This window comes from Pleuronectes platessa, chromosome 8 (genome assembly GCF_947347685.1).
Source record: "Pleuronectes platessa chromosome 8, fPlePla1.1, whole genome shotgun sequence".
NCBI lineage: Eukaryota > Metazoa > Chordata > Actinopteri > Pleuronectiformes > Pleuronectidae > Pleuronectes > Pleuronectes platessa.
Genome location: NC_070633.1, coordinates 13,898,331 through 14,185,601, shown reverse-complemented (window position 1 = coordinate 14,185,601; position 287,271 = coordinate 13,898,331). Strand labels below are relative to the sequence as shown.

The 287,271-nt window shown below is 43.8% G+C and overlaps 14 protein-coding genes and 2 long non-coding RNA genes across 31 annotated transcripts; 9 read left to right on the top strand and 7 right to left on the bottom strand.

Moving 5' to 3' along the window:
- The first annotated feature begins 8,234 nt into the window (after nucleotides 1-8,234).
- On the top strand, nucleotides 8,235-14,944 carry LOC128446503 (uncharacterized). Its single transcript, XR_008339583.1, has 2 exons — nucleotides 8,235-9,014; nucleotides 13,523-14,944. It is a non-coding gene; the product is annotated as an uncharacterized LOC128446503 (long non-coding RNA).
- Nucleotides 14,945-29,749: 14,805 nt separating this feature from the next.
- rhogd (ras homolog gene family, member Gd) lies at nucleotides 29,750-33,485 on the bottom strand. The gene is made up of 2 exons (XM_053428611.1): nucleotides 33,352-33,485; nucleotides 29,750-32,720 (listed from the first exon to the last, which is right to left on the bottom strand). The coding sequence occupies exon 2, from the start codon at nucleotides 32,689-32,691 to the stop codon at nucleotides 32,116-32,118; it is 576 nt and encodes a 191-aa protein (XP_053284586.1). The 5' UTR covers nucleotides 32,692-32,720; nucleotides 33,352-33,485; the 3' UTR covers nucleotides 29,750-32,115.
- Nucleotides 33,486-35,469: 1,984 nt separating this feature from the next.
- fhdc2 (FH2 domain containing 2) lies at nucleotides 35,470-45,725 on the bottom strand. Its single transcript, XM_053428610.1, has 12 exons — nucleotides 45,479-45,725; nucleotides 43,654-44,237; nucleotides 43,513-43,574; nucleotides 41,512-41,614; nucleotides 41,144-41,229; nucleotides 40,794-40,894; nucleotides 40,391-40,461; nucleotides 39,933-40,040; nucleotides 39,223-39,293; nucleotides 38,582-38,699; nucleotides 38,317-38,481; nucleotides 35,470-38,218 (listed from the first exon to the last, which is right to left on the bottom strand). Exons 2-12 carry the CDS (start codon nucleotides 44,122-44,124, stop codon nucleotides 36,290-36,292), a joined length of 3,285 nt encoding a protein of 1,094 aa, XP_053284585.1. The 5' UTR covers nucleotides 44,125-44,237; nucleotides 45,479-45,725; the 3' UTR covers nucleotides 35,470-36,289.
- A 13,594-nt stretch (nucleotides 45,726-59,319) lies between these two features.
- On the top strand, nucleotides 59,320-63,900 carry LOC128446109 (uncharacterized). 2 transcript variants are annotated; one of them, XR_008339551.1, is made up of 3 exons: nucleotides 59,323-59,445; nucleotides 60,599-60,682; nucleotides 63,179-63,900. It is a non-coding gene; the product is annotated as an uncharacterized LOC128446109 (long non-coding RNA). The 2 variants fall into 2 exon arrangements; XR_008339552.1 differs by lacking the exon at nucleotides 60,599-60,682 and having other exon boundaries at nucleotides 59,320-59,445.
- A 5,641-nt stretch (nucleotides 63,901-69,541) lies between these two features.
- ogt.1 (O-linked N-acetylglucosamine (GlcNAc) transferase, tandem duplicate 1) lies at nucleotides 69,542-82,722 on the top strand. 8 transcript variants are annotated; one of them, XM_053428479.1, is made up of 23 exons: nucleotides 69,542-69,937; nucleotides 71,498-71,648; nucleotides 72,264-72,507; nucleotides 72,623-72,691; nucleotides 75,990-76,106; nucleotides 76,200-76,279; nucleotides 76,708-76,903; nucleotides 77,023-77,163; nucleotides 77,280-77,380; nucleotides 77,541-77,694; nucleotides 78,148-78,249; nucleotides 78,340-78,519; nucleotides 78,809-78,967; nucleotides 79,091-79,180; nucleotides 79,263-79,388; nucleotides 79,544-79,714; nucleotides 79,814-79,930; nucleotides 80,086-80,256; nucleotides 80,387-80,422; nucleotides 80,637-80,789; nucleotides 80,881-81,133; nucleotides 81,385-81,508; nucleotides 81,592-82,722. In XM_053428479.1, exons 1-23 carry the CDS (start codon nucleotides 69,901-69,903, stop codon nucleotides 81,767-81,769), a joined length of 3,150 nt encoding a protein of 1,049 aa, XP_053284454.1. In that variant the 5' UTR covers nucleotides 69,542-69,900; the 3' UTR covers nucleotides 81,770-82,722. The 8 variants fall into 8 exon arrangements, with proteins under 8 accessions (XP_053284454.1, XP_053284452.1, XP_053284451.1 ...); XM_053428477.1 differs by having other exon boundaries at nucleotides 78,340-78,537; XM_053428476.1 differs by having other exon boundaries at nucleotides 71,468-71,648.
- Nucleotides 82,723-84,209: 1,487 nt separating this feature from the next.
- On the top strand, nucleotides 84,210-88,630 carry gcna (germ cell nuclear acidic peptidase). Its single transcript, XM_053429040.1, has 13 exons — nucleotides 84,210-84,330; nucleotides 84,658-84,756; nucleotides 85,334-85,526; nucleotides 85,618-85,690; nucleotides 85,785-85,834; nucleotides 85,969-86,035; nucleotides 86,132-86,202; nucleotides 86,284-86,703; nucleotides 87,001-87,166; nucleotides 87,266-87,410; nucleotides 87,549-87,684; nucleotides 87,811-88,015; nucleotides 88,104-88,630. Exons 2-13 carry the CDS (start codon nucleotides 84,667-84,669, stop codon nucleotides 88,333-88,335), a joined length of 1,848 nt encoding a protein of 615 aa, XP_053285015.1. The 5' UTR covers nucleotides 84,210-84,330; nucleotides 84,658-84,666; the 3' UTR covers nucleotides 88,336-88,630.
- A 1,004-nt stretch (nucleotides 88,631-89,634) lies between these two features.
- Nucleotides 89,635-91,806, top strand: LOC128446491 (olfactory receptor 11A1). Its single transcript, XM_053429564.1, has 3 exons — nucleotides 89,635-90,013; nucleotides 90,118-90,219; nucleotides 90,783-91,806. Exons 1-3 carry the CDS (start codon nucleotides 89,798-89,800, stop codon nucleotides 91,380-91,382), a joined length of 918 nt encoding a protein of 305 aa, XP_053285539.1. The 5' UTR covers nucleotides 89,635-89,797; the 3' UTR covers nucleotides 91,383-91,806.
- Nucleotides 91,807-92,180: 374 nt separating this feature from the next.
- On the bottom strand, nucleotides 92,181-95,044 carry cetn2 (centrin, EF-hand protein, 2). The gene is made up of 5 exons (XM_053428903.1): nucleotides 94,745-95,044; nucleotides 94,367-94,531; nucleotides 94,144-94,272; nucleotides 93,455-93,592; nucleotides 92,181-92,983 (listed from the first exon to the last, which is right to left on the bottom strand). The coding sequence occupies exons 1-5, from the start codon at nucleotides 94,745-94,747 to the stop codon at nucleotides 92,894-92,896; spliced, it is 525 nt and encodes a 174-aa protein (XP_053284878.1). The 5' UTR covers nucleotides 94,748-95,044; the 3' UTR covers nucleotides 92,181-92,893.
- A 2,077-nt stretch (nucleotides 95,045-97,121) lies between these two features.
- On the top strand, nucleotides 97,122-101,066 carry nsdhl (NAD(P) dependent steroid dehydrogenase-like). Of its 2 annotated transcripts, XM_053428901.1 has the most exons (8): nucleotides 97,122-97,171; nucleotides 97,272-97,395; nucleotides 97,499-97,660; nucleotides 98,496-98,642; nucleotides 98,723-98,851; nucleotides 99,122-99,264; nucleotides 100,128-100,230; nucleotides 100,370-101,066. In XM_053428901.1, exons 2-8 carry the CDS (start codon nucleotides 97,375-97,377, stop codon nucleotides 100,700-100,702), a joined length of 1,038 nt encoding a protein of 345 aa, XP_053284876.1. In that variant the 5' UTR covers nucleotides 97,122-97,171; nucleotides 97,272-97,374; the 3' UTR covers nucleotides 100,703-101,066. The 2 variants fall into 2 exon arrangements, with proteins under 2 accessions (XP_053284876.1, XP_053284877.1); XM_053428902.1 differs by lacking the exon at nucleotides 97,122-97,171 and having other exon boundaries at nucleotides 97,193-97,395.
- A 2,602-nt stretch (nucleotides 101,067-103,668) lies between these two features.
- znf185 (zinc finger protein 185 with LIM domain) lies at nucleotides 103,669-120,111 on the top strand. 3 transcript variants are annotated; one of them, XM_053428129.1, is made up of 34 exons: nucleotides 103,670-103,876; nucleotides 104,760-104,822; nucleotides 105,082-105,202; nucleotides 105,300-105,407; nucleotides 105,515-105,541; nucleotides 107,072-107,131; nucleotides 107,235-107,282; nucleotides 107,380-107,451; nucleotides 107,551-107,631; nucleotides 107,826-107,888; nucleotides 108,010-108,117; nucleotides 108,194-108,519; nucleotides 108,745-109,684; nucleotides 110,658-110,717; nucleotides 110,852-110,923; nucleotides 111,203-111,277; nucleotides 111,507-111,581; nucleotides 112,009-112,089; nucleotides 112,373-112,432; nucleotides 112,555-112,608; nucleotides 112,835-112,894; nucleotides 113,456-113,506; nucleotides 113,614-113,658; nucleotides 113,868-113,915; nucleotides 114,967-115,038; nucleotides 115,176-115,238; nucleotides 115,528-115,647; nucleotides 115,923-115,970; nucleotides 116,303-116,338; nucleotides 116,919-116,990; nucleotides 117,093-117,167; nucleotides 117,280-117,345; nucleotides 118,506-118,611; nucleotides 119,532-120,111. In XM_053428129.1, exons 2-34 carry the CDS (start codon nucleotides 104,813-104,815, stop codon nucleotides 119,631-119,633), a joined length of 3,405 nt encoding a protein of 1,134 aa, XP_053284104.1. In that variant the 5' UTR covers nucleotides 103,670-103,876; nucleotides 104,760-104,812; the 3' UTR covers nucleotides 119,634-120,111. The 3 variants fall into 3 exon arrangements, with proteins under 3 accessions (XP_053284103.1, XP_053284102.1, XP_053284104.1); XM_053428128.1 differs by having other exon boundaries at nucleotides 103,669-103,876; nucleotides 108,194-109,684; nucleotides 115,528-115,642; nucleotides 115,921-115,970; XM_053428127.1 differs by having other exon boundaries at nucleotides 103,669-103,876; nucleotides 108,194-109,684.
- Nucleotides 119,784-124,393, bottom strand: fut11 (fucosyltransferase 11 (alpha (1,3) fucosyltransferase)). 2 transcript variants are annotated; one of them, XM_053428131.1, is made up of 5 exons: nucleotides 123,925-124,393; nucleotides 123,295-123,636; nucleotides 122,831-123,205; nucleotides 121,265-121,887; nucleotides 119,784-121,100 (listed from the first exon to the last, which is right to left on the bottom strand). In XM_053428131.1, exons 2-5 carry the CDS (start codon nucleotides 123,634-123,636, stop codon nucleotides 120,950-120,952), a joined length of 1,491 nt encoding a protein of 496 aa, XP_053284106.1. In that variant the 5' UTR covers nucleotides 123,925-124,393; the 3' UTR covers nucleotides 119,784-120,949. The 2 variants fall into 2 exon arrangements, with proteins under 2 accessions (XP_053284106.1, XP_053284105.1); XM_053428130.1 differs by having other exon boundaries at nucleotides 122,831-123,211; nucleotides 123,925-124,392.
- Nucleotides 124,394-124,535: 142 nt separating this feature from the next.
- On the top strand, nucleotides 124,536-129,628 carry rab9b (RAB9B, member RAS oncogene family). 3 transcript variants are annotated; one of them, XM_053428133.1, is made up of 2 exons: nucleotides 124,536-124,612; nucleotides 125,519-129,628. In XM_053428133.1, exon 2 carries the CDS (start codon nucleotides 125,581-125,583, stop codon nucleotides 126,187-126,189), a length of 609 nt encoding a protein of 202 aa, XP_053284108.1. In that variant the 5' UTR covers nucleotides 124,536-124,612; nucleotides 125,519-125,580; the 3' UTR covers nucleotides 126,190-129,628. The 3 variants fall into 3 exon arrangements, with proteins under 3 accessions (XP_053284108.1, XP_053284109.1, XP_053284110.1); XM_053428134.1 differs by having other exon boundaries at nucleotides 124,612-124,750; XM_053428135.1 differs by lacking the exon at nucleotides 124,536-124,612 and adding an exon at nucleotides 124,790-125,407.
- Nucleotides 129,629-129,978: 350 nt separating this feature from the next.
- On the bottom strand, nucleotides 129,979-138,290 carry plp1a (proteolipid protein 1a). The gene is made up of 7 exons (XM_053429289.1): nucleotides 138,031-138,290; nucleotides 134,945-135,131; nucleotides 134,650-134,806; nucleotides 134,124-134,292; nucleotides 132,936-133,009; nucleotides 132,785-132,850; nucleotides 129,979-130,452 (listed from the first exon to the last, which is right to left on the bottom strand). Exons 1-7 carry the CDS (start codon nucleotides 138,032-138,034, stop codon nucleotides 130,288-130,290), a joined length of 822 nt encoding a protein of 273 aa, XP_053285264.1. The 5' UTR covers nucleotides 138,035-138,290; the 3' UTR covers nucleotides 129,979-130,287.
- A 2,971-nt stretch (nucleotides 138,291-141,261) lies between these two features.
- Nucleotides 141,262-144,706, bottom strand: pcdh20 (protocadherin 20). Its single transcript, XM_053429288.1, has 2 exons — nucleotides 144,374-144,706; nucleotides 141,262-143,896 (listed from the first exon to the last, which is right to left on the bottom strand). Exons 1-2 carry the CDS (start codon nucleotides 144,419-144,421, stop codon nucleotides 141,365-141,367), a joined length of 2,580 nt encoding a protein of 859 aa, XP_053285263.1. The 5' UTR covers nucleotides 144,422-144,706; the 3' UTR covers nucleotides 141,262-141,364.
- A 926-nt stretch (nucleotides 144,707-145,632) lies between these two features.
- On the top strand, nucleotides 145,633-149,393 carry si:dkey-27i16.2 (regulator of cell cycle RGCC-like). Its single transcript, XM_053429287.1, has 5 exons — nucleotides 145,633-145,778; nucleotides 146,543-146,707; nucleotides 147,368-147,448; nucleotides 148,102-148,164; nucleotides 148,785-149,393. The coding sequence occupies exons 1-5, from the start codon at nucleotides 145,757-145,759 to the stop codon at nucleotides 148,790-148,792; spliced, it is 339 nt and encodes a 112-aa protein (XP_053285262.1). The 5' UTR covers nucleotides 145,633-145,756; the 3' UTR covers nucleotides 148,793-149,393.
- Nucleotides 149,394-164,929: 15,536 nt separating this feature from the next.
- Nucleotides 164,930-286,122, bottom strand: nlgn3a (neuroligin 3a). Of its 2 annotated transcripts, XM_053428925.1 has the most exons (8): nucleotides 285,833-286,122; nucleotides 261,726-262,436; nucleotides 260,602-260,661; nucleotides 250,221-250,280; nucleotides 242,114-242,263; nucleotides 207,493-207,678; nucleotides 178,660-179,449; nucleotides 164,930-165,788 (listed from the first exon to the last, which is right to left on the bottom strand). In XM_053428925.1, exons 2-8 carry the CDS (start codon nucleotides 262,195-262,197, stop codon nucleotides 164,930-164,932), a joined length of 2,577 nt encoding a protein of 858 aa, XP_053284900.1. In that variant the 5' UTR covers nucleotides 262,198-262,436; nucleotides 285,833-286,122. The 2 variants fall into 2 exon arrangements, with proteins under 2 accessions (XP_053284900.1, XP_053284901.1); XM_053428926.1 differs by lacking the exons at nucleotides 250,221-250,280; nucleotides 260,602-260,661.
- Between the last annotated feature and the right edge of the window lie 1,149 nt (nucleotides 286,123-287,271).

Below are 287,271 nucleotides of genomic sequence, written 5' to 3'. Positions count from 1 at the left end.
GTGAAAATGCTCAAAGCGTTAAATTGACGATAGAACCGAGGCTTAAAAGCCACATGCTGCTGAAACAGTGGTGTGCAGGGGAGCTGCGTGATGCAGTCAGGAGAAAGAGGAGAGAGGAGCAGATGAGGGGAGACACACAACCAGCTACAGACAATCACTGGAAACACAAATAGAGAAGGAGACACCATGACAGATAATTAAGACAAACATGCATCGGCTGAGCAGTGCGTGAAAGGAAAGAGCGGAGACAGGAAGAATCAAAACAGGAAAAGATCTGTAAAGCTCCATAACTGACAGGCTGGATACACACCAGGGAAAACAAGAGGGGGGGGGGGGGGGGGGGGGGGGGGGGGGGGGGGGGGGATGGAGAGAGAGTGGTCTTTGGAAACAGGACAGGAGGGCGGGACCAGGTCATTTCCTCTTGTGTGTTACATTATTATCTGAAGTGGCTTGTTTATAAAACACCAACAGCATTGTATTGTACTGTGAGTCAGGGGTGCATTTAAGATTGAAACAAACATATTTATATACTTCATATCAGAATGATTTATCGCATTGTATGCTATTTAACCATTATTTGAATTGTATTGCAGAATAGTTGGGAAACATTCTCTTGGACAGTGTGAAGGATTTGGGTTTATTGCTTCATGTTGGCCATCAAGCCAGTAAGAGCAAATATATAAACAATGTTTGAGTTTTATGATTCTGTGAACAGGCTGAATACAATCGTGAGGTTTAAGCCCCTTTACAGAAGAAGGCCAGTCAGTAAACAATGTACATCTGGCACCAATCATTATAACATGTATTAAGTATTGATATCGGTGAGCAGTAAAGATTATTACATTGCAATAAACCTGCTGCGTCTCCTCCTTAGACTGCCCCTCAGAGTAAAGCAGTTCTCTTCACTGTATTTAGCTTAAAATACAATAAATAATTGTCTTTTGTATAAATCAATTGTATAAATATCCTGTGTCAATTTTGTTGTTTAGCTAAAAGTGCCAAGCCACAATATGGTTCAAATTAAAAAAATATTTCACCCCAAAAAACGATTTAAACGACAATGATCATATAAACTTAACTTGAATTCAACCATGTGCCATTTTTTCTCCTTCATATTTACAAACTTGAAAAAGCCTCAGACAGCGGTGACCCCACGATGTGTCCTGACTGTGTTGGTGGATTACATGTGGACTCCTGCCTCCCTCTGTGTGCTGAGTACACACACAGAGATCTATGAGCTCTGTTCCCCTCAACAGGGAATAGTATCGGAAAAATATCATCTATTCAATATTCCAAGCATATTGGTAGACAAACACTCCCCTAGACTAAATCCACAGCTCACAATTGCAACACATTCTGTGGTTCAGGTCCCAGGGGCATGGGTTCAGCTGCGTGTGCACCAGCAGCCAAACCTGAGGATTCTTACAGGTTGTATTTCTTAGTATCACTTCCAAGAACCAGAGAATGAGAAGAGGAGCTGGTTCGTTAGTGTCATTGCGTTGAGACATAAATTAGTCTCGTGGTTGCAGTTAAATTGAAAATGATGTTGTTATTATCAAGTACAGCTACATTAGCAGAATATACCTTCACTTCCTGGAACACAGATTCAGCATTAGATTAATCAGAGTAATGGTGCAGCAACAGCCACCCACACACATAGATTTAATGAACAGACCGTAATGGAAGATGTTTTTGGTAAATCCGACACTATGTAGCACCAGGTACTGCCTCATCCACTGTTTACAAGGCCAAAAACGAACCTCATCATGTAGAATACCAATTAGTACCTCCGCCAAGGAGTTTATGTTTTCATCTGGGTTTGTGTGTTTGTTTATGAGATAGTAGGATTATGCAAAAACTGCTTTAAAAGATTAGCATGAAACTTAGTGGAATGATGCGGTTTGGGTCCGAGAAGGAGCCATTAAATGTCGGTGCAGAAGCAGATCAGGGGACGGATCCAGTCATTTGTTAATCACTTCCTTTAACATTGTGTGATCGCAGAACTGTTCATGGATCTCTCTGAATAAAGTCAGGTGGGGTTAAGGGACTGATATTTATGAGTGTGTGATATTTGGTGCAGATCCAAATAAAAATCCAGCTCTAGTGAATCTGAATGGGTTTTCATCAGGGGACTGTTGTACCTTGATGGAGGAATACGCTGTGTGCCATTCTAGTTACATTAATATAATATTCCAGATAAATTCACATGAAAGCAGTGTCTTATTGTTGCACCTGGTCGACCTGATTTCACCCAGGTGCACCACATGTTGGAAAGCCTGAACTATAACAATGCATTATCTTATTTATATTTCATAAATCTCACATTCAGAATAGGAAAGCCAAAGATGTAAATGGTTGGTGGCACTGTGGTTCAGTGGTTAGCGCTGTCACCTCACAGCAAGACGTTTCTGGGTTCAGACCTGCAGTTCAGCTTAGGTCTTCCTGGACTCTGATTGATTCTCCTCATGTCTCACAGGCTCATAAGTGTGAATGTGAGTGTGACAGGTTGTGATAGAGGTTTCCTGTCCAGGCTGTGTCCCTGGGTCAATCATATCACAAGAACAACACAGGTGCCCCTTGTTTCTACTCATACCTCTTGTATCTGTGTCTGCTGAGGTGAAACTATAATGGTGCATTGCTCACAAGTCGCAGCCTCAAGCAGATGATACTATCTCCTTTGCCAGATATTGGATACTGATAATGATATTCAAAGATGATTTTAGTTTGTGCAAACTAATCATCACTGTTTCTTGTGGTGTCACATCAGTAAATTTGTTCTTCAACACAAACTGGAACTTTCAACAATTTTCCTTTGTCTGGTTCAACAAGGATCTTTCACAAATTCTCCTGCTGAATTAAATTTCAACTTCTAAGACATTAGCTCACTCACCAGAAAACTTACAGCCACTTACATTGTCTTTTTTAGACACAAACTCCACAAAAGAGCTTTTATTCTAATTAAGAACCTTATTCAATTATATTTGTCCTGACAACACATCCAATCAAACAGATTTCAGTTATAATAATGCTTGAGATTTACCTTTTTCATCACCGTACAAACTAGAAACACTGAATTGATTTTTACTTTGACAAAAGCTCAGAATTTGACCATTTATTTTTGGAAGGAACAGCAGTCACCATCTACTTCTCCTGACAAGACATATCAAAGAGATCAGATTGTTCAGATTCATTTTCTGGGATGAATGAACAGTGTCAATTCATGGTGGCTTAACTTTACCCTCCACCAGAGTGTGTTTTGTAAAAAGATCATCTTCAGAGGACACTCACAGAAATGCTAAGGTATCTGCATATCTATGAATAGATTATTAAATGGGGATGCACAGTAGAGTGTCTGTGAGTAAATCCCTCAGCGCCCAAACTCTATTTATCTCCATATCCTTGACTCTGAGAGAGAGTGTCACTAAGTTACAGTGTGTCTCTGTGACCAGGACGTGCTGTAAAAACAGGTTGAATATACGATGTTTGACTCACAGGCTGGAGGAGTTTATACTGTCTGTCGACGTGGACAAAAACAGCTCCCAAATCTGGGCAGAGGGTGAAGCACCTATCCACTGTTTACAGAGACTCCACAGAGGCCTTCTCGCTGTTTAACTGTGGATTTCCGTTTGGGAGCTCTCTGCCATATGCACACGCATGCCAGCCCATTTTCTGCAATGATAACATTTACTTAGCTGCAGGTGGGATGTTAACAAAACCTCGTGAGATGGGAACACGCCGCAATCGTTTTTCCCATACAGCTCGACAGAATGCGTTTCCTTACTTGCAGCTTTGCCTTCAGTCTCTCAAATCTCATCGCTTCCGCCTCAGAGAAAAAGACGAGAATTAATGAAACAGTTTGTAATCACATCACATCCAGCTGATGACAGGTGGCTTGTGGGATTTTTGGTTTCAAGCGCTTATGAATACGGGCTCTCGAACAAGCAGTGCGGGGCGTGCTGTTGCGTGCCAGTGGCAATGTGTTGAGTGCTCGGGTTGGAAATGAGAATATGTGAGATCCTCTGTCGGATCAAAGCAGCCATCACTCTCGCTCTTGTCGGGGACGACAAAACGCACACTGTTACATCTGGCTCGCTGGCTGCTGGCTGCTGCTGCTGCCAAAGCTCAAACCCTCTCTGACATCTTTGTTATCTCTGTCATTACATTATTTCCTTTGTGCGTTTTCCACGACAGCCCTGCTCACTTCTCTCTTTCTTTCTTTCGTTCATTACGAGCTGCAGCTTGAACCTCGAATCAGAGATCAGAGAATATTAGGGCTTGTGAGCCCCAGAGGAAGAGAGAAGGTGATTCAAAAACAGGATGTCAGGGCCTCGTCTGTTTGAGTGTTTACATACTCAGGGACGTTAATAAATACTGAGACTGCCTTTGCTTTTGCCAGAAATAATAAAGCCAGAGGATGTCTGACATAGAAAAGAATTGCTTCGGATGGAGTAAAAGCCTCTGGATGTAAACACAAGTGTTGTGTTTATTGAATTAAAATGAAAGACAGGTTGCTGGTGGCACTTTGATTTGTGTGTGTGTGCAGGGAGTTAGTGGCGTGTGATACTAATGGGATCGGATTGCTCCTGATCTCACAGAGGTAACAGAGTTTTCTCTTTTTGGTGCCACATCAGTGTTTCTTTATTCAGTGCATCGTGCATGTGGATGAACAGCTGACAACTATCCTTCCCCTTTTTTCTTCTCTTTTCTGACTCGATTAGTCAAAGTGTGCCGCTTTTCAGGGCTGCAGAAAACACACAACAGCACTTTGGCGAGCAACACGTATTCCTCCACTCCTCTGCTGCGGCATGAAATGTTTATACAGACTGTACCAAAGCCAGGAGAATATATGAGCGTGGCTTGCTCCCTAACTAAAACATATCCCAAAATACCTTTCTTAATCATGGTGGATAATAGGAAGGTGATGCGAGGACCGACTGCATCTGTTTCCTGTATACACAAGTGATTAAAAATACATTAGCGAGAGCAGCCGTCTCCTGACTTCATACTCTGGCGGTCCCAGGAGCCTCGCAGCTAATGCATGAAATAATCCAGTATTTGTTTTGTTCTGTGCAGGTAGCTTCAGTTCCCACGGGAGGTCTGCTGTTAATGACTTAGCAGAGAAGGAGCGTAGGTGTAGTGGCTGGGTTGGGATTAAAAGAGAAGGGAATAAAAGAGAGAGCAGGAGCTAATCACCAAACTGTAATTAGTCTTTCAAATTTATGCAAAAGTGTTCAGGTTTCAAGTCAGGAGAGATTTCATGCAATCTGTCCAATTTCAAGGTAACTCAGGCGCGGAGAGTGTTGTTTATTACTGTCAAATTATCACCGCATTTGACTTCCCAAGAGTAGATGATGGATTTTAAAAATAGCATTTGTAAGGTGTAATTAATTAAAAGAATTTGGGGAAAGGAACACATGTTCTCTTTTGCAGATTTTAAGATGAGATGATCTCAGCTCCAAAATCTAAATTATTTCTTGTTTGTTTAACAGTGCAGAATAATTGTTAAAAGTAAAAGGTAGACGATTTCCTGCAGGGACCAATAACTTTCTGTTAATACTATGGCCACACACTGTCCATGACAATAGATGTAAACTCCAAGTCTGGAAAGTGAGCCAATGCGACACCTGAAATCTCTGCATGACCTCCAAAAAGTAGTCCCTACCCTACTTGTCACTTGATTTATAATATCAATAAACATTTTTATGGAGAGTTTGATGACAAAACAAACTAGATGGCAGAAGAGAAAAATGCAAATCTCAAGTCTTTAAAACACCAGTTAAAACACAAATCGGTGGGTGATCTCCCAGTGGCCACTGGAGTCTGTCCCTGAGATGGACTCCAGCTGGTCAGAGAAAGAAGAGCAGGCTGAAGACATTCTAGCGGGGAACAGTGATGGCTGGGATAGGGGGGATGGGTCTGTCCTGGGCGAAGCATCAGCCAAGACCATGACGATCCACAGGGGGATCTGTAAGTAAGTAGAATGGGTGGTAAGTTGATTTAGAATTTGGTGTAGCTTACCATAAAGATTGGAAACAAAGGGTAACACCTAGCTGGCATCACTAGACCTGGTCCTGTTTCCAGTCTTTATGCTGTACTAAACTAACCTAACGGGTACATATTTGATGATGTACATATTTATCATCATCTAATTAGTTCTAGACAAGAAACCCCAAAAGCATATTTCCCCAAATGTTGAAATAGCTCATTACATCCTAACATTCATCTTTTGCTGTATATTGATTGATCAGTGTGTTTGCAACGTGAAACCTGCTCTGAGCCACGTCTCCGGCCTCTGTTGTCTGCGAATTCACAGTTATTATTTAAGACCTAGACCTTGTGTTACTTCTGGAATCCATCTGTGAATCATTCTGAGACTTTAACCCCTTGAACAGGACCTGTTTCCCTCCGACTGAATCCCTGCCCCACTGGTCAACCTGCCCCTCCAGCCTCAGCAGGCTTCACGTGTGTCAGGGCCGGGATGGAGTGTTCCTGCTGCAGACAGTCCAGTGGGATCACAACGTCAATCCGAATCCCCTGCTTTATTATCTCCATCTGTTTCCTGCGAGCGAGCCCCAGCTGTGGAGAAATATCCGCGGTGCATTTGGGAAAAGCATCAGCCTGATTTAGGAGTCCCCCCCCCCCCACAGTTTTCCACTCTGTTGTGATGCGAGCGCTGTGCTGCACTTCCGCACGCACATTCCTAAATGAGTTATTCTCCTCACCAGTCTCTCAGTTTGTCTCTTCCTCTCATCCTCTGCTTCCGTCTGAGAATCACTCATCGTGCTCCTGTTGCTCTCGTCCACGTCCAACCCCCCCCCCCCCCCCTCGTCACCTTTAACCCCATGTCTCTCAAGAATACATGGTATTTAGGAAGCTTCTCTCCTTGCCTGAGAGACGCCCGTCCCGGGGGTTCGTCTCATCTAACGCTCCCTTTATAGATTGTTCAACTTCCTCTGAGCTCATTTGCTTGCACACATGCAAACCCGCACACATACGGATGCAAGGGAGAAATCCTGATCCGCCCCCCCAGTTTTCTCCTGCCTCTCCTCTCAGTCTTATCAATAATTCAAGGCCCGCTGATGGCAGCCGAGGCAGGATGAGGTGGCTGAGGCAGCTCGGGGCTTTGAGTAGAAGGTCAGGCCTCACCAGGGTCTCTGAGTTGGCATTAATTAGTCGCCTCCTGGTGGCCCCTAAACAAACACCTCTGCACTGGGTCTGCTCTCATTACCCTTCGCCTCGCAGCAGGTCCCCAAGACTTGACATATGCACACAATAACCCCAGCCACTTACGCCTTTAACTGCTCGCTTGGGAGGGGTCCTCGTCTTAACGCCTCCACCCCCCCCCGTATTAAACAAACACAGATGCACATTCATAACCTGACCTCGATCTGCAACCAAGCCCTCCTGCAGCAGCTATTTCTGTCTCCCACTAATACCTCCGTGTTTATGCTTTTCCTTGGACCGTTCACACCTCTGTGTTCTGACCTCAGGGCTGACCTCAGATGGGCTGATCTCTGCTCCTCACGCCCACTCACCCTAGTTTCTGTCCCACCGCCTCACTAAAAGAGTGATGGCTCACTCCCGCGCCGCACCAGGCTGCTCTGAGGCAGCCGCCTCCACCCTGATCTGTGGCCATCCATCTCTCTGGCAAAGGGGAGAGGAAGGCGGACAGTGAAGTAAAAAGTGAAGGACATTAAAGGATAAGCTTGAGTGTTGCAATTTAAAACGATAACAAAGTCTTGTTAGTACTGTTGAATGGAAGACGGAAAAGAGTGTATACTTAACCTTAATTTAAAGTAAGTTGTGTTGTGTATATACTGTGATATTGCATATACTGAATCTTTACACATTCTTCCTTTATATATTGTATTATAATTTTAAAAAATGCTATACCCTTACCTGTATTTTGTATTTTTCTCATTGTTATTGTCCTGGTCTTTCTTTTTTTCTATTCTTGGCTGGAGAGACTGAAATGCAACCCAATCTCCCACTGGGGATCAATAAAGTATTTCTGACTATAATTTCAGATCTCACTGTATGTCAATATATTTCTGAATATTTCTGTAACAAACGTTTTATATGTTCCCCAAAACACTTTCTTCATGTGCAACAGATATGGCGACGCCTGCGAGCTAGTTCTGGCAGGCAACTCGAGCTGCGCTGCGCCAATCACGGGACATACATCATGTGACATACATCATGTGATATACCTCAATCTCCCCAACCATCTATAATACACACCCACCTTATCAGGTGGTCTATTTAACCAGAGAGACATTTCCCATCAACCCCTCTTGCTCGCACTGCTGCTGCAGTATGGCTACCTGTTGCTACAGTGTCTCAGCCGTTGACCAAGTGACCGTTGTTCCTCCGTGGGTCGTTGTCTCTCTCAATCCGAGTAATTCCTCCTCTGAAGAAGTTCGCTTTATTTCCGAAATTTCGGCTCGGTCCTTCAAGATTCACTACGTGTGAATCGGACGTCAAGCGTCTGCGCCACGACTCCCGCGGGCCTCTCAGCGCGCACCACATCCTGGAGGAGCTGCGCACCCGAAGCGTTTAATTCATCGGGTCTGAGCCACGAGTTAGTTTCAACTACTTCTTGACTGAAGGCGGCTCCGCGAGGCCGAACAAACGCTGGTGGCAGCGTCACTGACGGCAGCTTCGCTGACGGATTCTTCCCGGGACATCTCTGCTCTACCAACTTCTCCCTCACCGCGGGATGTTGTCCCTCGGGCAGAGGAAGCGCGCCTGGATCCGCTGGGGCTTTCATCCTGTCTCCTCTGCTGAATGAAGTCTGCACTGAACGTTATGAATGAAACAATTCAGGCTGGAATCACACGCCATCTTCCCTGCACGTGATGTAAACAAAATTACGGGACCGGCTCGTGTTATAGTACTTCCTGGTACGTCACTCCAGCAGGATTATGGGAGTTGTAGTCCAATCTCCAGCCATGGGTCTGAAGCTTCTGTCTCCTGACAACAGTACCTTTCCCAAAGGAATCAAATGCTAGCAGGTAATATGTTTTGTTATTCCGGAAACTTTCAATTATATAATATAATATATATGTGGGTGGAGTGGTCTTCCTCCAACCAAGGGTTGGGGTTCAATCTTGTGCAGGGTGCTGGGGCCTCAGGTGGGCCCTCATAGATGTTGAATGCAATAATTGTAAATAACTTGTATATATGACTTTCTTATGACTTCTGGCATGCGATGATTTCGCAACGGACGTGCCATGTGCTATATTTATCGCATTGCACATGCCCGAGTTTCAGGGATAGGAAGGGAGCGAGATGGCTCACTCCTCAGCTACTTCCATCAGCACCTCCGGTAAAACAAAGTTTATTACAGCTGCGCGAATAACACGCGCATGAGGTAACTAACGAATGATCAAATATTAAATTCGCGGGCAACTATTTTGTCTTCGGATTGTCAACTACAATCTGGTGCACTTTGAGGAAGTGCACCAGAAAATTCTGGACATCCTTCATTGGATGTGAGAGAGTGGTGGTTTACTGTTGTGTCAAGACACCACAACACTTCTGTGCGCAGCGTTGTCGTAAGGCCTGCATGATTATGACCAAAATCATAATTACGATTATTTAGATCAATATTAATATCATGATTATTCATACATTTTAGGAACAATATATTTTTATAGCATTTTCATGTTTAAAGGCACAAGAACACTGCTTCACTTCCATGTTGTGCTACATTCCAGCTAATGTACACATCTTTCAGGTCCTGGGCAATCGACTCTCCTGTCGGTTCTTATGAGAAAAAATGACGTCTGTAAGCATCGACTCTTCATTGCAAATTACAATCAATGCAGTGAATTGTCAGGGACATGTACGGCTCCATTGTTGTGCTTGATCATTGCTCACAGTATTTATTGGACACATGTCTTTGGCCAAATGAAATGCGATCGCATCAGTTATTCCAGTGTGTCTTCGGGAAGGGGATGGATACGCTGTCGCACCATGAATGGTCGTTTATGGTTTTCTCTGTTGACGTTGGACATGGACGGAGATTCAGGGAGGTAATGTTAGTTTTGACCTTGATGCACTTGTTGTACTATGGTTTGTGGGTCGTTTTTTCAGGTGGTTAAACAAGGTAGTTGTATTGCTATGCGGCGCAAACACAACTCTAAACGCACTCTGGCATGATTTGTTCTTGGTTATCATCACTTGCCCTAAATTCCAAACTACCATACAACGGTTGATGATCCTTTTCGAAAGACTAGCTCCTCGCCTTCTGCTCCTGATAATTGATTTACCTTTCACACGACACCGTGATTGGCTACTCTCTGTCTCTACTCTCTAAGAAATACCGGAACTGGCTGCAGACAAAACGTTGTTCTGGCTACCGCTGCAGGGTGCGTGCATGACAACTCCCATTTTGTTCTCCCTCTGGTGGTTAGCGAATGTTAGTCGAGAAAGCGCTTGATTTGATATGTAGCAAAGCACGCATTTTAAATGTCAATATCGCTGACGATCATGCAATTCGATTAATTGTGCAGCCCTAGTTGTTGTGGCTCCCTTTGTCACTCTGAGGTCTGTAAATAGATAGATAGATAGATAGATAGATTACTTTATTCATCCCCGAAGGGAAATTAAGTCGTCATAGCAGCCGGTACATTTGATTACAATAAAATACAATACAATAGAATAAAATATTGAGGTAGAAAGAATAAAAACAGAAACACAAGATAAATAGGTAGATAAGGTGCAGTGGCAGATGATGGTAATAGTACTGATGATATGATGGTAATGTTATTGTTAGATAGTATATAAAAAATTGTACAGTATATATAATATATATTTATATATGATAGTAATTATACCAATATAATAGCAGTATATAGTAATAATAGCAGTAACAGTATATATAATAATAGTCAAATATAATAATAATAATAATAATAACATGTACACATGTATAAATATGTGTATATAGACTTATATATACAAAGAATATACAAAGAGTATGATATAATATATAGTACGGATATAAGTATTTGGCGATGCAATAGATAATATAATGTACTATGAGTGTAAGAATATGTAGACAGAGTGTGCAAAAGACAATATTATTGTATAAAATGATGAATTGAGACAGGTATATTTAGTTTAGTTCAGTGATGGTGGCTCTGACAGAGGTAGATGCGTTGTACAGTCTTATTGCGGTTGGGAGGAACGACCTGTATCGTTCCTTAGAGCAGCGGGGTTGAATGAGTCTATGGCTGAAGCTTCTCCTTAGCCTTTTCCAGTGTTTTGTGGAGGGGTGAGACGGATTGTCCATGATTGCCAGCATTTCAGGTGGTTTGCTGGACTTAGAGTGTTAAATTCTGGGGTATAGGTTGCCATGTGCCAAGTTCACAATATATTCTCCTACAGCCAGGGCAGTTGGGGGGAACCTCACCAGGCAGTATATAGTCTCCCGCGACAATGTGCCTACAGCGAATGACCACACCAAGGGGGTGCATGGTGCGCATCACAGTTTCACAGGTAGCATATTCTCCTGCAGGCATGCGCCATGGAGAATGGCCCCACCGCGGCGGTGAATGGCGCACATAATCAGTTTCACAAGGTAGCATATTCTCCTGCAGGCATGCGCCTATGGCGATTAGCTACACCGCAGTGGCATGGCACACATAACAGGCTCACTAGGTAGCATATTCTCCAGCAGGCATGCGCCTATGGAGAATAGCCACACCGCAGTGGCGTGGAACACATAACAGGCTCACTAGGTAGCATATTCTCCAGCAGGCATGCGCCTATGGAGAATAGCCACACCGCAGTGGCGTGGAACACATAACAGGCTCACTAGGTAGCATATTCTCCAGCAGGCATGCGCCTATGGAGAATAGCCACACCGCAGTGGCGTGGAACACATAACAGGCTCACTAGGTAGCATATTCTCCAGCAGGCATGCGCCTATGGAGAATAGCCACACCGCAGTGGCGTGGAACACATAACAGGCTCACTAGGTAGCATATTCTCCAGCAGGCATGCGCTTATGGAGAATAGCCACACCGCAGTGGCGTGGAACACATAACAGGCTCACTAGGTAGCATATTCTCCAGCAGGCATGCGCCTATGGAGAATAGCCACACCGCAGTGGCGTGGAACACATAACAGGCTCACTAGGTAGCATATTCTCCAGCAGGCATGCGCCTATGGAGAATAGCCACACTGCAGTGGCGTGGAACACATAACAGGCTCACTAGGTAGCATATTCTCCAGCAGGCATGCGCCTATGGAGAATAGCCACACCGCAGTGGCGTGGAACACATAACAGGCTCACTAGGTAGCATATTCTCCAGCAGGCATGCGCCTATGGAGAATAGCCACACCGCAGTGGCGTGGAACACATAACAGGCTCACTAGGTAGCATATTCTCCAGCAGGTATGCGCCTATGGAGAATAGCCACAACGCAGTGGCGTGGAACACATAACAGGCTCACTAGGTAGCATATTTTCCAGCAGGCATGCGCCTATGGAGAATAGCCACACCGCAGTGGCGTGGAACACATAACAGGCTCACTGGGTAGCATATTCTCCAGCAGGCATGCGCCTATGGAGAATAGCCACACCGCAGTGGCGTGGAACACATAACAGGCTCACTGGGTAGCATATTTTCCAGCAGGCATGCGCCTATGGAGAATGGCCACACCGCGGCGTTGAATGGCGCACACATAACAGATACCGATTCATCCGTCAGGCTCCAAATCTGTGCAGTGTTGGGGGGTTACAGTATTAGCGCATCACTCCCATCATTCCTGTGTTAGCATATGGGGAGTGATTAAGTTGGAGCCTAGAAGCCAAACACAAACATGTTCTACTGTGAATAATAAATATCGTAATAAATAATCAAACATGAGTTGTCGGACTGAAATGGAGCGAAGCCAGCGAGCTAGTTCTGGCAGGCAACTCGAGCTGCGCTGCTTCAGTCATGTGCCATACATCAGGTGACATAAATCATGTGACACATATCAGGTGACATACTTCACTTGCCACAATAAGCCACAGCACTCATCCACCGCATTAGGCGGTCTGTTTAAACAGAGGGAAATCCCATCTGTCCAACCATACCCGAGCGTCTTGACCCCATGGTATTCATCCAATTCCTACAGAGCAGTGAATAGATCAAGAACCAATAACCTTGTCACGTGTCAATGCTGCTACAATAGAAAAGCTATGAATCCTCAATGATGACAGTCTTACCTAACATTTACCTTGGCTTTATATTTCCTTATTACTGAATTGTTGTCAAGGTGAGTCAGAGTATACGATAACGGAAGCAGTCTAATAGGAAATCTGACAAGGACGCTTATTTAATCCTCTACATGACCTTATCCTCTCTAGTCTTAGAAGAACACATGTTCACAACAAGTCTGATAGATCTTGTCGAGACTTCTGAATTATCATTGTTAAGAATAATACTGCTTTCTGTTCTTTCTCCTCTATGATCAAACGCTTGCATCCCTCTTCTACCAATCAATGGTCGAAAATGCATGACGAGATCTCCTCAAAGCTTCGCCATCCCTGCCAGAGCTGAGGCCTAACACCTGGATGCTGTCCCCGCACTTACTAAGATGTGGCACCGCTAGGACTGCAACACTCCATCATCAATGCTACTAATGCCATGTTGGACACCACAAGAAGGAATATTGACTCTCAAACATCATCTGCAGCCTTGATGTTTTAATATGTAATCTCCGCTGCACAAATCCTTTGTTGCATGTCAGATCTCGGGATCCATCAGGTCTCTGCGTCCGGGGTAGTCACAGGCGTGTTTCGGCGCGCCTTCATCCCCTCAAATGGTGACGATACAATGCGAACGATGCCAAGGGATTCATTGCACCCTTGCCGTGGCATACATCTGTTCCTGTCCATCCTGGGAGAGGGATCCCTCACATGTGGCTCTCTCTGAGGTTTCTACATTTTCCCCTGTTTATGGGGGTTTTTTGGTAGTTTTTCCTTACTCTTGTCGAGGGTTAAGGACAGGATGTCGCATTTGTTAAGCCCGATGAAACGAATCATGTTTTGAATATTGGCGATACAAACAAAACATGTGAGTGAATAATTTGTATGTGCTTTGCAGACTGATTATTTTATTACATTTCAGGTGGTTTGCTGGGCTTAAAGGGGAAATTCCGGTGCATATGTTGCCATGTGCCAAGTTCACTATATTCCCGTATAGTGAACCTCACCAGGTAGTATATTCCCCCGCAGACAATTTGGCTACAGCGAATGACTACACCGCGGCGGTGAATGGCTCACATAACAGGTTCACTAGTTAGCATATTCTCCTGCAGGCTAATGCCCCTACGGAGAATGGCCACACCGCGGCGGTGAATGGCGCACACATAGCAGATACCGATCCGTACGTCAGGCTCCGACTATGTGGAGTTTTGGGGGGTTACAAGTATTTGCTCATCACTCCCATCATTCCTGTGTAATCATATGGGGGAGTGATTAAGTTGGAGCCTAGACGCCAAACACTAAATCTGTTGTAATAAATATATTACATGATCAAACGTGAGTTGTCTGACAGAAATATGGCGACGCCTGCGAGCTAGTTCTGGCAGGCAACTCGAGCTGCGCTGCGCCAATCACGGGACATACATCATGTGACATACATCATGTGATATACCTCAATCTCCACAACCATCTATAATACACACCCACCTTATCAGGTGGTCTATTTAACCAGAGAGACATTTCCCATCAACCCCTCTTGCTCGCACTGCTGCTGCAGTATGGCTACCTGTTGCTACAGTCCCTCCACCACCCCAGCATCCACCTGTAGGCTCCAACGGGGGGTTACAAGTATTTGCTCATCACTCCCATCATTCCTGTGTAATCATATGGGGGAGTGATTAAGTTGGAGCCTAGACGCCAAACACTAAATCTGTTGTAATAAATATATTACATGATCAAACGTGAGTTGTCTGACAGAAATCAGTTTTAGGGTGAGATTTGTGTCAGTATCTAATATTGCTGATAAAATATTTTTTTCCTGTTTTAGTCCTTTATTTCCTAATGATTTTTTATTAGCAGTAGTATTTTTATCACTATAACTAAAAGTAATAATAATAATAATAAAACTATGACTCCATTAAAATTGGTTTGCAGCTGGTTCATGTTCTGCAGAACGGAATCACATTGCAGTACAAACCTATGGCCGCTTTGGCCCAACAGTCCCATTAAACTCAGTCAAGCCGCACCAAATTTCACACACTCATACTCATTCATTACAGCCCCCGAAATGAGCCACATATTTCCATCAGGATCCATGAATCATTCCCCAGGAAATTGGTGAAAATGTCAAAAAAACACATTTCCAAACATTGGTGAAAGTGATAAAAGTAATCCTGGATCTGCCATCTGATCCAAATCAAACATTTAATGGGTTCTTCCCTGACCCATACTGCATCCTTACTTTTGCGGAAATCTGTTTTTGTGTAATCCTGCTCTCAACCTGAGGCGATTAACAGAAGCAAGACAACAACTAAATGCATCACAAACACTACAGTATACAGTCCAATAAAACCGTTACTAAGTTTATCAATGTAAAGAAACAATGTGGAACATTGGTTTCCCTCCTTCACACATTTTCTTTTGAACAGCTGGCTTTGGAGATATTTCAATCCGGACTACAGTGAACTGACCAACACTGCCATCCCTAGAACCTAAAATTCCCAGGTTTTCAACTTTAATAGAAATGTTCCTCCAGGACAGTGTCCTCTAGGCCACACCCTCTGATGTGTCAGCACGAGTACAACAGCCATTAGGGAGTTTTCGACCTCTCCAATCTCATCATCCTTCACCCACAAACCAGTCCATCTGGAAGTCCAACCACAGCGGCCACATATGACAACAAACACATAGCTCCACCACGGGCTACAGACACACAGTTTATCGCTGAGGCAGCCAGGCAGGGAACTGCAGAGCCCCCAGTTTGCCCAGAGGCGTTTCTCGGCCTTGTCTTTCCTGCAAGGTAACGGATGAAGGTGCTGTCTTCCCTGCATAGCAAGTCAGATTTAAAGGGGAAACAGAGAGAAGCCGAGACACCACTCCCTCCCCCGCTGCTCCTGCTATTGATTGAGGACTATGAGGGGGATTCAATCGTCTGGCTATCCACGGTGTGTCATCAAGAGCCAGATGGGAAGCTTAAGATTGGAATCTTCGTGGGTTTTCAAACACCTGAGGCCTCCGGCATACTAAAGACCTCTCACATCCTAATAACAACCGCCGAGGGGACATTTTGTGCAGGTGGTTTACCCGTCCTGCAGTTAGCGTTGTTCTCTCAAAGACAATTCAGGCCTGAGCTCGCTATCGGGCTTTACCCCTGACCCCCAAGCCGACAATGTCACCACAGTAAATATCGGTTGTTATGAGTCAATTCCCCACAGAGTCCCTCATTTCTTTTCTAAATCCCCTGCTGGAAACAAAGGCTGCTGGAATTGGATATTAATTGTGTTCCATCAGAGTTGATTACTAGAGAGGTGTTTGTTTGTGTGGCAGCAGAATGCAAGTGTGTGCGTGTTTGTGTGCATGTGAGCGTGTGTCTGTGCACGTGTTGCCACTGCGTGGGCTGGTGAATCACAAATCTATTTCGGAAGCAACGCCGAGCATATAATTAAAGTCATCCCTGTCAGTGACGGGAAGTCTGATGGAGACCAGGACACGGTGGCCCCTGCAGGTTGATTGAAAGACAGAGATACTGGTGGAAGGAAAAAAATGAAGAAATGCTGAGAGGTAGCTGTCATTTACACACTTAAACAGGTCTACAGCTGCAGAATCACACACAGAACACAGGATTAGACTCAGGGGAGCAATCTGATTTCAGGAGTCTGTTTCCTGGGAACCCAGTGGGATATCGGGGCTGATAATTAAACAGGATGCATGGCTTTCCTCCCCCCCTCAAGATTTGTCCTCTAGGGAAGTACGTCAGCCCCTCTCTTCATAGTTGCCTTGTCTTTGCTCAAAGTGCATCCTACAACTGGGTCAAAAATGCTCCGCCTAATTTTACTGTATGGCGGCAAAAGATAATCAATACACGTCCTCGTCCAAGAAAACAGACTTTTGAAATGAAGGTTTTGTCCCCTCTTATTCACCCAATTACTCATCCTGGAGACCTGACTACGTCTGTGTCAGTATCCAGCACATAGACCCAACACCAGGCACTTTATGATACATAATGTATGTCTTCAGCTGTAAGTCTGACTGCTGATGATGTACACTGCACACAGGACATGCAGAGGACTGCACACATTTATTCATGTATCATTTATCTTTAGCAATGATAGTAGTTTTACTCAGTGCCTGTCAGCCAGTTGGTCCTAATCATTTTATTCCAAACACCGTATGTGTTTAATTGGTGCCAGCTTGAGCTTATGGTGACTACATTGTATTGGCAGTTGAGCCTCCTCAGCCTTTTGCCATTCAAGTCTCTATCCAGGTCAGGTCCTCAGGCAGTCAGGTCCTTAAACAAGTTGAACCTAGCAACCAATGAGTTCTGGTCAAGTCCAAGTCTGAGGCTCTGTCACCTCATGTTTATTTAATTAATGAGAACTAAGACAACCAATTTTACACTATGACAAACAAGACATAAAAGAAAAACCCTAACCCTAAGAGAAATTTTGTGAAATTTTGTACATTTTCCCCTCAATGATTTAAAACTAAAACTAAACTAAACAAAATCCACTTCAACAACCTGCTGGTATTTGTGTGAACACACTGAATACTTATGTCCTCTATGTTTGCGGAACAAAAACCACAGTATTGATGTTATCTGAAGATGTAACATCTTCTCAACTGAATCCAGCCTCTGAATAACTCCCTGTGCTGCAGTTAACAGGTGCAGTACTGCCAGGTACCAAGAAGGACTGAACCTGATGAACCCTGCACATTCAACATGACAAACTCAAGGCCTGTGGGCTACATCAGGTCTGTGGTGCAGTTGTATTCAGCCTGTGAGACGATTTAAGAATTTTCCTTTTTATTCTGGCCCAAATCCATGTTGCTCACAATACAGTGTTGCAGTGACAAGAGGGGTCAGGTTGTTTTTTGTAGTCAAAGGTCAACCGGTCTATATTATAACATCTGACATTTAAAATCCTTGAGCATGTTCTGACCTGGTAACCTGCTTAACACGATATTGGAGTTATTTGTATGTGCACGTATTATTAAAGACGTGTGACCATAGATTTGGTAAAGTATCATGTAGTGGATCATTTTTGATTACATGTATTACATGATTTTTTTGTTTGAAAAGAGTGAACAACAGCTTGTGTCCGAAAATAGTTATGATGACTCAGTTTTTGTTTCATTTGACAATTGGGGGTGGGATTTACCACGTAAATGTTATTTTTGTGTATGACACAGGATATAGTTTGAGGAAAAGAACAACCACTACAGGTGAAAAGGGCTCATAAAGATATACAGGCCCTGTTTGGCCCTGGAGTTGGTCTAGATTTATTTTTTGTGATGAGTGAGTGTGATTCCTGACGTGGTTTGCTAGTGTGAACTGGATTCACTGAGGCGTGTCAGTTTGTGTTACTTCAGAACTCAGTGACATGACACCTCGCAGGACCTGTAACCATGGTACCACTACACAAAGAGGCTGTCTTAAGGCTGTAATCTAAAATAAACACATAGAAATAATAAATGATGGGATATGAAAAAGTATGTTGAAAATGAGACGTCACTGAAATAATTCAACTAAAATGTCTCAGGTGTTTGTTGACTCCAAAAATGATAAAAATGACCAAAATTGATAGTTAAAACCCGCCTCCTCCATGTTAGTGGATGGGACATGGACCGAACAGTGCACTTAGGTGACCTTTACAAAATGACAAATTACACATCAAGTTAATTTTCCCCATAGATTGTGTCTCTCATTTTCGGTAGTTGTAATCTCCCTGATGTCTGTTCAGGTGCTCGTGCATCTGCATAGTTTGGGTTTGATGCTTTAAAAACAGGTCATGATTGACAGCTGACTCATGATTGGTCGAGCACATCGGCTGGATGCTGCTACTACACCTGAACATCAATCACTACTGCAAAGACTCTGGTGCCAAATAACATCTTTGGTGCAAGATGGCAGCGCATTTAGCCGAGATATTTTAGCTTCATTGGGCATCCATCTATATATACAGTCAAAGGTAGGCTGAAGCCTTAATGTTGCTATTCCTCCTGTATCCTCTTATTTCCTTGACAGCGTACTACAACCACAAGACTCCAACAAAACTCTGCAGAGTATCTATGAAATGTCCTGTGAAAAGTTGAAAGGACTGCACTCATACATATATTGATGGCAGCTTTTAAAGTACATGAAGGTGAGGTCAAAGTGCTCGTGTCTTTACGGGTATGAAACCCACTTGAACACTCTTCATAGATTCCTTTCTTGATCCCCTTTTTACTTCTGAAGCTTCCATTCAGCTCAGCACTGTGGGCATTAGGTATTCTCACTGAATGTTTTATTCAGGATGAATCTTGTTCATTTACCGATGTGCTTTGTGCCGAGTAGACGGAGTCGTCTTCTCTCTTCAGCTGTGAAATTAAAACTAGTGGGTTGGTGGGGGTTTAACCCCGGAGAGCGTCACAGAAACGCTGGGGGAGACTGGGAGAAGTGGGTCTGACCTTATGTGTGGATATGCAGCTGTGTGCAGTGATGCATTCAAAGACAGCATGTCTGAGCAGAACAAATCTTTCATATCGAAGTGGCCGTGTCCAGTAAGCTAAGCGCTGTGGCACTGTTTATTTGCATTTGTTGTGTCTACTCTGTATAATGTATGTTTGAGTTTGAGCTCAATGGATGCAGTGTGAGTGTATATTGTCATCCTAACCTCATAGGGCAACACAGAGGAGGCAGGCAGAGGTCAAACACACTCTGCCGTGTGGTGGTGGCAGCGGTTTGGAGGAGGCAAGACTTTATTAGCAAGAGCCCAAGGGGGAGCAGACCTCAATTGCTGCACACAGCTTGCTTCCCAAGCCATCGAGGGAGCCTAACTGCACAAGGCTGAACGCGGATACCACATCTGGATGCAGACAGGGGACAAATAAAAGGAAATTACGGAATAGTTAAGTGGGAGAAACATGACAAATGCAGACGTTTTCACTCAAGTGCGCAAGTCCTGCTCTGTGGCAGCATGTATGAGAACTATGAGTGTTTCTTCAGTCACAAAGACCCTCAATGGCAAAGTGAATAAAGTGACATCTGTATTTAGATCAACAGGAAGGACTTCAGTGAGTAGGGTTGGAAAAATGTGGTCCACACATTTGATGACGGTGATGCTCGTGCATTAGTTTGTAAATAGATAACATACTAATCTTCCTCATGTGACCACGAATGTCACTGCAGGACGTGATCAGACTGTGTCAGCTGGAACAGTCCATCCATAAATCACAAAGGAAGACTACAGTAGATCTGCACAAACCTCTCATTACAGAGATCAATGCTCATATCAGAGTTCGGTGGTGCAAAAACCTGTGGTGCAAAAACCTGTGGTGCTGTGATCTGCAGAGTGGCGTTCACCAAGAGAACAAAACAGGCCTGAATGTTTGACCCCTACACTGAGGGGCTCGGTTACAATGTGGGCTGCCCTGAGTTCCCCCTCCTGTCACATCCGAGGGCTTCTTGGGGAAAGCCCAACATTTGTCACATGTTGACAAAATGTCAACATGTGAAGTTTCATCTCTCATCTTTGTTTTCCTCCATCTGTCTGCCACCTCTCCTCTCCTCCGTTACGCTGTTCAGGACGCGAGCGTCTATTAAGTGTCAGCCGGCAAATCACTGCAGCCTCTGAGCCGGCTAATATCCAGTTTCCATGGTCACAGAGAAAGCTGTCAGTCTCAGTATGTCAGATGTTATAAAAGCAAACCATCTATTAGAGCACTCTAACATGCACTGCCGACACGCACACAAACATCAACACACAAACATACACAGTTAATTCTGTGCAGGACAGCGACCTTGAGAAGCTGAGGCCAGTGCTTTTCCTCACAGTGGATATTTCATTTTATAAAATGATGTGCGTAGAACATTTTTTCACCTTCAGCTCTTGATTTGTGTACAATGCTCATGTAGTCCATCTAAAGGAATGCATAGAAAGTATGATGGTACACATTTTATTTCAGTATCAATGCACTGATGAAACATAAAGCGACGTTATAGGGAAAATGTGAGTCATATTGTTACCCAGAATATATGATAAGAATACAGATACATTATTCTATTCCAAACAATGAGTCCTCATGTTTTTTTCTTTTTTTTCCTTGTGTGTGTACTCTTAGTCGTGGGCTGTCTTTGCTACGCTGCTATGTGACATTGACATATTGATATTTCAGTGTACTTCTGTCTTCCAAGGCGATATCATCTTTTCACAAGACTTCACAAAGATAGTTCCATAAAGCAATAAGAAAGTCAGTCAGTAGAGTGCATATACCTCAGCCTAGGCCCAACAGTCCACCTTAAAGTCAATCAAGCTACATTAAATAGTACACAAAAATAAATATTAGACCCCTAAATATAACAATATTTTGTATTATTGCAAAGAGATCCATGTGTTATTCTCTGTGAAATGGTAAAAATGTTTAAGAAAACGCCCCCTCTTGTAATGAGAAAAGAAATGCTTGGATCTGCCCCCTTCCACCAGGCTTCATGTTAATCTGTTCAGTAGTTTGTGTGTAATGCTGCTAACCCACAGACAAAGAAACAAACGCAGATGACAACATAAGCTCCTTGGCAGAGGTCATCATTTTCTGAGATTGTAAAGGAGAGATTTGCTCAAAGCCGTGACCTCGACCTGCCCTCACCTGATCCATCACCTTTGGGATGAACTAGAGTCCTGACCTGACCTCACTAATGTGGCTAAACTGCAGCCTTGTTTCTCAATCTGAGTGGGAATGATGGAGTGGAGTCTGTTACAGGAGCAGATAAACATCAATGTATTGTTCAAGAATCCATATATTCCTGGCTTGAGTTGGCTGCTGTACTTTGACCTTTTACTTAAAACGTCTTTCAAAACATGACTACAAATTAAAAAAAAAAAAAATCTATCCACCCCTGTTTGGATCCTTTGGGTTTCCGACTTAAAACCAGGACAAGACGAAAACAACGAGCAGAGCCAGCAGTAAATGAAAACATTTCTCTGTGGATCTATTGGAGGGAGGAACAAAGAGGAGAGGACAGAGGGAGATGGAATAAAGGAGAAAGAAGCAGAGAGAAAACTGTCTCTGTTATAACTTTGAGAAGCAGTTCCCCACTGAGAAAACAGTGTTTCCTCACTGGCTAGCAAATTGCAGTTCAAGCCGACAATAATATAGTCACAGTCGAGTCACTAACGGCTGCAACACAAGGAGACCAACATCAGATATTAGTCCTTGAGGGGAAACAGCTTCTTTCTTTTTTTTTAATCAGTAGATCACATTTAATTTAGTCTTTTTTGTTGAGATGCAGCTTCCCCACTGCACCTAGAGCAGATTTATGTGTCGATGGCCAAGAGCAACAGTGTCCCTACCAACAACGTATTCTCTGTTCAGAAGAGGCTCAACAGCAGAGGCCCACCCCCCCCCCCCCCCCCCCCCTCGGTAATCCACAAACATCTCAGACACACATATGCACACACAGAGCCCAATCACCTTTTCCTCACATGGGACTAAAGACAATTGGATTAACACTCTGACTGTAAGATCTCCCTGCTTCGTAGCCGGCAGCACCTGGAAGTGCCGTAACAGTGTCATCCTCCATGACAACAAAACCCTGACGAATGCAATCGAGCCAATGGGAGACGGAGATGTGCATTTCAAAGAGCAGAGATCCTTAGCGAAACGAGATTGCCTCTGACCACAGAGAAGAAGAGAGAAAAACCCTGAGCGCAGATGGGAAGAATAATAGCCTTCGCTTCTAGAAAGCTTTTTCCACCTGGTTAAACCAGACAATCTACTCCGGTGAGCAGAGCGTTAGAATCTGCTCCCTGAAGACGAGATGAGTAAGATCAAAGCAGGCATGGCGCTGCAGGAGAGCAATAAGCAAGTCGGCACAGGATGTACTGTCTCATCACACACACACAGTCCCAGAAACACCAGCTCTCTCTCCTAATGGCTGAACTAAATGCTGCTGCAGCGAAACGTCAGGACCCAACAGAGGAGCGGTGTCGGACTGCTCCGTCCCAATCAGCCCCAAAGGTTTGCAGATGTATTCAGGGTCAGGTCGGTCTGGATAACCGGGTGACCTTTCTCTCGCCGCCCGAACTGACAAGTTTGTGAAAAGGTTCCGCTCTGTTGCGGACACTGATGCGAACCAGCCAAAACAAAAGCAGTGAGAGGATGTGGAGTGAGGAGGGAAGTGAGGAGGAATGTGGCTTGTTTAGACTCCGCAGCGTTTGGTTTGTTGCTGTCATCGTTCCGGAGTTGTGACAGCTCAGACGGAGCATGAAACCAAAGTCAGAGCTGGTAATTGGGCCGGGCCAAAAGGCTCTCTCTGTGTGGTCTGTCATACGCCACATCCAATATTAATGAAGAACTGCAGCGCTCAAACTCCACTCATCGATTGCTTTCATTTACTTCCAGCCACAGCTTGTCCCACAAAGAGCTTCTCCTCTCTTTTTTCCTCCCCTCTCCTCTCTTGTTCTCACTTCATCACTCCCGCCCTGCGGTGGTGCGAGCGTGCTTCAGGGAAAGTGTCGGAGTTGACTTGCTCCGGCACCCTGCGCCATCTGGCCTCTCCCCGCTGCTGCGATATACAGACATCGGTGAATGACAGAGCGTGAACAATGGCGGCATGGCACACGGAGAATGGTCGGACACATAACACGAGCTGCTAATCAGCCGGGTTGCATTTGGTATGTTGTCTTCCTCGGAAGCGAGGAGGAGGAGGAGAGGGGCCTGAGCGATGAGAATGTGCGGAGGGTACTCGAGGACTCTCCGTTACCTCAGTGATTCACAAGCAGCAGTTTCAATCTCATAGCTGCAAACCATCGTAATTAATAGTTAAGCAGACCTGGTGTCTGTTCTGTTCTCCTCTGTTTGCTTTGCACCCTCGGCCTCTGTTTGCTTTACACCCTCGGCCTCCTTCTGCTCCATCCCATGTGAGTAATATCGATTTAAACATTGAGACAAATTGTTTTTTAAAACTGGCATTTAGGGGACAATGCTAAACAATCGCATTACTCAGGAGTAACAAGAGAATGTTAATTCCACTCTTCTGTTGGTGAACTTAACATGAAGCTACCTAGCAACCGCCTGATAGCTCACCTACAAAAACATCTAAAGCTCAATAATATACATGGTACATCCAATTTCTTTCATATGTGCAAAATCGTGTTGTATAACAAAGGCTTCTGTGCTGGACTATTTCTGGGATTGGCCTTAATAAAGCGGTCCAGGCTCACTGTGAATTCACATGCTCCTCAGACGGCCCCGTTTCCCGAATAATTAAGTTGTTGTTCCGACTTCTGTGTGTTCAAGTGCTTTGAAGTCAGAACGTGAGGAAAACTTGCGGGGCTGTAAACAAAGTGTGTTGAGTTTAATTGTTTTGAGTATTTAAACATCTCTTTCAGTTATTAACATAATAAGGAGGAATGAAAAAGAATCAGGTGTGACAGGCAGGTAGATAACTTAAAATAGGCTGAGAATACGTATGCATTTCAATCGTAAAATCATCTGTATCGTGGTGTTTGTGAGAGACAGACATTCAGCATGAAGTGATGAGTCACAATAAAGCTGATTTTAAAATGTTGGTTAATAAGTGATGACGTCAGCAACTCGCCAAAAGGTGTACCCACATTTTTGCCAACTTTCCGACTTGTTCAGACTTGAGATGGCCTTCACATGAAGGTTTCTAGTTGAGAACAAATTCTTCTGATATTGCAACACCACTTGAAAGCACTGTTAGTAAACTCCTGCCTGACTCACTGCTGATCCGTTGCCAGGACGTCAAGAGTTTGTCCAAAATATTGCATTTCCTCATTATGCTCAGCTCAGCTAACCAGCTGCTGCTGTTGTCTTACAATTAACAAACATAAGAGAGGAGTCCAACCACTAACGTGATCGGAGGAGGAAGAACATCTCTCCACCACTCTTTCATCCTATATTCCAATATTCCATCCTGATCCCTTCATTTCACATTTGAAACAACTTGACTGATTTCTCCTCCACTCCATCATTATTTCTACCCCCACCAAGTCAATCTCATTTTCCCTCTCCCTCTGCTGGAACAGTTTCATTTGAATGCAGAACCGCAGCTTTCTCAGTCGCGCTCTCGCTGCAGGCCGTCTATTAGATCAAGGCCTTTTGCTTTTTCATCTTTGGACAAGGAGAAGAGGAGGAATTTCCCCAGTTCCTTTCCTGAATCGTGCCAGTGGCTGCCCGGCCTGTACCCGACACATCATCAAATGGACAGTGAGACGGCGGAAAGGAGCCATGGAGATTGAGGAGTGATAGACGGAGCTGAGATCAAGGTCCCGGCGGAGGCCAGCACTCCCACTCACTCCACGCTGGTGACTCACAGAAAGGACATCAGCCGGTCGGCTTTCCCTCTGCCGCACAAACAGGCGGAGATGAGACACAGAGAACTGCACCTCCTGCTACGTTCAAAGGAAACGTTGGCTGAGTTAAAAAACGTCTAGGTTGACATCACTTACAGCACTTGGTACACATGACACCCATTCATCTGATCAGGTGTCTGTCACACACAGATACACGCAAACATTGAGGAGAGAGCCCTCATTGATTTGTTCTTCCTGGATGACTTTATCCTGAACCAGGAAATAAAGGTAACAGGAACAACCATGATCAGTACATCCCTCCCACAATGCACACGGGCAACAGATTGATTGACAGGTCTAATTTTAAGTGTGCGCCTTCAATGTCAGTGTTGTTTATTTCTCTTTTCTATAATTTTGCTATGTTATTCAACAATTTGAACTTGTTTTTAACTTCTGGTGTGTCATACAAACCGGCTTTGGCCCGAGTCTTGCTGTCATATTTGGGGGTTACAGATAATTTTTTCTGGCCTGCCAGATTCAAGCCAATGTTGGGCCAAATCGTTTGTTTCTCTATAGAAGCATGTTTGTGAAACAGGAAAAAGTTTAGACAGAATCTATTTAACATTTATAATTTTTATGAAACTTTATTATTCGGTGGTGGTGTGATGTCAAAAACTTACCTCAAGTATCATCAACAACCACAGCAACAGGGTGAGTTGCTGGGGCTCCTCCCGGTCTGATCGGAGACAGGATACGAGCAGGTCTTCCATGATTTGACAGTTTAACCTCGATTGGATGGTCATGGGACAATGTGCTGGTTAGCTGCACAGCTCAGGAAGAGCATCAAACTCATGCCTGTAACCAGTGTTGTGCATGAACGAACGCAAAAGAACGCGCTCATTGAACACGTTCACTTTTATGAGAACGATGAACTGAACGCAACTCAATGACAAATAATGAATTTGAACGGTGAACACGTTCATATTGTAGCGTCCTCGCGTATAGACGACAGGAAACTTCTCTCTTTATGTGTAACTTTATTAAAGTCCAGCGAACACGACACACTTCTTGTTCGTAACCCCCGACACTCCTATCATCATCCACCACTGTATTCTTCACTCCCCTTCCTCATTCACCCTTGATACGCCAACTCATCAGCCAATGAGAGCCTGGCATCCCACAAAACCCTACAGCCACCCCTACCTGTTCGCTGACCCTCGGGACATTTCAATACTTTCTTGTCAGGAGAGACGCTGTCTAAATCGAATGCTTTCATCATGTCGTTGCTCAGTGCCCGTAAAATGTCCGCGATTTAGCCTAACCGAAACCAACTAACTAGACTTCGCATGTTACCCATCACCCATGGCACACATATGCAGAACAAACAAGCAACGTATTCCAAGTGTTTTCTTCTCTGGCCAGTGTCTCGGCTCAGTACCACACAACTTGGTAGAAGGAAGCTTCATGGATCAGAGACTATACGGCTCTATTGAGCCGTATAGTGAACCCTAACCCTAACAATAGGTTTCATCCAGTATCTAAAAGCCAAAAATATAAAACTAACTTTTAAGTAAGGCTGTCAGATATGTAGTAAAGTAGAAAATATTTTCTCTGAAGTGTTTATCCAAAGCAGCATAAAATGACAGCGACACACACACGATAATTTGTTCATCGTCTTACTGTGCTTAGTTCCGGGTGAAACCACCAGCTGAGGTGGCCTAGTTGGTAAAGCGTTCGGTTTCTAACAACAGAGACCCGGGTTGAGTCCCACTCATTCCCATTTTCAAGATGGCAATATGTTACACTTAAAATTGGCAGGACCTCTTCTATTACTTGCAAAATATCTTACACTATGTTAATTTAAATTAATTCAATAGAAAAACAGGAAGAAATTTTATTGAAAAACAACAAAAAAAAAAAAGCTGCGAGCAATTCCTGCGCATTGGGCGCAGAATGTGCAGTAGGCTTCTGTGCAGAACGTGCACAGTGGCCTTCTGCGCAGATGTGCGCAGTGGGCTTCTGCACAGGATGTGCGCGCACATTTATTTTTTTTTCCCATTTAATTTAATTTAATTTTTTTTAATTAATTAAATAAAAAAAAAAAAAAAATTCATTTTATATTTAAAAATTTTATATTACATTTCATCATCTTTTCTCCGCGCTGGTTCAGGGTAAATGATGCTGGTCTTCACAGGTGACTGACCTACGCAAGCCTGTAGCCCCCCCCCCCCCCCCCCACAGGAGATTATGTGCTTGTGTGTGTGGCTGCGGCGCTTCCTGGTTCTTCCCGGCACTACGCTGCCGGTGCGAACCGCCAAAGTATTTACCATGGGAGAGGAAAGGAGGCGGAGCGCTTTTCACAGCGCTTCTACCTCCGGTGCGTCCCGGGGTTAGAGGATGATGGTGTGACGTTAATGTATTGTTTTACATGGCATGTGTCACGTCATGATAAATCAGTCTCCTATGTCTCCTGTACCAGGAACCGCCCCTGTCACTGGTTATCTTGGCTCGCTGTCTGGCCGGTAACCAGCCGTCCGGACCGCTCCGTGAAGAAGGAGGAGGAGATGTTTCTTTACTTGGAATGCGGCCACTTTATTTCTCGGATATACAGCAGGAGCAACACTCGCATCACCTCTAGGTGCTCCGTCACTTCTCATTAAAAACACACTTTTAGCGTATTTTCCCACAATACCCTGGTGCACTACGTCACACACTACAAACTTTCCTTAAAGGGGCAGGCCATACCTGCAACACAACAGCTCTCGGTCTCATATACAGATGGCAAGGGAAAGCAGAGACGCAGACTCAGCAACTACATCCGAGATCCGATGCACCTTATTATTATCTGAGGGATTTTTACACACTGTCTGATAAACATTCCGACAGTAAAGGCAAGGGGTAGTGATGGATAAGCTTTTCTTTAACAAGTTAAGTCTTTCATTCTCATTGTCCATCTTAAAACTATGAAATGAACTGAAATATGAACTAGTTCAGAATTTAAATGGTGAACTATGAACGTGAGCTATTCATGTTTACTTGTATGAACTGAACTTTGAACTTGTTAATGAGAGTAGTGAACTTGCACAACACTGCCTGTAACTCATAGCTGGAAGCATGTAACTGCACTGTCACATACACAGGTAAGAAAATGTTGTCTCCATCTCTGTCTTAGTGAAACTTCAATGTGTAAATTGTTCCTGCACTAATTGAGGGTGATCGACTTGCAGAAATAGAAGATAATGCTATGACAATGGCCTCAGCAGATTTTAAAGCAGTTTGAAGAACTAAGAAATCCTGACTAATGAGAAATCAACGATCATATCAAACTCCTAAATCCCTTTTCCATTTTAAAGAGCCGTTTCGAACTAATGATCTGAATAATGCAGTCACAATTACAATCCTTTCGCTGTCCACTCAACTAAAAGTGGATCACCTTAACCGACCCAAGTCTCATTAATCCGCCTGCTTTAGTTAAGCGTATTGCAGACAGTACACATGCACTCATCCTTTCTCATCTTACTTAACCACCAGAGCTCAGGCGTTGCCTCGAAGCTTTGTTTTCCTGAACGCCTCGACAGTTCAGATTCCTGCTGAAACAATAAATCAAACACCAGCAGCGACGAAAGCTTTACAGGCTGCAAACATGCATTCAGCCTTGTTTGGGTTGTAAAACATTTAGAGACAAACCGCAGAGGAAATGAGCTCTAAATGTTGCTGCAGTGAGGTTGTAATGAGACTTGGAGTTCAACACATCTGTCATTTGTCACCGGCTACACCCATAAAGGTCAAGGGAATTTTTCAGAGTAAGCAGCCATGCAGATTTTTTTTTTGAAAGCCCCTGCAACTGATTGAACTTGTGTGCGTCTGCTCAAGTGAATGATGACCCTGAAGACCGGGTCGGTATAGACCATTAACTCTGAATGTACAGAAGAAAAAAAACAAAAACACATAGGCTTTAAAAGAATGGCACACACTCTGGGTAACATGGAGCAGAGCTGGAGGGCTGTGTCCATCTAGTGTTCAGACATGGTAACTGAAAGACTTGTAATAGCTATGTTACAGTAGAGCAGGCTACAGGAACAAAAGTGTGGTTTCCGTAGCTCAAAATATCAGCGGGTGTCTGTAACGTGACTCATTTCACACTCACACACACTTCAGTTTAATCTTCCATTTTTACTATGCCTGTGAAACAATGAGATTATCATGTCTGATACAAGAACTCTTCTGTCAAGCGACAAACCGGCAGAGGAAAATGGTTTTAACCACCATTTTATTTGGCATAATTTAAAATCATCTCACTGTTAGTTCATTTATACAAATATGCTTTTGTTATATATAAAACAATTACAAACAGATTTCTACAAATCAAGTTCCCAGTGTAAAAGCGCAGTACCACGCACACGATAGCATACAGCTCCGGGACACAGACATACAGAGCCCACAGGTGTATGTTCCACTTCAACAGCATTATCTGAGTGAAATCCGGACATGGCAAAAAAACATGCTCACCACAGTTGACAGTTTGACATATTGTGCACTTACATTCAACCCTCCACACACCGATCTGGGACATTTTCACACATCTCTAGGCAGATCTCAAACCACATCGCTGCTATTACACAAACCCTCCCGCTCGTGTTACGCTTCGGTTATTCTGGACTTTACACAGGCCACGACTGAAGGTTGACTTTAATACGACCCGCTCGAGTGAGTAAATGAAAATAACTATTTTTAAAAGGGCTGATTTTATTACTGGCAGCTGTAAGCACAAATGAGCAGCCAATTCTTACTTAAAAAATAGTTTTTTATAAAATGTATAAAAATCATCAGATGTGACAAGGCACGTTCCACCGACACAGCTCCTGCTAACCATATGTGCAAGTTGTGCTTCTGCCTTGCCCTCACTGCACCATGCAGTGCAGGGATGTAAACCACAATCTTTTAAAGGGATGTGGGTCATGAGCGCTCTGTTAAAAAATAAACATGCACAAAGACTTGCCGCACAAGATGTCAGTTTAACACCTGTGTCTTACAAAGAGTGCCGTAAATGGAAACTAAGTCAGAGAGCTTGTGAATGTTTTCATAAAAGAAACCCAGGGTTGGTTGGACCTGTATTTAAAAATGGCCTTGTGGCACTTATCGCTGTAATGAACACCTTTGTGTTGGACTAGGGAGCACTGCTAAGGTCTTTGGTTGAGATAAGGCACCTGACCCAATAAAATGCTCCTTCCATACTGTAACTCAACCGCTGTTACATGGTTAACAAGGCAGCTATGACACTGATTATTCAAAGATGAAATGATATTCACCTAATCGAGACAATAAAGGTAAAGAAGTATAAAGCCTAGGATAAGCCAGTTAAGAGATGTTCTGGAATGATATGCTACACTTAATCAATTATGCACTGGTAATAGTCTGCTGACCTTTAATGTCAGGCAATCACTGAAAAGGATGAAGTTGCGGTTTATCAAATCGGAGTATTAAGTACAAAATCTTAATGATGAAATAAACATTACAAAAAAATATATTCCACTTTGGCCATTACCACACTCAAAAGTTAAAAAACATTTGAGGGAGAAAAAAATCATTTACAGAGTAAATTAAACATAATTAGACAAAATAAAGTCTATTTGACACCACCCTGTCATAAAGTCACTCTTAGGCATGTTTTAATGGCACTGTGTGTGAGCATTAAGAGTTAAGAGGAAGACAGAGGAGAGCTGTATTACAACCTGACTTCCGGATGATGGAAGCCCAATAAATCCAGTACCGGTGTGGCTTAATTTGGCAGAGGCCTTATGGCACCTGCTTCTCGATTACTGTTGGGGGGAAAATGGTTGGCCGATTCTAATGGTCCGGTTTACCATCAGAGGCCTACTGGCTCTTCCATGCGTGACAGAGCAGTGCGAGAGGCTGGAGGGGCAGCCTGCCAGACAGCTCTAACATGCCAGACTGAACACAAGGGGAACTGCAGCTCAGCAGTTTAACCTCTCTTATGTGGGTATTGGGTAAGGGGTACTGGCATTTGTCCAGGAATCATTGCACCTTTCTCTGGACTCAAGCGGCTTGAAATGAAAAACGTGTTCACCTGCTGCCTGTCTGTTTATTGCATCTAAATAGGCAGGTCAAAGCATTTGGATGGTGACGTTGCTTGAGACTCATGAGATGCAACCTAGGTGAGACTATGAGGTAGTCATTATTTCTCCACCTGAACAAAGGCAGATCTCTTCTCTCCAGTCAAACAGGGTAGCTTGGTTGGTTTGGATGTTATTATGGCTTGTAACAACCACTATCAGCATTTTATAAAGCAAAGCAGAGTATCTATAAATCTAGAACAGGTGTAAAATTGGGGGGGAAAGTGTAAATATAAAAAGTTAAAATGTAAGAAAAATAGAGGATATTCAGTCTGTTGCCCCCATTTTGGCATAGTCACTTTGGTGATGATGGCAACGGAGAGAAGTCCTCCAGGAGATGAGTAAGGAAGCGAGCAGTAACAGAGTAGCTGAACTGCTGGAAGTGGCATGGAGGCAGCCGGATGATGCCCTTCGTTCCTCAGCCTTCCTTTGCATCTGTGGATCTCCATCATTTATCGACACAGTCCAAAAGTGGGAACCATTTATTACAACAGCACGCACTTCTTGGGGTTCTTTTTCGTTACTGGGTACAACACCGCCCTCACAGCGTCGGCGAACACCTCCCTGACTCCATCCTGCTGCAGAGCTGAACACTCCATGTATTTAACCGCCCCAATCTGCTTGGCGAGGGCGTTGCCCTGCTGGTGGGTGGTCGGGGCCAGGCTCTGCTCCTTCAGCTTCTTCACCGTTTCTGCGTCGGCCCTCAGGTCCTTCTTGGTGCCCACGAGCAGGATGGGCACATTAGGGCAGTGGTGAGACACCTCGGGGTGCCACTTGTGCCTGACGTTGGCGTGGGAGGATGGGCTGCCGATGGAGAAGCAGATGATGAAGACGTTGGTCTGGGGGTAGGAGAGGGTGCGCAGGCGGTCGTACTCCTCTTGGCCGGCCGTGTCCCACAGATTGAGGCTGACGGTGCGGCCATCCACGCTCATCTGGGCGCTGTAGTTGTCGAACACTGTGGGGATGTACTCCTCGGGGAAGGCATTGGTGGTGTAAGAGATGAGTAGACAGGTTTTACCCACTGCCCCGTCACCCACAACCACACACTTAATGGTCTGCATCCTGCCTACGACCACTGGGGCTGCAGCACCTGACAACAGAACACAGGGCACCTGGGTCACATCTAGTTTCACTACTCAAAGCTCCGAGAGGCTGATGAACACTTCACATTAACACTGATGAGCGACGTGATGATTATACTTTGAAGTACAGATGTAAAATAACCGACAAGTGACTCAGTGAAGTCACTCTGTGCACTAATGCAGCTTATCACCCAGTTAGCAGACGAGCTAACCGCCACCGACATTAGCTCATCGTCGGTAAGTAACGGTACATGGTCTAACTTCGGCGACTATTTCCGCCGTTCATTTATAAACAAAGTCCAGAAAGTTGACATAACTTTAACCATGACGAGAGCTAACGAGTGAAGCCGTGGGACCCAGTTCTGGTCTGGTTTGTATTACTTCGCACTGGTCACCTATGATACTAGGCGTTCCCCTACTAACTAGCGTCAAGCTAAGGAACTAGCGCGTTTGGTGGCTAGCAACCTAGCTAGTTAGCAAACAAGCTGGAAGTTTTCCTTGCGAGCCGCTTCTCCAGACGGTCTGTTCCTGAGCCCGCAACTCGCACAAGTTACTTTAAAAATCACGCCATGTTCCAACATATGTCTCCGCGGCAGTTCTTTGCTGTAAGAGTGAAATCTGGAGGATTGGGGGACTTACCGCCACTTGGCTTTCGATCTCTTTTTGCCTGGTATAGTCAATCACAGCCGCATCCGGGGAGCTGTCCATTACGTAAAAAACGACGTGCGGCAGCAATGCACGCCGGGAGTTGTGGTTTCCTTTTGCCACCGACGGTTAACGAACACTGGGTGGCGTCGTTACGCTGCTCCTGTGATTCCTCAGAGCTCCTTGAGGCATAAATAGAGTTAAAGCACATATACTTCAGCACGTGAGTCAAAACAACAGCCAGCCCACAGCAGAAATACAAAGTACACAGTAAAACATAGCACAGTCAGGTGCACCATAAACACAAAGTCTTACAAAAAGGTAAGAGTATTTGAATAAAATAAAATAAAAAGGCAAGTAGTGTGATCGTCTTATAGTACAGGGGGTACACTGCAAAGCATATACGTTTACAGTGCTGAGAAATTACTTGTTTAGTCCAGTATGGTCTGGAGATGGAAAAGTCTAATGGCTGTCAGCAGGAATTACCTCCTGTACTATGAAGTGCAAACATAAAAATACTCCATTGAAAGTAAAAGTCCTGCAATCATGACTGCAAATAAGTATAAGTATATAAGTATCAGTGGAGGTATCATAAGCAGAATCCAATTAAACGCTAAAGTAAAAGTATAGTATAATACAGTGTTATGATTTAGGATAAACTGAGCAGTTTTAGCTGGTCCAAGTGCGAGTGATTTTTACTGTTCAATCCACTGGTGGAAGCAGACACGTCATATCTGTTGATCAAATATTTTCGAAGTAAAATCTTAATCTGCAAACGCACAGCTGTTAAATGAATGAGAGAGAAAAATATGTTTGATACTGATGAAACATATTATACTGAAATCCCTACTTTTAATAATAAGTAGCAGGAAATGAAAATACAAAAGTACATGAACATCAAAACTGAACTTGAGTAAATGTACTTTACAGATACAGATACCTCTGCTTTATTCTCCTACATATGCAGAACATGTCCTCACACAGTTGCACTTCTAAATAAGGGCATATTAAACTGTCAAATTTCTGAATGGAGTGTGATGTGATAATTTCCCTGCCACTGACCGCATTTATTTCCTCCAGTAATTACAATAGATTATACCAGACAACTTTTCCATGAGAGTAATCCCTTCAGCCACCATAATGAGCATTTAAGATTACATTACATCTTGTGTCAAATATTGAGATGGGAGTCCCCTAAACTTTTCTCACTTCCAGTCTCACACTTTAAATCCAGTCAATGTCACAGCAGAGTAGGGAGGCTTGCCCCGGGTTTTATCCGCCTGTCAAGATTTCAAGAGTGGTCTGAATGCCTGCTGGACACGTATAGACTTGTTACTTTGTCCTAAGCCTTTCTCTAGAACTTGGGACTTTCTTGCAATTAAATTCCACCGACAACACTTTACGTATACAAACAGGCCGTAAAGCAACCCTGTCTCCCTTCTTCTGGGCCTCGTCCTCTCCGTGGTCAGCTCTGGTCTTAAAGCCCATACATCATTTATTGACCTTCAGACGCCACATTATTCTCACTGAGCTTGCTGCTTTCAGATCAATGCCGAATACACGAAAGGCAGCTAAAGAAGGGGGATCACTTTTGACGACTCCATCCTGCACCCTTGGAGACCTGTTGATGATGTTTCCTCTATACACTGGGACAGGTTAGAGGCCAACTCTGACCGACAACTGGACACTCAAGAGCACAAAGAGGCACCGGTTTATTGCCTTTCCCAAGAGGTACTGGCGTCACTGCGGGCCTATAAAGAGAGAATTCCCACTGGGACCCTACAACCGCAGTCACCCTCCACCCCCAACCCCTTGCACCCCTACTACTCTGCCAGAAGATTCCCCGGGACATCCGTGGCATTGCCATAACAACAGCCACCGACAGGATTGGGGGTGACTGTGTCAAGAGATGCAGCGAGCGGCACTCGGGATAAAGAAGGAGACAGAAAAATGAGGGGGTGACTAGAAGACAGAGGACGGGGAGATGCAAGTGCAGCAGTTGATGAAGTAGAGTGGGAACCTTGAAAGTGAAAGCTCTCATAGTAAGTGCTTTACTGAATAAAACCCCCCAAAAAACAGTTTCGAAAACATCACTTACACGCACTGGAGGTGTAATCGGAAAAAAACAACTTTATTCAGATCAACATCTTTTTTCATCTTCTTTTATTTACAAATCCACATAATGCAGTGAATAACAACCAATGCTATTCAATAAAGTTATAGATTTTTTTTTAATATAAAACAGAAATGACACAATTCATCTCCTCGCAGCCTCTTCTTCAGGTTGTAAAGTGCATCAGACTGATGAGGCCTCTCTACAAGAGGATGAACAGTTCGATAGTACCAAATTAAGTTTGGACTGTCAGACAGTCACGTGTGAGAACGCAGTGATCACTTTGCAGAAGGGTCACAGTATTCAAAACATTTGGATAACTCCTAAAACAAAATATATATATTTTTTTAGTCTGTGTCAGAGTGATTGAAACAGTTCCCCATGTCATAGCTCTTACAAAGCAAGCTCCAACCACCCAGTGTTTTCACTTGGTCGAATCCTTTTTACTACATAGAATGTACTGTGTTAAACTGTTCGATAGGTCTCTTTGTAGTGTCCTATTGCCTGCATAGGACACAATCCGATGTAAAAAGAGGTAGGATTTTAAGAATCTATTTCTGCTTTCCTAACAGTGGGTGAAATACATGAGAAAGGATCCCAGCTGCTCCCAGTGCAGCTCTGTGTCACATTTGTGAACCTAAGCACTTACAGCTAGACACATATATCAGAAAGTCGACTTTAGATGAACTTAAGTTAATGAGAGAGCTGATTGATACCAGTTGACTCACATCATTCATGTATGCACACGCTGAATATATTAAGCCTGAAATACATAAAAAATCCTGAAAACAGCACAGTGTAGGCACTTTTTCATTTCCGTCACTTCCAGAGTGCCGGAGCTGCGGCAGCTCGAGCCATTTTGGGACCAGGGAGCCGAGAAGCTGTAGGGATTTTGGAGCTAGTGGGGGACGAGCTTGTGCTTGTGGTCTTGGCAGTTTTATTGCGGGCTGCAGATATGACTGCCGTGCGTATGGTCTTGGCCTTGGTGGAAGATGGACTGTGAGCAGTGCGAGGCTGGGAGGAAACCTGAGTCTCAGAGTGTGGGGCAAGTCGTTTTGACACACGCAGAGGAGACCCTCGGACAAAAGCCTGCTGGGTGCTGCCTGACACCTTCTCTAGAACGGATCTGTCCGAGGCCCTACGGGTCAGGGCGGGCTTTACTGGAGTCTGTGATTCACTTACTGTCCTCTCTCGAGTGCTATTGCTTCGTTTCGCCTCTCCCTGAGCAGTGGCAGGCCGAGTGATGGGAGATGAGCGCATTGATCCACTGCGAGGATTAGACAGCCGGCTGGGAGTGGAGGGGTTTGTAGGGGCCGCAGCGACAATTGGAGACTCAGTCTTAGAGCGTACCCTGGGAATGCCTGTGTTGCTGGAAGGTCCTGGTCTTGACACAAGTCCCCTTTTGGATCCTATTCCGCTGCGCACGGGGACCTTCATTGTGTGACTCCCATGTGACGAAGGAGACCCTGGAGTTGTCCCCTCTTGAAGGACAACCTTCCTCTCTTTCCGCCACTTGGAGCAGAGGCTTGGCGCAGGTCGCGGGAGTGGAGAGGTCGGGGGTGAGAAGGCGTCATAGGATCGAAGGCCTTTCACCAAAGTGTGGCACTCCAGCGTTTCACCAACACGGGAGTACGACCTCTCGGGACTGGGCAGGTCAGAGCACTCCACTGGCTGCGACGGGCTGAACTCCGGTAAACTGGGGGGCATCCAGTTCTCTCCCACAGGTGTTGGCGCCACCTCTGTATCCGTCTGCTCAGCTAGTCCAGTGTCGGGCAAAGACAACACAGCATGCGTCTCTCTCATCTGCGATTGTGACTGGGCTTTATCTGGACTATTTACAGATGATTGTGATTGGCTCTCTGATCTCTGGTACCTCAACAGGCGAGGCCGGGCGTCACTTTGAGAAAGTATTCCACTCGTATGAAGGGACTGGGGAAGAGGCTCAGTGACTGAAGAGACATTAGGTTTACTCTGGAGAGAGTGATTATTATCCGTTAGAGGCGGGCCAAACCTTTGAATATGAGGAGAGGTTTTAACACACAGGTCAGGTGTATCAGTGTTTATAGCAGCAGGAATAGAACAAGCACTGTATGAAGATTCAATGTTAATGGAAGGCATCTGTTCATGTGAAAACTCCGCTTCTTTTTCAAGTCCTGCTTCCTTCGGTTGTCCTGGTCGCACATAGGAAATTCTGTCTGACCCTTGTTTGACTCTGAAGCTACGTCCATACTGAGAATGACTAAATGTAGCAACAGGCGAATCCTTAACTACTTCCATGCTCCGACTAGTGGTTTGACTGGGCTGAACCCTGCTCCCTCTGGTCGGTACCGATCCATGGTCAGTGGGGGAACATGTCCTGTCAGTCTCTGGTGAGCTACAAAGTAGTATGGTGTTCTCGTGGTCAGAGGAGCAGTTTGAGTGACAACTGGTGGATGTCGGGCTGCTGCCCAACTCAGGGAAGCACTTTAGTATGGATGTGCTACAGAGGTGGGTGTCACTGTGCGGGTGGTGTGAATGTCTTCGGGAGTCTGAGCTTCTCAGGCTACGACGACTCCAAGTGTGGCTCAGGTTCTTCTCTAAGAGTTTCTCCAGCTCGTCTTGGTTCTCCTGACCATGTTGCTCCCTGACAAGACTCGGGCCGAGGTCCAGCCCCGTACAAATAGCCACAGACCGACGCTTCTCCTTTTCCCCGATCTCGCGCTGACGCTCTAGACGTTTCTGTTCCTTCAGCTCCCGCTCTGCATTCTCCTGTAGAAAAGGGATCTTTTGTTAGAATGTGTTCAATCTTCATGCTAGGCTCTTAACGATAACAAATGAGATCAAAAGACTTTTCTTCTAGATCTAACCTGGACAGCTCTTTGGAAGCGGTGACAAAACAAGTGGAAGACCCGGCAGGCCTCCTCAAGTTTGAAAGTGCTGTCATCCTCACAGAAGAACTCCACCAAAGCCTGACTCGACATCCTCATACCCTCCACTTCATCCTCTGCCTCCTTCAGACGTTCCTCAGCTACCTGCACAAGGACGAAAATATATTTTATATTTGTCTTCCTCCTTGTTTTTTTACCCTTCATGAAAATGTTGGCGTGTTGAAAATCTATTCATGTTGTATACCTCCAGGTAAGGTTGTGTGAGCTGCTGAATCTCCGTTTCGGTCTGGATGTTTGCCTTGAGGGCAACCACTCTGCTTTTTAACTTTGATAAATCCTCCAGCACAGACTCCTCAGAAAGCCTGCAAGGGATGAGTACACATGTGATACACAATTATGTTAACAATTGTATAGACATAGCTGTGTAAAATGTCTTGAGAAAGGTTTTCAACTGAAAATTTTAAATCAAATGCAAAGTGTGCAGGAGTTTTTCAATCAACTCGGACTTGAGTTGTAAATCCAGCAAGAACGGAAGCAGTCGCAAAAAAATACCCTTCATCTTAAAAAGCAGAAAAAGGATGGTAATTCCCTCAAGCCTTGCAGACAACTTGAGAACAGACAGAAGTTTCAGAAACTGTGCAAAATTCTCTAGCAGAGCTTGAATATTGTCTTGGAGTATCCATGTTGTCATGACCCACTTTTAATCAGGCAGAAAGCTGATGCTAACAGCTGGGTTCCTCGCCTTGACAGAGAAGGAAAATAGATATGGATTGTGTTTGTTTAAATAGGAGTCAGATTTTGTCGATATAAGGCAGGGCAGGTAGTGTGTTCCAGACTCTGTGACTGTTGGATATGATGGCGACTGAGGTTTGGGAAAAGACTGACCTGGAGGCGGAGCCAACATGGCCTAGTTGGCTGGGAAACGACAGTAAACTCTGGTCCTTTTTCACAGCTTCCTGTGGAGACAAACACAAATGATTATCCAGCTATTGTTTCAAAAAGAGCAACACGTCATTTGCGATTGTAGACTAAATCATATGCTCTGTGGAGCGGGCTACTGTTCCCTGAACACTGTCATCACAACTTGTTTGTTTCTCACAACTATTAAATACTCATACAAATGCTGTCAATATTAAAACCCTTTTTACTTTTAGACCCTGTACCGTCCTGGTATTAACATCGACCCTGAGTGATCCCGTCACAAGTTGTCAGCCCTAAGTTTACATCTTAACACAACCAAATGCATCCTGAATGAGTCTTAAGATCTGATTGCTCAGACCACATTAGGAGAAGGTGTGGGACGCATGTGGCGTCTTTTGCTCTGTGAACACAAATACATCCTGGGCCACATATGAAGGACCACCTACTTACCCTATGTCCTCTAACGTGCTGCAGTTTATAGTTTAAAGTTTGTTTGTTTATGTTTCTCAGCTCCCATACGTTGTTTTTTTTAATCACCACCACAAAATCCATACTTATCACCACAGACTGACTGATACCGTTATGTAGCTGTGCGCATTCATTCAGTCCAAATGTTTTGTTTAAACTATTAAATTCATTCAGTGCCTGTGTTGCCTTTACACTTCAGTTCTTACCATGGCTACAAAATGCAGCAAATTCATGCCAGGCTTGTTGGCTTTGGTGTCGGCCAGTTTGAGCAGCGATGAGATTCGGAACCCAGCGGCATTCCCCGAGTATCCACCCTGAGAAGCCACGGACAAGGTTAGAATAACACACACACACACACACACACACACACACACACACACACACACACACACACACACACACACACACACACACACACACACACACACACACACACACACACACACACACACACACACACACACACACACACACACACACACACACACACACACACACACACGTCATGTGACAACTTTAAACAAACAAGAAAAAGCCCAGGTGCAACACACTCAGACCCCTAGTGACTGGTGTACACAGATTTAAAAAAAGAAAAGAGGGACTGGCTCTGCTTTGTCAGGCTGAAGCAAGGAAAACAAAACAGATAAAATAAAGACGCACTCACAGCGTTCATATAGTTCCCAGCTTTCAGCACCAAACGAAGGATGGAGTGTAATTCTGGACAGCTCAGCAGTTCTAGGAGGGTAAACACAGATATTCGATATTGTACCGGAAGGTTGATGCATACTATCAAATGTACAAGCAAGTAACTTTTTAGGGTTTTAAAATTCATCAACAACTTTGTTTTGAAGAACTACCGCTCAAATTGGCTGATGCAATATACAAAACGTTTTAACTGATAGCAGGTTTCTCTCGAAATCAGTTATTTAATCTGAACTCTAACAATGTTATATAGTGTTTGCATATTGGATCCACATGTCACCACAATACATGGGAGGACTTAAAAGAGAAAAAAAGGGGGAGATCTTTATAGTGGTGGACTACACAACTCCCTGCTGTTACTCTACCTCTGGCCGCCTCCCTCAGACATCTGGCTGCCACACACAGAGAGGTCACGGCAGGGTCAAACTCTTGTTGCAGGATCATGGCATCCAGGCGAAGCCGAAAGCTAATGGAACAGGGAAGAGAAAGAAGAACGGATGAATGGACACGGTTGACGACAGAGACAAAAAGGGCACTCCTGATCACTCTTCACTTAAACAAGCACATGTCATCGCAAAGTGAAGCCTGTCAGATGGACAAGTGTCCCATAAAATAAACAGGAAACAAAGAGGAGTTTTAAAAGCTAAAAGCAACTTAATCAGTTGGAAAAGCAGTTTTGGAAAGCAGTTTTCTCGGGATCTGAGGTGGGGTGTACCTGGGGACTTCCACTAGCAGCAACATGAAAAGATCCGGCTCTCCAAGCCAGCTCCGCTCCCCACTGAACTTCCTCAGGCGGGACTCCTGAGAGAGAACAGATGCAGAGTAAAAATCTGGAAAACAGCTTCAATAAAAACAAAAAAAGTCTGGAATACTAAAAACCCAACATGTAGTTAACAGTCAATTCCAATATCTTTCCGCGTGTTGCTTTGCTGGAAACAGACCACATCATACGGCATGGAGTAATGGCAAACTTTTGATCATCTTAACCAGAGCCAGATGATGAGTAAGAGGAGAGGGAGTGGGGGTGGGGTGGGGTGGGGGTCGTCACTGTCGTATTTGTTTGCCAAAAAAAAGGCACTTTACCTCCTCGCTGTCGGGGAGCAATTTGCAAAGCTCTGCGAGCTTCTCCGCTCCGTAACGGTCCCCAGCACCAAGCTTGATATCCTCAACTATCTCTTTAGCAGGCCTGCGGGGAAAAAAAGACAACAGCAAACAGATTTTTAGTATGACATCATAGCTGACGTGCACGTGGGGGTTTGCAGCCTGGGAAAAGGCATGACACCCTCTAAGAAAACTAATTTAATGAGCAGTATCAGCCCTTTTGTTTCACACAATATTGAGGCTTATCCTGCTCTTATCAGTCACAGCGTCGGGGCAGAGCCGGTTGTCCGACGCCACACCGGCGACACTGAGCGGCATATTCACTGGGCAAATAAAGGGCAGACAGGGAGAGAGGACGTCAGAAAAGGCCTCGGGGATATCAAGGTGAAAGACCAGAAACTGAGCCGGCTGACTGTTAAGCCTCTGACTTACTTCTTCCGACGTGACACATCTGTCCTTTATTGCAGCACTTTTTCCTTCATCCTCTCCCCACCCCCCCTCGTCTCACCGCCCATCGCACACGTTCATAATCCATCCCGTGTGCACGCTACTGTGTGTAACCTTTATTCTCATTCACAGCTCAGCATTCACATTCAAGTCTTTGACAACAACACATCCACGGTACACTGTGAATATAAATACAAACAATGTCTTTAAAGGCTCTTTATTATTTGCCTCAACTAGTTCTATAAAAACACAATGCTGAGTGAAATGGCCTATAAATAGAGCTGGGATGAAAAGATGTTGAAAGGGCTGCTGGGACGCTGATGACATTATAAAACCGCATTGCTTTAAACTACACCCACATTTGAACAGAACCTGTATCTCTGCTCACAGCAGAAGGAACATAAGCTCCCAACAAGATGAATGTTTGTGTACAAAAGAGGCTCTTTGCATAATGGCTTCCCGTACAAGTCCTGACAAATCTAGTGCTCCTCAGTTGAAAGGTGGGATGAGAAAATAGCAGCTCAGATCTTTCTTTCTATTAATTTATGTATTTTTACCAGCACATTATTCTCTGTATCAGTGATAATGTCTCAGATGCCAATACCTGGCAAACACACTTAAGAGGATCTGAGGAGATGAATATGACAATCCACCGGTGGGGTCTCTCTCTCTCTGCTCTCTCTCTCTCTCTCTCTGCAGGGGGTTGTATCTTTAGCTTTTTACAAGCTGGTGTAAACTCTTGACTCCTAAACCTATCCACGGCTACTTACCCTTCAAGACAACCCCCCTTAACCTCAACCAATGTCCAGCTGCTCAGTTGCCCTGAACCTTTCCCCTGCAATATACTCCAGACTCTTCTCTCTGTCTCAATGAGACTTCACACTTTTGACACACACTGAACACACACACACACGCTCAGACGCCCATCCGTGCTTGATATATGGCCCCACACTCCAGTTCAATCTCAAGGGAAGTTACTGTTCCCCTGGGCCCAGTGGGACACACTTCTGTTTCCTGCACTTAAAACTTCCTCCAGCTTTGACTGATGGTGACCTCCAGCAAATGCCAACGAAAAGTTGTAAATGGTCAAGTCTAACAAGGCTGCAACTTACAGTGATTGGTCTGGTAATTCATTGTTGAATTTTTCTCCACTCATCGTTCTACCAGTGGTTTCTACCCATCTTTTTTTTCCAAAGTCTAAAGTGCCCTGAGATAATGTATGTTATGATTTGGCGCTATACAAATAAAATTTAATTCATGAATTGTCAAACTAATTTGTGGAAATAAATGTCCATAAAAATTCCTCACAGCTCAATATGACATCTTCAAAATGTCCTATGTCTAACCATTGCACCAAAACACAAAGATTTTTCATTATAAAATAGGAACTAAAGGAATCTTCCCATTGGAGAAGTTGTAACTTGGCTTTTTGGGCACTTTTACTCTAACATTATTGATCATTTAAGAGATGCCAAGCAATCCTTTGTTGATTAAATGACTAACATTTCAGCTCGAGTTAGAAATGAGGAGGCTTACATCTTGAACTGGCGGAGAAATATTCCGATGTTCATACTGCGCTTGGAGTCCAACAGGGAGATCTGTGAAGAGGCAAAGGAAACTGATAAGGGGTCTGTCTTAATTTACAGAGAAACATCACTGCAGTCCTTATGATCTGACCTCTTCCGAGCTGTCCTGAGGTGATCTGCAGCGAAGCAGAGAGGAGCGGCGCCTCAGGGTGCTGGTCCTGTCCCGAGGCTTACTGTCCTTCTGACCAAACAGCTCATCCAGAGAGTGGAGGTCGATGGGGAACTCGTCCTCGCCCGGGGCCGCCCCATTCCACACACTCTTCCTCCCCTCCACCTTCTCTTTGGGGATACGCTCCCAGTTCAGCTTCCGCAACCGACTCCGACGGACACTGTCCGCCCTGCTGAAAGGTGAAGAAGAGAAGGAAGCAGGCGGAGGTGGGGGAGGAGGAGGTGGTGGCGGTGGTGGTGGAGGTGCTAGGGAAGGCGGTGGAGGGGTGACCAGCACCGGACATGACTCCATGGCCGTCACTTCCACAGCGTCAGGGGCAGCAGCGGGGTGGGCAGGCACTGTTCCATGAAAGGCAAGAGTTTCCTTGAAGGCCACTGTCAGGTTGATGAGCATAGAGACGGCCTGGGAGCTGGAGGGGCAGGTGATAGCCGACGAAACACTCTTCTTAGTCAGAAAATAATATTCCCCTTTCAAGTTCGGTTCAAAGGTCCATCCATAATTCCAGCCTAGGGAATAAGACAAGAAAAATGTTAAATCTTGCACAGAAAGACAGTAAATCACTGCTGTCCTGCAGGTTTGGCCATATTTAGTAACTCTGGCAGTTTGAAGTGCGGCCAAGGACCTCACCTGAGCTGACACCTGGCCTGACTTCTCCTTTCATTAGCATTGTTCCACTGAACTCACTGATCTAACCAGTGGTTTCCCCCGAAAATATGTAACCCCTGCTTCAACTTTCAGTGGAAGTTCAAGGGAGTTTTTTTGAGAAAGTACGATACACCCCCCCCCCCCCCCACATGTAGGCCTTTTGAACAGCTTGTCCCATCCTGTTCAGTTTCTCCTCTCCTCGCAAGCACACACACACACACACACACACACACACACACACACACACACACACACACACACACACACACACACACACACACACACACACACACACACACACACACACACACACACACACACACATACACACATACACACACACACACACACACACATATTAGAATACATGGAGACACCACAGGCAACAGTAGATGATGGGTCAACCCGAAGGCTGCGAAGTTGAGGGTCTGCTTCAGAATCCATGACTTTATGATATTCTTAGGGTTAGCATTAGAGTTATATGCGAGACTCCACATCTGAAAGCCGGTTGCGCACACTTGCACCAGCAAGTTTTAAAGTAGGATTAGTAATGCAGTTTGGGAATGACTCAGAGGATTCAGGCATCTGGTTCAGGAGTGGGAGGAAGTCTTTAATCATGACATGGCTCTGCATGTAACAAGAAAACACATCGTCCCCTCTCCTGCTCTCGACGTGGATCTGGGGGGGGACTTTACAGGGGATGCGCTCCGGTGCCAAACTGTTCCACCGTGCGCCGCAGGAGCGCGCTGCAAAACCCCGCCACCGGGTCATCTAATGCCGCCTCCATCATTTAATGAGATGTGTGTCTTTACAAGCGCCAAGTCCGATAATATTGCCCAAGTAAAGATACACGTAAACAATAATAACATTTAAAAAACACACACAAAAAGCAAACATAATATCGCTATTCGATTTTCATTGAGATTATTGCAACAAATTCCGTGTTGACATTTCTGAAATATGATAGAACTATCTCTCCTTACCTCAGACTTGATCCCGCTTTAACCATCATTACATTTTACGCGTCAGTGACAGATCACCACAAGACCGATCACCTCACTCCTGAGTCAGTGATTCAACACAAACTAATCACTTCACTTACCGGCTGTTACTGACTCCTCTTCTCTTCGAGGTAACTCCACAAACACGAACAACAGCCTCCGTTTTACTTAAAGCTGAAACTAGAATAAACCCTCTCTCAGTAGTTTTTGTTTCGTTTGTTGGATCTAATTGTTACTGGCGTCTAGTGCCTCTCCACTCCCAGCAGTCCACTCGTCCTCTCGTCCTCCTCAACTTGCAGGGAAACTTCCAACACGAATTACCAGGCGCGCGCAGACGTGCACCCGCACGCTGATATGCCTTCATTGTATCCTCCCAGTTTCCCGTGGGCGGATTTAGGGTTTTCAGGTGCCAGAGAGCTCGGTCCTCATGCTATGGAAGACCATTTCCACCACTCTGTCACCCAACAAATCCTATAAGCTTTTATAAAGACAAGCTCTCAAAAAAGTGTCTAAAAGAAGGACTTAGCCTCACTTAAAAAGGGAATTAGTAACTCTAAACAAGGTTTTACTAATTCAAAAAATGACATACCAACTTTAAAAAATGACAAACCAACTCTAAATAGGTCCAAACTAATCAAGAAATGACTTATTAACTTGTTTAATTACTTGATAACTGATAATCAGGACTTTCTAAGTAAAAATAAGGACTTAATAACTTAAAACTAGTAAGATTGAAAAAATTACTTACTTATTAAAATATTACTTACTGACTCAAAATAATGACTTACCATCACACAATTTCTATTTTAATCTCATATTTTTTGATTTAGCAATCATCCTTGATTTTTTTCCCTGGCAGAAATGGGTCTCAATATTATTCCACTCATTCATGTTTACAGGCTTGACATATGTTTTGGCGGAGATACATGTCTGGCGTGTTTACCAAGTGGGGAACAATAGATAAAGTTAGAAGATTCCTCAACAATATAGATAACTCAAAGGTTTAAAGTAGGGCTGTGAAATGATTAAAATTTTTAATCAAATTAATCACAGGTTTCTATGGATTAATCATGATAAATCACATTACCGATTTTTTCGGAATATTTTTGTGAAAACAAGATTTATGACATTTAACTTTTCTTTTGTGCTGCAACTCAGCAGTTCTTCAGCAGTTATCATTGCTTTTCCATATGGAACATTAATATAATCTTCATCCTAAACAGAATTCGGGTTCCTTAGCCATTGTGTGGTTGAATAAAACTTTTTTTTTTTTTAAATTAAACAGAAATTATTTGAGCTTCTTAGCCATAGGATGGTTGACATTTTTTATATTTTTTGTCACACAACCATTAACCACACCATGATACAATCTAATGCCTCTAAAGGCCCTCTTAGCTACTCGGTCTTTAGCCAGTTGGTGAGGCAAACTAACTTGTTCAAATTCTCTGACAGTAAAGCTGACCGCTTCTTTTGCACAATGTGTCCGGCGAGTGAGTCTGGTTTGGCGCATTCCACTTGAACGCCCCTCGCCGACCAACACATGCTTCGCGTTGCGGTGGTTAGGCGGGTATTGCTACGGTGAAACGATAACGTCTTCTCGCAGAGTGTGCATATCACCTTGGTTTTACTGAATGTTCGATCTTTGTTTTTTTGGAACACGATCTTCCCGTCCAGAAGGTCTTCAGGTTCATCAGAATTATCCATGTTGTTTGTTTGTTTGAATGGCAGCTGCCGTCTGACTGCATGACGCCGGGTTCACACCGGACGCGGAAGCGACGCCGAAGCGTGGCGTAAGCGCTAATCCCTGGCGCGCCGGCGCTTGGCTGGTCACACCGGACGCGGTAGCGACGCCGAAGCGCCGCGCATTACTAATAATATCACATACTTCTGCTGTTATCAGCCTGCAGTAAAATCTGCATTTAATAATTTTTTTCAAGCATATACTTACTTGTTGCTCCAACATTAACTGCAACAGCGTCCCAACATGTGTCTTTTTTGGTGTTGTCTTTATACAACATATGCTGAGAATCAACAACTCAAGTTACTTCTCCACTTCAATGATTAATTTAATGTCATCCATGTTGAAGAACTTCTCCGCTGTTAGCTCCGGTAAATGTCGGGTGTCGAGGGTAAAATACGTATTCTCCACTCAAGCCTATGTGGAGAATACGTAGCCCCCCCTCTCTTTTTTATCTTTATGACTGCTTGTGTGGCTGTAGTGGATTGGCAGAGGGGGACATTTAATAATGTGGTTGGTAAAAGTGGTAAAATTAAAACTCCAAGACAACAGAACGTGAATACAAAGTATGGGATGCATATTTGGTCATTTATATCATATAAAATATGTCATCTATATCGTTTAAAATCATTTTTCAGTGTGTTTCCTGTCGCGATACGCTCGCGTCAAGCGGAAAAAATAGACTCGACGCCGAAACGATCGCTTCACGGCGCTAGGCAGCCGCGGCACAACGCTACGCTTCAGCCTCCGGTGTGTTCAGCGCTGCGGTTTAACATGGGAGTGGATGGGAGCCAGAGGATTGGCGCTGCGCTTACGCCTCGCTTCGGCGTCGCTTCCGCGTCCGGTGTGAACCCGGCGTTTAGAGCGGCGACTAGTGCAGAGGCGGCGGAATTGGAAGGTCCTTCTGCGCATGCGTTAAATGCGTTAAAAAAAAAACCCGAATTAATCCTGTAATTTAATCATAACGCGTTAACGCGTTATTTTTCACAGCTCTAGTTTAAAGTATTATTTCCGTAATCCTTTGAAGTTAATAACCTTGATATTTCATGTAATGTTATTACACCAATGTTTGACAAGAATGGGATAAGGTTGTAAATGAAAGCTTATACTGTCAGGAGTTGTATGGACAACTCAATAAGTCTCTATTTCAGGCTAATCATCCTAGTGGGCAGGACTCTGATCTCTAATTGGTGCAGAAGGCCTTGATCAGGCAAAGAAGAGGCTGCTATTGTGAACCTGAGCACGGGAGCGGATTGCTATCAGATATGGGAAAGGATGTCCACATCTCCTCCCTGCACCAAGAACCGGGCCCCGGTGAAAGCCAAGAGGCCAGAAGTCCCAGTAGGGTGCTGAAATGGCCCCAGGTGCTCGGATGTAGACCCATAACACCGACCTTTCATCCAGGGTGCTGGAGCGTTCTTGGCCCATGTCACCTGGGGCTCCCGAGTCTGGCTCAGGTAGCCCCTGTCACAGGCCACGCTGACAGGCCTTCGTCATCACTTCTTGGGCTGCGGTAATTAGGGGGTTACGACCCAAGAGATCTGGCCATTGTGGAGCCTGTACAGCAGGGCAGGCTATAGTGCAACCGTGCCAGAATAAACTCCTCTGAGGAAACTGCACTTTCTAGTCAGTCACTTCACTTCTCAGAATACAAGGAAATGCCAGTGTTGAGAGATGGCAGCTTTATAGTCCATGAAGGGCCTGAGCAGCCCTGCACAATTCCACATATTATCCTAGACTTAATGCTACAGGGACATTGTGACAGTGATTAATGGACAGCGAGGAGTTAACATGGCATTCCTCACTTGTTTTACCAAGACGGTCAAATTGCATGGAGACAAAACAGTGTGTGATGTGTTTACTGGGCCCACTCACAGCCGGTCCCCCCTTTGCATAACAGTGAGCTACAGAGGCCATGCTGCATTCGGCCAATTCTTTAGAGGATGAATGTGCATGAGGCTGCTCATGTGTAAGGTTCGTGTGTGATTCTGTGTCACTGTGAGAGGGGGATCCATGCATTCGAGTTCGTGCTACTCAAACAAACTCATTCAGAAAAACATCTCAAAACGGGTGGATCATGAGCTCGACTTTTCTCAGATGTCCTCGAGAACCTCGCTACCTTTTCCTCGAAATTGACAAATCAGGATTAACACATGAGACCCCAAACGCCAACGAGCCTTCAGAAGCTCAGGTTGCTTAGTTTGATTGGGCGGTTGCAGCCATGCAGCAAGTGTTAGCCCTTCGCCATCTCTCCTTCTTAATCTTACTTTGAAGTTCCACAAGGGTTACATAAAGGTGAAGGCTATTAGCTCCCTCCTCCCGAACTTACACACACATACTCACTAGTACTCTCTCTCTCTTTCTCTCTCTTTCTCACACACACACATTTACAGGGACAAAAACACAGAATTGTAATTGTTTTACTGAGTCCTTTTGCGATGTGGATCAAACTCTCTGCGGTGACCTTTGCTACAGTTGCGTTTTCACACTGCAGAAATGAATCCGGATGTAAAGAAATCAATACAATCGATTTTTTTATGCCCATATAACCCATTTATATAGCGTGTAAACGTGGCTGTAAAAAGTCTGGTTGGCCTCCTGGGTCTTGGCTATTTCCATGGTGGAGTAAATAGGTCAGTGTGACTGCGACTCTGTGGGGGTATTAAACACATGCATAGACATGCACCCGCACATGGGTCTGATCCCAGACTGGGACAGTAGGACTGGGGGAGGTATTCCTAATCCAAACCAGCTTCCTCAGATAGCTCTCAGTTTCTCAGCTGCACTCGGATCACGTGCAGTTATCCAGAACGGCCTGACAAGGATCTCTGGCTTTGGTCAGACCGCCGGCCTGATAAGGACAGACAGCAAAAGGAAGACAGCACAGACGCACTTTAAGTGTCTTGCTCTGTTTTTCCCAAAAAGTTATCTTGTGCACAAACACACACATGCACTTACTCTGACTTATATATGACTGCTGCATACATGAGAATGCAAAGTATGTCCACTCCCACACAAACTTATGTTATACATGATAGTAAAGGGTTCACAGACAGGTCTCTGGATATTGACACAAACATCATGGAGACAGAAAGAGGAGAGCGTTGTGAGTCATCCTTCTGTAGAAAAGAAAGGATCTATCTGTCACAGTGTCTCATCTCTTGGTCAGAACAGGTTTGTGTGTTTAGAAGTGACTTTAAGCTTCCTGGGCATTGATTACTGATGAGATTCCAGTGTGTTCCTTTCCGACAACATAAGCCACGGCTCCTCTGGCCTTCATCGATTGAGAGAGCCGACGAACCTGAGCACAGCTGAACCTAAGAACTCGATTTGTTTTCATGGACTGTCCTAAGTACACAGCTGATGCGTTGCTTTGTTGACCAAGCTGTCTACTGTTACAACATTTTTAGCACCAAATGTGTCTGTCAGGCAGGTGGTGATAAAGTAACATTCCCCAGGCTGGACGTAGGAGATGCTAATGGAGGGGCTTGTGGTCAGTTAGGTGTGTGTGTGTGTGTGTGTGTGTGTGTGTGTGTGTGTGTGTGTGTGTGTGTGTGTGTGTGTGTGTGTGTGTTGTGTGTGTGTTTGTGTGTGTGTGTGTGTGAGTGTGTGTGTTTACAAATTCAGCTCAGCAGGGTGGCAGGGAAGGTGAGGAGCTTGAGTTCAGTTGTCCTTGGGGGGCTGGATCGACCGTGTTTGTCTTTGCACATCTGGCCACTAGAGCCACTTCCGACTCCAATTAGGATTTCCTGAGGCTCAATAAAGGGGATTATTGGCCTGCAAAAAACACTAGGCCAGACTCTCCCACCCTCGGTCGCCTTCCTGCCCCAGCTGCTACGCTCATTACACCAGTCAGAACTACAGTCGCACTCCACTAGAGGCTCACAATGACACGGTGACATAAAGCGACATAGACGTATCATCCCCTTTCGTCCCCCTGCTTTTCTTGCATCTCCTCTCTTTGTTTGCGAGATTTAAGACCCCTCTTATATTTGATCCCTGGTTTAGACTCTCCTCATATGTGAAACGAATCAAGCGCTGCAGAAATGATGTCAGGGAACCAACGGAAAGTAGAATTTTTCCCTAACCGGCCGATGTGAGACCACAAGAGTCTGTGTGGACCAAGCTGTGGTCGGGCACAAAGCCCTGGTGCAGAGAGCAGGGGAGCTGGGCTGCGTCGATAGGGGGTCCTGAGCGGCTGCTTGTGTGGCAAGAGTGATCACACAGTTAATATTCAAAGGGCTGGGCCTGTTGTAAAGACGCCACTAAATGGGGGTTGACAAAGCGCATCGTACTGACAAAGGCTCCTTCCTAAGTAGGCTGTGTATATAGCAGGGAGCGCAGTGAACGGACGGGCTTTTCTGGGGTGGTCATGTATGGAGTCTATAGTGAGTTATTAAAGCAGTTCCTCCTGCTCGTCCTCCCCCAACATCACCAGCCCAGTTACTCATTCTTCGTTTCATGTCTCTTTGGCTTTAAATTCGTTTTTCTTTATAATTGTGGCACAAAAGTCTGGATTCTGGTGCATCTTATTGCACATGCAAGTGAATTTTTTCAAATCAGTAGGGCTAGTTAAATACAGACTGTATTATCTATTTTTCTTTTATTGCAATGAAAACATTCCGATCAACGGCATTATTCCCCCTGGTTTCCATTCGAGTAATGATTATAACTTCTACGTGCTTCATGTTGAGTATAGCCTTGCAAATTCCCTTCTGCATCAGCACGCACACACACAGTTACTTCAGCCATCTAAACCTAATTATTCTCCCCCTGCTTCTCTGTGCCAACAAGTGATGTCACCCACAGAAGAGGGGAGAGGAGAGGAGAGGAGAGGGGAAGAAGAAAGGAGAGGAGTGGTTAGCAAAGAAGGAAAATGAGGGGGGACCCCAAGAGCTTGGCTGGACCCTGTGTTGGGGCTGCAGGGATTAACCAGCCTGCTTTGCCGCTGAACCCACAGAATCCAGCCCCCTTCTTTTCTGCTCCTTTTCCGACTCCGATAAACATTCAGCCAACACATTTAAGGCTGAATGGAAAAACATGGAGGAGCTATAAGGGCCTGGCCCTGAGGCGACTCCCTCTGGGATTAACCTGCGTGCACCTCTCTTCCCATCATCTCCCCCTGGCATTCACTTGACCTGCGCTGAAAACCTATTCATCCACACTAAACTGTTGCATAACAATGCGGTCTGCCTTTTGCTGCAGCACTGAAGTTTTCTAGGCCTCCAAACCCTGTGCCCAAGGTCCAATTTCTCGTGTTGTGGGGGAACCTTTGGCAGCTGGAGCTGTTGTGTGAGTGACCGGACATGAGGGACACACGTCAGAGTGGAGCCTGGAATTAATGAGTGGCGCGTAAGATGTGAAATTAGTCAGAGGAAAAAGTTAAACAATCAATTAGAGAATTTCAGATATATACTTGTTTGGTTTCTTTCCCAGAATAAGCTAAAATGATCCAGCTTCAACTGACCGGACATGAGGGACACACGTCAGAGTGGAGCCTGGAATTAATGAGTGGCGCGTAAGATGTGAAATTAGTCAGAGGAAAAAGTTAAACAATCAATTAGAGAATTTCAGATATATACTTGTTTGGTTTCTTTCCCAGAATAAGCTAAAATGATCCAGCTTCAACTGAAGCTGTCAATATTTTGACTTGATGCCGTTTTCAGACATGAACTATGAAAGCTGTCTGGAAAATTGGTACCGGACATTTTCCGGACTTTGCCCATCACGTATGAAGAACGCAGTAGGAGATTATCCAAGTCAGGAAAATGTCTGGAACATTCAGGCATGGGTTGGCATCTGGGTATATAATTCAGGAGGCAGGACATAATGCAAAAATTCCACTGCGGAAATCATGTATTTTTCCTCGCAGCACATTTACAATTGCGTCAGCCCTAATCGCCAAAGGCTCTTGAATCTCGCTGTCTTTCCAAGTTGACATCTTTGTCTTCCATATGTATGGCGCCTCTTTTAAATCCCGAGATATTTGTATTCTTTTTGGTGATTCTTTTATTTAGTTTAGCGTCTGTTACGTGTTAGAGACGTCATCAACACACCCACTCGCTGGAAGGGAATGTTCCAGACATTTTCCTGCTGTATTCTCACGTTGGCTCACTTTGACATTTTCCAGACATTTTTGTCGGGGGTTAAATGCTCCGAATAATGTCCAGAGCAACTGACTCTGACATTTGTGCTCTCACGTGCACCTCCGGACAATTTCAGAAAAATGTCAGTGCATATATGAAAGTGTTTTAGTTGCTGTGGTTGTTTATTGGCAAAGAAATGGAGTACAAACACCAGTATTATCAGACATTGTCATTTTACACTTTGTTTTTTGTATATGATAAACAAACAGATCTGCGTTAATTAGGAAGGTTTAAAGGTGTTGCAGATTTGGTTGCGTTCGGACAGTGGTAGGCTGGCACTAACCCTTTGTTTTCTGTATTTATGCTAAACTAACCACACAGAAAGACTTAGAAGAGCTTCAGTCTTCTCATTTAAAGCAAATACAGGTCTTTACGAAAAAGTTGAAGTATTCCTTCAAGTGTTGCTGAGAGTATGAAGTTGTCTCTGACATGGGGGCCCGCTGGTCTCTCTTAAACGTGACAAAGACAGCCTCTGTCAAAGGCAACAGCAGTCAACATCACCTCTTAAAGGACAAGACGATCTCAAAGCCCCAGAAGGAGAGGGACCGAATCAGGCAGAAATGACTTAATGTGGGTCAGATAAATGGGAAGACAGCATGGGGTTCGTTCTGCGCTCTGGAAATCACGTGCAAAGCCTCTCTCCCTTCCTTCCTCTCGCTCTCTGACACATGGAGATCTGGCATGTTTGGCACAGACAGAAAAGAGCGGTAACAAAAGGATGGGCGACCAATGCAGAGTTGTGATGGCCAGCTGAGTTATTTGGTCAAAACCCAGTAAAATGGAAGGACAGGCTGTTGCTAGGCTGTGCTGGGAGAAAGGGAGAGCACACTGGGGGTGAGCTCACTGAAAAGAACCAGGCCTGTGTTTACTCACACAGATATTCCACTTTAGGAGCTCTGCAATCAGCACCAATTAGTATTATTACCCACTATTACCTCCTATCACTCTCTTTGAGCCTTCATTAACCACTCAACCTGTTGAAGGGGATCTTAAGAACTTACCAAGAGGTTGGGAGGAGGCCCAAGTAGGACTGAGTGATGGGTGTAAAAGAGGTTTCAGACTTGAACTCCAGAAAATTGGTTTCCCACATTTTCCTGACACAGCAGGAGATTGTTAGACGCATTCCTGACAACAGGGAAATGTGGGTATGGCATGCAGGAGGCAGAACATGACGTATCAATTCTGCTGCGGAAAGTACAGTGTTGTTGTTTGCAGCTCATCAACGGCAACGTCAGCCCTTATTACCAACGGTTCTGGATTTTCATCTATTCCAAGTTGCCATTTTTGTGTGGCACCTCTTTTTCATTCCTATTCTTCCAGTTTTGCATTTGCCTCATGTTAGAAACTCACATAGGCTCACTCTAATTTTTCCCTGGACATTTTACCGGGAGCCGTCTTGGACATTTGCGTTGTCACATACGGCTCCTCTGGAAATTTTCAAGAGGAATTCAGCAGCTGAAGAGAGTGGACCTGGAAATTTACTATGCCCTGAATATGTTTTGTAACTCACATTATTACATATAACTGCACTTAAAAATGACACATATCCACACCCTGTTCAAACCACTCCCTATTGTCTGCTTACACTCAACAACTACACAACTCTGAATCTACAGTCAGCTGTTTGCACACTGTACTTTCATCGCTTTGGACAAAATGTGAAAGTGTCGAATCAAAGGTCCACACTGAGTGTCAGAGTTATGACCTCTCTGTACTTGACAAAACACAAAACACCAAAACACACACAACTCACACTGAGGACAAATCGCCCTCTGTTTAACCCCTCTGTAATACTTACAGGCCACAATGGGCCAGACCCCTGGAAATGTATGGTTCTATGTAAATTATATATGTAAATATGTAAAAATATTTAGAGTTTTAAAAATAAGTTGATATTTTATACTTCCAAGTTTTATTATTGCTAGCAAATCAAAATGGGTTGATCCTGCCAGCAAGGATGATTTAGCTTAATATCTGTTTTTGTTTTTTATTAATGTCGATTCTAGTCATTCTCAAATTCATTGCATAATACTCAAAAATACACTGTTTTGTCCTGCTTGGCAAATCTTTGTTTCCAGCTGTTTCGAGTTTTAAGAAAGTGAAACAATATATTTGTGATCCGATTTCAAAGATTTGCACCTTCTGAGAGGATTAGAAAAACACACAAACTATGCAGCGCTGTTTACTCCTCACGTGTACAGCACAGCAGCCTCTGGCTCCGTGTTGTGAAAACTTAGGATGGGCTCCGCAGGAGACAGACTCAAAGGATTAGCTTGGGCCGGCCCTACGCAGAAACCACAAAGAGAGAGAGAAAGAGAGAGGGGGGAGAGAGAGAGAGAGAGAGAGAGAAAGAGAGAGAGAGAGAGACGGAGAGAGAGGGGAAGCAAAACAGAGAAAGAAAATGGAAACCCCGTTAAGATGTATGTGTTGACTCCCTAGAGGCCAATGTCTTGTTTGAAGAGCCCTGAGGTTAAGGTCAGAGGTCACAGGTTAGGCTCCGAGGTTATCAGAGCCTGTTTGGGGTTAACTGCGATTGTCCGAGTTGATGAGCACTCCTCCAGTTAAACGGATTAACCCAGTGAAGGTATTCAGGGGTTACAACCAGAGTGCCTGCACAGCCGCACAGACACAAAAGACAGAGCGTCTACACGTTTTGCGCAGATATATCGTACACTGGCAGACACACACGGGGGATCGTTGTGTCTGTTGTTGCTCGGGGTGTGGTCCAATGTGGAGCTGGGGTGTGAGAGGAAGTCCATGGGGAGCAGAAGTGTTGAACCCTGTCATCCTGTTGTTACTGGTCACACCTGCCTGTTGTTCCCACACAGTGTGAAGAGTTAACAGGAGGTGCTCTGGTTGTGTATTTGAAAGCCATGAGGTCCAACATAGAGGAACCAGGTAATTAGGACGATTTAATGATAACTCATTTCTGAGAGGCCCAGGGGATTTACAGAACACATGCAGCTACAACAACCCCCACTCCCCCAATACACACACACACTCACACACATGCATATACACAGACGCACACGTAAATGATAATGGTTGTTTTACACCTCTTTCATTCAGCAAGCGGGGGGGGGGGGGGGGGATGTAATACAGTGAAGTTCTTAGTGGTCCCCCAACTCTGACCTGAGCAAGTGGTGAGGAGGAGGGGAAGGAGGAGGAGGTGGTGTTAAGAATAGAAGGAGGGATGAGAGGAGAGAGGCAATAACTTAAAGGGTTAGAATAAGAAAAAAGCTTGTCTACCTTCTCCTAACTGGCCTAAATCCAAGGCAGCACATATTTGACCTACTCCTTTGTGTATTCACTTGTTTTCATCTTCTGTGCATTCCTGGAGTTAGTGCATTTGACTGAAGCTATTTGCAGAAGTGAGAAGTAATCAGGTACAAATACTTTGTTATTGTAGTCATATTGCAGGTATCTGTACTTTACTTTAGTAGACTTTTTAATTGTACTTTCTACGTTTTAGCACTATCTACGTCCTACATACATTTTCAAAACAGGCTCGTTTCTGTGTAGGTCGCGGACTTCCCCATAATCAGGACAGATTCCAACCTTAATGGACAACAACAAAGAAACGACTTTTCCTTATCTATCAGTGCATATTACACACAACGTTTTAAGCGAGCCGTAAAAGACTTATCTAGACGAATCAGACAAGCGAGGGAGACTCGACCACGGGGAAGGGAGTGACTCAGCACACATGTCGTATGTGACAAGGAGTAACAACATAGAAGAATGTGAAGAATCAGCCAACATTACATATAATGTCTAAATTAACCTCAATGAAGCGGAAAACATACCCCATCCCCGGCCTTATTCAAATTAAGAATACCTCACTCAACACAACTCGTCATTTCCAGTGCAGCTCAATATTCTTCTCAAACTATATTGGTTTCACATGAGTCTCAGTTTGCTTTGCACAGATACAGACAGTAGAGGGGGACTTTTTACTTAAACTTATACTTGAGTAAAGTGATAGAACCAGTATTTATACTTTTACCTGAGCTTTTAACACAAGTACTTCTACTTGAGTAAAGAATGTGTGTACTTTTGCCACCTCTGGCTATTTGTCGGAAGTGCAGCCACCACACATTACAGCCCAGTCACAGCAGTCCTGTCCATGAAAGACACCCATCTCTGCTTCGACTTGGCAAACGTCATTATTTTGGTCCTCGTCGCACTGGAGACCCCCACGGTGAATTCTGTGTATTTTCGGCCGACATCAGTCGTCTCCAGTGACCCGCAGAGGCGTCGCACATGGGACACGGCAGTCATAAGGTCCAGCTCCGGCTGACTGGTGCTGTGATCAAACATAAACAGAGCACGCCTGATTACTTCCATAGGACTCTGTGACAATGTGGACATCAAAGTAGAGATGGGTGCCACTATGCTGAATGTCAGAGCTGTAGGGTCCAGGGGCACAGATCTGGGCACAGAGCGGCTCTTTCATAGCGGGCACCCTGATTCCTGACTGACATGGAAGTTCTTTTGAAGTGCTGCTTGGTGAGGCCTAAACTCCAAAGCTGGTTAAACGTGCTGAAATGGATCCTTTGTGTTCCTGCTCTCGGATCCCATTTCCCCCATATATGTTACACAATGTTTGATCTTTACTGATGACTGAGATGTGTGGAGGAGAGGCTTATATATAGAATTGTAATGACCGGTTTGAGTCTTAATGTTAATTCTGTGCTTGACATGGGTGTAAAAACACGGGACGGCCACAGATTATGCGGGCACAGTGCTCCTTAGGCAATAATAACACAGTGCACATAAAAACAGCAGATAAGGTAGAGGTACCTATTACAACTGACAGAGATAATAAAGTCTGCTCGGCAGAGTGATGCTCTGGTCTTTCTCTCAGAGCATATTATTATATAAATAAACAAACTGGTGACAAATCTTTTAACAAATTTAACAATGTGTCTTGAGAGTGTAACAGACATGGTATAATGTGCTGCACATTTGCATGACTTCCATATAACCATTCATGCAATAGTCCCTCTTTCAATCCCAGTATCCCCACGTGCACTGGGCAAGTCTTGGCTGGGTAATAGTAATTATGAGATTGTTGGTTTCAGCATTGTGTTTCACACAAAGGGAATTTGCTCCAAACCAAACCCAATGCGTAAAACAGGCCAGCACACACCGCATTAAGCCGGAGTTTCTGACATGCATTTTTCATCCTTCCATTTGACAATAATATCTGTAACATAAACACAACTAACTAAAGGTCCAACAATGATATTGCAAATAATAAAACAAGAAATAACGGATACTAATTCAAGAGAGTCAGAACAACTAAAACAATAGACTGTAATTAAAGACGGACCACGCGTCCCCACCTCCTCCCACTACCTAGAAATTAGGATAATATATCCTGGACAAGAATGTCCAGTAGTGATTGCATTAGGAGTCAGTCTGAGCTGTCGATCAAGACATCTAATCCTGTTTTTGTGGCATCAATAATTAGTAGAAGAAATTGCACTTGGGCACCGTCATGTCATCCATCTTTATATTCAATCTATGGTAAAACACCATGTGTGAAACATAAAGCAGTGAGGTACTGTATTAACATGGCATTTTTCATTACCAGTCAAATGTTGAAAAAACCTGTATACAATCATAATAAATGCTTGGACATCATATTTTATCTTTTCTATCCATGGCTTTTGTTCCCCTCTCACTCTGTATGAATTATTCTGTAGTTCTTGTTTCTTAGGCCGGCCGCACAGTTCACAGCAAACATGACAACAGGGCGGCCACAGTCTCCATTTTCCTTCTGCTAAGTGTTTCTCTATCTTGACTTCAAAGTGACTAAACGTTAGGGTCAACATGTGTTATCTGTCATTTCCTGCTGTTGATATATTATGTTCTCGTTTGGAGAAGCTGGAACGGCCGCCATCCTTCACTTCACTTGGTTGTGTTTTTCTCCTGTTTTAGGTGAAAAAAGATTGGCCCTTATCTGGAAGAAACATGCCCTCATATGGCCGAGTCAGTGCTGCAGTCTGAGCCAATATTCACTTCTAAATGTACTTTCACTTCCCTTCGTATTGCTGTTCATCTCTCTTTCACAGCTGGGCCTTCGACACCTTCCAACAACAACATGAGGGCAGGCCCGTGAATACTAGTCTCTGGACTGCTGCCTGCAACTGACATCTTGGATTCAACTAGCCAATACGTAAATACACAAACACACCTAGAGGCTACTGCTGGACTATTCTGAATGTTGTTAGCCAAATTATTCAACATTTTTGCTAGCTAACATTACGTTTGGCCATTTCTTCTTCATATTCTCATGACTCATGAGTTTAGCATGTTCAATTTTGATCATTGTGATAAAATACTGAGTTGAGAAATTAGCTTCCTTAACATAACAGTTATAATATTTAATATCTTAAGTTGTGAAATACAGGTCATGAATCCAGCCTCCTCTGTGTTAGAGGTTGGGACATGGACCAAAATACATTGAGTCCTCCATCTTCATTTATAGTTTGTGCATGTGACACGAAATACAATAATACTTTTTTGATTGTTGCTAGCTACATATTGGCTAGTTTATTCGATTATTACACTATTTACAATACATGTGTTATCAATATACATTGTGCTCTCTGTAAAGAGTGCAGGTCAGCTTTGGTGACTGAGATAAGGCAGGGAAATCTCAAGTGCAATAAATAGCATATAGGAAAATGAAGAAATAGTATAGTATAATAACAGCTGCATTTCATTTAAATGTGTCAATATCTCCAAGTGTTGTGCAATAGTTCACTGGCCTGGCTTATTGAGAGAGTTGGATGGAATAGAGCCATTACATGTACTATTACTTCCACCTGTGCTTTTGATGAGTCAAACTGAGCACTGTGAAAAAGGCCAGTTGTTCTGTGGGGAATATGACATGAAACCTAAGGAATGCAATAGCCTATCAGATTATATGATCAGGGAAACACCACTCAGCCTTTAGCAAGACTATTAAAATGTGTTAACTTGCAATAGCAGCAAAATCACATTTGTAATTAATATTTTCAAAATAATAATTGTGCTATATATTCTATTACAACTGTCTGCAGCACACTTTATAAGGTCTGCAGTGGGTTCATTGAACGCCTATAAACTGAATCTATATTAATATGTAATAGACCTGAGATGCAAACACATAGTGAGTAATTGTAACTTGATAGGTGATTAAAGGCTCGGAGTCTGCAACTCTGTGACTGGGATGTCAAAGGTCACTTACCCCACCACTCCCCATGACCCCCTGTTTCTGCACCAGCAACCTCTGACCTCCCCCCTCCCGCCCCCCATGTTTCCCCCTGGTTGGTCCCATCTCTCAGCGGGGCTGTCTCCGAGGTGAGACCCTGAGCTGTGGAGAAGAAGCGTAAAGATCACTCAAGAATACAGAGCTGCTAATGAGGGAGGTAAGACTTTAGTGCAACACCTGCAGCTTTGTGTAGAGGAATGATTCTCAACACCTTGTGACAGATTTCAGATGAGTATTGTGTGTTCACCAACATACGGATCACCAGTTCTACTTCTTCATATAAACCATGCAAAAAAAAGAAAGAGTGCCCGACCTTGGGCCCAGTTTTATAACCTCGTTGTTTCACTTTTAAGTCCATAGAGTCAGCAAGACAAAAGTCCCCTGTAATTCCTGCCATTGTTTTGGGGGAGATAACACAGGAAAAAGAGAGGATGTAATCCTCTGAATCTGAACAGTTTTCAGATAAATCAAAAATAAATAACTCTCCCAGGTTGTGACTTTCCATTCTGTGGATGTTGTAGAGATGAGAGTTTGGAAATGAATTCTCTTGGAATTGCCAGTATTATTAGAAAGTACAGTAGATTTCACAAGTCTCTCCTCCCTTGGTGCCCTTTGCCCCGGGGGGTTTCTCCACCGCAGCTGTTTCTGAATACTGTCCCATGCCGCCTACTCCCTGTCCACACTTTTAACCTGGACGACTCGAACAAGAATAGTTAAGACCGTTTTCCTGAAGATTTATACTCATATGCTCAATCAAAAATTGTTTAACAAAAAATATAATGGTTGTTGTATATGCCTAGTAAAGGGTCTCAAAGGAGTTTAGTTTTGGCATGATTTGATTAAGTCAATATGTTGTGCCAAAGGGGGTGTGACTTTGAGTAGATAATGACATAATCCCTGTCTACGTGAATTGAACAGCCCAGTTTAAACAAAGAACGGGAGATGATCAAAATGAATGCTCATTGCTCCACGGTAGCCCAGTCCCACACAGATTAGTCACTCAATTATCCTCTCTACTAAGAGGTCAGCACGTCTACAATAATGGTCAGCTCCGTACTTTGTCATCAGGGTCTCATATCTGAGCATACACGTGTGTAAATGTGTGTGAAGTTGTCTCCAGCGTGTGTTTTATTGCACCCTGTGGCAAAGGCAGTGGATGTGGCGGCCAACAGCCAGCAGCTACGCCTTTTCCTCCAGACTCCTTCCCGGTTCCTTCCACAGCCGCTGTGGTCCAGCCCGTTTCCGACCTATGCTGTGTACACACAGATACAGACGCACAAAGACACACACACACTTGAATCTGCAAGATGTGATTGCACACGTTACGCTAACATGAAGTAACTCTGTTATCTTTGGCCGAGAGATATAAAGACACCTTAGCTGTCATATGGAAAGACCCAGCCTGGAGAAAAGTTAGGTTAGAATGACAATATTTACTAAATGTTGTCAGAACCTTTCCTTCATACATGCACCAAAATCTAGTCTGTATTGTATTTTGAAATGTGTCCCAGTTTCCGCAATATTTCTACAACTGTGCATGTCGTATAAACAGGATATCTAGAGAGGAAAAGAACAGGGTGGGAAAAAGACAGAAGCAGGCTGAGATTAGAGGTGAAGTGTTTCAACAACTTGCAGGAACAAATAGTCGTACAACTATTGTATGAGAGGAATCACCACGTGATAGTTAGGGCCAAATAAACCGATCCATTTATGAACTATAGGTGGGAGCTGCAGCTGATGATGTTGAATGGGATCACATGTGAAATGTAAACAACTCGCAGGTTGGAAATCCAGCCCTGAGCTGCTGCTTATTATTATTATTATGAAGCTTATCTCCTCAAAGTTGGTCTAATCCTTTATTGTGGCATAGTATGCAGTTACATAACTTGGAACAGCATCAATAAGAAAGAGAGGGAAATGTTCTCACACACAGGGGAAGACCATAATAATTTTGTCGTGACTCAAGCAGCATCAGCCTGTAATATGAACAGGTGCAGTAAGTACAGTTCACATGGGCATAAGCTGCTTATAGGAAGGTGGCAAGTGGAGACCTTTGCTTTTAGGACGAACAGTGGCGTATTGTGCCTCGAGCCTGGTGAAAGGCTGATTTCTACTCTCTGGACGTGACCCTCTTTTCCGAACAAAGTGTTCCCCCCACCAGAAATGACTCACAAGGTACGGCCTATTACGCAACCAGTGGGAGGAGAGGGGCTACGAGAGGGGAGAGGAGAGAGGGGAGAGGGGAGAGGGGTTAGTGATGGATGATCCATTTTTCTGGATAAAAGGTTTCACAAAGTGGATGACTTCTGCGTGAGAATGGAACACAACACAAGTCCTATTTGCTGAGGGCTGGCCACAGGTCAATTACGCTGTAACTGTCACTGGTGAGGAAAGCCGTTTGAATGATGCAGAGAAACCGAGAGAGACACCAGAGGAGGTAGAAACTACCTGGTGAATGACTAGCCTCATTAGGCCAGAGAAAGAGGACCACCGCACACGCAGATTGTTGTTTTATGCGGTGGAAACGGGGAGCGTGAGCACATGAGTCCCACCGAGCATCATCCCCCCCATGTATCCCTGTGTTTACAGTGCATGTACAGCTAGTAATTATAAGGTTTACCCCTGACAGCTTGTTTGTGTTTTTCATTTTAAGGTTCCACCTCCAGCTGATCCTGACCAAACACAGGGATGGGCCATAACAAGTGCTCTGTTCACAGTGGAAAGAGCCGAGAGGTCGCAGAGGAGCAGTGAGCATGTGTCAAGGGTTATGGAGGGACAGACACTTTGTTACCGACTTCATTTTAAATTAGAAGACACAGCAAGACATTAAAAAAGAGGGTATCAAATAAATGATTAACATTTAAAAGAACGAGTTTATAAAGTAATTAAACAAACTGAGGACAAGACTCTAGGATAACTGTTTGATGCTCACAAAATGTTTGAACAAGCAAGTGAAAGCCCACATCACACTCAATGAAAACAAGCTTGAAGATGAAGGACTGTTTTACAAAGCATCTGTTAAACTGTGAGAGTAAACATAAAAAGACACAAGGGAGTTCCAATCTGAGGCTGCGCACTGATTCACAGAGGATGAAATGCAACGGCAACATGAAATGGTCACATAGATTCTCAGGCGAGCCTCTCAGATAGTCTCGGACCCCAGCCAGCCATGGGGAGAGTCTCCTCTAATCCCCCCCCCCATCCCAGACATGCCGTCTCTGGGATTGCACGCCACTCAATGCCCCCTCAGGTGGATCTAAATGAGATCAGGCAAAGCTGGGATAAGTGGAGTTTTTCTTCTGGGACTTTTTACATTTGAGATTGAGTCTCTATTAAACCCTGGGAGAAGTCACATTTTCCCCATGAAAATACAAATGCAGTGTGCAGTGACCTCTTTTAAAGATTCCTATAGAGCATACATTGTGTTCGAGAAACGGAGGAGGTGCTAGGTGGGAGTGGGCTGGAGGAGGGTGCTGTTGTGACTGGTCGATTCCTACAGGGGTGAATATAAGCTAAGAGGGTCAGAGAGGGTGTCAGTCAGCCGGTGCAACTGTGAGGAGAGACGGACAGCTGGTGTCAGGAGAGGTGTCACCGGGCCTTTGGTCCACGCTGCCACTCCGCTCCTCCTCACAAAGAGAGGAGCTGGAAAAGAGAGGAGCGGTCAGGGTGAGATGCGAAGGGTCAGGGAGTCGGAGGAGGGATGACAGGTGATAAATGCAGAGATTTAAAGGAGGCACCAGACGAGTCATGATACCATCGCAGCAAAACACCAGCCCTGACCGGCCCCGTTTCGGCCCCCTGACGACGTGATGGACACAGAAACAGACAGGGTTAAAGAGTAAAGCAACCTCGAGCAATATAAAAGCACTTCAAAGAGTTGTTATGTGACTTGAATGATGATGAGCGATAATGATCTGCTGTTGGTGTTTTTATCCCCGTCTGCACTCAGCGACTTAGCTCAATGTGAGAGTAACTCAAAACAGACGTATGTTTCACCTGTACTGAATAACTTGGAGGAGATGAGTACTAAATGTAACTTCAAACAGGAACAAACAGTTTACAGCTGTGCATTTCTTTTTGCATAGTTGAGATGTTCAGACACAACTTCTAACCGCAAAATGTGTGAGCCTATAAAAGATCCGTCTGCACCTGACAAATGTCTTAAATAAAGGCCAGGAGCAAGAATCAAACGGCTGGTACCTGGTGATTAACCTAGCTGGCAGCGAGAAGCCAGAAGTGTTCTCTGCAGAGAGCAGTTATTCTTAGCACCCTCCAATTATATGAAAAGTCATCACCAATGGAATAGGGCTGTAATATCCTAAATTACACTGATATTACGCTTTTGAAAAATGCCTGAGTTTCATCTTGTGCTAGTTTGTCAACAATCACAGCAGGTATGCTGGCTCGTGCTCCTGAGGAAATGCCTTTGTTCTGCGTCTTTTTTCTCATCTGACTTACAGAGAGGAAGCCTAACGTGACAAATATGTCTGTTGCTGGAGGCCATCTGGAAAAGCAATAAAGCGCCGCGCTTGTGCAGGAGTTAGGGTCGTCTACTGCTCTGCCATTTACTTAATCGGAACCTTCATCTCATTTACCGTTTACTAGGGATCCTGTAAGTGCAGCAATTTGTTGTTGTTCCCATCACCAGGCTCTATGTGAAGACAGCTCACACATTCAGGAGGCATACTTGCACTAATGGCTCTCCCTTCTCATGCAAGTTATAATCCAGAGGGCAAGTCTGGCAGCTGCAGGATCGCTTGTTAACATCCTATCTTGCAGGGTATTTATTTACAAAAATGTAATTCTAAGTGGAACATATTGGTTTTGCTATCATCATCACTTTTGTCATGCTATTTCAGCATCATAAAGTGGAATTAGAATGTTCATTTACAGATGGTTTGGTCCAATTTCACCCGGAAAATGAAATAAATAGTATTTTTAGCATAACTTGAGGACATCAGCTCTGAATTATACGGACTGTAAAACACAAATAACACAGCCATAAAATCAGGAGCGTGCATTGATCAGCGAGCCTGACGCTGTAGAAGGGTGATGAGATCGCGACTTGCCCATGATAGCTGTTCCAGATGTAAGTGAGCAAGAGTCACTCAGGAAAATATGCTTCTCTGTCTTCATGCACCATAAGACATGAGTAGTTTTGAGTTACGGACTGGAGCAAAAAGATATGTAACTGATGAACAAATAACACCCTCTGTAACCCAAAGCAACCCCATTCAAGTTTCCAGGAAACCATTCCACACACTTCAAAGGATGTGGGTCATCTGCTTGCGCTGGATCGTCTCCTGAAATAAATGGGCTGAAATAATTCCGGCCACTCATTTGCTTGCAGAATATGCTGCCCTGGCAATTACAGCAAACTCCCGATATCTCCAGGCCGAGCTGAGATGTTAATAGCGGCCAGCCGAACTTGACCTGTGAGTGAATGAATCTCTTGCTCTCACGTGCTTCCTAAAATAGCCTTCTGTGAAAGCAGGGCCTGTTGTGGGGAGCTGTGACCCTCCCTGTAGGCAAGAGAATATGTGTTCACCCTGACCGGCTTCTAGTGACTGTAGCTTGCACAAAGATAAAGCATGTCAGATGCAATTGCCATGAACACACAGTGGCCATGACATCATTCTGTGCACAAGTGACCGCGGAGCTGCTTTGAAGGGTGAGAGCAAACGTGTGGAAGAGTACACAACTCCTGCTCCCTATGCATGCGTTAAGCACACAGAGCAAAGCCAACATGGGCAATGATGTCAACTGTTTTCCCATAGAGGGGCTCTGGGAAAAAAGCGGGGTGCAGAAAGCAGTAGCCCCCTTTTCAGCATCTTAGGGGCAGAGTGGCACATTAATTACTTCACGGGGCACATCCCTGAAACTGTTGTGTTAACCTGTGAAGCGAAAAGATACCGTGCAGAGTGAGGGGATGAAAGGAGAGCCTTGTTTTCCTTTAACTAGGAATCAAATGAATATTGGCTGAGGTTTTTATTCAAACTGTGATGTTGGTCACAATGCAATTAAACTGAACAGTAGCCTTTTTTGGAGGATGGGAACATGCTACAGTATTTAATAGTAATAGTAATATTGCAAGCAAGAGGATCCTACTGGCAAACAAAGACAGGTGAGTATCATATGTGGGAGACCTGCAGAAATAACAATATATAAAGTGAATCTTGTGCAAAGTTTCACAGATCCTCCAGGAATCTTTCTTTGAAATAGGATGCCCCCTGTTGGTGATTATAAGTGTTGCATACTGTGTGTGCAGCAGCAGTGCATTTACTGATGGCTCTTATCTTAACCTTATACATTTTGGATCCCAATAGAAACAATTCGGTCACATTTTTATGCAAAGGTAGTGCTCCTCTAAATACGACTCAAACTGGATGTGGGTCTCATTGTGAAAATCCTGATATTATTAAATTTAACAATTTAATACATTTCATAATATTCAAAAAACTAAATTTCCCAGGACACTGGAAGTATGTCAATGAAAGACAATTAAATGACATGACTTAATAATGGGTACAGGTGCATCTGTGGAAACATGCTCTACTGAATGAATCTGTCCCTATTCTGATGGTTAAAGAAAACTGAGTACATCAGAGTTTTTGTTGTTCTTTTTTTTTATCTGCAGTATTCTATTGCATGTGCTGTTTTTAATTTGCTAAATTAAGGCTGCAGTAATAATTAATCAGGGTGATTCTTACCTTTATATTGTTTTTTCTTCTCCTCTACTTTGTGGTGCTTTCTGAATTGTGCACCTGATAATTTAATCTTTTTTTTATTCATCTTTGACTCTAGTTGCAGTCTATCACCGCAGCGTGTACGTCAGGGACCCCCCTGAGACGGAAGCGCAAAGTCTGTGCGAGCCGCCGCCTGGCTGTACACACAGGGAGCCATCCAGGAGGATGTTTTAGATGCTGGCTTGCCTGTCCACAGAGCCACGGGTGGTGACATCAGCAAATGTAGGGACATTTGCTGCACTATGCTGCCTAAATGAATAGGTTTTTATACATCTCTTTGTATGCATCATGCTGCTATGAGGAACTGTTGTGAGGTGCAATGAAACTCCCTTCTTTTTTTTCTGTTCATGCTGAAATAAAATGGATTAACTTGATCTGACCTTTTCGATCACATCTTTATAAAACACCTCATTAGCTCCACACTACAAACCCTATGGGGGGGGGGGGGGGGGGGGGGGGGGGGGGGGGGATATGTTTTTTGAGAGAAGATTCCAGATTCATTCACTAGACTGGCACTCAGTAGAGCTCAACAGAGCCGTATAGGTTCATCTCTGATCCATGCAGCTTCCTTCTACCAAGTCGTTTGGTTATTGGTCCAGTAGCTTATTACATTAACCTGTTGCTGACGAATCAGAGGTGAAAACATAACCTCCTTAGCAGAGGTAATAAAACCTCCCCCCATTTATCAAGGAAAGTCACCAACGTTAATAATTATTAGAAACACAACAGGAAATTAAGTGTAGAATATCTAAATAGTTAAAGGGTAATTTTCTGTTGGTCGATTTATCAATTCATTTATTAAAAGCTAATTTTCCCCTGCTACTTAGTCTATAGTGTTTTCATATTGTGTTTTATTTACATTTAATATATTGATTTATTTTTGTTGTGCACTGGTTGCTGGTTGTACATCAAATTGCCCTTGAAGGATATTAAAGATTTTCTTTTATGGACAACTTTAGTTAATCACAAGCTGCACAAACCAACCTAGAGCTGCAGAGGAACCCAGCAGCCAGCAGGGGGCAGCCTCAGGACATCACATGGAAACAAGCAGAAGCAGACTGTGATTGATGTAATGTGTCCGAAGACACTGTATGATCTATCCTATTAATTGCAAAATATCTTACACTATGTAAATTTACATTAATTAAATACAACAACAAAAAATCTGCGCAGGAAGTGCGCATTAGGCTTCTGCGCAGGATGTGCGCGCGCAGTTCCCCCCCCCCCTATTTAATTTAATTGTTTTTATATTTAATTTAAATTAATTTAATTAAATTAAATTTAATATTATTTTATTTTATTTTATTTAAAAATATATATATTTAATTTTATATTTAATTATTTTATATTTAATTTTTCATCATCATTTCTCCGCCTTGGTTCAGGGGTAGATAAATGATGCTGGTCTTCACAGGTGACTGACCTACGCAAGCTGTAGCCGCCACCCCCCCCCCCCCCACATGAGATCATGTTTTTGTGTGTGTGTGTGTGTGTGTGTGTGTATGTGTGTGTGGCGGCGGCGGCGACGACGCTTTCCGGTTCTTCCCGGCACTACGCTGCCGGTGCGAGCAACCTAAGTATTTAACATGGGCGAGGAAAGGAGGCACTTCTACCTCCGGTGCGTCCCCGGGGTTAGAGGAAGATGGTGTGACGTTAATGTGTTGTTTTACATTGCATGTGTCACGTCATGATAAATCAGTCTCTTGTGCCGCCATCTCGGCATTTTGCGCCCTTGGCAACCGCCCATGTTGCCTGTACCAGGAGCCGCCCCTGGTCGTCTCTACTTTTGTGCTTCTGCGTGCAGTTCATTCTGTGCTGTTTTGTATTTAAACAGATTCCTCTGGACCCTGAGTTAAAATAATGTCATCATTGTCCTGTTTGATTATTTTTGATCGGTTGCCTTGTATATTAAAGACTTTAACATGTCAAACATATTTAATGTTATATGAGGTTCAATATTAAATGGATCCTATTTATACTTGAAGCATGTGTATGGTCTATGGCGCGGCTTTATCTCTGAAACACGGTGATATCGTTTGAGCGCCGTCTCAATGCACCAACGTGTCCTTCCGACCAGTGTTACATGTCATTTATTTTTCTCATGTTTCGCGTGTAGCAGGTGAACGTTTGAAACGCATGTTCCGCACAACACATTTCAAGATCACATCTGGTTGATTATCGTTTCCCTTTACACGACATTTTACGCGGGTTTCGTCGTAATGGGGATGGGAGGATCTAGTTTCCACCTCAGAAAAAGAGGTCCACCCATTTCGCCATTTCACGAACTGTGGTTGCTTCGTAGCGAGGAGCAGAGGAGCCGTGGCACTAGCGCCAGTTTGAGCTTCCACCACTTCACTTCTAGGTATTTCCGACGAGGTCAAATGATTAACTAACACCCGACCGTCCACTGACCACTGTGGGACCAGCTGTGATCGCTGTGCGAGGCGCGGACGAGACAAACAAGCCATTTAAGGTCGGGTTAGCTAGTGAGCTAGCACTTAGCCTGCCTCGCAACGTGCGTGCTGATCGCAGCCGACAAAGACTCCACGTCTGTCGCTTTTCTTTCTGAGCCCGTCGCCTGCAAGAAGACACGTTGACGACCACCGTGCAGGACACGAAGGCCAAGGAGATGGCGAGCTCCGTGGGAAACGTCGCGGACAGCACAGGTTGGTTGACCTCACTGCCTGACTCACGTTTAGCTCTTCGGCGGAGCAACGAAGCGAGCTGCAGAGACGACGCCACCATCTTCCGTGCCTGGCATGTGGCTCGCCAAGCATATGCATATACATAAAAGGAAATCGAACACAACAGCATTAGCTTCGTTTGTCCAACCACTATCGTGTCTGCTCACATTACATCTGAGTGATGGCCGTAGACTCTGGCTAATGCTATTGTTAGCATACCTAGCAGCAGTCAGTGCCAAACGAATGCATTTACATTGTAATCAGATGTTCGATCATTTTAACGACTAACTTAGCAATACGTGAATCCCGGAAGTATTACTCGTGCGTTTTGTTTTCTGAATGGAATTTTCTTATGGGCCTTTTGCTGGTAGCCATCATGTAGCCTCATCGGTATCCAAACGCTGTTGTTTTGTTACACGCCAGAAAATGGCTCCCTCCATTATAACAGCACAGCCAACCCACGTCAGGGGCCAGATGACTGACACTAGTTACTACAAGTCATGGATTCTCCTTCTATTAAAACGAGCCCCTCCCCCCAAAAGTATGCTTTATCTGATTGTGATCATTCACTAAGTCTATCGTTATGTAATACAATCCCCATCCAATGTACATGCATGTATGAGGACGTAGTTATTATGGGTGGATGAACCTGATCTACTAAGATCATGACTTATGATTCAGAGTGGCAGCTGTTTGCAGGTGTGTTTCGAAAATGTCAAGTTCCTCCCCAACCTGCTGTACACTGTACAATGTGTCTGTGGCTTCATGTTGTTGCTGCCACACCCAGAGTGAACTGAGTTCAGGTTACACTGCAGGTTCATGTTTAAATTAGGATGTGGGTTAATATAACACATTGAGTAGAAACATAAATCAGAGAGAAGAAATATGTCTAATGTTAAACAATATACATTCAAAACACATTTAAATTTACATGACAGGTGTACTTTTGTCTTTTTCTAATGGAGATGCCAGAACGTCTGAATTGCTTGTCATTGTATCCCTCCCTCTGTTAATCTTTTCATCCTGTGCATTCATATTGTTTTCCCACCATTTTTGTTTAGCTCTACTGACCATATAGGTTTAACTGATGGACACACGACTTCATAATTCATTCCGCCTGATCTTACACGTAGTTAGAATCAGCACATCGAAACGTATAGAAATATTAAAGTCTAAATAGTTTGACAATATTAAGTTACTGGCAGTGTATGAGCAGTGCAACCTTACATTTTCTCAAGAGTAATATTGACCACAAACTAGATTTTTAAATCAACTGTAAATCTAAAAATGTATATGTAAAATGATATACATATGTTAAGATTGCAACACATGATCTCAGTGAATTATAGATTTTGGCCCATGATCTGGTTTTCCCTTTAGTCCAAATCCGTAAGTTGTCATTGGCAGCATTAGTCACATCTTTTTTTGTGTGTTTTTCATTTGTCTGCTTTAATTTCTTCCATCACCTCTAACGTGTTGTTTCCCCCTGTTTGGGATGTGTTGGTGCTCCAGAACCAACAAAACGTATGCTTTCCTTCCAAGGGTTGGCAGAGCTGGCGCACCGGGAGTATCAGTCAGGAGACTTCGAGGCGGCCGAGCGCCACTGCATGCAGCTGTGGAGACAGGAGCCCGATAACACGGGCGTGCTGCTGCTCCTGTCCTCCATCCACTTCCAGTGCCGAAGACTTGACAGGTGAGGTGTGAGGTGAGGCCGACCACTGAACATGTGGAAGCGGCAGCGAACAATAGGTCTTCTCTGACTTTCAAAGCACACAGCTGCTCTCGGGAAGTGATATGCAACAACTCTACTGGAAATCGTTTTTGCTTGGTTTTGTCTCGTTTATACTTTCCTCTCAATCATAACGCTGTTGGTGGGAATCACTTTGCTAAGCCAATGCCACGGTGAAGGTTTTGGGTGTTGTGAATCACAGGTTTAAATGTTTGATGTTTATGCTTCCTTTAATGCAAACCGTACACTCCAAGGTGATTTGATTTTCATTTGCTGTCATTCTCCTGTCAAATGCAGCACTAACAGAAATCAGTCTGTCGTCTTACATTGTTCATTAAGTTGAACATTTAACTTTAAAGAATGCATATGTTCTACTGTGTGTCATGTATTAATCTTTTCAGAGTTTTAAGGATATTCATCCCAATGTGCTGTTTAAGTACTCATCCTAACGTCTTAAAACAACTTTTTCCTTTCATTCACTCGCACCTTGACGCTGCCTCTACGCAACCCATTGAGCCAACACTGCCAGCCCCTCCCTTCAGCACTGTAACCATTATGTTAACTGTTCTGGTCCTACAGGTCCGCTCACTTCAGCACCTTGGCCATCAAACAGAACCCAATGTTGGCTGAGGCCTACTCCAACCTAGGGAATGTGTACAAGGAGCGTGGCCAACTGCAGGAGGCCATAGAGCATTATCGCCATGCTCTGAGACTAAAGCCAGATTTTATTGACGGATACATCAACCTGGCAGCAGCTCTGGTGGCCGCGGGGGACATGGAGGGAGCAGTGCAGGCTTATGTGTCAGCATTACAGTATAACCCTGTGAGTGAAATGTTATATCTTGAAACCTTAATCTATTGAATTGTTAAACAAGTTTGGAGAAAAATACATTTATGTGTTTTTATAGCAATTAAATATATATATTTTTCCTCCTCAGGATCTTTACTGTGTGCGCAGTGACTTGGGCAACTTGCTCAAAGCCCTTGGGCGTTTGGAAGAGGCCAAGGTACGTTACAGCGCGTTGGCATTTGTTTAGATGTTTGTGTTTATTTTTATTTTTTTTGTTTCCTTTTATTTTCCTTTTCCATACACTTTAGTTTTAACTTTCCCCCACTAGGGCCATAGATGTCCCTTTTTCCTTCTGACATTTTTTAAGCCACGTGGAGTTCTTTCCCTTCCACCCCTTTGGCAAATATTAAGGAGTTAAAATTGTAGCTTTTTCGGATTATTCAGTTCAGTGAGCTTCTCACCCTTAATTTACCAGAAACCATTGGAAATTTGGACTGGAATGAGTCACCAGCCATATAAGGCAACTGACCTTTCAGTAATTTTAAAATCATACTACACATACTTTCAATTGCTAACTTTTTACACAGCCACATGTAAATCTTTTTCAGTATAGTCTTTTAATTACACATGTCCCCATTCTGTATCACTTTTACTCCCAATGTTCTTTGCTTTACCCCTGGCCTTTAACCAGAGGTCAGCCCCTCCCCTTTCAGGAAGAAAGGCTGGAGTTTAAATTTACGTGAATCTATTTGGTTATTTGTGAACCTCGGCCTATGCATTTTCATATTGCCTTTGGAGGGAAAATGCTGGCTCGGTCTTTGAAGAATACATGAACTGATGAGAAGCTAGTTAAACTTTGCCTTGCATAAGATAAGATGGTTTCTAGCCTGACCACTATACTCCAATGTAATTCATCAAGTTCCCAAAGACAAGTGTTTGGTCTCAGTTTGCTGTCAGCACATTAGCTGCCAGTGTGAATTTTAGTTTTTTTTATTTTAAATGTTTCAATTGCATGGTTTTCACTTGCATTGTCACTCTATTACGGGGGGCGGGGGGTGTCCCTGGGTTGGGTCAAATCTAGAGATGTGGAGTTGTCCTACTGGTTACAGGCCATCTTATCTTGTGCTAGAGGGGGGTAAAGGAGTGGGGAGGAGCATCAGGGAGCCGCAAGCTCCCCTGCTCTGTCGCTCCACCCCCCGCGCGCTCGCTAAGGATTGGTGGAGTGCGCGCATAGAGCTGTCTTCCTGACCCTTCTGCTATGACCAATTGGTGTTAGTTATTTTTTATTAGAAATTTGATTGCTAATGTAATCTGTACTCAGCTGGTTATCAACTCTGATAACCGCTGCCATTGAATCGATATCTGTAACAGAACTAGTTTTCCAGTCACTTAAAATGGTCCATGCGGCATCAGGCAGATAGCTCCCAATCTGCATTCCACCACCTGCGTCAGATGCTGGTATAGAAAGGCAAAAGTACGCGCAGCAACAGCGATGATCTCTTTATTTCAGATTTGTGGAGGCTTCTAGGTACAAATAATTAAACCACAGACTTTTCTCCCTACCCCATTGGCCAGGATTCAAGAAAGCAGGCCAGGATAAAGAAATCCAAGTTTGAAAAACATTTCATGAAAATGCTAAAAGAATAACTGAAAGGCAATGATTAATACTTTTTCCCTTTTCCTTCAACGTGTAATTTTCCCAGAGACATGGGATCAGTTCATTTGGGTAAGATCAAGCCAGTAACTGCCCTCCTGTAGTTGGACAAGCAAACCAAATTGATGGACAGCTGGATGCCTGACAATATTTATTTAATTGATAAACTGATCACATCAGAGCCTTTCTTCCCTCCCTGTTACTCTTCAAGCATTCCTTTTGTTTTCTTTGAAATGAAACATTCATTGCATGAATGAAAACTACGAATAGTCAGTTTTTTCTTTGTTTGTTGTGATTTGGAAGAACCTGTTATGTTTCCATATTTAAAAAAAGAATTTATTGTTTGAAAACTTTACTAACGATCTTGTTGTCTGATTTTGTCTCTTTTGGTTTTTCCACAACTGATATTGTTATTTAGAAGGTTTCAGGTGGGTGAAACTATTCCTGCGTAGGTGCCTGGCGGAAAGGAACACTAGGGCAGCCTCAGTCCTCTCCTCTTCTTCCAGCCAGCTCCGGCCACCACTCTGACAAAGTCCAAAAATATGGTAACGGGTTTGTAACTGCCAACAAAAGAAAAACCACCTCACTTTATGCTTGAGCTCCTCTGTCTTGTGGCTTCCATTGAAGTAACAAAACAAATTACAATAAGCATTTCTTAAAATATTCTATACTAATTACCCAATTCTGTATTAGTAAAAAGAAACTTGGCTTTGGAAGCAATAATCGTGAAAGAAAAGTAAGAACCCTCTAACTCTTACATGTTGGTTATTTTTCCTATTTTGTTTTGTTCTTCCTTCTTTATTTGGAGTTGCAGCGTTCTGATGATGCAGGTAGTGCGCTGTGAGTCTGCAGTAGCGCAGGGGCTGCGCAGCGAAACCCTCCAAGCGACCAAAAAGACGGAAAGCGCAAGCATGCGACCCCCACCCCCTCTCTACCTTGGGCCTGTTTGTTGTGGACCTCTCCCCACTCTCAACCAGCCTCGCTCCCAAATGCCCCAAATCTCAGATTTAATATTGGCTTCTTAGAAACATTCCTGCCTTGTAGAGGAAATGTTTTTTACTCATTCAACGACAAACAATTGTTAAGTTCCAAATACCCAATGTTTTAACATCAGTCTTGTCACTGGTTGAAATCTCATTCCCCATAACTTCCCTGTATTCTGAGATACTAGATGGGTTCTGAGTGTGTGCCAGTCTGGTGTCGCAGGTGTTCTGCTAGGGGTTGGTGGTCTGCAGCTCTCTCATCTGGCCTTTTAGCGAGCGAAGCAGCGAACGCAATGACCTTTGCCAGGCGCAAGGTCACGCAAGCGGCATACTGTGGTGATAGTGGCAATACACACACCGCGCGCTTGCGTTTGTTGCGCATGCATTACAGGGACCATCACCTGCACAAACGGTCATTCATCCCAGGTTGTGAGATGTTATAATCACATCACTTAGACCTAATTTGTGAAGACAAACTATTTTATTTTCAAATTTTAATTTGGGATACTACAAATCTATATTGGTGTTATTCAAGAGCCATGTTTATACCAGAATGTGGAAACCACTACATTTGGCGAGTGTTATCATAACTGCAGGATGAGGGCCTACGTGTGGGTGTTGGTTGGATTTGCGCAGCGCAGGAAAAAGCAATGCAGCTTAGCGCTGCAGACGTGCGCAAGCAAGCCCATGCTGTAGACTCACTTTTTGCCATCATGGAGAATTGTCACTAATTTTGCTTTCTCTGCCCTTTTTGTTTTTTCTTACTTTTATTCTCAATTTTTTTATTTTACAATCCCTTGTCCTCCCCTCTACCAACTATACCTCTCCCACTCTACCTCTACTTCTTTCCTGTGGTTTTTCATGTGAACCCACTGAAGGCTTGTTACCTGAAAGCCATTGAGACTCAGCCCAACTTTGCAGTGGCTTGGAGCAACCTGGGCTGTGTCTTCAATGCCCAGGGAGAGATATGGCTGGCTATACACCATTTTGAAAAGGTTAGTGGTATTTGTTGTCACACCTTCTACTACTTTCTGTCTTCATATATTCTTGTTGTGATCCATGATGCTAAGCTTGCTTTCATTTTTTAGGCAGTCACTCTGGACCCAAATTTCCTGGATGCTTATATCAACTTAGGAAATGTTTTGAAGGAAGCCAGAATCTTTGACAGGTGAGTCCAAATCATGACATATACCCTAATACTCCATTTATGTATTCATGTCTAATCCTTTGTACTTTGGAAAAGTACAACCCTGCCACTCCTCTTGTGGAATTTTAAAACGAGTCAAAAACATTGTCAGTTTTATTTCCTCCCTGTCTTTGTTGATCTTGCAGCTGTGTTTTCACATGCCATTGTTAAAGCAGGGCAAGTTAGCTGTATCTGCTTAAACAGCTATTATGGTCTGGACTGTTAGTTGTAGATTTGAAAAGTTGAACGATGCGCCCCAATAGCTTTTAAGTCTAAAATATGTTCAATTTGGCCACTCTTAATACCCCTAATGGCTTGGTAAAGATATTTGAAGAAAATAAAACTACAGTTTAAATTTCAGTATATAACAAGTCTGTTATTGAAGCCTTGTCTGCACCTTGTGTTTCCAGGGCTGTCGCTGGTTACCTGAGAGCCCTGAGTCTTAGCCCCAACCATGCGGTTGTCCATGGAAACCTGGCCTGTGTCTACTACGAGCAAGGTCTCATTGACCTGGCTATTGACACTTACCGTCGTGCTATTGAACTGCAGCCCCACTTCCCAGATGCTTACTGCAACTTGGCAAACGCCCTGAAGGAGAAAGGCAATGTAAGGCACTACTTGTTATGTCTGACCGTATTAAACAACACAATCTTGATTATTTATCAGGTCTTTTTGAGTCATAAGCATTTACTGAAATTAGCTTAAAGTCCCACCGTCTCTCCCAGGTGTCGGAAGCAGAAGAGTGCTACAACACGGCCTTGCGCTTGTGTCCAACTCACGCAGACTCGCTTAACAACTTAGCCAATATCAAGCGTGAGCAGGGCAACATTGAGGATGCAGTGCAGCTGTACAGAAAAGCCCTAGAGGTGAATAAAGAATTGTATCCTTGTCTGGTGTGATGGGGAAACATTGCTGTGTTCTATATATGAGCATGGTATTCTCGCACTGTTCTGTTGTAACCTTTCTTTTTTCTTTCCATCAGGTGTTCCCAGAGTTTGCAGCAGCTCACTCTAACTTGGCCAGTGTCCTGCAGCAGCAGGGGAAACTCCAGGAGGCACTCATGCACTACAAGGAGGCCATTAGGTTTGAAAAGGCTTTAGGGGCTACTGACTTACTTTGTGTTAATGAGGTGTTATGCCATCATAGCAGATGCAGAAATATCAGTATTCTGTTCAGATAATTCAGTAAACCTGAGCAATTTTGAGTTTCTTATGTAGGTTGGTGTTTTTCTATTTGATTTTAGAATCAGCCCCACATTTGCTGATGCCTACTCAAACATGGGTAATACACTGAAGGAGATGCAGGATGTACAAGGGGCTCTACAATGCTACACCCGTGCCATCCAGATAAACCCTGCCTTTGCTGATGCTCACAGCAATTTGGCCTCAATCCACAAGGTATGGATAGTTCTTACTTTTGATATCATTCTCTTGGGACTTTCAGTTTAGATAAAGATTGTAATGGAATCTTCGGAGACACTGCCTCCTCTCCCTGAGACGTAGTGCAGCTCTCTGTCCTGTTTTGGGAAGTGCGAGAGCATGGCCAAGGTCATAGGCTTCACTCCTTAGACACCACAGATATGAGACTGCGTAAGCAGGCAATACTGTCTCCACGACTAGAAAATACATTTACTAGTTTAGGAACTAGCAAAGCACAGACTAAATTATCTTTGAGGGGTTTAAAGTGTGATCTCAGGAAATCAGACTTAAGAATATGAGAGGACATCATGCACAGTTGTATTGATGGATTCAGATTTTCTCCATGGCCTATATAATATATATATATAATTTTACATTTTTGCAACTTCGGGCATTGTAGTGTCGTATTTTAATCTTCCTATTTAATTTCAGGATTCTGGAAACATCCCAGAGGCCATTGCATCTTACCGCACAGCCTTGAAGCTCAAGCCAGACTTCCCAGATGCTTACTGCAACTTGGCACATTGCCTCCAGGTTCGTAGATATGTGTTATTTTATACGAGCAGACATTATTCCTAGTGAGAAGTACATCACTAACTTCTGTAATTGTTATCACTCCTCCAGATTGTGTGTGACTGGACAGATTATGATGAGCGAATGAAGAAGCTTGTGAGCATCGTCGCTGATCAGCTGGATAAGAACCGCTTGCCTTCAGTGCACCCACACCACAGCATGCTCTACCCACTCTCTCACAACTTCCGCAAGGCAATTGCTGAGCGCCATGGGAACCTTTGCCTGGACAAGGTACACAAAATGATGAAAGCAAGTAACCTTTAATTCACTTTTTTGGGAGGTGGATGGTGATGGCAGTGGCTGTCTGCTGGGATAAGTGGGAAGGTAAGGGTTGGGTGAGATACAAGATGTTTATGAAAAGAGCAATATGGTGGTGAATGGGTTGCTTGCAGGGATTATGTTAAGGGTTGATGCTGTACATGATATGAGAACAAGATATGTCAAGTTTTTTTTATCCTAAGTCAATGTGGAAACCGTTGTCTTGCTGTAGTTATATTTTTACTCCATTGTCATCCTACAGGTCAACGCGCTGAACAAACCTGCTTTTGAGTATCCCAAGGACCTGAAGGCCAGCAGTGGACGTCTGCGTGTCGGATATGTCAGCTCTGACTTTGGCAACCACCCGACATCTCATCTGATGCAGTCCATTCCTGGAATGCACAATCCTGAGAAATTTGAGGTGGGTGATCTTAATAGTAATTTTATTCCTAGAGATGATCAACTCAACTTGCAATATAGAGACTTCTGGATGTAGGAGCATTTATTTGTTTAACCCATCAGTGAATAACTTCTTTTCCTCCAGGTGTTCTGCTATGCGCTAAGCCCGGACGATAGCACCAACTTTCGTGTCAAAGTGGTAGCGGAGGCTCATCATTTCACAGACCTCTCACAGGTAACTGTCACAGCCAGGAGTTGCTTCTTTATGTGGTTTTAATTCCATAAAAAATATAACAAAAGCGATACCCTTTCTTCAGATCCCTTGCAATGGCAAGGCAGCTGATCGTATTCACCAGGACGGACTCCACATTCTTGTCAACATGAACGGATACACCAAAGGAGCCCGAAATGAGCTTTTCGCCCTCCGCCCAGCCCCACTACAGGTAAACTCATAAGATTTCTTCAAGTTGACACAATTGAGGAAAAACACGTAAACGCTTCCTTGCTTACATTCAGTCTGATCTCTGTTGATGAGAGAATACAGCAAATGGTGTGCCTCAAATAATTCACTAAATGTTGGTATCTCTTTTTGTATCAGTGTATGTGGCTGGGTTACCCTGGAACCAGCGGGGCTCCGTTCATGGACTACATCATCACTGACAAGGAGACGTCACCTTTGGAGGTGGCCGAGCAGTATTCTGAAAAACTTGCCTACATGCCCCACACGTTCTTCATTGGAGATCACGCCAACATGTTCCCTCACCTCAAGGTCTGTCCATCCTCACAATGCTGCTCTCTTTCAAATAAAAGTAACTAGATTCACTATAATCAGGACGTTGGCAACATTTTCTTTTTTTTTCATTCACAGAAAAAGGCAGTGATTGATTTCAAGTCTAATGGACACATCTTCGACAACCGCATTGTCCTTAATGGCATTGATCTGAAGGCCTTCCTGGACAGTCTGCCAGATGTCAAAGTAATAAAGGTGAGTTTTGGGCATCTACAGCATTTTGTCACTGTTCATGTTACATTGTTGAGATTTGGTCACACTGACAAACCAGAATGCAACACTATGTTTATTGATGATACAGCACTGACACTATACCCAAGCACTTAAGTTGAAACTGTTCTTTTTGACAGATGAAGTGTGACAACAACCAGGAACCTGCTGGGGAAACTAATGGAGCTCTGTCCATGCCAGTTATTCCCATGAACACGGCAGCTGAAGCCATCATCAACATGATCAATCAGGGTCAAATCCAGGTCACAATTAATGGCTTCACTGTCAGCAATGGCCTGGCCACCACACAGGTACGTCTGGCTCTGACACATTTGACAGTATAAATGCAAACAATGAGCTGTATAGCATGGGCCTAAAGAGCCTGCAAATGCTGATACCAAGTCCAGAGCAGCAAATTAATATAGCCCGCTGCTTTTCCAGATCTTTTCAGCAGCCTCTCAGACTATGTTCCTAAAGGTAATGTTCGATCATGAAAGTAAGGTGGTAGCGCAGGAGTGTTGGTGAAGGGAACTGGTGGCACAAGGGATTGGGCTCAAAATAATCCTACAATCATGGCTTGGCAGGATACTAATATCAATTGGTTCAACAATTAAGATCAGTCACACAGAAGCACTTTGGCAACTTCACCGTAAAACACTTTTGCCCCCCCCCCCCCCCCCGCCCCCTGAAGATCAACAACAAAGCTGCTACTGGCGAGGAGGTTCCCCGCACAATCGTTGTGACAACCCGCTCCCAGTATGGTCTTCCAGAGGACTCCATCGTCTACTGCAACTTCAACCAGCTCTACAAGATTGACCCCCCTACTCTTCAGATGTGGGCCAATGTAAGTTAGACATACATTGATATAACTACTTTGAATGTTCCCTCAACTCTGCAAAAAATGAATATTTTACTCTACTGCCTTCTCATTGCAGATCCTGAAGCGTGTATCCAACAGCGTGTTGTGGCTTCTTCGCTTCCCTGCCGTGGGCGAGCCAAACATCCAGCAGTACGCTCAGAACATGGGTCTGCCTGGCTCTCGCATCATCTTCTCCCCTGTGGCACCCAAGGAGGAGCATGTGAGGAGGGGCCAACTGGCTGATGTGTGCTTGGACACCCCTCTTTGCAATGGTCATACCACAGGCATGGACGTTCTCTGGGCTGGAACACCCATGGTCACCATGCCAGGTGAGGGCACTAGGATTTCCATCTCATGTTTTGTTCATTCTAATTCAAAAATTCTGAAACTACAATGGTACCTTCACCCAGGCCCCCCTATGAACCCACATTTAAATTCAATGCATCTGGATTTTTATTTGGATCTGCACCAAATTACACACACTCCTAAATATCATTCCCCTAAACATTTCCCTTAAATATAAAGATCAATGAATTATACTCTCTAGGCTGCTTTTTAAATGTGAAACCTCTTTGTAAAGGTGAGACCCTCGCCTCCCGTGTGGCTGCCTCACAGCTCAGATGTCTGGGCTGCCCTGAGCTAATAGCCCAGAGTCGTCAGGACTATGAGGACATAGCGGTCAAACTGGGCTCTGACATGGAATAGTAAGTACACCTGATCAATTTGATCCATTACAAAACATCCTTAAACAACATCAAGTCTGAAAATGTTTCTTGCTTCCCTCCAGTCTGAAGATGGTTAGAGCACGTGTGTGGAAGCAGCGAATCTGCAGCCCTCTTTTCAACACCAAGCAGTATTCCATGGACCTGGAGAGGCTCTACCTGCAGATGTGGGACCACCATAGCAAGGGCCACAAGCCAGAACCTCTGGTCAACTTCCAAACAGAGACGAGTGAGAACGCCTGAAGTGGAAGATATCTTTTCCCCATTTACCCGAGCCATGTTTATCCCCTGCCATCTGGTTATTTGTTTTTTTCAGCCCCCTAGCTTGAGTCGTCAGCCTCCACTCCATTCCCCCTCTCTGATAAACTCCAACTTTCTGTCATTTACTATTGATGGGACTCTTATTTTTGAAGGAGCCTACGGGTGCACACATGTGACATCACATCATCTCATCTGCATTTCCTGAGCCAGATAGAGCCTGAGACTTTCCAGCAGCTCATCTGTGACTCTTGTCCTTAAAGTATATTTGGTGACCATGAAGGGGTCGTGAATGCCCTGCTTGCCCCTCCCGTACTTGGATCAGTGGATTTTTGTTTCTTCTGTCAGTGTGAACACAGGACTGACTGCAGCTTGTGGAGAGAATGCCCAGCCATCAGTACTCTTTGGATCCATTTATAAATGGATAAAGAGTTTTGCGTGTTTTAAAAAGACAAATGTTGCACCATAAAAATTGTTACTCTGACTTGCTTTTCATCAGCTTTAACGTGCAAATGTAAAAAATAGATTGCAATTGTTCTTTAGTTTGTCTTAAGCTGTTATTCAATGAATGCAATTGGTAGATGTGCAAGTTTTGAGGAATATGTCAAGATAAAGAGTTCTTCCCCTCACCTAATGCCAACTTATATTTTTGTTGTTAATCAAAGGATATGTTTAGTAGCTGTTGTCCTGTTTGATGTCACACTCTGATTTTAAAAATGATCGGGCAAGGCCGGACAGAGAAATTTCCGGTCGTTGGAAAAGGCCCAAATTTCTGGTTAGATGTCAGAGCTGAACACAAAATGATCTCTTTTTTTTTTTTAATTACTCAAGAAACAGCCTAGGTAAGTATTTTCTAAGCAGTTTTTGTTTTTGTAATGTCTGTTAACCCTTTGCTGTCAATGATGCCTTAAGGCTATAAATATAATAAAAAAATTAAAGAGATGGCAAAACTTTTCCTGTATTCTACACTGCACAAAATGGTTAATGTATGTCCGCGATACAGAACGTGTAATCAAACTGACGCCACCGTCACACGGTGTGATGAAAAATCGATCTTTGAGTTAGTTTGTATTTCCATCTTGTTGTGATGACACTCATCCCAATTTGAAGCTGATCTAATGTAAGCCCTGGGACAAGTACCCCAAAGTAAAAATGTGCAACATGGCCTCTAAATGCAAAATAGCAGGCTATTGCGTTTTTCAAATTGCACCCATCGACTTTTTTGTTTGCCTGGTCAATCGATTCATGTGTATGGATTCTTGTGAAGATCGGTCAATGTGAACACGTTCCGGTGGTCTCTGGGGCACCGTTGAGCAATTTTGCCACGCCCATTGAAAATTCCTCCAGAATATGTAAATTATCACCACTTTCTAATTTTCTGCAAAGTTATGTAAGAATTTGAGCATGTTAAACCCCTCAAAAGCCAATTTGTCTGAAAAATATTAATAACTAGTTGATGGGAACAATGTCATTTGTTTGATCACTGAATATAAACTAAAAGGTTTTGCATGAATTTTCAGAATTATATTCAATTTAATGTGTTCTACACTGATTCTTTTAAACGTCAGAAGCCAAGGTTGGAAACTACTGGGTTATTCTCTAACAATAGGTTTTTAAAGCATGTTAAATCATCCAGTATCTAAAATCCAAAAATATATGGTTAAGTAAGGCTGTTAAATATATGTAGTTAAGTAGAAAATACAATGTGTTCTCTGAAATGTGAATCAAGAAAAGCATAAAATTACACAGACACACACACTTTGGCAGAGCTTCAACCACCTATTCAATGCAAAATATCTTAAACTATGTAAATTGAAAAACAAATAAATTATAAAATTTCTAATTAAATTGAAAACTAATTAAATTAATTAAATGAACCCTGTGCAGGAAGTGCGCAGTCCGCTACTACGCAGGAAGTGAGCAGATCGCTTCTGCGCAGGAGTGAAATAATAAAAAAATATATAATATTAATAATAAATTTAAAGTACATTTTCACCACTTTGTACTTTACTGCCTGTCAGTGCTCGGGCCCTAATAACGGAGTCAAATCTTAACCAGACCCACTCTGTAAAAGCTGCTTATTTAATGAGATGGTCATTTTACTGCTGGGGAAGATTTTGGGGGAACTTATTATACAGTAGCCTAATGTTAAGGTTAGGTATTTACAATGGTGTTCTAAGGTTGATGAATAAAAGAAACCGTTAAGATATATAATTTTAGAAAAAAGGAAATATGGTTAATGAACATTTCTTTAATTTTGAAGGAACGTATAATGAAAATGAGGAATTATATACACTGCTATTTCTGTAGTGTTTATGGTAATAAACATTCTCTCAGATTTAAAACGTGTAATGAATAATTTCTTAAACATTTTTCTAGTTTTATGAAACCGAACATACGTCGCACATGACGTCACAGGGGAACACACCGCTCCGATTGGTCAAATTTTCTCGTGACAACTTCCGGTAAAATGGAGCACAATATTTGAAATTTGCCCTGGCTACGTAACGTCTGTCTACCTCATTTTAACAACAGAAGCGCGTGAGGTAATTATATCCCAAACCAAATAAATTTAATGATGGTGACTTGAAATGCTTCGCAAGGGAAACATGATTTAATAAGTCTGTTAATGTAGCGACATGCTGCTAACGGTAACGTAGCTAACAGTAGCTACCATCAGCTGCCTCTGTCGTGCAGCTTTGTTTCCAGATGGTTTCCTCTCTTTGTAGCTACAGCTGAATAACTGAGCTGGTAAATTGGCAAATGGACACGTTAACCAGCAGCTAACCTCACTGGGTGGCGTGTACATCACATGTTTGACTCCCGTCCTGGACTTTAAATGTTAAATGACCTGAACGCCGCTGTTTTCCCAGAGGAAAACCATGAATGATGACAACCGCCAGTTGTTTGAGAGAGTCGCCAGGAAGATGGGCTGGATGGACCAGGGAGGACTGGACACCGCGGAGAAGAAGGTGTGTGTTGTGCACCTCGGCCGCCTCCGGACGAACACGTGACACTTATTTCTTCTATTTGTGTAACTTGTTGAAAACTATTTATACTTAGGTTACTGGAAGAAGGAACACTTCACATGCAAACGATGTCTTGCAGTTTTCACATTGTTCGTTTTCTGTCATTAAAAATCATAAAAATCTCTGGTTCCTGTTTATTTAATGTGAGGATTTCGTGTTTTTCCTTGTCATGTCATGTATCAATATAAGCTGAGTAAATGTTTGATTTTTGACTCTCTCCTTTAGCCATGGGAAATCAGCTTTAGTTTAGTTTTGGCAGCATAGTTTATAATGTCTTTGTGTGTTGTAGTTCTCTCTCAACTACAAATAAGTCTAACGTGGTACTGGTAAATAGACTGGTAAACACCTTGGATACCTGCCGTCTCGATAACACAGCATTTCAAGGGTTATTATGTACTGAGCTACTTTGCTTATATTTAATTATTGGGGTGTGTGAGTGGTTGTGAGACTCGTACTTGAAATAGATCTAAAATTTCAATGATTATGACCTTACTCTGTACTCTGCCTCCATTGTTTCTAGCTGATCAGCTCGATTGGCAAGACTCGTTTTGGCGCCACAAGTGGTCATCGACCTGCAGATCCATCAACTTCGCCCATCCTGCTTGGCCTCTCTGGAAGTGAAGATGAGTCGGAGAAGGAGAATCAGTGCTTCAAAGGCAACGATTACAGAGACAAGTCTTTGATTGAGTCCAGTGACGACGACTTTGACCAGTGTGAGTGAGTTGAAATGCATAAATATCTTTAAATTGTACGGCGCACTTTACACAAACAGTAATTTGTTCATTTTGCCTTTTTGTTCCTCAGTTCTTGTGGGAAGGGCTACACCGAAAGCGAAGCCGACAACAAAGGGAACTTGTAGCGCTGCAAAGAAAGACAAGTGAGAAAATAACTGTCTAAATCTCTGTCCTGTATTGCTTTTAGTTTAATCTCTAATCTGTGATTTTAATATCCAAACCATTGCTCCCTTTCAGTTCAAATGTTCTCGTGGTGAGCTCAGGCGATGAGGGCAGCTTTGAGACGTGTAAGAGTTCTTTTTCTTTTTCATTATTTGTAGCCATCAACAATAATTGACTCAAATGCACAACAGAAAGAAGTGGAAAACATATTCATACTTTGGATCCTGCTTCACTCAGTTCATCCTTTTGCATATTTCAGTTCTGCAACGAGTGAAGACGCCAAACACCAAGACTGAGAAAGTGTCAGAGAGTGGAAGTGAAGACAGGTGAGTTGTGTCAAAATTGTTTCTGCCCCTAAAAGCAGCGTCTCTGTCCGGGAGAAAAACCTTAACCATCTGATTCACCTGTCTTTATCTTTAAAGCCTCAAAAACTTCATCGTGGACGACTGCTCATCAGACGATGACTTCATTGACACAAAAATATCTTTGAAAGGTAAGACATATGAGATGCTTTCAGTGTGAGGATGTATTTCAAAGAACTGAACTAAATGTGTATAATGGTGATGTTTTTCAGTGCCGAAGAAGAGCACCACTCCAGCAGCCCAGCCTCCACGGAGGAGACCACTGTCTCAATGGGACTCCCCTGTCTTTGTCAGTGACAGTGACGATGATGATGATAATATCGTGGTCAAAAGCACGTGGAGAACTCGTCACTCAAAACCCAAACCGCCGGCGAAAGCCATCAGGAATAATGCTCTGCTGCGCGATGAAGACGACAGCGCTCCATCACTGCCTTCGCTCCCCATCTCATCTCCCTTTTGTTTCCGTCCACCCAAAACTCCAACATCTCTGGGCACTCCTAAGTTTACGTTTACAACACCTTCGATGCTGGTTGAGTCGGAGAGTTCTGAGGAGGAGTTCACATCGTTGCTGGAGAGACTGAAAAAGAAAAACAAACTCCCTGGCACTTCATGTTCCCCAAAGACCGCCAAAGGTAACTGTATGATTTTCCTTCATCTATACCACACATTTTTTATTGAGGCCGTCATAAGTTCTTTGATTAGTTTGATAATATGTTCACATATATCTAGAAATGTCATGTTTATTCTTGACATTTTGTCTTTATTCTCGCAAATTAAAACAAATCTCTGTTTGGTTAAGTTTGACTTTATTAATATTTTGACTTTATACTTGAAATTTAAAATGGGAAGAAAAATACTCTTATAATTTTTTTATGCTTGACTCTACACTCCTCCCAAGCTCACATCTTGTGTTTTTATTTTAAATCTAGAGAACATTAAGGAGCCTCCTTTCTTAGCTCCTCCGCTGAAGGCACGAACAAAACCAGCTTCTAAATCATTGGGGGAAAAACCTCTGCGAGTGAAAGCACCTGGGAAATCCACCATCTTGAAGCCGATGGTCAGTCAGACCGAGCCCAGGCACGGCCCCATTAGCAGGTACTTATGTTGACATATTTATCTACAGTGTTTAAATGTGAAGCAACGTTTGTGTGTGTCAGTCACTCAGTTTCACTCTGATCTCTCTGTCCTTTCCAGGGTAACTTTGTGTAAAACCCCCGGCTGCTTCCTGGAGTCACTGTCAAACCCTGGCTCCAGCTATAGCCACGGCTTCAAGCAGAGCAAGGAGGACCTCACCAGGAAACTCTACCAGCTGTACAACACCACTGTATTCGACAGCAAGGTGAAGACGGCGATTCCCCTTGTTTTGTTTTTTATCAATTTTATAAATATCATCTGCTCTAAAGTGCGTGTTTTTCATTGTTTAACTTCTTTGTTCACTTCTGTTGTATTTTCTTTTTTCCTGACATGACTTTTCCAGCTCCCTGTTGATATGTCAGTGACCTGGAATAAAAAATTGCGGAAAACGGCTGGTTACTGTGTCACGGGGCAGGAGCGAGGTGGTGGGAGCCGCTACGCTCGCATTGATCTGTCAGAGAAAGTCTGTGATTCTGCAGGTAATGTTTTAATAACCACGGTAGACTGAAGTAATAAACCTTGTCTGTTTTACTATTCCCTAACTGTAAATATGTGAACCTCTACATCCAAATTTTCAGTCTTAATTTATTTCCCGTGCCTCTCAGATCGTCTTAGAGACACGTTGATTCATGAGATGTGTCACGCGGCGACATGGCTGATTAATGGCGTGAGGGACGGGCACGGAAGCTACTGGAAGCTCTACGCACGCAAGTCCACATTGGCCCATCCCGAGCTGCCCATGGTCACTCGCTGCCACAGTTACGACATCAAGTACAAATTCAAATACCAGTGCACCCGTTGCCAGAATACGTAAGTATTGATATCGATCTTGCATATCTTAGACTTGTGTTTAAATTTCCATTTTCTTTTGATATTCCTAACTTGTGATTCTTTACAGTATCGGGCGTCACTCCAAGTCCCTGGACACCCAGAGGTTTGCGTGTGCCCTCTGCAAAGGTAATCTTGTCTTGCTGACTCCCCTCAAGACGCGCGCTCCTGCTCCTTTTGCCAACTTTGTCAAAGAGAATTATGGGACTGTGCGACAGGGACTAGCAGGACAAAGCCATGCGGAGGTGATGCGTAAGCTAAGCGCCGACTTCGCCTCAAAGACTAAACTCAGTCAAAGCTGAGATCCTGAATTTGTCTTTAAGTGAAGCTGTTGCTTGAGCTGCACAATCATAGGAAACCTGTTCAGATTCTCAAATACCTCAGTCAACCAGTTTTACAATAGTGAGCAGCTGTGATTATTGATACTGAATCTATTTTTGTACTTTTCTATGTCGTTTTTGTTTGTATGTGATTATTAACTGGAGTAAGTGGAACTGAGGAAACTGAGCCAGCTAATGTTTGTAAGGTTGTGTCACATCATGACGACTAATATATTCTGGAGATCAGTCTGATCCCTTAGTGTTTTTTATATTTGATCAGTTTGTTGTTTTCGTTATGGAATCTAAATAAATTTCAACTCTGTTTTTACATTAAATGGTCTCTTGACATTTTTATGTAGGTAAATCTGTGGTTGTTTACTTTAAACGAAACTGTTAAGTATTAATCCGTTAAAAGTTAAACAATGTTAGATGAATACAGTGTCAGCAGAGTCTACAGGGCTCATACTCGCATGAAGTGGATGACTTAACTACCTAAATTGTAAACTAAGGTTCAGGGCCACACCTCACTCACCTTTAATCACCTGTCAAGCCTGCATATAACCAGTCAAACCATCACGCTCTGTTTGTCTAACATTTCTCAAGCTGCCCTTCCCTTCATCCATTCAACCCTTCTACCTCATCCCTTCATCCTCTCTTCCCTTATCCCTTCTTATTCACTTTGGTAAATACTTCTTGCATGTCTAGTTCTAAGTACTGACTGGGGTACTCAGTAAGCTCGGGTTGGGGTGCCGCCTGACGTTAACCCCACCTTGAGTTTCCCCTCTGCCCAATCACCAGAACATCCTGTCACACCAGCCTATCAGACGCCTCGAGCCTCGAGCCCTTCTCTCAACGTCCATTCCTTTTTCCTCAACATCAAATATCTCAAACCTCAACAACCTTTTTTTTGGTGTGGTCTGTGCAAGGGAAATGAAGCACTTCGAATAAATGATTGGGTTACAGAGAATGTTTGAATTTTTAAATACAATACAAATCTATTTTTGTTTTCCGGGGTGACCTCTTTTAATATTTAAGTTCAGTGTGTGTGAGGGTGAAACAGGGACAGAGTTGTTTCTGATGACTCCTCTTCTGTTATTAGTCAAATATTGACAGATAGGAAGCAGGTCTTTTGTATGAATAAGCAAACACCAGCTGTTGACACACGACTGTCTGTACTGATGAGGTTTTAGATCTCAGGTTCCGACATGATGAAACTGTAAATGTACAATCTGCACCCCTGACGTAGAACAGGAAGATGCAGATGGAACCAGTGCTGAGAAAGAAACGGGTGTGATGCTGCACCATGTTGTGTCTGAAGCAGATATGAGGGGGAGTGTGCTACATCTTTCTTCCCGTTTGCAGTGAGGTCAAATTGAATTGAGTTCGTTTAAAATTGCATAGATTGAGGACGATCAGAAGAGCGGAGCACGGTGAGCTTTCCGTCATGGACATCAACTGCAATATGTCGACCCTGGAGAGTCAGACGCAGATCGAGTCCGGCCTCTACCACCTGATCGAGATGGTCATCATGTGTGTGAGCTGCAGCTTGAACACCATGCTCAGTCTTCCCTTGGTCTGGGTCATCACCCGCTCGCCATCCCTCCTCAGACACACTCGCTTCCTGCTCCTCGCACATCTCCTGCTGTGCGACAGCCTCCAAGTACGTCTGAACAGTTATGTTTGTCTTTTTAATGTAAGTGCATCTATAGAGCTCCTGTTAATCCTGAGATGAGAGTGTTATCTTGTCCATCTCTTATATTCCAGCAGCTCCTCTGGACGATCAAAGCGGTTCTTATGAGATCCAGAGAAGGGATGTCAATCACCCAGTGTCTGATCTTCTCTGCGGCTTACCAGGCCTGCTCATTGGTTTGTAATGTGTTGATTTACACTTTATTAAGGATAGTCTGCTTTCTTTTAAAGTTGCAAATTTTACTTTGGTTGTTTTTTTTACAGTTGGTTAGATAATAAAAAAAAAAACTGATGGCCATTTGTCACTTTAGAATAATCAGATCGGTTGTGGAAATAAAAATGATTTGTAATCGTGTACAGATGAGTGACAGCAGACACGTCTCTGCTTTGGTCACCGATTGGTTCTGTCAGCTTTCAGTTATTGCACAGGCTCACGTTTGCTTGTTCTCGTGGGGTCAGCTTCACCAAAGTGAATTTCTTAATAGAATAATATAAAATGATGAATAATCAATACTGTGGCGAGAAGACCAAAGGGCGTCCCAGTGAATAAGAGTAAGACATTTTAAACATCTAAAATAGGTCACGTTTAGGTTAAAACAGTGACCCACAGTTAGGCCACATTGTATTAGTAGTGTTCGTAATAGTCTTATTAATGCTGTGGTCCCTGTAAACAGCCTGTCTGCTCGGACAGGACAAAGTGAGGGCTACATCTCACTTTAATGTCTCTTCTTGTTGCCCAGGTGGACTTCTTGCTGAGCACTGCCATGGCTGTGGACCGATTTGTCGCTGTCAAGTGGCCTCTGCGCTATGAACTGCTGACCCGTACACGGAGGAAGCGAGCAGCTGTTACAGCCATATGGACCGTATCGTTTGTGGTCTTCGCTGTGGCTTTGGGTATCAGCCTCAGCAACATCAAGGTGAATTATTCCTTTCAGCGCTGTCGCCCTCTCGTCCTCATGCCCTGCCTGTCAGAGACGTCGGCCGCGCTGCTCTGCTGCACCTTGGGCAGCGCTGTGGTGCTGCCTCTCTGCTCCCTGACCATCCTGGGATGCTTCTGCCTGCTCTGCAGGGACATGCACGCCGGGCTGCTCTGCTCCAAGAGAGCGTGGGTGACACTGAGCCTCCAGGCTGTTCAGACTCTTCTCTTTTCAGTTCCTGTGATCATGGAAGGCTACCTGATCCCTGCACACCTGCACAGTGATGCTGTGGATATAGCATCAACCATCACCTACAACCTGGGGGTGTCCCTCATCCCTCTGGTCTACGGGTATCGCTCACGGGAGCTGCAGCAGCGGATACGACAGGCTGCACACATGTGCAACGTCCCCAACTTAACTTAGACATAACATCTGATTTGAAAGACTTCACGGTTTTTACCTGCAGCGCCTGAATAAGAGCAGTTTATTCCTTTTCGGCACAGGGGATCTTTCCACGATCACTGCATCACGATTTGAATTTACTCAGTTTGAAGAGCTGGTACCAATATGAGGTCACAGCATGTTCCTGTGCTGCTTTTGCATCTCAAAGACAAACAACACGCGTTGTATTTACTCCAGTAGAATGATATCAAGCTTCTGTGATAAGAAAAGGAAACTGAGATAAAAACCCAAGCTGTTCAAATATTGATAACCACTGCAAACGTTAAGGACTTTATGATAGAACCAAAATAAATAAAGGATAAACCCAAACACTCGCAAAGCTGATTCATGGTCATAATGTCTTCAACTCCATGATCGTAAAATGGCTTACTCTTACACGATTAGTAGTAACATGCATTTTGGGGAAGGCTCCTTCCAAATTTTTAGGAAAACTTGGACCCTCGTAGTGTCACTATAAGAGTTAAAGTGAGACAGTCCTCCTGAATCCCTCTTTATCATCACAATCATTATATAATTATTAAATCTTCCATTTGAATGGTCTCTCTTGACTTTTTTTCATTTTTTGTGTGTTGTTCTAATGCCGTCCCATATACACTTGATAAATAATCATTGCTCTATATTGCAAAGTCATTCTTTAAGGATTTTAATTTAAATGATGCAGCTACTCTATTGTTTACCATATATGCTCTAGACAAGTCAACAGTGGATTTATAAAAAAACAATAAAAACGTCAGTTATAATACAAAAGACGGGAAAAAAATGCTTCAAGATATTTAATCTGTATATTAAACACTGATATGCTGTATATGCACCATACTCTATATCATACAAAACGATCATCAAGATGTACACAACGTCAATGCTACAAGAAAAACACATCAACAATCTACCACGTTTTGGAAAGGTAATGAGACTTGTGGGGAAGGTGTGCAGGTCAGAGAGGTTCGGGCAGCTTCCCTGATTGTGATCAGCCCCTTTGAGAGGCACAGGCACAAATCCACAGGTAGCACTGAGGTGAGACAGCACGCTCCAGGCGTCAGCAGTGACCCAACCGCTCATGTTACAAATCAACAGAGCAACATCCAGCATCGTGCAGATGGTTGAATCGCGCTCCACACACTTTGTGTTGTCAATAAAAGCACTGGAAGGTTCTGTGTCATCACGGTGTTGAGGCAGGCACTAAGAATCCCTTGAATAACTTTTCAAGCATTTTATCATACTAAATGTGTTCTTCGTAAAAATTTGCAGCATCTCACAGAAAGAGCGTCTTCCTGTTTTTGGCAAATGCGATGTGAACAAATGGAGGATGTGTCGGTGGATCATGACATATAAACCTTTATAAGTGACAATGTATGGCACCACATAAAAAGAAGGAGAATTTGGAGATAGAGTTATAGATATATATGCGCAAGAGCGGCATTACATGTAAAACCATCGCTCTTCCCCTCTGCACTCTATCAACGATCCTTCCCTCAGTACAGGCAGGTTTTCTTCATAATGCGCAGGAACTCCTGCTGGTTGACCTCTCCGTCCCCGTCTCGGTCAGCCTCATCGATCATCTCCTTCACAAACACAAAACATGAAGACGATGAGAAGAAGACGAAGAATAAAAAAGAAGAAGAATAGGAGATAGAGCCAGCAAACAAAGATATTTGGATGCATTTGCTTGCTTAGGTTAAGCTCATGGAAGTCTGTAGAGCCATTGCAGATATAAAATCGGCGCGACTTAGAAAACAACATTTTATTCATGTTACGCAGCAAACAGCAATGAATGATAAAGATTATAAGTGACCAATAGAAACAGTCGACTGGCTAACTGGCTATCAGTGTGTTTCCCTCATAATGCGCCGGACAAAGCTACAGTGTACAGATATGACGCAATTAAAAGGGAAGTAAAATGAAATGTCCCGGTACCTTGAATAAAATTGTGGATTTCATGTTACAAATTATATCTTGAATAAAAAAAAGAAGCCAGTTTTCATTGAGAAGGACGGTTGGTACATGTGAAGACTGCTTTCATTAAACACTCTTACCCGCAGCTCTTCATCTGTCAGGTTCTCTCCGAGCTCTTTGGCCACTCGCTTCAGATTCTTGAAGGAGATCTTTCCGGTCTCGTCGTCGTCAAACAGACGGAACGCTTTCAGGATCTCCTCTTTGGAGTCTTTCTCTGCCTGAGAGGGAAGAGGGAGAGCGGCTTTACCACGAGCTGCTCTTCTGCAGCCATGTAGTGGTTAAAGAAACAACAACAACAACAACATAGAATGACAACATCAGCATAAGAAGTGTGAGTTTCAGTGTGTCAGATAGGACTGGGGCTTATTATAAATAATTTTCATCAATAGCAATAAAACAAAGGTAAATACATATTGATGCAATCCTATAAAACATGATTGATCTACCTCTACCCCTGTCTTTAACCTAAAATAAATAATAAGGCAACCTTTGACCACTCTATCTAACTATCTATCTATCTATCTATCTATCTATCTATCTATCTATCTTTCTATCTATATATATAGATAGATAGATATTCATGTATAGATGGATAATCTATCTATAGATATAGATAGATAGATAGATAAATAGATAGATAGATAGATCAGCTTTATTGATGAGTATAGGGCTGAAAACATGAAGTGATCATTGAGGGCTTATATGAATGAACTGATAGAATCAAATTTGTATTGCACATTAATTATAATACCTAATAAAGATACGTTACCATTTTCTGTGTCATGACACTGAGGAAGTCGACAAAGGAGACCTTCCCTGTTGCGTCCTTATCCACTTCACCAATCATCTTCTTGATCTCCTCTTTCTTCGGTTCGAACCCCAGAGCTCTCATGGCCACCTGGAGGAACATGAACACACAAGCACACCTTGAATCTCTCCCTGACACATGTTGAACGTGTCCAGTGTCTGAGCTTTTGACTTCATTTTCTCACCTTGAGCTCTTTGACATCGATGAATCCACAGCCGTCAGTGTCAAACAGCTCGAAGGCCTCTCTGATCTCCTGCTTCTGCTCCTCGGTCAGCTCGGCCTTGGGGGTGGTCTTCTTACGAGGAGGGGGCACTGGGCCCTGCAGGGAGGGTCTCTTGGCAATGGTCGCCTGATGTGGACACAGGAACAGGTACAATGAAATAAAAATGTTAAATATCGAATCACCATGTCTATGATGACATCACAATCAGAGAGGTTTCTGGGAGAAAAAAAGAGAGCAATTAACCAAAACCTACAGAACAGAATAAGGAATAATCTAAACATCCACAACCTATGACAACAGATTTAGGTTATTATAAGAGTATGAGATATGTTCACTCACCATTAGTGTCTGTGTATTTGACTGACTGAGAGAAGAAACTGCTAATCTATTAAACGATCAATGTTTTCCTCTGGGCGATGAAGGCTCCCTGTCATTTAGGGAGGCGGAGGAGATGAGGAGACGGTGTCTGTTTTACATCAGCTGCTCACACTCATCCAGTCACCGCACTGGACACAAGACAAAACAATAAAAACAACAACCTGCTGCTTATTTCTCAGGAGCAGCAGATAGAATAGAGAGAAAATGAACGTCTGTAGCTGTAGCAAGCAGAGGACCAGCTGCCCGATGGAGTCTGGGTGTTTGATTTACTCACCCTGTGTGTCAGGGGACAGAGCCCAGGGTGGGATTGTGACAGCTTTAGAGCTCAGGCGGGGTCCACAGGCACAAGCTGAAGACGAAATGAAACGCACCTGTCGGGCAAAGAGACGATTGGCTGCTGGAAACCACGGGGCTCAAGACACGATCAGAAAATACAGAGGTGCAGAGAATGGTATTATATCTACCACAAATATATAAAAGGCTAAACAGAATATGAATAGTGGGGAAGTGCTTCGGTCATATCTATGCGCAAAATATATCGTGTTATATAAATTCTGCATATGCTCATACTCTGAAATTGCCTCAATACACCCTCTAGTGTCCAAAGGACACTATTCATCCAGACACTGTGTTAATAGAGGCATTATAATAATGCTAATTATAATAATACTAATCATCATCATCATCATCATCATCATCATGAATAGCTAATATATAATTACTATACTATAGAGTTCTTATACACATTAAATGTTGCCCTTGCTGCCAAGAGGGTCATTATCACCTCTAAAGAAAACCTATATAATCACACATTTAGTCATAATGAAACGGAAAACCTTAGTTTGTGTTTGCCCGAAACAAATGAAAGATGGATGAAACCGTGACGGTGTATTTTTACCATGATAACACATAAGGTACAGAAAACGATTTAGTATATAATCTATCTAAATACCAACGATCCCTGTAAGTTTCCAAATGTTTTAACTGTGACTGTTGAAACTGGACAGTAAGTTACTACACATGTTACTCCTGCCTTTACGCTTTATATTAATTTAATTCCATTGATATTTTATATATTTCATATTTTTTTATATTCCTTACACTTACGTTGTGTATGTAACTTATAACTTGGGCCTATTTTGACCCTTGACATTGTGGATCTTATCTTATCTTAATGAAATGGGTTTCATCTTGTTTTCCACTGTCCTTTTTATTGTGAGCTGGTTAATGCTCTGTTTTGTAAGATACTGATTTGCAAAGACTGAGCTGGCCAGTTCATGTATGAAACGAATGATTTAAACAGTTATCTGGAAAGAGCTGGGAGATGAGAAATCTCTTATGTATTTGTGTAGAACAGTTCTGTGAGTGTAGGTTCATATGTAATACCTGTATTCCTTCTTTTTGTGTGTCTTCTCTTTTGGTTTTTCTCATATGTTTTATATGTAACACTGGAAGATGAATGGGGTGCCTTGTAAAGATGGGATGAGATAAATGCATTGGCATGACACAGAAAAAATTATATAAAAACGAATACACCTATATATGTCTGCGCCATTCACACTTCACATGACACACTTCATACATGTTCTGTGATATCTACTCAGTGGTCACTTTATTGGGTGAAACTCCACAACACAATACAATCCTATGAAACCACTCTGCTATTAACTCATAACTCACGTTTTCAACTGTTCTTCTCTTCACATGAGGGGTCAAATTATTTGAAACTTTTTAACACAATGTCCTCTAGTGCAACACACAAAAACAATAATTACATTTCTGACTGTCTCAAAAAATGTGTGTATTTATAATCGAGGTAGTCAGTGTGTGTATGTTTGAACACTATTTTTATACACATTTTCTACAGCTTGTCTTTTGCTTTTCAAAATGTTGTGTTTTTATCCCTCCTATTATAACAATATGATAATAATAGTAAACTTTAATTGTATAGCACTTTTTTAACATTGTTAAAGTGCTTTTAACAAAAATGGTAAACAGAGGAAATAAAAGCAATACAACGATTTCATCAAATTAAAAGGAATGAAAACAGTATAAACAAAACGTCATTCTCCATCAGACTGATATTACTGTAGGTTTATGTTCTCTAGTTTACACGAGAAGACAAAACTGCAGCTCGAAAAACCATCAATATTACATTTAACTCAGGGGGTGTGGTCTTTTAGCTGGGAAGTGTTTAGAATCAGCTTGTGATCCCTGATTGGCTCAAATTGTGGCGTTCTTTGACGTGTTCGGAACGCGATTGGCTGTTTGCGGACGTCCCCTTCGTGCTGAGCGTGGGCTCCACCAATCACACGGCAGCTCTCACTCAGCTGATAGACATGGTGCACGGTCTGCACGCGGGACGCTTGTTCTCTGTCTGGACTTCAGGTGAGTGACAACAGCGGCTTGTTTCAAGTTAACACTCATATTTAATCATTATGATGAATCATTATTAAAAGTCATGTATATGTCTGGGTTGGATATTTAGTAAAACTGCTCCTTCCAAGCTGCTGCGGAGGAAACGCGTCTCCCCTCAGAGTGTCGGTGGTTCGATCCCTCTTCTCACCTGTTGATCACCTCTGCTCCTCATCATGGCCACACGGGTTCGACCGGTGAGTAGTGTGAGGAACATCATGTTCCCGACATCCGGTTTCAAGATGCTGTGTATCCCCCTGTCACGTGTGGATGATGTTACTGCCCCGTCCTCCTGTGCAGGGCAACAAGCGCTGCGCGGTGATCGGGGGCTCCGGGTTCCTGGGCAGACACCTGGTGGAGAAGCTGCTGGACAAAGGCTACACCGTGTCCGTGTTTGACATCCGCCAGAGCTACGAGCTGCCCGGGGTCACCTTCCACCTGGGAGACCTGTGTGACCCGCAGGTAACACACCGTCCTGCCCCTGTGCACCGGGCTGACACCACGCTATGATTCAAACGCACCCATGTCTAATGTCTTGAGCTTGTATGATTGTGTAGCAACACAAACCAGAATGGCACAAGTAGAAGGCCCCTCAGAGAGTTAGTGAGTGCAGAGAGGTTATAGTATCACGTAAAACAACAATTTAAACAATTGTTTTTTGCCAATTCAAGACAAATTCAAATACTTCACCGTATTATTATCCACCAAATATTTAATCATTGGTGGCCGAGAGAGTACTGCAATGTACTGCAAATTAAGAAAACACATGCAAATAGGAAAAAACACATACAATTTAAGAAAACTTCTTCATCAATTTGACGACACATGTGCTGCAAATAGCGAAAACGTCAGTTTCCAGGGCACCCCCAAAAGTGATGAACCTGGCTGTAGTTCAGAATTCATCAAAATTTGATGAAGTTGTTTTTAAATTTGCACGTGTTTTTTCTCTTTGCATGGGTTTTCTTAATTTGCAGTCATTTGAACTATCTAGGCCACCGTAGATATCTCATTACTCCGTGGATTAATACTGTGAAATGGAGGGATTATAAACATTTCTTTATTAATACCTTGTACACGAAACATTTAATGGGTTCTATCCTGAACCTACTCCAAGCTTTGTGGTAATGCATCCTGCAGTTTGTGTGTAATGTTGCTCACTAACAGACAAACATAACCTCCTTGTTATGATCCTCTTCAGATAACTCTTCTACCTGCATTACAATTTCAAATGAGCACACAAGACTTTAAATACTTTGACCCGCACCCATGACTCTTCTGTGTGGTTGTGCTGCTGCAGGCTCTGGCGCCGGCCCTGAGAGATGTGTCCCTGGTCTTCCACTGTGCGTCTCCGGCCCCTGGCAGTGACAACCGGGCACTGTTTGAGACTGTGAACATCAAGGGCACACGCACCGTTATTCAGGCCTGTGCTGAGGCTGGAGTACAGGTGAGGCGGCCAGGGGATCAGACACTTCCATTAGTTTGTAATGGTTTTTAATAACTTCTATACTTGTTTGCTTTGGGCAGAAATTGGTCCTGACCAGCAGTGCCAGTGTGGTGTTTGAAGGGACAGACATTAAGAACGGAGGAGAGGACCTGCCCTACGCTAAGAAGCCCATCGACTACTACACAGAGACCAAGATCGAGCAGGAGAAGGTATAAGGGGGGGTTAATTTCACCTGACTGGTGTCATCACTGTGGTTAGACCGGCCCCAGAAAGTGAGAGTGGAGTTCTAGATCCTCATGATGTGAGAACAAATGTGATTTGTGATTAGTGACTTTTCTCCTACCTTTTGAGAAAAGCATCAATTATAATTTCACGGCATAATATCAACATCACTAGTAATGGTTGCCTCTTTCCTCGGCTTCCTTTGTTATTTATGTCATCTGCCTCCTCACCTTCACTCTCTGACTCTGTCTTTGCAGTTGGTCCTGGCAGCTTGTGACAAGGAGAAGGGTTTCCTCACCGTCGCCATCCGGCCTCACGGCATCTTCGGCCCTCGGGACCCACAGCTGGTTCCGATCCTGGTGGATACGGCTCGTAGGGGCAAGATGAAGTTCATCATTGGGTAAGTCACTATCAGCTCACTGCGAGGATGAGGACACTCCAGCTGCTCTATCAATAGAAATATGACAAGCTACTCTGCAGCATTAACTTTGTGACTTGCAGCCTCACCAATATGGAGATTTGGCAGCTGAAAGCGATATTGGGGAGTAAAACGTTTCTGATGCGGATGTACATATAGTAAAAAAACTAACTGATTCCTTATATGTCATTATCTAATGATTATGGCAAAGAAATGTAATGGAGGATTGATATTTTACAGTTTACCATAAACTTTATTAGCATTAATATCAGCAAAGAGAAAGAAAAAGACAATTACAACCAAATATATAGAAGTTGAATTAAGAAATAAACATATTTTAAGGTAAACATAAATTTGCATTGTTTATTCAGTAAAATACAAGTTATCATATTGGCAAACATAAGCGCTGTTAATGCACATATTGATTGATTTCAAATGGCAAACCACACAAATCCTTCAGGCTCTAAAATGACTTTCTGTAGTCAGTTTAATTTATTCTAACATCAGTCAGTGTGTGGATTTTGAATTTCATGACATTTCATTATCTCTGAAACCTTTTCTAAACTCACTTGAATCCCGTGTTTCCCTGTTTACATCAGGTGAACGTTTCTTTAAGCGATGTCTGTTTGGATGAGACGTGTTTGTAATTTATCTTTTTATAGCACTTCTTGCACATGTAACCAAAGACTAATTTCTGCCCTGACTAAAGCACACGATAAAGTATTTCTTTTCCCTCTATTTAGTTATTCAGCCCCATAGCTTGTACCATTGTGCAGAGGGACAGATGATTCTTGTGTTCTAAATTATTCTTCACAAGTATTTCTCTTTCATGTCATTTCTCTCAGTGATGGGACTAATCTGGTGGATTTCACCTTTGTGGAGAACGTGGTGCATGGACACATCCTGGCTGCTGAGCGCCTGAGAGCCGACTCCCCCCTCTGTGGAAAGGTGAGTGGGAGTGAAGATTAAAGCCAAAATCTTATTTCAAACATTCTGTCAATGGTGAGATTTGGCTTCGGGATCCATCGTCCGTGCTGTCTTTGTAAGATCAAACATCGGGGTCTTTTATCTCCTCCTTCCCTTTCAGCCGTACCACATCACCAACGACGAGCCGGTGAGATTCTGGGACTTCATGTCTGACGTGCTGGTCGGGCTGGGATACGCTGCTCCTCGCTACCACCTCCCCTACACCCTGGTGTATGGATTGGCCCTGCTCCTCTGGCTGCTGGCCCTCATCCTGCGCCCCCTAGTGTCCATAAAACCCACGTTTACCCCAATGAGAGTGGCCCTGGCTGGAACCCACCACTACTACAGCTGTGAACGAGCCAAGCAGGACATGGGCTACAAACCGGTGGTGGGTCTGAAGGAGGGGATCGCCCGCACCGTGCAGAGCTACCCTCATCTCAGACAAGGGGCGTGACCATACCATGGAGATGAAGACTGTAGAGACATGTGAATCTGTGCATGTCAGTAGTTATGTGCGTGGTTAGAATAATAGGATCAGGTCACACTGAATGGACAAATCAAATATAGAAAAGAGACATTTTTTCTTTATCCAAACCTCACTGTGTTAATGGTCATGTGTGAATTTCACCAGCAGGTGGCAGCAGAGACGGTCCTTGTTCTGGTTAACACGTTACAGTCTGCTATTAGAAAAGTTTGAAAGCACTTGAAGTGATCTTACACTGTGGAAAACGTTCATGTTTCACCTGTGTGCTGTACACACACTGAGATGCTGCTGATTAACCCAAATGCCTTAATACAAGTTTGTTCTCCTCACACAACTGGCATGAAACATGATTTTTTACGACAATGACTATCTTCACATCATATGTCCTGCCCACAAAAGTATGTTGACAGGAATGTTACATTACAACAAATTTTGAGTTATGAACATCTTTAATCCCACAGCACCGAGGGATTCTTTTGTCAAATAGTGTGTTTCCAACTGGTGGCTTCAGCTTGTGACGGCCCCTTTCTTGTTTCAGCGAGACAATTCCCCCCGCTCCCGACACAATTTCCCATACATACATAAAAATGGTTTTCTGTGTTTGATGTTGAAGAATTTGATTGAGCCCCGACCTCATCCTCAGCCAAATCTTTAGGATCAGTGAGAACTGCAGCTATGAGCCGGGCTTTATCATTCAAAACCAGTGGCTGAATAAAGGCAAATCCCCACAGCCAGGTTAAAAAAAACTGTGGAGTGGAGGATGTTGTAACACGCAGCACATTTCAGGTCTTATTTAACAGCATTCATTCTCAAATGTTGTAAAAGGTTTTGGTCCCTGTAGTACTTCTCTTCCCTTTTGTATATCTTGATATGATTCTGGTGTAATAGAAAGTCTTCAGTATGTGTAATAATAATCTGAAGTTCAGTAACTATATGAGTGAATGAGAGGGCATTTCTCACTGGAAATACTTGAGCCTTGACCCCCCCCCCCCCTTCATTAATTCAGGCATTTTCACTCAACTAGAATGACAATAGAGCTCAAACCCCCACCAAGACCCAACAGTCCCCTTAAAAACAAGCTGCACCAAATTTGACTCTCATAGAGATCAGCTCCCTTAACACGCCTGATTATTTATTTTTTCTCAAGATCCTTCAAGTATTCTCTAGGAAATTTGTGAAAATATAAAACAAATCCCCTTATCTCACAATGTTAAAGAAAGTGATGACATAGTTCTGGATCTGTTACCTTTGTCAAGATCCACTCCAAAACTGACCTTGGCCCATGTCACATCCTTTCACCAAGTTTCAAGTAAATTGGAATTGTCATTTTTTGCGTGAACCTGCTGACACTTGGGAGATGGAACAAGGATTCTTCCCTGAGTAAGAGGACGGATTGCAGTGCTCGATTGTACATATGATATACATTCGGCCAAGGTACTTTTTACAGACACATTTTTATCTCCACTGTGATGCTGCAGGGACTCTGCCTCTCTGGCATTAGACCAGTGTAGGCAAATCATTGGAGTGCTCTTCAAGGACTCACTGAACACAGTAATGGGATGGGCAATGAAAATGCATGACGAGCCACGATCCCTCTGTTGCCCCATTCGATCATCCTGTCGTGTTCACAGTGACGCAGGTGTGAGGTAGAAGTCACAGACGTGTGGTTGTCACAGTGACTCATTATTACGCCGCTTACGTTCAATGTGTCAATTAGCTTCGATGCATATAGGCTCCTTTTTTTTTAAACTCAAATCATTTTTCTCATTCCTGGCTTTGGCGTGGTGACGACAAGGTGGGCGTTAGGTGCAGATACCTTGCATTCTCTTTTTTTAATCTATGCAAGCAGCACCCAAATGATTCACAGCGAGAGTCAGAGCCAATGGGCAAGGCTGTCCGACTGGTTTCCTCGAGGTACAGGGATCCAGGAAGATAATAGAGTGGAGCGTTGACACTTGCCAGGGTGTTTTTTTTCTTTGGCAGAGTGAAACCTTGGCTCTCAGACTTGCTAATTTCCTCTTCCACCTACTCTCTGTGAGATGTTGCGAAATGGACCCACACCCTGTTTATGATGTGAAACAGCTTCCTAGATGTGTGCACAGCGTGTGTGTGAGATTGTTTTTGTATTGTACAGAACCAGTGGTGGGTCGGTTTCCATGTTGAGGCCTCTCGCACGGGGTCGGACAATAACAGGAGAATAGACATCAATCTTTTTGTCTTTCACCTGCACAAACACAAACACTTAGATTGAGCAATCGTCTTGTTTATCTAAGACTCATCAAGAGAGTAAAACAAGTCACGACTCACTTTTACGAAGCTTTAATTAGGATTCGTTTGCTACTAATGAGTGGTTGCGGTTTTCTTTTATAGAAAAACACATAAGGAAGAACTACAACTTTTTTATTTTAAGTACAAAATCAGAAATGTGTGGGTTCTCATTATATAGTACATCATTAGAATGACTTGTTGTGCATTGTTTTGGGTGGTGTCTGGGCCCCTGTCTCTGTGTCTGTTTGTTGTCTCAGTCCGACTCAGTGTGTGTTGTTCTTGATCTCATTTTAATGATGTGCGCTGTTGCCTGGCTTTTCCTACCCAGTGAGCGTGAGAGCCGAGCTCCCACAGGAGATGTTGCTGCGACTTGCTTCACTTACGCAGGCGGCCCTGTCGTCGCTCTGCCTTCCCTCGGCCCCGCTTGCTCTCGGAGCTGATTGTCAGCCACCTGTACGACAGGTATACGCTCGCTTACCTACTCCCAAAGAACAAAGCACCGATGTAGTAAACAAAAAGTGAGTTCTTAGCAACCTCTGCTGCATGCATGCACACACACACACACACACACACACACACACACACACACACACACATACACACACACACACACACACACAAACAGACACACACCCACACAGAGGCAGAGACAAACACTCTGCTCCACCCCACGTCTAACTTCCTTGACTGGCTGGGCTTGTTAGTGCTCATACGCCCGTACTTGTTCACAGCAGCTCAGGGACCGAGGCACCTGTCAGACAGAGGAATACTTTCCCTCCACTCCCACACACACACACACACACACATACACACTCAGCCACTGACTCTCAGCTGAACTGCATGGACTTTGCTCTGCTGGGTGGAAAGTGATCACAGGTAGGCAGACGTTTGTGATGATGTAAATACAAATTATCTGGACCCTTTTTCTGTATTTAAGATTCTCTGTGATCAGCATTAAGTGTGAGAGTGTGTGAAAAGTGTTCAGTCAGCATTTTTCAGTGGGTTTTCTCTTCTTCGTGGGTTTTTTAGCTGTCTCTCCCGCTCTGTCCTCGCCCAAAAGGCCATTATTGCTCTCCATTAATCATTTGTCGTGTGTGTGTGTGTGTGTTTACTGATGTGTTAAACCCAGGATAAATATGCTCTCTGAGCTCTCTGTGTATTTGCTCTATCCCCAACATTCATATCCTTAAGAGATGTTGAGTCTATGTGCATTAGAAGGAGTGAATTAACAGCCCTCCGGAGTTATAGTTGAATTTGCATCCTGAAATCGGCAGCACTCTTTTTGCATGAGCTAAAGTCCGCTCGTGCTTTTCAGATAAGGTGACACTCGTCAGTGTTTCATTAATATTGTCTTTTCTCTTCCTGAAGTCCTTGGAGGAGTGTGTTTGCCTTTAAGCAGTCCATTTGAAATGTCAACAAAATCAAGTCATTTAGACGAGTGAAAGGAGGCAGTATTTTTCCACCCTCGTAAATCAGTCTGTGTGGGTATATTTTGTATGCAAAGATAAACGGTAATATGTGTGTGGTTGTCCCCCATTCATTTTTAGGAAACTGAAGAATTTTCTTTTGTTTTTTGGAAAGTGGTAGGACAGGCTGATCTACATGTCTAAATGATGAGACCGAGGAATGCTTTACAGAGCACATGCTTCCTACTGGGAGGGAGCGAGAGACATTTTGAAACTGTGACTGTGTCTTGTGACAAATTTCATTCCGCTCTTGGAATCTTTTCTTTTAACCGTGATCTCTGTCGTTGTTTTAGGGGGCGTGTAAATTAAACAGAAGCAAGGCGGGAGAGAAACCTCAAGAGGAAACATGTCAAAAGGTGAGCACGATGACTGATCTGATGGGAACGTCAATGTGAGATGAGCTGTTCCCCCATTCAGAGCCGAGGGCGCGTCTCCACACCGGGCTGTTGAATGTAAACTCTGTAATGGCCCTAATTTAAAGAAAAAGCCCAAGTGGTTGATGATCTGGCCCAAAGGAGGACTGAAAATCCTGCATGGTATCACATGATGCAGGCTATAGGGTTATCTCAGATGGTGTGTAGGTGGATGATGTGTGTGTCTGTGTGTGTGTCTCAGAGGGGAACAGAGCAGCTGTATTTTCCACCACCAAAGTGCGGACCAAGCTGAAGGGAGATGGCAGCTGGCTGCAGCGCACCAGTGAACCTCAGGCCGAAGCTGAGGAGGAGGTGAAACCCTGGTAAGACCACGTGACTAGCTCAGCTTCATCACATCCTCACATCCATTTCTCAAGTTCACCGTGATGACTAAACCAAAGTGGCTGTGCATCCATGCAGGCTGGCAGAGGTGAGGGCCAACCGTGTGAATGGAGCCCCCATCGAGACCAGTCCAGGGCCTTCGCCGACAAAGCCCGAGCTGCCGCCCAACAAGCCTGACGCCGAGAGGTAAACACCGGTTTCTGATGTCACCCATGCAGTTTCTCTGTAGCTCACTGTGAAACCTGCAACCAAACAATGATTGTGCTGATAACGAGTCTCTGTTTTTAACCTAGAGCGCCAACGTCAGGATATCTGATCAGGTAAGTGTTCTCATCATAAACACGTCTGGCCGGTGATATTTGTGTCTCTGTGTTTTTGGAGACAGCAAAGGAATAAACAGAACTTTTACAGTTCATGGTCACTCTGTGGAAACTATAAACGTGAATTAATACACTGTAAAAAATCAGAAGGGAAGGGGACTGCTCAAACAACTTACTACTCTAGATTTCAGAATTTCAATGGCAACTCAATCTTTTTTTGGGGATCTTATCTTTTGTTGTGATCATTTATCTTTCATACTTAGCATTGTTTTGTGATGTTTTTCGGACCCATTTGAAATGATAAAGATGCAGAAACTGTCAGACAGGTTTTTATCTCCTCGCGCCTTGAGGATTGCAACATTCGTGCCTGAATCAAAAATGCTGCAACGACTTGAGATTATTAAAAACTCAGCCGTTCAAACAGGAACAAATAGTTTGAATCATATAACGCCTGTTTTAACCACGTTACACTGGCTCCCTGTTTGTTTTAGGATTGATTTTCTTTGGAATTTAGACCTTTTAATCCCGGATGAGCCTTTGCGTAGCTTGTGATCCTCTGGTAGAGGAGCCTTTGCAGTCAGGGCCCAGAGGCTCTGACCTGCCTGAGGAAATAAAACTGGCAGTCAGTGACACACAACTCTACTGAAAAGCCTCCCCTGATTTTATTTGAGTTGTTCGTTGATCTATTAGTTTATTAATACTGGTAGAAGTAACTCAGAGCGAACTTTAATCAGAGAGCTCTTTGTGATTTCATCTGAACTTTTAATTTATTTTATTTCTGTCCTTTTATTTGATCTGTTGTCTTTGTTATTGTTAAGCACTTTGTCGCTGTGTTTTGAAAAGTGCTATATAATTAAAGTTATTGGTTAAGTCATTATAACTACTTATACTAATAATTCTAGTGCTCCAGGCTGCAGGGACTTAGTTGGTTCCACGTGTAGACAGTATTTCTCACTCACCATTGACTTTATATTTCCTAAATGATATCTTAAAAGTAAAAGGTTCTTATTGACTTTTTATACTACACATCATTCACACGCTGTCAGAGGCCAATTAGAGTTCAGTGCCTTGCACAAGGAGCCGAGGATTGAACCACCGACCTTGTTGTTAGTGGATGACCCGCTTTACCTCTTGAACCACAGACGCCTAAATGTGTCATTACTACAACCCCAGAGTTTCTGTCCTCTATTCGACTGAACACTCACCTATAGGGTGTCATGTTTCCCTTGAGGTGCGATGAGAGGATACCAACCCCTGCAGAAATGATCAGGAGACCCTGTTTGTAACTCGGTCAAAGCTTCCAAAAACGTGTTTTGCCTCCAAATATGATGAATGGATGGAAACCTGACCAATGAAACTTAACATTACATGAATTCGCCCGAGCAATTTCAAGTTTTTGTTTTTACAGCATAGCTGGAATATCTGGGATTTGAAAACTGCACTTCAGGGGACCTTTTGTAATGAAATCATAGATTATTTATAGAGAGAAAAAAGTATCTGTCTATTCACACTTTTTGTTTTGTCCTTCAGAGGCATTTTCACTAAACTGGACGAGAAGACTGAATCATCGCCCACATCCAACGGCTCAAGGTAAGAGCTTCTCTCACCTGAATGAGCAGCGATCACAGTGGCTGCTGATGCACTCTCACTGACCCCTCAGATTCCCTCTCATACTCGTTGCTCTTTCTTGCAGTGGAACGACGCAATTCAACAAAAAAGCCTCGGAGAGCTACAAGAGAATGTGAGCGTGCACAAATAAGATTCCCGGTGAGCGGCTGGCAGCTGCGTGATAATGTTTTTTCATTAGGTGTGTGTGTGTGTGTGTTTCTGTCCCTCAGAGCCCCCCACACGGTGAGGCCCACTTCAGAGAACCAGGAGGACCTTCTGAGCAATGAGGAGCAGGAGAAACGGTGAGACTCCCCCTCGCACAAAGAACGCCATCCAATTTGAAGTCGCATGCCCCCCCCCCCCAAGAGATTACATTAACATCATAATGATTTATCTCGCAGGACGGAGGCAGCCAGCAATGTTCTGAAGACGTCTTCAGTCAGGCAGCGGTCTTACGTGCTCTCTGCTGCTAAGAAATTTGAGTACGTACTCTTTGTCTTGTGTCTCCTTATGCTAATCTTAACGCTCAACCTGTTACTGGGATTCTTAAATCATAAAAGAAGTGAGTTAAAAAGCATTAAAAAAGGTAAAACGCATCAGGAAATTGCTCTTTTCACTCACATATGATGAGAATGTATGAAGGTGCTTATAAAAGCTGTGTGATGAAAACCCTCAGGTTGATTGACAAAGCCGCTGACACCTCGCCGGTCATCAACAATGTATCATTTGTGGCGAAAAGGTAAAGGCTCCCTCTCATATATTAAAATCTGGCAAATCTGTGAATGTCTGATGTTTGATTTAATATGTGTTTCGTCTCCACGCATGTTTTCATGCACGTGTGCTTGGCTGCAAATGTGCAGGGTTGAGATTGTAGATGACGATGAGGAAGCCAAGACGCCACCACCTGTCAGCTCCCCCAGCCCCGTCGCATACGTCGCCCCCGCCCCGACGGCCAGACCCAGGGGAATGTAGGTCCTGCCTTTCCATTTCCAGTGGAACAAGTGATTTCTGTACAGTTTCATTCATCGTCTGTCTTGTTTACAGTGAGGAAACAAACGTGAAAACCGCCGCTGATGAGCCAGTGGCTCCGAAGGTTCTGGGGCCGCTACCGCACCTTTTGAAAGAAGATCCCACTCCAGTGTCTGTGACGCAGAAGAACCCGTTTGAAGGCTTGAAGCCGGGATGCACCAAGGTGGCCACACCGCTCCCTGAACTCATCCCAGTGTTAGTAGAAGCAGTTCATAAGGAGCCAGAACCTAAGGAGCCCGATGTTTCTGATCAGACCGACACCTCTCTGGTTAAAATCACCCCTGATTTACCAAACCTGGTATCAACCACTCCAGCTCGAGCTGTCCCAGAATCCCCTGCTCGTTTGTCCCCTGCCCTGTCTTCAACTGTCCCAAAACCCCCGGCTCCATTGTCCCCTGCCCTGACTTCAACTGTCCCAAAACCCCCTGCTCCATTGTCCCCTGCCCTGACTTCAACTGTCCCAAAATCCCCCGCTCCATTGTCCCCTGCCCCGACTTCAACTGTCCCAAAATCCCCCGCTCCATTGTCCCCTGCCCTGACTTCAACTGTCCCAAAATCCCCTGCTCCATTGTCTCCTGCCCCGACGACAACTGTCCCAAAATTCCCTGCTCCATTGTCCCCTGCCCCGACTTCAACTGTCCCCAAACCCCCTGCTCCATTATCCCCTGCCTTGACTTCAACTGTCCCCAAATCCCCCGCTCCATTGTCCCCTGCCCTGACTTCAACTGTCCCAAAATCACCGGCTCCATTGTCCCCTGCCTTGACTTCAACTGTCCCAAAATCACCGGCTCCATTGTCCCCTGCCCCGACTTCAACTGTCCCCAAACCCCCTGCTCCATTATCCCCTGCCTTGACTTCAACTGTCCCCAAATCCCCCGCTCCATTGTCCCCTGCCCTGACTTCAACTGTCTCAAAATCACCGGCTCCATTGTCCCCTGCCTTGACTTCAACTGTCCCAAAATCACCGGCTCCATTGTCCCCTGCCCCGACTTCAACTGTCCCCAAATCCCCCGCTCCATTGTCCCCTGCCCTGACTTCAACTGTCTCAAAATCACCGGCTCCATTGTCCCCTGCCTTGACTTCAACTGTCCCAAAATCACCGGCTCCATTGTCCCCTGCCCCGACTTCAACTGTCCCCAAATCCCCTGCTCCATTGTCCCCTGCCCTGACTTCAACTGTCCCAAAATCACCGGCTCCATTGTCCGCTGCCCTGACTTCAACTGTCCCAAAATCACCGGCTCCATTGTCCCCTGCCCAGACTTCAACTGTCCCCAAATCCCCCGCTCCATTGTCCCCTGCCCTGACTTCAACTTTCCCAAAATCACCGGCTCCATTGTCCCCTGCCCCGACTTCAACTGTCCCCAAATCCCCTGCTCCATTGTCCCCTGCCCTGACTTCAACTTTCCCAGAATCCCTTGCTCCAGTGTCTACAGTAACAACGATCACAGTGATGACAGAACCTGAAGAAGAACCTGAACCACAATCTAAACCTTCTCCCATGACAAGGTCAGATTCTCACCAACTAATATCTGTGTTGTAGCTCAGCATTAGTGGTGGAAAGTAATGACTTCAGTCTATACTTAAACTTATACTTGAGTATTTGCAATTTTATTCTCCAACTCTACACTTCAGACAAAAAAACATTTACACTTTAACTCAATTTTGTATATGAAGATTTTACAGATATAAGTCAATTTAATATCTACTTATATTAAGGATTATTGCAAATGAAACCACATAACATCGCATTTAGGAGCTAAAATCTACTAGACCTTCACCAAATAATATAAAAATGCAACATTATTAACACATCAGTGATAAAGGTCCAGTTATTACCTCTGCCAAGGAAGTTATGTTTCCATCCGTTTTTTTGTTGTTAGTAATTTAGCAGGATCAGGCAAAAGCTACTCAATCGACTTTTCATGAAATTTGGTAACAGGATGGAAACCCTTAAAGTTTGTTACATATCTGGTTTGATATGTCGAGTTTGTGCCGTTTGGGGCACATCAAAATAAAAATCTGGATCTAGTGAATTTAAAGTGGTTTCATAAGGGGACTGCTGGGCTTTGGTATGTGCTCTACTGAGTAGTTAAATATATGAAGATACAGGAGCCATGTTTCTGACACTCTTTACTCTAAGTACATTTAGCTGGTAGTAATGTTTATACTCTAAAGCATAAGGTCTGAACACAGAACTTTTGCTTGTAAAGTATTGATTTAAGGAAGGATTTTTATCGTATATTCTACCACACCAACAGTATAACATTTTGCAATGCTCTGTGATTATGAGCCTCAAACATTAATCATGATGATTGCACAAATATTCTTAATAATGTTTGAATATCGTAAATTCTCAAACAAAGCTCAAAATGTGCTTTCAGAGTGTTTTCTTTGTCCGTGTCAGCCGTATATTTGCTCTCATTCCTTTCACGTGTGTGATGGAAAAAACCATGTGTTTGTTCTCCATTTATCTTTACAGCTCCAGAGTTGACACCCTCGCTGCCTTTTACGACACTCTCGTTCCCACAAGTTCCACCAGGTAGTGGAAAGAGAGAGAGATGAAAGCAATATGTGTCTATATATCCAACATGAAAAGAAAATCATCACCATGGCTCTGGCGTGCTCCAGCCTTAACAACGTGCCATCTGATAATCTGAGTTTTGTCCTCCGTAGTCTCAAGGATGATGAGCCAGAGCTGGCGAAGGAACAAGGAAGCCCAGCAGAGAGCCACTCCACAGAGAGCAGGTACAAAAACCAACAGTTTCCTCATTCCTGTCATAGCAGGGCTGGCAAGAAAACACATAGTCTCCAAAAGATGCCGCTGTGTTCGCTTCAGAGTAATCACAAAATACCCCAGATCTCAGTTTCAGTCACCTGAAAGCCCCTCACTAAAGAGGGTGTTCCAGATTGGCCTTTATATGTGGCACTTAAAAAATGTAGTTTGTGTGTGTGTGTGTGTGTGTGTGTGTGTGTGTGTGTGTTAGTCAAAGCAGGTGCACTCATTTGCTCTCTTACTTCCTGCAGAGCTGCGGAGGAGCCCGATCCAGTTTTCAGCATTCCGGAGCCAATGACAGACGATCTCCTGGCATTCGATGATGGGTTTGTTAACAAATATGTTCTCACTGATTGTGCAATTAAGCAAGGCTCTGAATATTTCCCACAAGGTGGCACTGTTGGATATCCTATGATTTCCCTCTATTCTAATTCAACCGGTCTGTTGCTGCTCTGAAATATTCTCTGAATCCCCCTAACTTCGCTCATCCTGTCCTCCTCTTCCTCCTCCTCCTCCTCCTCCTCCTCTTACTCTTCCTCCTCTCCACCACTGCAGTCCACAGGAGGCAGCAGTGCCTGTTCCCCAGAGCCCAGGACGCTGGAGTCAGGATCTGCTCAGTGGATTTGATAGGTAAATGAAGAACTCTCTCCCACCCAAACCCTGAATACATCCATCCATCCATTATCGACACTGCTTATCCTCTGAGGGTCGCAGGGCTGACGTATAGAGACAACATTCTTATTCCCATTCACACCTACAGTGTCCAGTTAACCCCAATCTGAATGTCTTTGGAAGCCATACTCAGTGTAAATCCAGGTAAACACATGCAAACTCCACACAGAAAGACCCCAGCCGAACTGGGTCTCCAAACTGGAAACCCTCTTGCTGTGAAGCGACAGTGCTAACCACTGCTCCACTGTGCCGCCCTCCCCTAAACACAGAGTCATGCACAGAAACATCCAAGTTGGAACATCACCTTAACTCACCTTTTCCCAGTTTTAAAGGGAGCTGCTGCACAAACGTTGTATTTGACTTTGGTGTTCTGGGTTTTCTCCAGTGAGCCAGACCCAGCGATGACCAGCGGCGCCCTGGATCTCCTGGCTACTGATGTGATTCCATTCAACACAGAGAGACGCAGGTGAGAAAGAGACCCATTCACTTTCATCACTACATATGGAGAATGTGGGGGGGGGGGGGTGAGAATCTCAGATTCCTAAGGTAGACGATTTTTAATAAATCCATAAATCCGGACTCCTCCACCCCCTGCGGTCTATTCTAACCCCTGGACAGAGTGGCAGATTCTTGAAGTGACTCAGTTATACTTTGAAGACAGAAAAGCTGCATCTTATCTGCTGCGCGGCTGGAAATAGAAGGGATTGTTGTACTGATTAGTATTGTGGCTTTGTTTTTCTCTCCGCCAGCCCCAGCGTGCAGCGGGAGGAGGAGAAGCAGACAGATGAGACAGCAGGAGAAACACAAAGGTAGAGGGGAGATGACAGGCTGCTCTTAAACAATTAACTATCTGCTCCGAGCTGCTCCCGCTCACAAATGCATTTTATTCAGATGTGGTTCACTGCATACTAACGCTCTGTCTGCCCACCAGCCACACAGAGACCGTCACTGTAACCACCAGGACTGTGATTATTACTGACCAAAGGTACGAGACCACACACAAACAGAGGGCGTCTGGCCTGCGCTATATTCAGATGGTTTTCCCGCTTGTTAAATAGTTCAGGAGATTCCAAGCTTTTCTAATGGACTGGCACTTTAAATAGTGGATGAGAAGAACAACACTAACCTTTACTTGCCCTCTTTCCTTTCTTTTTGTATTCCCTTCATGCCGATCATCCGTACCTCCCTCCTTATGCCTCCCCTCTGTGCAGTGAAGAGGACAAAGCAGATCCCTGGAGCTCACATATGACAACAGTAGTTACTGAATCCAGGTAGTTTGTTCACTGCCACATCACATGAGTCCCAGTGCTTTAGGATGTCTGTGTCACAGTGTATTTCATATATATATATATATGTGAGTGCGTGTAAAAAGTAGTTTTCCCCATACTGATGCTGAGTAGAGAGAGTGAATTTACTTTAAACAATTGGTTAAACTGTGAGAAACATTCATTTTAAATAATCAAAGTAAGGTGCTTAATCAGATAATATTGATTGTCTTTCATAAAAAGTCGAATTGGTTAAATATCTAAAAAACACAACAGACAAAATGAATGACTTCGGTGTTTAATTGGTATTGACTGCGACCAGGGTTCAGTTCAGGTGAAGAGCAGGTTTGTTTCTCCATTCGGCAGCACAATAGTCTTTCCATTTGTCAGAGACATCCCCATTCTGATTTTGATTGAGTCTGGCCGCCCCCGCTCCTCTGTGTTTCTGTTTACCATTCAAACTGCATTAAATCTTTCCATTATGAGTCAATGTGATCAGAATTCCTCCGACACAAGATGGGCCACGCTGACAATTGAGAGTGAAATCAGTGTGAAATTGTTTTTCAGCTCGGCTGATCCGTTTGATCCATATCCGATAGGGACCACATCCCCTAACAGGTAATCATATTGGTTTGGAGCTGTGACTGTTTTCCAGGCAGCCAGATAGCATCTCCCCATGCATAATGCAGCACTTTCTGATTATGAGCCACTTTTCTCTGCTGCAGCTCCTCTGACCTGCTCCAGCCCCTCGCAGATATTTCCATCAACAGGTACATGAATGATAATGCGAATGCCTCTTTTTCTATACTCTAACCTCTGTTTGTCACATGTTACTGCATCTTATCCTCTTTACTACTGCTGCTTCACTTTGTGACGTTATGGCAATCCATTCATAATCAGTAGAAAGCAATCTGCTGTTTAGAGACGGTGCATCTTATTGATATGCATTGATTTCTTATTTATGTCCTTATTTCTTCAGCACACCAGCCACGTTCACGGAGAACAAAGATCTGAGTCCAGAACCACAGTACGTTGGGGATTTTATCTCTTCATCTGAAATGAAGCCAGTGAAATAAGTCTGCGACTAACTATGGCTTCCAGTGTTGATGAACTTGTTTTTTTGTTAATTAAAGAAAAAGAAGATACAATCTGATAATGCTCTTAACAGAAAATTAATCGGAAAACAATTTTGATAATCAGCTCCAACTTTTAAATGTGATGATTTTCTGCATGTTGAATATATTTGGTATTCTGGATTATTAGCTTCAAGTCGTGAGAAACTACAATAAGTTCTTTACCGTTTAACTGACTTTCGATCGATAAAACAAAGTAGACTGGCGCCCAGTAGAGCACATACCTTCATCACGACCCAACAGACCCCTTCAATTCAATCAAGCCGTCACAAACTCTAAGATATCAAAAAAACATTTTGCATCCTTCCACCAAGTAGCGTGGAAATCCGTCCAGTAGTTTTTAAGTAATCTTGCCAACAAGGAAACGACTCTAACTTCCTTGGGGGAGAAAAACATTATCTGTAGATTAACCAATAATGGAAATAATGGGTAGTAGCAGCCTAGCAGTACTTTTCGTGAAAATAGTTTAGTCTATAAAATATCAGAAAGGTTTTGAAAAACATTTGTTGGGAATTTTTCAGAAACGTCGGACTTTCAGATGATGAGGTTATTAAACAGAGTAGAGCAGTGAATTCCTCCCTTTGAGAAGACGCAACTAGAAGATTGTCCCATTTTTGCTTTAAATTATTGAACTGCTTCTCAACTAAATGATTAACGAGTCGTCAGTCCAGCACTGAAATGGAAATGTCTTTAGATGCAGTGTGACTGTGTCTTGAATGATCCTTTTATTCACCCCCCCCCCCCCCCCCTTGTGTGTGACAGTATTAGTGGCAATGCACTGAAATCCCCGGCAAGCTAGTGCTTAGCTGTGTCCTGAACGTGCAAGCGGGGACCTGCAGAAATCTATTTCTCAGACGGCGGACATTATTACCGATGTCTAATGTGCTCCACCTGTCACAACGTTCCTCACTTCTCTTTCCCTCTCTCTCCACTTTGGCTCCTCAGTCTCGGCACTCAGAGGTCATGGGCACGCACATGGGACACCATCACACCTCAGCAGGCCGGCACAGAGGAGAGGTGATGACACGCTTCGATTTTTCCTCTCACACTTCCACACACAATGAGGCCGACCGTGTTTTCGTTCATTCATCTACATGCGCCCACGTCCTTGTCCATTGTGCGCTAAAAGCCTTTCACTGTACGTCCCCTCTCAGCCAGGAGGCCGAACCGGAGGACCAAGCCGGAGACCAACAGACGATGATCATGTTTGAGAGAAAGTAAGTCATCTGTGTTTTGTTAAAAGCCTCTCTGCTCCTTTTATTCCCATAACCTCCTTCCCTTTCACTGTGGGTGAAGTAACTAGGCTTTTGCGGCGTCTATTCATCGAGCCATGAGACATTGTGCACTGGTGCTGATGAAAATAGGTCAGATACTGTATATATTGGTTACAACTGAGATACACACAGATCCACTTCCAGCCTTCTCTTTCTTTTCTCCCTCCAACAACACCCATTGTGAATTTGTCACCGTACATCATGTGATGCCACGCTTTTGTTTGTGCTCAAGGTCCAAGGAGAACGACTCCCCATGGGACAGGTGGACATCCCCCACTGTCTATACCATCACTACAGAAGAGGACGAAGAGGAGGATGAAGAGGAGGAAGAGGAGGAGGAGGAGGAGGAGAGGTACCTCTACAGTAGCTGAGCTCATTAAACGCATATTAAAGCCCTTCCTTTTTTTGTATCGCTTTAGCAGGATGTGATTATAGCACCTTAACATTCAACGTCTGTCAACCATTTAATTGAAAGCGAGCTAAATACAAGCTCCTCGCGGCTCACTCTGAGAATAATCATCTTCTCCTCAACTTGTTTAAAAAAGAAAAAAGAAAACTAATACAGTCACGGTTTTTCATCCGTGCTGCCAGACTTATTCTAATGCTGGGTTGTTCTCTGTTTTGCAGCTCGAAGGAAACACGCACAGAGACAGTCACGACCGTCACCACCATCAGGTCGGGGAAACTTTTGAAATCCTTTAAAAAAAAAACAGAATTCCCTGCTTTGTGAAGATGAAACCCCACTTTGTTCGGTTTAGAAGGAGTGGGGAGGCGTGAGTGGCATGTAGGTGTTGTTTATGAATTGCAATGCACGGGAGGGGGTGCTCAGGATGAGGCAGTGCCGCAGTGCCAAAGCAAAACAGACCACACCTGGTCAATAAACCCTGATCCCTGTGGAGCTGTGAGTTAGAAAGATCAGCTTTATCCACTTGGCTGGATCGCGTCCAGCTTATTGACTGCTGTGGCCTCCAGTGAAAAGTCTAATGCAGCTTTCTCTGTTTTTCCAGGGAGATACACGGTGAGCCAGAGCCCGCTATGGATCGGTAAGTTTATGATTTTTGTTTTTGTCGGACACAGCACAATGCGAGACGACTTTCTCCAAAGTGTTAGTTTCAACTATTTGGTCTGCTGATTTTCTCACTTTTATAAAAACACTCCCTTTTTTCTGCTGGAGCGTTTGTTTTTTAATGACTGCAGGAGTTTCCAAACAAAGGGAAGGAAATTATCAGCCACAACAATAAAAGGCAGTCATCTTTTTTGACTGTTTTAACACGGTTGTTTATGTTGATTATTAAACCCTGTATCTAAGGTTACACACAACCGTCTCCCGTCTCAACTCTGAACTTGCTTGAAGTTAAATGACAATTTTTTTTTCTCATTGTCTCTCCATTTGCCCTCATTTCCTTCCCCCCAAATGATCAGTCTCCAGATGTCAGATTAATGATGCGTATTAGTGATGTCAGATCACGGGCCGTTAAACAGCGTGCCATTAACAAGCGATGGCAGAAAATTATGATCTCCTGAGTTATGTCTGACAGATGCAGAGTCCCTCTGTGTAAGCCACCGTGCTGCTGGGGTCAGTGAGTGAACCATGAGACTAACGCCGCTGCACTTTGTCTCCAGTTATCAAACCTACACCAGGTCGGTGACTCAAGAAGAGCGCCCTGTCCAAACACCGGAGCCCGAGACCAAAAAGTGAGGGATTTGACTAGATCATACTTTTGAGTTTTAACTGACAAAACACATCTGTCTCAACTTCTCACACTGTTGTTGTTCTCTCCCCTGTCTCTGCTCAAGGCCGTTTGTGTATTTGAAGGAATACGTCAATACTTCAGAGGAGTCCTCGCATAACGCCAGAGATGAAACCAATAGGTTCGGCCGCTACATTGTTTACACAATCAAATAACAGCATTGATTTGAAAACAGGAAACTGCTGAAAAACACGGTTTTCGTGATGAATCACTTATTTCTCCTGTTTCCACAGTGGGCTGGATTATTTGACATCGAGCTCCACCAGCTACTCTTACAGCAGCCCCTCCACGTACCCCAGGTAATAACACAGCTCCCTAAACCTGGTTTAAACCAGATAGAAGACTTTTCCCCTGTTTTTTTGCGATTTCAATTTAAATGATTTTGCCTTTTTTTTTTACACAGTATTTATGTTTCACTTCCACTAACATTTCAATTCCTTTCAATGCTCGTGCTTCAATTGACGCTTCAAATCGTTTCACATCTGATTTCTTCAGCTTTTAACGAGAATTGAAACCTCCCACAGCTTCTTCTTTTCATAAACAATTTCCTCAAACTGTTTTCTTCTTCTTCTTTTGCTTTATCCCCTTTAAGGAATCTCTAGCCCAGTTTATCAATGCAAATCCACTGACCTTTCTACTCTTTTCAGCTTTTGTTAACCTAAAAACTAAAAATGAACTTCAGTAATTTAATTTAGGCCATAAGTTTATTAATTGTTGTAGTTAATAAACTTTCACAAAATAGCTGACACCAGCTAAATGTATCCCTTATACTTTGACTGACACTTCAAATCTTTCAGATCTGAGGTAATGGGGTTCTACTGTTCATATCCAATTGCTTTCGAGGCTTACGCTTCAGCCGACACTTCTTTCAGTTTACAGACTCCAGCTCAATTATATTTCGAATGACAGTTGGACTTCTTTCAGCCTTTTCAAGTCAAAACATAAACTTGACTAGGAGCTTCCACTTAAACGTAGACTTCTTTATGTTCTACCACTTCCTCCCCTCAGCATTTGTATTGTGATTGCTATATCATCTTTACCTTCATCTTTTTTGCATTTCAAATGTTTTAACGGTATTCAGGGAGAACATTTTGCTTTTAGCCGTTGCTCTTGTTTTCAAAGTGGGTCAAATGATTTGATACCAAACTCCTCCACTTAACTCCGGGCCACAATGCTATTCCCTAAACCAGTTTTAAACCAGCTTTAAGCTGAAGGTCCCCCTGCCTTGTTTTTTCCTCTTCTGAGGAAACTAGATATGTGTAAGCAGCAGGGCAGAAATTCCACCAAACCTGCTCATTAGGAGGCTAAGCGGGGATATGAAAGGATTATTTACACTTCTTAAATTCCCTCACTCGGGAAGGAAACGGTCGCAGGTTATTGAAGCAGACAGAACGGCTGCGTTTGCACGAGAGATGTGTGTGAATGAGCTGCCAGACTCACTTGTCTCAATCTCCCCCAGCGGCCCCATGTCATCCAGCTGTACGTTCTGCGGCAAGCTTGTGGGCGATGATGCTAAGATCACCATCGAGCACCTCAATATCAACTGTCATCCCGACTGCTTCAAGGTAATTCATCTATCTGGGCCGATGCACTGGGCTTTTTATTGCCGTCTGTAAAAATGGAAATGGTCACATGTCCCGGGGGTAAATTAGCATTTCTGAATGACAGATACTAAAATTACACACAGCTCAGAATCCAGCCTGTAAACAGTGGGAAACTCTGTAGCTCAACAGTTTGACTACACAAAGCTTCGTCAGGGTTCCTGTAGGTTTCAATAAGTGAATCTGAAGATTTTGTAAGATTTTTTTAACACCTGTGTCAAGCAGTACAGATCTGAAGGAATATTATGGAGCCACATTTTGCTCACGCTTCTCGTTAATTGAAAATGAGGTAGAGTAGCCTAGTAGAGAATAACTACTTGAAACTCCATATTATCTCACAAACTACAGAGTCAGTAGTTATTATATTTCCTACAGTCAAGCTGAGTGTAGTTATCAGTTCCACGTTGGTCTTGTTTGTAGTTTTATTACAGCGTGCTAATATCTGTCTTATTGAGAAATAACTACAACACCGGCAAAACTAGCTATAATCATTTAAATAACTAAGATCAATCTAAAAGTATTTGAGACTATTATGTATATAACTTATATAACACTTTGTACAGGCTTATAAAAATATTCAGAACTTTAAGGATTACAATTTTTTATTTACTCTATTCTTTGTGTCCATTGGCAGAGCAGTCGATAAGCGTTTTCTCCAGGAATATAAAACTTTTACTTTTTAAAACACAAATTATGTTCACTCATTGTTTATTACCAGTCCATGTAACAATTGGTTTAATCAGTCACTAACGCTAAAACAGTTTTCTGTCTATTATTGAACGGGAAAAAAAGTGTGACTGAATTTCAAGGATTAAAAACATTGCTCTGCACTGTGCTTTCTTTTAATTACATTTTCTAATGGCATTCTCACCATTCTTTTTCAGTGTGGTGTGTGTGATAAGGATATGGGAGACCTGCTCTGCAGTATGTTCCTACACGGAGGGAAGGTCCACTGCGAGAGCTGCTACTCCAAAGCTTTAGACTGATTGTCTGAGCTCTTCAGCGTCCCTCTTATCCTCGTCCCCCTTCCCTTCATGTTCATTTGCATATAAAGTGAGAACTGTGCTTTAGCAAAAATGTTGGACTGTGTTCAGTTGGAACCTTGCTGTGGTTTAGGGTGATCAAAGAGACTCTCATAGTGAACAATATGATTTATTTTGCTTCCATTAGGTTAAATTTCTAATTTCTCAAACATGTTATACAAGCTTGTGTTTGTTTGTTTCTTCCCTGGTGGTGAGAGCTGTATCTTCCTCAATAGACTATGAAGGATATGCCTGTACAACATGCTGTGCTACATATAACTGTGAACAGGCAAGTGGGGTGCAATATTATGATTTAGCTTTTTGAGTAGTTATATGCAAGATTATTACTTTGTTACATGTTTGCTTTCTTTGTTCTTCTTGATACAAAACAGTGTGTTCACATATATGATGCCTTGTTAACAAAATAAAGTGATTTATATGAGCATGGTCAAAAATATATAATACAAAGTTAGTGTCTAAAGGGACACACAAGACTGTCCTGGAGTCTCAAGCAGTTACATGTTTTAGAAAAGTATGTTTTAAAAAAATGATTGCACATAGAGATGATTTTAGCATCATGTAACTGAATACAGTTAGTGATAGAATAAAGTATCCACCACATAAATTCATTAGCTGAGCTGTTCCTGAGATCTCCCTCACAGTGGTGACTTCCCACCGGGAGCTGTGCTTAACTTTACATTTGCCTCCAATTCCTCGGTGAAACAATATTCTCCTTGCATAGTCACTTGAAATAGCTGTGAACACGAATATGACCTTAGCTAATAACCATCAGCTACCTGCTGGGTAACAGTGAAGAAGCTAATGTAGTTCACTGGCTGCAGTCTTGATGGTCTTCGCACACAGTCGGGTAGAACTCCCTCAGTAAAGAGGACAAGTCTTTGGCTCGTCCCCAGTCCAATGAAAATGTGCCTCCCATGAGAATGAGCATCTCGAGGAACAGCTAGACTGCATGCAGTTAGCGTTAACAACACAGGGCAGAGTAAGGGCAACGATGGCAACGCAGTTAGAGTCATTAACCTACTTGAAAATATTGGCATATAGCACTGTGAAACATCACTTCCCCATTATTGAATCTGGGATAAAGGACAAAAGTAACACGTCAGCTGAATTCAGTATCTAAATCTGTTGCTAAACGGCTCCTAAGAGTAAAAGAGTTTTGGCTCAGGTGCAGAAATCAGTAATTTCTGCTTCAGTCCCTCATTTAAACAGATGGGCTGCAGGATATCGGACCCTTCTCCAGCCTGTGACCGAGGCCTGTGTCAGTGCTTTCCTCTGGCTCTGCTCACAGCCATGTTTTGAATGTGCTTCCACAGCAGCGAAGGGTCCGACTCGTTGTGTCTTATCAGAGACTCCAGCCCTTCTGCTTGGTCCAGACTCTGCCAGTAATCCTGAGGCCATGTTTTCAACCATCTGCAGACAGATACAAACAGATAAGACTCATCACAGAGAACATTTTAATTAGACAATTAAAACAGGAGGATTTGTCTCCCCACAAGAGCTTGTTATTCAAGTTGACACACAGGAGGTAGAAGGATTTCCCAGCTGGCACCGCGAGCAATTTAAGACAAACTCACCCGTCCTCTGCAGGTAAGTCTTGGACGCCTCCGTACCCGGGGCTGGGCATGGGGCATCCCATGTGAGAGTTGTCAGCCATTTTCGTCTGAGGGGGTTGGTTCTTCTTGGGGGCTTTCCTATATCCCCGCTCTGCTGCCAGCCGTGCATTCTCCTGGTCGCACACGAAACATTCAAATCCATTCAGGTAGTTCGGTTTGCTCATGTCATTTACCCCCCACTCGCGGGTCTCCAGAGCCTCCAGCAGGCGAGTGTTTGTTACACGGCTCGGCTTCTTAAACTCCAAATATCTTGCATATTCAGCATCATTCTCGTCAAGTAGCTTGAGGAAGTCGGCCAGAGCTTTTGGTGAGGGGAAGTTATCGATGATGATGGCAGAGTGGTCGTTGGGCATCCAGTCCGCCACCACGGAGGAGCCTCGGTAGACGGGAACGCAGCCCTGATGCAGAGGCCGCCACAGCTTCTCTGTCATGTAATCTGGACACAGACCGTTCTCCAGTGCCAGGTGGAACTTGTACCGCGACACGAAGTTCATGAATCGGAGATCCTCGCCGGTGGCGGTGCCCGTGTCCTCCAGATGTTCAGGTAGAGGCTTGTTGTTCAAACATTTCCCGTAAGAGTCCACCTACAGAGACAGGAATTATATGTGAGAATTGAGACCATGAAGGGGCAATGAAAACATATGGGAATAAATTACCGATGAGACAGTGACAAAGATTTATTGGCATAAATGTTTCATAAAACCCTGATTAAAGATTCTAATTAGAATCTCACTGGTGGGAAATCACAAACATCACTGAGAACATCATCACTGTTTATTACCTTCACCAACCAACCTGTGTACACGTAACTCTCAGCTAGATATTTCTCAAGCATGCGAGCTAACTGGTCTGTATTTTAAAAAGTGTTTACGGCACGATTCACACTAAAGATGGGAAACAATACTGTTGAAAGATGTGAACTATTTGAGAAAATGTTGTTTTCAACAGTGAGATTGAACTGAAACACACATGACCAAATTACTACCACAAAGAATCTGAAACTATTCCTTTATCTTTGGCTCATTCCAGCAGACACCAGAATAGTCATTGAAAATATTACAGCTCTCAACTAGGACAGAATGTCACTGCTTGGAGGCCAACAGGCACCAAGGAGAACAAACACATTGCTCTTATACTTGCTAGTTTGCTATAGTTGCCTGGTAGATTCCATTTTTTTAAAATTATTAATCGCAAAGTTTTTATGAATGTTTGACATAAACTGTGTTTTATTTGTGTTTAACATCATTTTATTCTCCTCCGTTTTATCAACTGATTATCTTTCTCTTGTTTTTACTTTCTTTAACATTAAATATAGGGTGTTGGTGTGTGTTCTCTGAGCACCTTTCCAGTTATTCTTGTTATTTATTGCAAGTAAAATGATCATAGCACCTTAGCTACTTTACTTGAATAATTGTATGTCCCTGGTCACATAGGTAATCTAGATAAATCGGTGAAGTGGAAACAGCTACACTTATTTGGTATTAGTGTTAGTAAGCATGGCCCTGAAAGACCTCCTCTGTTCTGTACCTGGATGTACTTCATCAGCTCCTTAACATATCTGTCTCTGTCGGATGGCACGTCGCAGTGAGACTGCATGTACAGCACAGGAGCCAGGCCCCCCCTCCTCAGGCGGTTCTTCTCCTGCAGGGACACGGCTGTGGGCTGCAGCAGGTAGTCCAGAGTGGGCAGCCACTGCAGGCTCAGGGGATAGTCGGACTCCCTGCGAAACGTGGCTGTGTAGTTGAACAGCCTGATTCCCGGTCCGTGAGAGAGGAAGTAGTTATTCATGGGCGACTCTTCGTGGAACAGTGCCCAGGTCTGGTGGTGGAGACGAGGTAGCGGCGCCTCATAGGCCCTGAAGTCTGTCCCGTAGAAGATGATGGAGGCTGTCCGCTTGTAGAGCTGCACCTTTCAAGATCAAACTCTAAATTACTGGCAGTAAACTTTGGGATGATTATTATAATGCTGAGAGGTTACATATTTTGTGGCACCTTGCGGTTACTCGTGGCCAGGCAGGAGGATCTGGCACAGTCGATGCGTTCGGTGTCACCGGGGAAATGCGGGAACAGCCCCCCGGTCCACCAGAGGATGATGGGCAGCTCCTTGTTGCTGCGGCGGTCAACGTTGCCGGGGCCTCTGTATGAAGTGATGATGGAGGAAAACTCCATGTCGGACAGAGCACTCTGGGGCTGAAAGGCTGCATGCTCCACTGCCTCCAGATCCTCCAGGGGGACACGCTCGTCCGGGAAGGAGGCGAAGGACACCCACACCCAGCACAGGACTCCAAACAGCCCCAGACACACACAGGGCACCAGCCTGCCCCTACCTGCCATCTGTGGCGGGTGAACAGAACAGAGAATGGGTTTCAGGGACAGTTTTTAACCGGATATACGTGGTATGCAGTGAGATAACACATCCAACAACATGGTTGGTGTTGGCCTGAGTCTTCAGTTCATCATGTTGAGCTGCCTTAATAATCATATATGCAATTAAAGTGATGTTTTTACTTGAAGCCAACTTCATTTGTTCTGCACCCAGAGGGGAAACTCATCACTTCATAAATGTCAGCGCTGTAAAACACGCATACATGTCGCGATACTGTGATTAAACGAGTTTCTTACCGTTATGACGGCTGTAAACACATCAAGTTTTGTTTCTCTGTATTCTTCAACAACTTCTACCCTTATTCTCCGTAAACATCGGTCCCGTCGAGCGATGACAACAAGATGCTGATGTGTGTGCAGAAGGAGCAAACAGCTGGACTCTTCTTCTACGTTTGTGCTTCTTTCCCTCTTCGTCTCACTCTTCTTTGGGTCGCAAACTATCGTAGTGTCGAACAGCGCCTCCAACAGGTAACGTCCCGCTAAATACCTATATAATATATTATTGAGAGTTATGATTGTATTCTTTTATTTTTATTCATCACATATTTCATAGAAAAAGAAGAAGAACCGATGTAAATACAAAGTATTTGAATATAAAGGGCCCATTCTAGGGTAAATAAAACAAAAATGTGTATACTTAAAATGAAACACACTCGTGAAAATATCACCAGAATTATTTGATATTACATTTCTGTCAATACATTCCCTTTCATCTAAATCTTCCACAGCGGACATTTAATTAAATGGTTAAACTGAACAACACCTACTGTGTTGTCATGGTGTTTTGAAGGGGGCTGAACCTGTCAGACTTTAGGACCCCTCCTCTGCCTGTGCGCCGTGCACGCGCAGCTCCCTCGCCGGACGCGCGCACGTCACGTCAATCAGATGCAGGGCACAGCAGCACGCAGCCTCACAGAGGGACCGGGTGAGTGGAAAGACGTGTTTCTGTGATTCTGCCGCTTCTGTTTGCTGCGTCACGTCACCTCCATGCAGCGGCTGCTCCTCTGCTCCTCTCCGGGCCTTTGAAAACTGTTGTTAGCTGCACAACCCATCGAGGCTAACGGTTAGCATGGTCAGGCTGGAATGTCAACAAGCCGTCAGACTAGCCCCGGCTAGCTTGGCTAGTTCGGCTGCGGGGCTTGCTGCTAAAGCCGCCACACAGTGACATTGTTTCATGTCCTGTCGCATGAAAGTTTGTATATTGAAAACCGATGACTGTTTCGGTTCCTGTTTAACTTCTGCTGTGAAGCAGTGGGAGCTCAGAGTCACAGGAACCATCGACGCAGCAGTTTGATGAGAGTTGATGCTGCAGCATGTTTGTTGTTGTGGTCTGATCCTGACTCGCCCTTCTCCTTTCTGTGGCGTAGGACTCACACATCACCTGATACGTAGCTCACAAAAATCCAGGCTGTCATTTAGCATTGTAATGCTCCTTCCCCACACTATGGCTCGCATTTCATTCCAGTCAGGCCCCCGATCATGTGTGAAAACCACTGCATCATGTTGCGAAGAACTAGGCTGGGTTGTGCAGCCCAGAGTTAGCCTCCAGTCTCCAGCCACCCAGCAAGAGACCTTTGGCAGACATCTTGGTCATTCACCCCTGTCACTGTGTTCCTAAAACTGGTCAACCATTACACATCTGTCACTTATTGCCAGAAAGGTTCAAATGGTGCAAGGACAGGTTTTCTTTACTGAATCAGTTAGTAGCGTGAAACCCTGGGTGTGTGCGGTATTTTGTTCTGAGAACTCAGACACTTTCATTTCCCAACAGGTGATATTTGCTTCAGTTTGGATTGTAAGTGTCTTTCTTTGCCTGTCTTCCTCTTTCCAGGTTAAATCGACCCTGGTCTGCCACCTGGTGTGGAGGGCAGTGACCCAGCGAGGAGGGGCACTATGAGCGGGAAGAGCCTGCTGCTGAAGGTGATCTTGCTGGGGGACGGTGGAGTGGGCAAGTCCTCTTTGATGAACCGCTATGTCACGGACCGCTTCGACTCCCAGTCCTTTCACACCATCGGCGTGGAGTTCCTCAACAGGGACCTGGAGGTGGACGGGCGCCTGGTCACTCTCCAGATCTGGGACACGGCGGGTCAGGAGCGCTTCAAGTCCCTGCGCACGCCATTCTACCGTGGGGCCGACTGCTGCCTGCTCACGTTTGCTGTGAACGACTTGCAGAGCTTCCAGAACCTCGGCGGCTGGAAGAAGGAGTTCATGTACTACTCAGATGTCAAAGACCCCGAGCGCTTCCCCTTCGTGGTGCTGGGCAACAAGGTAGACATGGAGCGGAGGGAGGTGGGGGCGGACGAAGCCCGGGCCTGGTGCGAGGAGAGCGGATGCTGTCCTTACTTTGAGACCAGTGCTAAGGATGACACTAATGTCACAGCTGCATTTGAGGCGGCTGTCAGGGAGGTTCTTGCTGCTGAGGACCAGATGGACCACGCACTACTGAGTAGTACTATAGATCTCCATGGCAACCGCAAAGCCTCTCGCGCGTCTTGCTGCTGATTGGTCAGGTGTGAATCCACGATGTCTTAACCTCTCTGGCTGAAACTTGCCCGAGGCAGTTTAAAGAGCCAGTCAGGTATTGTTTATGGTACACATGCTGTAGGTACAAGGTACTGATAACAGTATCCACTAAAGATTATAAGGATAAGATACAGCGGCTCTGAGGGGGGCGGGGTCAAGGCCTTCAGCTGGTGTCTAGATTGTTGAATTAACAAACGGTACAGGCACTCTCATCCTTTCTACTCTGTCCGCTTCCAATGGTGTTGCACAAGAACATTTTTACCCAGGTTTGTCTGCCGATGCAGGGCTTTTATCAAAGAGTGCTTTCACAGCATTTATTTTAATCAAAAATAATTAGAATTTTAATTAACACAGTGGAAGAGAGAAGATACCAGTCCTCTACCGAAGAGCACACTCCACAGCCACTCAACTATTTGTCCATGAGCTGATTCTACACGGTTTCAGAAGGACTGAATACAACATAGCCTTCTCTTTTTATCAGATATGTTAGCGGTGGCTGGGGAGCCTGTGCATTTTCTCTGTCAGCGACTGCGTTCTCAATCCATGCCGATCCTGTGATTGAGAACTCCTGACATCAGTGTGATGACCAATATGATTCGGGGTGCGTGGAAGATTGCTGCACTTTTGTCTTTAATAAGAAGGGAATTATTTATTGTTATTTTGCAGCTCTTGCTTCAGACATCGGGTACGGGATAATCAGGTGCTCTTATTAATTTGATTGTTAGATTTATTATCACTGGTCGACCGATATTGTTTTTCAAGGGCTGATAAAGATTATTAGTGGTTGAGAAGACCGATAACTACATAATATATAGACTACATTTGCATTAATGATTTAATTCTTATTGTCTAAATGTAAAATAACACAAACACAAACTACCACTACAGAAAGTCAAGGTACAACTGCTGTGGTGTCCAGTAGTTTTTATTATTTCGTTCACCCCATTTATATAAATAAAGTCTTAGGCTCATTAACGGAAACGCCTCTCTGTCAAATCCACTTAGACTCAACATCACCAAACACTACATCCTCCAGAATGATCAACCAGTTAAGACAACAACTTTCTAAAACACTTTTGATAAAAAGTGTCATGCGGGAAAGGGTTTATTTGAAGACTGTTGTATTACACTGCATTAGTTTTAGCTAGGTGTACCTAATAAAATGCTAACTGAGTTTATATTTGTAATTTTCAGATGTATGCACAGGATGTAAGTTCCAGAATGAACTTAATTAGTTGCTCTCTGTGTGGATCTCGATGCACATACGCCTGGTATCCTAAAATGATCTCTAATTTAATAATTTAAGATTACGTAATTATTTTACCCATACCCCTTTTAAAATGTAACTAATAATTACATTTTAATTAATTAATATTTACTCAGAGTAGAGTTCAATTGACTTTTATTCTACTTTTGTCTGAAGACATTTTTACACAAATTACTTTCACTCTCCCAGAGTAAAATCTCTGTTAGGTAACAACAGTTTTCATCTCAGTGTTTTTCTGTTTTCTTCATTACAGTGTTAATTACCTGCTCTGCATTTAAACAGTTTTGCTCAAGCACTTATAGCTCTCTACTTTTTTGTAGACTGTCTCATCAATTCCACAGTTGATTCTTCTGTGTTCAGATCTACAAGCTATTTAGCGATGGCTCCCTCTCACTATCTTAGTCTCTCTTGCTCAGTGTCACTTGGGTGGATCAACAAATGAACTCGTTAATTAGATTGTGATGGTTTTGCATCTTCAGCAAAGTGGATTGTGATGTCGCAACCTCTGCCTTACCTTCGACTAACAGCTCGGAGCGGTCACCGCAGCTGCTCTAGTCTATAGGTTTGTCTTTGCCTCTCTGTATCTTCAGTTTTATAGGTTACTTGTGACGTGTAACCAATCGGTGATGTGGGCGGGACATTGCTAGAGACAACAAAGTGTTGATGACAAACAGGAAGCACATTTTTATTTGCAAAAAGAGACTGATAATCGTTAAAATGCTAAATAAGCCAATATTCAGTCGACCCCTTCACTGTGTAGCTGCAGGCACCAGACCTACAGGCCTGACATCTCTTGTGCTGTTACTCCTCGTCTCAGCTGGATGTGAGATAGCATGATCACAATGATAATGCCGTTACTACTAATGTGTGTGTCCCCTCTCCTGTCCATTCATACAGCAACGTGTGAAACTTGCATCTGACTTTTCTGAGAACTTGATGAAATTGATCGGTACTTTATTTTGATTTCAGTGTTCTTCTAACAGTCCGGTTTATTTACCAGGGGGTGCACTTGAACCTTTGGGTTTTAGCTGCTGTTATCCAGAGGGCAGTGTTTCTTGCCTGTGTGTTTTTTTAAAAATAATATTCAAACTGAGCTACAGACAGTTTCAATAGAATCTCTTCAGTATTTCAGTTGCTTCTTGAACAGTATTTTATATCTTCTCAAACAACCAAACCTGTTGCATAAATAAGATCAAATCATTTGGTTGTCTGAATGCACAAAGTCACCATGGTTTCTCATTATGGGTCCACGTTCTCATACCTTTTTTATGTTGTATTGATGCCATTGTGTAGTTTGTGTAGCACATTATTTGCCTTTCAAGTAAAAACAAATTGCATCATATTTCCGTATGACTGCTGACTAATGGTGAACATTACAATAGTTTCACTGTGAAAAGGAACTTGGTCCAATCAGGTACAGGCTTATTTACTTTATTGCACGGTTCTTTGTTTTTAATGTGGGTAAATAGCTCGAGTATATGTTCATTGTTAAAAGGTTTTATAAGATGTGATTGAGCTTACGAGAGTTTTATTAACTGTGAACTGATTAGGGCATTTTGACAAAGTGGAGCTGTAAGCTAAATCAATTCAAATAAAAAAAATCAGGGCTTAAGTTAATCATTTTTCTGTGTTAATGTTTTCGGGATCGAACAAAATACTTTGTCTGTTTACTATATTTTTACCATTTCAGTTTATAACCTGTTCAGATAATGTAGCGTACCAGTGTTTACCTGAAATGGAACATACCTGAGAACCAGTCGGTTGGTAGCATTACTCTAGTGCTCTAGTATGTTGCTCTCATGTTTCTGTCTTATATCACTGCAACCCAGTCTCATGTCAGTGTTTCTTTTTAAATGTGACTGTAATATTTATGAATGTACAAATCTAATTTCTTTGGGCTGTCTAAATTAATGGCTTATGTAAATTGCAAAGGGCATTAATTTTATAATTCACCCTCGTCCTATGAGTGCGATTGAGTGAAAGTTTCCACTGTTCGTCTTGATTCTGTGTTGAACTAATGGACGACTTTCCTTGCTCCTGTTCTTTTGCACTACGGAGGATGAGACCGGGTTGTGCCAACATGCTGGCAAAGCGTCGAACACCCTCCAGTGCTTGGCTACAAATAAAAACATGCGGCATACCAAAAGGAAATACCATCTTGTCTGTTGTTTTTTGTTCTGATGCCTTGAAAATCCATGAAAGTATACGGCTTCAAAAAACGACTTTCAAGTTGGAAACAAAAGCTTCTTTTAAACTATTTTTAAAACCTTAAATAGGTCACTCAGTTTTATTAGTAACTTTAAGTTCTCCACCTTTCTCCAGTCACTTTACCATCAGGGGGAGAGAAGGCCTCAATTTCAGCCCTAATAAGCAGCAATGTCTAAATGAATTAGCATTTCTGGATTTTGCAGTTCGATAAAACTCAAAATGCACCTTTTTTGACTTATCTCACACCGGACCTTGAATGTCATTGAATAACCAAGTATGTGTGCGACCCAGGAGACAGTGAACACTGTTTATTTTCCCTTCATTAAATAAGGATATCAAGCATGCACTGCATACTGTGAAATCTGACCCGAGACAGAATTGTTTTTATCATCCTGCCTGCTTTTCAAAATACATATTTTTAAATCTCCAACTTAATGATATATTCAGCCATTGTAAAGAAAAAAACATAACTGCGTTGGTACCATGTTACAACTTAACAATGAAGGGGAATCGATCTAATAATTACTACAAAGTTGAAAACAAAACATTATTTTGACGATCAGCTCAGTTGTGAAGCTTCTGCAGTGAATCAGGTGCGGCTGTCAGGAGGCGTCCGGCGTGACTGCAGGGTACGGAGAACACAGCACCCCCCCTCTGTCCCTCTGCAGCCTTCCACACAGGTCGTAGCCTGCGCCCTCCTCTTTCACCCTGCGCCTCAGCTTCCTCTGGTACACCTGGTACACAGCCAAGTGCACGCAACCGTGCACCTGTGGACACAAGAGGAGAGAATACAAAACACCTTACAAAACACCTTGGGCCCCCACACGAGGCAGGAAGCCAAGGATGCCGCGCTAGTTAAAACGCTGCAACAGACTTTCACACACGTACTTCAAACAGATATTTTGCACAAATAATAGAAAGAATATTCCATTTATTATCAAACATTACCAACGCAAAAAAAAGGTAATCATTAAACAACCAGCTGTCACTTGACAAATCCACCATTCAGAGTTGGGTAAAATTTCCATCATATAGAATAATTAAGGTGGCAGAGAACTCAACGCACTGCAAATTAAGAAAACATCCAAATAGAAACATTTTGTTAATTAGGAAAACTTTGATGACACGTGCACTGCAAAAAGTCACAACATAAGCAAATACAGAACATGCTGCAAATAGCATCACCAGAGATGTTTCCAGGGGACCCCAAAAAAAAAGTGATGAACCTGGCTGTAGTTCAATGCTTTGTGAAGTTCCACCACCACTGACGAGTAGAAGAATTCATTTACTTCTGCTACTCGTCAGTAGTGGTGGAACTTCTCAAAGCATTGAACTACAGCCAGGTTCATCACTTTTTTGAGTTTGCTTGTGTTGTGACTTTTTGCAGTGCATGTGTTGTCAAGTTTATGAAGTTGTTTTCTTAATATACATGTGTGTTTTCCATTTGTATGTGTTTTCTTAATTTACAGTGTGTTGAGCTCTCTCAGCCAACGTAAATAATCCACTGATTGTTACAAAAGGTTTCATTTTTTTTAAGTAAAAGTTTAAAAGCAAAAGTAAATTAAGATAAAGTAAGTAAAAACTGTTATTATACAATAACTACAACACAACTCCTAAAAGTATTAGAGACAAAACAAAGGTGTCCTAAAATAACCTCTGTCACGCAGGGGGGAGTCACAGCTCAACAATATTGTTTTGCATCTAATAAAATAAAGTTACTCAATAAGTTAGCACCTAGTGCTTTCTCCGTCTCAAAATGTTGAGAAACAATTTCAGACCTTTCTAGATCAGAACTAAACAATTATGTCCCTTTGTCAGAGAGAAACTATTCGAGAGCATTGGAAAATTCCTTCAGTTGCCTCTTCATCCAATCTGAATCTATGATTTCCATTATTCAGGGGCGGGGGCAGGGGTCAGGCGGCAGCATGTGGATGTGTGGAGTGTGTGTGTGGTTGCTGCCCACAAGCAGAAGAGCTGCATTGTGGGATTTGGAGAGGTCTAACCCTCTCTTTGTCCAGGCGACCCTCTCCCTTGACGTGTAACATAACCCTTGGCAGAGACTCGTAGCGCAGGTGGCCCCCGGAGCTGGCTCCTGATTGGCCGGCTCTCACAACAGGCATGACTCCATTGTTGAGGCCTTTCTCCGGCTCGTGAGAAAAGTCCCGAGGTCAGCGTGAGACGGCAAATGCACGCTCGTCTACCACCCTGGCAACCAGATGTGAGGGACGGTCGCTAAGGCAACCTGTAATCCCCCATTCTCCGGAACAGCTGCATTCTAGCTGCAGATGTGTTGCCAGTTGGTGGGTATTTCTTGCACTTGTTAATTTATTAGTGTGGTGTTATTATTTCACTAAATAATAATCTGAGACACTAGCCTCAGCAAGCGACGAAAGCAATGATTCACAAAGATGTTTGGTGAACTGAAAAATAACGAAAAAACACAGCAGAAAAAACAAATGTATACAAAAAACAGAGAGAGAAATACAAAATAACGTTTACAACAAGGGAAATGAAAAACAGAACAAAGGAGAGATTCAGTTTCATAGTCCATAACCACAGGTGGCCCCGTGCAGGAGGACGTGGGAGTAGAGAATTGATGTTTTTGCCTTTAGAGCCCCTTGTTGGTGGTGGAAGAAGTGACAGAGCAGACAGGAAGCTGGCGAGCCTAACACCGTGCACCTATCCCCTTTCTCCCGTGATACCGCAGAACCGCAAAGTTATAGGTGGTGGACACAGTATAGGTCAGCTATGGAGGGAGAAGGAGAGACAGGACCAGTCAGGAAAGAAGTGAAGAGCAGAATAAATCCAGAAATATAAAAATAAACGGCTGCATATAATCCAGCTACGCACTCCTCTGATGGAGCTGCGAGTACAATGACTGGAGAGCCCCAGACATTACAGCATTATTATGATGTCTGTATCAGCTGAGGAAGACGAACAGAGGGCGATAGTGCAGACATCATCAGTCATGGAGGCCTGAGATGCCTCGCCGCCCACACTGTGAGCGTCACTTAGTCACATGAGCCAGAAAGCTATTGTTGTGCCCTGCTGCGGACGTTGTGCTGTAAAATTGACCCCGGCTGAAGCGTAATCACTCACCAGAGCCAGCAGAGTGATGCCCGCTCCGGCGAAGGCAGCGATGTAGAGGTCGTAGGTCGTTCGGTACTGAAAGGAGGAGATTTGCATTGAGTGGTGATAACGCGTCGACTTTATTGCGTGTCAGAATGTGATTTACTTCCTGGTCCCTTACCTCTCGGGTCTTGCAAACATTGGACAGAGTCATACCACAGGCTTTCCCTGGCACTGCATTCCATGGCAGGAGCCCTGTGAAAATGAAAAGCTTCTCGTTAATCCTATTTAGTACAGAGGCAATAAAAGGACACAGCTATAAAGTTATTCTTTCCATATACTGTCCACAAATTCTCGGAACCTATCAAAACCAAAGATATATGTATAGATTTATATATCGGGAAAAGGAATTCTTGACTGGTAAAATCCACCTGAACGTAAAAAAAACTATGAAAGTAAAAGTTTAAGGGAAATTAGTTGCAGAGGTGCTGACACCATCAATGATAATCCAATTAAAATAATTTCACATTCATCTTTAAATAGCAGCTTCTTGCCAGATGTTACTCTTGACACTTAAAAACATGTTTATCTCAAGTCCTTTTGATGATTAATATATATATTTATATGTGTTGTTATTTATGTCATTTTCAAGGTGTTGCTCAAGAGCAAATAAAAAAAAGTCTACAGGGCACTGTAGCTTAACTTGAACAAGATTTGAAGGGGAACTCATTTCAAATTAACACATAATACATATTAATATTTGATGTGCTATTGAGCACATAATGCAGCAGGAGGCTACATGTTGGGGTCAAAAACTACAGTGCCAAACTTAATATTTTTAGAGAAGAAGTGATATCCAGTGTAGCATTAGCCAGAGATAGCTAAAATGTCAGCGATTTGGCAATATTTTACTGTTGGAAAGTTGCACAGGGGGAAAAAAGACTTCAGGGTGGCACTAGAGTTTTCTATTGCAACACTATAACAATCTCATGAAGCACTTTATAAAAAAATACATCACATGAAGGGGCACGAGGATATTTTACAAAGGAAATACGTTAAACTGGAAGATAGAAAAGTTCTATGACATCCTGTTTATTCTCTGTATGTATTTGTCTTTCAAGGGGTTTGACCTTGGGCCAGGCCATCACTTCATACAGGGTTAGTAGGATTTCAGGTGTTAAAATACGTTCTGCAAGTTATTTCTTAAATGCACTGGTATTGGATCAGCACTCAAGTATTAAGATCAATTTGTTCTTGGCCTCTGTGTTTTCATGGGATTTGTTAACAATAAGAAAAAATATATAATATATATATAACAGAATTCATATGACCCAGAACCACACTTGGCCATAAAAGGGTTTGTCGTTACCATATTGCCTGGCGTCGACACAGAGCTGGTTGATACTCGCTGGGGTCTCGGTCAGGACGTCGATAGTGTGGCAGGTGGCATCCATGTTGTAGAAGAAGTAGACAGGCAGGGCGGAGAAGGCAAACACCAGCAGCCACAGCACAGCCAGTACATACGTCAGCACTATGAACTGCACACGGAGAAGGGAGAATGAACATTACGGTGCATCATCATAACACACTGATGCACCCAAGTCATTTAAGGAGAGTGTTTTTAATGAGCGGCGGAGCAATGACTCACTTACTGAACACATTTATGTTTCCCTCTTATTAGCTTGGCTTATTATCTCACGCTCCGTTCTCCTCGCTCCCCACCCCCACTCCAGAACCGCTCTCAAACCCACTGTACGCTTATCTTTTTAATGTCCCCAAAGGTTCTTCAGCAGCCTTAAGATTTTCAGCTCAGCACCCACCAGGGAGTGGTATTTCTATTAATCCCATCCAATCTCTCCATTCCCTTCTACTTGGCCCACTCTTGGCCCTCTCACCGAGGAGCTGAGGCAGCGGCCGCACATGGTGCTCCTGAACTCCCCGAAGGTTTGCCTGGCAACGCTGGTGGTGTAGAAGCCCTCGGCCAACAGCACGATGCAGTAGAGGAGGAAAAAGGAGGCCAGGCCGTAGATGACATACTGGAAATATTGTATGCTGAGGAGGAGAGGAATGTGGGGAAAAGAAATAATTCAGGGTTACAGAAAGCCCTTCAGAATAGGAGACTGCAGCCCATTTGAAAGATTAAAAAAAGACGTCACTGTAAAGACAGAAAGGCTCAGTTTTACTACCCACATGTAGGCAAGGGTGATGTAGTCCTGAAGGTTGCGGGCGAAGTAAGTCTCGATGAGTCTCTCTGTCTCTGTGAGCGCCTGGTGCCCACAGCCGCAGAAGAGGGCGATGCCAGAGAAACACAACAGTGTGGCGACCAGGGAGCAATACGGCACCCCACCCAAACAGCGCATACAGCAGTCGTAGCAACCTGTTGGCGACACGAGAGTCAGGACACGTTATTAACTGATGCTTTTAAGAAGTACTCTATTACAATGTACAAATTATGCACAGCAGAGTACAAATTATAACAATAATAAACCCTAGCTTTTGTTCCCCTTGCTAAGGTATTGAAATATCGCTCTATGAGATTTACCCAATACTGTTTTTTGTTTTGTCTTTTCATCTGCGCTGCTCTACACTAGGTTTGCTACTATATTTCAGTATTGATAAACATAAATTTTTGTGTTTAGAGATATCCACAAAAATCGATTAAATGTCAACCACAGTTTCTCACAACCCATATTGACTTTTTAACAGCCCAAACCAAAGAATATCCCGCTATTCAGAAATTAAGCTAAAATATCTCAGTTATTAAAGCTTCCATCTTGCACATTTGGAGCCAGAGTCTGTGCAGGAGAAATCATATTGTGGGACTGCCATGGTGTGGTCCCGTCAATACAAACACATGACCAATCAACGACTCTGTCTGAGCTGTCAATCAATGATAAGAACTACCTAAATGATTTTTTGGTCCACATCCATCCGTTAGTATGAAGGAAACAGGGTTTATGATCGACACTGCATCCAGACACCAGAGGGGGATTGAGAGACTTCACTTGGTGAATAACACAGAAATACCTTTTGTGTTATTGTACAAAGAAAATACAATTTATTATCACAGTGGTCGAACTTTCATTTTCAGTGCATCCACAAATAAATAGTGACAAAGATTATGATAAAAAACTAAATATTAAACCGCTACTATTAAGAAACCTTTTCCTGTTACACTGGATTTTGGATTGTGACCACTGCTCTGGCAGAAAGTAGTTCCCACGGACAAAGTGTACAATGAGGTTGGTGAAGTAACTGATATTTCATTTTCAATTGTGTGAATAGCACATGGAATTCCTTTGAGCTGAGGGGATGGCAGAAATGTCCAGAGCTGGACATCTTCAAACCTGGGCACATAAAACTGGAACTACCTACATTCCTAGGTGAGATTTTATCTGTAAAAGTCTTTACCAGGCATTGAAAGAAACAGCGATCCTGCTACAATTCCTCACTGTGGATCGAACTGCAGCTGTAAACACTTAAGTTCACTTGGTAAAGCTGTGCATTCTCCCTCAGAGTCATGTGCTGCCTGAATGGAAGCCAAGGGCCAAGGGCACGGGGACGTGTCTGCTCTGACCCCGGCTCGCACCCTGACTCCATTCACCGCCCAGCATGGGGAGTGTGAGAAAAAGGGGGAGGACGGAGAGGAGAGACAAAGTGAAAGAGAGAGAGAGGCTGCTTTTGTGACCGCAGAGACAACAGTCTTTGTCCCGCGGCATCATGGGGATACAAGGGCCACCAATGTCAAGCAAACAAAGGCCAGAGGTACCTCCATGCCTGACACACACATTTACGCACAGTCGCACAGTCGCACACATAGACTTCCTTCTGAGGGGGTGCAGGGACAAGAAAGTGATAGTGGGGGAGCTGTCTGCGCTGAAAGAGGATGGAGAGAGAGAGAGAGAGAGAGAGAGAGACAGATCATCTATAAACAAACAATGCAACTATGTGTGTATGTTTGCCATTACACGCATGCATGCAAACAGACACACACAAAAGGGAGCAGACTGGCTGCGGCTGGTACCATTACAGTAAACACAGATGGCAGTGGGAGCAAATGGAAAGCTCTTTAATTGAACACATCTACATGGCCGTGTGTATGTGTGTGTTCGTGTGTGTGTGTGTGTGTGTGTGTGTGTGACAGGGACAGACAGGCAGTCTCTGATCACTCTCATTCATCGGACAACTTAACTGTAGTATGGAAGAGGGCGCTTAGCTAATAACACACAGTTAATTTCAGTATTGTTCAATTAGAAAGGAAGTTAATTAAAGCAGGGCAATTACACGTGCTTACGGTGGCCCTGAAGTGCTCAACACAACGGGTGTATCACAAGCCACTGCGGCACATTAGAGAACACAAAGACAAATCCAAACACACAACAGCAAATCGCAAGACATGGGACCCAACAGGAAAACTCAGCAGCAAATGACAAAACACAAATACAATTCACACAACACAAAGAGCAAGACAAAACACAAGGGCAAATGACAAAATGGGACAAAAATGAAAACACAAAGAAAAACTAAACAAACCACAACTACAACATCTTCTTTTATCGGAAAATGGGGGTTTACCTGCAGTGGACAGGGCTTCTTGCTGATTGGACGAAAGACCATTCTGTCCTTTTAACAATATATGTTTGTGGTTGTGTTTTGATGTTTTTGTGATTTGTCGTTGTGTTTTGTAATAAGCTCGTTGTGTTTACTTATTTGCCAATTGCTTTTTTTCGACGCTTTTGTGTTTGCACTTCAGGGCCACCATCCATCCTTCCACGCACGCACACAACAGGTGGAAGCGGAGGAGCCATGCACACACACACTTAAGAACTTGCCCGCGTGCCTAACCACACACAAACACACACACACACACCTTGTAACCAATCAACTCATAAATGACGCCAGCAGCTCACGCGCCCTGACCCCACAGTGTGTGTGTGTGTGTCGTTGCAGCTCAGGTGAAAACACAGGTTTCTAGAGCTTCTGGTGAAAATCCAGAGCTGAGGTCAAGCTGCTCCTGTTTCAAACAAATGTTGAAGGATGGCGAGCGAAAGCAGATGCGACCAGGCTCCTCTGGAAGAAACTGTGTCGCGTGAAGCATGAAATAAATCTCAACATGTGAGTGGAGGGAGCATCAGCCGGTGAGTACCCCCCCCAAACTCACACTAAACTTTATAACTCCTCACGCTGTCACGTGCAGTCACATGGAATCACGTCTGAAAACAACAGGTCTTCTAATAACTAATAAAGTTCGATTTCTGGAAGCAGCAGTTTCTTACCCATGTCTGGAAGGAAGGATGCGTTCACGACCCGTCGGTGATTTCACTGTGTCTGCCTCCTCTGCAGCTGCTCCAGTGATGATGAGGATGATGATGATATGCGCAATCTTAGTGTCCTCCGGCCCCCGGATATCAAACCTCAACTCGCTTTCTGTTCCCTCAACAATGGACAGACCCGCCGATGAGTGCGAGCGCGATCTTAAAGAAACAATGTCGCTTTTCAATGGGCCCCAGGGCGGAGAGAATAATGAGGAGTTCAAGGTTCCTGCGCTTGTAGAAATGTACTAAGTTCATTGTTGACGCGTATATAGAGAGAGAGCACAACTTGCAATTCATGCAAATTCAAAAGGGAGAAAGTGCCCCCCCACTTTCTCTTCTTCTCTCTCTTCCCATGGAAAATGAATGTTACTTCTCTTATGAGCTGGTCAATCCAGCCCTGCAGGGCCTTTTCAATCCCTGCTTCACCAGGGCTTCTGTTTTAATTTGTTTTATTTCCAGCCTTATAAATAAAATCAAATAAGAAATTAAACCGCTCATTAATCACGCAGAATGGCTGTGACGTGTCCAACAGTGGAGTAGATTTGTGAGATTGAAACGGCATCAGTACAAACTCATGTGGACAGTCTGGTGATGCTGGGTGAAGGTTGTGGTTTCAAACATGCACATAAACATTTGACTAATTACATATAATGTGTTACTCGAGTACATTTTCATGTGTATTTCAGTAGATTTGTTTTAGGGTACTTCTCTTTTGCTCCACTACATCCATCACAAATGTCTACTTTCTACATTTTTTATGTGCATTGCGAGACATGTCCACTTGGATTTTAATATAGTCAAATGTATTACTGATCCAATAATGCCGGCAGGTAACACTTTGCCCTTCCTCCTCCAATAAGTGTTTTCAGTAGCATCAGCTGCAGTTTACTTTATTAATATGACAGTCTGTATTTTTCTTGTAGTCAAACAAAATTTACTGTAGGCCCAGCTGCATCAGGGAATATTAGGCTAGGTAAGTCTATTTAAAAGCAAGTACCCACTTACTTTTACTCTAGTAGAAAAGTTTGCTTAGGTACATTTTTGTCCATTTCTTTCCTTTACTTAGGTATTTGAGTTCTTCCACCATGCATGAAATCTGGCGTAGAGCAATTGTGTGTTACACTTCATCAACAATGTATAAGAATGAGCCTAAATCGATATATATTTAGCTTTTGTTATATTGATATTGGTGAATTTTGTGATAATTAGCGATGTTTTATTGTCCGACTCTACGATGTACTGAACAGGAAAGATCAGACATCCCAGCTGGTAAAAGTAATATAAGCTTCTTCAGTTATCTCTTTAAATTCCATTTGGTCCTTGGGTGTTCCTTCAAGAAATGCAAGCTTCAAGTGTTATTCACAGAATATGAATATGTGGATTACTAAACTTCTTAATAATTCCAATAGAGACTTTTAACGTGGGTTGTTGAGGGATGAAAAATCACTGGTATTTCAATTAGATCTGATTGTTATTTCGTGTGATCATAAAATCCCTGATGTGTATTTCAGAAAAAGAAATCCGCCTGGCGTTTTGGTTCAGTGCCGGCTGGTTTGTCTTTGTCCACGTAAACTCATGCAACCCCATAACCCACTATCAAACGTTTGTGCCGGAGATGGAGAAAAAATAAATGGAATGTGCTGTGAGTGGAGCAGAGCATCATGCAGCAGGGAAACATCACTGATCTCAGGCGACCTGACTGTTGCGGAGTGAGAGACTCTGATTCATCTCCACCCTCTGGCCAAACACCAAAAGAGACCGGTTTAGCTGCGTCTGTGTCCAGGAGATGGCAGACTTTCTCCTGCCATCGACAGCCAGTCAACAGAATTCCATAGTGCCAGTCATTTGTAGAGGAAAATCAGCTTTGTCTCTAAATATGATGCAGTAAAAAACACTTTGTGTATCAGTGTTTTTCTTTAATGTCAAAATGTGTCTATTGAAAAACTACACATGTCCCATTCTTCAATATTAATGTGCACATGCTGTAATCCAATGGGATTTGTAATTCCTCATGTTAAGAGGCTACTTTAATTTGTAATTTTGTTACGGGCCCTTTATTTCCTCTGAGTTAATGCAGTGAGTCTCGGAGTACAAGGCTATTAGATTATTTATTTTTTGAGCTGCTAGCTCGCAAATCCTCAGAGAGACACCACTCGCGTTGTACAAGCCTTGTCGAGCACTAACTAGGTTGTTGTACATTGTGTTTCACAGACTCCGACTCCCGGCTTCCCTCCTGTTCTCCAGCGCAGGTGCAACTTGAAAGGATCACTCGATAGCTCATGATACCGTCAAGATAAAAAAAACTACAATTTCTTTTGCAAACGCACGCAATTAATGCATCCTCTTTCTGTAATTGTGTGTTCACAGATTTGTGAACGCGATTCATCCTCGACTCCCTCATTCTAAATGCATCACTTAACCTGGTTTGATATCTGCATTGTCCTCCAGCATACAAATGTATCAGCGGCTCATGAGAGCAGCTGCCTTTTTGTAAAGATTTCTTTGAACACAGTGTGATTTCCCTCCAAACATCTGCTACCAAAACAAGCCAGTTTGCTTACTGAGCGCCGCACACTAGGTGTTCCTCAATTTTTGGGTGCGCTCCAGCGCCGCAGGTGACGAGCAGCGCTATCAGGTAACAGGTGGGAGGCGGTGACCTGAGATGGCGGTGTCCCTTCCCGCACGTCCCCTCTCACCTGTCCTCACCCGCTGTCCGCCTCCTGCGTTTGTCTCAGAGCTGGAGCGTCTTCTTCGGAACGCTCTCATCACACCAGAGGAACGCTAGACCCCTTTCGTGTAATGAATGACTCCCAATCACTCCCAGTTAGAAATCTGAGAAAGGCCCATTCAACTTAGAAGACCATGACTTCAGTCCTCCACTGGCTTTAGCACTCATAATCCCTGAAAATAATACTGGTGTTTCAGCAATGCTTTGCTATGATGCGCTTTATCTTGTAGTGGATAATACTGTATACATCACCAGTGTCAATTTATGGTGTTTGACATTTCTACACGAAACTTCAAATATTTCACCTATCAGATCACTTTTTATTTACTCTCCTGGTAGCTGACGGGGATCTTTATCGGAAAATGGATCGACTCTATTTCCAAATTTTTGCTGTTGACAAATGTTTGCAGACACTGTCGGAATAACTCAACAAATTTGATCATTTAAATGCAAGGAGCCTTCGACAATTACTCAGAATACATTTATTTCACAGGCTGTGTTCATGTTTGACACTTCATGAGTAAGGATCTTACACATCGCTTGCTTTTTATTCTGTTATTCATCGGATTAATATTTGTCTTTGTGCCTGAGCGGAATATTATTCTCCTCAAACTGCCCGCTCGTCTTCCGCCGCGCTCTTCCTCTCCTCTGTTTCAGGTATAAAGCGACTGTCACCGAAAGCAAACATGTGGATGTCAGCATTAAACCCACGCCTGCCAACAAAGTGAGCTGAGCAGATGACGGAGACTCCATTTCACACATGGGGGCCCTTGGGGGGGTTTGAGCCAGTTGCTGTGTCCCCGTCCAGGTGGGGGCCCTGTCCAAGTGGCAGGGCTCCATGCTGTCGTTGACCAGCAGATTAACCCAGACAGTGCTGTAGAGAGGCATTGGTTTCCCCCCGTCTCTCACCACAATGAACAGGTGATGCATTCCCAGGTCCTTCTGTAGGAGCTGCTGAGCTAAGGTAATGTTCCCTGACCTTGAGTCCACCTGGAACGGGCTGCTGCTCTGCGACGTCTCTGGAGCCACGGCGGTGTACGTGATCTCTGAGTTCATCCCAGAGTCCTCATCGATGGCATGGATCTTTGTGACCGTGCTGCCTGCCACAGCAGAGGGCGAGACGGTCAGGCATGAGGAGTTACTGCTGGGAAGGATTACTTTTGGCTGGTTGTCATTGATGTCCTGCACAAAGATAGTCACCCTGGCACTGGACGTCAAAGCGACCGGGTGCCCGTGATCGCTGGCCAGCAAGTAGAGTTCGTAGTGGCCCTCTGTCTCGCGGTCCAAGTTTGTGTTGGTGCGAAGCGTCCCCTGGCCGTTGTCCACAACAAAGGTTCCACTGCTGCTTACAACACGCATCTCTGTGTTCCCGTTCTCCCCTTCATCCGGGTCTGTCACCCCGACCCTTCCCACCTGGGCGAACGGCGGCACATTCTCGGGGACGAAAAAGATGAAGTGCGGGGTTCGGAAAACGGGGGCATTGTCATTCTGGTCGAGAACGCGGATGGACACCGTGGTCACGGACTCCAGGGGAGGAGAGCCGCTGTCTCGTGCAAACACGGTGAGGTTGTGTGCAGCCTGCTGCTCCCTGTCAAGAGAGGCCGACACACACAGATGACCTGTCACAGGGTCAATGTTAAAGATGGTAGATGTGTGTTTGTCCAGCATGTAGGTCACCCTGCTGTTGTTTCCGCTGTCTGCATCTGAAGCTGAGACCTGCAGCAGTGGCATTCCTGGCTGGTTGTTTTCCACCACCTCCAGCTGGTAATGAGACTGGGGGAAATGTGGAGGATTGTCATTGACGTCTGCCACCTTTACCCTCAGCACCTGCCTTGAGGGAGTAGCAGCAGACACTTCCCCTGATCTCCTGTGGACGATCACAGAAATCTGATGTTCACTTTTCAACTCGTAGTCTAGGGGCTTTGATGTGGAAAGCAGATATTTGCCATTCTGCGGGCTCAAAGTGAAAGGCACTTCGCCCTCAATGGCAAGAGACGAGCCTTTTAAGCTGCTGTCACCCTCGAGCTCTAGAACAGCTAAGACGGTGGGGGGCTGGTTCTCCGGTAACACCATCGTCTGGTTTTCATGCTCCACTATGAACCCGATCTTGATCGTCAGCTCCTGGGTTGCCTTGGGGAGCACACATACGGTTACCTGAGTGTCTGCTGGGGGGCAGTGATGGCCGCTAGCTAACACTTTTAACACCAGCTCCTCGGAGTTGTCACTCCCGAGGTCCTGTGTTAGTGTGATGTACCCAGTGTGGCTGTCGAGGCTAAAGAGCTTCTTGGCCCGCTCGGAGACTTTGGGACTGAGGGAATAAGCGATGGCAGCGTTCAGGCCTAAATCTGGGTCTGCGGCTCTGACCTGAGCCACCAGCATGTTCTTCGGGGAGTCTCCGGGGATGGTGACACTGCTCGGGCTGTCACTGCTAAAGCGCGGACAGTTGTCGTTAACATCTGTCACTGTGACTGTTAAAGTTGCTGTAACACTTAAAGGGCCCGCGCCCCGGTCAGTGGCAACCAGCACCATCCGATACTGGTCCTTAGTCTCTCTATCCAGGGCTGTTTGGACAACCAGCATGATGAAAAGCCCGTCTTCTTCGACTTTTAAACCGAAAACTCCATTATCATCAATATCAGAATATTCAAGGTGGTACTGTAGCTCTCCATTTAGACCGGCGTCCCTGTCCTGAGCCTGGTCATCAAATAAGAAACTGGTCCCCACTGTCGCGTCTTCAGAAATCCTCAGGTGTATGTCACTGTTTTCAAAGCGAGGGGTGTTGTCATTGATGTCTTCTATGATCACAGGGAACTGTATAAGGTCTCCTGAGGGCCTGACAATGGCATAGAGTAGAATGATGCATTCCTCTGCCTTTGTCTCCTCGGGACACAGGGCCTCACGATCCATCCTTTTCTCGGTGGTGTAGAAATTCCCTGTGTTTATGTCCATCGACAGGTAGTCCTGGGTGAGGAGCTGGTACGGAGGTGGGAAGTGTTCACCCAGTGACCCGACGAGAGTGCCAGGTTCCTGTTCCTCCAGGACGGAAAACCGGACAGAACCACACATGATCTGCCTGAGATGGACCAGAAGCAGCAGAGTCTGTCGGAGAAAGAAACTAACTGTGAGCAGAAAATATATATAATATGTAAATATTTTTTTTTATTATTTGAAGCGATGATTTAAAAAAACAAACATGTTTTGCCCTTTATTCTGACAAGTTTTCAGGATGTTTAAACCTTATGCCTCAGTGAGCTCTTTGAAAAGCATACAACTGCACAAACAAGGTAACGTGATCTCTCTCACAGATCTCCAAACAATTACACTCCCGTACGAATCGTACACCCATAACAAAAGGCAAACAGGAAATCAGGGACTTGATGATAGAAGAAAAACAACCTTTGTGTACATTTCTACAGTTTTACCAATATTTCATATATTTGAGGATAGCTTGTTAAACGGAGCTGTTTTCTCCATCAGGTCCTCCAGCACACCCTCGGTACATTGTTTTAATGACACAATAACACTACAGTTACACCCCGTCACTCAGAAACACAGAGACCACAATGGCTCACTGACCTGCAGAAGTCCAGCCCAGTTCATATTATCAGGAGTCCCATGACCCATCGCCCGCACACATGTTACCCAAGTTCCACGGCAGCGACTGAACGCCGGGGAGGGAGGCAGCAACCTAAACCTGTGAAGCTGAAGGTGTAATGCATGTCATGCCCCTCCCTCAACACTTGGCCTACCTTGTGTGTGAGCCTGACACAGGAGACGTCAGGGAGGGACAACAGGTTTCACCGGCATCACTTAAACACGTGTTATTACAACAACTCAAATTCCTGAAGATTAAAATAATGAGTAAGCACGAGGCTCATGTTTTGTACATATCTCTAAACTCTACACAACAGGATTAATATGGAGGTATCAAATGTGATTACACGCCCATTTCTGTTCACGCTTCACAATGCAGTTTTCTGTATTTAAACAAAACATGAATATCATTATTAACTGTTAACTTTGCCCTAAGCCCCTTAAGTGCCTTGGGCAATGATTGTGTACAAATCAACAGTGCACAGTGAGTTTCAGTTTAACCATTGACCTTCACTTGTAATAGAGTATTTTAAACTGTGGTATATATTTTACCTGAGTATTTCTAGCACTTCTTTAAACAGCAAGGGGTCTTTACTGAAAATGAACTTATGTGACCCTCATACCTGCACAGCTGCTTTTTGGAAGTCAATTTTACTTTGAGCGGCCTCTATCGGCAGAGCAAGGTACTGCAGCACTAACAACAACTATAAAATTAAACTGTGTTGATACGTGGAGAAAGAGCTCTTTGATTCAGGTGCGTTTACTTTCCTGACTACAATGGTCAGGACCTTCAGTAAAAGTGCAATCAAAAATATATTGTGAAATAAAAAGCATCCCAGCTGACTGTATAACTTTAAAGATGGCACCTGACTGTATATTGTGTCAGAGCGTCTACAATGTGCTTGGGTTGATGGTCACAGTTTTATTCTTCCATAAAGCTTCTACACTAACTCTTTAAGCTCCTCTGTGAAACCCCTCTGTTGCCAACTGCTGAAGTGTGAACACCCTTCCACACCACACGGAGGAATACTGACTTTTTTTAAACTCTACGTTTTACTTTTAATTCGAAACCATGGAAAAAAAACTAAACAAAAAAAAACAACCCCTCAAGTGGAGTTGCATACTGTCTTCCTCTTCCCCTCCGTCTGTCTCATGCGTGTGGTTTTCCGTTTCAACTTTCCGCCCCCCTTTTTTCCCCCCATGTGCTCTGAGGTTTCCGTGTGACGTGATTGGCTGAGGGCTTCATGATAAAAGACTACAGTCCTGTCCTGAGTTTTAAACCACTCAGGTCACACACTCACTCACTCTCTCTCTCACAGACACACACAGAGCAGCTCGACAGCATCTTCATTTCACTGGTCCAGTATGTCCTGCCCAATTAATGCAGGTGAGTCCCGACCAACACTGAGCCGTTCGATTTATATGATTACAGGCCTTTTAAGAAACTTTTATTGTACTATTAATTTTCCACAAATATTTTCATTTGACACGTTCTCTATTCCACGTTATTTGTTGGTATATATTGCACCGACTTAAACCAAAGGGCACATTTTGATTTTGAGTACGTTAATGCTATATCCTACAATATTTTGAAATGTTTATAACCTTATTTCTTATAGTGGACTTGAGTTGCAGCTTTGTCACATGCCTGTTTTGATAATTAAATTAATTTGTGTTGATCCTAAACTGCATCTGTTATTTTGTGATTGTGCGTTTATTGCGGTTTTGATTTACTGCAAAGCACAGATCTTTTGATTTGTGTAATATTTTTCCATCACAGTTTAACAGACCCGGTATTTTTAGTTGCTATGCCTTACGGGCTGGTTTATTTTTACACTGTTTTCTGACACAGCTCATTGGCATAAGATTCAACTGCAGGGTTTTTTCTTTTAGCTTTTTATTTAATTCTGACCCAGAAGATATTTGGAAGCTATTTATTTTGTAATCTCCTGATCTTAACAAGGACTTTTAAACGTGATTTGACCTTGACAGGCTTTTGTACAGATGCATATAATAAAAATTTATATCACAGAGTAATTTACCGCCCGTCAGTGCTGAGTTGCTTCATATGAAAATGCCTCAGCTGATCTGAACATTCTCCTCCAGTGAGGTAACGGGACTTCCTTCCAACTGCTGTCACTTTTTCCACAGACTTGGAGCTGGAACTGGACGAGCTGCTCCAGGAGTTCCAGGACGTGGTGGAGGAGCTGAAGGCTCCGTCTCAAGGCAAGACGGACGCTTACCAGCAGATCCTGCAGGAGGCCAAGAGCCGCACAGGGCAGGGGGACGACAGCGGAGTTGAGGACTCTGATTACAGTGAGTGATGAAGGGGACATGTCACCGTGATTTATAACAATGTCTTGCTGTAAGTAAAGAGCACAGGGAGGGAAAGACATTATTTACTGCATCATTTGCTGGTGAGTGAGCTTTTGAGAAGGCCCCGTGGGTGTCGGCTGTGGCCCTTTATCAGCCCAAACAACTGCCGCATGACACTTTTAATTAGCATGAAATTAGTGTTACAAGAGGACACTTCCCTGTACACCCCTTATAAATGGGCTGCTTTTTGTCTCATGACAATAGCTGTGTACTGGAATGAACTGCGTTTATGGAAACCCCCTCTTTTGTAAGCGTCGAGTTTTCTTTTTGTTTTCTCGCTCCCGTTGTTTGGCGGTTGCAAGATGAAAGAAGAGTGTGTTCTGCTGCTCCCATGTGTCGTCATTATTGAAAGTATTTTGGCCCCCCTAATGTTTCAACAGGCAAGCCGCTTTCACAAAAGCTGACACATGGGAGCCGCTAACAGTTAGGGCGGTTACCTTCACTTTACTGCATGTTATTATCATTATCTGCAACGCCTACATTGTGTGGAAATTACTGTGGTTGTTGTTGTTGATCATTTGCATTGGCAGGCCTCAGTGCTCGTCTTCAGTTTATTTTCTCCGCTCACTCCCTCCTCCCTCTCTCTACCACCCCCCCCAGGCAGCGAGGCTTCTTTGGGAAACAGTTTGAACACCAGCGAGGAGGAGCTTCACACAGCAGGCGTCACGCTGGCACCGAAAGGTACTGGAGGCTTCCATCAGTCTATCTCTATCCACATAGCCCTGCGTCTTACAGTGATCACTATCACTGTTGCTCTGATCACTATCACAGCCACACAAAAAACTCTGTACATAAGGCTGCGAGCGCTTTTGTTTTTACACAACAAAGTCCCTGCCGCTGCGTCTGCGACGTCTCAGCTACCCCCCCCCCCCCCCCCCCACTGCTTTTCCGAGGCTCATGCAGGGGTTGTTCATGCTGATGGTGGCTCAGGTGGGGGGGCTGTTGAATTTAGTTTCATGCAAATGCACATACTACCCTTAAATCTCAATGGGTGAAACCAAGAAGGTGACTGGGAGGTGTCCGTGTTTTCACAAAATACCTTTCCTCCCATATATTCAGCAGAGATCCTGGTGGGATCCATCACGCTGTCGAGGTCTTACAGCGCTTAAGATCAGCTTTATCTCCGTTCTTAGAAAAGAAGCTTGAAAATGTTTTTGCGAGTCCAAAAGCAGTTTGGTTCAGATGTAATTCTGGGACTTAGATTACCTTTCAGCTTTTGGTCCAAAGGAAATAGCAGTGAACTGAGCTGCTCCAAAAAAAAAAAGTTCCATGCTGGCTTATATTTTTTTTCTATACTTTCTCAAATTCCGTTTCTTTCTGTCCTCTCTCTGCAGCCAAGCTGGGAGACACAAGGGAACTTGAGAGCTTTATCGACATGTTGGACCGGGAACTCGCTGGTGCGTATTTAAAAGAATTACACCCACTATCACTCAATCTTAGCTTTATTCCTTTTGCACTTAAGCTGACAAGGCAGAGGACTGCAGCGTGTGATGGCGGTGTGGCGGGTCCATGTGGAGTCCGTGTTTTGTTGCACATTGAACAACAGAGCATGTACTAGTAGCCGGCTTGTTTCTCCTCTGAACTACCCCCCCCCCCCCCGCCCCCCCCCCCCCCCCCCCCCCCCCCCCCGTGCTGTTTATCTCTGAGCACCTCTTGTCTGTAAATGCCATGTCTGGGGACTCAGGTGGACTATCTGCACGGCCTCTAGTGATAGTAGCATACTTGACTACATAAGCACAGTGATCCTGCTATCAGTCCTAAAGCAGTGGTGTTCCAGAGGACTGCCAACACATGCATGTGTCTGCACACAGACACTCTACAAAGAACAAAGCATGCATTCTCAGCTATCAGCTATCTCGACACAGAGAGAATTAATGTTATGAATTAATTGCAACTCCCCCTGTATCTTTACACTATTAGTCTTTGCATGCTTGTGTGAGTGTTAATACCCCCCCCCCCCTCCTTATTCAAGCTTCTGAGCTTTTGTGGTTTTTCTGTCTCCCACACTTTCTTGCAGAGATGTGAGCAGAGAGCGTACAGCAAGCCACGCAGAGGGGGGAGAAACAGGCCGGGGGCGACATGGCTGGCTACTGCCGAGCAGACAGGCAGATCTTCACCCGAGCAGATCCGAGGGAACAAATGCTCCCCTGGCTGCTCTGGGGGAAAAGGTTAACATCAGAAATTAAAAGGGCACTCCATTCCAAAAAAAAGCAAGAACACCCTCAGACCCTCGGCAGCACCGTGTCCAGCTGGCGAGATGACGTCCCCGCAGCATCAGATCCGATATGTGTAACATATTCTCCACACTAGACAAAGCTTTCATCTCACCCGAGCATAGAAAGTATGTTCACGCCACATTAGAAATTCCTCAGGGCTGTGTGAGGGTCCTAAATCCGCAGTGCCATATATATCTTGTTTTTTTTACAGGATGTTGATCTTTATGCTGTTCAGAATCACAGATGGCCCTTTAGTTGTTAACTAATCCATTGGGTTCAGATCTGCTGTGTAACATTAGATGTAATTTTTATGCTCTCCTTCTTTCCAGTGTACAGTTTTGAATAATATATTTTTTCATATAAATTGTTGTACAGATGGATTCAAATATAAATAAAGACTTTTTGACTTATTTTGTACTATATTTTATTCTTTGTTGACATGGAGAAGTAAATTTGACCTCGCTGTCCCGACACACACAAACACACACTGTTGAAAGTTTTTCACATCTCTTTTCACATCTATATAGACCACATATACCCCTCCGCTTAACCTGCTGTCGCCGGCGTCGCACCACATGTCTCGAGAACCCTTCACCCATTCTTCTTTGGTTGTTCTGTCTGCTTCCTGTTTGTCGATTCTGGTTACGCTCTGAGTATCACTTCTGCCAACTGTGATCAGGAAACGCACATCTAACTCAGACACCATGTGAAGACAGCCTGAAGAGGAAACGCGTTGGTTGTGCTGAAGAGAAACAATGCTAATTTAGACTTTGTGCTCTGACGTCATCATAACACTCCTACACAAGTCTGAGCTCTGTACTGGAGGAAGGAAACGTTCTGCTTTGCTTCCCTGTGAAATAACTTCTCAGAGCCTTACCTCGCTTGACTTCTCCAATCTGTCACTCCGTCACTTCAGTGTAGCCATGGACCGCCACGTGTCTCCAACTTCGCTAGCATCTCGGCTTAGGGAAACCGATGAGGTGGTGAGGTGAATGTTGCAGTTGAACGTGTGATTTTTCACTTTACAGTAACAGACAACAGCAGTTTAATCCACCTGAAATATGCAATAAATAGTTTTACACTGGTAAGGTCAACGATTCTAAATCCATGCTGCTTATTGGGGAGCGGCTGCAGCTCGGGTGGAAGAGCGAGGCGTTAATCGAAAGGCCGTGGTCGATCCCCAACTCTGAGCGTCAGTGTCCTTGGGCCAAACACTGAACTGCAAATAAATTTCAGTGCATGTGTGAAAGTAGCATGTAGTGTCAGGCACTTTGAGTTGTCGATCAGACGAGAAAAAGCGCTATATAAAATGCAGTCCATGTACTGTAAGTACACAAAGATTCTGTTTAGAGTAAAGGAAAAGTTTAGCCTTGTGGAAACAGAGAACTCACAGTCCAGCAAGTTATTGAGTCTTTATTCTCTCCTCCTTAAAAATCCCCGGACAGCTTGTTGATACAACCAGCCATCCATACCAGCGGCCCTAGTGATATATTGTGGAATAGACTTCTTCAGTGGAGCTGCTTTTTGACATGTAAGCGGAGGCGGTCGAAGGAAGGAAGGCTGGACATTAAAGATATAGCACCGTCTCTTGTTTATGACTCCTTTTTAAAGACACAAAAGTTCAGGTCAGCTCTGAACTCGGGCCAACTATTTAACCCCGATGACCAGGATGAGACCTTGTGCTGGTGCGGGGGGGGGGGGGGGGGGGTAGAGGCAGAGAGGGGTGTAGCACTGAGAGCAAGTCTGACATTACTGTAGAGCAAAGAGGAATAGTGGCAGCAGAAAGTGACCATGACTACAGACAATAGGGAAATACACAGGGGTGGTGGTGAGTAGCCTGTTCCTCTCAGAGAAAGGCGAATATGACTGATTGAGGCTCCAGCTGCTGCAGCCGGTATGGTTTCTTCGGGATGATGGAACTTCCCTCAGACAAAGGGCACATCCTGTTTTTCTGAGGCTGTAGGTGAGGAACTGCAACTATGCAGGAACATGTCGGTGTAGTAAAGATGAAACTGAAAGGCATTCAATTAGAATTCCCAGATTCCCAGAGTGCTTTTGTATCAGTGTGATTGAGATCAGTTTCCAAGGGCAGATTGAAAGGTGGGACCAGGGGGGCACTGGCCCTGCTGAAATTGGCCCCCTGAGGAGCCCCTGTCCTGTCGGTAGTCACTTAAAATACAAACTATTCTTTTATTCTTGTTTTTGAATAAGGAACAATTTCCCTAATGAATTCAATGATTTGTGGCTTTGCTCAAAGCAATAGAAATAAAAGAAAACAAGGAATGACCTGGACACTGCTCCCACACTGAGACTTCATCCTTACTAATACGTTTTTGTTTGAAAATGCATCAACTCTGATTCGGGTACGTCCACGTTTAGAGATGCTAAAACAGAGACAAAAAGAGAAATGCTGCTGAACCCGTTTTAGTTTTAGCAGGAACGGAGACATTTGGAAACAATGAAGGAATGCGACATGGATAATCAATAACAAGCGTTGACGACTCTGTTGTCTTTGCTAACAACCGGTGTGCAGTTATATTCTGCTTTTTACAATAATACAACTGCTTATGTGCGTAGGAGACAAGTTTTTATTTGAGCAATATGCGATAACTCTTCAACAACCGTGTGCACCGGCACGTGCACGCCCAGTGTACGTGAGGGTTCAAGTGAAATGTGTTTTCAGGCCTGTTAGTAGGGACAGGGATTCAAACTGATGCAGAGTCAAAATGCTTGTGTGGACAGAGATCATTTTATTGTAGAAATGCTGTTTTCCAACCAAAACAGTAGGATGGATGTAGCCTTAAATGTTTTAATTCACGCTGTCATTTTCATTGCACATTGAAAACTCGCCATCAGAAAATGATGCTGTGTGATTTTTATTTTTATTAGATTCCTCTTCAGTGGGATCAGATGTAATATATCAGGTTGTCTTATGGGAACACCCCCTCTTTGTTTGTGTGCTAATTACTGTGAGGCTGCTGTTTGATTGGCAGCTCACTAAAGTAAGAGGCCAATATATTAGCTAGTCGCCCTGTTTAGATAACAGAGTAAATGATGAATGAACCGAGTCCATTAGCTGATAAATTAAAATGAATTGGTGTTATGATGAGACAGTGAATGGTCTTAAGAGATGAAGACATAATGAATATCATGTTGTAGCCCTCATCACCTATCGTCTGCGGCATCATGGTAATAAATGTCACGTATAGGCTCTAAAATCTCCACACAATGCTGGTTTGTTTTAAACTAGTTAGCGAGCTAATGAAGATGTAATTGAGTATGGCAGAGAGGAGACACTTGTTATTATCAGACAATGAGTGAATGAAGCAGAGATATGGCCTGTGCAGCGAGGCTATCATGGCCGGGATGAGTGCAGCATGCAGAGCACGCAGTGTTCTGTCATCTGCCTGATGAGAGACTGGAGCAACGCCGCTCCCCTGAGAGAGCTCCCCAAATGGTCCAGGCTAACAACGCTCTCGCAAGGAATTAGCTGGCTCAACCGCCTAACACACACACACACACACACACACACACACCCACACCCACCCACCCACACACACACACACACACTCGCATACACACTCTGAGTGGGTCTTACATAACTGAGGTCAGTCCCTCAGCCCTGATCAAGGACACAGATCACTGATTTGTTATTCTTGCAGAGCTCACACTAGGCAGAGCGAGGTGCCTGAACCATAAAGAACTGATGGTACACTGTGAAATGATATCTCTCATATGGCATCTCTTGCGATGTTCAAGAGATATTCATGTCGGCCGTAAATAATGGAACAATTTTCAGTTATTTTGATATAGTAGCATAAGAGGACAGATATGATCTGCAGCAGGGTTACATAGCTTGATCTTTTTTCATCCAAAAGAGCAGCGTGGTTCTAGGAACTGTAATGTTGCCTAAGGGTCAGACTGAAGTCGGTCCATTGGTTTCAATCCTAATGAAATATCTCAACCCTTGAATCGATTGCCATGTAATTTAGGACAGAGATTCACGGTGCTCAGAGGATAAATCTTAAACCTGCTTTCAGAACTGAAAACTGAACTCCACAGATCCTCCGTATTTCCTCTGCATGTGTGAGAGGCTCCAGATTATCTGCTGACTTTCTCCACCTGGCCCTCAAGGACAAAGACTGCAGAAAGTGTGTGAGATCACAGCAGGGAATCGTCAGCTGGATTCACTGCAAATTATGCTTCTAACACAGCAGATGCAAAACAATTCTCCCGATAAAAAGGCAGTGACACACACATAGAAGACACCGACCTACAGTCTACGTGGTGACCTCTAACGATCTTTTATATCCCATTAATTACTATAAATACCTGTAATAGTAATGGCAACATTATTATTAGCCAATGTTTGTTAAGATGGTTCAAGAAACCTCCCGTCTGCTTGTCAGCCATGTTAGTATTATCTACAATAGTTCATTATAGTCATGTCTGTAGAAATTTGCTCTGACCTTGCAAAATTTGACTTTTCAATACTAAATGATGAGTTCATATTTTTGTGAGGCAAAATCTTTTTTTTATTAACTTACGACCACCAATAACCTGTTTTTATGTTGTGTCTACAAATGCTTTGTTATACAAACAAATGTTGAATCGCATCAGAATACATTAATAACTCTAAGTATTGTTTAGGATTTAAAATTAATTAGATCCATCATGCAATATTTCAGTCAGACATGATGGAAAAAATCTCTTCTCCTTCATTTTGGACTAATTCATTGGAAACATGTTAATGGCCATTTCGTTTTTTGTGTTACTGTAAATCTGAGTGCCCATCTATAGGGTCATTTCCTGTTTTCCATGTACAGGGGCAGGAAACCAGTGGAATTCCTGTACACAGGATTTCATTCTGAAAGAATGTGACCCATCCAGTCTTCACATGAGCCCTTACGTCACTGCTGACTGGGGACTTCTTGACGCCATTTCACCCTTCCTCTTTCAACTAAGACCGACAATTTACTTGAATTCATCACCGAAACTCAACAAAGCAACACAAAAAACTCCAAGCAGCTGAGGAAATGCTACTATTCCATTCTTGGTTTATAGAGAAGTCTTGTTTTTCAGATAAAGCCCAAGTTAAAAGTTGAGCACTGGTGAGAAGAGGGTGTAAAAACAAGCTGTGGGAAGATTGTGCTTCTCAAATGAAGTTGACAGTGAACATAGTGTTTGTAAATGCCATGGGCTACCTAGTGGGTAGGAAAAAACTGTGCTCTTTATTGTAATGCGGGGAGCTAGCAAGCTGTCAGTCTCACAAGGAGCTCTCTGTGCATCTTCACCGCTGTGAAATGTTTCCAGTGTGATTGTAGCCTCAGTAGAGCAGAGAGAAACAATGTGGACAAGTTTTAAGATCCAACAGTAAGTTTTAGAGTTGCCTGCAATGCCCAAAATCAGGGGCGGTTCTGGCTAATTGGAGGCCCTGGGCAAAGAACAATTTTGAGGCCCCCCCCCCCCCCCCCCCTAAAAAAAAAAAAAATCTATTTTGACTATGTGCGTGTGTATGTGTGTGAGAGAGAGAGAGAAAGAGAAAGAAGGAGAGAGAGTGATTAAATAAGTGTGTGAAATGGAGACTTGTCTGTGTGAGTGTGTGTGAGAAAGGGAGACATGTGAGTGAGTGAGTTAGTGTTTGTGTCATACTAACCCAGGGGTAGTCAACCTTTACTATCGAAAGAGAGATTTTGCCCCCTCTTCCCCCAAATTAAATCTGCCTGGAGCCAAACAAATATTTGATAACACAGGTTATAAAGTTATATATATAGTTATACAATATATATAAAAACTATAGTTTGTTGCATTTATTAAATTATAGAACGACAATAAAAAAACTGTTGTAACTGGTATTTTAACCTGTTACAAAAAAGGAAAACACCAAACTCTTATGAAGAGGAGAACATAATACATGTGTAGGCCTACTTTGAATTAAATGAAACACAGAACTCTGCTTTTTTTGCTCATCTCCAGCTTGGTACTTTTCAGCAGATGCTGTGTGCTCGCTCTGGAAATGTCTTCCAACATGACATTTGTTATTGTTTGCTAATTCCTCGCCACATATCAAGCATACAGGTGTATGACAATGTATGGTGAATTGTCATACACCTGCATCGTTGCATCGTTGGCAGTGAAAGCAATTAATCTGTCCACGCAGAATTAAACTCTCTATTTACCTCATCTTCCATCCAGTCTGCATCTGAGAGCTCTGGGCTGTCCTTGCCTTTCTTTTCACAAAACTCTTGAATCTCTGCTCTCAGGTCCCATACTGTTTTAAGCACTTTGTCCAGATTGAGCCATCTGACAGCTGTGTGGTAGCCTACGTCCCCATGTTCAGTCTCATGCTCCTCCAAAAGTGCAACAAACTGTCTGTGATTCAGCTCCTGCCCTGATAAAGTTAACTAATTTAGTTACAACATCAGTAACATGATTCATTTTTAGCACTGACTTACACAACACCTCCTGATGTATAATACACAGGGTTCATACACCTTTTTAACCCATGGATTTCCATGACTTTTCCATGACTTTTAATATCTTTAAACCAACTTTCCATGACCAAACATTTTGTGAGATCTCAGTGTATACATGCAAAAGAGACTAAATTTAGTATTTAAGATAACAATGAGAATTTCCAAGCATACAGTAAACCTTGAATTACACAAATGAGTGAGACAATAGTTTGATTGACGTCTGTTGTAACCCATGGCATGTACTTTTCCATTTGTAGCCAAGCATGGTTAAATCTACACTTCCCTGGCGTAGTGCATTATCTCACCTGCTTCCCCACCGAACATTTCAATTAGTATGAGATAGTATGCCTACTTATATTTTGAGCGTATTTCTTTTAAAAGCATTTGAATTAATTAAAACTCAGCGTAAATGAACGACATGAAAATATGAATATAACAAATCTCCATGACTTCTCCAAAACTTTTGGGATTTTTTTCAAGCACTTTTCCAGGACTGGAAAATAAACATTTAACAATTCCATGACTTTTCCAGGTTTTTCATGACCGATGTCCTCGATCCTTCTCGTTACGTTTCGTCCGTAAAAGTCTCTCCGTGCTTTGTCTCGTAATGGCGGTTCAAATTGCAATCCTTAAAAACAGCGATCTTTTCTCCACAAACTAAGCACACGGCTTTCCCTTTGACTTCAGTAAATAAATACTTAACACTCCATGTCTCGTTAAAAACTCTATCTTTCTTCTCTTAACGTGGGCTGACATTTTTGCGGACTTTAACAGCTAACTCACATATCTTCTTAACTCCGTTCGCCAACACATCATCCGCTCGCGGCATTCAGGATGTACGTCAGGTAAATGTTAAAAAAAGGCACCTTCAAAATAAAAGAAATGTTGTTGTATTCTCTGCATGAATTTCACTTATTTACATATGATTCCTAATATTCCGTTGACCTCACGCGGGCCGGTCACAGACAGCCAAAGGGCCGGATGCGGCCCGGGGGCCGTACAATGCCCAGGTCTGCTGTACAGTGTTGTGCGGGCGAGTGTGTGCGTGTGTGTCCCCAGACATCACACACAAACAGGCCCCGGGGCTCCGCCCTCTCACATCCGCTCAGAGACACAGAGTGAGATCAGAGCTCGTTACTGTTAAGCAGCCGGTCAGTGACAAACAAAACACAGTGTTCAAAAACCAAGTTGAAAAGAAAGTACGATGAAGCCTGTCTTGCTATTGGGTTCATATTGAATGAAGGAGGACATGAGGAGTGATTTATTTGAAAAATAAAGAAAAAAATCATAAATACGACGAGGCCCCCTGGTGGCCGAGGCCCTGGGCAACTGCCCGACTTGCCCAATGGGACGCGCCGCGCCTGCCCATAATGCTTTGCTACTGAGATTTTTATTCATTCTAGTGGTGTGAAAAAAATATTTGTTGCGAGGATGATACTATTGACTGTGTAAGATGGAAAACATGACAGCTCCCCAAATGTGAAGCCAAGTCTGTCGATCACCACCTGGTGGCTGGCTGCAGTAAAGGGTCATAAATCCTGCTTTCTCCATGTTAGTGGATGGGATGTGGTCAAAACTAAGAAGTATAAAGTTTCTGTCATTTTTGGTAGTTCTTATCACAATGACTTCATTAATGCCGGAGGAAATTCTTGTACCAGCTTGCTCCAAGATATAATAAATAAGTACAAAGAATATGAAGTTCAAAGAATAAAACTATCTTATTGATTATATTTAATATAAACAGTATTAGTCTAAAAATATACTTGACAACAAAAGTAATAAGTAAATATTAAAATGTATTATATGGAGTAATACAAAACTAGTGCCTCACAGAATTAACATGAGAAATGGGAATAAAGTAAATAACAAGAGACAGTAACTTAATACTAAAGTGTCTATATGTGGATCTTTGTTTGAGTTCAAATTCTTACCAGTAGGTTTTGTTTTTGATGCTATAATTGTGAGGTGAAAAGTCATGATTGACAGCATAGACTAAAGCAGGGCATTTTAATCTATTTAAAGTAGGATAAGTGAAAATATACAAAATTTTGCATAAACAACTGAGACAGTGACCCAAATTTTGGCAAAACCATTGAATCTTTGAAAAATAATTAAACAAATTGCTATTTACATTTAATGGTTAAATATTAACCATACCAGAGTAAAATACAATTCAAAGATCTATTCAATTTATTAGAGAAATAGGAAAGTTCACTGCTCAGAACTAACATTTAGGCATCACTGACAAATAAATGTCTTTGCCACTCCGGGCGAAATAGGCTTAACTTCAAAGAATGTTTCCAGTGCACAACAGAAAAAGCTCGTCTTTTGAGTATAAGCTCAAACTCTCTGTGTATTTGATCTGAAAGATGTGTGAAAAGCCTGGTAGTCTGGATTAGCACCAACGATCAAATTTGTGCCACTGAAAGTCATTTTAATGTGATCTAAGCGATAAGATACTTTTGGGGAAGTCCTCAGGGAGCCTTCTTTACTCTGTACAGCAGAGCAGCACAGGCCTGCGAGTTCAGACATCAACGGCCCACTGATGCAACCCTCCCCCTACCACCAGTAACCAACATCTGAGAAAGGCATTAGTGGACTGCCATCTGATGGTGAACTCCAGCTGATGCAACTGGGAGTTAGCGCCGGGCCTGCACGGCCTCAGCTGGCGAGGAGCGACTTTGTGAAATAGCTCAGAATCTGCAAGATAATACTGTGAATGATGAGCGCAGTTAGAGTAGAAATTAAACCTCCTGGAAGATGGGAATCTCGCGGTGCAACCTGATCTCCCACTCCACCCCCCCACCAAACAACTAGTAGGAAAAATTAGCCGTCAAGTAGCATCTCGTTGTAGCTGGGTTTCCTGGACAGGAAACAGGATAGATATTGTGTAGAGGCTTTAAATGTGCTTGTTGCCTGCCGTTGTTACTTCCCCTCACACACACCGGGAGTGCACAGGCTTTAGTCTCGGCAGCCCCAGCGGTATCTCCAGGCCATCCATCTTCCAGAGGATAGATCATTATGCAGTCAACAGGCAGCTTTAGGCCGCAGGGGCAGGTGGGACTGCTTGTTCGAGATGAACCACAGGCTGCCACTGCTCTTCACTGGGCCGCCATAAAAATCAAGCAGGCCCCTTTTACTGCCGAGAAGTACACTAAACTTGAACTTGTTCTATTCTTGGAAAGCGTCCACAATTTGTTGCCCCCAAAGCTGCATTTCAAGGATCATGCTGGTGTTATTTTATCTTTTCTATTCCATCCCAACAAAGCCCAATAAAAGCCCCCCAAAAACAGCCTTGAATTCATCCCGCTAACAAGCGTGTCTGCGCACCCTGTGCTTGGAGCTTATGCCTCTGTGCTACAGAACTCCATCATCACCCAATAAACATTAAAAATGCATAAAACAGCCATATCCTTGGCTGATATTTCAGTTTATTCTCAGACAACTCTGCAGCAGCCTTTTCTCCGGTTGGTAGCTTGATGTCAGGCTGACATTACTGAGCATGCTGGGGGATGTGTCTCCTTGCTCAGCGTTAGTCTGAAGAGACTGTGTTCATTGTAATTAAAGAATGTCACCCAATGAACCAGGCTCTGGTTTGGCTCCGGTCTCAGCGTTTCTAATGGTTTTTGGACAACAACGGGTTCATAGCACAGAGAGGCATATGTGACATCTGGCTGTGGCTTCACAGAGGGCACTTGTTAGCAGGATAAATTCATTGTTTTGTTTTAGTTTTATAATGGGATTTGTTGATGGTAATGATAAACGTCACCCGCCTTATCATTTAATACAAAAGCTGTGATTTCTGTAGGAACAGAGCACTTCAAGTACAGCACTTCCAGAGATGCTCTGTAAGATTGCACCAGGACAAATATACAAAACACTACTATCAGCCCCAAACTTCTTGGTCTCACGGCCACTGAAAATGTATGTCGTGCTCTATATTCATGAGAACCACAAAAAAAGATACAGAAAGAATAGATATTTATTTTTGATTACTCCAGTTTGTGTGATTATAAATACATTCTATGGACATAAACATATAAGTAACAGGGCATCTTTAGTAATCTGTACAGTGACACTGAGATGACAGAGATTTATCATGATGAATTTGGGCTCAAACACAATTCGTTGGCCGATTTCAGCTCTAGTATCTAGGAAAGAAATGTGTTAGCTCCTCTGGGTTTGATGGCACCGTAACCCCAAAACCTGAACAATATGCGAGTGATTTGTCTAATGCTCCGTGGGTACAAAAGAAAATCATCAGGAGTGGGTTTTTCACATGGAAATAATAGTTTATTGATGTTCTGACAAAGGCAGCGTGATTTCCCTTTGGAGAAAAACAGGCTATTTAAGTTTGAGTTTTGGTTCAGCGAATGGTTCTAATCTGCTTCCCAATAAATAATAAATAAATAAAGTTCATTAGCTCCTCAGTCAGCAGAGAAATTTAGCAATTCAAGAAAATTAGACCTCAAATGATTGGAAATGAGCGAGCTGTTCAGATTACGGCACTTACAAAGTAGAAGAAAAGAGAAAATGGGCGAGTTACGTCTGTGTGAAACAGAGGTAGAGCTTCTGACATTGCTTTGTGTGTGAGGGAGGATCAAAGAAAAGAAAAACTGCGTGAAAGAAAGAAGAAGAGGGGAGAAAAGATGAATGAGACACAGGAAGAGAGAGAGAGATAAGGGTGAGGAAGAGGGTGAAATAAAATATAGGTAACAACGTGCTCACTGCAGTAGAAATAAAATTCTCACTGTCTGTGCACACACACACACACACTCACACCTGAAGCACTCTCCCAGCGGGCAGCACTCTGTAATTCGGCACATCCATTTCCTGAGCTGAGTTTGTCTGCGGTGCTGTCGAGGCAGTCACAAACCCCATCGGGGTGTTCCAGCCAATTCTTGAATGATGTCATTTTCAAAACACACTCACTGAACTGCAAAAAGTGTCTCGCTCATAACCGTCCCATTTTTCAACTGGTGGTGATTCTTTTTCGACCGGAGTTTGTACTAATTTCACCCGAGCCTTCAGGTGTCTGATTGTAGCGGGGGGGTTTGACCCTGTTTTCTCTCGCTGCACCAACACCGCAGCTTCCATAGTCCGGCTCTTAATTAAGTGTCTCTTCACAGGGTCATGTGTCCCACACCGGGTCCCCGAGGCCACTGGGTCCACCCCTGCCAATACTCAGTGACATCTGCTCTGCTTTAACACCATATGGATAAATTACATGGCAAAAAATAAGTTGCCCTCCCATGACATTTCTTCCCTTTGAAAGTTCACTCTCAACTCCATCACTCAATTTTTAGCCCTGTGCTACTCTCTCTGTGTGTGTGTGTGTGTGTGTGTGTGTTGGAGCCAATGGAAACTGACCTCCCACCACTGCAGACAGATCAGATGAGGAAAAAGTTCGCTGATTCTTTGATATTCTGGTTTGAAGGGTCATTACTAGAAATCTTCAAGGTGCATTAGGTGCACTTATTGCATAAAAAAAAAATGTTTTCAGCTGCATCTCAGGTCCTTCATTAGCAAATGGGCCTTTATCATCTTACATCAATAATTAATGAATCATGGCTGAAATTTGGTTTTCGATTCTAACTATGTTTGGAAGCCTTAAGTAATTGATTTTCATCACAAACTTGCTTAATATATACACTTTGAGTACACGGAGCAACCTTTTACTTGGAGAAAAGCTTTTTAAGTGAAATGAGCTGCCTACTGCGTCTAGAAACAGTTCCATGAGAGCAGAGAGAGAGTGAAGAAAGTGAAAGTTTGAGGCTATAAAACCAAAACAATGAGCTGAAAGATGAAAAAATATTTCACAAAGCTCAGGTTGACCGCTCATGAGATAATTATCTGTGGGTTGGTTTCAATGACGGTAGATAACGATTGACCACGCGGCTAACATGGTCTCCACTTCTTCCCACTGTGGGCACTTCCATCTTGCAGCATGGTGACATAATTTGGAGCCAAACGTTTGCATTGATCACTGAGTGGAGCTGCGCTATGAAGGTCCCACCAATACAGCTACTGGTCTGAGTCAATCTCAGCCGTCAATCATGATGTTTTACTCCATTTTCATAGCATCAAACAACTAATTAACATCAAACGTATATGAAAAATGTCCACTTCAACCCAGTCCAAATTGATTTGATGTCTAACTTGACATTTTAGATTGATCCATGGCCCATGTGCTAACGTGGAGGAGGTGGGATTTGTGACATGGCCCTGGGGGACAATCTAGATGTTTTGGCTTCACTTCTGGCAGCTGTCGTCTCTTCCATCTTTAATATTGTCATCGGTCAGCACTTGTAATGACCCCACATCACCTACTAATGTAAAACATGGATTTTATTCATTTCTAAGACCAGAATAGATTCTTGACTTTTCTCTGTTTAATCCACATACTTTGTAACAAGGACATTTGTATCTCTTAAATGTCAGTGTCACATGTCATAGACCACGTGTCATCAGTCAATACTGTGAATACAAATGAAATGCCAGTTATTTTTACTGTATTGAGAAACGTCAGTTCCTTAAAACCAGAGCTGTCTTAATGGTTCAATTCAACAATAATTATTTATTGACTGGGATAAGACGCCACAAAATATCTGTTTTTAGGTAATTTGGGTGAATCAACCACATATGGACAGATTCCTATAAGTGAGGCTCATCTCACTTTTGTAGTCATGAGTATTTAAACAAATATCTTCGCTCATTGAAATGTCGTTGATGTGCTCCTGCTTGTCCATTGTCTGGCAGAGAACCGGTTTCTGCCGACATTATTGCTCCTGAGACAAGTTTGACTATTTGCATAGTCTATGCCTTACATAAGCACAATCACAGAGATGCTATCAAATGTTTGTGTATATATGAGAATGCTCCACTGCTTGTTTCTCTAAAGGCTGGGGCTCAGCTGAAGACGGTGGCTGCTTGGGAGGTTAGCTCGATATAAGACAGGATGAGCCAAAACAAGATGACTCATATAGATCAGTCTCTGAAGAAAATTACCTCGAATAACCCGACTCTCTTTTCGCCACCGGCAGGATCGGCGATGAGCCGACCAGACTGTGGTTCTCGCTCCGCTGCATCTCTAATCATTAAATATCACGGGAGGTTGTAATGGGATGCTTCATAAAAATGGTGAGTTCTATGTGTATGAAATGAAATAAGAATTGGAACTGTGATCTAGATCACTGGTCAGGTCAGACGACTGCACTCCGCTGTAACGCAGAGGGACAATCTGAGCTCTGCCATGACACTTCATGAACATTGTCAGTTTTACTCTCAGAATCAATAACTCCTGTTTTACCCGGAGAATAACACATAATAGGATGCATTGTGAGTACATCAAGGCAATCTTGCCTCTATCGCCCTTTGCTGCGGAACTACTTTGCATGAATTACAGTAAAATCTGGAGTTGTGCACGATGGGCCCCGAGCTGTTAGCCTGTTTTTCCTCAAAGGTTTCAGCGAGAGAAAAGGAGAAGAGGAGGAGGAGGAGGAGGAGGAGAGAGAGAGAGAGAGGGGAGATAAAGAGGAAGTCCTGGGGGGGGGGGGGGGGGGGGGGGGGATACTCGCACTTGCTGCAAGAATATTTCTTCTTTAACTCTTTCAAAATGGAAATAATAAAAAGCCACAAAAGGGAGGAAAATAACTTTGATCAAGAGAGGGGGAAAAAAAGTTTAGTGAAACTTAATGTTCTTCGTTTTTTACAGTTTTAATTTGGCACATGGCACAATCAGCATGTATGCATCTGGTATACATAAATAAATATTAAATATTCTATACATAAATATACATATAGAGCTCCAACGGAGACGTTTCGGCTTGGGAGGTTTCAAATGACGACAATAATCCATAGAAACTTTTTGTGTTGGTGACTTTTCAGTCTGAACACTGTTTTTAATTGTTTTGTAGATGGTAGCAGTATCTCCATAGAAGCCCTATAAATATATGTATGTACGCCCATATTTATATATATATATTCAAAGAAATACAAGTGTGCACTGATGTAGGTTTATTCAGTGCAAACAGGCCACTGTCTGCTTTTCGAAGAGGGACTCTTACAAAGTCAATGGAATCATGTCAGTTAGTTCAGTTGAATCTTTAGCCATTTTTTTTTCTCTTACACATAAAATAATAGATTTATTCTTTAATCTTTAAGCAAAATTAGACATATATAACTTTGAAAATAACAAAAGAGCTATTTTGCAAAGACAGAAGACACCCAGAGACGCAGCAGGAACACTACTGGTGGTGAACCGAAATCAATGACATGAGAAAGTACCCTCCCGCCCCCAACCCACCCCCCCGCAAACCACGTTGTACAACCTACAAACAAAAAAAAAAACAGGTGCACACACACACACTCGCACACACACGCACTTGCACACATTCTCTCTCTCTCTCTCTCTCTCACACACACACACACACACACGCTTTCTCTTCTCTCGCATTTGCAAGCTTCGACAATGTGTCTCTTCACTGCATTTGCACGCGAGGAATGAGAAATCATTTTCACATGCACACAAACACACAGGTGCTCTAAGCAGCATGTGTACGTGCACACTTTGTGGAGATAATATCGGATAGCTTAACAGATAAATTGGCTGTAAAAGATGCACTTTTTTTCTTAACAAAACAATCACAGTAACATAGTATTTATCTCTGCGTCCTCTCAGCAAGTGCTGTCCCACACAAATCATTTCTATACGCAAAAAAAACACGATAACACCATTTGTGTGGCTGTTGTTGTGTAGATACACAACAGAAAAAAAGACTTGCCCAAAATGGGCATAAAATCTCTATATCTGCATATCCTCTAGGTTCCCATCCTGGATTCAGTCTCTCATCTTTGAGTCTCATCTGCTTTGTAACAGGCTCCACTTGGAATAGTCTCAGGGAATAGAAATAAAGACGAAAAAGAACAAGCTTCGTAAGGCATTGAAACGTAAAACAAAAGAAAGAAGCAATTAAAAACATTTTTCGAGAATATTGACGCAGGGGCCATCCTTCTAGATGTGTCTCCCGCAGGAGCAAGGGATGGGAAATAAAAAGCACTTTTTCTTTATTTCTGTTATGAATTCAAGAAAAAAAAAGAGTTGATATGTCCTCAGTCTGCTTAAAAAGGCTTTTAAAATGATTATTTTAGAAAAAAACACTGCAGAAAGATCCCCTTCCCCCCCGATCAGAGGAAGGGAAGCAGTTTGATTTTGGCAGCTCTGCACAACTTGACATCCACAGAGAGCTCTCAGCAACTCTCCTCGTTGTAAAAGTCTAGTTAAATCTCTTCATATTTTAATCCGACTCCTGCCCTCCCCCTCGTAGCCCTCCCCCTCCCTGTGATATTTATAAAACACAATCCTCTCCTCCGTTTGTTCGTTCGCCTGCTCCTCCTCCTCCTCCGCCACCAACACAATCGCCCTCCCACCCAACCCGCCGCCTGCGCCGGCTGTCCCTGGCCTCTTAAAGCTATACACGGGTGGTTGAGTGGGAGTGCGGCAGGCCGGTGGAGTTGAAGCCGGTTGTGAAGGTGTTGTACGGGTGCAGGTTGGGCATGCCCACCAGGGAATTGGGGATCATGGTGATAGTGTTGGGGGTCATGAGGGGGATGTCGTCTGGAGAGCGGCGCAGAGTGAGCGTGTAGTCGGGCAGCGAGGCCAAGCGGAGGGCCCCCTCGTTGCTGTTCCCCGCCTCACACTCGTGGTGCGTCTGGTTCATCTGCAGCGACATGATCTCTTCCTCGGGCGCGTGGTGGCCAATGTCGTTGGAGGTGGTCTGGCGCTGTGGGCTGGGCTGCCCATGGCCGGAGTCCTGCCGCCGCTTGTCCTTGCGGTAGTAGAGGGCGGCGAAGGCCAGCACGTTGAGGAACAGCAGCGAGGCTCCGACGGCGATGGTGACGCTGAGCTCTGTGGAATAATCCCGGGGATTCTCCACCACCAGCGGCCCTGTCTCCTCATCGTCGTTCCATGTGTCTTTGTCCTCACTGTTGTAGGCCGGGGACATGGGAGGCCGCTTGGTGTTGAATGGCCAGGAGGTCTTCCCGTTGGGTCTCTTGGTGGACAGGTTGTTCTGCGTGGTCTCTGGCGGGGGCACTTTGGTGGTGGTGGAGGTGTAGTGGAACATGTCGTGGAGGTTGTACAGATGGGGCACTAGGTGTTTCCAGAAGGCCACTTTGGTGGCGCGGTAGTGGTCGCGCACACGTGGCTTCAGGCCGATATGCAGGTACAGCTGGTCCTGGGGGTTGTACTTGGACCAGGCCACCTCCTCGAAGCGGTTGGCCTTGGTATGGATGAACTTGGTGTCCTGGGGAACCGGTTTGTTGGGATCCCTACAGACGGAGAAGGCACAGACGTGACAGAGTTAAATTACATTTTGAAAGCGCAGTTAATTGTTCATGCTCTTGCATTAATGTGGGGATAGGCACATAAAAATCCATAAGGAAAACATGACAGGATCAGTTGCAGCTGAAGACATCAAGACAACTATTTGATCTTGCTTTTGTGAAACCCACAAACGCACAATCCCACAATAGCAACAGACTGACACTAACATTTGATCCAGGTGTGGTTTGTGTCTCACTCTCTGTATAACTGATTTCCAATGTTTCCAGCACCATACATACTTACAGTTTTATTTCTACCACAAGAGCTCAATGAGGCATGACCCAGTCCCTCTGCCCCCTCAAGTACCTCTCTGTGGGCATAATGTGGATCCCCTCGCCCCTCTCCTCCCCCTTCTCCCACGATGCTGCTCTCACTGCAGTTCTGATGCAGCCCACCCACAAAAACCAGGGCAGAGGCTTTTAAAGTAAACACATATGAATAAGTCAGCAGGCTGTAGGGCTCGCGTCAGGAGGCATCTTGTTGATAATCCAACGCTGGTGGAGCCCCCTCTGCTAATTGCTCAGGGAAGGCAGCACAGTGTGCTCTGGCATCCAGCGTACTGATGTAAAGTGGACCTTATTAATCAAGATACTAAGAGGGAACTGCGCAGCAGCGTGTGTGTGTGGATATGAGGATATTAGTCTGTGTGTGAGACTGAAAGCGTGAGACATATAGGATTGAGGAGGTTTTTTTTCTGGATGTAGTACCTCCTTTCACCTAGAGAGCTCACTGTTCCCCCTTTGAGATTTTCGACACGTTTCCCCAACAGGGGACGGCAAACCATTTCAATTACAGTGAAGCTATTGATTTATTGAATGAATTAACATATAGCAATCTCCCACAATCACACAACTCCTTGTAGCCTTGTTGGCACGTACAATTTCAGGAGTGGGAGTTGTGAGTTGTGCCTCGGTATTGCTTTTGGTTCTGATGAAATGACTTTCTGTGGAAGAACCTGTAGAATAGCGCCACGGACTTGAAAACAATAATTGATGTCGGAGCCGAGAAGTTAAAGCTGTGTTGTTGCACGGAGGCAGGGATCCGTGGGACATTTCTCTAAATGTCATGAAATATCCCTTCGCGGCGCTGCCTGCAATGTTAGAGGGAAGAAGAGTTCAAATTGTGTTGGGGATTTAGAGATATGGCGGCTTTTTTCTTTTTTCTGGCATCGGGCTGAAAAACCTCCAAACATGGCCAAGAGAATTAAAAGCCGTGCCAGAAGAATTCACCCTCCATCTTCTCTCCTGTTAGTTTCTCTGCTGTCAATTTTTCTTTTTCAGGTCAGTGCTTCTGGGAGAGGTGAGAGTGGGGGAGAGAGAGAGAGAGCGAGAGAGAGAGAGAGAGAGAGAGAGAGAGAGGAGGGAAAGAGGAGGGAAAGAGAGGGAGAGAGCGGTAAAGCAAATTGAGATGGCTGGAGCTGAATCCCTGGACCTGTGCCGGTGTCAGCAGAGCAGCCCGTAAATAACCTCTTTTATTAGGCCCGTAATGATCCCCAATGAATATTGACAGCCAGACTATGATGACTTTGTAGCTGAATATCAGTAATTAAGTTTCAAAGGAGCGGGTGGTGGAGGTAAGGTCATATTGATCTCCCTGTGTGCAACATGCCAGAGAACAGGACGTCAATGAAGCGGCCTGGGACGTGGATGTCTGCAGTCTTGCTTCATGAATTCTCTCAGCGGCCCTGCAGCCTGCCATCACACACAATCACATGCAAGCAAATTCCCCCCAACTCTAAACAACGTGTACATGCACGCACACAGCAACAATAATGGAGGCACAGCAATTCCTGTTAATGGGCATTCCAGGCATTTCCACAATGCAGCAAATGCTCCATTCAGGAGGGTCAATTTGCAGGATTGTGATAGCGGAAAAATTGAAAAAAGGTGCTCGGGTAGATCTTCCAAATAATCAGTGTTCAGTGGGAGCAGGGGAGAGACGGTGCGGAGGAGTTAGAAAAGCTCTTTGGTGGCTGGCTGGTTCAGTGCAACTGAAGATGAATAATTTAGGGAACACAAAGAAATCAATGTGGCATCTTTAGTTAATTTGATTTGCCGCATTACAGAACAACTGGCTGCCTTATCTAATTACATACACATATGCTTGGGTAATTGTTGCAAAGTCAATAGTAAACAGGGTACATTGCTTTGAACAATTTCTAGCGGTGCAGCTCAACTTTGGGCCTCTCGCTGCTTTGAAGTGCTGCCCTGAGCAGCGGAGTCAGAGGGAGTGATCCGAGCTCACTTTCTGCTGCTCAGTGTGCTGAGGGCTACTAGGTTACCGGGCTCTATTTGTACCGAGGCTTACTGGCTGCTGTGTGATGAAATGTAGAGAGATCCGCTTTTATAATGTTTCCCGACTGTCGATGTGCCGCTGTGCTTTTCCGAACGGTAAAATTGAGCTGTCGTCCCCACTGAAGTTTTCTGCAGATGGCAATCTGTCCAAGTTCTGTGCGTCAATTACCGGTGGTTCACTGGATCACACCTGTGCGAAATAATCCAATGCAATTGTCCTATAATGATCCCCTTCAGAGTGAATGTGATTATATGCACTTTGTAATGAAAGTCTCACAGCTAGGTGTTACTTTGTCTTCCCTTTGTAAGAATATGAGGGAAAAACTAAATCTGTCCATCTTTACAGTCTCATAATACGTATAATTACAATTCATCTACTTAGTATTCTGACCAGCTTTTCGATATGTCATGTGCTCACACAAGAAAAACTACAATAACTATACTCAAAACGGACCGCAGCATGCTAATGTTTTTAATTTCAAATTTAATTTGATAAGATTATTGCTGTTGTAAATGATCATGACAATCTATTATATTATTATTACTATTATTATAATTGTATTATTATAATTAATATTCGTATTATTGATATTAATCTTCTTCTTATTAATAGTATTCATATAATTATTATTCATATAATTTATAATAATATTTACGGTAGTACTACCGATATTATTGGCAATGGTAATAATATTGTTGATGTTGATGGTAGTGATAGTATTAATTGTTTTCCTTTTTAATAGACACATACTCTTGGATGAACATACCTAAAGAACACGTGTTGGGCCAGAGCCCAGCGGGGTGCCACCAGACACTGGAGCCGAGAGGAACAAAGGGTTGTTAAACTTTGGGCGGGAAAACATCCTCCTGCAGGCTCAAGAATCTCCCCCTGGTGGTGGAAAAATGTCCTGGGGTTTTCCCAGAAACCCCTGCTCAGTTCCAAGCCCCGCCCACTCAGATCCATTTCTGACACTCAATTGGCTTAAAGCCAGCATCATCCTATGACCAACTCCTCAAGGAGGAGGACCTCTCAGGTAGAACAAAACCACTGAGACATCAATAATCGTCGCCATTTTACCCTGCTCTGAAGACAACACCAGGCCCCCTTCGGGGCCTCCCAGCTGATTTAGTTGCTAAAGGGGGCAACCAGAGTTATTTTCTTTCATTTCTTTCATTGTCTTTTATCTCAGTCGACGTTTTTATTTTCAAAAGGACTTTTGCTCTTTTAACTTGAAAAGACCAAACCGGAAATTGCACGCGGAACAATCTCAGACTGTTCCACTTTCCCCACGGACTTTAGTTTTCTTTTCCCAACGATCTACAAACGGCTTCCACAGCCGTCCCCTGCAGAAGCGCGAGATTCATTCCGCTGAGGAGCACGAGCTCCACATCCCTGAAGAAGAAGGACGACGTTCATCCCATCGAAGCAGCACGAGAAAATCCGCTGCTTGTCCGGTCCAGCGGCCGAAGACCGCTTGAGAGACCACGTGATTCACTGGCCCAACGCGCACGCACACCGCGAGGGTGGTACAGTAAGAGGCTTTATTGTCTGGGCAGATGTTAATCTAATACGTAGCGTATTGTTTTAATACTTGAATGTATTTGTTTTGTATGAGACCGCCGAGTCTCTAGTGTTTTGCGGCGATTCGCCGGTTTCCGGTTACGGCCTTGTGCCACAGTTTTTAAGCGCCGTGAGCAGCGTCTCCAGCTCATTGTGACCGTTTGAACAACTTTAAAGAGACTTTACCGGTCAAACCTCAGCACACAACGCCACTTGGGTGCTGAGTGGTAAAGTAAATGTAACTTGTCTCTGACGGTGCTTTTAAGAGCTTTGCTCTCTCCTTGTATGCTCTCTCTCCTTCTAAACCGACCTATACACACATCCGACCTGTATTTAGAATACAGTTCATGTAACATAATTAAATCTATATTCAGAGAGGCTGGACACATCTGGAAGCCATGCGGCCGAACGCCAAAGCAGAGACAAAGAATTCTCTTTGTCTGAAAATCCCTTGGTGTAATTCATGTGACGACCACCAGTGTGAGCTCCGGCCACATGGTGTCATTAACATAGACTCCATTTTGAATAACGCAAGTTAAACCACCATTTTGAATCTATTATTGCCACGCCTCCTCTCTCCCTCTCCTCCCATTCTGGCTCTAAATTCATAACGGCTCCGCCATCTTGTTTTGTAGTCAATCCGCCATTTTGAGAGTTTTTAGGCCTTGATTCCACGAATCATGATCGGCCGCCATCTTAGATGTGACGTCACCACGTGACTGCATCATCGCCACGCCCCCTTCTTTTTCTCTCGCTCTCTCGCTCTCTCACACACCCACACACACACACACACACCCACACAGACACACCCACACAGACACAGAGACACATTGATAGACACAGACAGATACACACACACAGATACACATAGATGAATACATGTGTTTTTCTAAGTTGTGATAAGCGGCTGCTGTTGTTATCTTTGAAATATGGGAGTTTGTTAAAATGATGAATCATTAAATAACACTAACTTTATTTCACATGCATACACATAGACACACACACACAGAGAGACACTTTGACACAGACACACACACACACACACCGAGACAGACATACATAGGTAGACCGCCGGTTTTACATGTATTTTCTGAATTGTGATAAGTGCTGCTGCTGTGTTTATCTTTGAAATATCGGAGCTTGTTAAAATGATGAATCATTGAATAACATTATAACTTTATTTCCCCTTTTAATAAATGCTTTTGTAATTAAAGTATCTGTAGTCTGTGATTATTTGTGCATATGTATGTGATTGCAGCTGGATTATGATTGCCTGTGCTCGAACTTAGTAGCCTTCACTGTTAATTAAATAATTATTAATATTAAATATTGAGATTATTGATTTGACATTTATCATTATGAGACTGATATTTATAGATTGACTCGTTGGTCCCTAACCAGGGTGGTGCCCCGCAACAATAAGCAATGATTACAGATTTGTATTATTCTTAATTGATAATTTTATTGTTTTCATTAATTATTTTAACTATTATTAATGGATAACCGTATCATTTCTAATTAAATGTGTTACATTTCTTAATCAATAGCTTTATCATTTTTGATTATTTTTAAGAAATAATTGTTATTTTAATAATCATATTTCATGATTATTAATAATTAGCCAACGTCAATTCTACTCCTACTATTGCACAACACACGCAAACACACACACACACACACACACACACACACACACACACACACACACACACACACACACACACACACACACACACACACACACACACACACACTCACACACACACATTGGGGTCTCATTTCCTCCCTCGCTCTATGATGGACCGGTCTGCCGCCACCCATCATTGCTGCATAATAGTTACTATTACATTATATTCTAATGCATTTAATTATTATGATATTAGTAGTAATACACAGTTGTTACATCATGGCCTGTATTTCTTTTTCTTCACTCCTCCACACATGCAATATTCCTACACATGTTCAACACACTAAGCTGCTCAGCATCACGAAGCATGGACATGTATCACTGCCTCTCGTACAAACATGCAAACCCCATTTCAGAGTTCATGGCAAATACAGCAGCTTGGTGATTGGCTGCTGGTGAACACTATGTGGGGAAACAGCTGCAGTAAGATGAAGGGTTTTGGTCAGTGATGTTCAAAGAAGTGTCAGAATTATTTAATATTCAAATTTTACAATAGTACAATAGTATCTGCTAAATCTACACTGTATGTATTATGTATTGTAAAAAATGTATTTGTATTATGGATTAAGGGAACAATGCACCATTAGTGTGTGAACAGTGAACTTTTCTTTTGGCTCTGTGCTCCTTTTAGTTTGTATTTGAAAACCTTTAATGACTGCAAAGTCTGCTCCAATGAATCACTGCTGGAGTCTTAAACGGGAGGTGACGGTATATTCGACAATTAGTTACAGTACCAATAGTCAGAAAAGCCACATATTACACATTATCTTATCGTGTCAGAAGACGGTGACGCGTACAAAAAAGGCTAAACTGCTTTGCATGTATGCTTGATGTCTGTTCAAATCCCCAAATGACACTCAGACCTCAGGCTCATCGTATCATTTCAAATTCAAATATTAAAATACGTCGTTGTCCAAACAGTTCCCGAGCTCGCTGCAAGTGTTCGGCTCTACAGCAAACGCCTTCTCTGTGACTTGTATGAACGGCTCTGGGATAAAGGTTATGTCTGTGGTCCTGCTGGGCTCTCGGAGCCTCCCGTGCATTAGCTGATAGCTTGCCTCCTGTCAGACCTCCCACTTAATCCGGATGGTCATTGGCGCTGTGGCTGGACTCCCAGGCAGAAGAGAGGGATTATTACACCCATAAAAGCAGGCGTTTTAATGGCCTTTCAGATTTCCTCTGATGTGTTCATATGGCTGTGCCGCTATAAACCATCGCCTTCATCTCCTCCTCGGCCCCCCCCCTCCCCTCATGATGACCTGCTGACCCCTGCTGACCTTGGCCTGCCATGCGTGTTTAAGTGCTCCCATGTGCTTGTTCCTCTCATCGACTGGGTGTTTGTATTTATGTGTGTGCGCGCACTTCATCTCGGGTCTTTGTGCACCTGCATGTGTTTGTGTGTTCTTGTTTTTATGACGCACCGTGGCGTGATGACCTCCGGGGCCACACAAGTGCAGCACTTGAATCCAAGACATGTCACATTTCACAAAGCCGTACACGACGCGCGGCAATGATGACGAGCCTCTCCAAAGAGTATTAGGAATAAAACCCCTCTTCTTCTTCGGCTCTCCTTTAAGTCGCTGCTCCTCTCGGATGACAGGCACGACTCTGAGCTCTATACCTACACATGTGGCAGAACACGGCCTGAGCTCATTACCTATTCCAAGCCTTATCTGCAAGCACCGATGTAAAAGGTAGATAAGGGGGAAGAATGCTTATCATTTTCTTTCTTTTTTTCTTTTCCCATGTACCTCCTTCCCCTTTTCATCCTGATGTAATTTGAAGCGCTTGAATGATCATAGACCTAGCCATCACCAAATCCGAAAAGACACGTTTAGGCGCCCTTAGGCTGGAGAAGAGAATCTATTTTCCCTACACTCAAGGTCTCTGAATACTCATCCGAGTCGAGTTTTCTCGACATAAAACAAGGAGCCACGCATTTATTCAGCGATCCACTGATGCTCATTTCGCTAAGCTGCTAAAGTGTGTGAAGTTGCAGCCAGTTTTTTCATCGACTCCTGCTACTGTTGTGTAACAATGTCATCCCCTGCAGTTATTTATGTACTTACCAGGTAACACAAAGTGTGCAGCTAATTGTGATTTCCACTCCAACCGACGCTTCCAAACTGCCTGTCCTTGCATTCCGTGCACATTTTGAATAAACCCACTCAGTCCAATTCTGTTTGTGGATTTTTATCTTTGCACGTTGTACAGAGGGCGACTCTAGCCCTGACTGGGCACATTGTCGGGCTGTGCTCTTTTACCCTTCATGTGGCTGCATGCTGGGGCAGAGGGCTGAGTGATGCGTGGCTCATATTTAATGGCAGCCTTGGGTTCAGCGGGCTAAATGATGCAGGGCGAGGCGCTGTGACTTTGGGGCGTGCAGAAGTGTTGGAGGACACGGCTCCCTGACCACTCCTTATTATGGATGCTATTGATTTGTTTGATTAGATGAGTGGCAGCAAACAACCCCCCCCCCCCCCCCCACCCCCCCACCCCAACCCCCACACACCACCACCGCCACCACCTACACCACAACCACCACCACACACACACACAAACACACACACACACACTCTTATAACCAATTAGCAGCTCTCTGCCGCTTCTAAATTGCTATTGTTGATTACTGAACATTAATATTATCAGTATTTACCGCAGTTATAATATGACAACCACTTCCATATTGTCGACCACTCGCAGATCTACTTCCTCTTCACCTCCTCCACCCCCGCTGTCCTCCTCATTACATTCAGCGCACAGTGAGGACACCGATCAATGGCATCCAGGCCCCTTAACAAGCCACACCACTTCCTTACCTTCTCTAATGCAAATCAGGATATTGGCTACAAATCTCCTATCAAGTGAGTGCCTATTTAATGGAGTAGGTAGACGGCTGTTTGTTGGCCGTGCTGTCCCACAATGCCAAGGGTTACCCAGACTCCTGGTGCAGGTTGAGTTGGCCCTAACGAAGGAAGCTAAAGGGAAGTGGTGGGGGGGATAATCTGGAGAAAGGACAAGGGAGAGGGGGGGGGGGGGGGGTTCAGGGACGAGTGATGTAACTTGTAGACAGCTGGGGTAAAAGAAAAGGCTGAGGCCGTGCGTGAATGAGGTCAGATGGGGGAAGCGGTTGATGTGTGCTTGTCGTTAACTCTTTAGAGGAGGGAATAAAATCAACAAGCAGCATTTTAAATCGAAGTGTTGTCTGTTAAACGTCACTACAGATGCACTGTGGCTGCCTCCCTCCACATTTGTATCGGTTGACATCCGTTGTCTCTTAAAGAAAGCAATCAATACTGCATATGTGAACTCATCCTGGGAATGCAATACAAATGCTAGCGTGCGAGCAAATTCTGAAGAACGCTACAATCAGAAACATTATGAAAAAATGGGCGGTGCGGCACAAGGTGATTAGAATAAAGAGTGAGAGAGGGGGATGGAGTAAAAATCGAGCCCATGACTGCTGGAATCTTTAAAAACAGGTCCCTGCGCAGCGTGTGGCGCAGTTCACACACATTACAGGGGAAATGAGCACCAGCCAGCAGGCGCAAAAAAAACACACCAATTGGAGAGATGGCGCAACACATTCAAAACACTAATGATACGTAACGATTGATCTTTTCTGAGCTTTTCATCATCCTGTCTATTCCGAGGTGCTCTCCCGATGTGTCTTTTTTTGTGTACAGCCGTGTTTCTGTGCTTGCATTTGTGTGCGGGAGGGTGTGGAAGTCGCAGCGTGTGGACGAAAGTTTCGGCGAAACTGTGCAGAGGAAGAAGTTTTTGTTGTGGCAATAAAGCGTGGGCCAATTTTTGCCTGTCAATAGTAAAACAAATGTTGCAGCCAGAAAAATAACTCTGAGCTGAGTAAATCCCCGGCTTCTGAAACAGCCCTCACTCTCAGGAAAGAACAGCTTCATGGTGTAAACACACACATATGCACATGCACACACACACACACAAACACACACACACTAAGAAGATTTGACAGCGTGCACTCACTGTATGCTTTTATGCTTCACTGACACTGATGGAGGGAAAAAAAAAACACACGGGCAGGGATTTGCCCTGTAAAGATGACACATGAGAGCCAGGGACAGGAAGAGCTTTTGGGGCGGGAGGCTGCTATGATACTCACTGTTGACATGGAGCCCAAGTGTCTCAACATCGTGTCACACATGTTTCTACAACGATTTAAGGATGAGGCCATGGAAGTGCAATCTGGGTCAGCTCAGTTTATTCAACATCTGGAAGGGGGGGTGGGGTTAGAGATATAGGGAGGATGGCTGTTGGAAGGGCCACAGAGGCAGAGGGAATTCAACTGGGTTTTAATTAAGAGGATGTCCTCTAGAGCCAGACTGGCTTGGGTGGTGGTGTCGGACGAAGAGACGTTTATTTCCCTTTGGTGGGTCTGAATGAGGCGGATGAACTTTAGAATCCCCCCCTTTGGACAGTTTATGGTAGATTCCTTTATGTGAGCTGGAGTACAATTACCAGCACGCTGAGTTTTCCTATTATCCTGGGATCTAATCCCAGGCTCTTTACCATCTGAGTGCCTAATTGTGGTCTGCCAGTAATCGCCTTGTCTGGAGTGAGGCCAAGGGGACACGCTATGGAGTGGCAAACGCAGATCCATGTCCTGTTTATGCACCCAGCCACCCCCCACTCGAATCATGATCCTCTGTGGTGCAGAAAGCTACAAAGCTATAGTGGGCAGCAGAACAGCGCTACCTAGCTTGGTCTCTGCTACTTTTGACTGTGATTATCATGTTAATCTCCTTTTCCACTTGTCAAAAAACCCACTAACACCTGGGTTAAATGACTGCAGCAGACACAGGTTTTTCTTCTTCTTTATTTTTGGAGTCTAGACGATGCAGCTTTTCCTGCACGCTGTTATGATGCACATTGAACTTCCAGGCCTTGGCGAGTAAATAGCCAAGAACGTTTCTGTACTTTTTAGATCTTGTGAACAAAGTGCGACGGTATTTTTTTCTTTGAGTCGTTCATATGCAAAAAATGGAAAGACAGTGAGGTGAGCGAGAACTTCACTGGTGTGTTTGAGATGTTAAACACAACAGTGATAAAAAATAAATAAAAAAAAGACAGGAAAGGCAAGTTTATCGACTGGTAATGGTGAAGAAGTAAATTCTTCATTAGCTGGTTGACCCACGTTTGAACTAATTTGGTGTAAAAGAGGGATCACCGTTAAATAAATCTCACTGACCACAGTCCTAAAATGGGAAGGCTCTCATGTCATCGTCCATCCAATTCATTTCATTGACATGGCAGGCTCTGAGTTCAGTGTAGTTCTGTAGATGAGCACTGTGCATTATTACTTTCAGGCCTCAAGTGTTGTGTTTTTTAATTAAAATGAAATACATTCTCTTATTATAATTGCTAATAATATTCTCAGAAGAAGAAGTTGACAAATTCCATCTGCTCTACAAATTGCAGCTTTGTATGTGTTGACACAACATGGCCGCCAGCCTGAGGAGACAGCTGTTTAGTCTGAGTGTCACTGATGGACCTCTGAGCTTTTCCTTGAGGAGACAAAACAGCCGACATCAGTCCATCTGCACAAGTCGGCCATTAGCAGTTCAAGGATCTAGCAGAGGCGGCGGCGGCGGCCCTGGGCTCACCCTATCAGCCAGACAACTGGATGTAAATGCCACCTGATTGGACAGCAGATGATTTAGAGACAGATAAAAAAAACAAGATTTCAGACAGCATCCCTTTCAGGAAGGGATCAATACCGCTCTGGTAACAGGGATTGCCAAATCAAATTTCAGTTGTTAGAAATGATTACTAGTCGTCATACAAAATGGGCAGACTTTGTGACGGGTGGGGGTGAAATTGAGCACGGTGGGGAGCGAAGTCACCCAGGGTACGAGTGATCGACTGGGTTCAGGCTGAGGCAATCGATACCGCTGAGGGCAAGAGTGTGATATGGCTCCCAGATAAAACTCGGTGTCTTTTGGGCCTCGGTATAATAGAGCATAGATAGTATTTCCAGCCAAACACACACACACACACACACACACACACACACACAAGTGCACAGAAAGGCAGACAGTCATGCACACATGCTCAACCCAAACACTCAGCCAAGCACAAATAGCACAGCACACATTCTGGAGGAACATTTAATCTTGCTCAGATTCAATATATTCCAAATTTTCAGACTGAGACCCAGAAAGGCAAGGCAAAAAAAACACCTCTGTGTTAAAAAATAATTTTTCTGGCCTGTACAATTCATTGTAGGACCTTTTTCCTGCAGCTTCTTTCCTGTAGCACTGAACTAATTTTACTAGGACTGACATAGGATGGTACTGTTAACTTAGTGATGGTTATACTAATAATGCTACTATTATTTAAATTGTTTAAATATTAGTATTATCATTAGTATATGGTGTCACTCATTTTACAATGTTATATGTGTTCTTACTAGTATTAAATCCAAGATACAAACACCTCTAACACTCTAATTCTATTCAAGATTTTTAGTTAAACATTGGTACCAGTTCCTGATTGGTCACAACTCTTTGTCATTGAACTCAGATCCTTCATCAATTAGGATTGCTATCAGTTTTTTGTAGTTTAATAATTAAGAGTGGTGAGATAACTGTAACAAACTATAATAAAACAAGTTGAGTGTAGTAATCGTGCTCCAAATGAGCATGATGTCAGCAAGTATGTTCTGCATAGTTTGGCTTCATTTCTGGATGGTGGGAGGAGTTGCGTCCGTCTTTATAGATATTTTATAGCAACTGTCACTTCAGTTTGTTAAATAAACAACACAAAAACAAAACAGGGATTTACATGACGAGTATTGAATGTATTTTCAGAGCCAGAGTCACAAACAGGGCAAGAATCATTGTGGGTGATGACAGACATCTTCTCGCCCCCTGACACAGCTTTCAACTCAATTGCCTCCTATTTACAAGAAACTGAACATAATGTCTTTATTCCACAAGCTATTAAGTTCTTTTAACATAAACAAAAATGTTGCTTGTCCAGTTCGTGTGGTGTAAATCTCCTCCTCTCTCAACCCCGAGCTGCTTAAAGTTGCAATGTAAATGTACGTGCTGGTTATGTCTGTTGGTGTTGCAGCCCTTTACCGTCAAATTCTATATTCTAAAATATTAATAATAATAAAGTGGAAAAACAAAATAGGAACATCAATTAGAATATCACGGGACAACTTATATTGATAAAATCCTGATGATACATTTCTAATTGTATAATTGATGAACAGTAAGATGTAGTCATTTACTCACCCAGTCTTGGCAAAGTTGGTCCAGTAGGTCATCACCACAGCACTGAGCATGACATCGTTCTTTGAAAAGTTACAGGGAAAAAGGTCAGTGGGACCAATCATAGGAATTCCAAAGACATAGGGCACCTCGTCCCCGTGGGCGGCGTCCGACCAGGCAGGCTTCATCAGGCTCTGGCAGTGGTGGTAGAAGGCGTAGAAGTAGGTGGGAGAGCCGTAGCGAGCGTGGAGGTCAGCCGTCACCACCGACGGCTCTACCCACTGGTGATCGGTGAAGAGAGCCACCAGCGTCTTGCGCCTGGTCTCTGGATTGTCCCTGTCGGCCCAGTCCGTGTACATGAACTTAATGGTCTCCCTCAGCGTGTCCTTGCCCTCTGGGTACCCGTACAGACTGTCCACAAAGTCTGAGATGGAGAAATCAAAGTCATTCCCGGACACGCCGTCCTCCGAGTCCACCACGTTCTCCACGAAGCGCAGCCCTTCGCCCTGGTTCACCCCCAGCATGATGTCGTAGTTCAGGAACTCGCCCTGCTCCATCAGGATCTCGGGGTCATCCGGGATAACGTCACCGTCGATTACCGGTCCAAAGGCCACGTGGTACCTCGCTGGTTGTATATCCTGCTCCACCAGCTCCCTGGAGCTCTTCTTCCTCAGACAGTCCACCATGTCTAAGGTATCCAGGACATTGCAGCCCACCTTCTCGGACAGGAGACGCGTGTACTTGACCGGCTGATAGTTCACCGCCCAGCTGGAGAGGGCTGACCCGCTCTGAATGATGGCCCTGTGGAACAGACCTGCACAAGGACACAAGAGGGGGAGACAGGAGGATGTTTAGTGTCGCTATCCTATGGGAGATAATTCAGTCATGTGCTACTAGATGAGAGTTGTTAATTTTGTTGCTGCCGTGATCAAAAGGGGGCTGTCAGCTCCACAGCTGATAAGAATAACAAAGGCCAGACAGAACAAGTCCTTGTTGCCACACAGAACAATAATGGAATCATGGCTGTGATAATGAATGTGCAGATGGCCTGGTCTCACAGACAGCTCGCAGACAGAGAAGGGAATAAGCTTGCTGTCTGTCATTTCCCCTTCTTCCATCCATCTCTATATGCTCACTCTGTAATAGTCCCTGCATGTTTGTATGGAGCAGATGCTGCCAATGTGGCTCTGTGGGGTTTGTTGCAAATAGTGGACGCAGGAAAACTGGCAAACGAGACACTACCAAACCAAACACGGATTCATTCCCTCGTCTTAAATGCAGAAAGAGTCCGAGATAAGTGTTCTTGAGTATATGAACCCTGCGTGCCCATGTCCTCCTCCTGTTAATGTGCTTATCAAGGTAGCCGTAATTGGATGAACCTGAAACACTGCAATTATAGACACAGATGCTCCTTTTCTGCAGTCATTACACACACACACACACACACACACACACACACACACACACACACACAGGGAGCACCTCTGCATCAGTTATGCCGTGTGTAAGTTAAGTCTTTTTTTGCTTCTACCTGAAAGATCACTAAATTTTAAAGGAGTTTGTGGGTGGATTGCTATAAATAAAGCTCGACTCCTACTCCCTACATTTGCAGAGGGAATGGATGCTCTGCACTTTCTCCCTGCAATACAATGCGACACGGCGCCACACAATGAAAATATCCGAGCTCATCAGTACACCAACGTTTCCTGTTTGAGATGCGCGGAAATAGACACATGTTGCACAAAGAGTCAACAGGCCTTGCGGATCTAGGTGGGTGTTTGATATGTGTGTGTGTCTGTGTGGAAAACGTGTCTACAAGTGGGATGGTGGGGGGCTATCACAAATTAAATTACATTTCAGCTGCGGGGCAATATGAAAGATATCTAAAATGACTTTTTCACCACGAGGAACAAGATCCCAAATAACAAACATGATTTCCTCAGGAATAATTGAATCGCGTCCCCTTTGTGAAAATTCCTCCGTACAGTCAGTAAAGTGAAGGTGACACGTCTGTCTCCACTGGGCCCTCCTCACATCATCGACAATGCCTCGCTGTCTCTGCGCTATCAGCCGCCTCTCATCCGTCCACCTGATGTGGCTTTTCAGTTCACGAGTGCTGTTTTACCAATCTCTGAGAGAATCAGAGGCGAAGCTCCCCGCACTTGACCATGCTGCTTTATTGCACGCGGCACCATCACTGCCGCAGTTCAGGGGAGTCCACTGAAGTCATGATATTGGAAATCACAGCGGGTGAAACGCTCCTCAAATGGCACGCATAAAAGATAGAAAAACAGATTGTCATTAGACGACTCTGCATTGAAGAGCAGCAGAGAAACGCACGGTCTCAGTCTGTGATATTTCAGCATCAGTGTGGGTGGCTGTGTTGAAGTCTTTTGTGTTTATGAGGTAAACAGCAGAGTTAAGTGTTAGATATATCACTTTGGTAGTCTTAATCAGTGGCGGTGGGGGGCTTACTTCTTCTTGGAGAAGATGAAGTGTTTATTTACAGAGCTATTTACATTTATTTGTTCGCGAGTAGTAAGTAGAATTAATGTGTCTGGGTGAGTGAACTGTGAAATGTCTCTGTGGCGAGCATGTTTACTGGTATAAGCCACAATTTGTGTATTTGATCAACGTTGTTTTTTGTATCTGGAAGCAGCTGTTGACAGAAACGATTTGAATAAAAGTGACTGTATACAAGTTTTTACTTTAACCTCAGCGCGATACATAGTGTTTGTTTTTCCGTGTTTCAGAATGGAGCGCCTCACTCTCTACAGTGATGGGACTGTCGGCTCTCGGCGGCCCTGCCCCGACGCTGCCCTCCAAGCCGTCCGGCGGTCGTGTGTCTCTGCAGGACGGCGGCCTGTGCAGAGTCCCAGGGAGCGGAAGCAGATGTCGAGGGTTTCAAGGCACTTGAAAGCATTAGAGGGCCAGCGGCAAGATGAAAGATGGCCGCTCTGACGCAGGGATGGAGGGGACGGGGGGAGAGGGGGGCTTAATCCTCCCATCCCATCCCTCCCCTCTCCTCCTCCTCTTCCCTCCCTCCCCTCACTCTTTAGTGCTATTGCCTCTCTTCACATCTCAACTCCGATTGCGCTGTGCAGACGGAGGCGGTCATGGTGCAGGGAGGCTGTCCTGAATCCCAATGCCGCCAGCCACGCCACAGCCACTCTCTGAATGTCTTTGATCAGAAGTCGCTGTAGGAGGAACGCTTGCCAGCAGAGCAGTTACTGTGATTGCCAGGGCCATTTGACAGACATATGTATATCAAATCCGTTTGTCATAATTGAGGAGAGCGGCTCGGATGGAGCTCGACTCGTCACCCCGGCCCACAGATGGCCCAGCTGCTGAGGAGGCCGCAGCCAGGTTGACGCCTCTTGATTTATCTCCAGCTTTTGGTTGATGAAAGGCAGGAAGAGTGACTGGGGCTTTACTATTGTTTGTGGAGAAACGTATAAATCTAGCGCACACAAGCTGTCAGTGGACCCATAAATATGTATTCGAGCTACGTTTGATGAGCCCCTCTGTGGTAGGAAGCTCGCTGGGGGAAGGTCAGAGAGAGAGGAGGGAAGAGCACCGGCTCCATCACCCACTGAGGGAATCCACTAATTATCCACACTGGGAGGTGAACGTGGATGTGTGTGTGCGAGTGCATGTGTGTTTGTAAAGACTTTGATTGATGAACCGCGGCCTTGATGAATAGACCGACAGATGACTGGCATCACCATGATGGCGGTCAAGCACTTATGACATTGTTGTGACTTCAGTGTCTTCGTAGTGAAGTTAGTCAATATCCCGGACGAAATTAAAATGAACCAGCGTGATGCAACACTATCAGCATGCGTGTCACATTCCTATCTAGCATGTTATACTATGTGAAGGCAACAGATAGGCCCAATCATTATCTGCCTGTGTTTGACATGCGAGAACTCGGCACCGAAACTGCGAGCAGATCCATCAAAGCATAACGTTGCTGGCAGATTGAGGTCACGCTGAATTATGACTGGAGCTCTGAGGTAATCACTCATTGGGCCCCGGCTAAAATGCGGTGGAGTCGCCCTGCAGCCGCCTCCAGCCGCTGTTTTCACGACCTCGACCGCGCTGCCCCCTCACCAGACACCTGTTAAATGGGCATGCGGTTCAGGCCCTGGATTGGTGGAGTAGCCTGTGGAGATAATTTACCGCTGATGGGGGGGGGGGGAGAAAAAAAAAGAAGAAGCTTGACCTTGGGGGTGTGACAACCACCGGATAGGTTAGAGATTCACTATTCACACACACACACACACTCCAACATCGCCACAGGCAGGTAGGGTCGGGTATCGTTTGGGTTTTTCTGATACCGGATTTGATCATTTTAAACTGGTACCAGTGCCTAAACATTGCCAGAACCGATACTAAAGAGCACAAGACAGTGGTCAACCTTAAGAATAGCTTTTTTATTTTTAAGATAAATGGGAAATTGAAATATCAACAGTTTAAAGTATACTTAGCCTAAATATATAAATATAAATAAGTGAAAAAATCTTAACAAATTCACATAAATAATAAATAAATAACCTAATGGAAATACAATAATGTAGTAGCTTTTAACTTAACTGTAATGAAAACACACAGTCTCTATGTCTCTAGCAGCATGGACAGTTAGCCATATACTAAAAATACTATTGCAAAAGTGTGAGTTTGCATTAATTTATATTTGTATATTTCAATTAAGAATATTTTAGTTAATATATAACAGTAACAGTTAATATGCTACTTAAATAACATATTAATGCTACTCTTCCAATACGTGTTCCTATCCTCAATGGTTATCTTGGGCTTTAGTTATTGGTTCTGGCCGAAGCTTAACCATCTGAAACGTTTGATCAATGTACCAACTGTCTCAAGTAAAACCCAAACGATGCCCTATGCTAGTTGCCACCAGTTAGCTGCAACGTTAACTAGGCACATGATGTTTATGTTTCATGTAAGCAGGGCAAGTATTTCAATACGTAGCTCATGCATAGTAATCTGCGTTGTGATTCAAACCTACACATCAGTGACTTGTCAACGATAATATGGATAAACTGCTGATATTAACAAGCCAATGCTGCATCACTGTAATCAGAGAGAGAGAGAGAGAGGGTAACATGACATGGCTGAGCTGTGGATCACTGCTAATGTATTACGTGGCAAATATGGGCATGTGAGTGTTAGGTCACTGTTAATGGACAAGGATGTTCTGTTGGTGTTGATGCCAGTAAGCGCCATAATTGAGTGTACTTTGTAATCTGCGACAGATGGCAAAAACCACTGAGGCATCAGCAGTGAGTTTTATCAGCCTGGCCCTCAGATATATGTGACTGTAAAAAAGCATCCTGCAAAACTACAACAACCTTAACAATGTCATCCAAAAAAGAAAAGAGAAATAACTAAAGATGACATTAACGACACATCGATCAGATGACCTTGAAAGTTTGGATCGGCTGAATCTCCTTTTATAGGTCGGTAATTAATTTTCTTAACAATATTCCACATGACTTTAAGAGCTAATAGGGATGAAAATATGTAAAGCAGCCAAATCTTATCTCAGTTCCTCTCGTATGCATAAAAGACCTCGCAAGAGAGAAGTAAAGTGGCCACAGGGACGTGTCTTCTTCTCTCTTCTTTCCCCTGCCATAACTCCTCCTAGATCTTGTACTTACTTTTCCCTCGCCTTCAGTCCTTCCCCTGCTTGGTTTCCCTATCTCTCTCTCTCACTCTCTCTCACTCTCTCTCTCTATCCATCGCTCTCCCCCCTGTCTCTTTTTTTCGGCGGGACCACGCTGATTCCCTCCCTGCTGATTATCAGACATAAGCCTGCGTTCAGCGGAGCCTGAATCCTCGGAGCCATCTTACCTCCACCATCTCCTCACCGTGAGCAAATCTCCACAGACCCCGTGGACTACGCGGAGCCCCCTCAGCTGCAAACATTTCTCCGCATCTACAGTCAAACCAGGCCAGCGCTCAGTTGGACACACTCAATAAATGTTGCGCTGCCTCTTACTTGCTGCATTTCACTCCGGCTCTTATTTTCTTTCTCTCTCTCTCTGTGCAGTTTTTTTTTCTTCTTCTTCATCTGCTTCCATGAATCCACAGTTTTTCTAAAAAGGTAAAAAGTACATATGAAGTAGGCTATTCCCATCTGAAATATTTAAAGCCGGCTGTGAGATGAATACTTAAAACATTTGCCTAATTGTACAACCATGGCCACTACGCAACACAGGGTTAAAGCTGCTGTCTCCATGGCTACAGCCTACAGTACCACGGGCTGCATCCACTTAAACACAAGTGCCTCTGGTCCGATCATGCATTAGTCCATGGATAATTTCACGTTGGTCTGGCAGCCCTGAAACAACACCTACATTATTTCTTCTCTTCCATTAAAATTTCAACCCAAACATCCAACTTGTCAGCTTCAGACCGATTAACGCTGAAGGAATCGGTAGAAAAATTAGAAAGCCGCAGATTTCTAACACACTGGATTCCCTCTGGCTACGGGGAGATACTATAAGTTAACGCACAAAAGGAATCCAGGTAGCAACATAGTTCCTGGATGCTGTGTGGACGTGTGTGTGTGTGTGTGTGTGTGTGTGTGTGTGTGAGAGAGCATTAATCCTAGTAAGACTTGTACTACTTGTTTGCTTATACATTAAAAATGAAACATGACATGAAAAAAGACTCACTCGTTAATTCACTGCACGCACGATTTGTTTTCTTGCTCTTTTACGGCTGCGACTATTCTTGCAACCTGCAGCTTCACATGTTTCCTCTGAACCAGATTTACCCTGCACTGATTTCATAACAGATGATCCGACGCGGCGGCTGCCAAAGAAACTGCATCTTCCTCCCGGAGACAGAGGGCTTTTGTTTATAGCGTGGATCGGGACACACAAGTGCACCGTTTCCTAATTTCTATACAAGAGCCTTTCGAACATCCCGGGAGGTGTCGTAGGAATATTTGAGAGGAAGAGTGTCGGGCTTTTGAAACACTCGCGTTTCCGTAATGTCCATATAGAGGCAGTGTCTGAGAGGCCTGTGTTTTCACCCGTCAGTGTGAGACATGCTTCATGCCAGCCCAATATAATGTTGTTTGAAGCTGTGGTCTTCTGCTCGGCCCTCTGTAGAGATCGACTGCTTGCCTGCCGGCTGTGGCTTAGGCCAGATAAAGAGTCTGATCCATGAGGGTGGAGGGAAGGAGGAGAGAGCGAATGGGAAAGCAGAACAGAGGAGATGGGGAAGACGGGAGGGGGGGCAAAAAACAAGAAGGGTGGAGTAGGAGAGACAAGAGGAAGGCAGAGGAAAGATGAAGGTATGAGTGAAGGAGAGGGTAGGCAATAGCGGGAGGCAAAAGGGAAGGAAGAGGAGAGGAGGATAAAAATGACCCCATTGACAGGCTGTACCCAGGTTCCAGGATCAATGTGCTTCTGGGCCCGGCGCGTGCGGTATCTCCTACTAATCACGACGTGACATCCACTGGTCAATACCACACACTCCAGGCTCATCCTCACACGCACGTCAGCCTCCAGTTTACTGCTGCACAGCACGGGGGGGGGGGGGAGGGGGGGGGACAACAACTGCTCAAAAACCATCCATCTGGCAGCTAACCACAGGCACGCACACACCACACCTGAGTCAAACAGCATTTGCAGACAAATTCCCCAAATGTAATTCAGCCGGGGATTGAGCGTGGGTGGGGTTTACTACATTGTGACTTTTCAGATTGCAGCGTTTGTTATTGCAAAGCAGATGGACGCGTAAATTCAAATCCAAGTTTTGGGTGTTTCTGTCTCGTGTTGTCCGGTACACTACAAATTGGATCTGGCACTCACTGCAGGATAACACTGCTATTTATTTGAAAATACTGTGTGATCCAGTTATAGGGCCCACAGACAGAAGCGCGTGCAGGCACAAAATGGGCCTGTTTCCACTCAGCTACTTAGAACCATCTTATAACACTTAATTGAAGGTTAGGGCAGCTTTTAAGTTCCTTGCCATTGCTAGAAAAGTGTTTGATTGATGAAGTTACCACAGGGTGAGAGTAGGCTCTCTTTTCTGTAGCTGACATTTAGGAAATGATAAAGTCAAACTATATGTTCCCGGAAAATTGTACAAAAGACAAACAATACATACAATATCTTTCGAAAGCCCCTTTCCCACTGGTAAAAAACCCCCCAAAAAATCTGGCTTTTGTCTGCAATGGGAATGGAATCAATCGGCATTCACTCCCAGGTCAAATGACTGTGCCATACAGAGAGGTTCTGATCAGCTCTGCCGCTGATTGGCAGTGATGGAAACATGACTTAGCCTTAACTTGGTGAGACGTGTTGTGAGGGAGCCGCTCTGTGCGTTTGAGACGTTGAACGTGACACATTGAGGAAAAAGAGACAAATGCCTCCACTCAGAGGATTCAGCTTCATTTAAAAAAAAAAAAAAAAAGTTTTCCTGCAAAAAAAATTCTAAATACATGTATAATGCATTTAGAAATCTCGTGTGTCTTTGCTGCTTGCATATCTTGAGAACCTTTTTCAGCTTCACTCTTGGCGAAGTTTGTTGTTCTGTCAAACTTCACAGAACTTTGAATAAACAGGTGAGCAGCTCTTTGTGTAGCAGCGGTGGCGCAGTTTCAGGGTTCTGAGTCCAGCAGCACGTCTTTAGTTGCTCATCCCTGCTGGTCACTTTTAGAGTTTCAGAAAGAGAAGCTGCGACCAGCATGCACCAGCGGACAAACACTCTGCCCATTGCTACCGGCATTGTTGATATCAGTGTACCGAGCCGGTTTCACCGTACTCTTTAAACCAAACAAACTTGTTGCTCCTTTCAGACTGATGCTTACCATCTGTTTGTGAAACCTGGCCATTAGCATAATCAACACCCTTAAAATTGCCATATCACAATTTAGCAGATGAGTGTATAATCATATTAGAGGACCCACAACAATTAGACAATGGTAATAGTGCATCTGTTAATGATGTAACATCAGAGCACTGCATTACAGTGACCGAAACACAGTGGTAATGGTTTTAGCATCTTTATGTGAAAAACATTCTGAAGCAAAGCTGTGCGTGATTATATCGCTCGGCTGTCGAGGGGGCAACCGTCATTGAGATATAAGACTGGAGAATATTCCAGCCTATCATAGGTGATGATACTGGATAGTGATCTGAATGAAGACCCTGAGGCAGTGAGAGGAGTGAGAGCATCGTCCTGACAACTACTTCAACGCATAAGCTGCTGTGACTAAATGAGCCCGTAAAAAAAAAATCTATGAAATCTCTCAGTAAACAGGACAGCCACGATGACGATGATAGAATGAATATTAATTATGCATCAACTTTGTCATATATATTTGTATTTACCAAATAAATTTCAATATCATATTCACTAATAAATTATAAAAAGAAAATCAGAAAGGCAAGGTCTCGTACTGCAGGCCTGTGGGAAAATTGCAGAATGCAAAGAATTCTTATGAATTCCACACATGTGCCGCGGGAAGACCAAAAATCTGTTTTCACAACTGAATCTTGCACGAGATCCATTGTTATTATTGATCTTCCGTGCATTGAAACTAGGGCAAGAACATGCCCTTTGCCGCACTCGCTTATCATTCAGCGGTTTCCCGTGTTTTTTTTTGGGACGTTCACTGTGCATCCCCATGACTACACATGCATGCACGCGCCCACACTGAATTGATTTCTGTCCCTTTTCCCACTTGGCAGCCTCCCCTACCAAGCCAGGAGAAACATAGAGAGCTCGGCACACACTGCATTTTCTTCCCTTTGCACTCATGCATGTGTCACTAATGCTGCGGTGTCTGAAAGGCAGAGACTGCTATCTCAGTGTCCTTCTATCGCTGTAGCTTTTTGGTGCCGTGGCATCCGAGGCGGAATTCACCCGTCTCTCTCTCTTTACGCTGCTGCAGTGCCTAGATTGGCCTGATAGCCGTGTGCGCCGAACAACAACACGCGCTGTCAGCGAGCCTTGACTAGGCGTCGGTGTGGAAATGGGAAGAATAATGAGTTATTACAGGGTTATCTGTGTGCATCTCCATGTCATGACTGTGAAAGCAGCTCCGCTAATCTCATTAGATGAGACAACTTGTTACGAGATGTTTTCTGATTTCCTCCCTCTCCTCCGCTGTGTCCACAAATAGATTTCGGATCAGTGTGTTGAGATTAAGTGACTTGTGTGATTCTAGCCCCCGCAGAAACTGGTTTGCATGGGAGAGCCGTGCGAGTGGCTGCTGTGTGGTAACAGTGAGAAACATCTGACTCCTGTTGTTTCTAAATATATGCACCATGTTTTACACCCCATCTGCATTGTACAGCAGCCCCAAAGCTTGCTTCATTTTTATATATGCAGCGAGCAGTGACAGCCGCAGACAAAGAGCCCGCTGACTTCAAGGAAGCAAAGCTCCGTAAGCACAAATCAGATGTAAAACACGTCTGGCTTGGGCGGGTCAAATATATAAGTCACACACAAATATGACAATCCAGCCATGAAATGTGGGAGGATGGGATGCTTCTATTCTTGGCGACATCTTGCCTCTGACAGCCAGATGGGATGGCTGAAACTCATTTTTGGGCCAGGAAAAGCCACAGAGAGGGCGCCGTTTGCATTTGTGACAGACAAATTATCACGAGGGGTGTGCACCCCCCTGAGGGGAATCAGAGGGATTCAGAGCAAAGAAGGAGAGAAAGAGTGACAGGGAGGGAGGGAGGGAGGGAGGGAGTGATGGGGAGAGGGAGAGAGAGAGAGGGACCTCAGTCTGAGTGCCTAAGTCTTGCAGAAACAAATTAGCTGTGAGCTGTGAGGGTATGGGAGGTGAAACTGAGATGGATACGCACATCCCGGCTGAAGGCAGGAGGTGGGTGGAAGCTTACTGCTTACCCCAGCCCTTTTCATAGTCTTCCAGTGCAGCAGATCACGAGCTTACAAGCCTTTGAGTCTGGTTGAGAAAAGGATATGTCCCCGATTACATCTGATTGTAGCCCGCGCACAAAGGCAAACAATGTGCGTGGTGCTTGTGTGCATGCTGGGCACAAACATGTTGGCTTAGCTGCACATGTGCATCCTCTAAATATCAAGTGTTTCTCGAGGGAAGTTCAATCCCACTCGGGCTTACACGGAATATACCTATAGGCAATGTCAAATATATATGTACATTGCACAATCCACCTATATAAATGACACCAGCGTGCATATACACATGCACGCGCACACACTCATATAATTGAGGAAGCTCATTAGCCACCACACACAGAGCACCTAGTAGGCAGCAACCTTTTTTTCTCTGACCGAGAACATCAACAACTCTTTTAATCTAAGCCACCATTAATGAACCAGAACTAGAGGCGATGTTAGAAAAAAAAAATACTCCCCTTGATGTGCTGTAATTCCTGCGCCCCACTCGAAATTATATTGCTCTTCCTATTAGAAAGACTCCCCCTATTACCGATTGCCTTATAGGGTCAGTGGTCACACCAGCAGCGGCAGCGGCAGCTTCCGAGCTGATTGACTATTGTACCAGGCATGAACGTGCCAGGCCGGGCACGGGCTCCGACAGCGTAAACATATTCTCCTAGCTGTGCCTATGTCACCCGGGCTGTACCTCTCTCACAGCGTCTGACACCACTGTTCCCCGCTCTGTCCATTGTGCCAGTAGCCCCGCAGCCAAAAGCTTCACAAGCTCGGTCTAATTCAAGGCGGCACACCAAGCAAACAGCGGACAAAAATAGGATGGATACGCGTCGCCCTCGCCTTCGCCCTCATTCTCGGGCAAACATTAAAGATTGAGGGAGAATCTCGGGGGTTGTGGGGCGAGACAGCGCCGCAGACGTGATCCATGCACCTGACTGTGGAATCACTCTCCCTGTACTGTCTTTGCGGATGTATTGACTGTGTGTGTGTGTGTGTGTGTGTGTGTGCTTCTATATGTGCCTGTGTACCAGTGACCTGTATGCTGAGAGGCTCAGTAGAGAGATAGCGGCACTGTCACAGCAGCCCATCCCCGGAGAGCACTATGTCTGCCTCCCCTGCCTCCCCTGCCTCATGCTTCATACTGTAAACTCCCATTGAGTCAATTACTGTGGCACGCTCTTTAGCCACCATGGCCACTTACTGTAAGTGGACGTTGAGACAATTGGGTTATGACATGTCCTGCCTTACAAAACGCTTCCATTGGCAGCAACATCTCCCTGAATAGCTCCTGCAACAAATCAAGTCAACTGGAAATCCCAACAATTAAGAGCTATTTGTGCCGCCCATTCGGACGCAGCATCGATCTGCTGCAGAAACTCATCTGGATCAATCCATTCTAAAGTTTTTATTTCAATGAGGAAGTACACCGGGCTGCTGAGATGTTGACTTTAGTAATAAAGATTAAAAATGTGTTGACCGAGGGCTTCATCAATCTGAGATCCTTCAGTTCTGCTTCCTCCGAACAAAAGCATGCTGACTACACATTTATCCGCGCTACAAACTAGAAAATACATCTCAGCGAGACAAACAGACATATGGATGAGGTAAGCCGTCGACATCTATCCTCATTGTGTCCCAGACGGAGGGAGAGGGGGGGAGGAAATATGGGGAGGTCATGGGAGGATAAGAGAGAGAGAGGGCGGGAGGGGGCAAAAGGAAATAGAGGACTCTTAATATTCCTCAGTGGGTGCTATTGTCCCAGGAGAGAATTCAAGGCAGGCAAAGGCTCTGCACAGGAAAATGGAACTCGGCATGCTAACTGTGACTTTGCATTCATTGTGAGGGAGACATGAGCGTCTGAATGCACCGGGTGACTCATGCAACCGTTTCATCTGCGATACGCGCCGGTTTGGAGCTCAGGCACAAAGACTCTGAAATGATATCAGAGTGAGATTTGGTTGAATTAGATTTCTCAACGCCCAGACGTTTCTATATTGGTAAGGGAAAAATACTTTGCATTCATCCGCCGAGTGGAAAGACAACTATTTTCTTCCTGATCTGGATTTATCATCAATGACCTGATTTCTATTCAACTAAAGGAGATCAGAAATAATTGTGTTATTTTATTGTTCAGTGGGGTTTATCTCTTATTATTTTCCCATGGAGGAGAAACAGCTATCCAAGCTAGTCGCAGCCACGACGGCACGATGGCTTTCGGAACAGTTTGCTTAAAGCATTTTCATTTAACTTTGTTTTGCGCGGCTCTGCCAGGCTTCTATAGGGTCATATTGGCTTATGATGCTCTGCAACTGTGAGTAAATATAAGCTTGTGTATTAGATTTGGGGCCTGAGATGAAATCTAATTTCTGTGAGCTCAGCGAGAGAGATTGCTCCCTGATACACATCCACACAATCCAAGGCCACATCTGGCAGGCCCCATCAAATATACATGAACCTCAGGGGAACATGATATGGCTGAACTCCCAAGTCCACAACCCAGTTTTGTTCCTGGAAAGGTGTTTGATAGCGAAGGCGAAATTTATTTTGATATTTACTCGATCTGCGCAGACAAACACGACGGGGCATTGATCGTTTCCCGACGTCTCGGTTACTGTCCGATCTCACAAGGACACTGAGGACTAAGAGTAATGGAGGCCATCAAGCACAGAGATGACTTGTTAGTGACACCTCATTTTAGTTATTGTTGAGGGCAGCTGATAACAGATTGATAGTGTCACAAACCATAATGGACAGGTAATTAATATCTTTTGCGCACATCTCCATCTGGTACAACAACACATCATATTGAATTTCAGATGGAACAACAACAAAAAAACTAAGAAGACAGAAAACATCTCAATGTCTGGCGCCGTGTCAACCTCATTTCAGACCAGCCGGGCTAATAACACAGACTATATACGTTCCCATTTCACAGCAGCACTGCAGCCGGTTTCTTCGATTTTGGCAGGACAGCATGAAGTGTATTTTTACCTCCCTGTCAAGCTCTGAAAAGGCCAAATGGGTAGTGGTGGACAGTTTCTACACCACCTCAATACCCCAAATTGTGTTGGCTGCTTACAGTGCAGCGGCGGAGCAGGGAGTAAAACGCAGAGTGACAGGCCGAGGTCTCGGCACAAGGGCAGAGAGCGGAGCTGAGCTATGGCGAGGAACAGTGCGTCCCTGCCCTGGCAGCCTCATTCACTATTTACTTGTGTGTCTCTTTTTGTATGTGTGTGTGCGTGTTACTTGCCGCCATGCTTGCCATTGTCATTGGGTTTGCTTCTGTTGTGTGGGTCCTTGTGTGTATACACGTGACTGCGTTCTGGTGAACCTCTCGTGCCGCTTGTGGAGCTGTGTGACCGCCTCACTGAGGTAGGAAAGGCGTTCAATACTTGCCTTTTCCGCCCCAGCGGTCACACTTAAAGATTATCAGTGTTTTATATTCAAGCCAAGCTGTAGGCATCAGCGGAGAGAAAATCCAAAAGGAAAGAAATAACATTACGGTCGTGTGAGAGCGTGCACTGTCTCCTCTCATGTTTTTTGCCCTCGTTTTCATGGTAACATGCCTCTCACTGCAATCTGTCCGTTCTCATATATTCCCCTACATCCTCTCCTCTCTGTTGTGTCTCTTGCTGCCAGTGCCAGTAGGCACACAGCTGTAGCCACATGAAATCCCCCGGAGTGGGAGAGTTTGTGGACTTACATGCACACATGGCCTCTGCGTGTGTGTATTTGTGTGTGTGTGTGTGTGCGCCTGCATGTGTGCGCCTGCATGTGTGCGGCGCTGAGCTAAGGTGAGCTGAGCAAGAAGGTGGGGAGGGGGCTGTTTACACAGGCCAACCTTTAATGATAGTCAATCCCAGGGGTCTGGACCTGTTATGGCCACTGCTGCCTGTGTGTGTATTCTAGTATTTGTGCTCATTCATACATGTTTGAGCAGTATCGCTGAGTCTGGTGCAGTGTGTGTGTGTGTGTGTGTGTGTGTGTGTGTGTGTGTGTGTGTGTGACTGCTTGTCTATCAGTTAGACTGCATGCTGGCACACTCCACTTTCTCAATGTCAAGCTTAAACATATTCAACGGCAACTAATGTCACAACTTGACACATGTTTCACCCACAGACCTTATTTTCCAGCTCACATTCAGAGTGGCACCACCGACTCTATAGAGAGTGAGTGGAATTGTCAGCTCCCATCACTACATGAAGACTTGACACAGGTCTGGTCTGTCACCTACAGCTCAGTCAGGGTCTCAAGGTACAAGATAACACCTCCTTTCAAAAGAAATGACCTAATATTGCTAATTTTAAAATCATTTGAGAGGAATATGGAAATAGTTTGACAGTATTCATGATCTGAGTATTATTGTCTTTGTACACAGGTCATATTTGGATATTATGTCTTTATAGTTGATTTCAATTGGCTTTTTTCATAGAGCACATGATTAAATGAGCCAGTCAAAGATGCACAAGTGTAAATATATATACAAATTAATCATGGCCTTGGTCTTTTGAACACCAGATCACTGGGACACGGTCCTGTCTTATCGTGACAATTGACCATAACAGAGAAATGTCAGTCAAATTATCTGCTGTGACGTAAGAGGTTGATTCTTAAAAGCAAAAACCCTGAAACAGTATGTTTGTACATTTGCTCTCAGTTTTAATGAACATGTTATTGTTAATCAAAGTCACAGATAAATACCTGGTTAGAGACCTTGTTTTGTTCAAACCAGGTGTCAGGTGTCATGAAAAAAAACAACTACTGATAATATTGTTAATATACTGCATTGTATTTTCCTTTGAATATGGAAAATACTAGCTGACTATATAAATAAAACCCACTGTAACATTATGTACATATTGATATTTATTGTGATACAGTGCACTGATAAATCAAACTAAGAAATAAAATGGTAAATATCTATGATCTAGCAAATTAAATAAATCACAACTCAAGATGCTTCCATCCTTCAGATAGATACGGAAAATTGTGCCAAAAAGAACATTCCTGTTTATTTTAATTGCAGAATTACATCTTTGACACTTTGTCTCTGAGTGCACGTCATTATATCCCCTGTCCACAAATGAAAAGATGCAAGGCGAAGAGTGTCTCTTGAAAAAGTTGTTGATGAATAAACATGGTTTTGCACAAAGAAGAACCGTCTACTTATCCTGGTTGTCTTATCACAGGTGAGGATATTTTGTATTCTGTGTGCGCTCTGTTCCACAGCACATTTGCACATGACAGCAGAGCCTACGGTTGCTGTCATCTACTGTAAATAGCTTAGAGCATATCAATTCTAGCACACATTGATTTCTGTCAACCCCCCCCCCACGTCGCTGTGCACTTTGTGTACGTGTATTTCTGGACTGGGGAATGTTTGCGAGTAGCCTTTGTTAATTCAATGAGGTACTTCCACGATGACATGTTTTCCTGTTTGAATTTTAATCAAACATGGGCCGCCCTCTTTCAGCCAGGAATGGGGTTTGGCTTTGACAAGGATGCAGTGTTTTTTGGCTCAGATCTGTAGCGGTTCCCATGAACGCCATCAGATATTCACAGTGCCATCTCTGATGTCGCAGCTCTCCAGCTCGCTCGCCAGCTCCACGAGTTTAGACACAGAGACACAGACTTGTGCTTTTGGGTTTCAGACAAATTACAGAAGTACAATCTAGAGGGTTTGAATAATTTAACATTGTACTGCTTGGGGGACATTTGAAAAGAAAAGAAGAAAACACCAAACTAACCCTTTCTCCTTCTAGGGTTTGAAGTGTACGGCATCCTCCATCTATCCTCTGGGATTCAGTAAGCTCCCATCTTTCTATAACTCAAATGTGGAGCATGTTCTGGTGCTGCAGATGCCGGATTGCCGGTGGTGGTCTCAGAGGAGAACTCTGGTACCAATACAGCCCTTGTCATTCCAAGGATGTCAGGGTCAGAGGACAACCTGGGCAGGATAGGTAGTTGATCCATAGAGGGAAGGTTTGTTCCGCACAACTGTCTAATAGAGACCAGAGGGAGAGGAGGAGTCGCAGAAGCTGGTAGAACTGCAGCACAGAGGCGCTGTTTCCCATCGAGTCTCCCTCCCCTCTTCTAATGAGCATTCTATTAGCAGCTAGGGGACGGATTGAGGCAGTTAGGCATACGGAGAAGGCTGGCTAACAATGCGAGTGGTTAGCTAAACAGCTGTTCCCTCTCTGCTGCCACCTCCCATCCTCGGCTAATGAAGCCCTCACCGATGAGCAGGAGTCCCGGGACGTGCCGGGGAACAGCCAGAGAAAAACCCAGACAGGGAAGCTCAGTCACTCAGAGGCCTCGTAAAACAGGGTGTGTGGAGGATCGTTTCACCGACAGGACAAGCAGGGCTCCAATTAGACAGTGGCTCAGAGGGGAACCCTAAGAATAGCACATTGGGCAAGCAAAGATGTATTTATGAGCACTCTGCGCCGCTCTGTGTTCAGAGAGCAAACACTCTGCATTGTTATCCCGACCAGAAAATGGCAGAGTCTCTGTCGTCCTTCGTAACGGACAACAAACAGATCACTGTGATGATTTTTGAGAAATGTTGCTACATTTCATTTTCTTCTGCAGTGTGAGTAGTGTTCACGGTGGTGGGCATCAATCAAGATTAGTGGCATGCCATATGGGTTTGTCAACATCTGAAATAGTGCGGAGGGTGCGTGCTCTTTAAACAGCTTTCACTTAAGAACAAGGAGAAATGCTTCAGGAGTGAAGCCGATTTTTCATTCACAAAGAGCAGTATTTGTTTTGGTTAAATGTTTTTGCGTCTGTCAAAGTCGTGACTTTCTGCCGAAGCCCGAGTCACCTTCTAATAATACATGGGTTAAGATTTACTTTGCATGTATAATTCGTTTTTTCCTCCTCTGTTGGCGCTGTCAGAGCTGCCTCTTGTTATAAATGAAGGGCGGCTGAACGTTGGCCTGCATCACAGCTCAGGTGGGAGGTGTCGACACTTAAGGTCTACACTTATATCTAGCAGTAATTAGCCAGGTGTGCTTGGGCGTGAAAATAGAGCTTCCTCAAGCAGCTAGATTCGGCCCCTGCGTTGCATACTAAACTGCTCATCATGAGCTTCTGGGAGAAAACAGTCCGTTTAGGTTTGCTTTCATCTGCATTTGTTGGCATACGGATAACAAAGGCATCGCGTTGAGAGTCTCGTTTGACTCCTTCAGTATGTTCCCTGTCTTCCTCTTCATCTACAAGACGGAAGCCTGGCTGGTCTCTGATCCACGTCGTTGCATTGCTTTGTCAGCAAACACATTCTCAGCACTTCCTGCAGCTGTTTCACAATAAAAGCCTTCCAGCTGTTCGGGGAGCATAATCATTTTTTTTTTCTTTCTCTTGTTGCTGTAGTGCTGCATCGATCACACACGCTTTCCACTGAAAACACACAGGGACGAAACACCGAAAGCCTTACACATTGACTCAAGAGTAGACGACCTCTGTAAATATAGTAAGTCAAAACAGTTTCTGTTGATGGTATAAGTTTTTTTTTGTTCATTGTCTTTCAAGGGAATTACTATTTATATTGAAAGTTAAACAAAAATTTAACAATTCTTCCGTAGTTGGGAACATTATGGATTTCAGAAATAAAAAATCACAATTTGAATTCTTGACAGGAAGTAACTGTTTGAAAGCCCTCTTCGTGCTGTAATAAATGAAATTGTGGTCGAGAGATACCAAATTCTTTCTTTATTTATTTCTAAGAATAAGATACAAGAAATATAAACAGTTCTTATAATAAAATCCCGTAATATTCGCTTAAAATCACAATAAAAGAACATGAAATTAGAATCTTGAGTTTGGATTCTGAGGGAAATGTTCAAATCCTGCCCAGGAGGGCTTTTTATGTTAAGCGCCTGCACAGAGGGTTGAATTGTATCTCTAAGTCCAGCCACTGTGGACTTATCTTTTAATTTTGATAATACCGTCCAAGCCGTGAATTTTGGGGGCATTTCTATGAAGACATATTATTTTTGAAATATCTTTATTAGTTAGAAAAGACAGTGCACAATCATTCAACAGTTAAACCAGAGCTGCAGGTGTGCTTTGTTTGCCCTGTTTTTGATCCAACACCTCTAAGTCATACTACCTCCAACCCCATCCTCAATGTTAGCCAGGTGTGAATGACTTGCTGTCACATGCGATCAGATGATCAGTCGCACCAGCTAGTTTGTTGAATGCATGCACCTGCCATTTCAGCCCAATTTGACATGCAAAAGCAATTCCCTTCACATCTAACTGCTATTTTGCAGCAACAGGTTGTCTCTCAGTCCAGACATTAAGCAAAAATGAACCTTGTGACTTGACGTAGAATTTACTATTCACACCACAGAGAAATTGTCTTGGAAGTCGTGCCAAAGCACATTGGCTATATTGTTCATTAACAGTTGCATTTGATTTGGTGGGTCCCTCTCTTTTACCACTGAAGAGGATCTATGGCTTATGTTACCTCTCTAAGCTAAAAATCTATTACAGCCTTGCGGGCCTGAGAGCTAAAGATTTAGTCTTTTTGTCAGGTTGCACAATGTTGGCCCTTTATAGTGGAGGATTCTGCTTGTCAGCATGTTTGCCGAAGTTCCTCTCATTGGGGATTTCATTGTGCTCAGACTATGCAAATTTCACAGCTAGGGCTAATGCATTTGCACTGCCCAGAACTGAACGTCTTGGTAGGGAGGCCGCAGCTTGAGGCTGCATATGTTCACTTGCTTGCAGGCGCACACATTGGACTGTTGAAACTTACATTTACAGACAGTGCTTTATGTTAGTGATATGGATCTGGATGTCATACATGAAACATCCAGATCGCTGCCCTTTGTGACAAGCTCTCATCCAGCAACCTGCAGTAATTCAACTGATGTTATTTTTTTTTTATCACACATTGAAAAAACGATTTTCCTTCCAGATAACTCTGTCTGTGAGAAGCGACTGCAGCAGGCAGGCTCTATGCAAACAGAATAATATCCACCTGTGTGCCTATTAAGATGGAGTAACCAGGTAGAAAATATCCTATTTCAGAAAACAAGTTTCAGAGTCATCACAAAGAACAGTGTGAAAAACCTGTTAGTGTTCCCACTCCTCTGCAGAAGATGTACATAAATCACACGCTGTGCAAACCTGCGATAGAGATAAGGAATATGGTGGTGCCCTCACGCATGGCTCCACAGTATCGGCCTGTTTCTCAGCCGACTGTTTTTCTTGGAGCAGGGATGAACAGATGTACCGACACTGAAGGACTGACCCAGCTAGCTGCAGAGGTGAGCTGTCAGCAACAACACGCAAACGCAGAGCGCTCGTGGTCATCATTAAAGGGCAAAGTTCAGCTAATTGCACTGCAGTTGTTCATCTGGCACACAAACATGGAAACAACAAACTATTTAATATCGCGCCGTTCAAAAATCTAGCCAGTAAATACACTTAGCGAATAGACACACAAATTGTGCAGTGAAGAAGACAAGAAAAATGCAGAACAGACGGTGAAAAAGAAAAGATGGATAGAAATAATGAAATGTGAAAACAGCGTATGGGAAACTAGTGAGCGGTGGCAGAAATTGGGCCAATATGTGTGGAACCAGAGGGAATGAAGGGAGGGTGAGAGAAAGCGAGAGATGGAGAAGGTGTGAGAGGAGGAGGGAGGTCAGCAGAGATGCGGAGATGGGCGGAGGAGGAGGGGGAGCGAGGAGCCCCCAGTGCTCAGCTGTCAGTGCTTCCTCTGCAGGTGGGGCGGGAGGAGTGCCAAGTCCCTCTCTCCCACTCACACAGACACCCATGCATCGCTCTATAATGGATGCTTTACACTGGTGCCAGAGAGAGAAAGAGTGAGGCAGAGAGAGGGAGACATGGTGAGAAGACGAAAAGAGAGACACGGGGGAGGGCGGGTACTGGAAAAAGAAAGAAAGAAAGAAAGAAACTGCTATGAGGAAAAGGGAAAAGGGAGCAGGGGGAAATGCCTCGGAGATGGAGGCAGTGCAGACGAGACAGACAGTGAGGCTGATATTTCCATCAAGTCATTACACCAATCAGGAAAGGAAACAGACGAGACCGTCTGGGAGCAATATGATGCAGCTATTGGTTTAATTGATCTAAAGCCTAACAGGATCAAACAATGGCGGGCTGCAGCGCCGTCCCCCCCTCTGCCAAGGCCGACTGTCACTGTCCATTAGCAGGTGTATGAGTGCGCCCTTGACAGTGATTTATCAAGAATGATTCATATATGGCATCTACCTGAACTAATGACTCGCCAGCATCTTCACTGGGGAATGCAGGTCGTCAACAGATGACATATTCTGTAGTCACCTCGTTCATCAGCTGCGATTAGATTCCAAAAGCAATCTTGGCGATACATCACCAGATGGGTCTCATTGTATTGTCTTGGAGGATATCGGCGAGATGGGCCGTGTGGGCCACATGCCGCTCAGGCCACCCAGCCTCATCGGTACAGTTGTGGATATGGGGCCACAGGTATATCTCATATATGCATTGCACTGAGCTATTACCGTGGTGGATGGAGGCATGGATTTACTAAAGTACTCAATTATCCCCCGCTTCTTTCTCTGACCCACCACTCGGCTCTTTAACACCTATAATTCTATGCTTTATTGGCTCAACTACCGGCTGCAAGCAGAGACAGACTGATGGCTGGACTACCAGAATGAACTGCCTTCACCGTTTTCAGGCAATTTGTCAATTCTTCATTCCTCCACTCTCTTCTGGCAAGGGATAGGTAAAGCTGCCTCCCTCTGATGGACAGCCCGGCTGGATATTCTTTTAAGGAGTGTTACCTTAAACTGGCTATCTGACCTCAGTGGAGTCATCTTTACCCTAATACCACCCCTCCCACCTCAAATTACTCCACAGGGCCTCCTTTTTTCTTCTGCTCGATACCTTTTCCCTTTTGCAGTGGTGAGTAGTGAGGAGGGAAAAAACTATTTCCTGCCTGAATTAGGCCCATTCCGAGTTCAAAGGAGAGTAATACCTTTTAGTTGATTGGTTTTTTTCAATCTTTGTTTCGTAAAAAATAATGGTTCTTTGTTCAAAGAGCGACGGGAAAATGCCACAAGACCACTTGCTAAAAATCTGTTTGCTTTTTCCCACACAATGACGCCCCAGTATATTGCAGACAACAAAGCTGAATAGTCAGCGTAAATAAATACAAGCATTCTTGTTCCACAGAGACGGCATCCCCCTGGTTTAATTATCGCTCTTGTCAATCGGGGTGGAAGAATACGGCACCTGACAAGGCTCGTCCCCATTCTCTCATCTTGCATAGGGCTCTTTTCACACCCTGAGACGCACAGACACCTTTCAGCAAACAGCCAAATCAAACCTTGAGATGGAGGTCCTCTGTTGCCCCAAACACCCAGGTAACTTTACAGAGTCGAGTCTCTGAATGCCTCAGAAATGGGGTCTATTCAACCTCGAGAATCGTCTCCGTTTTTTCTCAAGCACAATGCATTTGCACAACAATGACAGCTGCATCTTGCATGAATAAGGAATGTGGTTTCGCCGCTATCTTTCCCGGTGACTCCAATTCACAATCCGGCTCGTGCAAGGGGCCTTTATTTAATGCTTAAACTGCAGGCGATGGATGGCGGCTCCAGGATGCCGAACCCACAGAAATGAAGTTGACACCGAGGGAGGATGGATCGCAGCCCCAGATCTGTGTGATGAGCGCTCAGCACGGGGACGTTACGAAGCGGGGGGGAGTGCAGGCCTGCAGGCCATTGCACAAAGACAACCCATGGGTCTCATTTCGAGGGAGGAAACCCACACTTGTCATTTTCAAAAGGTCAAAGCCAGATGTAACATTACAGCTAAAGCAGTGGTGTAGTGTAACACTCACACTCTCCTCCTCTGAGCATCTGTTGGCCTCCTTCATCGTGTAGGATATTGGGTAATTTGGACCAGTGTTTGTGTTAGCCTTAGATTATGTATCAATATTTCAACATGCAGCAATGAATGAGTGCAACACCTCCTTACAATTCCGAGCAGCGGCACTGCAACAGAGTTTGTGTTGGTCCCTCTGAGGACAACTACAGGCCTACTTGTACACGGTAAGGGATTGTCAGAGCAGACGTTAGGTGCTCATGGCAACGCAGCCTTTGAATCCCACAACGGCAGCCGGACTGTCGGAGGCAGATTGATTCAGGGTCCAGTAAATGTTATTGTCAGTCGTATTTCCGTCACGCTGCAGGTCCACATGTTAGGTGCTTGCCAGAAAAAGACCAGTAATCATTTTGCGAAGATTGAGCAGAAAGAAAACAAACAAAAGATGGCCTCAGACGAGACCTTGCAAGGCAGTGTCGATTCCTAACCCTCCTTCCTCTGTTATAGGTGAAGTCATTCAGGCGGAGACTCTCTCTAAATCACATTAATTCTCTGAATATTTTTGCATTTACAATGTGATTAAATTATTAACAATAATTCACCCTTCAATGGATGATGTACATGTATTTTAGAAAGTGAATTTAGTCACATGTTTACCTATAGATTAAATATCAGAACTGAATACACACCAAGAACTCACACAAATTCAAACATGTCCCAAGCTGCTTTAAGACGTGCACTGAAGTCGAGACACTTTCTGGCGAGGCTGCATGTGGGAACATGAATGTCTGAGTCAGTTCCTCAGCACATTTTCCTGTTGCTGTGAACGTGTCTCACTCGCACATCTCCTGCTGCTCTCCGCATATGTGAGAGTCAAACTTTGGACGACACAATTTACCAACTGACTCATATGTTCATATACTCGTTATTTTTTGTTCGACTGTTTCTGGATCTGGAATCAATTAGTTTATGTCAGATTTTCACATATTCAGAAAAGCTTCCAATTAACTAAGATAATTTGATTGACTTCATAATTAATCAGTTAATTGTTAATCATAATAAATGTGTTGTCAGCTCTTGAAATCCAAACATTAGACATGTACACAATGCTTTGAATATAAAACGCAGCGCTCACAGTTTTATGCACTAACACATATATATGAAACACTGTGTCTCTTTATGGTATCTACTATCTCTACAGTATACCAGTTATAAAACTATGCAGGAAAGCAGATAACTTACTAACAATTAAAGAAACTCATTAAAATAAATAAAAGCCAAATTAAAAACAACATAAATAATTTACCGGTATGAGGGGCGTAACATAAAAGTCATAAAACCTCATTAAACCTTGTTTGATGCATGACTTTCACCTCCTGAACCAGGGCCATCACATTAGGCCGTATCACTGAATACTGCATGTGCAGTGTTTTTATACAAATTAATAAAGCAACTGATGTGATAAAAAAGCTTATATTTACAAATGAAGTAAGATTTAACTTGATTTCCAGTAGTGTAAAATCTATACCATCAAGCCACGATCAAACTTTTTTGTTGACAAATTATTATTATGGCTACTTCTATGTAATAACTACAATATCAAAAGCATGATGCATGATGCTGTCTCTTCAAATTGAAACACTAACCAGTACAGATATTTAAAACAATAATCTGACCATCACAAACTAATCGATACATTTTAGTGGATTAGTGAGAAATATGAATCGGTTAATCAAATAATTTCAAGCACTGAGTGTGTTTACTTATTCATTAAGTTAATATGTCAGATGAAATGCGTTCATTGGATTAGACTTTCTGCTCCCTCCACCGTTTAACCTGCTAATCCTCTAATGGGCTACTAATGTAAATGCCACATTCATTCAGATGTGTGTGTCATTAAATGTTAGGTTGATGTTTCTTCAGCAGCCATTTTCCCTTCAGATCATTCAATGAATGTACATACTTGATCATGAAGGATATGGCAGTTTGTGTCTCACTCTCAAGTCGCTCGTACAGAGGCAGGAGTTATTCAGCCATCAGCCCAAGGAAATTGTCCAGTAATACATCAATTCCTATGACTTCCAATTCACATCCTTTCCCAGACGACCTGAACCTTAAATCACCTTCAGAAAACCCCACAGGAAGTAGTTCACTATGAAGAGCAGCCATTAAGAATATCTTTATTATCTCATATTTGATTTGGATAGAATGTCCTGGCGTGACAATCTCTCAGATCCCCTCTGACTTCACATCCCACAATGCTCCCATTCACTTTTATCATCTTTTATTCTGTGGATTGAAATACTTGCCACCCTTCCCTGAGAACCCAGTACCTGTCTGCCCCTTAATACTTATGGTTCAAGTGGTTTCACTGGTGTCTTGCATTAAACAGCCTTGGTACTCATTGCACCACTGCAATAAAACCCAAGCATTTAACATGCACATTTATGGTCCTCAATAACCCAGAAGTCTTAATAAAAATGAAAGCTGACATTGGCATGAAGGATCCTCCACACTAGCTGTCTTTAATGTCCAAGACGTTCCATTAAAAGGGGAGCACTTCCTCCGAAGCAGAGCTTTTATCCTGATTGCTTACAGGAAGAGAGGAAAAAAAAGAGAAACCAAATGACCTTCAGTGCCTCTACAACTAGCCCTTCCCTCATGTGTGCTTTGTGGGCAGATATTCCTGCGTGCATATACTCGGACCGCTGGGAAAGGCACACTGATGCAGACCCATGCATGGAGATACAGTATGTCTCCTGAAGGTTGTGTGGGGTGAAACAGATGTTGACTCACATTAAGAGATATATGCTCAAATGCACAACTGAGTCATCCGCCACTTGGTATTCTGTACACGTGCGTAAGGAGCTATCTCTCCCTTATATCACAACGATCATTAGGAGATAGAGAAAAAGGCTAAATCTGCACGTTCAGTAAATGCCCACACAATGCCAGATAGAAAATACATGGGACTGGCGAAAGTCCTTGCTTCTGGACTTCTTCAGCCGTTTTCCGTTTGAAGCCGGAGAAAAAAGAAGATGGGGAGAGAGATTTCTCTCTGTGGCAACACAACTGTTGGACTACATTTAATAAGCCGGTCAAAAACACTCTCCTGCTGAGAGAGACTGCTTTTAATGACCATTCTCCTTCCAAAGTCTCAGATTTGCAGCTCCATCACTTGCCATGTAGCACACAAGGCAGCCATCTTATTAATAGCAACGCAACAAGAATGCTGCCGACCGGGGAGCGGGTACATGGAGAGGTAGGGAGGGAGTGAGGCACGCTGGCACATGAAGAGAAAGCGTATATGGCTTATACGCCTTTACTGTGTGCGGAGGCGGGGGAGACAGATGGGTGCAGTGAGGGGGGAGATTAGATGAAGGAGGCCGGGGCAGGGACCGGGGTGTGAGAAATCCAAGCCTCAAGAGAGGGCAACCGGGCCAGGAGGACGAGGCTCGGTGATGGATGTAGCCTGTGACTGGAGCCCCCGGCACGCCCACAAGGAGAAGCAACCGGGGCCAGTCCAGAGGAGATGGCAATCATAGAGAGATAGAGTGAGAGAGAGAGAGAGAGAGAGAGAGAGAGAGAGAGAGAGAGAGAAAGGCCAGAGGGGTACGGTGATATAGGAGGATCCAGCTTATTAGAAAGGCTTCAGGAGGAGCGTCTGAAGTAAGTTGTCGTTCTGCCACCAACAGGCATAAAAGGAGTCTCTGTTCGATGGAGAGTCTATGCACTGTAGGCAGTGATGACAGACGGTGTACAGTAAGGGTGGGAATACTGTCATTAAATACACCGACACACCGGGGAGCTCCAGAACACTGTGTCATCCCTGATTTACTTCCCCCCCCTTTTTTTTTTTTACCTGGGCTTCGCTTATCCCACATCGGAGCAGCAGGTGAGGGAAAATGTTTGTGTGTGAGCGCACGTCTGTGTGTGTGTGGCAGAATTCAGTGTGACACCGCTATTCTGAGGAGCGTGTGTGGGTATTTTATTTGTCTAACAAGTAAAATCAGGACATGAGGGAGGAGCAATGGTGCATTGTTAACAATTACTGACTTAATTTACATTTGGAGTGCAAACTGGGAAACTTGATATAAGGCACTTTAAGGCAACACTGTGCGAATGGAAATAGGAAATCATGACATAAATCCATAACTAGAGGCCACCTGAAACCAGGTGAGCTCATGCCACAGTGTATAATTCATTTCATTATAGATTTTTACTTAACTTTTTTACCGCTATGCGCATTCAGACGCTTTGATTCGTTTTCTTGTTTACTGCGTTGTCTCGGCAACGGGAACATCCAACCACTTTTTCGCGTTGACGGTTTACGACTGCTGGGGGGGGGGGGAGGGGGGCACAGCGGAGGTTGGGAAAGCAGGTGCAAATAGACATTTCTTCACTTGGGGTTCCTGTCTCATCCTGCAGCCCACTCCAGTCCTAAACTTTATATAATTACATCAATCTGTGCTGTGAGAGAGACTGTGAGAAATCCGATTGCCATTGGTAACATTCGCAGCAAGAATCCTGGCGTGATATGAAGGCTTCCTGTTTCAATTTCCTAGGATCCCTCAAGTTTTACCGGCTCCTTTTTTTTTTTTTATCCCATCAGTGGGGCCTACATTTTCATTCAGGGGAAAAAAAACAGACCCGGTAATATCCAATTTACTGGAAGGCAGAGGAGATGGTTTCAGTGGCAGTATAATAACATGCTACATGGAGCGTAGCATTATGGAGTATGAATAAAAAAGGCATTTGTGTTGAAAATTCAATCGAAAAGCAGTCATCATTCATCGGAGGAAATCAAGGCAATTAGTAACACTTTAATGCAAATTTGAGAACGCAAAAACAAATCACAAATCCCTGGCACTGTGTTGGAACCCAGAGAAAAACAGCTCAAATGACCTCTTTCAAATGCACGTTTGTTTACTAATCAAAAATCCGACTGGAGAGACATTTCACTCTGCCTAGTGACAAGAAGAAGAACTGTGTGTTAGTGTGTGCGGTGCTCGCCGGCTGTGTGATAGTTTCCTGACCACAGTATCGTCTGAGACCAATCCGCTCTCTAACGCTAGAGTGATTTCTTTAATGTAGTTCTCTTCTCTGTAATGTACAATAAAAGCCCCGTGTCACGTTTCCAACCATGTGTGTCCAAAGCAGAGTTGTGGCTTGTTAACATGTTCACAAGCTGTCTACCGAGCGGGCCTCAACCTAAAGATTTCTCAAGTGGAATAAAACCACAGCACAAACAATGGGGGGAACAACAGAGACATAGAGACACTGCTATCAATTACAGGAAACAAGCAACCAGCCAGCTTTTAACACCAGCGAGGTAAACATGTAATAACTCCAGCTTAAGGATGATGCGGTGTCCACTTGGCTCTGCAGGGTGCACTTGGAGGTTGACATTCATGGTCGGAGCTGAAAGCAGCAGTTCATTCACATGAGCCAAGGCACTTCCTGCAAGGACTTATATTTAAGCAGTTGGACTCCATCTTAATAGAACGATGCATTAGAGGATCCTGAGTATTAGGGAAGTCTATCCCATGTGCAGGTTAAGCACACATGCTGCATTTAGTATTAAAGACACGGCCTAGTTGGGCAGTAAATCATCATGAAGTGGCGTTAAGGAAGCCAACAGATAAACAGCATTGCTTACAAGGAGAACATTGGGAGTGTGTTTGTAATTTCGCATGAACGTGGCTGCCGCTAAAAAGCTCTCCCATGTACACACTGTCCATTTTTTATCTTGCTCACAGAGACACGTTACACCGACATGTTTATTTCTGACACGCGTGATTCCGGCAAACCAGCAGAGTGTGTCAAGTCCCACATGTGGTTTCAAATCTGCCCTGGGGTTCCAATTTCCAAATGGGAATGAGTGACAGGGTGATTTAAATGCAAACACCTGCCTCTTAAAAACATTCACTACGCTGCCGAGTACAGTAAAATGCATTACTCAATCACGTGTGGCCTGCGTCACCAGTTTCTAATACCACCAGCCTGCACACAAGCAGGCATGAGCTCCGCTGCCGTATCACCCATCCCCCCCCAAACCCTGCTGTGCTGTACCTTCAGAGTGGTGGGAGAGGGTGAGCAGGCTGACGCAGGAGGCTCCGATCCCAGAACCGAACACAGTGATGCGGTTGGAGTCGCCGCCGAAGAAGCCGATGTTCTCGCTGATCCACCTCAAAGCCTGGATCTGGTCGAGGAGCCCGTAGTTCCCTTTAGCAGCCTGGTCACCGGTGCTGAGGAAGCCTGCGGAAAAACATACAGGGATTTAAGAGATTAAAAACCTGCACAGATAAAATCAAATCAACGCACGATTGTTTTACATATTTTAAATGAGCCTTGAACCAGAATAGAGAAGTAGGTAGTCTGCAGGTGGTAGCAGCCTGCATAAACAGCACAGCTATTAATTTTCTATGTGCACCTGCAAACACAAGAGGTTATCCACATTGGCTAACCCCACCCCAATTTTTATCAAATGAAAATCACTCCAGGAGACAGCAGCAGAGAATTCGTGACTTATTAGTCAACACGGCTGTTGGTAAAATAGGAGTGTGCGTGACCACATGTCATCTGCACCTTATGGGAAATCAATGGCATGTCTCCAAGGGTGTACACCTATCATCAGATATATTGAGCAGTCCTGATGAAAACCTTATGGAATCTAGGAAAACTCCACGGACGGGGAGGGAGAGAGACAGAAAAAGACAGGATAATAAGATTTACAATCATTTTGATGCCCCGTACACCTAGATATGGACTGTGACCTCATTATATTTCCTATCAGAGTCAGCATCTTCCCCGGGCAGCGTCTGGATTCCCTCTCATGCTCATGTAGTGCCACATACTTTCAGCCTAAACATTTACAACAGCCACTGTCCGTGCACATTTTCCTCCGTGTCTGTGTAATCTGCTGTATGATGCTTGAGCTGGACAGCGAGCCTCTCTCGGGCACATCCGAGCTCATGTTAACACACCTCCCTCTCGCAGCTGCTCTCCGGGGCCTAAGCCAAACTGAATGATGGGTAATCGAGAGTCGCGGGAGAAGATCAAAGGCAAGCCATCCCCGAAGTCCCCACAGTGGACACAGTGTCCATCAAGCACCTGAACATGCACACGCGGAGACAGCTGGGAGACATGCATGGAAACCAAGACCCCTCTCTCTTTAGTGGCAATATCGGCAAACACTTCACAAGCAATAAATGTGACGGTGGGGAATGCTCGCAGGCTTCCAGTGATGGTCCCTCAGCATTGTTTCTAACATCTATTTCATGGTCTATGCCTCCATGTAATGATAAGCTCTCTGTTTATAAGTCCTAAGGGTGGGTGGGAAATAGGAATAGTTTTGATATCAGCAATGCAAAAAAAAAAAATTGGTTGTTTTTTTTGACTCAGGTCAGCCCAATGATGCACACTGTAGATAACACTCAGATAAGAAAGCAGCTGCTCCAGGCTCATTAGCTATTTATGGTGTGTTTGTACAAAACAGGATGCATGTCGGCCGATGTCTACTTATTCTATCTCTTTGTGTGAATCATAAACTATAGAGGGCACAATCTCCTGCCCCAACCCCGGCAGCACACCCGCCTCCCCCCCGGGTGCCTGGTGGCAGCAACAAAGAGGGTGGGCAGGGGAAAGGCCAGGCCTGATCATCGATAGTGGAGAGGCGGTGGCAGTGGAAGCAAAGGCAGGAGACAAATGGATCAACAGATGGTCTCCTTCAGACGCATCCCTGAGGATGACAGAGCGGCAGGGCACATGCAGAGAGAGAGCGAGTGGAAGAGACAGGCGAAGGAACAGAGACGGACACGGACGGAGGGGCGACTCGATCCCATTGAAGAGCTTTTTCCTTTTCTGTTTCTCTTGCGGCTGCTCCTCCCGTTCTGTCATAACCAAAGGACAACAGCTTTTACAACCCTCGCCTGGGTGGCTCTGGGGCTGGGGGGGGGGGGGGGGGGGGAGGTGAGAGGAGACATGACTCTCCCAGAATAACCCTCATTTGCGAAATGGTTCACACTTCACCAAGTGTGTGTCAGATGGGTTAAGAAATGTCAGGAGACTGGCAGGTAAAAGGGACTCCGTGCAACTGTTAACCAAATTGAAAATATATAATAAACATTATCTATTTGGCACTGCGACACGAGGCATTACTAAATGACAAAATGTAAATCATTAGAATTGGAGCCCCAGCTGGCAGCGTGGAGCGCAACTCAATAGTCTCATCTGCTGCGACTCTTTGTTTAGCCGTGTTGATTTCTTTGCATCTATAAATGAAACTGGTCATTAAACTGTGCATGGGGAAGACAGTATCTTGGACAGGTTGCGCTGCGGGCACCATTTAAAAAAAAAAAAGATCTCATATAGCCGCTGGTTATGTTTTAATTGGAAATGTGACCAAAATTATTTTCTTTGCAAAGCAATTATGATAGCAAAAATAATTGTCATCATGCATAGACTTTAAAAAATATATATATATACATATTTATAGCAGTCCTTCTTGTGTTCCTGCATGTGCTCTGCAGGTGTTTCAACCTTTCATTTAATGAATAATTTCCTTTGTTCTTCACTTTAGTATAGCTGCTGGCCTTTAAGTCAGATTTTCTAGAAGAATGAACAGAAACATATTAACCTATCTCATACTCCAATTATTAAATACAGACACACATTACATATAGGGATTCACTTTGTCGCTGGTTTTAGTTATCTCAATATCTCCTCTCTCACCAGGGACTGGATGATAGATTTCCACATGTAGCAGATGATCCCCGTCTGATCAGCGCTGCGTGGGCTTTGGCTGCACATGAACCGTGATGTGCACTGCACTGTGTTCACAGCTCCCACCTACACAGGACCTTGGGATTCTGGGCTGCTGCTACTTGGTCAGGCTCGTTATGTGCTTGACTGCGTTTCTCAACCTGACATGGAGCAGAGCTGTGCCGCCATACAATAAGATTTTAATTATAACATATTTGCTGTAATTAAAGAATATTTTTCATCTTTGTGAGATGTGTCTTCATTAGATGCTTGGATTCAAATCAGTTTGCAAATTCTCTTTCAAATGATCTGACCAATCGACTTTGGCACAGACAGAATACATAATTACAGTGTGTCCCAGTCAAGTTAATTCAACAAACATGAAATATTAATTAAATAGTAAAGAGCTCGAGTTGATCTGCTGCTTTTGCAGGAAAGTGAATACAAATTAATTTGAGAGTGAATTAATTTTCTTCTGTGACATTAATTTAGCCTGTTGTGAGTTGCGTTTACACATTGTCAGACCCGATGACTGAGGCGGGACCCGAGCCTTGCTGTAAATCCACAGGAGGAATATCTTAGTCAAATATGATTTGACTGATGCTTTTTTCTCTGTTAAAAACAAGACACTGTTTTCTGTACCAAGCTCAAGTGCTTCAGTGGAAAATGTTTTGAAGGACAGAGGACGCCAAATATAGAGAAAAGGAAAAAATGGCCTGCAGTTGAACTACGCTGGAGAGAATCATATAATGATCTTTTTTTATGCCAACCCTCTTAAGTCATGTACGCCAAATACAAAATATATTTCACAAGATCTGTGTAGAAAACACGTTATGTAAGCATCACTCGTAAAAGGTCATGTCAACAAGAAAGGTCTCTCATTTTCTCAGAGGCCGAAACAAAGATTTTCCAAATATGGAGCTGAACCTGCCCACACGTGTCAGCTGAAGTGGACATGGAATTTGCATGAGCGTCATCTATTCACTGCAAACGGGCTGTATGAGTTAATAACAGTGATTCTGGGCACTTTCCTCTCATGGCACAACTGTAATTTGTCCTGACTGATTACATGATGTGTTTTTGTATCATGCCTCAAAGCTGCTCGGCCTTGACAGTGATGCAGTGCACTCCTGCCGTATGAAGAACCTGTATTTCCTCCTCCTGGCAGCACAGAGTCAGAGACTCGGCGCTGATCTCAGTCGGAGTGGCAGCGGTGACCGTGGACTGGTCGCAGCCGGGTCAGGTCGCCGCCTGTCACCTTGCATCGCCCTTTGCTGGACCAAACCTTGTGTGTCTGTAGCACAGCTCCCCCCCCCCCCCCTGTGAAGAACCTGGTCGCCTCTGTCACCTTAACATGATCAGAAGGTCGGATAATGTGTGCAGTGTGACAGCGTCCCCTCTCTGCGGTGCTTGAGCTTCAGCCTCCACCGTGCTGCAGCAGACACTCACGTTCCAGTAGACCACGGATCAAATGTACTACCTCTCCATTTCCAGCCCAGTTCCAGTAATGTGCCACAATCATGGCATCACCTGAGTATCAACAGGATAAGAGTTTATTTTACAGGCAGCTTGGAGCATGCCGCCACGTATTGCATTTTGTGGATTTGGATTTGTGGGTCATAATTTGTCAATAAGCACACGCCACTATCTCGGTCTAAACTAAGCGTCTCTGTTTCCTCCCGAGCCGCGGCAGTGATTTCCTTTAGCCATGCCTCTCAGCATTGATATTGCTCTATTGATTATGATTTAAATGTCTGTTTCCTATACGCCGGGCCATAACTCACAGTGCAGCGGAAAGAGGTGATGATAATGATCGCTCCGACCCTAGACATCTCTCTTAGCCTGGTCTCCCAGATAATGGAATGTGTGTGAAGTAATGGCGGAGGGCGAGAGAGAGGCGAGGAAGGGTGAGGGAGAGGGCAAAAGCTTGTTATTGAGCTGAAGAGTGAGCTTACACATGGACAGATGGAGGGAACGGATAGGGAGGTGTAGAGGAAATGAGGAGGAGGAGGATGGAAATGACAGCAGTGACGTAACGGAGGGAAAGTTTTCTGGTTTTCTGTTGGATTCATTCTTGCTTCGACTTCGCCTCTTTCCCTTTTTCTTTCTCCCTCTCATCCTCTCCCTCTTTGGGGCTGGCAGTTAACAAGGCTGTCTGTGTCCTTACTCTCCTTTTGGTAGTCCCCCCCGCCCCCCGTCTCCCTCTTGCCCTCTCCCTCTATCTTTTCTCCCCCTCTGCTCTTCTCTGGGGAAATAAAGGCCCACACAGTCACAGCCTTGACAGCCTCCCCTAAGAATCCCCAACTACAAAAGAGATCCAACTTCCCCCCCAGCCAGGCCCGGGCTGAATGGGAGCCTCTGGGGTGTGGATGAGAAGCAGCGGAGGAAAGGGGCCACCCTCCACACAGCCACATAAAGGGCCTGTGTGTCAGGCTCATGATGAGCAAGGGGCATGCCCAGCGGTCCATCCACCACACAGGGAGTCATTCCCACAAGATTGATCATTTTTCCTTTTTTTTGGTGGGGTGAAGATTTGAGCACACAGACCAGACCCAAAGATAAAAAAGTCTGGGTGAAGATATGGGGACAGGAGGGGAGAAGTGGGCCTGATGAAGGTGATTGCCACTTGGATCAGTGTGCAGGTCATGTTTACAGCTCGCTGCCCAATAGCACGGCCTGAGCACAGTCGGATCTGAGAGCGGTAGGGCGAGAGACATGGAGAAACAGAGAGGGAGGGAGGGAGGGAGGGAGAGAGCGAGAGAGAGAGAGAGAGAGAGAGAGAGAGAGAGAGAGAGAGAGAGAGAGGGCAGGCAAGTACAAGAAAGCCTCTTTATGGCAGCCTGAACACTGAAGACCATTTACCCAAAACCAAATGCTTGTTTCCGGTGGAAGAGAAAATAAAGACTTGAGGGGGGAAAAAACTTTGATTGTCACTCCTACAAATGATTACTTCTGTATTAATAAATATAGCATGATGGCAGAATGAATTTATGTATGAGCCCCCGGGTTCCTGCCGGCCTCACCTCAAATCAATATTTAAAGAAAATATCAGATCGCCTCAAATGGCGGAAAAGTCATATGATGTTCCAGCGGCCCGACCCTCGACACTGGGTGACTTCAAACTGAATGATAAGGCGCTCGCTAAAGCCCTGAGAATGTGAGCGAACCCGATGACTCACAGAAACCTAAATGCTTCGGCTCGAGTATTAGTCTCAGACACTCGGCAACTGTAGTGACACAGATAGAAGCGGAGTGTGCTGCTGGTATACCGCTCGCTGGAAGGTGGATGTGCTGAAAGGCGCATGATGCTGGAGATAGAGCGCTGTGCATACTGTGCACGCTGCATACGGGCTGAGCCACTCAGATGGAAAATATAGTTTGTGTGCAACAAAGCACTGAAAAAAATAAACAAAAGCACAATGTCAAGATGGAAAATGTGCACTGCACAAAGACCAAAACTCATCTGACACGTATCTGAGTCCCTAAAACCCAGATCTCTTACAGACTGACAAGGCCCTTGTTACAGCAGACAGGGACGGAGAACAGACACTGAAAGTTAGAGCGGGTGGTGCACGTGGCAGCTGCTGCTCGTCCTACATGTGAGTTCGGGGCTGCTTCATCTGATTGTGTGACGCGTCCCGGTGGTCAGGCAGCGCTTTTCAAGGGCTCGGGTGGACAGCGGCCCTGGCAGCAACTACAAATGAGCAGTTTGCATATGTATGACCCCTGGCATCTGAACGCCACTCAATCAATCTCACTGCGACCATGGCAGCGGCTGTCGGCTCTCGCGGCTGTTGCTCCCTTGTGCCTCCCTCCCACTCTCCCTTCAGCATCTCTCCCTATCATGTCTCCCGTATTCCTGAGTCCTACTCTCCGTCTCAGATTTTTCCCTCCACGCCTTCTCTCCTCTCTTTATATCTCTTAACATCTTTTGCTTTCAGTGAACACAGCACAGACAGTGGATTCTCAAAGACATCGAAATGCTTTTACATTATGGGAGAATTTGCATCTCGCAGCTGGTACGGGGGCGGCACACCCGCTCCCACCGGGGGAGAGGGAGAGACTGGTGTTGGAGAGTCACAACTGTGAGGTTAAGCAGCACTTTGGTTCCACTTGGAGGAACATGCAGTAGGAATTTCATGACCAAAAGAGCTGCCTTTACTCCATTATGATATATATATATATTTAAATGAAATATTCTCACTGTATATCCACCGTACTCTGTTTAAACACGGCAAAAAAGTATTCAGGGTGCCCGGACTAACGTTCCTGGCCTGTGGCTAGACGAGTTCAAAGACGCGCGGTGAAACATGACAGCAAGTCTGGGTGATGTAATCTGAGGGCGTGGTGAGAAAGTTTAGCACCACCCAGCGCAGGGCGGACGGAGCGGTGTGCAGTGATGCGCTGTGATAGCGCGGAAGAGATCAGAGCTCGGCTTATCAAAGCACATCAGTGGAGCAGAGTGGGAGAGAAAGGTCATCATTTAGAGGATCTTCAAAGCCTGACTCCTCTCCACCTCAGGTTGGAGTAGCTCTGATAGCTGGACATAATGAGCTTAGTTTTGCTTGAACCTTCCTCAAGAGAACTTGCGAAATAAGCCGTGGCAGCCGCGTCAGACGGCTTTTATTCCTGATACAGTGCATCCTGTCTCTTCATATTTGTTCATTTGTAAAAACCTGTCCAACTTCAGCTGCAAATCAACGGCAGCGAATTAAGGGAACATCTGTTTTCCCCAGGTTTAGCACTGTGGTGTGTACTGTATGAGTGATGTTTTATTTGTCTTCGGCAGAGTATTATATTTTTGGCTACAGACAGTGGTGCGGCTGCCAGTGGGGTTGTGTTCTGATATGGAAGTTGCTCCAAATTTACAAGAAGCTAGGACTTGATAGGACACATGCCATTTGATGTTTCGGCATCACACGCTGAAAGAAAAGTTTGTGCCTGATCCGCGATCATCTACAATAGCTTGTTACACATGTGAACCCGTCCAGCTTTTACAACCATTCTGGTCTAGTGAAATGATGTGTTTCTTACTTTAATGAACAGGCAAATGGATCACAAGCTTTATATAGTTTTTCTGTTCTTGTTCAAGATTATGAAAAACCTATAAAATATGTTTCTAAAATATAAATTTACAATAAACTCTGACACTGTCATTTACATATATAAACCAACCTGTACCCAACAAATACAACATTCTCATTTGAGTATTATTTGCTTGAAATTATAGTGTCCAACTGTATTTCTTATTAACCCTTTACAAAATGTGTTAATATATCCTGTGAGTGACTTCTTTTTAAAGAATGTTATCTTCAGTGGGAACAAACAGGTTTAGAGTGCCGCAGACAGGAAGAGAGATAAACTACCACATTGTTGGTTTTGACCATGTTATCAGATTTGTTGTCGATAGAAGAAAAACAGGATATCACACACTTTGTCCTTTAAGCTTCTCAAAGACAGAACAGAGCAAAATGCTTTGAAATTATTTAATGGAGGTCGTCTACTAGCAAGGGCTTCTCCATTCTCGGTGCCAAAGTGTCCTTGGGCAAGACATCGATAGGGATAAAGAAAATGTGCTGCACATAGATGCAATGTGTAAATGTGTGTGAAAGGGCAAAGCTGTAGTGTAAAGGGCTTTGAGTGGACATCAAGATAAGAAAATCTCCATATAAATACAGTCCATTTACCATTTAGTCATAATGCCCCAGAATATGCTAATGCTAGTGGGTCCAGCTCCAGTGAAACATTAGCAGCCGGGTCTAAATAAATCAAATAGAGATAGATTTCAAAATGTTTTTCCCACCCACAAAATACCAGGTCAAATCACGTGATACCCAAAGCCACCAAAGACCAAGGATGGTTTTGGTTTGGAACGTTTAGGAAGTTTATGTGTGCAACCTGTTTGGCTCCGGTCTCTGGCCGTGAGTGTATATGAGAGACTAAATGGGAGTGCCATGGCACCGAGTGTGGATCAGTGCACTGTGTGAAGAGGAGAGCTTCCAACAGTGTGTGTGTGAGTATTTGTTTGTTTGTGGGTGTGCGTGTGCTCGCGGAGGGGGTTGGTGAGGGGGGGGGGGTTGGCTGAATGCAGTGCAGTGAGGGAGGTATGGATATTAATCACCAGGAGGAGCATGGCTCTGTGGCGCCGGGCGGAGATGGATGGGGTGTGAGTGCAGTGATGTCACCCTGACAAATGGACCGGCCATGTTGGCTGAGACTCGCACATCGCCTCTCATTTCAATTAGTTCCTCACAAAACAACCCACCTAACCCACAATCTGCAGGTTACACACACACGCACAAACACATACAGTAGCCCCCCCCCCCCCCCCCCCCCCCCCCCGCAATGCCCCAAACCGTGGCACAGCCTTCTAACAAGATGCACTGATCTGTTAGAATACAGTGGAGCTCCTTTCATTAATCTGACTCAATTATGACAGCACTTTTGCTTTCGGTCCCAGCAGCAGCCAGTCACTCATTACCATTTGTATTTACAGCCAAGCACACTGACAAGGTCTACGGCCAGCACACTAGCCAGTGGGAACTGGCAGAGGGTCTGGGTGTGTTCACGAACTAAAGACTGGGCTCTGCCCGTGCATTTTCCCACAATATCAATTTAATGAAGTGCCGGAACGATGGCAAGGCGGGCAGTGGCCTGGGCCAGTGGTAATAGCATGCATTTACTCTCTGGTGTGGAAAAAGGTATGAGATCTGGATCAGCCATCATAGTGAGCAGCAGTTCTGACAAAGTGAGTTCACGTATAAACGGTGCTCGCCGGTTGTTTATAGCCTTGCTCTCAGAAGCCATGACACTGCTAACTAATGGAGCCGGGCTGATTTCAGAAAGTCGGCCGCCCATAAAGGAGGTTGTTAAGCTCTGTTTTCAGAGGTCTGATGCTGTAAGAGGCAGTAAGCATTGTTTGAAACTACCGCCTGATCTTTGACACGGCAAGACGTTCCTCCAAGCCATCGCTGCTAAACTACCTCTCAGTCACCATCTTACTCCTCCAGCACCTCCTCACTTACTGCTGCCTCCCTCTTTTCTTCTCCACCTGACCTCTGCCTCTCTCCCTTATGATCTCCCTCTTCTTCACTCCAGGAGGACGTAGCAAGAGGATCACTTTGGTGTAGGCTAGGGCAGCCCGGGCCATGTGAGGCTGAACTGGGCTGCGCAGCGCACAGTGGAGTGCTAAGTTGGGGATTTTATCAGAGCCTCCTGGGGCTCCAGCTCCAGTTCCAGCTTAACATCAGTGGTGGGTATCTCTTCATCCCTCTGTCAGAGAATCAGGAGGTTAATACCAACCCTATTGAGAGTGGTGAGGGGGGAAACTAATTGTGCTGCACACTTAATTTGACCCCATCCAAATCTGCATTTAGCAAATTAAAGACACTTAAAAAGTACCTCTTTTAAGTGTCTTTTAAAATCTGAGGCTGAAGAAAGCATCACAGCTTAATAATTGAGTCCGTAGTGTTTGTACAACACAGCTCAACAATGCATGCGCGGGCTTTCCTCAAACATAGTGGGAATATCACTTGGGATGTTCTCCCCAGATGATTTACTTTTTCGAGTGTATCGCTCAACAGTCGTGGTCAAATTCAGGATAAACAAAAAAATGCTCAGAAAAAAACTTTCCAAGATCTCTCTGCTAATAATAGAGCTATAGAAGCAATCTAAAGGTTTTATTGATCCTAACATGATTCCCTATCATAAGATGCCCTGTAATAAATGAAAATCATGTAGAAGAAACAAAAGGAAGTATAGTTTGAAAAGTGCGTTTTTTTAAAGAATCTCTGCCTCCTATAGGACAATATACAGGACCTAATATAGATCAAAAAAACTATTCGCGATCATATGTTGGCATGATGTCATTATGATGTCATAATGAAATCAGCAATGTACATCATATAATACAATAGTTATGCAGTAACCTTTGTAACCAATAACAACAGACATGATCTACAACTGATTATATGAACCATATATTTATTTGCCATCATCTGGTCTAAATGAAGTCATAATAATGTTAGTATGAAATAGCATTATTCCTACGTTAAAAAGTTACCATTGCCTGACAAGGGTTTATCCATGGCCCGCTGAGGTTTTTCATGTCATGATATAATCAAATATATTTCAAAGCATTCAGGATGGGTAACGCAGGAATGTAAATCTGTGGTTATGTGGTTTATTAACAATACCAACCAACACTGACCATGTTTAATATGTCATTATTGGCATCCGTCCATCTCATCGAAACTGAACCTAGTATGTTTCTGCATATGCAGAATTTAATACTCCACCTTGTGAGGGTACTCGACTTGCTTGGCTTCACATATTCCTTTGTTGATGAAACATGCCTGTTCTCTTACCCTGAGAACAATCAGGCATGAAAAATGGATGAAAAGCTTTTGAAATAGTGCTTATGATTACCATAACACTTCTGCAATGGAGGGAGTGGGCCTGTCTAGTATTGTTGCATGTAACACAAAGGCCATGTACTACACAAAAGACACTTGTCCCCATGTCCTTCAAAGGATGACGATATTTTTCTCCCTTTTCAATGGATATTGGAGTCCTGCTTCCACTAAGGGTCTCCGCTGAAGTGTTCCCTTTTTCATTTCACTTTACCATTCTTCCTTTTAATCTAGCAGCACTAAAGAACTGGGTTCCAACAACAACAAAAAGGTTAGATCTCGCTTTCTGTTTCATCTCGGCATCCTGCGATCCCCGGGGACGTCTCTGTGCTCGTCTGCACTGCTCGGCTTTGGGAGATTGTGCCAGGTCTCTGTTTGTTTGGCTCCCCCCCCCCCCCTCTCTTCATTGCGCTAAAATCTGCCTGACACTTCGGCAGCATGGCTCAGGCCCCACAGGAGCTACCGTCAGATAAAATGTCACAGCGGCTTTGTTCCCTGCGCCCCAAAGGCTGTCCAGACGCCCTGTACACCTGAGAGCCAAAGGCCAAAGCACAGAGTGGAGTGAGGTGAAGAGGTGGTGCAGCGACTGAGCTACATCTCGTCTTATTAATTTTCGCCGGCCGTGCCGCCATCACGTTCCGTTTACTGGCTGTGGTTTATCTTCAATGACAAAATCAATTAGTTTAAATCAATTCAATTAAAGGTTCTAACCTCAAGCACAAATACATTACGCACGGTTCATCAACATGGCTAATTCAGCATTTTTCTCTATTACAGGGAAATGCCTGCCATCCTCGCCACAGCTTAACAAAACAGCTTCTGAGACTCAAACTCTTGACGTCTACAGTCAGACCTGATCCATTTTTCCCTCTGAGAAGCGGCCGACCCAGCTCCTCTCTCTGAGCCACACATGACTCGTCTCACTATTTCCCTAACGAGGCTCGAGTGAAAAAGCCAACTGGTCCTCTCGCAGCCGAGCACGAGGGCGGTTGCCACTGTCAGCTCCTGTTAGCTCAGGCCTCTCTGGTTCACGTTTCAGAGAGCACAAACACACTCATCGCGAAAAAAAGGAGCTCATCCGTGCGCCTCCATTCCCCCGGACTCCCTTCCCACCCCCCCACCACCACCACCTTCAATAAATTAATAAAAGAAGGAGCGGCTCTCGCAGGTAATTTGATTAAAGACGACATCCCTGCTCAAAAGAGGGTGCTGACGATGCAAATATACGATGGGACGTTGTCGGAAGGAATTGTCACCGTACTCGAACATGACCCCCGCCCTGGCGGCTCCGCTGTCCCCTCTCCCTCTCCCTCAGCTGAGCAACGCCGCATACTCCATTTTCCCAAGGACGTCTGCGAGTGTTATTAGATGAAAAATGCTCTGCGCTCCAGATTACTGGGCTTGTCAGTCACCTAATTTGATGCAATCCCCACCAGATCTCTTCCCTTAACCGAGTTTCTCTTTGCTTTATTCGATGGCAGACGTTCGTGAGTTCATATGTTTTGAACCGTGGCAGCGCGCCTCATAAGCCCATGGGCTTATCTGGGGCACACGCTTGTATTTTCAAAACAGACATAATGTAAACAACAACACGGGCGTCAACATTTATTATCCACCAAAGAAGTAAAGGAGGTGTAACCAATTTCTGCCAAATGTTCTGAGGGAATTATATTTGCATTATAGAAAAAAAAATTAAAAAATAGTTTCTTTGTAATTGTAATCAAAGCGACTGAACCAATGTGATAACGTTTCATTTAATATAAAGCCTATATTCCCATTTGCCCTGGTGAACTCTTTCATCGCTTTCTCTGTGTGTGTGCCATCCCCACTGTCTCCTCTTCTCCCTCCGGGCCTGGGAGGGCATACTACAGTTGGGGGGGGGGGGGGGGGGGGGGGGGGATGTATTGAGCTGCGATGTATGAACAAAATGACAGTGTCACCTCAGTCAGAGGGGAAACCACTCATTATACAGATTGCTTTGTGGTGGTTGTGGGCAGTCAAGGCCAATGTCACCTCTCTCTCTGAGAGTCTGGCTCGCTCTCGCCGGCCTGACACACTTTGTCGGTAGCTCTGTGCCCTTCCGAGTCAGTCTGCCTGGAGGTTACAAGGGTGGTTTACTGACTCAACAGCGATGCCAATAATGGGGGAGAAATGGACACGTTCAAATGGAAGGAAGGATACTGAATCTTATTAGCGGGACATCTTGTTTCAGTCAATGCTCCAGTCAGCCCCTCTGGCTCTTTGATAGCATCAGCAGCAAACGGTTGGCATGTGCAGAACAGATATAAAGCCAATTGTGTTTATCGAATCACCCACACACACACACACACACACACAAACACACAACCAAAAAACCCACATCTATTCCTTCACTTGAGCGTCCACTAACGGCCTGTGCTATGGATAACGCTCTGTAATGTCTGTTAAAGCTCTCTGCGGGGCCATCAAGGCATATGCTGATGACAATACTTTCCTCTTGTCTCTGACAGGTTAACTGCACCGCAATAGCTCCCACATTTGGAAGCAGGTGGTTAACTGCTCTTCCTGTCTCTAGCCCGGGACAACTGGGCCAGGCTGTGGCTCATTGTGCTCAGCGTTGCTACCTGTAGCATCCTGCGTTGCTGTGGCAGATGTCTACCGTTCTGAGCTCCTGAGAGGAACCTTATCTCCTCGCAGCCCGAGAATCCACGCTCCCGTCCTGCGGATCGGCTCGGCGGAGAGCCTTGAGTGGCAGGCCCCTGCTCTAATTAAACCGGCAGAAGCATTAGTCCCAGCTTGTGAGCAGTTTTCATAATTACCTGCACGATTCATTCATTATTTTACTTAACGAGGTCGCTCGATGGCCAAACATGCAGTGGATCGGAGGCCTAATTTGGGGAAATGCCATAAAGATATTTGATACCTGAGGTATTTTTGCCCGAGCCACCTGCAAAGCTTCTGGGTGGATGACAGGGGATCAGGAATAATGACTGAATATTTAGTCTCATCGAGTTTTGAAGTTTCTGCTGGTGATCTAGGCAAGCAGATGAAATTGCATTCCTACCGCAGTGTCCGTTGGGTTGAAATGTAAAGTGAGTATGACCTTTCTAAGCTCCTTAATTCAGCTATATTGGCTCCAGAGGAGGCTAATTTAGCCTTTTACAACATGGTGGGGAAATGGGCACTAGAGCAGTGGTGCCCCCAGCAAATGGCCCTGGACTTGTTTACTCAGAAACAATGTGTTGACTTTCTATCTTTAAAAGCCGAGACTTTCCATGTTCTTAAAGGCCTCACGTCCCCCCCCCCTTCCCCCATCTATTTATCCTCACTCCTATAATAATAAATTCAACCACAATTTTGACCACAGTGGTATTGTTAGTAAATGTAAATGGTGGTGCACATTAAAATGCAAATGAAGCGAGCAGTATGCACAGCAAACAGTCAGCGTTTTTTAATCCTGCATGAAAAATGCTACCTTATAGGAGGCACATGCATTTGGATGCCAGGAGTAAGATACCAAATCATATGGGACTGCACTCACGCCCCAGCGTGCCTGAGCTGGGGAGATAATTGATACACAATTCAAGTCTGAAATGATGGGGGTCGGTGATCAATTGAGACTGGTGTGATACAACCCAGCAAAATTATTGAGTCGGGAGATAATCTGTCTTGATGCAGCCCTTATACTATTTATGATAATGCACATCGTTCCATATTCTCATGCATACGTAACAGCTGGAGGCGCTGATCACAAGCAAACCCTAAGTCATCCCTCCGATACGTTCATATGTCACGAAGAAAAATAGGAAGGTGAATCGTTCTCCATGTTTATCGGTGCTGTCAGGTGAAAATCTACTAAATCCAGCCTGGCTGATTGTGACATTTCGAGTCAGAGGATTACAAGCTTCCTGTGTGAGTCACGAACGACAGTGACATGCAACCTCAAATCGGAACTCGACTTACAGGGTCTGACACCTTTAACAGTTCAACTAATATGATCTGTGTCATTGAGTTTCTGCCACTCGGGAATCCATATCCATTTTAATCCCTGTCAAGCATTGTTAACTTGATAACTGCTATATTAAGCAGCATATATGCTGCCTCAGAGAAAGGTACTGTAGCTTGCCGCTGGCAAAAAGCCTCCAATGAATGCATTAGGCTCAAAGCATTGTTAACATGAAAAATGAATTCAATTACACACATGTTCTTGTGTAGTATTCTGCAGTTCTTGTATTGTTGATTTCATCAAATATTTATGGGGAACTGAGGCCTATTTTCATGGATGTATTACTTACACTGGTGCATGCTCTGCTATGCATAAGTGAAATGATGGCCATGTTTATATAAGGCTTAGCTCACTTGTAGCTGGGTTACTGCTCGCACACTGGTGTTGTCACTGCTGTGTTTGCAGCACAGCTTGCTGTTGACTTAAGGACGACTGAGTTGTGGGGAGAAAGATTAGAATATACAGAGTAAAGTATACGACCAATCTGCAGCATTGTGGCAAAGTGTAAAGCATTTCAAACAAAGCAGCGTGCGTGGCGCTTCCGGCTCAGAGATATCACATCTCCAAATCAGACAAAAGCCAGAGTAAAGCCACTTCCTCTGCCTCCACTCTCAGGAAATAGAATAGAATTACCAGACGTGTAACTGTGCTCCAGTGACCCAGAAACACATATTTATAATTGTTCTAGGTGGCCTCTGGGGCTTCCTTCACAGAGCTACGACCTCTTTACAATCAGACCACAGCGCACGGCCCATCCGAACCCAATGGAGAGAACTGAGTGAGCGCGATCCCCTCAGGCATGGGAGTACTCCCCTGAGCAGAGAACTCCAAATGCCAACTCCATGTTTGTCTGCTGGTCATGTTTTATGTGGTTTCATCGACGCAAGCGTCTGTGTCAATCAAACATCCGAACACAGACACACATTCACACCCCCACACGCACAAGAGTCAAACGCCCTCAGACAGGTCTATTTGTTCGCCCTATCCCCTTGAAAGTTCACACGAAACCAAGCGGAGGCGAGATGGACTGCGTTTGCTTTTTCTTCTTCCTCGGCAATCTAATAACAACGGACTGCAGTGATGCAGCAAGGTCAGGGCTCGGTCCAAGGCCACTCTCTGCGAGGTCCGCGGCTGAGAGGCTGTACTCAGAGGAGAGGAGGGGCGGGGAGCGGCGAGCACACGGCCAGTTAGATGAGATGTGACCCCAGATCCAGGAGCCCACTCCGATTACTGCATAATATGTTTATAATTGGGAGCGATGAGGACATTTGAAATGTTGAAGGTGCTGTTGATAATTAGAGGCCCAGGAGAACAGACAGACCCTTTTTTTCCAGAGTACAGTAAGAGGCTGGTGCAGCCTGTGCTCAGATCCACGCTGATACTGAGAAAAGCATCTCAAACTGTGGAGACATTATGAAAAATTTCGTACGTGCAAAATCCGATCTGATCCGACGACACGTTCAATGTGAAAGCAGCGCCACTGCTTGTTTTGCCGTGCTGTCTTTTTTAAATAACCTGGCGACGTTTTGAAAATATTATCCACTGGAGTCCTCTCAATCTGTTTTCTTGGGGACATGTCAGGGGCTAATTGTTAAGAATTGAGTTATTGAGCCGTATGCCCTTCTCCGAGCCCAGAAGGACTAGCACCAATACAAATAGCTCCCACACGCTATTGGAATTCCACTGGAGTGCCCCTGACTTACCCCAGCCATAATATTGTTCTAATAATTGGAGCTCGCAGGCCATCAAATATCATGCCAGTTTGTTCAATTGAATCAGACAAGGTAAAGAGAGGAGGGGGCGAACACGTGCATTTGCAATTTTCCCGTAGTCCAAGTTGCATTCCTCCGCTCTGTTTGCAATGATGGAAAAATCTTGAAGGGGCGAAAGCATTTTGTAATTTGTCCTCTGGCTTACTTTTATGTACGATGCTCTGCAGGACTGTTACGACTTGCACAGGACTACAAACAGGTACACCTGCAAACATTATGCACAACCAATCAATTGGCTCCAAGTACAAAGTTGATATTTCACCTGCCTAACAAATGGAAAGGCCTCGGCGATAGCTGCACCAAAACACTGTAATTGGATGTGTAATGTAATCAGGTAATTTGATAGGATTAATTTTGATAGTGTTCTGCTCAAATTGAATAGTTGACACGGCGGACGTGGGGTGTCAACCGCCTGCTTGTCACATTCTGCAGGCGTCACGGCAGCACTGACATGATGAGAGTCGTATCACTCCACATCAGTGAAGGCGGTGGATTACTTTTTGTGGGAGACTGCTGATTCAGCACGCGGCAGAATGAGGCCGAGCGAAGGCAAGTGGCCGAGCCAGATGATAATGAAAATGGTTGTGATAAAGATGTAATGGATGTGGGATCGGCGAAAAAAAAACACAAAACAGTCATGAATAATATCACGGGGAAGGTGTGCGGCACGGATTGACTTGGTCCGATTGTGCACGAGGCAATCTGCACTTAAAAAGCAACACATCCCCGCTGACTTATTTTGCGCACGTTGCTCTTATCACAGGCAAACAGGACAGCGGCGGCGATGGGTCCCATCAAACAGTCGCCATTCAGAAGTGTTTGAACAAGTTTAAAAGCATTTCAAGTGCAAACTGAGTTTAATTAGAATGGCAGCTGATTAACGCAGCGGCGGACAAAGACGAGTGTCCAAAAGAATATCAACAGTGTCTCAGTCTCAGTGTGTTGGACTGAGCTCTAGACATTAAATGGAACTAACGCGGCTCTACAAAAGAAAGTGTGACTAAAGAGATTAAACTAATTAATAGAATAAACGTTTCTGATGGTTCTGTTTGTCTTTATTTTTGAATTATTTTCCAAGCTGGTCTATAGTCACTCTGCAGTGCATGCGGTCGCATATGTTTGCTTAGTCCCGTGAGGGTGTGCCTCTGCTGGTTTGCTGCTGCGTGATTGATTGATTGATTTTTATTGTCAATGTGCTCAGCTTTAAAAAACAAAAACACACAAACAGAATAAATAAGCTAAGAAAATTGACCATTCAGTTTTTTTCTAAGACTTGGAAACAAAGGTAGCAAATTCATAATGCACTCTAAAATCAAACAACCCTTCCATTCTGTCATCATCAGAACATTTCTGGATTTTCAACAGGCTTTTCATTTCTTCACCGATTATATGAAGGGCAATACAGAAGTAAATTCGATTTATTTTAAACCATTATCCTGAGGTTTGTTTTTAAATCCACCTTCGAGGACCAAAGGAAGGATTCCTGTTATCAGCTGTGCTACTATAAACCTTTGACTCCTCCATAACTTTGCTGCAAAATAAGATTCATTAACAGACGTGTGCTTGATTTGAAGTAAATGTGTTTTTTTTACACAATATCATTTAGCATTTTTCTTCAAATGTAGCAAGTCACTTTCCTCTAATTGTGTTCGAGCTGCATAATGAATTAGCTCTTTACATTCATTTGAATTCAGCTTCCTCAAAACCAGCTTGACGCTCGGCAGCCCATGGAGAATTGTGTGACTTACTTGTTTGCACATGTTTGAATGATGGCTGTAACTCAACAGAAAACACACTGATTTTTGCATGTGTCGTTTTGGTCGCCTTGAAAATTCCGCGTCTGTTTCTCCCAGCAGCAGCTAAGTGCTGTAATTGCTGCGTGTCAATGTGCTAACTAGCTCTGCATCGCTCCTCCGTGCTCCCATGGTATACAATATACCCAAAGGGGAACGTGAATAATAAAGACTTCAAATGACAGGCACGCAGCGGGGTTAATGATAAAGGTCAACTTGCCAGCATGCAGCCAGTGAGAGTAAAGGGCAAGTGGCATGGGGTCACAACTCACATGGGCTCGTGGCCAATATACGGGAGGAGGACCCACCCTTCTCCAAAACACCAGATGAGAGCCGCCTCTCTGCAGCTACCGTTCCCCCGAGCGGCTGCCATGTGCTGCACACTTCACTGATGCTTTTATTAGCCTGCTACGTCGTGTTAGTGATGAGAGAAACTAATACAATTTGAAATGGGAAACCACAGCAGGGCTCGTATCTGTGTAAACAAAACAGGAACAGATGAGACCTCAGAATATGAGGGGAGCAGTCTTGCTACAGTGCGCCTGTGAGGTTGTGGATTCTTCAGTGTGTTTCCAGGGCAGCAACTGCGCTATTGAACAACATCAGGTAAAGAGACAGCGCTCCAGAGGCCCAGCGTCGGTTTGACAGGCAGCTCCGTGGAGAGAATGTCAGGCAACACCTGAAGCCACGCACCTCCAACAAGACGTTCAGGATTTATCAACACATTACACCGCTGTTATTCATGAGGAAACTGGCATTCAGCAGCACCTGACGCTCACATCTGTCCCACATGATATTTACAAGAATCCCTTGAACTTCTCTTGCCTGCGAGGAACAAAGCCTCTCTCTGTTCTACAGCGTAATCTCAATTAAGCTCTGCTGTTGATTAGGTACCTGGTGCACAGTTTTTGAAAAATCAGCACAGACCGGAAAGCGTGGAAGAAAAAAAGCAGAATCCAACAACATGAAGGTCTTAAACGATACTTCAATACCATGTTCTTCTTTTTCCATTTACCTCAATTTACTTTATGTTTTTAATTACTTTTCACTTTTTATCTATATTTCAAATTGAACATCTTGTTCAATATCATCAAAAACCTTTTTATGGTGATACGGCAATTTCTATTAGTGATGTATAATCCATTCATGAGGTGGCCCTGAGAGCTCAATAGAGTACAAAACAAAATGTCTTGATCACAACACGTGAAACAAGCTACAGGTGGCACGGGTGATGATTAAAATAATTCAAGTGATTTAGTGTAAATTGTGATATAGATGTTTTCTCAATTTCCTTGTGTTTTGTCTGATTTCACGTGTTTGCTAAAGTTGCTGTGCATTGAGCGCTCAGGGCCACCGTACTTTAAGCTCTTTTTGCTGGAAAGCCAAACCCTACAAGTAAAAGCGTAATCCTCTGATGAACCTAACAAATCAATTTAAGTGATAAAAACATCAAACTGTGCAGCATCAACATTTCACTTGAGTTAAAAAGTGGGAACATTTCCATTCTTAAAAGAATGTCTTGACTTGCTTTACACACACAATACTGCATGAAAAGAACCTCCTGGTTTGACCTGAATCCTTTTCCCTGTTTTTCTGGTATTTTAGTTTATGTCCCCTCTTTTTCCCCCAGGTTATTTACAGACGAACCATGTCAGACTTGCTTTGTAAATATGTAATTTTCAGATGAAGTGTTAGATATCAACCATCTGCAATACTTCCCTTCCTCTGTAAGCTGCTTTGTCATGATGTTATTTCATTTCCCCCCTTTAGGCTGCTGTTGATACATAACTTTCTTGTGTTGTTGATGTTGTTGTTGTTGTTGTTGCCGTCGTCGCTCCTCAAAAACACATTGATGAGAAATTTGGAATTCTGATCATGAGGCACCAAAGGCAGGATGGGATTCAGGTGCGTAGCTGTGCACTGCAATCAAAACTATCAAACTCAAGGATTTCTCTACAAGCGCTGAAAACACAATTTTTAAATCAATGTTTTTTATTTCTCTGAAATTCATTTCTAAATCTCTAAAAAATGAAAGAAAATAGTTTTATTACTTCAAATAAATAAATAAACTATCTCAGCAATATTTAACACTGTCTTCTTTGTGTTTCAGCTGTTTATCTGTGATCACGTTTTATTCCACTCCATTAAGTTAAACCACCTCATGTCATGTCTGCTGTCCATGGTGCTGAATCTGGGGCTGGGTGTTCCCCAGATGGGCGGAGATCCCTCTGGGACTCCTGCCCATCAGCTGGCCAATGGTTCGCTTTAACTGATCATCACTTGCCACATCTGGCAGGCTCACTCTGTTATACCTTATTGTTTCTGATCCATGTTGCTGATGCTGGGAGACACCAGTGCCAAGCTCCGTCTAGTCCGTCATGTCAGAGAGCTACTGAGTCAGCTCTGTCCTTTACCTCCGCCAAGGAGCTTGTGTTTTCATATGCGTTTGTCTGTCTGTTAGTTTGTTTGAACTACTGAACGCTTAGCACAAAACTAGGTGAAAGGATGTGGTCTGGGTCACGGAAGAACCTGTTCAATTTTCAATTTATCACATTCCAAGCATTTTTCAACATTTCTTTAACAGAATAATTCATGGATCTTGATTTGTTTTTTCTGAACTGACATGTTGGGATCAGCTCAGTCCAGTAACAGATTGAGAGTTTAACTTACAAAGAAAACAAGTATGACTAAAAGTTGTTAAAGTGCCTGAACTCTACTGTTATACATAGCCTTGTGAAAACATTTCAGAAGATGTTGACCAGCTTGCAAACTTGTAGTATCGCTAAATATGCACTACAGGCTGCTACAGTTTGTGAACTCTGCTGTATCCCAGAATGCAAAGCATACCCAGCTGCAGGAGCCTCTGAGGTCCAACCTACACCTGGTTGTGAGTCAGTCATACTTGAATCTTCCAAAACAAGTCCTCATACCTGGAGGGCAAGAGCTGCTTAGGTCAAAGTTTCTATCCACTTCTGCTACTAAGTAGAAAACTGATCAGGTTCATGATATTGCGATGCCGCCATAGAGTTAAAAATACAACGTCCTCCCTCACCTGAAATGAGAGAAGTTACATAACCCGAACGCAGTCAGGCAAAAGTATAGTGTCCACAGAATTCCTTGTGTGCTGGCTTACTACAAGAAAATCCTTCCAGCATGTGTCTTAACTCTCTACATTTTCCTCTGGAGAATTTTCCACCTCCTTAATGGGGCTGAAAAGAATGGAGGGGCAGAGGAGATGGTGGGAAATCCCACTTGGATCAGTTTGATACCAATCAAGGCTCAACATAGTGAAGGAGATGAATCTGGATTGAAGTTGGGATAAAGCCCACCTCTGTTTCACACTGCGGGTGGATCCTTCCAGGCCCAACCTATCCCAGGATTCATCAGTGAGGTTTTAAAGAGGTAATGGCGTTGGCAAGCAACAAGAGTAGTAACATGCTTCAACTCAATGGACAGCTAACGGAACATATGTTCAAAACCAAGAGGTATTAATACTTTCTTATCTCTACCAGGGAAATTGAGGCGAAAATGTATGAAATCAGCTTTCAAAATGGTACTTGCTCAATGTATAATATAACCTGTCATGGCGCCCTACGTTTTTTTTCCTATCATCCTGCTGTGGGTTCATTGTTTTAAGTAACAGTATCACTCTTAGTATCTGGCTGTGTAATCTGCTAAATGAACAGCACCTTTATTATCTGGCATCTTCCTCAAAGCTCTGAGCAGTCACGATTCTTCCTGAGCGGGCATGACTCTCACTCCTGTCTCATTTTAATAATAGCAGACTCCTACTCCGGAGGTGTGATTAAAAGCATTTGTGACCGGGCCTTGTTCACATGCTGTCCCTCGCAACCTCCCTCGCTCTGATTGTTGCAGATCCGCCCACTGTACCGGTGCATCACACGTTGTTACCCTGCGCTCCCCCACCCCCCCCTCCCTACGCTCCTCCACTCCCCCCCGCCGTGCTGCCCACTGTAATCCATTATTCCAAAAATGTCCACCTACTTTTGCTAAGCAATCCCCTCCACTGCCACCTCCAGCGTCACTCTGTTACCAGCCACGCCCCCTGAGGGTTGTCGCTAATCCAACCTTATTCTCATCCCCATTCCTCTCCTCGTACTTTTACCTTGTCAATTCAACATCCTGCTCCATTCACCCTCTCCAGCCCCCCCTGCCCCCCCGCCTCTGTGAGTCCTTCCGCAGCAGCACTATTGTGGTGGCAGCTGCGGAGAGTGCCTTGCACCCAATGCGAGGACTGCTGACCTTGGCGGTTAGGCTTGGCCGCTGCTATGATTAATGCCCTTACAAGACAAGAAGCAAGTTCCTCTAACTGCCTGGCCAACATATATCTTCTTTCACACATCACTCCTGTGTCAAGACACATCTGATGATGGACAAATCGTAACCTTCGTCCTCCTTCTTGCTGTGCCTGTGCTCTAATCCTCGGCCTTCCTACTCTTCACAATGCTGCGGAAGAAAAGACAGAAAAAGGAGGGACCATTCACACACCTTTTTTTTTCTTCAGCGCAGAAATGATCAAACACGACGCACCGGGCTCATCTGGAAGGAGTACATGCTGGCTTCCGTTCGATAAGCCTGTTACCTGTATGTATTTTGCCCCGAGGAAGAAGAAGTGTCTCTCCGTGTGTGCGCTTGTGTGTCTGGTTGTGAAGTTAAAAATCCCTCAAGGACAAATGCACTAAGAAGAAAAGCTGTGCTGCCATTAGGAGCCCCGCACTCCCTCCTAGAGGAGAGTACAAAGCAAAACAAAGCATTCAAGCCATGAATCACCGCAGATAGATCTTTCAGGGACCATAAACAAGAATCCCGATACGAGTTGGCAATAGACTGAAGTTATAAGTCTGACAAATACAAATATTCACCGTCGGGGTGTATAATATATCTCGCCCATGCCATCTTCTGACAGACTGATATCGGTTCAGAGACTTCATAGAGAGATGTACTCTTTTCATTTAATTGATTTTCCGACTCTGCGTCAATATCTCAGTAAAGAAACAAAACAGTAATTTGCTGTTACTATTACCCCGACTGCAATGTTTACTTCCGAAGCATTTTGTGTCCCTCCATGTACTTTAGTTTTCTAATGCTAATGGTTCTGAATCATTTTGTGCTACAGTTTGATCTGTTTTACTCTTTAATTTGTGTCCAGAACCTTTCAGACATAAAGAAATCTCCCGTTCATAAAGACAAAGGGAGAACGATAGCGGTTCGATTATAACAGCCACATGTTCCCCGGTCATGATGTTGTGTGGCTAATATCTTATGCAATAACACATTAAAGGTTGAGGGGACCCCTCAATTTATATCCTTGAGAAACCAAGGTCACTTTGCAATTGCCGGGCAATAAACCAGTCCACACATGACTAAGTATTGAAGGTCACACAAAAGCCCCGGTTGCTGTGGATATATTTTGGGATTTACTGGTGTGGCTATTAAAAGGGCATCTGGCTCGGAAAGCAAAGGCGGAGGCCAGCCAGGGATTCACACACAACTCAGCCACATCTATTTATGCAAGTTAAAAGACTCGGTCCCAAAAACCAAAGGTGAAAGAACAGCTTCATCACGGCATTGGCAACACTTGCCACTGTGCCCGCACGGCATTATGAAATGTCGCCGCATGCTTTATTTGACTCTCGAACACAAACACACTCAATTTAAGGGCCACTTGAAAATATGAAAAAAAAAAAAAAAAGTTCTGGCAGCTGGGGGCATTACCTGAAAATTGCAGCTCTGGCCCTAAATCAGTGTGAGCTAACATATTGCCGAGGTGGAATTGGAAATGCCATCTCTTGTTCCTGCACAACGTCATTTCAGTGGGAGAGCGAGAGAGCTGCTGGGTAAATATTAGTCTGCTGTCATGGAGGAGCCACTCAAATCTTCATTCTCCAAAGAAAAAACTAACTAAAAGTTTAGTTTTGTGTTCCACCGGTCCGAATAATGTTGATGATGCTAATGAAAGCTTCGCGAGGAGCACAGCCTCCATCAGGAACGGTAAAGGTCAAACATCCAGCAGTAAAGCATCTCAACCTCAGACACTGACACGAGGCTGACATTTCCCTCCAGTGAACCGCCGCTCCATCTGTGCACTTCATATTGCCGTCGTCGGTTGAATTGTTTCCATTTTTACACGAGACGCTGCGGAGGAACCTCTTGACCAGATGAAAGCCATTGTCGGGTTAGCTCTTTGATGTCTTTGTGATGCATATTTACTGTTTTTTGCAAAAGTGCTGCAATCATCTAAACATGTTTTCATCTCAGGGCAGCGCTACAGCGGAGGCTTGTTCCCCCGCACAGTGAAAAAGCACCACTGTATCGCCGAAATTGATTTCTTAATGTCACAGTTTTTCTCAAATGTCATGCTTATGAAATATAATGAGCTTTGTTCTTGTTTCCATTTGCTGGGAGATGAAAGAGAAGGACAAGTCATTAACGGTACATCAGCAATCTGAGTTCAAGTCACAGTGCTGAGAGGAGACCTGCTGTTCGCTCGGTGTAGAACATCTTAATACAACGTTGTTAAGAGGAATCGGAACATGTGGTTACAGACGTCAAGTGACACAGCCCCTGAAACCTCTTGATCTCTTTTGATTACGATTCAAAGCAACTGGGTATATCTTTTAAAAAACTGCATTTCCGGGAATATTCAATGTGGGAATCGACATCAACAAAATCTGAAAGTTGGAGGAAATGAAAAGTGGAAAAAGTTTGGAGTCCTAGCTGAGGGGTTGGGGCTGACCATGTCGAAAAGAGAATTGAATCAGAATCCACTCGGCCAAGATACTTGATTCTGTGCGATCAAAGAAAAAATGATTTACCTCAAAGCCTCTTTAAATTCGGCTGCCAGATTGAATCCATATTTCACTCTCCAGTTTTTTAACTATGATTTATTTTTGATTGAGCAGATGTAGCCAATGAGGCCAAATGAAAACAAATCAACTCACAGCTGTTCGCTCAGAACCATCAGATGGTAACTGCCTTTGAAAAAAATTAACTCCGGAAATCAAATATGTCGATTGTCATGTTACCTGACGGTGTTTAAAACTGATCGTCTATCAAACGTGTCGTGCATGTTTGATGAGCGCTCGCTGTCGACGTTAATCTCTGTGACACAAACATCGCATCTCCTGTGACTGTGCTTCACATACAAGTCACCCGCTGGTTTTTCTAGTTGCTTTTAATGAAACGCCGTGGCAGTAGAAAGTGCAGCAGAAACTTTACACAGCCCTGATATGACTGCAGCAGAGTCCCAAGGGAGGTGTGTGTTGACAAGACTGAAAACAGTAATGTAGGGTAACATGAAGAGATGTTCTGATACCGATACCAGCTTCACAAATGCTTCAGATACTGCTGAAAATGTCAAGTGCGCAGATCTGTGTACTGATCCGATACTAGGTCTTTAGAGTTTTAGAAGTTTCGCTGAAATTTTCTTTGCCCAGAAATCACTCCTTCATTGCCGCTCCAAAAGAAGAAGTGACTTCAGTGGTGTTTGGTGAGGAAGAGATTTGACAAAAGAAAAAGTCAAACAGCGACACATACCGGTTCAAGACTTCATTTAGTGATTAGAAAGCAAATTATTTAAAGGTTCAGTGTGTAAGATTTAGGTGAAAGGGATTAATTGGCAGAAACTAAATATGAAATAATCCTAGTGATATTTTCACTCGTGTATAATCATCTAAATTGTACAAATTATTTTATTTACCCTAGAATGGGCCCTTTATATTTAAATACTTTATATTTAAAATGGGAGCGGGAACTCTCTACGGAGACCGCCATGTTTTTTACAGTACACAATACACCTGTTTTTACGACAACTGAAGGCTAGCACACTTCATTCTACACACTGAACCTTTAAAGAAAGTAATTTTTTGTGTGTCCTTAAGATTATTTTGTTCGTGTTCTTTTACAATTATGACTATCGAACTAGATCATAAAAGAAGTTCTTTGACGTTCATTCAAGCCTTTTTCTGTCAAAGGGTTTAACCTGAGCCAGGTCATAAAATAATGATAGTAATCCTCACTTGCAGTGGAAGTAGAATAGAGCTGTTAAAACACGTTATATTAGTGTTCTTTGTTTTTTAAATGCACTGGTATTAGAAGTCCAGGTATAGGAAGCAGTATCGGCGCGAGGAGAATGGTATCAGAACATCTCTAGTCTATATGTATGCATTTAGTTTTTGGTTAATCCTGGACAAAATCACTGCTTTATATTGAGGTAATGCAAATAAATGTCTAAAGCTAAATTACACATTTCAACAAAAGCAAATTATGGTTACACGAAAATCTTAAGGGTTGAATCATTTAAAGTATTTAGTTTCATGTCTGTCTGGTGTTTAATTTTCCTTTTCTGCATGAAGGCCCGGCTGAAGCAAACCCAGTCCAGATTTGGACCTTCCCATCAACGTGAGGAAACACAATTAGTCTTGATTGCTTTCCCTCCCTCCACCGACTAAATACTTCCAGTCTGGGAGGTTTCCAGCATTTGAAATGACACACTGTCTGGATGAGCTGGAGATTGTGCCACGTGCCAATCAAACCTCCAGTGCCCGGCTGCAACTGAGAACTTACTTAACAAATGTAATGAAGAAATACAGGAATAATCAGACTTTTTTGCAGAAACAACATAATTAAATGCTAATCATGAAAGGCTAATAACAGGGAGCCTTTAAATGTTTGAGCTGCGCTATATTTAGAAATCATCTTATACGCGGAGTGTTCCAGGTCCTGCTAGTGATGTTTATTATTTGTAGTGGCTCAGTCCTAGTCGGAATTGTCCCCTGTCAGTTTTAATCGACACTTTTCAAGAGTTTTGAGCTGGAGGGGAAACATCTTTTTGGGAGAGTGAAAAGCCGCAGGCTGGGAGACAATGGGCCCCGTCTCGGCCCTGTCTCGAAGAGCCAGACGTTTGTTGCAGCGCGCCCAGCAAGAGCGGCTTAAGAGTTAATTTCCTGGCAGTGATTTGTGAGGAAGCAGCATCAACAAGCTGCTGCAGACCGGAGCATGAAAACCATTACTTCAATCCCTCACTCCCTGACATTAATAGGATGAATAAATGTTTTTGTTCACTGCTTAATTTGGATCAATTCATCCAAATGGCACCGAAAACAAGTAAATATCCATCTCAGCCCCCCCCCCCCCCCCCTCCTGATAGTAAAAGACAAAGAGAACTCACTCTGCCTTCGCTTTTTTCTCCCACCGACTTTTTCAGATTCCTCCGCTCGGCGCCAGGCTCTTATATCAGATGATAACTGAAATGACTGAGTCTGAGGAACATTTACTGAGCGAGACTTGTGTTATAGGAAGGTTTTATTTTAAGTTGATTCACTCTCCCCACACAGGAGGTTGTCATGTCTCATTTTATTTCGTAGTTACTGGGAAAAGGATTTTTCTGACGCCAGACATCCGATGTGATAAATGAGATGCACCATGTTAGACTGCATCTTACACATATAATTAAATCATGAATAACCAAAGACAAATACTCGAGCGCGGAACATGTTCACGTCCTTCTTGGGGTTTCACACATACATTTTGTGGTCTGGACTTTGGGACTTTTGAGTTTAGATTGATCCAAAGTAGCTAACGTAGGTGTGAAAGATAGCTGAGATCATGGTCCGGACCAACAGACAAATACTTAGTCCAATCAAAGGAGACGGTCCACAAGAAATGAAAAGCATTTTTTCTTTTTGATAGTTTGGACTTTTGGAACAATTAGATGAAGTGAAGCAATTGAAGAAGAAATATAAGTAAATCACAGGCTTTTTTATAGTCTTCACAATCGGACTATATCTTCATCCTGTTAGTTAAACAACAATGATAGGAACCAGTTCATTCATTGTCTCCATTCAAACGGAAAGACACATTTTTTATGCACTTAAATGGATCCAACGTTGGTTTGGAACATGGTCCAGACTTTCAGGTGTGAAAATGCCTTGAGGATAAAAGAAGAATTTGAATAAGATCATTCAAACTAGAGGTTAAAAAGCTGTCGATGAATCCGTCTCTGCAAGATTTTTGTTGGTATAACTCATAAACATGAATGTACATATATACGTCAGATCTCTCAGGTTGCACGTTCACACCTGGTCTGACGTGTCTGACGTGTCTCGATGTTATCCTCCACTGACTGACTGTGAAGGTGAGATCCGGCCTCTGAGGGAACCACACCATCTGCTGAAGGACTCCTTGTTCTTCTTGTCTCTGAAGACAGGTCATTATGACATGATGTCAGCTGCGTGTTTGGGTGCGCTGTCCCGCAGCAGATTTAATTTGGGACCCATCAGACACCTTTTTGACTGGGTGTCGCGTGATGGATAAGAATCTAAACCGCTAGTGCACAAGAGTAAATGGAGCCAATGCTTTTACAGCACACGGCCTCAGAAAGAAGTGCCCAGATGACAGCTTATAGTATTACTACTTAACCAACATCAAGCAGAGTACAGCGACGGGGTCAGGAGGCCAGGGGCATACAGGGTGCTGATCAGCTCTCAGTGGAGCTCTGCACTTATATGCCGCGGTGAAAGAACAACTGTACAAACTTGTGTTTGTACAATATTATTCACACGCAGCCCAAAATGTCCTGCGCTCCCCAGATCCCCGGCTGAATTACCAACGGTCACCGTCTTTACTTCAGCAGCAGGACATAACAGAGAAAGGCAGAGTCGCTTACTGCACACAGAATAACTGGCACATCCACAAATCAATGCTACATCACCCACTCTGCAGCTTCAACCGCCACCTGCTCATGCACTCTTACAGTAGGTTGAGGTTATTTTGATTGGATCTAAAACTATTCTTATGAAGGCCCCAAAAAACTTGGGTGAGCCGAGGCGCCGGGCCGCAGCGCCGATGGTCCCACTATAAAATGACTTTGATCTGAGAGATATGGCAGATAGACATCAGAGGTCACAACTAAACCCTGTCAGAGGTGAGAGCGCTGCACAGCTCCACTCTGTACTTGACCACTCGCCTCTATAGAGCAGTTGGCTCAGAGGAAGAGTCTCACCTTGGGTTTTGGCAAGAGAGGCAGCCTTTGTTAATTTTTAATGCATTTGGAAACTAGTAATTAAGTCCCCCCCCGATGGACTGGGAAATTGACATGCTCTGGAGAGCCAGTGAGTAATTATATTTGTAAAGAGCAGTGATACAAGATACTCCCCCCTGACTGGGACTCATTACACATCATTAGAGAGGCGCGGCAACTAGGCGCACGCGCGCACCACATGCAATCGACCACACACGCCCCCACAAGCGCGAGAGGAGTCACACACGCAACACACACAGTGTCACTTTCTCTGTCACACACACACAAATACAGATCGATAAGCAGGAATCCAAACACTGATTCTCTTTGGTCAACACACTTCGCTCCGCAGGTCCCTGACCTGGGCACAGTGCGCCAGGTCCTGACAGGACGGGTGTAGGCCGTGTGGAACTCTGGTTTGTATCTGGTGAGGATCACACCGCGCTGGGTCAATACGTAATGAAAGGTGAAATCTGAAAGTAATTCTCATTCATTTAATAGTTAAAGATATGAAAGTTTCCAAATGGGGCCTCAGGAGTATTTTGGTCCAGCCTTTAAAGCAATAATTACCATTACACCATTGGTGGACTCTTCAATCTTAAATGGGAGCAGGAGTGGCTGTGGCTTGAGACATCATTCAAAGGAAAGAATTTGTACAACTCGCCTTCATGTTGCATCTTTGCAGTATTTCTCCTCTTTCTCTCTGTCTGAGTGCATTCTGCAGCTGCAGAGCAAATATTATAAAACCAGACTGAAATATAGATTAAATCCACTGGGGCCTGTCTTTTGGAAAACACCAAACAAATGCTAAATCTATATTTCATAACACACTGAGCATCATCTTTCAATCATTTTGCTCCATTTGAGGAAAATTTTGAAAAGCTCGCTATAGAAATGGAACTGGTTTTACGGCAAAGAAATGGTGCAACGAAAATGAAATGAACGCAACACATTAATCAAACATTCACAATCACTGACATTTAAAGCCGTTTGCCTCCGTCTAATTTGTTGAAATTTGCTGGCGAAATAGTTTTTCTTCTTCATGTTTAAGAAATGCTTTCATTCATTACAGAGTTGTGAGAGTGTGGACCTGTTGCTGCCTAATGGTTGAGGCCTATTGTTTCTGTGAAATGAGTAAAATATTTGTTGTTGTGTGTATTTCAAATGTGTTTCTGCATTATTAATGCCACAGTCAGATGGGGGGGGGGGGGGGGGGGGGGGAGCTATATTAGTGTCAGAAAGCGGAGTTTGAGTTGCCTTGTCTGCTTTCACTTTAAACTCATTATCTTGCCTAATTCTCGCTCCTCCATTATTCCCTCATCCCTTTAAGCAGCCTAATTAAAAGCTTTCTTTTTTTCCTCATTAATATTTATTTATTTATTTTGCCTTTCTACATGAAACTGCCTCACCCTGGGTGAAATCTAAATTAAATGTTTTTTCTTCTATAATCTAACTGAAGGGATTCCTCTGCTGTTTACTCAAAGCAATGCATGAAGAGAGAAACTTTTTTCACCCGACCTGATATCGGCTCTCGCCTGTGAGAGCGGCGGCTAATGTGTTATATGGTGTCAAACACAAACAGTTTATCGACTCCACTTAATGCTGTTTAGAGAAGACTAACGCTAACGACACCCGTATTAAATATAAAGAAAACTGTAAACAGATATAAAATGGAGACATGTAATTATAATCACTGGTGTTCTCAGAACTGCAATTCACACTTTATGTTAATTGGCCCATCATGGTCTGATTTCTCCCTTGCCTTGGTTTTATTCGGTTTATAGGAGTGTGTCTGTAATAACAGTTTAAAGCCGTTCCATGGGGAGATTATCAGACCATGCTACAGCCATGGACATTATCGCTCAACGACATGCATCACTTCTTCTCTGCTCATTTTTCTCAGAATGGCTGCCGGGGAGCTAAACCAAGAGAGCTCTGCCATGCGGGCTGCGTTCGTGCGTGCACGTTTTTGAGTGCGTGCGTCCATGTGAGAAACCTGTGGTTTGTTTTTGCTTGGGTCTCTCTGTGGGTGCGATTGAGAGCATGTGCGCGAGAGTGCACGTGCCCGGAGTACTCGTATGTGGTTTTTGAGGGTGTGTGTGCATGCATGTAGAATGACATTTAGCAAAATGTGGCAGCGAGAGAGGAAACATCTGACTCATAATTGAAGTGCCATGAAAGAAATCTGATCATGAATCTGTATCAGGCTTACGTGCTCAGCTTTAAAACCGGCAGCAGCAGCAGCAGCAGCAGCAGCACGGGGCAGCACGCCCAGCATTTCGGCTACCTTACCACCCTGAAGGCTGATTACAATGCTCGGAATGATACTCCACCGAGATGACCGAGGAAAACACGGCACATTCACTGCAAGCAATCCTCATGACAAAATCGATAAGCCGTGGCGCTCTCATCTCCGTCAAAGGGAGAATCGCAGGATGAATGCAGTAGTGCCTCCCTGATTCACCCACACCAGTCATCTTGGTGTGCTGGAGGATGAAGTAGCACCACTTCTCCGTCTCCATCCTGCTCTTCACATGTGGAGCTCAATAAACAGCGACCTGAGGCAGATGGCTCTCTTAGGGACGGGGCTTGTGATATCCTTCGTTTTTTCCTGCCATGAAAAGGCCAACCGAAGCTCAGTGGCCACAGATCCTGACTAGTTGTGACACCTATAGTTGTAAGCTCTATGAGGCGGGGCTACCATTTGAATAAGTGAAAGTGTTGAACAGGTGAAACTACCCGATGTAAAATAACAAAGAGAAACTAGCTCTGATGTTATTAATTAAATAACCCGTATTTCAATCATCTGTTCTACAGGAGCATGTAAACCCATCAGCCTCAATGAGTCACACTGTTACTAGGCTCAACAAGTTCCTTTATTAGGATCGTGTTGGTCACTGGAGTTTATTTGAATCTGTGCTGCCTACACCCTCCTGCTGCTTTAAACACTCAACAGCTCGACTGATGTATGTTGACGTGAAATTATACTATCGACTGTGAACTTAACAAACAGCGAATGCATCATTTGAGAAATTAAAGTGGAATCAAATTAATTACATATAATTATACATTCTTAGCTCTGCCACTTCAGTACTTACAAGGGTTTGGCTGCTACAGGCTTACTAGAGTCATACGAGCATTATCAGGTTGCTAATGCTAACTAAGGGTGACCCTTTATAGCCGCTTTACGACCGACATGAACTCTGAAAAAGAGGCATAAAATTAGGTCCAGACATTTTCCGGACTTTTCCCTTCACATATAAATAATGCAGCAGGAGATTGTCCGGGTCAGTCGCGTTCATGACAAGAGGAAAATGTCCAAAACATTTAGGTGAGTGATGGCCTCTGGGTAGAGCACGCAGGAGGCCGGACCTGACGTGAAAATCCTAATCTGTAAATCCCCCTTTTTTTGTTTACAGCACGTGAGGACCAGTTCTTGATTTCAAAAGCTCTCAAATCTCTTTGTCATTTGAAGTTGACATCTTTGTCAGCGCATTCTACGTGTGCTGTTCCTCTTTTTCATTTTTCCTGACATGTTTGTATTCTTTGTGTTTTGTTATTTTTTTCACTTTTGTGTCCATCTTGTCATCTTCCACTCGCTCACTCACCTGGATTTTCTTGCTCTGTTTTCACATGAGGTAACTCTGGTATTTTCCGGAACTTTTGCCGGTGCTGAGTGGAGCAACTGACAGTAGTGCTGGTTTGAAAGTAGCTTAAAAAACTATAATACTGTTATAACCTTCTGGTGGCCAAAATGGCCACTCTTCAACAAATGTCACACAGGGACATATTAATCTGCAACTGAAGATAGTTCCTGACAATTTATTCAAGATGCTGTACTTTTTTGCCCTACGGGACAAATGTAATATTTACCTCAAAGCATGTTATATTAAATGCTTGCTTGAACTTACAGTGCTTAGCTGCTTAGCTGTCTTAGGAAATTGCCAGGCTTTTAAAAGAACAAATTAAAGTTTACATTTCTAGCCTGCTTTTAAACATCTGCAGGATCCCCTCACTTGGAACCAATAGCCTTTGGGCAAAGTGCCACTGGCAAGGTAGGGAAGTCTGCAAGCCCCGAGAAGCAGACTTACAAATTGGTTTAGGGCTCGTCGGGGGATTTGTTCGACAGTAACAAACATATAGAATAACCTAAGAGGTATCCTTATTTGCCAACAGCTCACGGTGAAAAACAAATGCAAACAACAACAACAGGAAGATTTCAGTTTGTAGTCGGCACAGAACCACTCTAAATGTGTGAGGAGGGAAATCGGCTGTGTCAAAGAGATGGATGGAAAAGGTACAAAGCTTCGGTAGTGTGCTAACAAACTCCATTTTGTGTTGCTGCAGCTGTTTCCATGGAGCTTGCTCTCCCTCTCTTTTTGCTCTCTTCCTCACCAGCCTAACTCTCTCTCTCTCTCTCTCTCTCTCTCTCTCTCTCTCTCTCTCTCTCTCTCTCTCTCTCTCTCTCTCTCTCTCTCTCTCTCACACACACACACTATGTCTGAAAGAGGTTTCAGCTGTGTGAGTCAATCTTCAACCAACCGCGACTGGGAGAGAGAACCCCTCGTCCTCTCAGACAGACTTTTCTCCTCTCCTCCATCTCTCCAGGATCGCGCCCATCTCATCATCTTTTTTTTTTTCCATTCCCAGCCTCATTACAATAATTTCTTAATTTATTCTAAACCCCAGTCACAACAACAAACCCACATTCCGCACACTCAATTACCGTGTTTTTGATACAGCATCGCATCAACAAGAAGCACAGGAACCGGTCCATGTATTTACAGGGCTGCGTTTCCACCCCCTTGTGTCTTATTTGGAGAGCATGTGGCAATCAGTGGTGCTCATTACACCGAGCTGCCCTACAAAGATGGCCCAGAAAAATGTCCTTGGAGGAAGAGGTGAAGGAAGAAAGAAGGGAAGCTTACCGAGGACGCCCACGCGGTAGTTGAGAGTGATAACGATGACATTTCCGTAGCTGGCCAGGACGCTCCCATCGATCATGTTGCCCGTCCCCTCCATGTAGGATCCTCCGTGGATGTAGACCATCACGGGCTTGGCACCGGTGTCTCGTATGTCTGCAACAGCGTCATTAACACATTCACATTGCCGTCCGCCTACTCCGATCAAAGGGTCAGCTCAGATTCAGATATACAGCACATACGAACACATGGTGGCCACACACAAAACGGGGCTGACTGTCACCTCCCAGATACCAGCTGTAAGGACACAATCTGCTGGTCTACTGTTGGAAGCAGTACTCCAACATATCGGCCCTTTGAGACACAATTTCCTCTCGAGATGTTACGAGTTCAGCCCCATTAGAATAATTTGCCGTCTCGGCTGAAAATTGCTGCTTGTCGTTTACCTCACATAAACCAAACATATTAGGGCTGTGTTTGGTTTTGTGTAGCCTTCCAGGAGACAGACCCACTTCCCAATATAGACACGCAGGAAGCCATTAGGGAGAATAAAGAGAAAGGTACCCTGACACATCTCCTAACCACGGAGAAGGCTAATCTGGCTTGACAGTGATAGGGAAATCGCGCTGGCTAATTACACAATGCTACCATGCGCCTCCTTTTTTTTGTTTTGGTAAGCAGGCCTATCTCTTTGCAACAATTGATTTGCCCGGCCCTGCTCAGTATTGCAGTCGGTTAAGTTTGTGCTTCAGTATCTGTAAAAGGTTGTTTATTTTATTCCAGGAGCAAGGCTTGATACCCAGCTGGAATGACACTCCAGCCAGATAAAGCACATCCAGAGGTAGAGGGAAGAAAAAAGCCTCTGTCTGAGGAATAGACTGAATTACTGACTGGCTAGCTCGAGCAGGGAGACAGGACAAGAAACTCTCTCTCATTTTCACTCCTGCTCCCCCCGCGTTCTCCGCAGCTTCTCGCCTTCCCCTCCCTCACTTTGTATCGCTTTCACTCACAGACTCTCCCCTGTCTTACTCCCTGTTTCCCTCCCGCCTTCCCTCCATCTCTGTCCAACTCTCTGTCTCTCTCTCTCTCTCTCTCTCTCTTTTTGATTTTTTTTCTCCCTTTCTCCTCTAAGCCCTGAGAATGGTTGAAAATGAGAGGGAGAGCGGGCTGGGGAGGGCAGAGAGAGAGGAAGACAGAGGGAGAGAGACACAAAAGACAGACCGGAAGGAAAGAAGGAAGGAGGGAAGGAAGAAAGGAAGAGAAAATAATGCGACGGGCTCGGATTTAAAAGGGTGGTATTGTATTCTGGTTGCTATAGTGACTGAGAGCCAAAATTCAAAGTCCTAAAGAACAGCTAATCGTGGACTACATCCTGCACAGCTCCAGTCTGCATCCATCTGCAGGCTGCACTCGTCGTTATGCACCCCATCACATTAGCACCGAGGACAACTACTTAAATGCATTTCGTAGAGACACGGTTTTTCCCGTAACCTTATAGCAGCGCTCAGCCGTGATTCACATGTTTTTTTTCTTCGTTTTTCATTATTCCCTCGGTTATTCATGGCCCTGTTACGTTTAAAAGCAAAGCAATAACTTGTACATGATGTGGCCTTATGTATGGCTTTCTTTATCTCGCTGGTATCTGAGAAGGCTACTCAGTGAAATGTAATTTATGGCTGACACTTCTCTATGCACACACACACGCACTTGTCTTAAACAGGAGGAGGAGGGTATGCATGGGGTGAGAAAGCATGGATGGTACAGTCAGAGAGGGAAAGGGCATTTCAAATTGGGGAAGGGGGTACAGGGAGAATAACAGTCAAATGATATCCTTCACAAGATACTCAAACAAATGGGAAACAGATACAGAGAGAATGGCAAAGAGGAAGAAGGAAGAGGGGCAGAAATAAGAAAAAGAGATTAGTCATGTCAGTGTTATCAGTCACCTCTTTTGTTGATTCACATCGAGTCCCCATGACAACAGTTAAATCCCTCTGGGAGAGTGTAACGAGACATTGAAGCTCCACTTGTTCTAATCTATTTATTGACTTGATCTGATAGGGGGGGTGTCACACAGATGTGATATACAGTTCTCACTGACACTGCTGTGTGTCAGAGAGAAAATATGCATGCATCAGATCCCAATTTGACTTTTGGTGTATTTTACAGCGAGAAATAGTCTTAATTTCTGGATGGATCCACATCTGGGCTGCAGAGCAGCATAACTTAAGAGGCAAAGAGGTGAGTAGCTCTTCTTAACCAATCAGATCAGAGCTTTATCAGTCACCCCGGATGGGCTAATCTGGCGAAACAGGTGACTAAGCTGCTAACTTAGCTTCTTCTCCGGGGGCAAACATATGGTTACATCAACACACATGTTCACATGTTCATAGCATCGTAAAATCAGCACAGAGCTCTGTGCTAGAAAAGAAACAGAGACATGTTTATTAATGCACATAAAATAATATCTGAAATAGAACTCCATGCACCGTAAACTGAAAACAAAAGACAAATATACTCATGTTCTGGAGATGAACAAAAAAACCTGGTGCATGGTAGAAATGTAAATGAAGGCTGATGTGCAGTGGAGAGTGAGCTGAATGGACACATAATTTATGCACAGTAGCACATCCTTCTCTCACCAGAGAAGTTAGAACATGCAGCATCTACTATTCAGTGACACACACTCACACTCCAGCACAAACTTGACAATAAAATCAAATAATTGCACAACAGCAGAAAAAATCTATTGCAAATTGCCCCTAAATGAATAAATACCCGCAGGTTTTCCATTGACTGCACTTCAGTCCGGCTCCAGTCAAACCTACATACACAGAGCAAGAATTCTAGCAGGACCAGAGGGACACAACCTCTCATAGGTGCCTCACAGCGGCTCAGGACTGATTGGAGTATCAGTGGGAGGCATAACACAGGCCTGAGCTGAGCCTCTAAGTGTTGCTGCTGCAGGTGAAACCCACCAGGAGGGCAAGGAGTACTCAGCCCCTCTCCTCCTCCATCATATTTCTCTTGCCTATACCTCCACCTTTTTGTCCTTTGCATCTCCCTCCTCTCCGAGCAGTCCATCATATATCTGACGTTAAGCGCCCCCCACAACCGTCCTTGACACTCCGGAGTGGGACGGGACAAAGGCAAACCGGGATAAGTGTCAGTGGCATTCACTGTGTCAACACTTGGTGAAACATGTTGGCTGTCAGCGGCTATCAGTGAGGTCTGAGGTGGAGGGGAACGGGTGGCAATGTCCTGATGTGGCAGGACATGACATGCACCCGACAGTGCCGCTTGTGTCAGGCCGAGCTTCTCGCTTCATTCATGACAAGTCCATTACTGGCCATTTTCATGTAGCGCGTATAGTTTATCTGGGGAGCCTTTTACAAAAGAGACAGTGTAATTAAACTGAATTGTGCTATAGTACAAGTCGGTGACACTATTCTGAATGTCTGCTTTATATTCCCTTCAATGGAATCAAACGTGTGTGACTATAGGTTCTTCATTTTTTATAGCAAAGGTCTTTCATGCTACATCCACACTACTACGTTATCATTTTAAAATGCATAAGCTCTGCAACGAATTCTCCTGGCGTCCGCACTGCCTCGCTAAAATGGAGAGGTTTGGAATTGATGCTTCTACTTTAGTTTAAAAACTTGAGATCAATTTCAGTCTGGACGGGATGTAAAAGAGATATTTAGAAACATTTAGGTAAAAGGTAGAGATAACAGAAGCTTGCTGATACGGTCTTTTCGGTCAGACGTAGCTTTTGGTGATTCGTCCAGCTCCTATCATACAACAACTTCTGGAGGACAATAGCTTCGGCTACCAGTGTAGAACACGCCGTGTATAATGAATTCTACCCCCTCTTACAGGGGTAGACAAACAGGGCTTTACATTCTGGATTTTACAATGATAAAACTGCCTACATGTGTAGGATACAAGCTATTATTAGAGTCTGCACATTGTTGTTGGGATGGGAACGATGAGACGTGCACCTTTACCGTTGTAGCATGTTCACCACAACCCCGGACCTGAGATGTGTCTGAACATCTGAACACATCCCTGGAAGAACTGTGGATCTTGACATCGCCATGGTCAATGTAATGGGAAGAATGACCTTTCTGGGAAGGGGCCGTCTTGCTCCCAAGGTGTTTGTGAGGTAAATATGATGCTGGCAGCAGTGCAGAAAGAGGGCAGTGTGTGTATACTGTATATGTAGGAGGATAAAGAGAAAAGAGACAAGGATAGACTTCGGATGAGTAAAGCCTACAAGTCTATTAGACAAAGCCCCCCCTAAGGCTGGTCTGGACCTGGTTGAGAGGAGAAAGCTGTAGAGTGCTATCATCCTTAGGACTCAAAGACAGCTTTTTGCTCCCTGACTGAAACGGGACTAAGTCTCAAGTCTTCCAGGAAAACCTGCTGTCCTTGGTGTTTGCTACAACAGCTGGCAATATAATGTAAAAAACACTGAGGGCTTTACGGCAGCACACCAATAAACACAGTAAATAAGGGGATATCAGGATATGAAATAAAAACCTAAAGAAATGCTGTGGCGTTGGAAAAGGAAAAGGAAAGATGGCTCAGTGAACTAATTCAAAACCCATCTCCAATCTTTTCCAAAGCAGCATTTTGCACGTTTTTGTCGTAGCAATTATATTGTGCCACTCAAGTGGAAAGGACAGAGACAGGAATCAAAGAAAACTAATAAATGACAGGAGCAGTCAGACTCTGGCATTCTCTGAGATGATGCTGTCGTAGATCGGCCATTAGCGCCAACGCTTTTCTTGGAAAGAAGCTGAGCAGCAATATTCCAAATATCCCCACGTAAATGGGCTTCAAGGGGCACGGTTCCTCAACGCCGCCACATCAGAGAGAATAGGATAGTGGCAGAAAGGGAGGAATGGTGTGTGACTTTCCCCCGCTGTCGATCCACCACTCTCCAGGCTGCCTGAGTCGAGCCGAGGGTTTGGCTGGAGAGGGATCCAGTAGGGGCCTCTGCGATGGAATTAATGGTAATACCCAGGCAGGTGGAGCTCAGCTCTGCTCCCTGGCACAGCATCGATGGAGAGCTTCTCTGGGGGTGGGGGTATGTGTGGTGTGTTGTCTTCCTCAGTGCTTGCTCCTCGGGCTTGGAAGTAAGCATTGTTTGGTGTGTGCATGCTTGACTGAATGAATGGATGTGTGGGTCTACATGTCTGAGTGTGTGCACACTCATGCTGGGTGGAAGCATTCCTCCTGATTAGAGCTAGAGTCTGGAAGAGCCAAATGACAGACACACACATCTATTTTTCATCAGTGGGAGAGGGCTGAGGCAGCAGTGGTGCGGTACAGTCCAGAGGTGGAGTGGGGACGGCTGCCTCTCTCTGCCTGACACCGGGCGCAGGGGCTCAGCACCGCGTTCCACCTCGGAGACTTCGCTCCTCCAGCCTCACTTCCTCTAGTTACATTCCCGCCTTTATCTAACGACAGCAGGTAGGTGATTGAAAGCTTGTGCTCCCGTTAACAGTGCAATAACAGCCTCTGTAAAATCCAGTCTTGATTGTGGGCCACAGCAACTTGGTCTACATGCTGGAGGGAGTGGTGCATAGAATTTGAATGTAGTTTGGTGGAGCCAGGGATTGAACTGTTGCTCAGACAGAAGGGGGGACACAAAGGGAAAGACAGCAAACACAAATAAGACCGAGCCTCAGGGGCAGCTGGCGGTATCCAAAGGGGGGTTGTTTGTTGTTTTAAAAAGTCCTTATATTCTCATTATACATTTTGCTTATCTCCCTGTCTCAGCAGAATGTTTCCTTTTTTGTGTTGTTCCGCTGCGTTTCTTAGATTATAAATGCATGTATTACCATTCCCTTACAAAATGTCCCTCACATTTCTTTGGCAATGTAAGAAATATAACTGATTGGAGTAAGAATTTAAGAGCGTGTCTGGAGGGTTATATGAGGGAGGGGGGGCTTCTCGAATATGGTGGAGGAAAGGAGGGAAATTAGCACAGGATGGACAGACTGCCAACTGAGACAGCATGGTAATGCTGGGATGAACAGCCTGAGCGATGGAGGGGGTTAGACGGAGAAGCCAGACAGCAACTCTCTGAACTGAATGAGAATATGCGGATAAGAGGTGCATGAGCTAAATAGTGAGAGTGGGAGTTCTGCTTGTGTTCTGATTCTACTTGCCTTCAACTTGAATACAAATGCTTGATTTTCACTGGTAACATCAAAGTACAGTTACAACAGAAGAGGAGATTGCTGATACCTGCAGTAAACGTGTAGCCACTAGTGAGGGCCGTGGTATGAGCTTACGAGGACTTTGTGGTTTTTGCTGTGTGGGCCTCTTAACCATCCTTCAGTGAGGAAAGTCCTGTTTTCACAGAGGTTTTCTTCGGGGAGAATTACGCAAAAACAGTATTTCTGTGTCCCTGAACATTGGTCTCATATGTCAGGCCATGAGAATGATAAAAGAGACACATGCACCAGAACAATGACACTCGTCTGGATCATGTTTAGGGATTGATGGCCAACTCTGTCACACATGCATTAGTTGCAGTGCAGTGGCAGAGAATCTGCTGGGACCGTATTGTGCTGCTACGGTGATGCTCTGTAAATAGCATTAGTTGCGCTCGGTGAAGAATAGACTTGTCACTTTTTCTGTGAGACTAGTCTTGCACAACAGCTTGGAGACCAAGCCACTGTGTACGCGCGGAAAGACTTGCCAGACAAAGGGATTGGCACTCGTCAGCAATTCTGAACAGATTTAGGGCGACATACACTGATACATGCTGCCTTTTCTAGAAGGAAGGCAAACATACACTCACACATGTGTATGTGTATGCACAGTAAGGCCGGAGACTGAAGGCAATTTGGCTTCAGTCGGAATAGCTCGCCCTGGGCTTGAATGAGGAAACACCTGGGTGTCAAAGTGGTGCCAAAGCAACGCTTCCTGCTCTGTGATCAAGGCCAGCATGAGGCTTCTTTCTGAGAGACAAGCTCACTGGCACGGAGAAAGGAGCTTGCTTACGAACCCTTACACATCTGGAGAAAACCCTGGCCAGGCGGCTTCTGCTGGGTTTAAAATCCAACGCAAGACCTGCTGCAAAGCTCTTGTCACTGTGCCAACATTCAAGACAAATGAATAAAAGGATACAGCAATTTGGTGTGATATCTCAGTTTTCCTGTCAAATAGAGCATCCGCCCATTTGCCCTAAGCATGTGCTAAGTCTAAAACAGTTTCTCCCCTGACATACGGTTACATTTTTCTAACCAAATGCACACATAATAAGCCAAAATCCAATACCTCCATATGAAACATACAGAGAATATATACTGAGGGCTTTAGCTTAATACCCACGATCATGCTTGCATCACCCGCCCTTTGGTGCCGAGGGAAGACAAGGAGGGGGGGGGGGGCTGAATACCTGAGGAACAATTTAGATTCAGACTCTAAAGCCGTTTCTGTTGCAGCACAAGAATCGTCTCTCATTCTAATCTCGGCAGAGATCCACCCTGAGCCAGGAATATCCCAAGATAAATATGGAAAGTGAACAATGCGATTGCCGAGCAGCAACTTCCCATTTTCTACACCTCTCGCCTCTAATCCTCTCCAACAGCACTCCTGAACTGCCGCTCCTCATCTAAATCTGCTGGCAGACCCGGTGAACAGTCTGATATTACACTGCTGCTTCACTTTCTCTGTCATTATCGCCACCAATACGGCTGAGGGGCCCAGCCTTAAGTAGGGGCTCTCACGACCGCTTCTGCCCTCATAATAACAGTTGCTCCAGTCAAAGCGTGAGATATTAACATGACCCAACCCGGACTCGGTTATCTAGACAGCTCCCAGATCACATCTGACTTCTGAGCCAAATATTCGTCACTTGAATTTCGATGCTTGGAAATAGGACACCTCACATTCACTCACACTCACACTCTCTACATTTGCTCAAAGACTATGCTACACACTGTCTTGTGACATGGATGATTGATTATTGCTTTTGCAATTAGAAACAGTACAAAAATAAAATAAATTAAAATATAACAAAATAAAGATAACAGTGACATTTCTAGAAAAAAAATAATCATGCACCATCTTTGTTCACCATGGAAAGTACCTTCGTCTTCATCACCGTCGTTATCCGATAAATCCTCGCCCTGTTTTTTTGCATGGGCCCCTGTTAGTGAAGCAGGGAGAGACATAGAGAGGCATAGGAAAATTCAAAATAACACATTTGTTAACACAGAGACAGGAAATGAAGCAATTCATTAAAAAGAATTAAACTGCATTTGGGAGCAAATGTAAATAATATTAACAATCTTAATTCAAATACACAAAATCCATTAATAAGTCATATTTCACGCATAGAGTAAATTAAAAAAAATACATTTAGAAAAAGCTCTTCACTCGGTGACAAAAATTAAAATACATCCGATTTCAATCATAATATAAGCTCCATTGTTATCAAAGCATATCTGGAGCAGAGTCATACACCACTGGCATCTTCAGAAAAAACACTCTCATTTGTGAGACCCTCTGGATTCAGACCGATATGTTTGGAAACAATGGCTAAAAGAAAAGCTGCAGAAAAGAATAGCTACTGTTCAGCACGTTCTTTTAACCATATTTTTTTAAATTACTTTGCGAGCAGGGTTTCAGTGTGTTTTAAACAACACTTTAGAGACTCTCTATTCTTCCTGGAATATGCACCACACATCAATTTTCCTAACTTACCGCCATAAAAGGCAAATAAAAGTATATTAAGAAAGTGTGGTGACTGCCAAGCTGAAGCACATAAAACTCACAATGCAAAAAAACTGTTGGAAGACAACGTTTTGAAGGAACAGGCTTTGAACTGCAAGCGGAAACATGTGCAGAGCTGCAACTTCCCCAGAGGTGGTGAGATTTGAATAAATCACAAGATTGCATGTATCATGTATAATCTGTGATGTGTGCAGATACTTCAGCTTGTCTCTTTTCCCCAAACAGCAGGTAATGTGCTGTTGTCCTCGTGCTCCATGATAATGTGAAAATCTGCCCCCCCAGGGCAGCTACACATGTACAAATACAATGTACAAGACCTATCTTGACCTGCAACTTACACAGTGGTATTTAGAACTGGTTAGTGTGATAGCCTTGTATAACCGCGCTTGCTGCCTGGTAGCAGCAGGGCCTAAGGCTATCAGTGACGATTAGCTGGTCTGTACATCACATTCAAAAATCCATCATCCTCCTTTTGCACAACTCCCTAATTTGGGGTGATCCCCTGACCTTTCGTTTAACACCAGTCAGTTCTAATTTTTCTCTAGAGCAACGCTCAATACAGTATAGCCTAATGTTTCTGGTGACCTTGGATTTTTCCTCTCATGCAATCACTATAGGCCAGTATTAATACAAATTATTATCAAGGTTTAATGAGGTGATTGTCTTGGAATTTACTCAAACAAGATGAGATGTCTAGGACTTCCAGCAAAGATGATGATTTATGGCAAGAGGAAGCCTGATCCTTGCTGGAGACAGACCATTTTTTAAATAAACGATCTATCGTTTAAAGGAAAGAGGAGAGGAGCTGCTTTTCAAGCAGCATATACCATGCATTTCATGAGTGTTGCTTAAGTTGTCATCCACAAACTAAATAGATCATAAGACAATGCATCTGAATCTGGGTGACCTGAATAAACCGGTTCATTGTGCTGTCCACTTTTTTCCTATCACAAAGAAAGACTTTAATCTACTTTTTCAGCCTAAGAACTATTACTTTAGTTGTAGAGGTTCATGGTCCCCAGAGGATGATTCAACACGGCCCGAACCTATTCCTCACTGCGAGTCAATCAAAAATTCAGTTTGTCCTGAAAAAGGAGCACTGTCTAGGGGGTGTATTATAACCTTGTGTCTTGCAAATGTACCGATTGTTGCATCTCTTCGCACAAAGATGTTGTTTCACTCTGTCTGAAATAAGACACAGCTTGTTGTGGAACGCGGTGCTATAAATGGAGGCGGGCTTTACATTTTTCAGCTGGCACAAAGGGTCCAGTGGTTGCTACTTGCTGATGCAATCAAGGTTCATGTAAAAAAATGAATCCCTCGACAACATAAAGTACAAAAAAAAATCTGTAATTGGCTAAATGGCAATCAGTTACTATATAAGTATTTTTCTAACATTTTATTCTATATATATATTCTATATTCTAAAATAGTAGACCCCGGTCATGTGGACAATGGAGGTGTGATTGATGATATTTTGAGTTTTTTGTTCATTACTGGATGTTCGGACTGAGAACAACCCTGATTAAAACCACACATCCTTCTGTGTTGCTAACGGCTGGTTGTTTCATGTACCAGAGAGGTGATGAAAAATTATTTAGCAAGGGCAGTTTGAGTAAAAGATGAGAGGGTATTAAAGCTAATCAGATCCATGGCACTGTGGTTTATGAAGGTTTTTACAACTCTGGGTGGTTATCACGGCCAGAGGATCATTTTTGTGGGAGCCTTTTGTGTTGGCACAGTGAGGATGCTAACAAAGTGATCTCATTGAAGTGAATGAGGGCTCTCCGTTTTTTTCACGCAGCGCTGAAATCAGGCTGAAAATGCCCTTTGTCTTGGAGTTTGGCAGGCATGGCACTCCCAAGCTGAACATAGCAGCACTGCATCAGTCATGAGCATCGTCTCTCTCATGTAGGCTCCATGGCCATTAAGGCATTCTGTACTGTAGCTCCAAAGATTCTTATAGCCCACAATACTTCTCCATTTGATAAATTTGTCACTAGTCACTGAACGGCCATAAGATGATTTTGTTCAGGTGACCATATGTGTAGCCCACATGCATCATGGGAAAATCCATTAGCAGACTAACAGACAGGGCGTGAACACCCACTTCAACAGCAGGTTCTTTATGTCTTGTTACAGATTACAGTAATTCTGGTATCGACTGTGCTGTTGACATGTTAAAACAATGAGGTTATTGAGTGATAGTGCTTCCGACAGGCAAAGATTGGATGGCAGGTGTCGACAGGGAAGCTCTGTCACTTTGAATTGTGTTGTTGGTGAGCCTGTATGTCAAGCGCTGGATCTATAATAGGAACCACAAACATGGGACATCTGCAGTGACTCAGCAGGCAAGCCTATATTTGACCTTGGAGCCTTCAGAGTGATGCCGCAGTGAGAGAGTGTGACATGAAAATAAAACTACAATGAAAGTGATGAGTTCCTTCTTGCATAGAGCCGGCCTCCAGGAGTCGACATTTGCATTGCTTCAAAAACAGGTGGCATCCAGAATAACAGCTATTATTCATGTTTCTTGACAGGCAAAATAGAAACCTGTCACCTTTATCAAATCAGGTTCAAAGGAGCCACGTTTGATGGGCTTACTTCTTACATAAGAGGTATTGCATTTTAACATTTCCACAGGAGGAAATAGCAAATAAAAGAAAGTCTAGTGGTTTCCTGTAGAGTCTTACATGAATAAACCTGAACGTGCACACCTACATATGTTTACACGCACATAAACTCACACACACACATGCACACAGATAAAGAGCCCTTTTAGACTCTAGGGACTTTCTTTATGAATCCACAATTCACTCATTACATTGTAGAAGTGCTGAACGTTAGCTGGCATTCCTTTGCTAGAAAAAGGTTCTCTGACAATAGATGGGACTTGGAGTTAAATATTGTAAAGGTCAGAATGTTGAAAGGGACTTAGTGAAATGTGAAATGTTGCAGCCTTGACAATTTAGAGCAGTTATATTCAGTCACTAATACTCAGGTGGCCATTTTCCCCTTTCAGAGTGCATGGATCTGTTTCTCCCCCAGTCTTTCGTCCCTCTTGTGTCTTTCTCTCTCTGTCTATCTCCATCTCTGCCAATCTGTCTCTCATTGTAGAGGTTAAGGAACAGCTTGGGAGGGACACATAAGAGAGAATGATGGAGAATGCAGCTAAAAGGTTAAGGAGGCTGTAATCCAGCAGTAAAGGACAGCCAAAACCCACACTGCGCTTCAGCTGTTCGCAAAAGAAAAAGAAAAAAACACAAATAAAAGGCAGCCAATTGTGTTTTTGCCTGTCTACAGCTCAATAATGGAAAGAGACATGTTTAACAAAGACCACAGGCTTCAAACCAGGGTCCTTTACCTCTACTCTGGAATCTTAATGAACTATTTATTCCCCATATTAACACAAACAGCTTGAACTGCACAAATAGCTTGCCAAACAATCAAGCCTCGCCCGGCCTTAAAGGGATAGTTCACCCAGGAATGAAAAAAAACACTCATTATCTACTCACCACATTGCCGATGGACGGGTGGTGAAGTGTTTGAGTCCACAACACACTTAAGGAGTCGCAACAGTGTTAGAGCAGGATCCAATACAACCGAAGTAACTGGTGACCAAAGCTTCAGACATAACAAAACAACAGAAAAAACACAACATGCCTCCATGCTGCTCGTGTGGTGTCAATCAAGTGTCGGCAACCCCCCCCCCCCGTGTTTTTAGCCTAAATGTACACTGATATCTTCCGACAAGGTGCGTTTAGGAACTGTTGGAGATGCTAACGTCCGCTAGCTTAGCCACTTCTGGGACACTTTTAGGCTTAGAACACTCTGTAAAGGACGCCGTTTCAAGTCGAATACGAATGTCATGTCATGCGGACACTTTGATGACACCACAGGAGCAGTATGGAGGCATGCCATGTTTTTTTCTGTTTTTTTATTACGTCTGAGGAAAGGACCTACCACCTAACCCTAACCCTAACCAAATTGGATTCTGCTCCAGCACTGTTTACCCCTGAGAGTCCTGAAGTGTTTTGTGGACTCAAACACTTCACCCACCCCTCAATCTGAATCATGGTGAGTTGATAATGATTGAATTTTCATTTATGGGTGAACGGTCCGTTTAAACTTCTCAAGCATGTGTCAGACAAAACAGTTTTTTAAATGAGGTGCTGCAGCACAGATGAATATGCATAATTGTTGATATTAGACTAGCAGTGCTAAGAGCAATGTTTTCCTTAGATGGTCCCCATTTTATTTACCTCCTGCCAGGGCACAAAAGGGCATGACATGACTCTACTAATTATATATTTGGTGGCAATCCAAAATTTAAGAACTATAACAAAGCACCAAAAAACTCAATTTATATTTATATTAAAAGCTGAGATGTTGAGGACACAAGCAATATCATCAAGTATGAACTACTGAATACAAATTATTACTTGTTTTCAATAAAACTCTACAGGGAACCTTTAACCTTGTCATCCCTGCCAAATTCACTGATAAGTGTGTCATTATAAATTCACTGTGTGGAAAAGCCGTGTTGAAAATCCCATAATACCAAATATAATACATTAGCAATTATTTACCAAATTTTAAGAAAGTGTGCACAGCAATACATACTACTTTGTTCGGTGCAAGCAGCAACAAGTCTCCTATAACTTGTCCTTCTGAATAACAGAATTAGCTTTATAGATATGACCTCCCTCACCACAACACGTACTTGTATAATATTGTTTGTGTCATAATGTGATGTTGTTAAAGGGGCTTGTTGGGAATACAAAGTCCGCCAATGAGTGTTAACTTATTCTACGTGTTTTACCTTGTAACTCATCCAGTATTATTTTTTCTGCATGTAATGACACTTTTGTATCACTGTGAGGACGTCCCCACAAACAGTTAACATCTACTTTTCTTCTCCTGACTGCTGTGACGTTTGTCGGCAACAACACAAAACAGCTACATTTGTGAATCGTTCACCCTCTGACTGACTTTGTCCAATTTTTTCTGTTTTCGTTTATTGAAGATAGGTGAGATTTATTTTTGTGTTTCTTAATTTGTTTTTGTTTCTTATTAATTAATTGTCTTTCACGCAAGGATGAAAGTGTCTCGTGGGCCCTATGTGACCTGGAGGCTTGAGGTTCCCCACCACTGGTCTAAACTAACAACAGATGCTAGATGCAACAAATTGTGTTTTCTCCTTTAAATGGACTCCACAGGCTGTGTCCTCTATTCCTTTTTCATTTGGCATAAACAAAGAACCGAACAGAGATATTGAGCCTTGGAGTGACTGTGGAAGCTGGACAGCACAGCAGCAGGAGAGTTCTGAATAGAAACTTCCTGCGTAGGTCAGGTCCTGCATCTCAACTCAGTGTGACTGGCTGAATGAAGCCCTTGCTGACTGGTGTGATCACTGACCCAGATAGATGATCGTAAAAGATCATAGAGGTCATTTTCAATCAAAACAAGGCCGATATCGGCTCTGTTTTCAACTTCTACGTGCCAATATTTGCGCTTGTCTTCTCGGAAGGTTTTTAGGCCTGTCTACTTGGCGTACGGATTTCCTGGGCAGCACTCAGGGAGTAGCCCCTCCTTCCCCGAGGCTGGGCTGAGCCAGCCAACCAATGGGATTATCATGGTCCGTTACTGTCTGCCATAGGCCCAGACACAGTCTAACCAGGATTGAGGCTCTTTCCCTGTTTTCACAGCTCTAGCATCTGGAGGTCATCTGGTAGGAGGAAAAAATGACCGATGTCTCTGCCGGGGTAGTTAATCTACAGGTTTGGAGACTGATCAGGCTGTTCACTACTGGCACTATGATGCGTAACACATGGCAGCCGGCTGCCTGTGAGGGCTGCATAGAAATGATAGATGAGTGATCCAAATCAAGACAAAAAGTACAACAGATTTTGCTGCACTTATCCCAAATTGACTCATGATGACGGAGGAATTTAGAAGTCACGGAGGTGGATCTCAGAGCATCTCTCTGAATGAGTTGCTATTCAGAGAGATCAGTGTAAAAGACTCAAAGGACGGGTTTTACAAGAGGGGTACCAGCAGTCAAAGTGACGTGCCGTAAAACCCTGTAGAAAAAAACAACGTGCATAATATATAAACAGGCAGAATGCGGCACAGTGAGTGCGGCTTATTGCCAGGATTCTGCCTCGGTGAGGATCTCATCAAAAGCATGTTATTTTATAGACCTCTTATAAAGTTTGCCAAACATTTAAAACTGGAAAACTAAAGATAAAGATTGACTTCCTCCAGATTTACCCTCACAAAATTGACCCATCTCAAGCCAATCTAGCACTCTACTTTAGCTGTGTCCCTGCACATCATTACCCCGTTTTACTCCCTTCACTCCGAGCAGAGAAAATGACAGAGTGATATAACCAGGGCTCCAGTGTCTCCAACCTGTCACTGCTCTGTGCCATGTGTGTGCGCTACAATGCCACTCCTGACAGAGCAAGGCACCATGGTGCTGACTATTGCACATTAGATTGCCTCCATCCTGGACATCTTGGACATGCAGTGTTGCACTAGTCCACCAAATTTCCTTTTCATCATTACCAAACTGTCTGAGCAAACTGAACTGCTGTGTGGATTTGGCACCGCCAAATTTAGCCGCACAGCAACAGCAGCCCTAAATAAATAACCACCAACCAGACAAAAACTGGGAAGCAATAGAAGCATTTAGTCTTGAGTCTTTTTTAATTAGTCTCTTTTCGGTCTCTTGTCACGACACTACTGGTTTTTATTTCTGTTAGGCTTTGCTCTCGTTAAATAGAAGAAAATTAACCATATCTTTGATATCAGTGCATCAAGTGGTTTCCCTGCATAATGCTCTGTGGATGCTAATAGCACAGTATCTATAGGAGAGTCTTCCTCAGTTGTAAGATTATAATTAATCCGTTAAAAGCTAATTACCACTCTGCTAACTTGAAGATTGTCTTCTATTTTCACACATACGCTACTCTGTACTCATCATTACATAGACCCACTATGATGTAAAACTCCTTGCATCATAAAGAACAGGAATCTAACAAAGATCACGTGCTATTAACTCTGCTCATGTCACTACTGCATACTGTTGCTTGGCAACAATCACACAGCCATTTCATCAAGAGTCAAATACCATATATTTTTTAAATCAATCGGTCTTTCCTCCAGGAACCATATTCATAGAGAAACAGATTGTAACATTTGTAGTAGAGATGTTTACACTGAATATGAACAGTGTGTATGACTGTATTATATATATATATATATATATATGTATATGCTTGTACATTTCTAGAGTTGAAAACATATACCCCCTTCCGTATTTATAGTTAATGGAACAGATCTGAAATCACACAAATTAAAATCTCTAATGAGGGAACTAATAAACCTTTTCCAAATTTGCTCTGAATTTGTCACACCAGACTTGAGCTTCCTTGTTAGCAACATTTAAACAAAACCAAAGTGTACTTCAGAGGTTATTTTCTACATTGCTTAAAAAGGACAAATTACGTATCGTTTTCACTGCTAATTCAACATAAGCCAAGATTAGTAGAAGCAGTTTGAAAAAAAAAGGTGCAACAGAAATCATTTCCATGGAGAATGAAAATTACAACCTTCGTGTTTATGGCCACAGAGTAACTATGCGACAATCACCTCTCTGCACAATTATGTGTCACAAAACCAACATATGAAACTTATGATAAACCGTTTTCTCATTACCAAACATGGGGAAGATAATTGAAAAATTTAAAAAGCGGAAGGGGAATATTAAAGAGATATCTCTGTGTATATTCCACAACTGGGACTAATTCAGAAGCAGAAGTGCCTGGAGGGCCAGTCTGTCTCTCACAAAATTGGTTTACGAAAGCAGAATGTGCAGAGCGCACAGAGTGAGGCCAAAAGCTGCCTCCATGCCTCCGTGGAAATCAACAGCAGCAGTCTTTCGGCTGAAACTGAATCTTTACTGTGGAGTGAGATATGCTCGGGATCACAGTCTTTAGGCTACTCGGAAAATCCTCCAGTGCCTTCAGGCGGGTTAGCAAAATTAGCACTCCGTTGTTACCAGGAGTCTGATTTTGGTTGCTGCTAATGAAATTGAACTGTGTTTCTCCATCGCAGGGTGTTTTAGTATTTGTTACACAGAAAGGTAAAAGCTACTTGCCAATAAATGACCCCGCCAAACCCCAATTTGAACAATTGTGAATAATAATTTAAGAGAAAGGTGGCCCTCCACGTTTTTGTGTAAATTTATTCAAGGGCTAAGCCTCCGCCAATTTCAGGTGTCTTGTTTGACAAATACTTCCAATAAGCTGGTGTCTTAAGTGCTGTCATTCTGAAACATGACTTAAGTTCTGTGCATACCAAGTCAAATTTATATCTCCTGTTTCCAAGTAGCACTTGTGCTTCTGATTTAATCAACAACGGAATTTCAAATCGTACATTGAAACATAAAACAAGCAATACATAAATAAAATAAAATACACGTTATTCTTAGACATCATGAGCAATTGCTTTCCAAAGCTCCATTATTTATTTAGGGACTTGCATTTTCACTCCTTGACACTTACTCTGCCAGTAAAATCATACTACATCATGCACACACACGCAGGCGCGCACACACACACACAAACACACACACACACACACACACACACACACACACACACACACACAACTTTGTACTTCTACCTTAATGAGGACAATCATTGGCGTAATATATTCCCTAAACACTTATCCTAACCTTAAAGCTAGGGTTGGTAATCCTGTAATAGCTAGCAAGAGCAGGCTACCCAGCTGACACATCCCAGCCCACTCCCGTCAGCCCTCTCATTAAAGCTACGCCCCCAAAACACATGAATGTGCACCGCTAACTTCGGGCTATCGTGTCTGCATCGGGGGTGTATGTCTCTGTGGCTGAAGACTCCGGTCATCCACAGTGACAGCACAGGCCGGGATGTTCAGGAAGGCAGGTTGGTTAATGACAGACACTACAGCATGCAGGCGTTTGATTTGGATAGAATAAAATGATTGGTCGTGTTTATTACAATCCTGCAAAGGCCTCAGACACAGGCATTGTTTTTTTTTTCATAAGACTTTACGACTTGCCTAGAGAGATTAGAGATTTGCCTGAAGTATTTCAAACGCAAATAACAAGCGTTACCTTAAACCCCATATATCAGATTTAAGCCTTCGAATACCCTAGCCTAACCATAGTCATTATACCAACCTAAACCTATACCTCACTCTCACCCTGACCTTAAAGGCAAGTCGTAACCATCAGCCTAGCAGCACTTTGAAAGTGGGTCAGAAGGTGAGGAGCAAAAAAAATGTCCTCACTTTCCAAAAATGTCCTAACTCTGTAAGGTCTATGCCCAAAATTGTCCTCACAAAGGTGATTATACAAGTACACACACACAAACACACACACACACACACACACACACACACACACACACACACACACACACACACACACACACACACACACACACACACACACACACACACACACACACACACACATCCACATGCAACATAATCTCTCACACTCATGTCAAGGTTGATCTGAGTCACAAGTCCCACGTTCATCCCAATTAGCACTTTGATTTGGGAGTTGATAGGTGATGATATTGGCGGCTTTGGGAGGATGCACCCATCTCTCTCTCTTTCACTCAAATCCTCTCTCTCGTTCCGTGTTGGCTTTTCTCTTTTCTCTTTTTGTTTTTACATACCTCCTTTTCTACACATTTTCTTGTTGGGTTTCCTGGCACATTCCTTGGATATTCTTTTGACTGTAAAATGAATGGAAAAACTACAAAATAACAGAGAGCTGTGGAAAAGATCGCACGTGACATGCAACAACTCAGACTGAGTCAGACCCCTCCCCCCAAAGCCCAACACTCTTCACCCTCCTTTGCCCCCCCGTTATAAACAACAAGAACAACAGGGGACCTGTAAGTAACTGGGGTGTTGCTGCAGAAATATTCCAAAATGCTGGAATGAATTTGCTGCATCCTGGGACACAGGAAGCCCATATTCACATGCACTTCTATTTAAGACCCATTACATCCACACAGAAGGCAGAGACGCTATAGTACAGAAGATTTGCAGTTCACATTCCACTCTGCTTAGTGAAAGTGTGATTTGCGTTTGCCCATTTGATTTTTAGAACAGCTAACATTTCAAGCCTATTTTGCTGTGTGGGTCTCCTTCCAGTGATAAGATAATGAGGACATTTTAAGAGAGTCAACATCTAGTATTCTAAAACCTTTTAGAACTTTTGGACATGGTCGAGCCAAATCTATGATTGTCGCACAAAGCCCACTCTTGCTATCAGCTTTGTGCAAGGACAAACTGGATAAAGAGAGTAGGAGAGTAAAGGGTCTTACATAGGTCAGGCTGATGCCACAGGCCTCTCGTGTACCAGACAGAATATTTCACCAACCCTAAAGTAGTATGAAGCAGGCTACTTATCACTAATGGCTAATATCCCCAGATCAGTCAAGACAGTGAGGGTAAGAAGGCGCACCAAGTGTTTTCCAATCTGTTTGTTGTGTGATTCTATTTTTCAGATTCTTTTTTTATTCAAGTCGTATTCATAAGTAATTTTGTCATCAAAAGAGGAACCTCTAACAGTGGCATGGAAGGGGAGAGTTGATGAAAAGACTAAAATGAAAGATCAAGTCAAGATGGGAGGTTGAGATGATGGACACAGACACAGCATGCGCCAGACAAAGGGTCATGCTCCGCGCAAAATACAGAGGTGACACAACATTGAAGAGAAAAGACAGAGAGAGAGAAGGAGGTAGAGACAGAGAGAGGTTTGTTTTTGGCCCTGGATACTCAACACACTCACCATCCTCGGTTGGAACATAGATGTTTAAAAAGAGGCAATCCTCGTGTTGATCCTGTATGTATGTGGTAACTATATCCAGGTTGAAGGTGAACCATATCGGCATCATGATCTCTGGCACAGCATTGTGAATATTTTGGGGGCAGACAGGAGCGAAGTGGGTGGCGTTCTTGATCCCTGACCAGGAAGAAGGAGGCTCAGGGGGCATGAAGCGTTTTTCTCCTACTGGGGAAGCGGCATACGGAACCCCTAGGTACTGGTCCACGGGCCCTAGAATCTCACTAGGCAGCGGCACCCTCACCCCTCGTAGTTTCCCATACTGCGTGTTCACAGTGGGGTGGTAGTTCTGTCCTCTCACGGCCGCAAAGCACCAACAAAAACTTAATACCCACAAGGACACGCTGAAATGGGTGCAACTGTGGGCACCGTTCCAGTTCTGCGAGGGGCGAAGACTTCTCCTTGGAGAAAACCACATGGTCCTTGTGAGTGAGTGCGACTGCAAGTGACCAACATACAAGCCGGGGCACCCCCTCAGCAACAGCACAGGCTTCCCACTCAGCCCTGTAGTCCCACCAGCTGAGGGACAGTCATCAGCTGCGACACTGGAGCCTGCCGGCTTTCAGACGAGGTGAGCCGGCCGTCGTTATGCAGTCTGCTCTGCAGCGAGTTCTTATTCACAGTCCTTGTCCCACTCGTCAGATCTTCTAGCCCGTGCTGCAACAGAAGAGGACAGGGATGTTAATGAGTCTCCGAACAGCACACAAGTTTACTCCCATTTTTAGTCAGTCATTTTTATTGACTGGTGGATTCCTTTTCTGACATGACGTAAAACAGCTCACATAAAAATGACGGATCTCTTAGTGCTGCCATTAATCCACATTATCAAAAAAATGCTTTTTGTCTTAGATATTGTAATTAACTGTTGGATAACCGGGATTGTCAGGATGGGTGTCTAACAATGCTGATAAAACAACTGAAATGGGAAAGGCATCAGGTAGGTAATTACTCTATACTTTATATGCCTACGTTTACTTGAATAGAAAATAACAGCATTGTTTACACACCGCTCAAACTGCACAAGGTCACACACAAGAACATAATAACGTGATTGAGGTTTAGATATCCATTCGAATACATTTTTTTGTTTTTCAATACCAAGAAAACATCTGAAAAAATCTTCGCTGTCCCTTTTCTCTCTAGAGCTCTAGAAACAAGAGGCCATTTTGTATTATCATCTGATTTCCTTTTGGCTGTTTGCGTGACACAAAACCAGGCCAACCACAGTCAATCTAGGTTACTACTGTAGCTTGGTAAAACTTGGTAAGACAGGTGAAACCAGATGGCGATCAACACTGAAATGACCAAGACCGATAACCACCGTACTACAATATTACATATCCTAGTGAAGACTGTACAGATACTGTATATATTTGTTTCATGATTGTGTTTCCTCAACATTTTGTAACCAGCTAGTTAATAGTTAGAAGGTTAAAACAAAGAGCATCGTTCATAAAGCACCTTTAAAATCAAATAAACATTGAAATTTTACTTTATACAATACAGGACTTTGAATGTCACCAGATTGCATGTCATCATGTAGCATTAATTTGACTTTGGTGGAGATATGAACATTGTAAATGTAAAGTTCAACTCCCTTGCTTGCTCTTACATGAGAGCACTATTTGGGATGAGTGGCACAGAGGGCTGTACCAGCATCATGGGTGCCTTCAGTGGCGGGGCTGTAAATGCTAATCAGCAGTCCCTGGGCGAATCTGTGGTGTCGGCTACAACACCTTCCCATACTGCCTGATCAATTTTCAATTTCTGTGGCTTTAGGGTTCCCCTCAGCCTTCTGCGCCTACCCCAGAGTTCACTCTAATAACAATGGAGAAGAAAATCCAGCATTTAGACGAGGATATTGCAATCCAAAATGGCTGTGTAAATGATTTATAATGTATCAGCAGCCGTTGGAGGGCCACAAACCACAGAGATAAAGCAATACTGATGTTCCTGGATGTGCCTTTAGCTAGCTATTCTCATCTTCTACAGCCTTGGATCAGTGACAGGTCTGGTCGATATTCACATGTGTACGCAAAAGCCCTCATTTCATATAAAAAATTAATTCATACGTTTTGTGAAAAATACGTGTGTAAACAGAAACACGTGTGGTCGACTGTGCTCAGGGATTGACTGGAACACTAAGCACCTGCTAAATGGTAACACATGAAAAGACATCCATATCTAATCTGAGTCCTGAAGGGCGGGTGTTACTGGGGACTAAGGGCCTCAAAATGGAACGAAAGCCAAACTCACAAAGTCCACTGCTCAGTGCAAAAGATACCTAGCATACATTAAAGCCACATACAGCTTCATATTCAAAGTATATCTGATTGTTTGTTATGCTAGAACAATACTTAGCATCATGCCACATCAGAACACAATTTAAATATTTAACAAGAAACAATGCAGCTTAGCAAGAAAACAATAAGAAAAGGTCATACAGCCAGATATGTGATACACGGAAAACTACTTCAGCCTGATACAACAGCCTAGAACTACAGTGTATGCTGCTATTATTAAAGTCCTGATGTTTAGTACTGATGTTTAGCATTGTTGACACCGGTAGTTTTCAGCATGCCTTAGTTTGAGGTGCTGTTGAATTGAATTGTGTCAAAAACCATAGATTGTACATAACAATCGACATGACAGCATCCTAAAAGTGAAGTCAAAGTAAATATCTACAATCAAAATCAGACCTTTACAATATAATCTTCATATACGTAGGATGTTGCAAAATTGTGCTATTGTACTTGATCCCATTTATTATCCAACATAAGTGTTGTGGATTAACTGTTCTGCATATTCATCCCCTGCGTTTTACACCTCCCCATAGATACATATACACAACTACAGGATTATCAATTTCTTTTTTAACCAAAGCCGCTTCAGCGGCATATTCCGCACACACTGCTGCAGATTCACTGTGATAAAACAAATCCTACTCGAGATAAAATACATCAGGTCAAACTTTTTAATCAGGACATAGCAAGGACAAAGGACAGTGTGATGGAGTGTGTGTGTTTAGAGGACAAGCAGCACAGAGGACTTCATCAGTCTCCCCTCCAACACCATCTCAGAGGTCCTCTCCGCTTTGATCCCCCTACCTGCTGAAGCGCTGCCAAGGGAGGAACAGAGAGAGGGAGAGAGATATTGCATGAGTTCTCCCTCATCATCCCAGAAATATTGATCGTCTCATCACCGTGGCCTTGCAGCCCGTAATAAATACGACTAGGGTGATTGAGGTGGAGGAGTGGGGGGACCAAGTACATGCTGTTATACACCCTCCTCCCCAATTCTCCACTGCCTGATTAATAGGACATGTTAGTTTCTGAAGGTCCAATCCCTTTTCATTATTATTCACAAGCACCCCGATGGAACAATGTGAGTTTCCCCAATATTGAGAAGATAACACATTGAGATTCTTCGTCCTTATTTTGGTCCGAGCCCACAGCCGTGTATACTTACTGTAGAAGACCCTTTGTTCTCCTACAGCGGAGAGATCTCTGCATCGCAATGAAAGGTCTGAGTACAGAGCCAAATGTACTCCTACGCCTGACGTCCCTTAGAGAGAGGCTGAATGGACTCTGATAAAAAAGGAACCAATAAGAGTTCTGAGTAGATGGAGCTTCTGACTCTCTCCACTCAGTTATTATAGTAGCTAGCCTGCAACAAAGGCATTCACAAAGCTGCATTAGTCCTTGAGAACATCTACCTTCAAATGAAGTGAGCCGTCCTGACCTGAGAGAGTGTAATCACTGATTACAAATGCTTCCAGTGCTGCTACAGTATAAGGGCTGAATGAGCCATTATAGAAATGATAAGAGACGGGCAACAAGACGGGAACCAGAAGACAGAAACCTATGTGGGAAGGTGGCAACTCAGCTGAACTCATTAAAATGTAAGAGGCAAAGGCAAAAACTTAATTTAGTGTCTTCACCTTCCATCTGTGCTCTGGAGAGAGAGCAATCTACATCAGGGTGAAGACTCCATTTTGGAATGAGCTCCTCTTAAGATAGGCCTGCTCTCTGGCCTCTGTGTCAAATATGTGGAAAAACGTATCTCTAAATTGTCTGCGTGTTTAATTTAAATAGTAAAACGGGGATTTCAACACACAGCAAAATCAATAATAATTGTAAACAAATGCTACACGTCTCCCTTCACATAAACGCTCTCTCTACAAGCTCTTGGGCTCAACGAACAACAGCACTATATTAAATCAGGAAGATTGGCATGTTTCAGAAACAACATTCACAGAATGTCAAAGCCGTACTGCGGCGTCATAAGGCCCCTGCTGGGACCCACTGCCACTATAACACTGAGGAATGAGGGCCCACTCTTCCTTTTATTTGCCTCTTTCGACAGACTCTGAGCCTGTGCAGTCATTATTACTTAAGAGATTTGGCATTAAATCAAGGACAAAGACGCAGCACATTCTGACTGCTAATCACCACGGCGATGCTGACATATTTTGAAAGAAAAAAGGGAGATGGTGAGAAATGACGGCGCAGCTGCTGTGGCTGCCTGCATGCTAAGCCGTGTCTCCACCCCTTCTCGGAGATAAAGGCTGTCACGAGTATACATTACCAGCCGAACGGCCGAGGAAACACGGAGAGGGAAGCATGGGAGGCAAAATAAAGACAGATTCCAGGTGAGCACATGAGATAAATTCCGCGACTGCACAGCAAATAAATAATGGCTACTCTGCTAAATGCTGACGGTGCTTGAAACAACTGTTTGCTCTTTGTGTCTCAAACGATAGGGAAAGATCTGATCTAGAAGTCCTGGAGCTGCAGGTTGAGACATTGGGCTCATTCCTACGTCTTTGATGCCTCTTTCTCTTTTCACTGGGTTTGCACGTCTCTGAGTGTCAGATTCGGTTAAGGCAGTAATACGATGTGCGCAACAATATGTGGGGGTACAGGGAAATTAATCAAAGCTAACGGCCTCAATTAAATGGAAAAGGAGCTTACATTAAAAAAAGAACAGAGAATTTTCCCGAACAGTTCATCATTCAAACTCCTATTGATCCACTGCAGAGTCCCACTTGACACTCCTACGGGAAAAAAAATCTCAAAGTAGCTAATGACTCAAGCCGCCCACAGGGATTCTTTGAGAAACCGCAGGGGCAAGTATCGGGTCCGTCTCTAATCTAGCCATATGTAAACACATTAAGGCTTTACAAATGGCATACTCATTATCCAAGCTCCCACTGACGCCGTTTGCAGGGTGGGATCTGTCCTGTTGACGAACTCTTCTGTGTGTAATTTCTATCGCAACTGCCAACACGCTAACCAAAGAGCACAAGAAGATGTCTGTGCTCAATAAAAAGCCAAATCAGTGACCATAAATATAAATTGTCTGTTGACTTGTTTATTATACTTTACACGATTTCTCTTCCAAAGAGGACAATTCAACTGTTTATTTATTTGTAATGTGTGTTTCAACCTATTACCTTCTAATCTGGTCATTCAAATTCCCCAAAAGATGAATCATAAAGACTTTGTTAATTGCTGGACTTTTCCAGCCGCTAAACATTGCCATAATAATGTAGCCTGAAAAAAAGAAACAATTCAGCATCACGAATGCATATAAGAGCATTTTCATCAGATGTGTTATCGTAGAGGTGTCATTTATCAGCACAATCATATCTTCTATGTACGGACAACTGGCAATGATGCCTTTCGGAATGCAGTATTTCTTAGCTTTGGTCAAACCATCCTACATCTGTGAAGTGGCTACGGGTATGATTGGACTTTGTGAGCACACTTGAAACATGATTGAAATCGTAGAGAGGACACACTCAAACCTACCGAGGAGAATTCGGTAAATATTTCAAGCAGCTCCTCTCATCTCCTTCACTGTGAGGATGGAACGTCTAACATGGCAGCACTAACATCAATTTCAGCCTTACAGTGGAAAGGATGGATTTTAAGTCTTCTGGGATGCATCCCTAATAGAATTCAGGCACTTGCAGGGAACCAGAACAGCACGGGCATGACGGCACCTTTATAAAGCAAATGAAACTTTATGACAATCACTTGAGAGCTTGTTTGCGTTGTTCCTGTTCAACTCTTTGGTTAAAACCAGGTGTAATTAACTTTTTTTCCCATGGACTTCTTTAATTAATCAAGGACCACCCTAAATTACCTCATCTATAGGGGCCTATCACAATGACCTGGAGGAGCTTCTCTCTGGCAAGGGATCTGATGTCAGACGATAGTGATGATGATGATGATGATGATGATGATGATGATGATGATGATGATGATGCTAATTCCAGCGGCTTTTAGTCAAAATGTTCAAGCATATCCTCACTCTTGGTAGTGCCATACATGGCTGCTATCATATAAAACAAAGCAGTCTTCCCACCCACAGAAAGCGCTTGTTCAGTGGTATTTATCATGTTTATTATGTTGCTTCATTGAAGGCTGAAGAAAGAAAACTGTAAACTTGTTTCTCGCTGCATATCAGTAATCTGCTTTGTGACAGTTCTTTGGTTTAAACAGCTCTGCAGCACCAACAAGGCTCCTTCACAAATGTATCTTCTAAATGAGGTTTCAGCTTGTTAGTCATTACCCAACTTGCCACAAAACTTGCCTGTCTAACATCATGTCCGTCAGCAAAAGCTGCTTGTTGGGTAAACAAATACTGTCAAAGAGCATTTGTCCTTGTACCTTATTCAGTCTAAACAAATCTAGCTGTAACGACTCTTAAGATTTGTTTTTATTATCGCTGCAACCTCGTCTCTGCATGAAAAGCACATCGGCTCGCCTTCATCATTTGTCCATTTCTCCCCTCTCGTCTTGACATTTGCCATGATGCTTGATGTATTTTGTTCACCCTGACCATAACACAACAGACAAACAGCCAGAAGATACCACCCTGAAGGACAGGTCTACTGATCAATGTTATTTTCTTTCATTGGAAAAAGACAAATGTAATTGCTGTCATGAGATTTCATTTCTGAGTTGGCAGCTGGAGGTTTATTTATAAATTGACCCACAGGCCAGATCAAACCATCTCTTGGGCCACAGATTGCCCGGACGCCAGAGTTTCACCACCCCTGGTCCAAATGCTGCTGGTCTTGGAGCAGCCCGTCAGTTAGCAGAGTTACTGCCAGCAAAGAGAATCTGCATACATTCACACTGATTGATTACAGCTTGAGATTAATGAGTGTATTGTTTGGGATAAATTGGGGATTTCCAATTTAAACCCTGTATCGATTGCTTAAAGTACATCATTTGAACTAATGTATCCAACAATGTGCAGTGCACTGAGCATTGATCCGGGTGGATCACAAATATAATAACGAATTGACATGGACGGGAGTCGGGGAAACATTTTTCTTTAAGCGCTATTAACACGACACAAGCACACAGAGTTGGAAGGGGGGTTTGCTTTGAGTTAATTGAGGTCTGGCTGGTAATTACAACAGAGATTTGATCTTTCACAATCAGGTATGCAGGTTCATTGGCACTGCATTATAAAATGTCATATGGATCAGCTTCTGTGCCTAATATTGACTTTTTCACTCAGGGCTAAAGAGGTTGTGCAGTTGTCTGAAAAAGCATTTACAGAGGAGGCATCATACGAACATATGCAACTAAGGTTTCCCATGCTGATGAGCAATTATTTAAACGGAACACACTGGTGCCTTTGGTCCTGAGAAATGGTTCTCATGATGAAATAATTTAAATTTGGTTCACAGTGATTAGCATACACTATATATATATATATATATATACATATATATATATATGTATATATATATAGAAAAATGGGATTATAGAGGGTAATTTACCATGCAATGATATCTACAATTTGTCTGACATTTCATGGTGGGAAGAGAGAAAAAATAATCCTGCAGTTATTTTATTGCCGTACACAACTTCAAATACAGAGACCTAACATAAAACAGAAGTATCCTCATGAACCATATAAAGGCAGACCTTTGAAGAAATGATCATCCTGAGGACAACACTTAGCTATGCATCATTTGGAAAAGCACTGGAGCCCTGCGCTGAGTGCATGTAATTCACCACTTTCATTCACTGCATTTTGAATTATGTTTTCTGCAGACCAAGATTAAAAATTCAGATCAACTTTCCAGAAGAATGTGAAATTAATTAAATCTTTCATAATGCAATGAAAGCTGCTGGGGCTGTACTGCGAAATGTAATAGCTCTGTGCACGTGCATGGGTTTGCTCGGTATGTGTGGACATATACAACATATACTTTAAGTATGCTGAAAACCTGAATCCTTCTGTGGCCTAATAAGCTAAATAACACCTCTAATTTAAGGTAAGTAGGCTGCGGGTCTCGTTGAAAATTGAAAGATCAGCTTTTATTATTCAGTGTGAAATGGCTCCACAGAAGCAAACATATACCAAGCAGAGACGTGACCCAGATGCTGCCTGTAAAATTAATAAGCTAATAATGCACTGGGTGCCTGAGCAGTAACACTAATGTGCAAACAGGGATATTCCACATTCAGGTAAATATGGTATTAGACTCCAGACTTCATGTGAGGAGACAATCTAATTAATGTGCTCTGATCTCGAAGTACCACAGTGTGCCTTTTCTTTAAAATAACTCTGTTGCCTCATATAAAACAGATTTGTAGCTTCACCTTCTCCCTTGAGGCGTGTGCTTCAATGCGGCACGTACTTTAAAAACAGCCTCCAATCGTACGTTTAGGAGCCCTTAATTGTGATTGATGATCAATTAAGCCGGGATGGATTTTGAGAAAAATAACGTGTTAATGAAAGCAGCATCGCACATTATTCTGCTGCTTCTTTTCAAAGCCCTCGACTACTTGGCTTCCTTGCAGAGTATTCACAAATGCCAAGAGCACAGTGCTAGAATGACGCCATTGACATGCAAATGCCTGGTAGTTGCAGAGAAGTGAGAGGTGCCAAAGTGTATTGTTGTGTGACAAGCAGGATTTCTGAATACATCGCTGAATGCTGAGATGTACACGAGTGCGCTTGACACAGCAAAACACACAGCATCTATTTATTTATTTTCCGTACAGAAAAAAAGGGCATAATGGATCATGAGCATTATGGCGTGGGCCCTATTTACAGAGAGAGCACGGGGTGAGTGTGGCCTAATGACAGCGGATTAAATGAGGTCTGTCCACTGTACATGATCCCTGGAGTTCTATGGGAGAATAATTAAGTTTCCAACTGACCCGGCAGTGATGTGCTTTTAACTAAAGGTCACCACTGAACAGCGAAGTGAGCCCCACTTGATTACTATGTATATCACGACATCAAAAGAGATGCTGCTGCAGTAATGAGGGGGTGACCTTCAACGTCACCGTAAACAAAGACCAAGCAAACACATGCTGCACCACATGGCCTCTATCAGCCATTAATAAGAGGTGTGAAATTAATAGTGCTGTAATATTCAGTAGGAAGAAATCACATACACTCACATTTAACAATAGCCTGGTTTTCTAGGGAGAATGCATTCAGATCTTTGAGAGAAGATGCATATTATGGATGTGTGATATAAAAAAAATATATATATTTATATGTATTAGAAAACAATCCTGGCTTCCTTCATTTCATTTCAGTAATAAAGAGGCTACAATTTGAAAAATATGACAATCGGAAATTTAAATGTGCTTTTGAGGATTTAAATCTTAATTTATCACATTACAGGTTCCTTCACAGCTACAGCCAGGTGGATTTAGAAGAGATGTAGGGGGATTAGTGAAGCGATATCAATCACCACAGCCGAACCATCCCCTTATCCAGCACCGTCACAGTATCTGGCTGCTTTCCCCATTGATCCAGTATAAACCTATAGGGCTGGAGTTGTTGCTAAAGGCAAGGATTTCCCTTCAAGGGATCCTTAAGATTTTGGAAAAAGCTAATTTTCAATATCAAAATTGAGTATTGTAAGTTTTAGCTTTAAATTTGGAAAAAACAACAACATTTCCACCGATATCCTGGTGCCCACCCTTTTTCCCTCATCCCAATTCAGATACCTGGACTCTTGGTATCGACCAATACCGTTTACTGCACCGATGCATAAAAAGATAACAACTTCTAGAACATATTTGAACAGCTATCCTTTGCAGAAGTGATAGCTATCGTTGTTGTATAGCCTGCCAGGTTAAACCCATTGAAGAACAAAAGCATACAGAGATTGAATGCCATCGTGCCTCTTTTATTATCAAGATTAACAGTCCTAACTGAAAAAGAACGCAAATTAATAAATCCAGGAATACACAACAACCCTCTAAACTGAAGCCTTGCTTACAGTACACTTCCCTGTTTTACTTATGCGACAAATATTGACATTTTAGCTCGCTCTGTTCAACACTACACTACTGGAAAACCACTTCCTCTTGTGTTGGAGTGGCAAAAAGGGGTGAAAAATAAGTGATTTCCAGCAACAGAAAATTGCAGTTTTATCTGGGTGAAAGTAATATACTTTCAAGATGTGGTATCGGATCAGTACATTTGCGTACTGGCTGATGCTGCCTATTCGTCAGTATTAGAGCCATTTCGGAAGCTGGTATCAGTATCAGAACATCTCTACTAGAGACTAGATAAACGGCAGGATTGTGTATGACACAGTGAAAAAGACACCAGCACTGTCATGGAGAGAGTAAAAAGAAGCTTGCTTTTCCTCCAGTGCATCTCCCAGTTGTCTGTTTAGAAAAGCAGCCATCTTACTCCGCTCATTGCATGTTCACATTGATATTCCGGATATCATTAGTCAGGCCGGAGAATCCAGCTGATGAGCTCCGAGGGACATCTTAAATGACAGTGCCCTTTGTTGAAGGGAGAGAGTAAACAACAGAGGCTACCAACACTGTCTTGTCGCTAATACTCATCTGCATTTGTGGAAAAGAAAAAAAAGAACAAGTGTGGCTGAGGGGCAAAACTGAGAAGACAGAATGTGACTTTTCAAATACAAGGGAGGGGCTTATTGGTGAAGCAGAGACATGCCTCAATATCAAATATGGAAGGGGGGGGGGCACCGTCCCCTGACATCAGTCCTTTCTGTTCACCCTGGCAGATATGTCCACTCTCCATTCACTATTTCTAATCCTGTCTGAAAGCCTATCTTGAATGTCAGGCTTCTTCCTAAATTGGCTCGTGTTCTTAGTGATTGATTAAAGTACTGTAACCCAGCTTTATCAGACCGGGCCTGAATTTCTGCCAAATCTATTAGGTAATGCATCCTTTGTTATTGCACAGGTTGGCTCCCCACCCCCCGTCTTTGGGAAATGCACCGATCCCTTTACTACGATACATAATGCTCAGTCGCACCTGGTGCCGCGATAGCACAGCAGCCTTCACATCGAACAGGGGAGCTGTCTTAAGCTTACAACAGTTTGAGACAAATGTGGCATCCTAATTCAATATCGCATTATACAGTTAAATTAGCTTAAGTTTATCGACACAGCCCAAAACAGTGTGCGCGGGGATATACTTAAATGCTTTCATAATCTTCATTCCACCTCTCCGAGCTTTTGACTGATGCCATGGTGGTACCAGAAACATGTCTATGTCCCCTGACATTGAGCTACAACAATATGGCTATAATTCATGCGTTCTAATGCTGTAATATCCCCAGTGCCATTGCACACAGAGGAGAAGAGAGGAGAGGTTGCCCTGATATTACTGCTGACGCCTGAGTCCTAGACATTGCACTTAGAGTGTCTCCTGCAGGACATTAGTCAAACACACACAGGCACTACAAAGTCCACGAGACGAGAGTGGGCCACTGTGGTACCAAACACACACATCCTCAGACACTGCGGCTCACTGCGAGTAGTCAAGGTCACACAGCCGGGCGCCACAAATACAGGGTGTCACCACCGAAGACCAGATACATGTTTATCAGGATCATATGTGTATACGCTGTCTTAAACTGCAATGCCGGGTTTAATGGGATGAAAAGACACAGCACATCGCAGACACTCAGCATATGGAACTGTGGGTACAGATTAAAATCCCATTTGTGTACTTTAAACAGAGTAGAAGACCACTTTAATGGCTGCACGCTTAGAAGTAGGCCATGTCCAACCGATGCAGGCGAATTTGGCCTCGGGTTGTCTGCACTTCCTCAAAGACTGCACACAACGCACACTGTGAGCTACTACTGTATCTCTCCTCCTATTCTGTGCCTTCTTTGCACCATACAAAGCCCAGGGCAATGACAACGCATACTGTAGATACTGTAGATCCACTCATGCTCCATATTATGTGATCATGTATGTACACACGCACGCTCTGCAACACTACCAAATGATTTCACTCTTCAAATCTGCATTTTCCTTCCCAACCCTCACTTTAATGTTTTTGTCGGTGGAACAACAAGCATCTTCCCTGATCCATGTTTCATTAGCAACCTGAGGGGGAGAAAAAAAGGGTTTTCCTCTAACATCTGGATGTTAGCTAGCTCGAGTGAATAGTCATATCAGATCAGATCCCGCTACATCAAATGCAACTTGAGGGCACATTATTTATTCATTTAACTGCTGACATCCAAACCATGCCCTAAACGGTGACACTTTGAAAACTATTCCTCTGTGTCTGAACTGTGCCGATACGAGTGCAGCTAGCAACGGGCTTGCAGAGGGAAGAGAGTTTTATGTTCCTTTTACAGGGAATGAATGTGGAGGAGACGGAAACAACGAGGACATTGTTTTCTAGCCAGAGTGCCTCGGAGCCTCTGTGAGCAGCAAACATAACAATGGAGGTGCCTTAATGCCGACTGTAAAATTTCATGTGACTACGAGGACTTCTCACAATTTTCAAAGACACTAAAAAGCTAAAGCCTTCGGAGCCATTATGGCACATCAGGTTTTACCAAGCAGAACTTCATTTAAAAAAAAAAGAAAACAAGGCTCAAACATCCCAGTATCCAAAAGGATGGTTTCAGAACAAGAAGTGACCTTCAATCACCATGGCAAGTCAATTTATTCAGCACATCTGAAAACAGGAAGAGGCATCTCGATGATGATTTCTTCAAATGGACAGAAACAGTGACACATACTCTACAAGTATTAAAATACATCAATGGCCTAAAATCTGATAGAATCTAGAAAAATCTTCCTGTCACCCATTCCTAAATGTAAGATCTTGAATAATGCTTCCGATAGAGTGGATATGAAGAGACTTGGATTGAAAGTGCCTAAACACGATTTTCTTGACTATCACAAACTGAGTGCTTTCCAACTACTACAAACTGAACACAGACACGCAGAATCGTTTTTACCATATAGTAATTACCAGCATCCAAGGCCATAGAGAGTGTAATCACAGATCAGATCCAGAGCTTAAGAACGTCCCCTCCTGCGGTGGAGAGCCTCTAATCTATTTAACACGATGGTGAGAGCAGATTTTCTCCCTCCATCATCCTTACATGTTCCCTATATAAATTACACATATAGTCATTGCCCGTAATGTCATTTCACACACAAAACTGACTCATTCCACCACCTCCACATGGAAGAAACCCTTTTCCACTCTTAGATGTGAAGGAACTGACACAATAAAGCATCCACACAGAGAGCAGAGTGATACACTTAATGCCCCTAAAACTCTTCTGGACATTAGAACTAAATCATGGGATTTTTAGGGCCTCGTCTGTGATTCAAAACCCTGCGTCACATCTCTAACAGTAACACAGTTCCTGTGTATGCCGTGGCCTGACCTTACCACGACCCTGTTTTTATCGAGTATGAGGACAGCCGTGTGCTGGAAATGTCAAAACAGCAAATCAAATTCTTTAACTGGAAATATCTGGGGCACAGATCTACATATTTTACAAACAGAAAGACTGTTAAGCATAAATACTGGACTGGGAAGGTGTCGAGATATGAGGTTATGCGTGTAGGTGATGTTTATTTCCTATTTTTGTTTTATGAGTCGGAAGTAAAAAGGTGGGGTGAACCACAGGAAAATGAATTCCTGTAGTGTAGCGTTATCCAGAGCTGGCTAACATGTTAGTGAATTGGCGATATTAGCTTGAAAGTCCCACAAGTGAATGGAGACGTTTATCGTATGCAAGACTTAATTTTCAAGGGGTTGGACTAGTGTTGACAATTACAACAACAGCAATAGGTCTTCCATACAGGGTTACAAGCTTACAGCTGTTGAAACGTTAAATACGTTGTTTGGCACTATTGGACCTTGGTTTTTATTAAAATTGTGTACAAATGACATTACCAAATATTTTTCCATTCTCATTGCTCGATTCCTTTGCAACTTTTTTTATCTTGTGAACAATAAAAAAAGTATTTGTACCTGCACCCTGGGGACCACCTAAAGAGGAACGTGGCGGCAAGGATGCCCTCAAGCTCCAGAGGGTTAGGCATCAGCAGCTTGGTATGCAGACAATCTCCATCAAGGAAATCCATATGTTATGGAAACAAAGGTTTTTCAGTGGGAGAGGAGAGCCTCTGTGCAGGATTAAGTGATTTAGATCTAATGATGAGAGAGAGCGCGTTTTTATTTGTTTTCAAACAGCCAGTTTGCTCTTGATGGAATAGCAGCTATGTTCTGTCTCCGGAGGGTACAAATGCTCATCAAAGACCTGGCTTTGTCAAACAATCCATAAACTCTTAATGCCACAAAGCATGCGATACTTGCTGGACAAGTTCAGAGAAAGAGTAAAAAATCAATGGGAGACAATTTATTCCAATTTACAATGTGATAATAGTGTGTAATGTTTTATATTGCGCTGGTTCTGTGTGCGATCTGGAATCATTAAGGGGGAGCTCGTGGTTTGGGAGGTCAGCCCCTCCAGCTCAGAATTCCTTGGTGGGATTCTTCCTCTTCCTATCAATATCTGCGGCAGTGGCTGCCAGAAGATTTGAGAGCTCTGTATGCCCAGGGCTGTAAATCTGGGCCAAGGGTTGTGTGGGATGCTCAGATAAATGGGTAGGGCTTTGTTTTATTGCAACACTGCTTGTCTTAACTTTCTGTGTCTACCAGGGATTTAGAAAATTTGCTACTGTCCTTGGGCCTCTCTCTGCAACAGCGGCTCTGAGTCGGGCTTGACTCAGCCCTGGTGCCCTAAGATTACATAAATATCCTCTATGAGCCTTTTACCCCGAATCCAAGCGCCACTGCTCTGGTCCCCTTTTTTTATCTGTGGCAGCGTTTTTTGTTTGTGCGAGGGCGGAGTGCAAGGCGCTGATTACAAGGGAAACTGAGGATCCTCGTTCAACCCAATTCGACAAAAAAGAGTAAACATTTGCTCTGCTCTGGACTTTTGCTAATGGATTTGACTTAAAGGACCTTTACATACGATGCGGCTGCTTCTCACTCTTGTGCAGCAAAGCATCAATGTGGTGGGAAAAGTGGGCCACGGAGACGCAAAGCACCATTATCCTGGAGGACATATGTCACGTTCTCGACATCTTTTGTGATAAGGTTTCCTCATTTGTAGCTACTAGCGTCCTCATTCAGAAACCCGAGTGGGAAACAAAGGCAAAGATACGGCTTATTAGGTCAGTCCTGAGCTCCTTCTTTACACACTGATCAAGGATCTGCTGGATAAATCACATGGGTATCATTAGAATCAACCCCGAGGAGTCTCTGGGTGCTGGGCTTAAGTGTGTGTGTGTATGCTGGATAATGACTTTCCTTTAGGTACTTATTCAACAGCCAATCAAATAGCGTGTAGTGTAGCAGCTTGGCAGCCTTACTGAAATACATTGTACAGTTCTGATGCCTTTTTCAACCACAAAAATATATAATACTGCCTTTTCTTTCAATAATACATTTTAAATGTAGACTTTGGAGATAGCTTGGTCATACAAGACAAGTCGCAGAATATAAATTGGGTATACAGTTATTCAGCAGCAATAGCAAATAACTGCATTTGACGTCCCATTAGTTGACATACTACTGGGTGTGAGGCCACCAAAAAAAAAGCCTCACCAATAAATGCTTATTGTCAGAGTTTGCTTTGGAGTTGGGGCGCCTGTAGAATTGCAAACGCACGAAAAGTGTTTGAAGCAGGATGTGATTAAAGAGAATGAGAGATGAGAATAGCAGTAAGTTCTGGGGTGTCAGAAAACATTGAATCATTTAGTAAATTTCGACATTGCAGGAGGATCTGCCTCCATCAAAAAAAGTCTTCACGTACACGGAAAGAGGGAGTGCAGAAAACTCCGGGAAATGTTTCAATGGCATCTGTATGCTGCTTGTTGTTTTTGTATCGCTGGATGGTAAAGTTGTAGTTGTCCGCAGCATGAATAAAACAAACTTGGCAGATTTTTTGTTTGACTGGCTTTCTCCAGCCCAGAGCTCACTTGTCAGAATACTTATCCCGGCTTACCTTTCTCCAACCTAACCATTTTCCTCTTGTTTCTTTTCAATCTCACTTCTTCCCTCTGTCCTTGCTCTTATCCTCTCTGATCCCTCCTCAATTCCTACTACTCTCCGAGAACCGTTTCTATCTAACAGTATCATTTCACTCTTCAGCTTCAGGACTGAACTGCCCACCATTATTATGTCACTGAGCGCTTGCTCCTAAACCCGGTTAAAGTTCACAGTGGGCGCGAGCCAAGAGGACCTGAGAGAGAGAGACTATGACTCGGGAGTCTCTCGTCTCAAATCTACCTTCCTCTTGTTGAGACTCGAGAGATGAAACGTGTCACATTCCCGGCCTCAGCTGGGAGAGAAGTGTACCTTTCAGCAAATGGAAATACAGCATGCTAATAACCACAGATCAAATAGCTTCCCACGTAGTTACTGACTTCCACAAATAATATGCGATTATGAATTTTGGTCACATTTTTGGGCAGTATTAGCAAAACCCTCAAATCTGTACTTCTTAAAAGATCAGAAAAACGCCTAAAGAATTGCTGTAGTCTTATGTGTTCGCCCACATCACCAAACTCCACAGACAAAATAACTTCTTTCCAGATTAAAAACCTTGAGCTTCTCCCTTTGTGCTCCCTTTTTTTCTCCCATCACTCAATCCATTGTCATAGTGACCCACAGCTGCACAATTCATCAGAGCTTCCATTTTAGGAGAGTGAGCCACAAGGCTATTTCTGTAATAACCCAGATTTCCAGGTGATTCTGGATCCCTATCAATGTAATAAGCCGCAGCAAGTCAAAGAGAGAATAACGGGTCGAATAAACTATTTAGCACGGGTTTTACAGCCTGACATGTCCTGTGACAGAACATTTCAAATAATCAATGAGCGTAATGTTCTATTATTTAAGCTCCAACAGCCGTGTGCATCCTGTCTTTAAAACGCAGTCAACGCCAGGGAAAATTCCCCAGTCTAATTTCCTTTTCTCTGTAATTTTGTCAGATTAATATCAAGTCAATTTCCTGGAGCCTGTTCCAACACGGAGCGATGGCACGATAATAGTATCATTGGAATAAAGCTGTAATTGTGGAGGACAGCTCTTTTTGGGGAGAATATGGGCGCAGATGGGTCCTGAGCTTGATGGAGGAATTTCTCTGTCCCCGAAGGCCATCAGGCAACTTTGGCAAACTGGCAACAGATATAAATAGACGGTGGGCAGGAACAGGTACCTGTAAGCACAAAAATAAACCAATCCAAAGGCAGGTGCTATCATATTAAGTTAGAGGATGTTCAATGCCATTAAAGTACAGTTAAAAAGCGACCACACTGAACAGCACAGTAACGCTAGTCAGAGAAATGTATGCTTATTATTTACCCATCCGTATATTGTTTTAGATGTGTGTGCATGCATTCCTATTGAGGTTAGTTCAGATAACAAACTATACTAGTGGAGACACTTCGAAGGGTCAACATACAGAATCCACTCACATTTAAACCTACAGGCAAGTCTCCAGTCAACCTGATTTGCATGTATGTGGAATATAGGAGGAAATGTGAGCTGCAGCTTTGTCGTTACTACTCCAAGGACTCTAATGCCTGCACTGTTGTTTATTTGGATTTTTTTTTTTTTGTATTGTTCGGAGGAGGATTTTTCACTCAACACATTTCACATAAATTTCACACGTGAGTTTGTTAAGGCTGAGTTTTAAAGCTTAAATGAAGGGATTTAATATTTGTCATCACAATGTTAATATGTCTGGCATTGAGGATAAGGGTGCTGGGCAAAATATGTGATGGGAAAAAAATGTCCAGGCCATCACAATCTGTGTGGTTTACATTTATGAAACACAGAATTGTTTTATTTGATCTCCAGGATTCTTAGTGGGCAAAATAGTAAAATAAAAATGAAGTGCTTAATTGTCTGTATCTCAGTCATCCAGAGCTAGGTACGACTTTGCCTATAATACCTTATCGGTGAACACATTCTCACATATACTAGTAAAAAGCATTGTTCCACTGCAGGCTACCTTAAAAAAAAGATTATAAAAAAGTACATAAATAAATGTATCTATATTATTTACAGTTTGCCTCAAAATTGAGATCAAGCTGCATGGCCCTGACGCTGGACTAAGATCTAATTTTGGCTGAACCTAAAATAAAATAATCATAACTACTTGTTTACCAGAGTAGCGGATTTGTGTTTGCATGCAAACACAAACACACGCAGACAAGGAGAAAAAAAAAAGGGGGAAAGACAAAAAGGGGCGAAACAAAAAGAGAGCATGAGTATTTAGCGGCATCGGTCTGCCTGTGGCGCAGGTGTCTGAGTGCACGACGGCCAACTGGTGAAAATGGCGAGTTTGTGTGTGTGTCAGTGTGCGTGTGTGTGTGGGAAAGAGAGAGGAAGGATCTCTACTAATCTCTTACATTACTGCAGTCATTTCCACTCCCTTCATCACCACTAGCATGTGCTCTGTGAGATTTAAAATATTTAAATCTGTAATCTGTCAGCATTATGAGGTTAACGCACACCAGCAAAGACTGGCGTCCTATCCGTCAGCAGGCTCTCTGCTTCACGCCCCCCCGACATACATCACGAGGACCTGATGTGGTCTATTGTCGTCCTGGCTGGAAAAGACTTTGCGGCCGGTGGCTGTATTTTCTCAACGCAGGCGGACACATGCTGCTGGACCCTGGAGGAAAATTATGGGAAGTGCACGCAGCTGGAAAAAAAAAGAAGCTGTGGCACTACGATGCACAAGGAAGCGTCTAATTGTTTCCCCAGTGTACGTGACCCAGTGACTCTTCGTTGTTCTTTTACTACGGGTAAAGCAGCATTCATTATTGATTTGGTGGCGTACACTCATAGTCTTACACAACATGAGTGTCTCACGAGTGGGCCTGAGTCCTCTGTCAGTTTAGTGCGCCGCTGCATTAACACGCCCTCTTTCACCTTTCTTGCACATGGAGGCATATTTTCCTGAAACTCTGAATTAATAACCCGGAATGAATAAATTGAATGGGATTAAAGCCTGAACGACAGTGACCCATATATGACTATTAGATTGATGGAAGACACTCCAACGTAGCCCATTTAGGCAGCTCCATGTCATGTCTTCATACGACAGGCTTTTACTAAGCTCCTTAAGAGCCTGCCCCAGGGGATCTATGGTAGGCTGGAGGTACTGACTCAGGCCTTATCTCCACTAATTTACCCCATGAATTAGATGGGTCCTCGCTTCTGTGTCCTGCCAGACCTACACAATGGCCGCTCCGTGTTAAGAAAATGTGGTGAAGAAAGGGCTTTGCGATTGCTTGGTTGGATAAGAAGCTGGAGAACTGATGGGCGTAAAGGCTCATACCGCCACATCAACTTTTACCTGGACAGTAACGTTCATCCCCAGGATTAAGAGAGTGTTGACTCCCTGTCACTTGTCTGTATATTTCCCGGGTGGATTAAGCGGAATAAAATGCAATTTGAATCATGCGGATTAAGGTGAACTTTTCAAAAGACAAACAGGCAGGCCTTCACCCCTGTCAGCCACAGAAGTCGGGAGAGCAGGAGTTTTCTTTTGTTCTTTTTAGACTGTCTTTATTATCTGACAGACATTTTTCAAATTTAAATGAGCTGGGACAGAAAGTACAGGAGCTGGTCAGATCCAGAGAAATGGCTTATCATAATGCATGAGCAAGTGGAAAGCAAGTAACATCACAGTATGCAAATCACAGCCGTGGTCTGCAACAGTTGCACAAGATAAAAATCAATCAGACGTAAACAAACATGCACTTGCTGCTTGAGTCGATCGTTTTCTTTATGCCACAGTTTAAAAAGCTCATTAATTTTGCATGTTTCACATGACTGGGGAGTCTTATCCTTGTCTGAGCTTATATAAGTCTGAAGTGCAACTTCGCAGCTCAGAGACACTCTCTCCCGATGCGAGACGTTATCCCACCATTACTTGCTGCTTCTCCCCATGTGATGTATTTTTTAAAACAAAGGAAACAATCACAAAAATAGCTCCTCGCTTCCGCCGCACATTCTGTGACGTCCGCGATTTCAACTCAGCCGGCCTCGTCCTCGGCCTGTGTGCTTTTGCGTGTAAATTGTCGAATTAATAAATAAATAATAAATTGACAACTTCTGGCAGACAGTGAGTGGAGGCATACTGTGTGACATCTGCTTTGTAGTTAGGATGGCGATGTCCAAAAGAATCTTGTTTACTAAGCAGACATTGGTCTTTGGCAGGGAAACCTGTTAGTCAGGGGAGATGTTTTTTGGGCCATGAACAATGTAAAATCTCTGTTGAAAATGCTATGTGCAGTAGACTTGAGGCGTATCTTTGTGCCTCAGGCCAAAACCACTTTGTTAGTCAAACAAAGACACTTTCATCTTTCCACAGATTCAACAAATACGTCTTATTCATTATTAAAAAACGAATATGACACAAGTGTATCTGGTGAATTGTCGCTCGGCTCGAGTGATACAAAAAAAACAACAACAACAAAAATAGCCGGGGGATTTTTTTTTGCAATTCTATCACAAATAAAAAGGTGCGATTTAATGGCGGTGAAAGCGTATCCTCCCGAGCAAACAGCGAGAGGCAAGTTTATCCTCCGTCATTAGTCACTGTACATCCTTCGCTCTGGATGACAGGATTATGAAAGAGCCCAGTCGACAAATCACGAGACGCACTTTGACTTGGCTTTAACATTTCGCTGTTTGTTGCCTCATCAGTTGTCAGGGGCAATTAAAATCCTGTGGTGCACTGACTCATTGACATGGTGAGTGTTATTAAGATTAAGACCGGGAAAACTCTTTCTTTCTAGTTTCTGGACTGTTTTGTTTTTTAAGGAACATCAGCCATCAGGGTCTGTGCAGTCATCTTGTTTACTCGCTAATGTGGTGAAAACAAACCTTCATTAAATCCCAAATCCCTTTTTTCCCCCCTTTTATGCCTGTGACATTGCAAATTTGTGAAAACAGCGCTGGAGCAACGACAGTCTTTGCAGGATTGGTGGCGATGGGACACACTTGCAGAAGGTCAGAGGTATCCATTTGGGAAATTATTCGGTTACTACTCCTGCTGCTTCAAGACAGCACGTCAAACACAATGAAGGATATTAGAAAACACAAATAACCTTCCGCAGCCTCGTTTCGAATGTGAAGCAGCACACCTCCGCCTTTACACAGAGGAGCACACTCTCTGACACACCTCGGCCCAGGCGTCTGGTAACGGCAGCAGTAATGAGCGCGCAGCTGAGAGAGAAACCGAAGGCTAAAGAACAAGAGGCCTCCTGGGCCAGAGACCAATGAGTGGCTCAGCCAAGTTAAGTCAGGCCAGGCCGCGCTCAGGTGTATTCACGTTCGGTCAGGACGGAGCCTCGCTGACCTTTGCAGCGGACAGGGAGTCTCATGGAGCTTTTCTTGAGCGGTCCAGAGATTCACCGAGTAAACAATAGACTCGGTGCTGCACTTTGAAATGTGTGTAATTGGGTGTGTGTTCAGTGCCTGTCAATTATCACGTGTTGAACCAGCACTCGCATTCTACTCTGCCTTGATAATGAAAAGTGTCAGAGGTCAGCGTTCCTCGTAATTATTCTCCAACAGTGTTTTCATCAAACGGACGGGTGACAAATTACAGAGGAAAACAACCTAAAGGGTCCTGGGACTGTGTTGGGCCACCACGTGATAACAGAGCAGCCTTAGGGTGTCTGGGCAAATCTGCGGACTCTACTAGAGGCATGAACCACAGCTCTATTGAGAGACGTCCCCTCATTTGTTGATGGACTTGCAGAGGCCTGTCAAACATGGCCGTCCAAAATCTCCCACTGGTGTTAAACTGGGTTAGGATCTGGTGACTGTGAAGGTGGATTCATATCGTTTTCATACCCGCACCTCTATGACCGGGGGCCCTGTCGCCCCCTGTTTCTCTCTTTATTTTTCAAAATGTTCCTTTAATTTGTCACCCGTCTGGACTTAAGCTGCCATGATTGTTACACGGCTCAAACACAGGCCCAGGAAAAATGCAGATAAAAATAGGGGGGGAAGAATGGATTTGAAAAACAGCAGGGGAACTTGAAAAATAGTACTTTGCTGGACTGGAATACAAACACTGAAGGGCCTTAGAGGGAATTCACAAGCAGCAGCAGCAGCAGCAGCAGCAGCAGCATGCATAATCCTTCACATGATATTGAAGACGCACATACAATATAAATGAGCACAATTTGCCTGCAAATCAAATCAAAATCCAAAGGGTCCTAATCAAATTTCATAGGGTTTTAAATGTGCGCAACAAAAACTATAAAGTCAATGTGTGTGTGTGTGTGTGTGTGTGTGTGTGTGTGTGTGTGTGTGTGTGTGTGTGTGTGTGTGTGTGTGTGTTATTATAGCCCATTAGATTTCAACAAACACAAGCCAAATAAAACGCTGGATCATTTCCTAAACGCTTCGGTATCAGCGACACGTTGCTTATTCATCCAATCACCATGACAACTCCATTTCCCCTCCATCTTTCCTGTTTGAATTTAACCCTCGTCGCTAATTATGCTTTTTCTACCACGGACCACAATGAGCCTATTCATCTGTGGGCCTGCGCCATGTGTCCAGGAGTTTGATAATGTGAGAAAGTAGACACGAGTGGCCTGCAGGATGATTACACTGCTTTAAATTTAGCACTGAACTCTCGGCTTCCGCACGATATTGTTTCCACAGCTTTCAAAGGGGATTAAGAAGATGGGAAAGAGGCTGTTTACTGAGAAAAAAAAACATTCTTAAGCACAGTCATTGAATGAATGTGAAAGACCAATGCCGTTTGGGGTTTGAGAAGAGATACACAAGCTATAACGTAAGAAAGAATTGTAGTGAAACACATTCGTATTACTTGTTCCTCAAAATGTTCCAGATGCGTTTGCATGGAGCATGCATTTGTTCACCCGCGGGCTCTTCAAAGATATAAAAAGTAAAAATAGAAAGATTGTTCAATGGGAATCCCCACGTATGCCTGTGGCAGATTATCCTGCTCCCCGTGCACAACAGATGGAGGTGCTGCTGCGAGCTGGTGGTAGATACCGCTCGCACTGGAGATCAAATCACGTTGGCGTCCTGGACGATCTGATCCAATCAGGTTTAGAGCTTGCAATTTCATTTGTGCGAAAAAAAGAAAAGAAAAAAGATGAAAGAAAGAAAGTCATCGGGCTAATTCATGTGTTCTGGAGAGAGAGAGAGAGAGAGAGAGAGAGAGAGAGAGAGAGAGAGAGAGAGAGAGAGAGAGAGAGAGCTTGCGCGTCACTGCTCCATCACGCACACACATGATGTCGTTTTAGCCGAAGTAACAAGTGAGCCCCTGAACAATTATCACGAGCTTTTATTATTCCCAACGCCTCGATGGATCTCATGCGCCCGTGTGACCAAACACACACGCACGCATACACACGCACACACGCACAAACCCATGTCTCTACAATCTCACTCCGTTCAAGTCACTAGATCCGAATGCGTTTATTTGGAAGTGTGTATCTGTGTACATGCGTGCTTCGTGAGCAGCTCTGCGTCCATGCGGCACCACACACAAGATAACACGTCCCTGACAACCTGTACAAGTAAGTCCTCGGTGTGAGGAGAGCTTGTAGCGGAGCGCAGCTCGTGGTTCCTCCCGCAGCCTCCTCCTGGAACTCACTCTGCGCACACAGCCTCAGCCCGTCTCTGCCTCCTCCCTGCTCCTCACCAACTATCAGGACATGACTCACCTGCCTTGCTGAGTTGTAATTCCCTCCATGCCGTTGTTTGCAGAAATAAAAAAGCCGGGCCACTGTTTCAGTTTTCGGGGGGGGCGAGCTTTTCCACTTGCAGCCCGAGTATAAATCCTGCTCCAAATATCCGTATGTAGTGCACGCACTGCGTGTGTGTCCTGTGAGGGGAAGGTGCTTATCCTCGCCCCGCTGTCATCTCAACACATCTCACCGTCTCCTCTTTATTCCGGTGTTTTCTCCCTCTCTCCTCCTCTGGTCCCGCGCGCTCCGCTGCTCCTCGCCTTCACTCCTTGGGCTCAACGCGAGCTTGGGCGGGCGCGCGCGGCGCGACCCCGGCTGGATGTTTCGGGAGCGCCGATTGGAGCCGGAGAGGAGAGTTACTAGGTAACCAAGGGCACACGCATCACACATGAGTGGGAGCGCAGGATTTATGGCTCCGCGCGCTGCCCCTTCTCCTCCGGCAGATCATCAGAAATGTTTCAATATTTCAATGATGGACCGCACTCCAGCGTGTATATCAAAAAATAAGACCCCTGCACCGGCCGCTCAAAGGCATCAATCTTCTCTTGGTGAGGGTGTCCTGGAGGAGAACTGTGAAATCCTCTAGTCGTGACATATATTTCCGTAATACAAAAATAACATATTGTGTATGTACAGGGTACAGAGAAGAGATGATAACCTTTATTAAAACTGGAGAGAATTAATTAATAGATGGAAAAGTTCCTTAAAGGGATAGTTCACCTAAAATTGAAAGTTCACTCATTATCTACTCACCATGATGCCGATGAGGGGGTTGTGTGTTTGTGTGTGTTTGTGTGTGTGTGTGTGTGTGTGTGTGTGTGTGTGTGTGTGTGCGTGTATGTGTGTGTGTGCGTGTGTGTGTGTTTGTGAGTGTGTTTGTGGGGGGATAAACAGCGTTGTAGACAAATTCCAATCGTTTGAAGTAAATGGTGACCGATTCTTCAAACTTAAAAACCATGACAGAAACACATCATATACACCATGTTTTAGCCCCAATTTTTTTCTGATATCCATGCATGTACACGTCTAGAGGAGGACATCACAGGGTGAGCCATCCCTTTTATCGTTGAATACAGGCTAATAAAAAGCTTAAAGCAGTTTTTGCAGGAGTAAAGTTTGACGTTTTTATTACCCAATTAATTAATAATACTACTCCACATCCTCTTTTTTTTAATTTTCCAGTTTTCATACACTTTGATTTACATGTTTTTATTGGTTCACAAATTTGTGCCTGATGGCACACGTGACAGTCACAGTCAAGTCAGCAGCATAAGGCTCAAATATACAAGTTAGCAAAAAATAAACTACTTTTATACAGCTTAAACCAGTGATTTGTTTTGCTTTCATAAAGTTTATTGACAAATTAAAAAACTGATTTAGGTCATAATTAAAGCAGTAAAGTTGGATATATTGGG

Bases quoted from the DNA above. Each gene is read 5' to 3' on its own strand.
- rhogd (XM_053428611.1), bottom strand. From the start codon at position 32,691: ATGCAGACCATTAAGTGTGTGGTTGTGGGTGACGGGGCAGTGGGTAAA.
- fhdc2 (XM_053428610.1), bottom strand. From the start codon at position 44,124: ATGCTCATCAACCTGACAGTGGCCTTCAAGGAAACTCTTGCCTTTCAT. The intron at 41,230-41,511 runs GTAAAGTGCCTT...GTTCTCTCTCAG, and splicing joins TGCTCCCCGACAGCGAGGAG to GAGTCCCGCCTGAGGAAGTT. The intron at 38,700-39,222 runs GTCAGTCTTTTC...CATCCCTTGCAG, and splicing joins CATGTTGGCTCCGCCTCCAG to GCTTTCTGAGGAGTCTGTGC.
- ogt.1 (XM_053428475.1), top strand. From the start codon at position 69,901: ATGGCGAGCTCCGTGGGAAACGTCGCGGACAGCACAG. The intron at 76,280-76,707 runs GTGAGTCCAAAT...TTGTGTTTCCAG, and splicing joins GAAGCCAGAATCTTTGACAG to GGCTGTCGCTGGTTACCTGA. The intron at 80,423-80,636 runs GTAATGTTCGAT...CGCCCCCTGAAG, and splicing joins CTCAGACTATGTTCCTAAAG to ATCAACAACAAAGCTGCTAC.
- gcna (XM_053429040.1), top strand. From the start codon at position 84,667: ATGAATGATGACAACCGCCAGTTGTTTGAGAGAGTCGCCAGGAAGATG. The intron at 86,203-86,283 runs GTAAGACATATG...GATGTTTTTCAG, and splicing joins CACAAAAATATCTTTGAAAG to TGCCGAAGAAGAGCACCACT. The intron at 86,704-87,000 runs GTAACTGTATGA...TTTTAAATCTAG, and splicing joins TTCCCCAAAGACCGCCAAAG to AGAACATTAAGGAGCCTCCT.
- LOC128446491 (XM_053429564.1), top strand. From the start codon at position 89,798: ATGGACATCAACTGCAATATGTCGACCCTGGAGAGTCAGACGCAGATC. The intron at 90,014-90,117 runs GTACGTCTGAAC...CTTATATTCCAG, and splicing joins TGCTGTGCGACAGCCTCCAA to CAGCTCCTCTGGACGATCAA. The intron at 90,220-90,782 runs GTTTGTAATGTG...CTTGTTGCCCAG, and splicing joins CTTACCAGGCCTGCTCATTG to GTGGACTTCTTGCTGAGCAC.
- cetn2 (XM_053428903.1), bottom strand. The intron at 93,593-94,143 runs GTAACGTATCTT...CTTCCCTCTCAG, and splicing joins GTGTCATGACACAGAAAATG to GCAGAGAAAGACTCCAAAGA. The intron at 92,984-93,454 runs GTAAGAGTGTTT...GTGTTTGTGAAG, and splicing joins TGACAGATGAAGAGCTGCGG to GAGATGATCGATGAGGCTGA.
- nsdhl (XM_053428901.1), top strand. From the start codon at position 97,375: ATGGCCACACGGGTTCGACCG. The intron at 99,265-100,127 runs GTAAGTCACTAT...CATTTCTCTCAG, and splicing joins AAGATGAAGTTCATCATTGG to TGATGGGACTAATCTGGTGG. The intron at 100,231-100,369 runs GTGAGTGGGAGT...CTTCCCTTTCAG, and splicing joins ACTCCCCCCTCTGTGGAAAG to CCGTACCACATCACCAACGA.
- znf185 (XM_053428127.1), top strand. The intron at 115,039-115,175 runs GTGATGACACGC...GTCCCCTCTCAG, and splicing joins CAGGCCGGCACAGAGGAGAG to CCAGGAGGCCGAACCGGAGG. The intron at 115,239-115,527 runs GTAAGTCATCTG...TTTGTGCTCAAG, and splicing joins ATGATCATGTTTGAGAGAAA to GTCCAAGGAGAACGACTCCC.
- fut11 (XM_053428130.1), bottom strand. From the start codon at position 123,636: ATGGCAGGTAGGGGCAGGCTGGTGCCCTGTGTGTGTCTGGGGCTGTTT. The intron at 123,212-123,294 runs GTGCCACAAAAT...TGATCTTGAAAG, and splicing joins TGGCCACGAGTAACCGCAAG to GTGCAGCTCTACAAGCGGAC. The intron at 121,888-122,830 runs GTACAGAACAGA...CTGTCTCTGTAG, and splicing joins AGCTGATGAAGTACATCCAG to GTGGACTCTTACGGGAAATG.
- rab9b (XM_053428133.1), top strand. From the start codon at position 125,581: ATGAGCGGGAAGAGCCTGCTGCTGAAGGTGATCTTGCTGGGGGACGGT.
- plp1a (XM_053429289.1), bottom strand. The intron at 134,293-134,649 runs GTGAGAGGGCCA...CTCCGTGTGCAG, and splicing joins GCCGCTGCCTCAGCTCCTCG to TTCATAGTGCTGACGTATGT. The intron at 130,453-132,784 runs GTGAGTGATTAC...TTGTGTCCACAG, and splicing joins GCATCACTCTGCTGGCTCTG to GTGCACGGTTGCGTGCACTT.
- pcdh20 (XM_053429288.1), bottom strand. From the start codon at position 144,421: ATGGGTCATGGGACTCCTGATAATATGAACTGGGCTGGACTTCTGCAG. The intron at 143,897-144,373 runs GTCAGTGAGCCA...TTTCTCCGACAG, and splicing joins ACTGGGCTGGACTTCTGCAG to ACTCTGCTGCTTCTGGTCCA.
- si:dkey-27i16.2 (XM_053429287.1), top strand. From the start codon at position 145,757: ATGTCCTGCCCAATTAATGCAG. The intron at 145,779-146,542 runs GTGAGTCCCGAC...CTTTTTCCACAG, and splicing joins GTCCTGCCCAATTAATGCAG to ACTTGGAGCTGGAACTGGAC. The intron at 146,708-147,367 runs GTGAGTGATGAA...CACCCCCCCCAG, and splicing joins AGTTGAGGACTCTGATTACA to GCAGCGAGGCTTCTTTGGGA.
- nlgn3a (XM_053428925.1), bottom strand. From the start codon at position 262,197: ATGTGGTTTTCTCCAAGGAGAAGTCTTCGCCCCTCGCAGAACTGGAAC. The intron at 207,679-242,113 runs GTAAGCTTCCCT...GTTTTTCCGCAG, and splicing joins CTACCGCGTGGGCGTCCTCG to GCTTCCTCAGCACCGGTGAC. The intron at 165,789-178,659 runs GTGAGTAAATGA...CTCCGTCTGTAG, and splicing joins ACCAACTTTGCCAAGACTGG to GGATCCCAACAAACCGGTTC.